Consider the following 284,542-nt stretch of genomic DNA (forward strand, 5'->3'; position numbering starts at 1 on the left):
TTCGGCCCATCAAGCTTTTGCTGACTCTCCACGGAGCTATGCAGTCAGTCCCACTCCCTGGCTCTTTTATACCATCATTCCTTTGCAGCAGAACTCTTCCCTCATCTAAAACCTTCACTGTGGTTCATACGTTGATCATGAGTAAAACAATCTCCTAAACCTCAAACTTGCAAAGATTTACAAAACTTCTCCCTCTCCAATGTAAAACTTTCTTCCCTCCCTTCCCTTAAAGGATTGTCAATCAAGATGTAATGAGTTAACAATACCACTAATAATTAACAAGATGTTAGGTTAGAAAAGTGTTGAAACTTGTTACTAGGGTCACCTGCAATTTCCTGTCTGATCCTCCCCCGGCTGGGCTGGTGCTGAGTTTAACAGCGTCACAATTCAGATACTGACGCGTTAGAAAGTAACAATTAGCCCCCTGCTCTCACTCTGCAGACACTTCTCTCACTGTGGGGGGGTTTATACACCTGTCCAAGCACCTCCAACCGAAAATGAGTGAGTCAGGTAAGATCACAACAAAGCTCTTTTGCATGATGTATATATAATTTCCCGAAACTCTCCTGAACCTGCAGTGCGCTCTCAAATTCACCAACCTTATTGTGTAATATTTAGGTTTATTTTCAAACGCAGGAACGTCTGTTGAATGTTTCCATTTTTGTTTTTAAAGCGAGCAATCCACAAAGGTCTCTCTTTCAGTTCGGTCTCAATGCCTCTTTAGATCCTATTAACCGCAGTTGGAGGTCAGTTGTTAAAAGGGAACCGTCCCGACGTTGTTTTGGAAGTGGAAATAGGATAGCAGAATCCCACAAGGTTTTATTTGGAGGGGGGGGCCTGGGGAGCACACCTCACCTGGACCTTTAGATCAAGGATGTTGCTACTAATATAGAAACCAGAAAGTGGGGGTTTCCACCAGGGGTTTCCAGTGACTCCATGAATTAAAAGTATGCCCAGCCTCCTGGTGTATGTATCTGCAGGGAGGGGAAGCCTGGTTTGAGTCAGTATTTTTCTTGTACTGGGGAAGAGCCCCAAGAATTGACATCTCTGCTCCCCAGTTTTCTGCTCTATACAGTTGCCAACTCTGGGCACATACTGGAGGTTTCATCATGTGACCTTCCACCTCCAGCTACCACCCCCCCCCCCCCCCCCCAAGACATTAGTCATCCAACATGTCCGTCTTCATGGTGCCCCTCTTCCCTGGGCAATCAGAGATGAACAGGTTCTTCATTACCTGAATGGTAGGCTCTTTGACAGATGGTCAAGAATCATTCTTTCACCTCCAATAGTTTTGATAACTAGTAAACAAAAGTGTTTAATTTTTTTAAAAAGATGCCTTTGTTTTTCTCTCCTGGGCTGCTTACAGCAGGTGTCCTCAAGATTAAGCTTGAATTCTTGGAGACTCCAGGGCAATCCTGGACAGGGTTGATAACTCTACTCACCTTTCTTGCTAGGGTATGTGCTGCATGGGCATCAAGTGACCTCTGGCATTCCACCCAAATTCCTGCCCCACACGTGGATCCACAATGCAGGCCGGTCAACTTGGAGGCATCACAGCCCTGGTCCAGTTTGTTGGCATTTGAGGTTTTCTCCAATTCTGGTCCTGTGGGTTCAAAGGCGTCTGTTACCAGGAAAGTAAGATTGGAGTGTTTGTATCAGAATTATGTCCCTTCTGGTGTTCTGCTGTCACTGATCAGTCTGTGGACCAATTCCCAACAAATTCAAGCTATGTCTTATTTCTATTATTTTTAAACTCCAGAGCCTCTTTCCATCTTTCACTATATCTCACTCTCCTAAAACCTGCAGCTTTTTAAGAAACGGATTTTACTTCCTGTTCAAATCATACGATGTTGAAGGAGGCCCTTCAGCCCATCGTGTCTGTGCTAGCTCTTTGAACGAGCTATCCACTTAGGCCGACTCCCCTACTCTTTCCCCACAGAGCAGCAAATTTTTCTCCCGTTTAAGTATTTATCCAACTCCCTTTTGAAAGTTGCTATTGAATCTGCTTCCATCGCCCTTTCAGGCAGAGCATTACAGATCACAACTCACTGTGTAAAAGAGAATTCTCCTCATCTTCCCTCTGGATCTTTTACCAATTATTTTAAATCTGTGTCCTCTGATTACTGATCTGCCAGTGAAAACAGTTTCTCCTTCTATCTTAATGATTTTGACACCTCTGTTAAATCTTCCCTTAACCTTCACTGTTTTAAGGAGAACAGTCCCAGCTACTCTAATTTTTCACCTTTGATGGCATCCAACATTCGAGGCATTTTCCAGTCTGACTTCTCAATGCAACATGCCGTTGAGCCTGATGTCTGCGGCCCTTGTGAAGGCAGATGCATTGCTTCACGATGGGTGCTGTTGATGTAGGGTTTCCTTGCTTCCAAAGCTATCCCGGGGTCTCCAGAATTGAAGCATTAATCTCCTGGACACAGCTGTGAGCATAAACCCTGAAGAAAAATCACACAGGTGTTAAAATAAGTGTGTGTTTCTTTTTCAATTTCTTTGAATACTGATTTATGAGCTATAAAAACATTAGAGATGCATGGCAGGGCACCTCAGTACCATTGAATGCACATCCTGTTCCATTCGGGAACTCCAGGATCCTTCTCATGTCCTGGACAACCACATGTGCAGGAAATTTCATCAGCTAGAGGAGCTTCAGCTCTGGGTTTCAGAGCTTGAGCAGCATTTGATGTCATTGCAGGGCATCTGCAAGGCGGAGAGCTACATGGATAGCATGTTTCTAGAGGTGGTCACTGCAGATTAAGGGTGTGCAGGCAGAGAGGGAATGGGTGACTGCCAGACAGTCAAGGAGGACCAGGCAGGTAGTGCAGGAGTCACCTGAGTGCATCTTGCTCTTCAACCAATATTCATCCCTGAATACTGGTGAGAGTGATGGTTCCTCTGGGGAGTGAATCCAGAACCAAGCTCACAGCAGCACGACTGGCTCGGCTGTACAGTGGGGGCAGGGGAAACCGGAGGAAGATTAAAAAAGCAGTAGCGATAGGGGATTTATATTTAGGGGAACAGACGTGCGTTCCTGCAGCTGCAGACATGAATCCAGGATGGTGTGTTGCCTCCCTGGTGCTAGGGCCAAGAATGTCACTGAGCAGCTGCAGAGGGAGGGTGAACAGCCAGAGGTCATCGTCCATATTGGTACCAACGACAGAGGTAAAAGTGGGATGACATCCTGCAGGCAGATTTTAGGGAGCTAGGAAAAGAATTAAAATATAGGACCTCAGAGGTAATAATCTCCAGATTACTCTCAGTGCCACGTGTTAGTGAGTACAGAAATAGGAAGATAGAGCTGATGAATACATGGCTGGAGAGATTGTGCAGGAGGGAGGGCTTTAGATTCCTGAGGCATTGGGATCACTTCTGGTGGGGAGGTGGGACCTGTACAAGCCGGACAGGTTGCATCCCAATAGGGCTGGGACCAATATCATGGAGGAGAGGCTTACTAATGCTTTTGGGGGAGGTTTAAACTAGCTTGGCCTGGGGATGGGAACCTGAGAGTAGATTCAGAGGGAAGAGAAGCAAAGCTAGAAATGGAAGGCAGAAATTAGTAATCGAGTGTGGAAGTTCAAGGAAACAAAGGAGTTGTTCAGTGATTAATGGTATATACTTCAATGTCAGGGTCAATTGAATCAGGCAGGTGAGCTGAGGGCACAGATTGACACTCGGAAGTATGATATCATAGTTATTACTGAACCGTGCCTTAAAGAAGGACAGGGAATGGCTGCTCAACATTCCTTATTACAGGGTATTCAGACAGGATAGAGAGGGGGATAAAAAAGGAGAGGAGGTTCACAATATTGGTCAAAGCAATACTTACAGTTGTGAAGAGGGGTGACATGCTCGAAGGATCATCAAATGAAGCCAGATGGGTTGAATTGAGGAACAAAAAAGGAGCAGTCACTGCTGGGAGCATACTATAGACTCCCAAACAGTCAGCGGGAGATAGAAGAGCAAATGCACAGGCAAGTTGCTGAAAAGTGCAGAAACAACAGGGGATTTCAATTATTCTAATATTAACTAGGAAAAATTCAGTATAAAAGGTACAGAGGGGGCAGAATTCTTAAAATGTATTCGGAAGAACTTTTTTAGATTGTACTTAGCAAGCCCAACAAGACAAGGGGCAAGTCTGGACTTAGTTTTAGCGAATGAATCTGGGCAGCTGGAAGGGGTATCAGTTGGGGAGCACTTTGGTAGTAGTGATCATAATTCAGTTAGATTTAGAGCAGTTATGAAAAAGAATAAAGATAGAGTAAAAGTTTTAAATTGGGGAAAGGTGAGATGTGATTTGGAAACAGCTACTTGAAGGTAATTCAGTGTCAGAGCTGTGGGAGGCATTCAAGGAGGAGGTAGTGAGGGCTCAGAACAAATAAAAAGGGTGGGACTCCCAAATCTAGACCCCCTACCCCACCCCTGGATGTCATAGTACATACGGAGTAGGATAAGCTTATCCGATAAGCTTATGTCGGATGCTGAGAGTTCAGTGCTGCAGAAAGCCTAGAGGAGTATAGAAAGATCCGGGGTGAAATTGAAAAGGAAATTAGGAAAGCAAAGAGAGGCCATGAAAAAATATTGGCAAATAAAATCAAGGAAAACCCAAAGATGGTTTACAAATACATAAAGAGCAAGAGGAAAACTAAGAAAAGAATGGGGACAATTAGAGACCACAAAGGTAACTTGTGTATGGAGACAGATGACGTGGACATAGTTCTTAATAGTTCTTCATTATTTCCACAAATAAAGAGTGACAAAGCAGATATTGTAGTTAAGGAGGAGGAGCGTGGAATCTTGGATGGGATAAACTTAGTGAGGGAGGAAATATTAAGGTGTTTCACATCCTTGAAAATGGATAAATCACCAGGCCCAGGTGAAATATATCCCAGGCTGCAAAGGAAGCAATGGAAGAAATAGCGGAGGCTCTGATCCTCATTTTCCAATCCTCTCTGGTTAAAGGCATGGTGCCTGAGGACTGGAGGACTGCTAATGTTGTACTGTTGTTTAAAAAGGAAAGAATGGATAGACTGAGTATTTACAGATCAGTCAGCATAACCTCGGCAGTGGGAAAATTATTGGAAAAATCTCAGACAGTATAAATCATCATTTTAGAAAGATCTGGATTAATCAAGGACAGAGCATGGATTTGTTAAAGGTAGGTCATGTTTGACTAAATTGAATTTTTCGATTGAACCGAGGAGAGTTGATGAGAGGAGCACATTTGATATAGTCGACATGGATTTTAGCAAGGCTTTTGACAAGGCCCCACATGGCAGACTGGTCAGAAAATTAAATGCCTATGGGAGCCAAGGGAAAGTAGCATATTGGATCCAAAATTGACTCAGTGACAGGAAGCAAAGTTTATGTGAGTGGAAGGCTGTTTCCAGTGGGGTTCTGCAGGGCTCAGTACTGGGTCCCCTGCTGTTTATAGTATATATCAATGATTTAGACTCAAATGTAGGGGGGCACGATTAAAAAGTTTGCAGATGATATGATAATTGGCTGTATAGCTGTAGTGAGGAAGAAGGCTGTAGACTGCAAGAAGATATCAATGGATTGGTCAGGTGGGCAGAAAAGTGGCAAATGGAATTCAATATGGAGATGTGTGAGGTAATGCATTTGGGGAGGGCAAACAAGGCAAAGGAATATACAATAAATAGTGGGATACTGAGAAGTGTAGAGGAACAGAGGGACCTTGGAGTTCATGTCCACAGATCCCTGAAGGTAGCAGGACAAGCAGATAAGGTGGTTGAGAAGGGATATGGGATGCTTGCCCTTATGAGGGAGGCCTGGAGTATAAGAGCAGGGAGGTTATGCTAGAACTATATAAAACACTAGTTAGTCCACAGCTAGAGTACTGTGTACAGTTGTGGTCACCACATTACAGGAAGGATGTGATCACGCTAGAGAGGGTACAGAGGAGATTTACGAGGATCCTGCCAGGAAAGGAGAATTTTACTTATGAGGAGCGATTGGATATGTTGGAGTTGTTATCTCTAGAACAGAGGAGGCTGAGGGGAGATTTAATTGAGGTGTATAAAATTATGAGGGGCCAAGATAGAGTGGATAGGAAGGACCTATTTCCCTCAGCAGAGAGGTCAATAACCTGGCAGCATAGATTTAAATTCATTGGTGGAAGGATTAGAGGTGAATTGTGTAATATTTTCACCCAAAGGGTGTTGGGGGTCTGGAACTCACTGCCTGAAAGGGTGGTAGAGGCAGAAACTCTCATCACATTTAAAAAACACTTGGATATGCACTTGATGTTCCGAAACCTACAGGGATACGGATTAAGAGCTGGAAAGTGGGATTTGGCTCATGTTGAGCTGGCAGGGACACGATGGGCCGAATGGCCTCCTTTGTGGTAAATATTCTGTGTTTCTATTTAGATGCAATGGGGAAGGCCTATTCGACTAGGTGGGGCAGTTGGAGGCTGGAGGTCATGAGATGAAATTTCCAGTAATAATCTGCCTGAGTCAGTGCCTGAGCTGGGCAGGGTCAGAAGGTGTTGGACAGTGACAGGGGACGTCTGGAGATTTTCTATCCACTAGGATCAGTGAGCAGTGAGACACAGGGAAGGAAACCCATAATCCTTGGTCACAGGCTGGCCGTGGGCACCATGAGTCAACCGCCTCTTTCAAGGGTAACTGGGAGATCTGTCAGGCTTGGGGAAGAGACTTTGCTGAAAAGGGTAAGGGAATAAATCAGCTCAGTACCTGCAGAGGCAGAATTGAGGACATGAGACTTTCTGACAATGACTGGCAGACAGGAAACCCAGACAGGGGGCAATGGATGCGGTGAATGGCTCTGGTCTTTGACCAGCTCACAAAGGCAGACTCTTTCCTTTCATTTTCACCTTTTGCAGTGAGACAATCCAGAACTTCAATCATTGAGTGTATGTAACTCAATATGACGGGACATCAGACCTACTGTTCTTTGATGGAATGAGTTACAGGCTGGAATCTAATCGAGGGGATGGGGTGGTTTCTATATAGAATAACAGATACCCGGGAGTGAGTTACAGACTGGAATCTAATCGAGGGGATGGGGTGGTTTATATAGAGAATAACAGATACCCGTGAGTGAGTTACAGACTAGAATCGAATTGAGGGGTTCGGGTGGTTTATATAGAATAACAGATACCCAGGAGTGAGTTACAGGCTGGAATCTAATCGAGAGGATCGGGTGGTTTATATATAGAATAACAGATACCCAGGAGTGAGTTACAGACTGGAATCTAATCGAGGGGATTGGGTGGTTTATATATAGAATAACAGATACCCGGGAGTGAGTTACAGGCTGGAATCTAATCGAGGGGTTCGGGTGGTTTATATATAGAATAACAGATACCCGGGAGTGAGTTACAGACTGGAATCTAATCGAGGGGATCGAGTGGTATATATATAGAATAACAGATACTCGGGAGTGAGTTACAGGCTGGAATCTAATCGAGGGGATCAGGTGGTTTATATATAGAATAACAGATACTCGGGAGTGAGTTACAGGCTGGAATCTAATCGAGGAGATGGGGTGGTTTATATATAGAATAACAGATACCCGGGAGTGAGTTACAGACTGGAATCTAATCGAGGAGATGGGGTGGTTTATATGGGTGGTTTATATATAGAATAACAGATACCCGGGAGTGAGTTACAGACTGGAATCTAATCGAGGAGATGGGGTGGTTTACATGGGTGGTTTATATATAGAATAACAGATACCCGGGAGTGAGTTACAGACTGGAATCTAATCGAGGGGTTCGGGTGGTTTATATATAGAATAACAGATACCCGGGAGTGAGTTACAGACTGGAATCTAATCGAGGGGTTCGGGTGGTTTATATATGGAATAACAGATACCCAGGAGTGAGTTACAGACTGGAATCTAATCGAGGGGTTCGGGTGGTTTATATATAGAATAACAGATACCCAGGAGTGAGTTACAGACTGGAATCTAATTGAGGGGTTCGGGGTGGTTTATATATAGAATAACAGATACCCAGGAGTGAGTTACAGGCTGGAATCTAATCGAGGGGTTCGGGTGGTTTATATATAGAACAACAGATACCCAGGAGTGATTACAGGCTGGAATCTAATCGAGTGGTTTATATATGGAATAACAGATACCTGGGAGTGACTTACAGGCTGGAATCTAATCGAGTGGTTTATATATAGAATAACAGATACCCGGGAGTGAGTTACAGGCTGGAATCTAATCGAGGGGTTCGGGTGGTTTATATATGGAATAACAGATATCCGGGAGTGAGTTACAGACTGGAATCTAATCGAGGGGATCGAGTGCTTTATATATAGAATAACAGATATCCGGGAGTGAGTTACAGGCTGGAATCTAATCGAGGGGATCGAGTGCTTTATATATAGAATAACAGATATCCGGGAGTGAGTTACAGACTGGAATCTAATCGAGGGGTTCGGGTGGTTTATATATAGAATAACAGATACCCAGGAGTGAGTTACAGGCTGGAATCTAATCGAGAGGATCGGGTGGTTTATATATAGAATAACAGATACCCGGGAGTGAGTTACGGACTGGAATCTAATCGAGGGGTTCGGGTGGTTTATATATAGAATAACAGATACCCAGGAGTGAGTTACAGACTGGAATCTAATCGAGGGGATTGGGTGGTTTATATATAGAATAACAGATACCCGGGAGTGAGTTACAGGCTGGAATCTAATCGAGGGGTTCGGGTGGTTTATATATAGAATAACAGATACCCGGGAGTGAGTTACAGACTGGAATCTAATCGAGGGGATCGAGTGGTATATATATAGAATAACAGATACTCGGGAGTGAGTTACAGGCTGGAATCTAATCGAGGGGATCAGGTGGTTTATATATAGAATAACAGATACTCGGGAGTGAGTTACAGGCTGGAATCTAATCGAGGAGATGGGGTGGTTTATATATAGAATAACAGATACCCGGGAGTGAGTTACAGACTGGAATCTAATCGAGGAGATGGGGTGGTTTATATGGGTGGTTTATATATAGAATAACAGATACCCGGGAGTGAGTTACAGACTGGAATCTAATCGAGGAGATGGGGTGGTTTACATGGGTGGTTTATATATAGAATAACAGATACCCGGGAGTGAGTTACAGACTGGAATCTAATCGAGGGGTTCGGGTGGTTTATATATAGAATAACAGATACCCGGGAGTGAGTTACAGACTGGAATCTAATCGAGGGGTTCGGGTGGTTTATATATGGAATAACAGATACCCAGGAGTGAGTTACAGACTGGAATCTAATCGAGGGGTTCGGGTGGTTTATATATAGAATAACAGATACCCAGGAGTGAGTTACAGACTGGAATCTAATTGAGGGGTTCGGGGTGGTTTATATATAGAATAACAGATACCCAGGAGTGAGTTACAGGCTGGAATCTAATCGAGGGGTTCGGGTGGTTTATATATAGAACAACAGATACCCAGGAGTGATTACAGGCTGGAATCTAATCGAGTGGTTTATATATGGAATAACAGATACCTGGGAGTGAGTTACAGGCTGGAATCTAATCGAGTGGTTTATATATAGAATAACAGGTACCCGGGAGTGAGTTACAGGCTGGAATCTAATCGAGGGGTTCGGGTGGTTTATATATGGAATAACAGATATCCGGGAGTGAGTTACAGACTGGAATCTAATCGAGGGGATCGAGTGCTTTATATATAGAATAACAGATATCCGGGAGTGAGTTACAGGCTGGAATCTAATCGAGGGGATCGAGTGCTTTATATATAGAATAACAGATATCCGGGAGTGAGTTACAGACTGGAATCTAATCGAGGGGTTCGGGTGGTTTATATATAGAATAACAGATACCCAGGAGTGAGTTACAGGCTGGAATCTAATCGAGAGGATCGGGTGGTTTATATATAGAATAACAGATACCCGGGAGTGAGTTACGGACTGGAATCTAATCGAGGGGTTCGGGTGGTTTATATATAGAATAACAGATACCCAGGAGTGAGTTACAGACTGGAATCTAATCGAGGGGATTGGGTGGTTTATATATAGAATAACAGATACCCGGGAGTGAGTTACAGGCTGGAATCTAATCGAGGGGTTCGGGTGGTTTATATATAGAATAACAGATACCCGGGAGTGAGTTACAGACTGGAATCTAATCGAGGGGATCGAGTGGTATATATATAGAATAACAGATACTCGGGAGTGAGTTACAGGCTGGAATCTAATCGAGGAGATGGGGTGGTTTATATATAGAATAACAGATACCCGGGAGTGAGTTACAGACTGGAATCTAATCGAGGGGATCGAGTGCTTTATATATAGAATAACAGATATCCGGGAGTGAGTTACAGGCTGGAATCTAATCGAGGGGATCGAGTGCTTTATATATAGAATAACAGATATCCGGGAGTGAGTTACAGACTGGAATCTAATCGAGGGGATCGAGTGCTTTATATATAGAATAACAGATAACTAGGAGTGAGTTACAGACTGGAATCTAATCGAGGGAATCGACTGGTTTATGTATAGAATAACAGATATTCGGGAGTGAGTTACAGACTGGAATCTAATCGAGGGGATCGAGTGCTTTATATATAGAATAACAGATATCCGGGAGTGAGTTACAGGCTGGAATCTAATCGAGGGGATCGAGTGCTTTATATATAGAATAACAGATATCCGGGAGTGAGTTACAGGCTGGAATCTAATCGAGGGAATCGACTGGTTTATGTATAGAATAACAGATATCCGGGAGTGAGTTACAGACTGGAATCTAATCGAGGGGATCGAGTGCTTTATATATAGAATAACAGATATCCGGGAGTGAGTTACAGGCTGGAATCTAATCGAGGGGATCGAGTGCTTTATATATAGAATAACAGATATCCGGGAGTGAGTTACAGGCTGGAATCTAATCGATGGGATCGAGTGCTTTATAAAGAATAACAGATATCCGGGAGTGAGTTACAGGCTGGAATCTAATCGAGGGAATCGACTGGTTTATGTATAGAATAACAGATATCCGGGAGTGAGTTACAGACTGGAATCTAATCGAGGGGATCGAGTGCTTTATATATAGAATAACAGATATCCGGGAGTGAGTTACAGGCTGGAATCTAATCGAGGGGATCGAGTGCTTTATATATAGAATAACAGATATCCGGGAGTGAGTTACAGGCTGGAATCTAATCGAGGGGATCGAGTGCTTTATATATAGAATAACAGATATCCGGGAGTGAGTTACAGGCTGGAATCTAATCGAGGGGATCGAGTGCTTTACATATAGAATAACAGATACCCGGGAGTGAGTTACAGGCTGGAATCTAATCGAGGGGATCGAGTGCTTTATATATAGAATAACAGATACCCAGGAGTGAGTGACAGACTGGAATCTAATCGAGTGGATCGGGTGGTTTATAGAAAGAATAACAGATACCCGGGAGTGAGTTACGGGCTGGAATCTAATCGAGGGGATTGGGTGGTTTATATGTAGAATAACAGATACCCGGGAGTGAGTTACAGACAGGAATCTAATCGAGGGGATTGGGTGGTTTATATGTAGAATAACAGATACCCAGGAGTGAGTTACAGACTGGAATCTAATCGAGGGGATTGGGTGGTTTATATATAGAACAACAGATACCCAGGAGTGAGTTACAGACTGGAATCTAATCGAGGGGATTGGGTGGTTTATATATAGAACAACAGACCCCCGGGAGTGAGTTACAGGCTGGAATCTAATCGAGGGGATCGGGTGGATTATATATAGAATAACAGATACTCGGGAGTGAGTTACAGGCTGGAATCTAATCGAGGAGATGGGGTGGTTTACATGGGTGGTTTATATATAGAATAACAGATACCCAGGAGTGAGTTACAGACTGGAATCTAATCGAGGGGTTCGGGTGGTTTATATATAGAATAACAGATACCCAGGAGTGAGTTACAGACTGGAATCTAATTGAGGGGTTCGGGGTGGTTTATATATAGAATAACAGATACCCAGGAGTGAGTTACAGGCTGGAATCTAATCGAGGGGTTCGGGTGGTTTATATATAGAATAACAGATACCCGGGAGTGAGTTACAGGCTGAAATCTAATCGAGGGAATCGAGTGCTTTATATATAGAATAACAGATACCCAGGAGTGAGTTACAGACTGGAATCTAATCGAGGGGATTGGGTGGTTTATATATAGAATAACAGATACCCGGGAGTCAGTTACAGGCTGGAATCTAATCGAGGGGATTGGGTGGTTTATATGTAGAATAACAGATACCCGGGAGTGAGTTACAGACTGGAATCTAATCGAGGGGATTGGGTGGTTTATATGTAGAATAACAGATACCCAGGAGTGAGTTACAGACTGGAATCTAATCGAGGGGATTGGGTGGTTTATATATAGAATAACAGATACCCGGGAGTGAGTTACAGACTGGAATCTAATCGAGGGGGTGGGGTGGTTTATGTATAGAATAACAGATACCCGGGAGTGAGTTACAGGCTGGAATCTAATCGAGGGGATTGGGTGGTTTATGTATAGAATAACAGATACCCGGGAGTGAGTTACAGGCTGGAATCTAATCGAGGGGATGGGGTGGTTTATATATAGAATAACAGATACCCGGGAGTGAGTTACAGACTGGAATCTAATCGAGGGGTTCGGGTGGTTTATATATAGAATAACAGATACCCGGGAGTGAGTTACAGGCTGGAATCTAATTGAGGGGTTCGGGTGGTTTATATATAGAATAACAGATACCTGGGAGTGAGTTACAGGCTGGAATCTAATTGAGGGGTTCGGGTGGTTTATATATAGAACAACAGATACACAGGAGTGAGTTACAGACTGGAATCTAATCGAGGGGTTTATATATGGAATAACAGATACCTGGGAGTGAGTTACAGGCTGGAATCTAATCGAGGGGTTCGGGTGGTTTATATATAGAACAACAGATACCCAGGAGTGAGTTACAGACTGGAATCTAATCGAGTGGTTTATATATGGAATAACAGATACCTGGGAGTGAGTTACAGGCTGGAATCTAATCGAGGGGTTCGGGTGGTTTATATATAGAATAACAGATACCCGGGAGTGAGTTACAGGCTGAAATCTAATCGAGGGAATCGAGTGGTTTATATATAGAATAACAGATACCTGGGAGTGAGTTACAGGCTGGAATCTAATCGAGGGGATCGAGTGGTTTATATATAGAATAACAGATATCCGGGAGTGAGTTACAGGCTGGAATCTAATCGAGGGGATCGAGTGCTTTATGTATAGAATAACAGATACCCGGGAGTGAGTTACAGACTGGAATCTAATCGAGTGGATCGGGTGGTTTATATATAGAATAACAGATACCTGGGAGTGAGTTACAGGCTGGAATCTAATCGAGGGGATCGAGTGGTTTATATATAGAATAACAGATATCCGGGAGTGAGTTACAGGCTGGAATCTAATCGAGGGGATCGAGTGCTTTATGTATAGAATAACAGATACCCGGGAGTGAGTTACAGGCTGGAATCTAATCGAGGGGATTGGGTGGTTTATATGTAGAATAACAGATACCCGGGAGTGAGTTACAGACTGGAATCTAATTGAGGGGATTGGGTGGTTTATATATAGAATAACAGATACCCAGGAGTGAGTTACAGACTGGAATCTAATCGAGGGGATTGGGTGGTTTATATATAGAATAACAGATACCCGGGAGTGAGTTACAGGCTGGAATCTAATCGAGGGGATTGGGTGGTTTATATATAGAATAACAGATACCCGGGAGTGAGTTACAGGCTGGAATCTAATTGAGGGGATGGGGTGGTTTATATATAGAATAACAGATACCCGGGAGTGAGTTACTGGCTGGAATCTAACGAGGGGATCGGGTGGTTTATATATAGAATAACAGATACCCGGGAGTGAGTTACTGGCTGGAATCTAACGAGGGGATTGGGTGGTTTATATATAGAATAACAGATACCCGGGAGTGAGTTACAGACTGGAATCTAATCGAGGGGTTCGGGTGGTTTATATATAGAATAACAGATACCCGGGAGTGAGTTACAGGCTGGAATCTAATCGAGGGGATTGGGTGGTTTATATATAGAATAACAGATACCCGGGAGTCAGTTACAGGCTGGAATCTAATCGAGGGGATTGGGTGGTTTATATGTAGAATAACAGATACCCGGGAGTGAGTTACAGACTGGAATCTAATCGAGGGGAATGGGTGGTTTATATGTAGAATAACAGATACCCAGGAGTGAGTTACAGACTGGAATCTAATCGAGGGGATTGGGTGGTTTATATATAGAATAACAGATACCCGGGAGTGAGTTACAGACTGGAATCTAATCGAGGGGATGGGGTGGTTTATGTATAGAATAACAGATACCCGGGAGTGAGTTACAGGCTGGAATCTAATCGAGGGGATTGGGTGGTTTATGTATAGAATAACAGATACCCGGGAGTGAGTTACAGGCTGGAATCTAATCGAGGGGATGGGGTGGTTTATATATAGAATAACAGATACCCGGGAGTGAGTTACAGGCTGGAATCTAATCGAGTGGATCGGGTGGTTTATATATAGAATAACAGATACCCAGGAGTGAGATACAGACTGGAATCTAATCGAGGGGTTCGGGTGGTTTATATATAGAATAACAGATACCCGGGAGTGAGTTACAGACTGGAATCTAATCGAGGGGAATGGGTGGTTTATATGTAGAATAACAGATACCCAGGAGTGAGTTACAGACTGGAATCTAATCGAGGGGATTGGGTGGTTTATATATAGAATAACAGATACCTGGGAGTGAGTTACAGGCTGGAATCTAATCGAGGGGTTCGGGTGGTTTATATATAGAACAACAGATACACAGGAGTGAGTTACAGACTGGAATCTAATCGAGGGGTTTATATATGGAATAACAGATACCTGGGAGTGAGTTACAGGCTGGAATCTAATTGAGGGGTTCGGGTGGTTTATATATAGAATAACAGATACCTGGGAGTGAGTTACAGGCTGGAATCTAATCGAGGGGTTCGGGTGGTTTATATATAGAACAACAGATACACAGGAGTGAGTTACAGACTGGAATCTAATCGAGGGGTTTATATATGGAATAACAGATACCTGGGAGTGAGTTACAGGCTGGAATCTAATCGAGGGGTTCGGGTGGTTTATATATAGAACAACAGGTACCCAGGAGTGAGTTACAGACTGGAATCTAATCGAGTGGTTTATATATGGAATAACAGATACCTGGGAGTGAGTTACAGGCTGGAATCTAATCGAGGGGTTCGGGTGGTTTATATATAGAATAACAGATACCCGGGAGTGAGTTACAGGCTGAAATCTAATCGAGGGAATCGAGTGGTTTATATATAGAATAACAGATACCTGGGAGTGAGTTACAGGCTGGAATCTAATCGAGGGGATCGAGTGGTTTATATATAGAATAACAGATATCCGGGAGTGAGTTACAGGCTGGAATCTAATCGAGGGGATCGAGTGCTTTATGTATAGAATAACAGATACCCGGGAGTGAGTTACAGACTGGAATCTAATCGAGTGGATCGGGTGGTTTATATATAGAATAACAGATACCTGGGAGTGAGTTACAGGCTGGAATCTAATCGAGGGGATCGAGTGGTTTATATATAGAATAACAGATATCCGGGAGTGAGTTACAGGCTGGAATCTAATCGAGGGGATCGAGTGCTTTATGTATAGAATAACAGATACCCGGGAGTGAGTTACAGGCTGGAATCTAATCGAGGGGATTGGGTGGTTTATATGTAGAATAACAGATACCCGGGAGTGAGTTACAGACTGGAATCTAATTGAGGAGATTGGGTGGTTTATATATAGAATAACAGATACCCAGGAGTGAGTTACAGACTGGAATCTAATCGAGGGGATTGGGTGGTTTATATATAGAATAACAGATACCCGGGAGTGAGTTACAGGCTGGAATCTAATCGAGGGGATTGGGTGGTTTATATATAGAATAACAGATACCCGGGAGTGAGTTACAGGCTGGAATCTAATTGAGGGGATGGGGTGGTTTATATATAGAATAACAGATACCCGGGAGTGAGTTACTGGCTGGAATCTAACGAGGGGATCGGGTGGTTTATATATAGAATAACAGATACCCGGGAGTGAGTTACTGGCTGGAATCTAACGAGGGGATCGGGTGGTTTATATATAGAATAACAGATACCCGGGAGTGAGTTACAGACTGGAATCTAATAGAGGGGATTGGGTGGTTTATATATAGAATAACAGATACCCAGGAGTGAGATACAGACTGGAATCTAATCGAGGGGTTCGGGTGGTTTATATATAGAATAACAGATACCCGGGAGTGAGTTACAGGCTGGAATCTAATCGAGGGGTTTGGGTGGTTTATATATAGAACAACAGGTACCCAGGAGTGAGTTACAGACTGGAATCTAATCGAGTGGTTTATATATGGAATAACAGATACCTGGGAGTGAGTTACAGGCTGGAATCTAATCGAGGGGTTCGGGTGGTTTATATATAGAATAACAGATACCCGGGAGTGAGTTACAGGCTGAAATCTAATCGAGGGAATCGAGTGGTTTATATATAGAATAACAGATACCTGGGAGTGAGTTACAGGCTGGAATCTAATCGAGGGGATCGAGTGGTTTATATATAGAATAACAGATATCCGGGAGTGAGTTACAGGCTGGAATCTAATCGAGGGGATCGAGTGCTTTATGTATAGAATAACAGATACCCGGGAGTGAGTTACAGACTGGAATCTAATCGAGTGGATCCGGTGGTTTATATATAGAATAACAGATACCTGGGAGTGAGTTACAGGCTGGAATCTAATCGAGGGGATCGAGTGGTTTATATATAGAATAACAGATATCCGGTAGTGAGTTACAGGCTGGAATCTAATCGAGGGGATCGAGTGCTTTATGTATAGAATAACAGATACCCGGGAGTGAGTTACAGACTGGAATCTAATCGAGGGGATTGGGTGGTTTATATGTAGAATAACAGATACCCGGGAGTGAGTTACAGACTGGAATCTAATTGAGGAGATTGGGTGGTTTATATATAGAATAACAGATACCCAGGAGTGAGTTACAGACTGGAATCTAATCGAGGGGATTGGGTGGTTTATATATAGAATAACAGATACCCGGGAGTGAGTTACAGGCTGGAATCTAATCGAGGGGATTGGGTGGTTTATATATAGAATAACAGATACCCGGGAGTGAGTTACAGACTGGAATCTAATAGAGGGGATTGGGTGGTTTATATATAGAATAACAGATACCCGGGAGTGAGTTACAGACTGGAATCTAATCGAGGGGTTCGGGTGGTTTATATATAGAATAACAGATACCCGGGAGTGAGTTACAGGCTGGAATCTAATCGAGTGGATCGGGTGGTTTATATATAGAATAACAGATACCCAGGAGTGAGTTACAGGCTGGAATCTAATCGAGGGGTTCGGGTGGTTTATATATAGAATAACAGATACCCGGGAGTGAGTTACAGGCTGGAATCTAATCGAGGGGTTCGGGTGGTTTACATATAGAATAACAGATACCCGGGAGTGAGTTACAGGCTGGAATCTAATCGAGTGGATCGGGTGGTTTATATATAGAATAACAGATACCCAGGAGTGAGTTACAGACTGGAATCTAATCGAGGGGTTCGGGTGGTTTATATATAGAATAACAGATACCCGGGAGTGAGTTACAGACTGGAATCTAATCGAGGGGATTGGGTGGTTTATATATAGAATAACAGATACCCGGGAGTGAGTTACAGGCTGGAATCTAATCGAGGGGTTCAGCTGGTTTGTGTATAGAATAACAGATACCCGGGAGTGAGTTACAGGCTGGAATCTAATCGAGGGGATGGGGTGGTTTATATATAGAATAACAGATACCCAGGAGTGAGTTACAGACTGGAATCTAATCGAGGGGTTCGGGTGGTTTATATATAGAATAACAGATACCCGGGAGTGAGTTACAGACTGGAATCTAATCGAGGGGATTGGGTGGTTTATATATAGAATAACAGATACCCGGGAGTGAGTTACAGGCTGGAATCTAATCGAGGGGTTCAGCTGGTTTGTGTATAGAATAACAGATACCCGGGAGTGAGTTACAGGCTGGAATCTAATCGAGTGGATCGGGTGGTTTATATATAGAATAACAGATACCCGGGAGTGAGTTACAGGCTGGAATCTAATCGAGTGGATCGGGTGGTTTATATATAGAATAACAGATACCCGGGAGTGAGTTACAGGCTGGAATCTAATCGAGGGGTTCAGCTGGTTTGTGTATAGAATAACACCTGTATGGGGTGTTCAGGTAGAGGTAATACCGTTGTATTTTCTGTCAGCTGCCTCCTATTTGTGGGATGGACTGGAATCACTTGTCCTCATCTACACCCAGCTCTCATTGCTGGCTCCAAGCGCCACACCCTGTACAGCATCTCAGCTGACGGGCGAAATGTAGTGAGGGGAGAAACGATGAACATGACACCACCTGGGTGGATGTCTTCCTTGATAAAGGGTGACGGCCAGGTTGGAACGATTCCAAGCAGCTGAAGTGACTATCATGTTCTGGACCAGTGGTGTACTGCCCCATATTGCATGGACTACAATTGTTGGTATACCAGCTATGGATAAATAGCAAGGGAAGGGGGTCCCTTCAAGCCTTGTTCGCCAACCCACCTAGGAGAGGGAAACTCTGAATCCAAACCTATAGCTTGAAGACCTCGCTGCCACCGTCCCAGTTCACTGGGACATGACAGATGAGCTCCAGGCTTAAAGGGTGGGGTCAGTCAGTGCAGTCTGTACTCTACCTTAAAGCACCACTGCATAGGCAGGAAGGAAATTCACCCCACTATAACTCAACACAAGGACTCCCTGAAGAAGTCCCTCTCTGTGTGCCACATCGACCATCACCAGTCGGAAGTGCAGACCATAGATCGTGATGCCTGGAGTATAGATCCAATTGTCCCCAGCAGCAACTGCACCTTCACTTGTACCCGCTGTGGGAGAATCTGCCAGTCACGGATAGGCCTGACTGGCACCAGCGGGCCAGCGACCGATGACCACTACCTTCCGAAATTCTTCGTCCGTGAAGAAATGCCAAGAGAGATATAGAGCAACAGTTACCTGGGAGTGAGTTATGGGCTGGAGTCTATGTTTTGTTGATGGTTGATTATTTTGTTTGTCCAGTCGTTGTACCTATTTGGATGAGTCGGGGGTGTTTGATGTCTCATCAAAAAAAGCCCCGAGGCCGCCCCCTGCAGGTGATGCTCCACTTCGTCACCCTGACTGTGACATTGTAATGGGGACAGCTCCACTCTGGCTCCTTTTTATGGCACTGAGTTGGTCCTGATTTAACTCTTTTTGCACTGCTTGTTTTTTCAGGTGACTCCGGTTTTGGTGTACAGCTTGACAATGATACATTTGTGGATTTCCTAAACGCGTTCCTCAACTTACCGGTAAGTGATGGGAGATGTATCAGGTGGCTATGACCTCCAGTGGAAATGCTAAATATTTGGGGAGGATGGATGAGGATCTATCCCTCACTTGTTCATTTCTCCTGCTTTTTAATTTTGAGTGCTGCTGTACAGTTCCAAGGTTTCTTGTTTAACTATGGGTCAGTACTGAGGGAGTGCTGCACTGTCAGAGGGACTGTCTTTTGAAGGCAGTGCTAAATTGAGGTCCTGTTTGCTCTCTCAGGTGGACGTAAAACATCATGTGGCATTATTTGACACAGTGGTGCACTGGTTAGCACCGCAGCCTCACAGCTCCAGCGACCCGGGTTCAATTCTGGGTACTGCCGGTGCGGAGTTTGCAAGTTCTCCCTGTGACCATGTGGGTTTTCGTCGGGTGCTCTGGTTTCCTCCCACAGCCAAAGACTTGCAAGTTGATAGGTAAATTGGCCATTGTAAATTGCCCCTAGTGTTGGTAGGTGGTAGGAGAATTGAGGGAAGGTGGGGATGTGGTAGGGAATATGGGATTAATGTAGGATTAGTATAAATGGGTGGTTGATGGTCGGCACAGACTTGGTGGGCTGAAGGGCCTCTTTCAGTGCTGTATCTCTAAATAAAATAAAATAAATAAAATAAGAGCAGGGGAGTTCTCCCTGGTGTTCTGGCCAATATTTATCCCTAACCAGTATCATCCACAAACAGATTATCTGATGAACACATTACTGTTTGTGGATCTTACTGTTTTGGAGGTATGCTGCTGGATTTCCTAGATGGCTGCACGACTTCATTTTCTGTGAAATATTTTAAGATGTTCATGAACAAAAGATTCAAACATCGTCTCAAACACAAAACAAGGCAACCAACAATTTCAAATTGGCCTCTTTCACTCTTCTCTGCACTCTCTCCACAGAAGTCCTTCAATCCTCCTGGACCTGATAGCAGTAGAGGATGAGACACATTGCTGCCCAATATTGTCCGACTGAGCCCCTGCCTCAGCCCATGTGCTGCTGAATTCTTCATCCACACCTTTGTCACCCCCAGGCTCGATGATTCCAATGCTGTCCTGTCCCATCTTCCACCTTCCATAAAATTTCAGTTCACATTCCTCCATCACCCCCTCTCTCTGACCTACACTGGCTCCTGGCCCAGCAGCATTTCCATTTTAAACTTCTCATCCTTGTGTTTAAATCTCTCCATGGCCTCACACCCTCCCTATCTCTGTAACCTCCTCTAGCCCTACAACCCTCCCTATCTGTATAACCACCTCCAGCCCCTAAAACCCTTCCTCTCTCTGTAATCTCCTCCAGCCCCGGAACTCCCCCCTGTTATATTTGTGCTCCCCATACCCATTGCTCCACATTGGCAGCCGTACCTTGTCGAATTGGAGAATCTACGTCCACTGCATGAGCTGGCGGCCTGTTGCAGGGGTGCACTATTCTCTGGGAAAAGAATTCTCTTTCGAAATCCCTCTCTTTTTATGCTCCTTAAATCTGACCTCCATGACCGAGCTTTTCATCACCTCTCTTTCTCTTTTGGATCTGAGCCAATTTTTGTTCGAAACTGCTCCGGTGAAACACCTTGGGACGTTTGACGAGGTTGAAGGCGCTGCATAAATGCAGGTTGTTGTGATTCTGTGACAGAAACCGAGCAGTGTGGCAGGGCCGATGGTCCTGAGGTGGGGATTTCACGGTCAGTCCTGCAGTTCTGATGACCTAAGGGGAGGAATTTTCCAGATTTTCCTCCAGAATATGCCTGGGTTTTCATCTGGTTTTCCACCTCTCCCAGGAGTTCACCTGGATTCGGGTGGGATAGAGAATCCATATTGTAATTCACAAAGTATCACAATAGTGTGGGACAGACTGTACGGACTGCAGGATCTTTGCCTGTGTGTCAGTCCTTGTGAGCCCAGGACCCTCTGCAGCTTTCCATACCAGAGCACAATTCAAACTCCTTTCACTGACAGCACTTAGGGTTCGACATGAATGTGGATTTCAAAACAACCTGACTTTTCTTCACAATACACACTGTACACGAGTTGGCTGTTCGAGCAGCTACACCACTATCTGCTTTCCTAGTGATTAGAGCGAGAGAGAAAGAACAGGACATCACACTGGACACACAGGTTCAGGACACAAGGACCTCAGTGAGACTTTACTATCAGTGATGTCTGTAGAAAATGGTTAGCTCTTAGCGGCGATAAAAATTCCAAGCAAAGTATATGCCGCAAAATATAGGGAGCTTTCCTCGGCATCTAACCCATTTTTTTTGCTTTACTCTATATCTAACCCTTGTTTTTTTATGTCAAGGGGGGCCTTTATTCCTCAGGCCCCCTTTATATACATATTTATGTTTTCAAAATAACTTTATTAAAGACAGATAAATAAACAAAAACTCAAATTAAAATGCCATTCTCGGCGTCGACAATGCACTCCAGTCCCTGCGGTGCCCACCGGTCGCGGAACACCTCAAGCGTACCGGCGGACACCGCATGCTCCTTCTCCAGGGACACCCGGGCGCGAACGTAACCGCGGAAGAGGGGCAGGCAATCGGGGAGGACGGAACCCCCGACGGCCCGCAGCCTGGACCTGTGAATTGCCACCTTGGCCAGACCCAGGAGCAGACCGACGAGGAGATCCTCCTCCCGGCCCACGACCCTCCGCTCCGGGTGCCCAAAGATCAGGAGCGTGGCACTGAAGTGCAGCCAGAACTTGAGGAGCAGCCCCTTCAAATACTCAAAGAGGGGCTGCAACCTCGCACACTCCATATATACATGGAACACAGACTCGTCCAGGCCGCAGAAAGTACAGGCGGCCTGGGAGTCCGTGAACCTACTTAAAAGTCTATTGCACGGGACTTCTCTGTACAACACCCTCCACCCCAGGTCCCCATTGTAAAGGGGGAAGACTCCCGCATAGAGAGACCTCCATCGGGGTTTCCCCTCGCCGCCAGATGGCAGCGCGGACCGCCAGGGCGTGTCCGGCCGGCTGACGAGGGCGAGGAAGTGGAGAGTGTGCAGGAGCAGCCCGTACAGGAAACCCCTCTGCGCTGAATGGAATGGCACAGAGGGCATTTCCGAGAGGCGGCTCGGGTTGTGTGGGAGCGGCTCCCGAGGAGGGTTTCGGGGCCTGGGTCCGATGAGCAGTTCGGGCCGAGTGGGGGTCAGCTATGTCGGGAGCGCTCCGCTCTCCCAAGCCACCTCACCACCCGCAATGAGGGGTGTTCCGGGGGCTTCGGCTACTCCTCCGCCCGCCGGTCCGTCTCCGGAGTCGGCCGCCCGGACAGCCGAGGCGCTCTCCTCCGCCGGCAGGGGAGCGCCCTGACTGGAGGCAACCATGTTCCAGACTCGGAATAGATCCCGGTAAAAGACATGCAACTCCCTCAGAGATGCGAGGCTAACGGACTCCACCGGGAGCTGCGTGTCGTCTTGAAGGCAGTGACACTGGTGGAAAAAATACGTTGCCAGCACACACCATCTGGGAGGACGCTCGACGTACAGGTATCTCTGCAGGGTCCGAAGGTGGAGAGTCGCAGCCTGGGTGCGGACGAACACCAGCGACTGGCCGCCCTCCTCGATCGGGAGACTTAGGACCGCGGCAGAGACCCAGTGTTTCCTCTTGCCCCAGAAGAAATCGACGAGTTTCTTTTGGATCTTGGTGGCAAATACAGGGGGCGGGGCCAAAGTGACCAACCGGTACCACAGCATGGAGGCCACCAGTTGGTTTATGACCAGCGCTTGGCCCCTGTAGGAAAGCACTTGGAGCAGTCCTGTCCAGCGCCCCAGCCAAGCGGTGACTTTCCCCTCCAACTCCTGCCAGTTTGCCGGCCAGGCTTCCTCAGCGGGGCTAAGGTGGACTCTCAGATAGAGGAGGTGCGTGGTGCTCCACGCAAAAGGTGTCAACTCCTCCGGCAGGGAGTCCACCCGCCACTGACCAACCAGGAGTCTGGAACATTTCTCCCAATTGATCCTCGCGGAGGACGCGGCAGAAAAGGTCTGCTGGCAGTCGCGCATCCTCCGCAAGTCAACGGGATCTGTGACCGCAAGGAGCACGTCGTCGGCGTAAGCCAAGAGGACGACCCGCATGGCCGGCTCGCGCAGAGCCAATCCCGTCAACCTCCTGCGAAGCAGGCACGAGAACGGTTCCACGCAGATGGTGAACAATTGGCCGGACATGGGGCATCCCTGACGCACTCCTCTCCCAAAGCGAAGGGGCGCCGTCAAGGACCCGTTAACTTTGACCAGACACTCAGCGGCGACGTATAAAAGTCGGACCCAGGCCACAAAATGCGGTCCGAGTCTGAAAGCATGCAGAGTCCCGAAAAGGTAGTCGTGATGCACCCTGTCGAACTCCTTCTCCTGATCGAGGGAGAGAAAGGCGACCGACTGACCAGTCCTCTGGGAAAGTTGGATCAGGTCCCGGACCAGATGGATGTTGTCCTGGATGGACCGGCTCGGAACCGTGTAGGACTGGTTGCGGTGGATCATGTGGGCCAGCACGGAGCCCAGGCGGGTAGACGTAGCCTGAGCAAAGATCTTATAATCCATACTGAGGAGGGAGACCGGACGGCAGTTTTTAAGCAGGCGGAGATCGCCCCTCTTCGGCAGCAGGACGATGACAGCCCTGCATCACGAGAGGGGCATCTCCCCGGTCACCAGGCTTTCCCCCAGGACCCATGCGTAATCGTCCCCCAGGACGTCCCAGAACGCCCTGAGGAACTCCACGGTCAGCCCGTCCAGCCCTGGGGATTTGCCCCTCGAGAGCTGGTGGAGGGCACCAGTCAGCTCCGCCAACGTAAGCGGAGCCTCCAATCCTTCGGCGCCCTCCGAGCTGACCTGCGGCAGGTCCTCCCACAAAACTCTGCGCGCATCCTCGCTGGACGGATCCGGAGAGAACAACGCACTGTAATAAGTATGGACCAGGAGGCCCATTCCCTCTGGATCCATGATGGAGGATCCGTCGTCGGCCAGCAGCTCGACGAGCTGCTTACGGACCCCCCGCCATTTTTCCAGCGAGTAGAAGAAGGGTGAGGCACGGTCCAAATCTTCCAGGATCTGGATCCGCGACCTCACGTACGCGCCTCGGGACCCTATGAGCTGAAGGTCCCTCAGTGCACCCTTCTTCTCTTTGTACGCCTGCCACAGGGCTGGGTCCGCGACGGCATGACCGAGGTGGGACTCCAAGTCGGGCACCTACCTCTCTCGGCACCTGATCTCGGCTTCCCGCCTCTTGGTCGACCCCTTCGCGTACTCCTGACAGAAGACGCGGATGTGAGTCTTGCCCACATCCCACCATAGCCTCAAGGAGGGGAAGCCCCCCTGCTTCCTTCTCTAGTCGGCCCAGAATCGACAGAACGAGTCCCGAAATCGCTCGTCCTCCAGCAGCCGGTTGTTAAAGTGCCAGTACGCGGACCCCGCCCGCGTGCGGAGCGGAGTGAACTCCGCCCACACCAGGCGGTGGTCCGAGCACGGCACCAGCTGCATGGAGGCCGCCAAGACGCGGGAGACGTACGCCTGTGAAAAGTAGAGGCGGTCGATTCGGGACCCCCCTCCTCCAGACCTCCACGTGAAGGCGCTGGAGTTGGGATGGAGATTCCGCCAGATGTCCACCAAGTTGAGGGAGCTGATCAGTTCCCAGTGCGATTCCCCCACCTCGAGGGTACAATTAAAATCCCCCCCCAAGGATGATGCACTTGCCGCTATCGATGGAGCTCAAGAGAGCAGACACTTCTTCAAAGAAGCACGCTTGCAACGCGCCGGGCCTGGGCGCGTACACGTTCACAAAGTGGAGCGGCACGCTACCCAGGCGAACGGCGAGGTGGAGCAAGCGGCCCAGCACTAGCTCCTTGACCCCCATGATCTCCGGTTGAAAAGTCGGGGCCAACAAGATAGCCACCCCACTAGAAATAGGGGTGAGGTGACTCATGTAGACCCCACCCTGTCACTCCAGGAGCCAGGTGGCTTTGTCTCCCGGAACGGTGTGGATTTCCTGCAGAAAGCTCACCACATATCTCCCTTCCCTGAGGACTGAGAGATTGTGAAATCTGCGGTGAGACCCCCTGCTGCCGTTGATGTTGAGGCTGGCTATGGTTATCCCATGTCAAAGGTACTTAAAACACGTCACCAACACCTCACTGTGAATAGGGAGCGGAAGTGCACCTGGCCCTCCACTCCCCCAGCAACCCATTGAGGAACACATTAAAACGGCGCCTTTCAACCAGTTTCACGCCTGCACCCTTGCCCGCTTACTTGAGGGGGGCACGGACGGACTGGATGATCAGCGCCAGACTCGACCAACGGCCGAGGGCCAGCTGAACTTTATCGCGGCAACCCCTACAAGCCGCGAGGAAATCCCGGAGTACCGCCGTGGGGATGAGAGGATACTTGGTGGGAGGCACGAGGGACTCCACCACCTCACTGGCGATGGAATCAAGTTCGTCCTCCGTGCCCCACATCGATTCCCCATTCTCCTCCGGGTCGTCACCGCCAGCGGCTGACATGCCCATCACACACTGTGGGGCGGATGTCCCGGCCGCGCCAGCTGGTCCCGCCTCTGTCATGATCCCACCCCCAGGCTCGATGGCGGAGGTGTCCTCTCTGTGTTCTAGGATGGAACTGGAGCCTGTGAGCGCCAGCAGTTCAGGACCCCCCTCCACCTCCGTCCCCAAGCCAATGAGCGGTCCAGGGGAGACGGAAGTTCCCGATTCCGGAAATCCAGCCGGAGTTGAGACCGGAGGCGGAGAGAGGAGGCCATCTCCCGTTCCGCCAGCACCCACAGACCCAGCAGATAGGACAACATTTTCAATTGTAGTCGGGTCGGGTGTCTCTTGGTTGTGAGTGGATTCTGGCTGGGAGGGCCGACCCTTCAGGGCCTCCCCTCCACTCAGGGCACCCGACCCAGTGGCAGAATGGGAGGCGTCCCCAGGCTCCCCCACCACGAGCAGGGCTCCACTGGCTTCCTCCAGAGGGGCCACATGTACAGGTGTCTCCCCCTCCACTCCATCCTGAGGAATAGGGTGCTCCTGCCCAGACTTTGCAGCCTTGATGTTGGTGGTGGTGGCAGGGGGAACCTGGGGACCCGAAACAGGAGACAGCTCCCCTCCAACAGATGGCCCCTGCACCTCAGGGCCCCTTGTTACCTCTGTGGAGGGGTGTATTCTCCTGTTTTTCCCACTAGGGCGCGGAGTCTCAGAGACCTCCATGTCATCAGAGGCCTCTGCCTCCGCACCCTCCTTTTTTTTAGTCACCCTGGGCCTGAGCCCAGCCCTGGGACAGGTGGATTCTGTGGGAATGGGCCTTGGGCTGAGCTCAGGCTCAGGTTATGTCACAGCGTCCAGGGGACGCGCCTCTCGGTGTTTATTTTTGCTCCGCGCCTTCTTTCCACCTGGACGGGTACTCCCCTCCCCACCGGAGGCCTTGAAAACCACAGCCTCCGGAACCGACTGAGTTGTGTCTGTACGATGTGTTGGGGGAGTGGCAGGAGATGCTGTGGCGCCACCCTGGGCAGCCGAGGTGGAGTTGGCGGCAGGGAGGTTGGGGCAGTTCTTACGAATGTGCCCCACCCCCTTGAAGACGTGGCACCGCGCCCCGTCAGAGGTCCAGAATATACGATAGGCCGTCCCCTGGAATTCCACATTAAATTGGCCCTCTGAGACCTCCTCCAACACCAGCTGCATAAATAGCTGGCAGCGGAAGGAGTACACATGCCGGATGCTGTTTTCCCGAAGACCGAGCGGGATTGGGGTGATCCCCGACCTCACCTCCCCCAGATGGTGCAGGTGGGGGAGGAGGAGCCCACTGGGAATGAAGGGCAGGACATTGGACAACATTATCCGCTGCACAGTGGCCCCCAGAGGGTCCACCGGCAGGATGGTTCCCCCCACAGTGATCCCTTTACTCAGGGCCGGGGACACCGCCCGCTCGGTCTTCAGAAAAAACACAGCCTTCCCATACATTTTTGAGGGTGCCACAATGGCCGAGGGGCTGACAACCTCAGCCATTGCCTTTACAGGCATATTGGGGTGGGGATAGCTCTTTATCCCATGGCTCGATGTAATTAATTTAAAAGGTGACGGGGTCACACGGGTGGCCACAGAGGCTATAGCCGCATAGGTATGAGAAGGCCCCGCCACCAGTAATGATGGGCTTGCCATGGGTTCGAGAGCCAAACCCACCCCGAGTTGTAGGCCAACTAACAAACAAATGTTTTCAGGAAAAAGCAGCTAGTAGGTTTGAGGAGAGGCTGAGGGTATACAGGTGGAAAGACAGGCTGCAAGCGATGACTTTGCTTTTTTTTTCTCCTTAAAGGGTGGTACTCAGAGCACTGTAAACACTCCTGGTCTTCTGGTCTTCCGGTTTTCTGGTTGTGGGAGGGCTCTTCACCTGGGACAGCCGAAAGCTGCCCAGGCTGTAGTTAGATCCTTCTGTCTCTATAGTCAGACAGCTTCAACTGACCCAGGCTGGGCAATTAGGGTGGGGAGGGAGCTTCCTTGTATCTCTTCTCTTTGGTCTCCTTGTCTCGAGAGACAATGGGTAAGCGCCTGGAGGTGGTCAGTGGTTTGTGAAGCAGCGCCTGGAGTGGCTATAAAGGCCAATTCTAGAGTGACAGGCTCTTCCACAGGTGCTGCAGATAAAATTGGTTGTCGGGGCTGTTACACAGTTGACTCTCTCCTTGCGCTTCTGTCTTTTTTCCTGCCAACTGCGAAGTCTCTTCGACTCGCCACGCTTTAGCCCCGCCTTTATGGCTGCCCGCCAGCTCTGGCGATCGCTGGCAACTGACTCCCACGACTTGTGGTCAATGACACAGGACTTCATGTCGCGTTTGCAGACGTCTTTAAAGCGGAGACATGGACGGCCGGTGGGGTCTGATACCAGTGGCGAGCTCGCTGTACAATATGTCCTTGGGAATCCTGCCATCTTCCATGCGGCTCACATGGCCAAGCCATCGCAAGTGCCGCTGGCTTAGTAGGGTGTATATGCTGGGGATATTGGCCACTTCGAGGACACCGGCCTGATACACTCGGACTTTTGTGTTCTGTGTCTGTGCCCCATTTTCCCACACTCTCTTGGCCAGTCTGGACATAGCAGTGGAAGCCTTTCCCATGCGCTTGTTGATTTCTGCATCGAGAGACAGGTTACTGGTGATAGTTGAGCCTAGGTAGGTGAACTCTTGAACCACTTCCAGAGTGTTGTCACCAATATTGATGGATGGAGCATTTCTGACGTCCTGACCCATGATGTTCGTTTTCTTGAGGCTGATGGTTAGGCCAAATTCGTTGCAGGCAGCCGCAAACCTGTTGATGAGACTCTGCAGACACTCTTCAGTGTGAGATGTTAATGCAGCATCGTCAGCAAAGAGGAGTTCCCTGATGAGGACTTTCCGTACTTTGGTCTTCGCTTTGAGACGGGCAAGGTTGAACAACCTGCCCCCTGATCTTGTGTGGAGGAAAATTCCTTCTTCTGAAAACTTGAACGCGTGTGAGAGCAGCAGTGAGAAGAAAATCCCAAACAGTGTAGGTGCGAGAACACAGCCCTGTTTCACGCCACTCAGGATAGGAAAGGGGTCTGATGAGGCTGAATTGTGCCTTTCATATTGTCGTGGAATGAGGTGATGATACTTAGTAGCTTTGGTGGACATCCAATCTTTTCTAGTAGCCTGAAGAGACCACGTCTGCTGACGAGGTCAAAGGCTTTGGTGAGATCAATGAAAGCAATGTAGAGGGGCATCTGTTGTTCACGGCATTTCTCCTGTAGCAGGCGAAGGGAGAACAGCATGTCAACGGTCGATCTCTCTGCTCAAAAGCCACACTGTGCCTCAGGGTAGACACGCTCGGCCAGCTTCTGGAGCCTGTTTAAAGCGACTTGAGCGAAGACTTTCCCCACTATGCTGAGCAGGGAGATTCCACGGTAGTTGTTGCAGTCACCGTGGTTACCCTTGTTCTTATAGAAGGTGATGATATTGGCATCGCGCATGTCCTGTGGTACTGCTCCCTCATCCCAGCACAGGCAAAGCAGTTCGTAGAGTGCTGAGAGTATAGCAGGCTTGGCACTCTTGATTATTTCAGGGGTAATGCTGTCCTTCCCAGGGGCTTTTCCGCTGGCTAGAGAATCAATGGCATCACTGAGTTCCGATTTTGTTGGCTGTATGTCCAGCTCATCCATGACTGGTCGAGGCTGGGCTGCATTGAGGGCGGTCTCAGTGACAACATTTTCCCTGGAGTATAGTTCTAGGTAATGTTCCACCCAGCGGTCCATTTGCTTGCGTTGATCGTGTCCCCTGATTTAGATTTGAGGGGGGTGATCTTCTTGATGGTTGGCCCAAAAGCTCTGTTAATGCCATCATACATTCCTCTGATATTTCCTGTGTCAGAGGCCAGCTGAATATGACTGCGTAGGTGTTGCCAGTAGTCATTTGCGCAGCGCCTGGCTGTTCTTTGTGCAGCGCTTCTGGCTGCTTTAAGTGCTACGGATGTTAACTCGCTGGGGGCTTTCTTGTAGTCCAGCAGTGCAAGGCACTTAGCGGCTATGACAGGTTCCAGCTCTTCAACGTGAGATTGAAACCAGTCTGCATTCCGCTTCACGCGTTTGCCATAGATGGTCATTGCTGAGTCATAGATGGCGTCTCTGATGTGGGCCCACTTGGACTCTGCATCCCCTGTAGGAGTGTTTTGAAGGGCTTTTTCAAGTGAATTTAGAAACTTACGTAACAGCTGTGGATAAGAAATTCTGCTCGTGTTGATGCGCGGGTGGCCCTTCTGCTTGGAGTGATATAACTTCTTTGGTTTGAGGCTAACTTTGCTGCACAGCAGGGAGTGGTCGGTGTCGCAGTCCGCACTGTGGAAGCTGCGTGTGATTTGAACGCTGTTTAAAAAGGCTCGCCTTGTGACGATGAGGTCCAGCTGGTGCCAACGACGTGATCTTGGGTGTCTCCAAGAAACCTGGTGACAGGGTTTAGTGTGAAAGAACGAGTTGGTGATGCAGAGGTTATGACAGGTACACAACTCAAGCAGTCTCTGTCCATTCTCATTCATCCTTCCAATGCCATAGCGCCCAAGGCAGGAGGGCCATGAGTCATGGTCGGCCCCAACCCTGACATTAAAATCCCCCAGCAGGAATAGGTGATCGGTATTGGGGATGCTATTAATGATATTATGGAGTTCCTCGTAGAACTGGTCTTTATCTTCAGGTGGGGAGCAGCGAGTTGGAGCATAGATGCTGAATAGGTGTACTGGACCAGAGGCGGTGAGCAGTCAGATGGACAGTATGCGTTCCGAGCCATTTGAAGGTGGCTCTATCATGCTGAGCAAAGAGTTTCTGATGGCGAAGCCCAGTCCATGCTGTCTTAGTTCTTCAGGATCCCTACCCTGCCAGAAGAAGGTGTAGTCTTGCTCTCTTAGAGATCCGCTTGCAGGGAGGCGTGTCTCCTGAAGTGCTGCAATGTCCACATTGAGTCTACTGAGCTCGTTGTTAATGATATTCTTCCGAGAATCGTTGATTTGTGTCAAGTCTTCTGACAGGCCAGGACACATAGTTCTGACGTTCCAGCTTGCAAAACGAAGGGCTGGTACCTTCTTTCCTTTTTTGGTTATGCTGTTTGGTGTGGTGTTACAGTCCACTTGTCAGGCAATGACCCTGAGCTCCAAGCACCCATTGAAGCAGGTGGACTGTGGCGGGACAGAACCTTATTGACTGGGGGCTGCCCGGTTTGAGGCGGGCGGTAGCTGTCCAGTGAGACGCAATGACCTCTCCCACCGACAAAGGCGACCCGTGGCGCCCAATCTCTACGCCAATTGAGCTGGACTTATAACCTGTAACTGCTGCCTTCCATGTTGTTTCGGTTGCTGTAAGGTGACAATGGAGTGACCTCTCCATGGCGCATGCCTGGGCGGATGTATGGAGGTTGTGAGTTGCCCAAGCGTCAAATCCCCCCTCTCGGCCTTTCTGGTGGGGTCCAAAGGAATGCAGATCATGACGTTTGGCACCAGTGTGGCTGCAGGAACTGCCTGAAACATGCCAAAGGTGACACATGACAGCCTTCGGGGTTCCGCTCCGGATTTTCTGTTCGGGTTTACTCCCTTAGCCTTGGTCTCTCCTGAGACACCCACAAGGCAGTGGGGTTGTTGGGGCCCCTACACAGGGGTAGGTGGATGCCGGTGGGAGGGGGTGCGGGGGGGGAGGGGGTGCGAGGAGGAGGGGTGGGGTGGGAAGGGGTGGAGGGAAGGGGGTGCGAGGGGGAGCTGGGAAGGGGGCTGCAGGGGGGTAGGGGAGAGGGGTGCAGGGGAAGGGGGTGCGAGGGGAAGATGGTGTATGGGGGGAGCTGGGAAGGGGGTGCGAGAGGGGTGGGGGTTGGGGGAAGGGGGTTCGAGGGGGGTGAGCTGTGAGCGGGGGGAGGGGGTGCAGGTAATGCAACATTTCATCAGCTCCCACCATTGTCACTTGTACAATGATGTACTGCTACTGGGATCGGGATCCGGGAGCCAAACCGGAGTTGTGGGGAAAGTTTGTGTGGAAAGAGCGTGGAGTCACCGAGTGAGCGGGAGCCGCTGCCGGGACCATGTGGCCGCTCTTCCTCCTGATCACCGCCGTGGACGGGCTCCCCAAACACAGCCATGTGGCCTTCCTGTCCAGTTGGCCAAGCTTGGCAACCACTGGCTGGGTCTTCATTAGCATTCCTTTCCCAGATTGCCAGCCGTTCATCCTCGCTGTGCGCTGAATTCCTCTCCCAGCCTTAAGCGTCCACCGCCCTGGACACCACCATTGAACAACCTGCCACCTGATCTTTTACTCTGTATCTAACCCCATACTGTACCTGCCCTGGGAGTGTTTGATGGGGACAGTGTAGAGGGAGCTTTACTCTGTATCTAACCCTGTTTTTTCTTCGGGGCAGCGTAGAGGGAGCTTTACTCTGTATCTAACCCTGTTTTTTCTTCGGGACAGCATAGAGGGAGCTTTACTCTGTATCTAACCCTTTTTTTTTCCTTCGGGCAGTGTGGAGGGAGCTTTACTCTGTATCTAATCCTATTTTCAGGACAGCATAGAGGGAGCTTTACTCTGTATCTAACCCTTTTTTTCTCTTCGGGACAGTGTAGAGGGAGCTTTACTCTTTATCTAACCCTTTTTTTTTCTTCGGGACAGCATAGAGGAAGCTTTACTCTGTATCTAACCCTTTTTTTTCCTTCGGGACATTGCAGAGGGAGCTTTACTCTGTATCTAACCCTTTTTTTTTCGGGTCAGCATAGAGGGAGCTTTACTCTGTATCTAATCCTTTTTTCAGGACAGCATAGAGGGAGCTTTACTCTGTATCTAACCCTTTTTTTCTCTTCGGGACAGTGTAGAGGGAGCTTTACTCTGTATCTAACCCTTTTTTTTTTTTCGGGACAGTGCAGAGGGAGCTTTACTCTGTATCTAACCCTTTTTTTTTCGGGTCATCAGAGAGGGAGCTTTACTCTGTATCTAATCCTTTTTTCAGGACAGCATAGAGGGAGCTTTACTCTGTATCTAACCCTTTTTTTCTCTTCGGGACAGTGTAGAGGGAGCTTTACTCTGTATCTAACCCTTTTTTTTTCGGGTCATCATAGAGGGATCTTTACTCTGTATCTAACCCTTTCTTTTCCTTCGGGACAGTGTAGAGGGAGCTTTACTCTGTATCTAACCCTTTTTTTTCCTTCGGAACAGTGTAGAGGGAGCTTTACTCTGTATCTAATCCTTTTTTCAGGACAGCATAGAGGGAGCTTTACTCTGTATCTAACCCTTTTTTTCTCTTCGGGACAGTGTAGAGGGAGCTTTACTCTGTATCTAACCCTTTTTTTTTCTTCGGGACAGCATAGAGGAAGCTTTACTCTGTATCTAACCCTTTTTTTTCCTTCGGGACATTGCAGAGGGAGCTTTACTCTGTATCTAACCCTTTTTTTTCCTTCGGGAAATTGCAGAGGGAGCTTTACTCTGTATCTAATCCTTTTTTCAGGACAGCATAGAGGGAGCTTTACTCTGTATCTAACCCTTTTTTTTCCTTCGGGACAGTGTAGAGGGAGCTTTACTCTGTATCTAACCCTTTTTTTTCCTTCGGGACAGTGTAGAGGGAGCTTTACTCGGGATCTAACCCTTTTTTTTCTTCGGGAAAGCGCAGAGGGAGCTTTACTCTGCATCTAACCCTTTTTATTTCTTTGGGACAGTGTAGAGGGAGCTTTACTCTGTATCTAACCCTTTTTTTTCTGCGGGAAAGCGTAGAGCGAGCTTTACTCTGTATCTAACCCTTTTTTCAGGACAGCATAGAGTGAGCTTTACTCTGTATCTAACCCTTTCTTTTTTTTCGGGACATTGCAGAGGGAGCTTTACTCTGTACCTAACCCTTTTTTTCTCTTCGGGACAGTGTAGAGGGAGCTTTACTCTGTATCTCACCCTTTTTTTTTCTTCGGGACTGTGCAGAGCGAGCTTTACTCTGTATCTAACCCTTTCTTTTTTTTCGGGACATTGCAGAGAGAGCTTTACTCTGTATCTAACCCTTTTTTTTTCTTCGGGACAGCATAGAGGAAGCTTTACTCTGTATCTAACCCTTTTTTTTCCTTCGGGACATTGCAGAGGGAGCTTTACTCTGTATCTAACCCTTTTTTTTCCTTCGGGACATTGCAGAGGGAGCTTTACTCTGTATCTAATCCTTTTTTCAGGACAGCATAGAGGTAGCTTTACTCTGTATCTAACCCTTTTTTTTCCTTCGGGACAGTGTAGAGGGAGCTTTACTCTGTATCTAACCCGTTTTTCTTTGGGACAGCATAGAGGGATCTTTACTCTGTATCTAACCCTTTCTTTTTTTTCGGGACATTGCAGAGGGAGCTTTACTCTGTATCTAACCCTTTTATTTCCTTCGTGACAGTGTAGAGGGAGCTTTACTCTGTATCTAACCCTTTTTTTTCCTTCGGGACAGTGTAGAGGGAGCTTTACTCTGTATCTAACCCTTTTTTTTTCCTTCGGGCAGTGTGGAGGGAGCTTTACTCTGTATCTAATCCTATTTTCAGGACAGCATAGAGGGAGCTTTACTCTGTATCTAACCCTTTCTTTTCCTTCGGGACAGTGTAGAGGGAGCTTTACTCTGTATCTAACCCTTTTTTTTCCTTCGGGACAGTGTAGAGGGAGCTTTACTCTGTATCTAATCCTTTTTTCAGGACAGCATAGAGGGAGCTTTACTCTGTATCTAACCCTTTTTTTCTCTTCGGGACAGTGTAGAGGGAGCTTTACTCTGTATCTAACCCTTTTTTTCTCTTCGGGACAGTGTAGAGGGAGCTTTACTCTTTATCTAACCCTTTTTTTTTCTTCGGGACAGCATAGAGGAAGCTTTACTCTGTATCTAACCCTTTTTTTTCCTTCGGGACATTGCAGAGGGAGCTTTACTCTGTATCTAACCCTTTTTTTTTCGGGTCAGCATAGAGGGAGCTTTACTCTGTATCTAATCCTTTTTTCAGGACAGCATAGAGGGAGCTTTACTCTGTATCTAACCCTTTTTCTCTCTTCGGGACAGTGTAGAGGGAGCTTTACTCTGTATCTAACCCTTTTTTTTTTTTCGGGACAGTGCAGAGGGAGCTTTACTCTGTATCTAACCCTTTTTTTTTCGGGTCATCAGAGAGGGAGCTTTACTCTGTATCTAATCCTTTTTTCAGGACAGCATAGAGGGAGCTTTACTCTGTATCTAACCCTTTTTTTCTCTTCGGGACAGTGTAGAGGGAGCTTTACTCTGTATCTAACCCTTTTTTTTTCGGGTCATCATAGAGGGATCTTTACTCTGTATCTAACCCTTTCTTTTCCTTCGGGACAGTGTAGAGGGAGCTTTACTCTGTATCTAACCCTTTTTTTTCCTTCGGGACAGTGTAGAGGGAGCTTTACTCTGTATCTAATCCTTTTTTCAGGACAGCATAGAGGGAGCTTTACTCTGTATCTAACCCTTTTTTTCTCTTCGGGACAGTGTAGAGGGAGCTTTACTCTGTATCTAACCCTTTTTTTTTCTTCGGGACAGCATAGAGGAAGCTTTACTCTGTATCTAACCCTTTTTTTTCCTTCGGGACATTGCAGAGGGAGCTTTACTCTGTATCTAACCCTTTTTTTTCCTTCGGGACAGTGTAGAGGGAGCTTTACTCTGTATCTAACCCTTTTTTTTTCGGGTCATCATAGAGGGATCTTTACTCTGTATCTAACCCTTTCTTTTCCTTCGGGACAGTGTAGAGGGAGCTTTACTCTGTATCTAACCCTTTTTTTTCCTTCGGAACAGTGTAGAGGGAGCTTTACTCTGTATCTAATCCTTTTTTCAGGACAGCATAGAGGGAGCTTTACTCTGTATCTAACCCTTTTTTTCTCTTCGGGACAGTGTAGAGGGAGCTTTACTCTGTATCTAACCCTTTTTTTTTCTTCGGGACAGCATAGAGGAAGCTTTACTCTGTATCTAACCCTTTTTTTTCCTTCGGGACATTGCAGAGGGAGCTTTACTCTGTATCTAACCCTTTTTTTTCCTTCGGGAAATTGCAGAGGGAGCTTTACTCTGTATCTAATCCTTTTTTCAGGACAGCATAGAGGGAGCTTTACTCTGTATCTAACCCTTTTTTTTCCTTCGGGACAGTGTAGAGGGAGCTTTACTCTGTATCTAACCCTTTTTTTTCCTTCGGGACAGTGTAGAGGGAGCTTTACTCGGGATCTAACCCTTTTTTTTCTTCGGGAAAGCGCAGAGGGAGCTTTACTCTGCATCTAACCCTTTTTATTTCTTTGGGACAGTGTAGAGGGAGCTTTACTCTGTATCTAACCCTTTTTTTTCTGCGGGAAAGCGTAGAGCGAGCTTTACTCTGTATCTAACCCTTTTTTCAGGACAGCATAGAGTGAGCTTTACTCTGTATCTAACCCTTTCTTTTTTTTCGGGACATTGCAGAGGGAGCTTTACTCTGTACCTAACCCTTTTTTTCTCTTCGGGACAGTGTAGAGGGAGCTTTACTCTGTATCTCACCCTTTTTTTTTCTTCGGGACTGTGCAGAGCGAGCTTTACTCTGTATCTAACCCTTTCTTTTTTTTCGGGACATTGCAGAGAGAGCTTTACTCTGTATCTAACCCTTTTTTTTTCTTCGGGACAGCATAGAGGAAGCTTTACTCTGTATCTAACCCTTTTTTTTCCTTCGGGACATTGCAGAGGGAGCTTTACTCTGTATCTAACCCTTTTTTTTCCTTCGGGACATTGCAGAGGGAGCTTTACTCTGTATCTAATCCTTTTTTCAGGACAGCATAGAGGTAGCTTTACTCTGTATCTAACCCTTTTTTTTCCTTCGGGACAGTGTAGAGGGAGCTTTACTCTGTATCTAACCCGTTTTTCTTTGGGACAGCATAGAGGGATCTTTACTCTGTACCTAACCCTTTCTTTTTTTTCGGGACATTGCAGAGGGAGCTTTACTCTGTATCTAACCCTTTTATTTCCTTCGTGACAGTGTAGAGGGAGCTTTACTCTGTATCTAACCCTTTTTTTTCCTTCGGGACAGTGTAGAGGGAGCTTTACTCTGTATCTAACCCTTTTTTTTTCCTTCGGGCAGTGTGGAGGGAGCTTTACTCTGTATCTAATCCTATTTTCAGGACAGCATAGAGGGAGCTTTACTCTGTATCTAACCCTTTCTTTTCCTTCGAGACAGTGTAGAGGGAGCTTTACTCTGTATCTAATCCTTTTTTCAGGACAGCATAGAGGGAGCTTTACTCTGTATCTAACCCTTTTTTTCTCTTCGGGACAGTGTAGAGGGAGCTTTACTCTGTATCTAACCCTTTTTTTCTCTTCGGGACAGTGTAGAGGGAGCTTTACTCTTTATCTAACCCTTTTTTTTTCTTCGGGACAGCATAGAGGAAGCTTTACTCTGTATCTAACCCTTTTTTTTCCTTCGGGACATTGCAGAGGGAGCTTTACTCTGTATCTAACCCTTTTTTTTTCGGGTCAGCATAGAGGGAGCTTTACTCTGTATCTAATCCTTTTTTCAGGACAGCATAGAGGGAGCTTTACTCTGTATCTAACCCTTTTTCTCTCTTCGGGACAGTGTAGAGGGAGCTTTACTCTGTATCTAACCCTTTTTTTTTTTTCGGGACAGTGCAGAGGGAGCTTTACTCTGTATCTAACCCTTTTTTTTTCGGGTCATCAGAGAGGGAGCTTTACTCTGTATCTAATCCTTTTTTCAGGACAGCATAGAGGGAGCTTTACTCTGTATCTAACCCTTTTTTTCTCTTCGGGACAGTGTAGAGGGAGCTTTACTCTGTATCTAACCCTTTTTTTTTCGGGTCATCATAGAGGGATCTTTACTCTGTATCTAACCCTTTCTTTTCCTTCGGGACAGTGTAGAGGGAGCTTTACTCTGTATCTAACCCTTTTTTTTCCTTCGGGACAGTGTAGAGGGAGCTTTACTCTGTATCTAATCCTTTTTTCAGGACAGCATAGAGGGAGCTTTACTCTGTATCTAACCCTTTTTTTCTCTTCGGGACAGTGTAGAGGGAGCTTTACTCTGTATCTAACCCTTTTTTTTTCTTCGGGACAGCATAGAGGAAGCTTTACTCTGTATCTAACCCTTTTTTTTCCTTCGGGACATTGCAGAGGGAGCTTTACTCTGTATCTAACCCTTTTTTTTCCTTCGGGACATTGCAGAGGGAGCTTTACTCTGTATCTAATCCTTTTTTCAGGACAGCATAGAGGGAGCTTTACTCTGTATCTAACCCTTTTTTTTCCTTCGGGACAGTGTAGAGGGAGCTTTACTCTGTATCTAACCCTTTTTTTTCCTTCGGGACAGTGTAGAGGGAGCTTTACTCGGGATCTAACCCTTTTTTTTCTTCGGGAAAGCGCAGAGGGAGCTTTACTCTGCATCTAACCCTTTTTATTTCTTTGGGACAGTGTAGAGGGAGCTTTACTCTGTATCTAATCCTTTTTATTTCTTCGGGACAGTGTAGAGGGAGCTTTATTCTGTATCTAACCCCGTGCTGTATCTGTCCTGGGAGTGTTTGATGGGGACAGTGTAGAGGGAGCTTTAATCTGCATCGAACACCGTGCTGTATCTGTCCTGGGAGTGTTTGATGGGGAAAGCATAGTGGGAGCTTTACTCGGTATCAAACCCTTTTTTTTGCTTCGGGACAGTGTAGAGGGAGCTTTACTCTGTATCTAACGCTTTTTTCTTCTTCGGGACAGCATAGAGGGAGCTTTACTCTGTATGTAACCCTTTTTTTTTGGGACAGCGTAGAGGGAACTTTACTCTGTATCTAACCCATTTTTTTCTTCGGGAAAGCGTAGAGGGAGCTTTCATGTGTATCTAATCCTTTTTATTTCTTCGGGACAGTGTAGAGGGAGCTTTACTCTGTATCTAACCCTTTCTTTTCTGCGGGAAAGCGTAGAGCGAGCTTTACTCTGTATCTAACCCTTTTTTCAGGACAGCATAGAGGGAGCTTTACTCTGTATCTAATCCTTTTTTCAGGACAGCATAGAGTGAGCTTTACTCTGTATCTAACCCTTTCTTTTTTTTCGGGACATTGCAGAGGGAGCTTTACTCTGTACCTAACCCTTTTTTTCTCTTCGGGACAGTGTAGAGGGAGCTTTACTCTGTATCTCACCCTTTTTTTTTCTTCGGGACTGTGCAGAGCGAGCTTTACTCTGTATCTAACCCTTTCTTTTTTTTCGGGACATTGCAGAGAGAGCTTTACTCTGTATCTAACCCTTTTTTTTTCTTCGGGACAGCATAGAGGAAGCTTTACTCTGTATCTAACCCTTTTTTTTCCTTCGGGACATTGGAGAGGGAGCTTTACTCTGTATCTAACCCTTTTTTTTCCTTCGGGACATTGCAGAGGGAGCTTTACTCTGTATCTAATCCTTTTTTCAGGACAGCATAGAGGGAGCTTTACTCTGTATCTAACCCTTTTTTTTCCTTCGGGACAGTGTAGAGGGAGCTTTACTCTGTATCTAACCCGTTTTTCTTTGGGACAGCATAGAGGGATCTTTACTCTGTATCTAACCCTTTCTTTTTATTCGGGACATTGCAGAGGGAGCTTTACTCTGTATCTAACCCTTTTATTTCCTTCGTGACAGTGTAGAGGGAGCTTTACTCTGTATCTAACCCTTTTTTTTCCTTCGGGACAGTGTAGAGGGAGCTTTACTCTGTATCTAACCCTTTTTTTTTTCCTTCGGGCAGTGTGGAGGGAGCTTTACTCTGTATCTAATCCTATTTTCAGGACAGCATAGAGGGAGCTTTACTCTGTATCTAACCCTTTCTTTTCCTTCGGGACAGTGTAGAGGGAGCTTTACTCTGTATCTAACCCTTTTTTTTCCTTCGGGACAGTGTAGAGGGAGCTTTACTCTGTATCTAATCCTTTTTTCAGGACAGCATAGAGGGAGCTTTACTCTGTATCTAACCCCTTTTTTCTCTTCGGGACAGTGTAGAGGGAGCTTTACTCTGTATCTAACCCTTTCTTTTTTTTCGGGACATTGCAGAGGGAGCTTTACTCTGTATCTAACCCTTTTTTTTCCTTCGGGACAGTGTAGAGGGAGCTTTACTCTGTATCTAACCCTTTTTTTTTCCTTCGGGCAGTGTGGAGGGAGCTTTACTCTGTATCTAATCCTATTTTCAGGACAGCATAGAGGGAGCTTTACTCTGTATCTAACCCTTTCTTTTCCTTCGGGACAGTGTAGAGGGAGCTTTACTCTGTATCTAACCCTTTTTTTTCCTTCGGGACAGTGTAGAGGGAGCTTTACTCTGTATCTAATCCTTTTTTCAGGACAGCATAGAGGGAGCTTTACTCTGTATCTAACCCTTTTTTTCTCTTCGGGACAGTGTAGAGGGAGCTTTACTCTGTATCTAACCCTTTTTTTCTCTTCGGGACAGTGTAGAGGGAGCTTTACTCTGTATCTAACCCTTTTTTTTTTTTCGGGACAGTGCAGAGGGAGCTTTACTCTGTATCTAACCCTTTTTTTTTCGGGTCATCAGAGAGGGAGCTTTACTCTGTATCTAATCCTTTTTTCAGGACAGCATAGAGGGAGCTTTACTCTGTATCTAACCCTTTTTTTCTCTTCGGGACAGTGTAGAGGGAGCTTTACTCTGTATCTAACCCTTTTTTTTTCGGGTCATCATAGAGGGATCTTTACTCTGTATCTAACCCTTTCTTTTCCTTCGGGACAGTGTAGAGGGAGCTTTACTCTGTATCTAACCCTTTTTTTTCCTTCGGGACAGTGTAGAGGGAGCTTTACTCTGTATCTAATCCTTTTTTCAGGACAGCATAGAGGGAGCTTTACTCTGTATCTAACCCTTTTTTTCTCTTCGGGACAGTGTAGAGGGAGCTTTACTCTGTATCTAACCCTTTTTTTTTCTTCGGGACAGCATAGAGGAAGCTTTACTCTGTATCTAACCCTTTTTTTTCCTTCGGGACATTGCAGAGGGAGCTTTACTCTGTATCTAACCCTTTTTTTTCCTTCGGGACATTGCAGAGGGAGCTTTACTCTGTATCTAATCCTTTTTTCAGGACAGCATAGAGGGAGCTTTACTCTGTATCTAACCCTTTTTTTTCCTTCGGGACAGTGTAGAGGGAGCTTTACTCTGTATCTAACCCTTTTTTTTCCTTCGGGACAGTGTAGAGGGAGCTTTACTCGGGATCTAACCCTTTTTTTTCTTCGGGAAAGCGCAGAGGGAGCTTTACTCTGCATCTAACCCTTTTTATTTCTTTGGGACAGTGTAGAGGGAGCCTTACTCTGTATCTAATCCTTTTTATTTCTTCGGGACAGTGTAGAGGGAGCTTTATTCTGTATCTAACCCCGTGCTGTATCTGTCCTGGGAGTGTTTGATGGGGACAGTGTAGAGGGAGCTTTAATCTGCATCGAACACCGTGCTGTATCTGTCCTGGGAGTGTTTGATGGGGAAAGCATAGTGGGAGCTTTACTCGGTATCAAACCCTTTTTTTTGCTTCGGGACAGTGTAGAGGGAGCTTTACTCTGTATCTAACGCTTTTTTCTTCTTCGGGACAGCATAGAGGGAGCTTTACTCTGTATGTAACCCTTTTTTTTTGGGACAGCGTAGAGGGAACTTTACTCTGTATCTAACCCTTTTTTTTCTTCGGGAAAGCGTAGAGGGAGCTTTCATGTGTATCTAATCCTTTTTATTTCTTCGGGACAGTGTAGAGGGAGCTTTACTCTGTATCTAACCCTTTTTTTTCTGCGGGAAAGCGTAGAGCGAGCTTTACTCTGTATCTAACCCTTTTTTCAGGACAGCATAGAGGGAGCTTTACTCTGTATCTAATCCTTTTTTCAGGACAGCATAGAGGGAGCTTTACTCTGTATCTAACCCTTTCTTTTTTTTCGGGACATTGCAGAGGGAGCTTTACTCTGTATCTAACCCTTTTTTTTCCTTCGGGACATTGCAGAGGGAGCTTTACTCTGTATCTAATCCTTTTTTCAGGACAGCATAGAGGGAGCTTTACTCTGTATCTAACCCTTTTTTTCTCTTCGGGACAGTGTAGAGAGAGCTTTACTCTGTATCTAACCCTTTTTTTTTCTTCGGGACAGCATAGAGGAAGCTTTACTCTGTATCTAACCCTTTTTTTTCCTTCGGGACATTGCAGAGGGAGCTTTACTCTGTATCTAACCCTTTTTTTTCCTTCGGGACATTGCAGAGGGAGCTTTACTCTGTATCTAATCCTTTTTTCAGGACAGCATAGAGGGAGCTTTACTCTGTATCTAACCCTTTTTTTTCCTTCGGGACAGTGTAGAGGGAGCTTTACTCTGTATCTAACCCGTTTTTCTTTGGGACAGCATAGAGGGATCTTTACTCTGTATCTAACCCTTTCTTTTCTTCGGGAAAGCGTAGAGGGAGCTTTACTCTGTATCTCACTCTTTTCTTTTCTTCGGGACAGTGTAGAGGGAGCTTTACTCTGTATCTAACCCTTTTATTCCTTCAGGACAGCGAAGAGGGAGCTTTACTCTGTGACTCACCCTGTTTTTTTCTTCAGGACAGCATAGAGGGAGCTTTACTCTGTATCTAATCCTTTTTTCAGGACAGCATAGAGGGAGCTTTACTCTGTATCTAATCCTTTTTTCAGGACAGCATAGAGGGAGCTTTACTCTGTATCTAATCCTTTTTTCAGGACAGCATAGAGGGAGCTTTACTCTGTATCTAACCCTTTTTTTCTCTTCGGGACAGCATAGAGGAAGCTTTACTCTGTATCTAACCCTTTCTTTTTTTTCGGGACATTGCAGAGGGAGCTTTACTCTGTACCTAATCCTTTTTTTCTCTTCGGGACAGTGTAGAGGGAGCTTTACTCTGTATCTCACCCTTTTTTTTTCTTCGGGACTGTGCAGAGCGAGCTTTACTCTGTATCTAACCCTTTCTTTTTTTTCGGGACATTGCAGAGGGAGCTTTACTCTGTATCTAACCCTGTTTTTTCTTCAGGACAGCATAGAGGGAGCTTTACTCTGTATCTAACCCTTTCTTTTTTTTCGGGACATTGCAGAGGGAGCTTTACTCTGCATCTAAACCTTTTTTTTTCTTCGGGACAGCATAGAGGGAACTTTACTCTGTATCTAACCCTTTTTTTTCTTCGGGACAGTGTAGAGGGAGCTTTACTCTGTATCTAACCCTTTTTTTTCCTTCGGGACAGTGTAGAGGGAGCTTTACTCTGTATCTAATCCTTTTTTCAGGACAGCATAGAGGGAGCTTTACTCTGTATCTAACCCTTTTTTTCTCTTCGGGACAGTGTAGAGAGAGCTTTACTCTGTATCTAACCCTTTTTTTTTCTTCGGGACAGCATAGAGGAAGCTTTACTCTGTATCTAACCCTTTTTTTTCCTTCGGGACATTGCAGAGGGAGCTTTACTCTGTATCTAACCCTTTTTTTTCCTTCGGGACATTGCAGAGGGAGCTTTACTCTGTATCTAATCCTTTTTTCAGGACAGCATAGAGGGAGCTTTACTCTGTATCTAACCCTTTTTTTTCCTTCGGGACAGTGTAGAGGGAGCTTTACTCTGTATCTAACCCGTTTTTCTTTGGGACAGCATAGAGGGATCTTTACTCTGTATCTAACCCTTTCTTTTTTTTCGGGACATTGCAGAGGGAGCTTTACTCTGTATCTAACCCTTTTATTTCCTTCGTGACAGTGTAGAGGGAGCTTTACTCTGTATCTAACCCTTTTTTTTCCTTCGGGACAGTGTAGAGGGAGCTTTACTCTGTATCTAACCCTTTTTTTTTCCTTCGGGCAGTGTGGAGGGAGCTTTACTCTGTATCTAATCCTATTTTCAGGACAGCATAGAGGGAGCTTTACTCTGTATCTAACCCTTTTTTTCTCTTCGGGACAGTGTAGAGGGAGCTTTACTCTTTATCTAACCCTTTTTTTTTCTTCGGGACAGCATAGAGGAAGCTTTACTCTGTATCTAACCCTTTTTTTTCCTTCGGGACATTGCAGAGGGAGCTTTACTCTGTACCTAACCCTTTTTTTCTCTTCGGGACAGTGTAGAGGGAGCTTTACTCTGTATCTCACCCTTTTTTTTTCTTCGGGACTGTGCAGAGCGAGCTTTACTCTGTATCTAACCCTTTCTTTTTTTTCGGGACATTGCAGAGAGAGCTTTACTCTGTATCTAACCCTTTTTTTTCCTTCGGGACATTGCAGAGGGAGCTTTACTCTGTATCTAACCCTTTTTTTTTCGGGTCAGCATAGAGGGAGCTTTACTCTGTATCTAACTCTTTTTTTTCTTCGGGAAAGCGTAGAGGGAGCTTTCATGTGTATCTAATCCTTTTTATTTCTTCGGGACAGTGTAGAGGGAGCTTTACTCTGTATCTAACCCTTTTTTTTCTGCGGGAAAGCGTAGAGCGAGCTTTACTCTGTATCTAACCCTTTTTTCAGGACAGCATAGAGGGAGCTTTACTCTGTATCTAATCCTTTTTTCAGGACAGCATAGAGTGAGCTTTACTCTGTATCTTACCCTTTCTTTTTTTTCGGGACATTGCAGAGGGAGCTTTACTCTGTACCTAACCCTTTTTTTCTCTTCGGGACAGTGTAGAGGGAGCTTTACTCTGTATCTCACCCTTTTTTTTTCTTCGGGACTGTGCAGAGCGAGCTTTACTCTGTATCTAACCCTTTCTTTTTTTTCGGGACATTGCAGAGAGAGCTTTACTCTGTATCTAACCCTTTTTTTTTCTTCGGGACAGCATAGAGGAAGCTTTACTCTGTATCTAACCCTTTTTTTTCCTTCGGGACATTGCAGAGGGAGCTTTACTCTGTATCTAACCCTTTTTTTTCCTTCGGGACATTGCAGAGGGAGCTTTACTCTGTATCTAATCCTTTTTTCAGGACAGCATAGAGGGAGCTTTACTCTGTATCTAACCCTTTTTTTTCCTTCGGGACAGTGTAGAGGGAGCTTTACTCTGTATCTAACCCGTTTTTCTTTGGGACAGCATAGAGGGATCTTTACTCTGTATCTAACCCTTTCTTTTTTTTCGGGACATTGCAGAGGGAGCTTTACTCTGTATCTAACCCTTTTATTTCCTTCGTGACAGTGTAGAGGGAGCTTTACTCTGTATCTAACCCTTTTTTTTCCTTCGGGACAGTGTAGAGGGAGCTTTACTCTGTATCTAACCCTTTTTTTTTCCTTCGGGCAGTGTGGAGGGAGCTTTACTCTGTATCTAATCCTATTTTCAGGACAGCATAGAGGGAGCTTTACTCTGTATCTAACCCTTTTTTTCTCTTCGGGACAGTGTAGAGGGAGCTTTACTCTTTATCTAACCCTTTTTTTTTCTTCGGGACAGCATAGAGGAAGCTTTACTCTGTATCTAACCCTTTTTTTTCCTTCGGGACAGTGTAGAGGGAGCTTTACTCGGGATCTAACCCTTTTTTTTCTTCGGGAAAGCGCAGAGGGAGCTTTACTCTGCATCTAACCCTTTTTATTTCTTTGGGACAGTGTAGAGGGAGCCTTACTCTGTATCTAATCCTTTTTATTTCTTCGGGACAGTGTAGAGGGAGCTTTATTCTGTATCTAACCCCGTGCTGTATCTGTCCTGGGAGTGTTTGATGGGGACAGTGTAGAGGGAGCTTTAATCTGCATCGAACACCGTGCTGTATCTGTCCTGGGAGTGTTTGATGGGGAAAGCATAGTGGGAGCTTTACTCGGTATCAAACCCTTTTTTTTGCTTCGGGACAGTGTAGAGGGAGCTTTACTCTGTATCTAACGCTTTTTTCTTCTTCGGGACAGCATAGAGGGAGCTTTACTCTGTATGTAACCCTTTTTTTTTGGGACAGCGTAGAGGGAACTTTACTCTGTATCTAACCCTTTTTTTTCTTCGGGAAAGCGTAGAGGGAGCTTTCATGTGTATCTAATCCTTTTTATTTCTTCGGGACAGTGTAGAGGGAGCTTTACTCTGTATCTAACCCTTTTTTTTCTGCGGGAAAGCGTAGAGCGAGCTTTACTCTGTATCTAACCCTTTTTTCAGGACAGCATAGAGGGAGCTTTACTCTGTATCTAATCCTTTTTTCAGGACAGCATAGAGGGAGCTTTACTCTGTATCTAACCCTTTCTTTTTTTTCGGGACATTGCAGAGGGAGCTTTACTCTGTATCTAACCCTTTTTTTTCCTTCGGGACATTGCAGAGGGAGCTTTACTCTGTATCTAATCCTTTTTTCAGGACAGCATAGAGGGAGCTTTACTCTGTATCTAACCCTTTTTTTCTCTTCGGGACAGTGTAGAGAGAGCTTTACTCTGTATCTAACCCTTTTTTTTTCTTCGGGACAGCATAGAGGAAGCTTTACTCTGTATCTAACCCTTTTTTTTCCTTCGGGACATTGCAGAGGGAGCTTTACTCTGTATCTAACCCTTTTTTTTCCTTCGGGACATTGCAGAGGGAGCTTTACTCTGTATCTAATCCTTTTTTCAGGACAGCATAGAGGGAGCTTTACTCTGTATCTAACCCTTTTTTTTCCTTCGGGACAGTGTAGAGGGAGCTTTACTCTGTATCTAACCCGTTTTTCTTTGGGACAGCATAGAGGGATCTTTACTCTGTATCTAACCCTTTCTTTTCTTCGGGAAAGCGTAGAGGGAGCTTTACTCTGTATCTCACTCTTTTCTTTTCTTCGGGACAGTGTAGAGGGAGCTTTACTCTGTATCTAACCCTTTTATTCCTTCAGGACAGCGAAGAGGGAGCTTTACTCTGTGACTCACCCTGTTTTTTTCTTCAGGACAGCATAGAGGGAGCTTTACTCTGTATCTAATCCTTTTTTCAGGACAGCATAGAGGGAGCTTTACTCTGTATCTAATCCTTTTTTCAGGACAGCATAGAGGGAGCTTTACTCTGTATCTAATCCTTTTTTCAGGACAGCATAGAGGGAGCTTTACTCTGTATCTAACCCTTTTTTTCTCTTCGGGACAGCATAGAGGAAGCTTTACTCTGTATCTAACCCTTTCTTTTTTTTCGGGACATTGCAGAGGGAGCTTTACTCTGTACCTAATCCTTTTTTTCTCTTCGGGACAGTGTAGAGGGAGCTTTACTCTGTATCTCACCCTTTTTTTTTCTTCGGGACTGTGCAGAGCGAGCTTTACTCTGTATCTAACCCTTTCTTTTTTTTCGGGACATTGCAGAGGGAGCTTTACTCTGTATCTAACCCTGTTTTTTCTTCAGGACAGCATAGAGGGAGCTTTACTCTGTATCTAACCCTTTCTTTTTTTTCGGGACATTGCAGAGGGAGCTTTACTCTGCATCTAAACCTTTTTTTTTCTTCGGGACAGCATAGAGGGAACTTTACTCTGTATCTAACCCTTTTTTTTCTTCGGGACAGTGTAGAGGGAGCTTTACTCTGTATCTAACCCTTTTTTTTCCTTCGGGACAGTGTAGAGGGAGCTTTACTCTGTATCTAATCCTTTTTTCAGGACAGCATAGAGGGAGCTTTACTCTGTATCTAACCCTTTTTTTCTCTTCGGGACAGTGTAGAGAGAGCTTTACTCTGTATCTAACCCTTTTTTTTTCTTCGGGACAGCATAGAGGAAGCTTTACTCTGTATCTAACCCTTTTTTTTCCTTCGGGACATTGCAGAGGGAGCTTTACTCTGTATCTAACCCTTTTTTTTCCTTCGGGACATTGCAGAGGGAGCTTTACTCTGTATCTAATCCTTTTTTCAGGACAGCATAGAGGGAGCTTTACTCTGTATCTAACCCTTTTTTTTCCTTCGGGACAGTGTAGAGGGAGCTTTACTCTGTATCTAACCCGTTTTTCTTTGGGACAGCATAGAGGGATCTTTACTCTGTATCTAACCCTTTCTTTTTTTTCGGGACATTGCAGAGGGAGCTTTACTCTGTATCTAACCCTTTTATTTCCTTCGTGACAGTGTAGAGGGAGCTTTACTCTGTATCTAACCCTTTTTTTTCCTTCGGGACAGTGTAGAGGGAGCTTTACTCTGTATCTAACCCTTTTTTTTTCCTTCGGGCAGTGTGGAGGGAGCTTTACTCTGTATCTAATCCTATTTTCAGGACAGCATAGAGGGAGCTTTACTCTGTATCTAACCCTTTTTTTCTCTTCGGGACAGTGTAGAGGGAGCTTTACTCTTTATCTAACCCTTTTTTTTTCTTCGGGACAGCATAGAGGAAGCTTTACTCTGTATCTAACCCTTTTTTTTCCTTCGGGACATTGCAGAGGGAGCTTTACTCTGTACCTAACCCTTTTTTTCTCTTCGGGACAGTGTAGAGGGAGCTTTACTCTGTATCTCACCCTTTTTTTTTCTTCGGGACTGTGCAGAGCGAGCTTTACTCTGTATCTAACCCTTTCTTTTTTTTCGGGACATTGCAGAGAGAGCTTTACTCTGTATCTAACCCTTTTTTTTCCTTCGGGACATTGCAGAGGGAGCTTTACTCTGTATCTAACCCTTTTTTTTTCGGGTCAGCATAGAGGGAGCTTTACTCTGTATCTAACTCTTTTTTTTCTTCGGGAAAGCGTAGAGGGAGCTTTCATGTGTATCTAATCCTTTTTATTTCTTCGGGACAGTGTAGAGGGAGCTTTACTCTGTATCTAACCCTTTTTTTTCTGCGGGAAAGCGTAGAGCGAGCTTTACTCTGTATCTAACCCTTTTTTCAGGACAGCATAGAGGGAGCTTTACTCTGTATCTAATCCTTTTTTCAGGACAGCATAGAGTGAGCTTTACTCTGTATCTTACCCTTTCTTTTTTTTCGGGACATTGCAGAGGGAGCTTTACTCTGTACCTAACCCTTTTTTTCTCTTCGGGACAGTGTAGAGGGAGCTTTACTCTGTATCTCACCCTTTTTTTTTCTTCGGGACTGTGCAGAGCGAGCTTTACTCTGTATCTAACCCTTTCTTTTTTTTCGGGACATTGCAGAGAGAGCTTTACTCTGTATCTAACCCTTTTTTTTTCTTCGGGACAGCATAGAGGAAGCTTTACTCTGTATCTAACCCTTTTTTTTCCTTCGGGACATTGCAGAGGGAGCTTTACTCTGTATCTAACCCTTTTTTTTCCTTCGGGACATTGCAGAGGGAGCTTTACTCTGTATCTAATCCTTTTTTCAGGACAGCATAGAGGGAGCTTTACTCTGTATCTAACCCTTTTTTTTCCTTCGGGACAGTGTAGAGGGAGCTTTACTCTGTATCTAACCCGTTTTTCTTTGGGACAGCATAGAGGGATCTTTACTCTGTATCTAACCCTTTCTTTTTTTTCGGGACATTGCAGAGGGAGCTTTACTCTGTATCTAACCCTTTTATTTCCTTCGTGACAGTGTAGAGGGAGCTTTACTCTGTATCTAACCCTTTTTTTTCCTTCGGGACAGTGTAGAGGGAGCTTTACTCTGTATCTAACCCTTTTTTTTTCCTTCGGGCAGTGTGGAGGGAGCTTTACTCTGTATCTAATCCTATTTTCAGGACAGCATAGAGGGAGCTTTACTCTGTATCTAACCCTTTTTTTCTCTTCGGGACAGTGTAGAGGGAGCTTTACTCTTTATCTAACCCTTTTTTTTTCTTCGGGACAGCATAGAGGAAGCTTTACTCTGTATCTAACCCTTTTTTTTCCTTCGGGACATTGCAGAGGGAGCTTTACTCTGTATCTAACCCTTTTTTTTTCGGGTCAGCATAGAGGGAGCTTTACTCTGTATCTAATCCTTTTTTCAGGACAGCATAGAGGGAGCTTTACTCTGTATCTAACCCTTTTTTTCTCTTCGGGACAGTGTAGAGGGAGCTTTACTCTGTATCTAACCCTTTTTTTTTTTTCGGGACAGTGCAGAGGGAGCTTTACTCTGTATCTAACCCTTTTTTTTTCGGGTCATCAGAGAGGGAGCTTTACTCTGTATCTAATCCTTTTTTCAGGACAGCATAGAGGGAGCTTTACTCTGTATCTAACCCTTTTTTTCTCTTCGGGACAGTGTAGAGGGAGCTTTACTCTGTATCTAACCCTTTTTTTTTCGGGTCATCATAGAGGGATCTTTACTCTGTATCTAACCCTTTCTTTTCCTTCGGGACAGTGTAGAGGGAGCTTTACTCTGTATCTAACCCTTTTTTTTCCTTCGGAACAGTGTAGAGGGAGCTTTACTCTGTATCTAATCCTTTTTTCAGGACAGCATAGAGGGAGCTTTACTCTGTATCTAACCCTTTTTTTCTCTTCGGGACAGTGTAGAGGGAGCTTTACTCTGTATCTAACCCTTTTTTTTTCTTCGGGACAGCATAGAGGAAGCTTTACTCTGTATCTAACCCTTTTTTTTCCTTCGGGACATTGCAGAGGGAGCTTTACTCTGTATCTAACCCTTTTTTTTCCTTCGGGAAATTGCAGAGGGAGCTTTACTCTGTATCTAACCCTTTTTTTTTCGGGTCAGCATAGAGGGAGCTTTACTCTGTATCTAACTCTTTTTTTTCTTCGGGAAAGCGTAGAGGGAGCTTTCATGTGTATCTAATCCTTTTTATTTCTTCGGGACAGTGTAGAGGGAGCTTTACTCTGTATCTAACCCTTTTTTTTCTGCGGGAAAGCGTAGAGCGAGCTTTACTCTGTATCTAACCCTTTTTTCAGGACAGCATAGAGGGAGCTTTACTCTGTATCTAATCCTTTTTTCAGGACAGCATAGAGTGAGCTTTACTCTGTATCTTACCCTTTCTTTTTTTTCGGGACATTGCAGAGGGAGCTTTACTCTGTACCTAACCCTTTTTTTCTCTTCGGGACAGTGTAGAGGGAGCTTTACTCTGTATCTCACCCTTTTTTTTTCTTCGGGACTGTGCAGAGCGAGCTTTACTCTGTATCTAACCCTTTCTTTTTTTTCGGGACATTGCAGAGAGAGCTTTACTCTGTATCTAACCCTTTTTTTTTCTTCGGGACAGCATAGAGGAAGCTTTACTCTGTATCTAACCCTTTTTTTTCCTTCGGGACATTGCAGAGGGAGCTTTACTCTGTATCTAACCCTTTTTTTTCCTTCGGGACATTGCAGAGGGAGCTTTACTCTGTATCTAATCCTTTTTTCAGGACAGCATAGAGGGAGCTTTACTCTGTATCTAACCCTTTTTTTTCCTTCGGGACAGTGTAGAGGGAGCTTTACTCTGTATCTAACCCGTTTTTCTTTGGGACAGCATAGAGGGATCTTTACTCTGTATCTAACCCTTTCTTTTTTTTCGGGACATTGCAGAGGGAGCTTTACTCTGTATCTAACCCTTTTATTTCCTTCGTGACAGTGTAGAGGGAGCTTTACTCTGTATCTAACCCTTTTTTTTCCTTCGGGACAGTGTAGAGGGAGCTTTACTCTGTATCTAACCCTTTTTTTTTCCTTCGGGCAGTGTGGAGGGAGCTTTACTCTGTATCTAATCCTATTTTCAGGACAGCATAGAGGGAGCTTTACTCTGTATCTAACCCTTTTTTTCTCTTCGGGACAGTGTAGAGGGAGCTTTACTCTTTATCTAACCCTTTTTTTTTCTTCGGGACAGCATAGAGGAAGCTTTACTCTGTATCTAACCCTTTTTTTTCCTTCGGGACATTGCAGAGGGAGCTTTACTCTGTATCTAACCCTTTTTTTTTCGGGTCAGCATAGAGGGAGCTTTACTCTGTATCTAATCCTTTTTTCAGGACAGCATAGAGGGAGCTTTACTCTGTATCTAACCCTTTTTTTCTCTTCGGGACAGTGTAGAGGGAGCTTTACTCTGTATCTAACCCTTTTTTTTTTTTCGGGACAGTGCAGAGGGAGCTTTACTCTGTATCTAACCCTTTTTTTTTCGGGTCATCAGAGAGGGAGCTTTACTCTGTATCTAATCCTTTTTTCAGGACAGCATAGAGGGAGCTTTACTCTGTATCTAACCCTTTTTTTCTCTTCGGGACAGTGTAGAGGGAGCTTTACTCTGTATCTAACCCTTTTTTTTCGGGTCATCATAGAGGGATCTTTACTCTGTATCTAACCCTTTCTTTTCCTTCGGGACAGTGTAGAGGGAGCTTTACTCTGTATCTAACCCTTTTTTTTCCTTCGGAACAGTGTAGAGGGAGCTTTACTCTGTATCTAATCCTTTTTTCAGGACAGCATAGAGGGAGCTTTACTCTGTATCTAACCCTTTTTTTCTCTTCGGGACAGTGTAGAGGGAGCTTTACTCTGTATCTAACCCTTTTTTTTTCTTCGGGACAGCATAGAGGAAGCTTTACTCTGTATCTAACCCTTTTTTTTCCTTCGGGACATTGCAGAGGGAGCTTTACTCTGTATCTAACCCTTTTTTTTCCTTCGGGAAATTGCAGAGGGAGCTTTACTCTGTATCTAATCCTTTTTTCAGGACAGCATAGAGGGAGCTTTACTCTGTATCTAACCCTTTTTTTTCCTTCGGGACAGTGTAGAGGGAGCTTTACTCTGTATCTAACCCTTTTTTTTCCTTCGGGACAGTGTAGAGGGAGCTTTACTCTGTATCTAACCCTTTTTATTTCTTTGGGACAGTGTAGAGGGAGCTTTACTCTGTATCTAACCCTTTTTTTTTGCGGGAAAGCGTAGAGCGAGCTTTACTCTGTATCTAACCCTTTTTTCAGGACAGCATAGAGTGAGCTTTACTCTGTATCTAACCCTTTCTTTTTTTTCGGGACATTGCAGAGGGAGCTTTACTCTGTACCTAACCCTTTTTTTCTCTTCGGGACAGTGTAGAGGGAGCTTTACTCTGTATCTCACCCTTTTTTTTTCTTCGGGACTGTGCAGAGCGAGCTTTACTCTGTATCTAACCCTTTCTTTTTTTTCGGGACATTGCAGAGAGAGCTTTACTCTGTATCTAACCCTTTTTTTTTCTTCGGGACAGCATAGAGGAAGCTTTACTCTGTATCTAACCCTTTTTTTTCCTTCGGGACATTGCAGAGGGAGCTTTACTCTGTATCTAACCCTTTTTTTTCCTTCGGGACATTGCAGAGGGAGCTTTACTCTGTATCTAATCCTTTTTTCAGGACAGCATAGAGGGAGCTTTACTCTGTATCTAACCCTTTTTTTTCCTTCGGGACAGTGTAGAGGGAGCTTTACTCTGTATCTAACCCGTTTTTCTTTGGGACAGCATAGAGGGATCTTTACTCTGTATCTAACCCTTTCTTTTTTTTCGGGACATTGCAGAGGGAGCTTTACTCTGTATCTAACCCTTTTATTTCCTTCGTGACAGTGTAGAGGGAGCTTTACTCTGTATCTAACCCTTTTTTTTCCTTCGGGACAGTGTAGAGGGAGCTTTACTCTGTATCTAACCCTTCTTTTTTTCCTTCGGGCAGTGTGGAGGGAGCTTTACTCTGTATCTAATCCTATTTTCAGGACAGCATAGAGGGAGCTTTACTCTGTATCTAACCCTTTCTTTTCCTTCGGGACAGTGTAGAGGGAGCTTTACTCTGTATCTAACCCTTTTTTTTCCTTCGGGACAGTGTAGAGGGAGCTTTACTCTGTATCTAATCCTTTTTTCAGGACAGCATAGAGGGAGCTTTACTCTGTATCTAACCCTTTTTTTCTCTTCGGGACAGTGTAGAGGGAGCTTTACTCTGTATCTAACCCTTTTTTCCTCTTCGGGACAGTGTAGAGGGAGCTTTACTCTTTATCTAACCCTTTTTTTTTCTTCGGGACAGCATAGAGGAAGCTTTACTCTGTATCTAACCCTTTTTTTTCCTTCGGGACATTGCAGAGGGAGCTTTACTCTGTATCTAACCCTTTTTTTTTCGGGTCAGCATAGAGGGAGCTTTACTCTGTATCTAATCCTTTTTTCAGGACAGCATAGAGGGAGCTTTACTCTGTATCTAACCCTTTTTCTCTCTTCGGGACAGTGTAGAGGGAGCTTTACTCTGTATGTAACCCTTTTTTTTTTTTCGGGACAGTGCAGAGGGAGCTTTACTCTGTATCTAACCCTTTTTTTTTTCGGGTCATCAGAGAGGGAGCTTTACTCTGTATCTAATCCTTTTTTCAGGACAGCATAGAGGGAGCTTTACTCTGTATCTAACCCTTTTTTTCTCTTCGGGACAGTGTAGAGGGAGCTTTACTCTGTATCTAACCCTTTTTTTTTCGGGTCATCATAGAGGGATCTTTACTCTGTATCTAACCCTTTCTTTTCCTTCGGGACAGTGTAGAGGGAGCTTTACTCTGTATCTAACCCTTTTTTTTTCCTTCGGGACAGTGTAGAGGGAGCTTTACTCTGTATCTAATCCTTTTTTCAGGACAGCATAGAGGGAGCTTTACTCTGTATCTAACCCTTTTTTTCTCTTCGGGACAGTGTAGAGGGAGCTTTACTCTGTATCTAACCCTTTTTTTTTCTTCGGGACAGCATAGAGGAAGCTTTACTCTGTATCTAACCCTTTTTTTTCCTTCGGGACATTGCAGAGGGAGCTTTACTCTGTATCTAACCCTTTTTTTTCCTTCGGGACATTGCAGAGGGAGCTTTACTCTGTATCTAATCCTTTTTTCAGGACAGCATAGAGGGAGCTTTACTCTGTATCTAACCCTTTTTTTTCCTTCGGGACAGTGTAGAGGGAGCTTTACTCTGTATCTAACCCTTTTTTTTCCTTCGGGACAGTGTAGAGGGAGCTTTACTCGGGATCTAACCCTTTTTTTTCTTCGGGAAAGCGCAGAGGGAGCTTTACTCTGCATCTAACCCTTTTTATTTCTTTGGGACAGTGTAGAGGGAGCTTTACTCTGTATCTAATCCTTTTTATTTCTTCGGGACAGTGTAGAGGGAGCTTTATTCTGTATCTAACCCCGTGCTGTATCTGTCCTGGGAGTGTTTGATGGGGACAGTGTAGAGGGAGCTTTAATCTGCATCGAACACCGTGCTGTATCTGTCCTGGGAGTGTTTGATGGGGAAAGCATAGTGGGAGCTTTACTCGGTATCAAACCCTTTTTTTTGCTTCGGGACAGTGTAGAGGGAGCTTTACTCTGTATCTAACGCTTTTTTCTTCTTCGGGACAGCATAGAGGGAGCTTTACTCTGTATGTAACCCTTTTTTTTTGGGACAGCGTAGAGGGAACTTTACTCTGTATCTAACCCTTTTTTTTCTTCGGGAAAGCGTAGAGGGAGCTTTCATGTGTATCTAATCCTTTTTATTTCTTCGGGACAGTGTAGAGGGAGCTTTACTCTGTATCTAACCCTTTTTTTTCTGCGGGAAAGCGTAGAGCGAGCTTTACTCTGTATCTAACCCTTTTTTCAGGACAGCATAGAGGGAGCTTTACTCTGTATCTAATCCTTTTTTCAGGACAGCATAGAGTGAGCTTTACTCTGTATCTAACCCTTTCTTTTTTTTCGGGACATTGCAGAGGGAGCTTTACTCTGTACCTAACCCTTTTTTTCTCTTCGGGACAGTGTAGAGGGAGCTTTACTCTGTATCTCACCCTTTTTTTTTCTTCGGGACTGTGCAGAGCGAGCTTTACTCTGTATCTAACCCTTTCTTTTTTTTCGGGACATTGCAGAGAGAGCTTTACTCTGTATCTAACCCTTTTTTTTTCTTCGGGACAGCATAGAGGAAGCTTTACTCTGTATCTAACCCTTTTTTTTCCTTCGGGACATTGCAGAGGGAGCTTTACTCTGTATCTAACCCTTTTTTTTCCTTCGGGACATTGCAGAGGGAGCTTTACTCTGTATCTAATCCTTTTTTCAGGACAGCATAGAGGGAGCTTTACTCTGTATCTAACCCTTTTTTTTCCTTCGGGACAGTGTAGAGGGAGCTTTACTCTGTATCTAACCCGTTTTTCTTTGGGACAGCATAGAGGGATCTTTACTCTGTATCTAACCCTTTCTTTTTTTTCGGGACATTGCAGAGGGAGCTTTACTCTGTATCTAACCCTTTTATTTCCTTCGTGACAGTGTAGAGGGAGCTTTACTCTGTATCTAACCCTTTTTTTTCCTTCGGGACAGTGTAGAGGGAGCTTTACTCTGTATCTAACCCTTTTTTTTTCCTTCGGGCAGTGTGGAGGGAGCTTTACTCTGTATCTAATCCTATTTTCAGGACAGCATAGAGGGAGCTTTACTCTGTATCTAACCCTTTCTTTTCCTTCGGGACAGTGTAGAGGGAGCTTTACTCTGTATCTAACCCTTTTTTTTCCTTCGGGACAGTGTAGAGGGAGCTTTACTCTGTATCTAATCCTTTTTTCAGGACAGCATAGAGGGAGCTTTACTCTGTATCTAACCCTTTTTTTCTCTTCGGGACAGTGTAGAGGGAGCTTTACTCTGTATCTAACCCTTTTTTTCTCTTCGGGACAGTGTAGAGGGAGCTTTACTCTGTATCTAACCCTTTTTTTTTCGGGACAGTGCAGAGGGAGCTTTACTCTGTATCTAACCCTTTTTTTTTCGGGTCATCAGAGAGGGAGCTTTACTCTGTATCTAATCCTTTTTTCAGGACAGCATAGAGGGAGCTTTACTCTGTATCTAACCCTTTTTTTCTCTTCGGGACAGTGTAGAGGGAGCTTTACTCTGTATCTAACCCTTTTTTTTTCGGGTCATCATAGAGGGAACTTTACTCTGTATCTAACCCTTTCTTTTCCTTCGGGACAGTGTAGAGGGAGCTTTACTCTGTATCTAACCCTTTTTTTTCCTTCGGGACAGTGTAGAGGGAGCTTTACTCTGTATCTAATCCTTTTTTCAGGACAGCATAGAGGGAGCTTTACTCTGTATCTAACCCTTTTTTTCTCTTCGGGACAGTGTAGAGGGAGCTTTACTCTGTATCTAACCCTTTTTTTTTCTTCGGGACAGCATAGAGGAAGCTTTACTCTGTATCTAACCCTTTTTTTCCTTCGGGACATTGCAGAGGGAGCTTTACTCTGTATCTAACCCTTTTTTTTCCTTCGGGACATTGCAGAGGGAGCTTTACTCTGTATCTAATCCTTTTTTCAGGACAGCATAGAGGGAGCTTTACTCTGTATCTAACCCTTTTTTTTCCTTCGGGACAGTGTAGAGGGAGCTTTACTCTGTATCTAACCCTTTTTTTTCCTTCGGGACAGTGTAGAGGGAGCTTTACTCGGGATCTAACCCTTTTTTTTCTTCGGGAAAGCGCAGAGGGAGCTTTACTCTGCATCTAACCCTTTTTATTTCTTTGGGACAGTGTAGAGGGAGCTTTACTCTGTATCTAATCCTTTTTATTTCTTCGGGACAGTGTAGAGGGAGCTTTATTCTGTATCTAACCCCGTGCTGTATCTGTCCTGGGAGTGTTTGATGGGGACAGTGTAGAGGGAGCTTTAATCTGCATCGAACACCGTGCTGTATCTGTCCTGGGAGTGTTTGATGGGGAAAGCATAGTGGGAGCTTTACTCGGTATCAAACCCTTTTTTTTGCTTCGGGACAGTGTAGAGGGAGCTTTACTCTGTATCTAACGCTTTTTTCTTCTTCGGGACAGCATAGAGGGAGCTTTACTCTGTATGTAACCCTTTTTTTTTGGGACAGCGTAGAGGGAACTTTACTCTGTATCTAACCCTTTTTTTTCTTCGGGAAAGCGTAGAGGGAGCTTTCATGTGTATCTAATCCTTTTTATTTCTTCGGGACAGTGTAGAGGGAGCTTTACTCTGTATCTAACCCTTTTTTTTCTGCGGGAAAGCGTAGAGCGAGCTTTACTCTGTATCTAACCCTTTTTTCAGGACAGCATAGAGGGAGCTTTACTCTGTATCTAATCCTTTTTTCAGGACAGCATAGAGGGAGCTTTACTCTGTATCTAACCCTTTCTTTTTTTTCGGGACATTGCAGAGGGAGCTTTACTCTGTATCTAACCCTTTTTTTTCCTTCGGGACATTGCAGAGGGAGCTTTACTCTGTATCTAATCCTTTTTTCAGGACAGCATAGAGGGAGCTTTACTCTGTATCTAACCCTTTTTTTCTCTTCGGGACAGTGTAGAGAGAGCTTTACTCTGTATCTAACCCTTTTTTTTTCTTCGGGACAGCATAGAGGAAGCTTTACTCTGTATCTAACCCTTTTTTTTCCTTCGGGACATTGCAGAGGGAGCTTTACTCTGTATCTAACCCTTTTTTTTCCTTCGGGACATTGCAGAGGGAGCTTTACTCTGTATCTAATCCTTTTTTCAGGACAGCATAGAGGGAGCTTTACTCTGTATCTAACCCTTTTTTTTCCTTCGGGACAGTGTAGAGGGAGCTTTACTCTGTATCTAACCCGTTTTTCTTTGGGACAGCATAGAGGGATCTTTACTCTGTATCTAACCCTTTCTTTTCTTCGGGAAAGCGTAGAGGGAGCTTTACTCTGTATCTCACTCTTTTCTTTTCTTCGGGACAGTGTAGAGGGAGCTTTACTCTGTATCTAACCCTTTTATTCCTTCAGGACAGCGAAGAGGGAGCTTTACTCTGTGACTCACCCTGTTTTTTTCTTCAGGACAGCATAGAGGGAGCTTTACTCTGTATCTAATCCTTTTTTCAGGACAGCATAGAGGGAGCTTTACTCTGTATCTAATCCTTTTTTCAGGACAGCATAGAGGGAGCTTTACTCTGTATCTAATCCTTTTTTCAGGACAGCATAGAGGGAGCTTTACTCTGTATCTAACCCTTTTTTTCTCTTCGGGACAGCATAGAGGAAGCTTTACTCTGTATCTAACCCTTTCTTTTTTATCGGGACATTGCAGAGGGAGCTTTACTCTGTACCTAACCCTTTTTTTCTCTTCGGGACAGTGTAGAGGGAGCTTTACTCTGTATCTCACCCTTTTTTTTTCTTCGGGACTGTGCAGAGCGAGCTTTACTCTGTATCTAACCCTTTCTTTTTTTTCGGGACATTGCAGAGGGAGCTTTACTCTGTATCTAACCCTGTTTTTTCTTCGGGACAGCATAGAGGGAGCTTTACTCTGTATCTAACCCTTTCTTTTTTTTCGGGACATTGCAGAGGGAGCTTTACTCTGCATCTAAACCTTTTTTTTTCTTCGGGACAGCATAGAGGGAACTTTACTCTGTATCTAACCCTTTTTTTTCGGGACAGCGTAGAGGGAGCTTTACTCTGTATCTAACCCTTTTTTTTCTTCGGGACAGTGTAGAGGGAGCTTTACTCTGTATCTAACCCTTTTTTTTCCTTCGGGACAGTGTAGAGGGAGCTTTACTCTGTATCTAATCCTTTTTTCAGGACAGCATAGAGGGAGCTTTACTCTGTATCTAACCCTTTTTTTCTCTTCGGGACAGTGTAGAGAGAGCTTTACTCTGTATCTAACCCTTTTTTTTTCTTCGGGACAGCATAGAGGAAGCTTTACTCTGTATCTAACCCTTTTTTTTCCTTCGGGACATTGCAGAGGGAGCTTTACTCTGTATCTAACCCTTTTTTTTCCTTCGGGACATTGCAGAGGGAGCTTTACTCTGTATCTAATCCTTTTTTCAGGACAGCATAGAGGGAGCTTTACTCTGTATCTAACCCTTTTTTTTCCTTCGGGACAGTGTAGAGGGAGCTTTACTCTGTATCTAACCCGTTTTTCTTTGGGACAGCATAGAGGGATCTTTACTCTGTATCTAACCCTTTCTTTTTTTTCGGGACATTGCAGAGGGAGCTTTACTCTGTATCTAACCCTTTTATTTCCTTCGTGACAGTGTAGAGGGAGCTTTACTCTGTATCTAAACCTTTTTTTTCCTTCGGGACAGTGTAGAGGGAGCTTTACTCTGTATCTAACCCTTTTTTTTTCCTTCGGGCAGTGTGGAGGGAGCTTTACTCTGTATCTAATCCTATTTTCAGGACAGCATAGAGGGAGCTTTACTCTGTATCTAACCCTTTTTTTCTCTTCGGGACAGTGTAGAGGGAGCTTTACTCTTTATCTAACCCTTTTTTTTTCTTCGGGACAGCATAGAGGAAGCTTTACTCTGTATCTAACCCTTTTTTTTCCTTCGGGACATTGCAGAGGGAGCTTTACTCTGTACCTAACCCTTTTTTTCTCTTCGGGACAGTGTAGAGGGAGCTTTACTCTGTATCTCACCCTTTTTTTTTCTTCGGGACTGTGCAGAGCGAGCTTTACTCTGTATCTAACCCTTTCTTTTTTTTCGGGACATTGCAGAGAGAGCTTTACTCTGTATCTAACCCTTTTTTTTCCTTCGGGACATTGCAGAGGGAGCTTTACTCTGTATCTAACCCTTTTTTTTTCGGGTCAGCATAGAGGGAGCTTTACTCTGTATCTAACCCTTTTTTTTCTTCGGGAAAGCGTAGAGGGAGCTTTCATGTGTATCTAATCCTTTTTATTTCTTCGGGACAGTGTAGAGGGAGCTTTACTCTGTATCTAACCCTTTTTTTTCTGCGGGAAAGCGTAGAGCGAGCTTTACTCTGTATCTAACCCTTTTTTCAGGACAGCATAGAGGGAGCTTTACTCTGTATCTAATCCTTTTTTCAGGACAGCATAGAGTGAGCTTTACTCTGTATCTTACCCTTTCTTTTTTTTCGGGACATTGCAGAGGGAGCTTTACTCTGTACCTAACCCTTTTTTTCTCTTCGGGACAGTGTAGAGGGAGCTTTACTCTGTATCTCACCCTTTTTTTTTCTTCGGGACTGTGCAGAGCGAGCTTTACTCTGTATCTAACCCTTTCTTTTTTTTCGGGACATTGCAGAGAGAGCTTTACTCTGTATCTAACCCTTTTTTTTTCTTCGGGACAGCATAGAGGAAGCTTTACTCTGTATCTAACCCTTTTTTTTCCTTCGGGACATTGCAGAGGGAGCTTTACTCTGTATCTAACCCTTTTTTTTCCTTCGGGACATTGCAGAGGGAGCTTTACTCTGTATCTAATCCTTTTTTCAGGACAGCATAGAGGGAGCTTTACTCTGTATCTAACCCTTTTTTTTCCTTCGGGACAGTGTAGAGGGAGCTTTACTCTGTATCTAACCCGTTTTTCTTTGGGACAGCATAGAGGGATCTTTACTCTGTATCTAACCCTTTCTTTTTTTTCGGGACATTGCAGAGGGAGCTTTACTCTGTATCTAACCCTTTTATTTCCTTCGTGACAGTGTAGAGGGAGCTTTACTCTGTATCTAACCCTTTTTTTTCCTTCGGGACAGTGTAGAGGGAGCTTTACTCTGTATCTAACCCTTTTTTTTTCCTTCGGGCAGTGTGGAGGGAGCTTTACTCTGTATCTAATCCTATTTTCAGGACAGCATAGAGGGAGCTTTACTCTGTATCTAACCCTTTTTTTCTCTTCGGGACAGTGTAGAGGGAGCTTTACTCTTTATCTAACCCTTTTTTTTTCTTCGGGACAGCATAGAGGAAGCTTTACTCTGTATCTAACCCTTTTTTTTCCTTCGGGACATTGCAGAGGGAGCTTTACTCTGTATCTAACCCTTTTTTTTTCGGGTCAGCATAGAGGGAGCTTTACTCTGTATCTAATCCTTTTTTCAGGACAGCATAGAGGGAGCTTTACTCTGTATCTAACCCTTTTTTTCTCTTCGGGACAGTGTAGAGGGAGCTTTACTCTGTATCTAACCCTTTTTCTTTTTTCGGGACAGTGCAGAGGGAGCTTTACTCTGTATCTAACCCTTTTTTTTTCGGGTCATCAGAGAGGGAGCTTTACTCTGTATCTAATCCTTTTTTCAGGACAGCATAGAGGGAGCTTTACTCTGTATCTAACCCTTTTTTTCTCTTCGGGACAGTGTAGAGGGAGCTTTACTCTGTATCTAACCCTTTTTTTTTCGGGTCATCATAGAGGGATCTTTACTCTGTATCTAACCCTTTCTTTTCCTTCGGGACAGTGTAGAGGGAGCTTTACTCTGTATCTAACCCTTTTTTTTCCTTCGGGACAGTGTAGAGGGAGCTTTACTCTGTATCTAATCCTTTTTTCAGGACAGCATAGAGGGAGCTTTACTCTGTATCTAACCCTTTTTTTCTCTTCGGGACAGTGTAGAGGGAGCTTTACTCTGTATCTAACCCTTTTTTTTTCTTCGGGACAGCATAGAGGAAGCTTTACTCTGTATCTAACCCTTTTTTTTCCTTCGGGACATTGCAGAGGGAGCTTTACTCTGTATCTAACCCTTTTTTTTCCTTCGGGACATTGCAGAGGGAGCTTTACTCTGTATCTAATCCTTTTTTCAGGACAGCATAGAGGGAGCTTTACTCTGTATCTAACCCTTTTTTTTCCTTCGGGACAGTGTAGAGGGAGCTTTACTCTGTATCTAACCCTTTTTTTTCCTTCGGGACAGTGTAGAGGGAGCTTTACTCGGGATCTAACCCTTTTTTTTCTTCGGGAAAGCGCAGAGGGAGCTTTACTCTGCATCTAACCCTTTTTATTTCTTTGGGACAGTGTAGAGGGAGCTTTACTCTGTATCTAATCCTTTTTATTTCTTCGGGACAGTGTAGAGGGAGCTTTATTCTGTATCTAACCCCGTGCTGTATCTGTCCTGGGAGTGTTTGATGGGGACAGTGTAGAGGGAGCTTTAATCTGCATCGAACACCGTGCTGTATCTGTCCTGGGAGTGTTTGATGGGGAAAGCATAGTGGGAGCTTTACTCGGTATCAAACCCTTTTTTTTGCTTCGGGACAGTGTAGAGGGAGCTTTACTCTGTATGTAACCCTTTTTTTTTGGGACAGCGTAGAGGGAACTTTACTCTGTATCTAACCCTTTTTTTTCTTCGGGAAAGCGTAGAGGGAGCTTTCATGTGTATCTAATCCTTTTTATTTCTTCGGGACAGTGTAGAGGGAGCTTTACTCTGTATCTAACCCTTTTTTTTCTGCGGGAAAGCGTAGAGCGAGCTTTACTCTGTATCTAACCCTTTTTTCAGGACAGCATAGAGGGAGCTTTACTCTGTATCTAATCCTTTTTTCAGGACAGCATAGAGTGAGCTTTACTCTGTATCTAACCCTTTCTTTTTTTTCGGGACATTGCAGAGGGAGCTTTACTCTGTACCTAACCCTTTTTTTCTCTTCGGGACAGTGTAGAGGGAGCTTTACTCTGTATCTCACCCTTTTTTTTTCTTCGGGACTGTGCAGAGCGAGCTTTACTCTGTATCTAACCCTTTCTTTTTTTTCGGGACATTGCAGAGGGAGCTTTACTCTGTATCTAACCCTGTTTTTTCTTCGGGACAGCATAGAGGGAGCTTTACTCTGTATCTAACCCTTTTTTTTTCGGAACAGCATCAAGGGAGCTTTACTCTGTATCTAATCCTTTTTTTTTCTTCAGGACAGCATAGAGGGAGCTTTACTCTGTATCTAACCCTTTTTTTTCCTTCGGGACAGTGTAGAGGGAGCTTTACTCTGTATCTAACCCTTTTTTTTCCTTCGGGACAGTGTAGAGGGAGCTTTACTCTGTATCTAACCCGTTTTTCTTTGGGACAGCATAGAGGGATCTTTACTCTGTATCTAACCCTTTCTTTTTTTTCGGGACATTGCAGAGGGAGCTTTACTCTGTATCTAACCCTTTTTTTCTCTTCGGGACAGCATAGAGGGAACTTTACTCTGCATCTAACCCTTTTTTTTCGGGACAGCGTAGAGGGAGCTTTACTCTGTATCTAACCCTTTTTTTTCTTCGGGACAGTGTAGAGGGAGCTTTACTCTGTATCTAACCCTTTTTTTTCCTTCGGGACAGTGTAGAGGGAGCTTTACTCTGTATCTAATCCTTTTTTCAGGACAGCATAGAGGGAGCTTTACTCTGTATCGAACCCTTTTTTTCTCTTCGGGACAGTGTAGAGAGAGCTTTACTCTGTATCTAACCCTTTTTTTTTCTTTGGGACAGCATAGAGGAAGCTTTACTCTGTATCTAACCCTTTTTTTTCCTTCGGGACATTGCAGAGGGAGCTTTACTCTGTATCTAACCCTTTTTTTTCCTTCGGGACATTGCAGAGGGAGCTTTACTCTGTATCTAATCCTTTTTTCAGGACAGCATAGAGGGAGCTTTACTCTGTATCTAACCCTTTTTTTTCCTTCGGGACAGTGTAGAGGGAGCTTTACTCTGTATCTAACCCGTTTTTCTTTGGGACAGCATAGAGGGATCTTTACTCTGTATCTAACCCTTTCTTTTTTTTCGGGACATTGCAGAGGGAGCTTTACTCTGTATCTAACCCTTTTATTTCCTTCGTGACAGTGTAGAGGGAGCTTTACTCTGTATCTAACCCTTTTTTTTCCTTCGGGACAGTGTCGAGGGAGCTTTACTCTGTATCTAACCCTTTTTTTTCCTTCGGGACAGTGTAGAGGGAGCTTTACTCTGTATCTAATCCTATTTTCAGGACAGCATAGAGGGAGCTTTACTCTGTATCTAACCCTTTTTTTCTCTTCGGGACAGTGTAGAGGGAGCTTTACTCTGTATCTAACCCTTTTTTTTTCTTCGGGACAGCATAGAGGAAGCTTTACTCTGTATCTAACCCTTTTTTTTCCTTCGGGACATTGCAGAGGGAGCTTTACTCTGTATCTAACCCTTTTTTTTTCGGGTCAGCATAGAGGGAGCTTTACTCTGTATCTAATCCTTTTTTCAGGACAGCATAGAGGGAGCTTTACTCTGTATCTAACCCTTTTTTTCTCTTCGGGACAGTGTAGAGGGAGCTTTACTCTGTATGTAACCCTTTTTTTTTTTTCGGGACAGTGCAGAGGGAGCTTTACTCTGTATCTAACCCTTTTTTTTTCCGGTCATCAGAGAGGGAGCTTTACTCTGTATCTAATCCTTTTTTCAGGACAGCATAGAGGGAGCTTTACTCTGTATCTAACCCTTTTTTCCTCTTCGGGACAGTGTAGAGGGAGCTTTACTCTGTATCTAACCCTTTTTTTTTCGGGTCATCAGAGAGGGAGCTTTACTCTGTATCTAACCCTTTTTTTTTTTTCGGGACAGTGCAGAGGGAGCTTTACTCTGTATCTAACCCTTTTTTTTTCGGGTCATCAGAGAGGGAGCTTTACTCTGTATCTAATCCTTTTTTCAGGACTGCATAGAGGGATCTTTACTCTGTATCTAACCCTTTCTTTTTTTTCGGGACATTGCAGAGGGAGCTTTATTATGTATCTAACCTTTTTTTTTCCTTCGGGACAGCATAGAGGGAGCTTTAATCTGTATCTAACCCTTTTTTTCTCTTCGGGACAGTGTAGAGGGAGCTTTACTCTGTATCTAACCCTTTTTTTTTCTTCGGGACAGCATAGAGGAAGCTTTACTCTGTATCTAACCCTTTTTTTTCCTTCGGGACATTGCAGAGGGAGCTTTACTCTGTATCTAACCCTTTTTTTTCCTTCGGGACATTGCAGAGGGAGCTTTACTCTGTATCTAATCCTTTTTTCAGACAGCATAGAGGGAGCTTTACTCTGTATCTAACCCTTTTTTTTCCTTCGGGACAGTGTAGAGGGAGCTTTACTCTGTATCTGACCCGTTTTTCTTTGGGACAGCATAGAGGGATCTTTACTCTGTATCTAACCCTTTCTTTTTTTTCGGGACATTGCAGAGGGAGCTTTACTCTGTACCTAACCCTTTTATTTCCTTCGTGACAGTGTAGAGGGAGCTTTATTCTGTATCTAACCCTTTTTTTTCCTTCGGGACAGTGTAGAGGGAGCTTTACTCTGTATCTAACCCTTTTTTTTCCTTCGGGACAGTGTAGAGGGAGCTTTACTCTGTATCTAATCCTTTTTTCAGGACAGCATAGAGGGAGCTTTACTCTGTATCTAACCCTTTTTTTCTCTTCGGGACAGTGTAGAGGGAGCTTTACTCTGTATCTAACCCTTTTTTTTTCTTCGGGACAGCATAGAGGAAGCTTTACTCTGTATCTAACCCTTTTTTTTCCTTCGGGACATTGCAGAGGGAGCTTTACTCTGTATCTAACCCTTTTTTTTCCTTCGGGACATTGCAGAGGGAGCTTTACTCTGTATCTAATCCTTTTTCAGGACAGCATAGAGGGAGCTTTACTCTGTATCTAACCCTTTTTTTTCCTTCGGGACAGTGTAGAGGGAGCTTTACTCTGTATCTAACCCTTTTTTTTCCTTCGGGACAGTGTAGAGGGAGCTTTACTCGGGATCTAATCCTTTTTCTTCTTCGGGAAAGCGCAGAGGGAGCTTTACTCTGCATCTAACCCTTTTTATTTCTTTGGGACAGTGTAGAGGGAGCTTTACTCTGTATCTAATCCTTTTTATTTCTTCGGGACAGCATAGAGGGAGCTTTACTCTGTATCTAACCCTTTTTTTCTCTTCGGGACAGTGTAGAGGGAGCTTTACTCTGTATCTAACCCTTTCTTTTTTTTCGGGACATTGCAGAGGGAGCTTTACTCTGTACCTAACCCTTTTGTTCTCTTCGGGACAGTGTAGAGGGAGCTTTACTCTGTATCTCACCCTTTTTTTTTCTTCGGGACTATGCAGAGCGAGCTTTACTCTGTCTCTAACCCTTTCTTTTTTTTCGGGACATTGCAGAGGGAGCTTTACTCTGTATCGAACCCTGTTTTTTCTTCGGGACAGCATAGAGGGAGCTTTACTCTGCATCTAACCCTTTTTTTTTCTTCGGGACAGCATAGAGGGAGCTTTACTCTGTATCTCACCCTTTTCTTTTCTTCGGGACAGTGTAGAGGGAGCTTTACTATGTATCTAACCCTTTTATTCCTTCAGGACAGCGAAGAGGGAGCTTTACTCTGTGTCTCACCCTGTTTTTTTCTTCAGGACAGCATAGAGGGAGCTTTACTCTGTATCTAATCCTTTTTTCAGGACAGCATAGAGGGAGCTTTACTCTGTATCTAATCCTTTTTTCAGGACAGCATAGAGGGAGCTTTACTCTGTATCTAATCCTTTTTTCAGGACAGCATAGAGGGAGCTTTACTCTGTATCTAACCCTTTTTTTCTCTTCGGGACAGTGTAGAGGGAGCTTTACTCTGTATCTAACCCTTTCTTTTTTTTTCGGGACATTGCAGAGGGAGCTTTACTCTGTACCTAACCCTTTTTTTCTCTTCAGGACAGTGTAGAGGGAGCTTTACTCTGTATCTCACCCTTTTTTTTTCTTCGGGACTGTGCAGAGCGAGCTTTACTCTGTATCTAACCCTTTCTTTTTCTTCGGGACAGCATAGAGGGAGCTTTACTCTGTATCTAACCCTTTTTTTTTCGGAACAGCATCGAGGGAGCTTTACTCTGTATCTAACCCTTTTTTTTTCTTCAGGACAGCATAGAGGGAGCTTTACTCTGTATCTAACCCTTTTTTTTCCTTCGGGACAGTGTAGCGGGAGCTTTACTCTGTATCTAACCCGTTTTTCTTTGGGACAGCATAGAGGGATCTTTACTCTGTATCTAACCCTTTCTTTTTTTTCGGGACATTGCAGAGGGAGCTTTACTCTGTATCTAACCCTTTTTTTTTCTTCGGGACAGCATAGAGGAAGCTTTACTCTGTATCTAACCCTTTTTTTTCCTTCGGGACATTGCAGAGGGAGCTTTACTCTGTATCTAACCCTTTTTTTTCCTTCGGGACATTGCAGAGGGAGCTTTACTCTGTATCTAATCCTTTTTTCAGACAGCATAGAGGGAGCTTTACTCTGTATCTAACCCTTTTTTTTCCTTCGGGACAGTGTAGAGGGAGCTTTACTCTGTATCTAACCCGTTTTTCTTTGGGACAGCATAGAGGGATCTTTACTCTGTATCTAACCCTTTCTTTTTTTTCGGGACATTGCAGAAGGAGCTTTACTCTGTACCTAACCCTTTTATTTCCTTCGTGACAGTGTAGAGGGAGCTTTATTCTGTATCTAACCCTTTTTTTTCCTTCGGGACAGTGTAGAGGGAGCTTTACTCTGTATCTAACCCTTTTTTTTCCTTCGGGACAGTGTAGAGGGAGCTTTACTCTGTATCTAATCCTTTTTTCAGGACAGCATAGAGGGAGCTTTACTCTGTATCTAACCCTTTTTTTCTCTTCGGGACAGTGTAGAGGGAGCTTTACTCTGTATCTAACCCTTTTTTTTTCTTCGGGACAGCATAGAGGAAGCTTTACTCTGTATCTAACCCTTTTTTTTCCTTCGGGACATTGCAGAGGGAGCTTTACTCTGTATCTAACCCTTTTTTTTCCTTCGGGACATTGCAGAGGGAGCTTTACTCTGTATCTAATCCTTTTTCAGGACAGCATAGAGGGAGCTTTACTCTGTATCTAACCCTTTTTTTTCCTTCGGGACAGTGTAGAGGGAGCTTTACTCTGTATCTAACCCTTTTTTTTCCTTCGGGACAGTGTAGAGGGAGCTTTACTCGGGATCTAATCCTTTTTCTTCTTCGGGAAAGCGCAGAGGGAGCTTTACTCTGCATCTAACCCTTTTTATTTCTTTGGGACAGTGTAGAGGGAGCTTTACTCTGTATCTAATCCTTTTTATTTCTTCGGGACAGCATAGAGGGAGCTTTACTCTGTATCTAACCCTTTTTTTCTCTTCGGGACAGTGTAGAGGGAGCTTTACTCTGTATCTAACCCTTTCTTTTTTTTCGGGACATTGCAGAGGGAGCTTTACTCTGTACCTAACCCTTTTGTTCTCTTCGGGACAGTGTAGAGGGAGCTTTACTCTGTATCTCACCCTTTTTTTTTCTTCGGGACTATGCAGAGCGAGCTTTACTCTGTCTCTAACCCTTTCTTTTTTTTCGGGACATTGCAGAGGGAGCTTTACTCTGTATCGAACCCTGTTTTTTCTTCGGGACAGCATAGAGGGAGCTTTACTCTGCATCTAACCCTTTTTTTTTCTTCGGGACAGCATAGAGGGAGCTTTACTCTGTATCTCACCCTTTTCTTTTCTTCGGGACAGTGTAGAGGGAGCTTTACTATGTATCTAACCCTTTTATTCCTTCAGGACAGCGAAGAGGGAGCTTTACTCTGTGTCTCACCCTGTTTTTTTCTTCAGGACAGCATAGAGGGAGCTTTACTCTGTATCTAATCCTTTTTTCAGGACAGCATAGAGGGAGCTTTACTCTGTATCTAATCCTTTTTTCAGGACAGCATAGAGGGAGCTTTACTCTGTATCTAATCCTTTTTTCAGGACAGCATAGAGGGAGCTTTACTCTGTATCTAACCCTTTTTTTCTCTTCGGGACAGTGTAGAGGGAGCTTTACTCTGTATCTAACCCTTTCTTTTTTTTTCGGGACATTGCAGAGGGAGCTTTACTCTGTACCTAACCCTTTTTTTCTCTTCAGGACAGTGTAGAGGGAGCTTTACTCTGTATCTCACCCTTTTTTTTTCTTCGGGACTGTGCAGAGCGAGCTTTACTCTGTATCTAACCCTTTCTTTTTCTTCGGGACAGCATAGAGGGAGCTTTACTCTGTATCTAACCCTTTTTTTTTCGGAACAGCATCGAGGGAGCTTTACTCTGTATCTAACCCTTTTTTTTTCTTCAGGACAGCATAGAGGGAGCTTTACTCTGTATCTAACCCTTTTTTTTCCTTCGGGACAGTGTAGCGGGAGCTTTACTCTGTATCTAACCCGTTTTTCTTTGGGACAGCATAGAGGGATCTTTACTCTGTATCTAACCCTTTCTTTTTTTTCGGGACATTGCAGAGGGAGCTTTACTCTGTATCTAACCCTTTTTTTTCCTTCGGGACAGCATAGAGGGAACTTTACTCTGTATCTAACCCTTTTTTTTCGGGACAGCGTAGAGGGAGCTTTACTCTGTATCTAACCCTTTTTTTTTCTTCGGGACAGTGAAGAGGGAGCTTTACTCTGTATCTAACCCTTTTTTTTCCTTCGGGACAGTGTAGAGGGAGCTTTACTCTGTATCTAATCCTTTTTTCAGGACAGCATAGAGGGAGCTTTACTCTGTATCTAACCCTTTTTTTCTCTTCGGGACAGTGTAGAGGGAGCTTTACTCTGTATCTAACCCTTTTTTTTCCTTCGGGACATTGCAGAGGGAGCTTTACTCTGTATCTAACCCTTTTTTTTCCTTCGGGACATTGCAGAGGGAGCTTTACTCTGTATCTAATCCTTTTTTCAGGACAGCATAGAGGGAGCTTTACTCTGTATCTAACCCTTTTTTTTCCTTCGGGACAGTGTAGAGGGAGCTTTACTCTGTATCTAACCCGTTTTTCTTTGGGACAGCATAGAGGGATCTTTACTCTGTATCTAACCCTTTCTTTTTTTTCGGGACATTGCAGAGGGAGCTTTACTCTGTATCTAACCCTTTTATTTCCTTCGTGACAGTGTAGAGGGAGCTTTACTCTGTATCTAACCCTTTTTTTTCCTTCGGGACAGTGTAGAGGGAGCTTTACTCTGTATCTAACCCTTTTTTTTCCTTCGGGACAGTGTAGAGGGAGCTTTACTCTGTATCTAACCCTTTTATTTCCTTCGTGACAGTGTAGAGGGAGCTTTACTCTGTATCTAACCCTTTTTTTCTCTTCGGGACAGTGTAGAGGGAGCTTTACTCTGTATCTAACCCTTTTTTTTTCTTCGGGACAGCATAGAGGAAGCTTTACTCTGTATCTAACCCTTTTTTTTCCTTCGGGACATTGCAGAGGGAGCTTTACTCTGTATCTAACCCTTTTTGTATCGGGTCAGCATAGAGGGAGCTTTACTCTGTATCTAATCCTTTTTTCAGGACAGCATAGAGGGAGCTTTACTCTGTATCTAACCCTTTTTTTCTCTTCGGGACAGTGTAGAGGGAGCTTTACACTGTATCTAACCCTTTTTTTTTTTCGTGACAGTGCAGAGGGAGCTTTACTCTGTATCTAACCCTTTTTTTTCCTTCGGGACAGTGTAGAGGGAGCTTTACTCTGTATCTAATCCTTTTTTCAGGACAGCATAGAGGGAGCTTTACTCTGTATCTAACCCTTTTTTTCTCTTCGGGACAGTGTAGAGGGAGCTTTACTCTGTATCTAACCCTTTTTTTTTCTTCGGGACAGCATAGAGGAAGCTTTACTCTGTATCTAACCCTTTTTTTTCCTTCGGGACATTGCAGAGGGAGCTTTACTCTGTATCTAACCCTTTTTTTTCCTTCGGGACATTGCAGAGGGAGCTTTACTCTGTATCTAATCCTTTTTTCAGGACAGCATAGAGGGAGCTTTACTCTGTATCTAACCCTTTTTTTTCCTTCGGGACAGTGTAGAGGGAGCTTTACTCGGGATCTAATCCTTTTTCTTCTTCGGGAAAGCGCAGAGGGAGCTTTACTCTGCATCTAACCCTTTTTATTTCTTTGGGACAGTGTAGAGGGAGCTTTACTCTGTATCTAATCCTTTTTATTTCTTCGGGACAGCATAGAGGGAGCTTTACTCTGTATCTAATCCTTTTTTCAGGACAGCATAGAGGGAGCTTTACTCTGTATCTAATCCTTTTTTCAGGACAGCATAGAGGGAGCTTTACTCTGTATCTAATCCTTTTTTCAGGACAGCATAGAGGGAGCTTTACTCTGTATCTAATCCTTTTTTCAGGACAGCATAGAGGGAGCTTTACTCTGTATCTAACCCTTTTTTTCTCTTCGGGACAGTGTAGAGGGAGCTTCACTCTGTATCTAACCCTTTCTTTTTTTTCGGGACATTGCAGAGGGAGCTTTACTCTGTACCTAACCCTTTTTTTCTCTTCGGGACAGTGTACAGGGAGCTTTACTCTGTATCTCACCCTTTTTTTTTCTTCGGGACTGTGCAGAGCGAGCTTTACTCTGTATCTAACCCTTTCTTTTTTTTCGGGACATTGCAGAGGGAGCTTTACTCTGTATCTAACCCTGTTTTTTCTTCGGGACAGCATAGAGGGAGCTTTACTCTGCATCTAACCCTTTTTTTTTCTTCGGGACAGCATTGAGGGAGCTTTACTCTGTATCTAACCCTTTTTTTTTCGGAACAGCATCGAGGGAGCTTTACTCTGTATCTAACCCTTTTTTTTCTTCGGGAAAGCGTAGAGGGAGCTTTACTCTGTATCTCACTCTTTTCTTTTCTTCGGGACAGTGTAGAGGGAGCTTTACTCTGTATCTAACCCTTTTATTCCTTCAGGACAGCGAAGAGGGAGCTTTACTCTGTGTCTCACCCTGTTTTTTTCTTCAGGACAGCATAGAGGGAGCTTTACTCTGTATCTAATCCTTTTTTCAGGACAGCATAGAGGGAGCTTTACTCTGTATCTAATCCTTTTTTCAGGACAGCATAGAGGGAGCTTTACTCTGTATCTAATCCTTTTTTCAGAACAGCATAGAGGGAGCTTTACTCTGTATCTAACCCTTTTTTTCTCTTCGGGACAGTGTAGAGTGAGCTTTACTCTGTATCTAACCCTTTCTTTTTTTTCGGGACATTGCAGAGGGAGCTTTACTCTGTACCTAACCCTTTTTTTCTCTTCGGGACAGTGTAGAGGGAGCTTTACTCTGTATCTCACCCTTTTTTTTTCTTCGGGACTGTGCAGAGCGAGCTTTACTCTGTATCTAACCCTTTCTTTTTTTTCGGGACATTGCAGAGGGAGCTTTACTCTGTATCTAACCCTGTTTTTTCTTCGGGACAGCATAGAGGGAGCTTTACTCTGTATCTAACCCTTTCTTTTTTTTCGGGACATTGCAGAGGGAGCTTTACTCTGCATCTAAACCTTTTTTTTTCTTCGGGACAGCATAGAGGGAACTTTACTCTGTATCTACCCTTTTTTTTCGGGACAGCGTAGAGGGAGCTTTACTCTGTATCTAACCCTTTTTTTTCTTCGGGACAGTGTAGAGGGAGATTTACTCTGCATCTAACCCTTTTTTTTCCTTCGGGACAGTGTAGAGGGAGCTTTACTCTGTATCTAATCCTTTTTTCAGGACAGCATAGAGGGAGCTTTACTCTGTATCTAACCCTTTTTTTCTCTTCGGGACAGTGTAGAGAGAGCTTTACTCTGTATCTAACCCTTTTTTTTTCTTCGGGACAGCATAGAGGAAGCTTTACTCTGTATCTAACCCTTTTTTTTCCTTCGGGACATTGCAGAGGGAGCTTTACTCTGTATCTAACCCTTTTTTTTCCTTCGGGAAATTGCAGAGGGAGCTTTACTCTGTATCTAATCCTTTTTTCAGGACAGCATAGAGGGAGCTTTACTCTGTATCTAACCTTTTTTTTTCCTTCGGGACAGTGTAGAGGGAGCTTTACTCTGTATCTAACCCGTTTTTCTTTGGGACAGCATAGAGGGATCTTTACTCTGTATCTAACTCTTTCTTTTCTTCGGGAAAGCGTAGAGGGAGCTTTACTCTGTATCTCACTCTTTTCTTTTCTTCGGGACAGTGTAGAGGGAGCTTTACTCTGTATCTAACCCTTTTATTCCTTCAGGACAGCGAAGAGGGAGCTTTACTCTGTGACTCACCCTGTTTTTTTCTTCAGGAAAGCATAGAGGGAGCTTTACTCTGTATCTAATCCTTTTTTCAGGACAGCATAGAGGGAGCTTTACTCTGTATCTAATCCTTTTTTCAGGACAGCATAGAGGGAGCTTTACTCTGTATCTAATCCTTTTTTCAGGACAGCATAGAGGGAGCTTTACTCTGTATCTAACCCTTTTTTTCTCTTCGGGACAGCATAGAGGAAGCTTTACTCTGTATCTAACCCTTTCTTTTTTTTCGGGACATTGCAGAGGGAGCTTTACTCTGTACCTAACCCTTTTTTTCTCTTCGGGACAGTGTAGAGGGAGCTTTACTCTGTATCTCACCCTTTTTTTTTCTTCGGGACTGTGCAGAGCGAGCTTTACTCTGTATCTAACCCTTTCTTTTTTTTCGGGACATTGCAGAGGGAGCTTTACTCTGTATCTAACCCTGTTTTTTCTTCGGGACAGCATAGAGGGAGCTTTACTCTGTATCTAACCCTTTCTTTTTTTTCGGGACATTGCAGAGGGAGCTTTACTCTGCATCTAAACCTTTTTTTTTCTTCGGGACAGCATAGAGGGAACTTTACTCTGTATCTAACCCTTTTTTTTTCGGGTCATCATAGAGGGATCTTTACTCTGTATCGAACCCTTTCTTTTTTTTCGGGACAGTGTAGAGGGAGCTTTATTCTGTATCTAACCCTTTTTTTTCCTTCGGGACAGTGTAGAGGGAGCTTTACTCTGTATCTAACCCTTTTTTTTCCTTCGGGACAGTGTAGAGGGAGCTTTACTCTGTATCTAATCCTTTTTTCAGGACAGCATAGAGGGAGCTTTACTCTGTATCTAACCCTTTTTTTCTCTTCGGGACAGTGTAGAGGGAGCTTTACTCTGTATCTAACCCTTTTTTTTTCTTCGGGACAGCATAGAGGAAGCTTTACTCTGTATCTAACCCTTTTTTTTCCTTCGGGACATTGCAGAGGGAGCTTTACTCTGTATCTAACCCTTTTTTTTCCTTCGGGACATTGCAGAGGGAGCTTTACTCTGTATCTAATCCTTTTTTCAGGACAGCATAGAGGGAGCTTTACTCTGTATCTAACCCTTTTTTTTCCTTCGGGACAGTGTAGAGGGAGCTTTACTCTGTATCTAACCCTTTTTTTTCCTTCGGGACAGTGTAGAGGGAGCTTTACTCGGGATCTAACCCTTTTTTTTCTTCGGGAAAGCGCAGAGGGAGCTTTACTCTGCATCTAACCCTTTTTATTTCTTTGGGACAGTGTAGAGGGAGCTTTACTCTGTATCTAATCCTTTTTATTTCTTCGGGACAGTGTAGAGGGAGCTTTATTCTGTATCTAACCCCGTGCTGTATCTGTCCTGGGAGTGTTTGATGGGGACAGTGTAGAGGGAGCTTTAATCTGCATCGAACACCGTGCTGTATCTGTCCTGGGAGTGTTTGATGGGGAAAGCATAGTGGGAGCTTTACTCGGTATCAAACCCTTTTTTTTGCTTCGGGACAGTGTAGAGGGAGCTTTACTCTGTTTCTAACGCTTTTTTCTTCTTCGGGACAGCATAGAGGGAGCTTTACTCTGTATGTAACCCTTTTTTTTTGGGACAGCGTAGAGGGAACTTTACTCTGTATCTAACCCTTTTTTTTCTTCGGGAAAGCGTAGAGGGAGCTTTCATGTGTATCTAATCCTTTTTATTTCTTCGGGACAGTGTAGAGGGAGCTTTACTCTGTATCTAACCCTTTTTTTTCTGCGGGAAAGCGTAGAGCGAGCTTTACTCTGTATCTAACCCTTTTTTCAGGACAGCATAGAGGGAGCTTTACTCTGTATCTAATCCTTTTTTCAGGACAGCATAGAGGGAGCTTTACTCTGTATCTAACCCTTTCTTTTTTTTCGGGACATTGCAGAGGGAGCTTTACTCTGTACCTAACCCTTTTTTTCTCTTCGGGACAGTGTAGAGGGAGCTTTACTCTGTATCTCACCCTTTTTTTTTCTTCGGGACTGTGCAGAGCGAGCTTTACTTTGTATCTAACCCTTTCTTTTTTTTCGGGACATTGCAGAGGGAGCTTTACTCTGTATCTAACCCTGTTTTTTCTTCGGGACAGCATAGAGGGAGCTTTACTCTGTATCTAATCCTTTTTTTTTCTTCAGGACAGCATAGAGGGAGCTTTACTCTGTATCTAACCCTTTTTTTTCCTTCGGGACAGTGTAGAGGGAGCTTTACTCTGTATCTAACCCTTTTTTTTCCTTCGGGACAGTGTAGAGGGAGCTTTACTCTGTATCTAACCCGTTTTTCTTTGGGACAGCATAGAGGGATCTTTACTCTGTATCTAACCCTTTCTTTTTTTTCGGGACATTGCAGAGGGAGCTTTACTCTGTATCTAACCCTTTTTTTCTCTTCGGGACAGCATACAGGGAACTTTACTCTGCATCTAACCCTTTTTTTTCGGGACAGCGTAGAGGGAGCTTTACTCTGTATCTAACCCTTTTTTTTCTTCAGGACAGTGTAGAGGGAGCTTTACTCTGTATCTAACCCTTTTTTTTCCTTCGGGACAGTGTAGAGGGAGCTTTACTCTGTATCTAATCCTTTTTTCAGGACAGCATAGAGGGAGCTTTACTCTGTATCGAACCCTTTTTTTCTCTTCGGGACAGTGTAGAGAGAGCTTTACTCTGTATCTAACCCTTTTTTTTTCTTTGGGACAGCATAGAGGAAGCTTTACTCTGTATCTAACCCTTTTTTTTCCTTCTGGACATTGCAGAGGGAGCTTTACTCTGTATCTAACCCTTTTTTTTCCTTCGGGACATTGCAGAGGGAGCTTTACTCTGTATCTAATCCTTTTTTCAGGACAGCATAGAGGGAGCTTTACTCTGTATCTAACCCTTTTTTTCCCTTCGGGACAGTGTAGAGGGAGCTTTACTCTGTATCTAACCCGTTTTTCTTTGGGACAGCATAGAGGGATCTTTACTCTGTATCTAACCCTTTCTTTTTTTTCGGGACATTGCAGAGGGAGCTTTACTCTGTATCTAACCCTTTTATTTCCTTCGTGACAGTGTAGAGGGAGCTTTACTCTGTATCTAACCCTTTTTTTTCCTTCGGGACAGTGTCGAGGGAGCTTTACTCTGTATCTAACCCTTTTTTTTCCTTCGGGACAGTGTAGAGGGAGCTTTACTCTGTATCTAATCCTATTTTCAGGACAGCATAGAGGGAGCTTTACTCTGTATCTAACCCTTTTTTTCTCTTCGGGACAGTGTAGAGGGAGCTTTACTCTGTATCTAACCCTTTTTTTTTCTTCGGGACAGCATAGAGGAAGCTTTACTCTGTATCTAACCCTTTTTTTTCCTTCGGGACATTGCAGAGGGAGCTTTACTCTGTATCTAACCCTTTTTTTTTCGGGTCAGCATAGAGGGAGCTTTACTCTGTATCTAATCCTTTTTTCAGGACAGCATAGAGGGAGCTTTACTCTGTATCTAACCCTTTTTTTCTCGTCGGGACAGTGTAGAGGGAGCTTTACTCTGTACCTAACCCTTTTTTCTCTTCGGGACAGTGTAGAGGGAGCTTTACTCTGTATCTCACCCTTTTTTTTTCTTCGGGACTGTGCAGAGCGAGCTTTACTTTGTATCTAACCCTTTCTTTTTTTTCGGGACATTGCAGAGGGAGCTTTACTCTGTATCTAACCCTGTTTTTTCTTCGGGACAGCATAGAGGGAGCTTTACTCTGTATCTAATCCTTTTTTTTTCTTCAGGACAGCATAGAGGGAGCTTTACTCTGTATCTAACCCTTTTTTTTCCTTCGGGACAGTGTAGAGGGAGCTTTACTCTGTATCTAACCCTTTTTTTTCCTTCGGGACAGTGTAGAGGGAGCTTTACTCTGTATCTAACCCGTTTTTCTTTGGGACAGCATGGAGGGATCTTTACTCTGTATCTAACCCTTTCTTTTTTTTCGGGACATTGCAGAGGGAGCTTTACTCTGTATCTAACCCTTTTTTTCTCTTCGGGACAGCATACAGGGAACTTTACTCTGCATCTAACCCTTTTTTTTCGGGACAGCGTAGAGGGAGCTTTACTCTGTATCTAACCCTTTTTTTTCTTCAGGACAGTGTAGAGGGAGCTTTACTCTGTATCTAACCCTTTTTTTTCCTTCGGGACAGTGTAGAGGGAGCTTTACTCTGTATCTAATCCTTTTTTCAGGACAGCATAGAGGGAGCTTTACTCTGTATCGAACCCTTTTTTTCTCTTCGGGACAGTGTAGAGAGAGCTTCACTCTGTATCTAACCCTTTTTTTTTCTTTGGGACAGCATAGAGGAAGCTTTACTCTGTATCTAACCCTTTTTTTTCCTTCGGGACATTGCAGAGGGAGCTTTACTCTGTATCTAACCCTTTTTTTCCCTTCGGGACAGTGTAGAGGGAGCTTTACTCTGTATCTAACCCGTTTTTCTTTGGGACAGCATAGAGGGATCTTTACTCTGTATCTAACCCTTTCTTTTTTTTCGGGACATTGCAGAGGGAGCTTTACTCTGTATCTAACCCTTTTATTTCCTTCGTGACAGTGTAGAGGGAGCTTTACTCTGTATCTAACCCTTTTTTTTCCTTCGGGACAGTGTCGAGGGAGCTTTACTCTGTATCTAACCCTTTTTTTTCCTTCGGGACAGTGTAGAGGGAGCTTTACTCTGTATCTAATCCTATTTTCAGGACAGCATAGAGGGAGCTTTACTCTGTATCTAACCCTTTTTTTCTCTTCGGGACAGTGTAGAGGGAGCTTTACTCTGTATCTAACCCTTTTTTTTTCTTCGGGACAGCATAGAGGAAGCTTTACTCTGTATCTAACCCTTTTTTTTCCTTCGGGACATTGCAGAGGGAGCTTTACTCTGTATCTAACCCTTTTTTTTTCGGGTCAGCATAGAGGGAGCTTTACTCTGTATCTAATCCTTTTTTCAGGACAGCATAGAGGGAGCTTTACTCTGTATCTAACCCTTTTTTTCTCGTCGGGACAGTGTAGAGGGAGCTTTACTCTGTATCTAACCCTTTTTTTTTTTTCGGGACAGTGCAGAGGGAGCTTTACTCTGTATCTAACCCTTTTTTTTTCCGGTCATCAGAGAGGGAGCTTTACTCTGTATCTAATCCTTTTTTCAGGACAGCATAGAGGGAGCTTTACTCTGTATCTAACCCTTTTTTTCTCTTCGGGACAGTGTAGAGGGAGCTTTACTCTGTATCTAACCCTTTTTTTTTCGGGTCATCAGAGAGGGAGCTTTACTCTGTATCTAACCCTTTTTTTTTTTTCGGGACAGTGCAGAGGGAGCTTTACTCTGTATCTAACCCTTTTTTTTTCGGGTCATCAGAGAGGGAGCTTTACTCTGTATCTAATCCTTTTTTCAGGACAGCATAGAGGGAGCTTTACTCTGTATCTAACCCGTTTTTCTTTGGGACTGCATAGAGGGATCTTTACTCTGTATCTAACCCTTTCTTTTTTTTCGGGACATTGCAGAGGGAGCTTTATTCTGTATCTAACCTTTTTTTTTCCTTCGGGACAGCATAGAGGGAGCTTTACTCTGTATCTAACCCTTTTTTCAGGACAGCATAGAGGGAGCTTTACTCTGTATCTAACCCTTTTTTTCTCTTCGGGACAGTGTAGAGGGAGCTTTACTCTGTATCTAACCCTTTTTTTTTTTTCGGGACAGTGCAGAGGGAGCTTTACTCTGTGTCTAACCCTTTTTTTTTCTGGTCATCAGAGAGGGAGCTTTACTCTGTATCTAATCCTTTTTTCAGGACAGCATAGAGGGAGCTTTACTCTGTATCTAACCCTTTTTTTCTCTTCGGGACAGTGTAGAGGGAGCTTTACTCTGTATCTAACCCTTTTTTTTTCGGGTCATCAGAGAGGGAGCTTTACTCTGTATCTAACCCTTTTTTTTTTTTCGGGACAGTGCAGAGGGAGCTTTACTCTGTATCTAACCCTTTTTTTTTCGGGTCATCAGAGAGGGAGCTTTACTCTGTATCTAATCCTTTTTTCAGGACAGCATAGAGGGAGCTTTACTCTGTATCTAACCCTTTTTTTTCCTTCGGGACAGTGTAGAGGGAGCTTTACTCGGGATCTAACCCTTTTTTTTCTTCGGGAAAGCGCAGAGGGAGCTTTACTCTGCATCTAACCCTTTTTATTTCTTTGGGACAGTGTAGAGGGAGCTTTACTCTGTATCTAATCCTTTTTATTTCTTCGGGACAGTGTAGAGGGAGCTTTATTCTGTATCTAACCCCGTGCTGTATCTGTCCTGGGAGTGTTTGATGGGGACAGTGTAGAGGGAGCTTTAATCTGCATCGAACACCGTGCTGTATCTGTCCTGGGAGTGTTTGATGGGGAAAGCATAGTGGGAGCTTTACTCGGTATCAAACCCTTTTTTTTGCTTCGGGACAGTGTAGAGGGAGCTTTACTCTGTATCTAACGCTTTTTTCTTCTTCGGGACAGCATAGAGGGAGCTTTACTCTGTATGTAACCCTTTTTTTTTGGGACAGCGTAGAGGGAACTTTACTCTGTATCTAACCCTTTTTTTTCTTCGGGAAAGCGTAGAGGGAGCTTTCATGTGTATCTAATCCTTTTTATTTCTTCGGGACAGTGTAGAGGGAGCTTTACTCTGTATCTAACCCTTTTTTTTCTGCGGGAAAGCGTAGAGCGAGCTTTACTCTGTATCTAACCCTTTTTTCAGGACAGCATAGAGGGAGCTTTACTCTGTATCTAATCCTTTTTTCAGGACAGCATAGAGGGAGCTTTACTCTGTATCTAACCCTTTCTTTTTTTTCGGGACATTGCAGAGGGAGCTTTACTCTGTACCTAACCCTTTTTTTCTCTTCGGGACAGTGTAGAGGGAGCTTTACTCTGTATCTCACCCTTTGTTTTTCTTCGGGACTGTGCAGAGCGAGCTTTACTCTGTATCTAACCCTTTCTTTTTTTTCGGGACATTGCAGAGGGAGCTTTACTCTGTATCTAACCCTGTTTTTTCTTCGGGACAGCATAGAGGGAGCTTTACTCTGTATCTAATCCTTTTTTTTTCTTCAGGACAGCATAGAGGGAGCTTTACTCTGTATCTAACCCTTTTTTTCTCTTCGGGACAGTGTAGAGGGAGCTTTACTCTGTATCTAACCCTTTTTTTTCCTTCGGGACAGTGTAGAGGGAGCTTTACTCTGTATCTAACCCGTTTTTCTTTGGGACAGCATAGAGGGATCTTTACTCTGTATCTAACCCTTTCTTTTTTTTCGGGACATTGCAGAGGGAGCTTTACTCTGTATCTAACCCTTTTTTTCTCTTCGGGACAGCATAGAGGGAACTTTACTCTGCATCTAACCCTTTTTTTTCGGGACAGCGTAGAGGGAGCTTTACTCTGTATCTAACCCTTTTTTTTCTTCAGGACAGTGTAGAGGGAGCTTTACTCTGTATCTAACCCTTTTTTTTCCTTCGGGACAGTGTAGAGGGAGCTTTACTCTGTATCTAATCCTTTTTTCAGGACAGCATAGAGGGAGCTTTACTCTGTATCGAACCCTTTTTTTCTCTTCGGGACAGTGTAGAGAGAGCTTTACTCTGTATCTAACCCTTTTTTTTTCTTTGGGACAGCATAGAGGAAGCTTTACTCTGTATCTAACCCTTTTTTTTCCTTCGGGACATTGCAGAGGGAGCTTTACTCTGTATCTAACCCTTTTTTTTCCTTCGGGACATTGCAGAGGGAGCTTTACTCTGTATCTAATCCTTTTTTCAGGACAGCATAGAGGGAGCTTTACTCTGTATCTAACCCTTTTTTTCCCTTCGGGACAGTGTAGAGGGAGCTTTACTCTGTATCTAACCCGTTTTTCTTTGGGACAGCATAGAGGGATCTTTACTCTGTATCTAACCCTTTCTTTTTTTTCGGGACATTGCAGAGGGAGCTTTACTCTGTATCTAACCCTTTTATTTCCTTCGTGACAGTGTAGAGGGAGCTTTACTCTGTATCTAACCCTTTTTTTTCCTTCGGGACAGTGTCGAGGGAGCTTTACTCTGTATCTAACCCTTTTTTTTCCTTCGGGACAGTGTAGAGGGAGCTTTACTCTGTATCTAATCCTATTTTCAGGACAGCATAGAGGGAGCTTTACTCTGTATCTAACCCTTTTTTTCTCTTCGGGACAGTGTAGAGGGAGCTTTACTCTGTATCTAACCCTTTTTTTTTCTTCGGGACAGCATAGAGGAAGCTTTACTCTGTATCTAACCCTTTTTTTTCCTTCGGGACATTGCAGAGGGAGCTTTACTCTGTATCTAACCCTTTTTTTTTCGGGTCAGCATAGAGGGAGCTTTACTCTGTATCTAATCCTTTTTTCAGGACAGCATAGAGGGAGCTTTACTCTGTATCTAACCCTTTTTTTCTCTTCGGGACAGTGTAGAGGGAGCTTTACTCTGTATCTAACCCTTTTTTTTTTTTCGGGACAGTGCAGAGGGAGCTTTACTCTGTATCTAACCCTTTTTTTTTCCGGTCATCAGAGAGGGAGCTTTACTCTGTATCTAATCCTTTTTTCAGGACAGCATAGAGGGAGCTTTACTCTGTATCTAACCCTTTTTTTCTCTTCGGGACAGTGTAGAGGGAGCTTTACTCTGTATCTAACCCTTTTTTTTTCGGGTCATCAGAGAGGGAGCTTTACTCTGTATCTCACCCTTTTTTTTTCGGGACAGTGCAGAGGGAGCTTTACTCTGTATCTAACCCTTTTTTTTTCGGGTCATCAGAGAGGGAGCTTTACTCTGTATCTAATCCTTTTTTCAGGACAGCATAGAGGGAGCTTTACTCTGTATCTAACCCGTTTTTCTTTGGGACTGCATAGAGGGATCTTTACTCTGTATCTAACCCTTTTTTTCTCTTCGGGACAGTGTAGAGGGAGCTTTACTCTGTATCTAACTCTTTTTTTTTTTTCGGGACAGTGCAGAGGGAGCTTTACTCTGTATCTAACCCTTTTTTTTTCCGGTCATCAGAGAGGGAGCTTTACTCTGTATCTAATCCTTTTTTCAGGACAGCATAGAGGGAGCTTTACTCTGTATCTAACCCTTTTTTTTCTCTTCGGGACAGTGTAGAGGGAGCTTTACTCTGTATCTAACCCTTTTTATTTCGGGTCATCAGAGAGGGAGCTTTACTCTGTATCTAACCCTTTTTTTTCCTTCGGGACAGTGTAGAGGGAGCTTTACTCTGTATCTAATCCTATTTTCAGGACAGCATAGAGGGAGCTTTACTCTGTATCTAACCCTTTTTTTCTCTTCGGGACAGTGTAGAGGGAGCTTTACTCTGTATCTAACCCTTTTTTTTTTCTTCGGGACAGCATAGAGGAAGCTTTACTCTGTATCTAACCCTTTTTTTTCCTTCGGGACATTGCAGAGGGAGCTTTACTCTGTATCTAACCCTTTTTTTTTCGGGTCAGCATAGAGGGAGCTTTACTCTGTATCTAATCCTTTTTTCAGGACAGCATAGAGGGAGCTTTACTCTGTATCTAACCCTTTTTTTCTCTTCGGGACAGTGTAGAGGGAGCTTTACTCTGTATCTAACCCTTTTTTTTTTTTCGGGACAGTGCAGAGGGAGCTTTACTCTGTATCTAACCCTTTTTTTTTCCGGTCATCAGAGAGGGAGCTTTACTCTGTATCTAATCCTTTTTTCAGGACAGCATAGAGGGAGCTTTACTCTGTATCTAACCCTTTTTTTCTCTTCGGGACAGTGTAGAGGGAGCTTTACTCTGTATCTAACCCTTTTTTTTTCGGGTCATCAGAGAGGGAGCTTTACTCTGTATCTAACCCTTTTTTTTTTTTCGGGACAGTGCAGAGGGAGCTTTACTCTGTATCTAACCCTTTTTTTTTCGGGTCATCAGAGAGGGAGCTTTACTCTGTATCTAATCCTTTTTTCAGGACAGCATAGAGGGAGCTTTACTCTGTATCTAACCCGTTTTTCTTTGGGACTGCATAGAGGGATCTTTACTCTGTATCTAACCCTTTCTTTTTTTTCGAGACATTGCAGAGGGAGCTTTATTCTGTATCTAACCTTTTTTTTTCCTTCGGGACAGCATAGAGGGAGCTTTACTCTGTATCTAACCCTTTTTTTCTCGTCGGGACAGTGTAGAGGGAGCTTTACTCTGTATCTAACCCTTTTTTTTTCTTCGGGACAGCATAGAGGAAGCTTTACTCTGTATCTAACCCTTTTTTTTCCTTCGGGACATTGCAGAGGGAGCTTTACTCTGTATCTAACCCTTTTCTTTCCTTCGGGACATTGCAGAGGGAGCTTTACTCTGTATCTAATCCTTTTTTCAGACAGCATAGAGGGAGCTTTACTCTGTATCTAACCCTTTTTTTTCCTTCGGGACAGTGTAGAGGGAGCTTTACTCTGTATCTAACCCGTTTTTCTTTGGGACAGCATAGAGGGATCTTTACTCTGTATCTAACCCTTTCTTTTTTTTCGGGACATTGCAGAGGGAGCTTTACTCTGTATCTAACCCTTTTATTTCCTTCGTGACAGTGTAGAGGGAGCTTTATTCTGTATCTAACCCTTTTTTTTCCTTCGGGACAGTGTAGAGGGAGCTTTACTCTGTATCTAACCCTTTTTTTTCCTTCGGGACAGTGTAGAGGGAGCTTTACTCTGTATCTAATCCTTTTTTCAGGACAGCATAGAGGGAGCTTTACTCTGTATCTAACCCTTTTTTTCTCTTCGGGACAGTGTAGAGGGAGCTTTACTCTGTATCTAACCCTTTTTTTTTCTTCGGGACAGCATAGAGGAAGCTTTACTCTGTATCTAACCCTTTTTTTTCCTTCGGGACATTGCAGAGGGAGCTTTACTCTGTATCTAACCCTTTTTTTTCCTTCGGGACATTGCAGAGGGAGCTTTACTCTGTATCTAACCCTTTTTTCAGGACAGCATAGAGGGAGCTTTACTCTGTATCTAACCCTTTTTTTTCCTTCGGGACAGTGTAGAGGGAGCTTTACTCTGTATCTAACCCTTTTTTTTCCTTCGGGACAGTGTAGAGGGAGCTTTACTCGGGATCTAATCCTTTTTCTTCTACGGGAAAGCGCAGAGGTAGCTTTACTCTGCATCTAACCCTTTTTATTTCTTTGGGACAGTGTAGAGGGAGCTTTACTCTGTATCTAATCCTTTTTATTTCTTCGGGACAGCATAGAGGGAGCTTTACTCTGTATCTAACCCTTTTTTTCTCTTCGGGACAGTGTAGAGGGAGCTTTACTCTGTATCTAACCCTTTCTTTTTTTTCGGGACATTGCAGAGGGAGCTTTACTCTGTATCTAACCCTTTTATTTCCTTCGTGACAGTGTAGAGGGAGCTTTATTCTGTATCTAACCCTTTTTTTTCCTTCGGGACAGTGTAGAGGGAGCTTTACTCTGTATCTAACCCTTTTTTTTCCTTCGGGACAGTGTAGAGGGAGCTTTACTCTGTATCTAATCCTTTTTTCAGGACAGCATAGATTGAGCTTTACTCTGTATCTAACCCTTTCTTTCTCTTCGGGACAGTGTAGAGGGAGCTTTACTCTGTATCTAACCCTTTTTTTTTCTTCGGGACAGCATAGAGGAAGCTTTACTCTGTATCTAACCCTTTTTTTTCCTTCGGGACATTGCAGAGGGAGCTTTACTCTGTATCTAACCCTTTTTTTTCCTTCGGGACATTGCAGAGGGAGCTTTACTCTGTATCTAACCCTTTTTTCAGGACAGCATAGAGGGAGCTTTACTCTGTATCTAACCCTTTTTTTTCCTTCGGGACAGTGTAGAGGGAGCTTTACTCGGGATCTAATCCTTTTTCTTCTTCGGGAAAGCGCAGAGGGAGCTTTACTCTGCATCTAACCCTTTTTATTTCTTTGGGACAGTGTAGAGGGAGCTTTACTCTGTATCTAATCCTTTTTATTTCTTCGGGACAGCATAGAGGGAGCTTTACTCTGTATCTAACCCTTTTTTTCTCTTCGGGACAGTGTAGAGGGAGCTTTACTCTGTATCTAACCCTTTCTTTTTTTTCGGGACATTGCAGAGGGAGCTTTACTCTGTACCTAACCCTTTTTTTCTCTTCGGGACAGTGTAGAGGGAGCTTTACTCTGTATCTCACCCTTTTTTTTTCTTTGGGACTGTGCAGAGCGAGCTTTACTCTGTCTCTAACCCTTTCTTTTTTTTCGGGACATTGCAGAGGGAGCTTTACTCTGTACCTAACCCTGTTTTTTCTTCGGGACAGCATAGAGGGAGCTTTACTCTGCATCTAACCCTTTTTTTTTCTTCGGGACAGCATAGAGGGAGCTTTACTCTGTATCTAACCCTTTTTTTTTCGGAATAGCATCGAGGGAGCTTTACTCTGTATCTAACCCTTTCTTTTCTTCGGGAAAGCGTAGAGGGAGCTTTACTCTGTATCTCACTCTTTTCTTTTCTTCGGGACAGTGTAGAGGGAGCTTTACTCTGTATCTAACCCTTTTATTCCTTCAGGACAGCGAAGAGGGAGCTTTACTCTGTGTCTCACCCTGTTTTTTTCTTCAGGACAGCATAGAGGGAGCTTTACTCTGTATCTAATCCTTTTTTCAGGACAGCATAGAGGGAGCTTTACTCTGTATCTAATCCTTTTTTCAGGACAGCATAGAGGGAGCTTTACTCTGTATCTAATCCTTTTTTCAGGACAGCATAGAGGGAGCTTTACTCTGTATCTAACCGTTTTTTTCTCTTCGGGACAGTGTAGAGGCAGCTTTACTCTGTATCTAACCCTTTCTTTTTTTTTCGGGACATTGCAGAGGGAGCTTTACTCTGTACCTCACCCTTTTTTTCTCTTCAGGACAGTGTAGAGGGAGCTTTACTCTGTATCTCACCCTTTTTTTTTCTTCGGGACTGTGCAGAGCGAGCTTTACTCTGTATCTAACCCTTTCTTTTTTTTCGGGACATTGCAGAGGGAGCTTTACTCTGTATCTAACCCTGTTTTTTCTTCGGGACAGCATAGAGGGAGCTTTACTCTGTATCTAACCCTTTTTTTTTTCGGAACAGCATCGAGGGAGCTTTACTCTGTATCTAACCCTTTTTTTTTCTTCAGGACAGCATAGAGGGAGCTTTACTCTGTATCTAACCCTTTTTTTTCCTTCGGGACAGTGTAGCGGGAGCTTTACTCTGTATCTAACCCGTTTTTCTTTGGGACAGCATAGAGGGATCTTTACTCTGTATCTAACCCTTTCTTTTTTTTCGGGACATTGCAGAGGGAGCTTTACTCTGTATCTAACCCTTTTTTTTTCTTCGGGACAGCATAGAGGGAACTTTACTCTGTATCTAAACCTTTTTTTTCGGGACAGCGTAGAGGGAGCTTTACTCTGTATCTAACCCTTTTTTTTTCTTCGGGACAGTGAAGAGGGAGCTTTACTCTGTATCTAACCCTTTTTTTTCCTTCGGGACAGTGTAGAGGGAGCTTTACTCTGTATCTAATCCTTTTTTCAGGACAGCATAGAGGGAGCTTTACTCTGTATCTAACCCTTTTTTTCTCTTCGGGACAGTGTAGAGGGAGCTTTACTCTGTATCTAACCCTTTTATTTCCTTCGTGACAGTGTAGAGGGAGCTTTACTCTGTATCTAACCCTTTTTTTTCCTTCGGGACAGTGTAGAGGGAGCTTTACTCTGTATCTAACCCTTTTTTTTCCTTCGGGACAGTGTAGAGGGAGCTTTACTCTGTATCTAACCCTTTTATTTCCTTCGTGACAGTGTAGAGGGAGCTTTACTCTGTATCTAACCCTTTTTTTCTCTTCGGGACAGTGTAGAGGGAGCTTTACTCTGTATCTAACCCTTTTTTTTTCTTCGGGACAGCATAGAGGAAGCTTTACTCTGTATCTAACCCTTTTTTTTCCTTCGGGACATTGCAGAGGGAGCTTTACTCTGTATCTAACCCTTTTTTTTCCTTCGGGACAGTGTAGAGGGAGCTTTACTCTGTATCTAATCCTTTTTTCAGGACAGCATAGAGGGAGCTTTACTCTGTATCTAACCCTTTTTTTCTCTTCGGGACAGTGTAGAGGGAGCTTTACTCTGTATCTAACCCTTTTTTTTTCGGGACAGCATAGAGGAAGCTTTACTCTGTATCTAACCCTTTTTTTTCCTTCGGGACATTGCAGAGGGAGCTTTACTCTGTATCTAACCCTTTTTTATCCTTCGGGACATTGCAGAGGGAGCTTTACTCTGTATCTAATCCTTTTTTCAGGACAGCATAGAGGGAGCTTTACTCTGTATCTAACCCTTTTTTTTCCTTCGGGACAGTGTAGAGGGAGCTTTACTCTGTATCTAACCCTTTTTTTTCCTTCGGGACAGTGTAGAGGGAGCTTTACTCGGGATCTAATCCTTTTTCTTCTTCGGGAAAGCGCAGAGGGAGCTTTACTCTGCATCTAACCCTTTTTATTTCTTTGGGACAGTGTAGAGGGAGCTTTACTCTGTATCTAATCCTTTTTTTCTCTTCGGGACAGTGTAGAGGGAGCTTTACTCTGTATCTAACCCTTTCTTTTTTTTCGGGACATTGCAGAGGGAGCTTTACTCTGTACCTAACCCTTTTTTTCTCTTCGGGACAGTGTAGAGGGAGCTTTACTCTGTATCTCACCCTTTTTTTTTCTTCGGGACTGTGCAGAGCGAGCTTTACTCTGTATCTAACCCTTTCTTTTTTTTCGGGACATTGCAGAGGGAGCTTTACTCTGTATCTAACCCTGTTTTTTCTTCGGGACAGCATAGAGGGAGCTTTACTCTGCATCTAACCCTTTTTTTTTCTTCGGGACAGCATAGAGGGAGCTTTACTCTGTATCTAACCCTTTTTTTTTCGGAATAGCATCGAGGGAGCTTTACTCTGTATCTAACCCTTTTTTTTCTTCGGGAAAGCGTAGAGGGAGCTTTACTCTGTATCTCACCCTTTCCTTTTCTTCGGGACAGTGTAGAGGGAGCTTTACTCTGTATCTAACCCTTTTATTCCTTCAGGACAGCGAAGAGGGAGCTTTACTCTGTGTCTCACCCTGTTTTTTTCTTCAGGACAGCATAGAGGGAGCTTTACTCTGTATCTAATCCTTTTTTCAGGACAGCATAGAGGGAGCTTTACTCTGTATCTAATCCTTTTTTCAGGACAGCATAGAGGGAGCTTTACTCTGTATCTAACCCTTTTTTTCTCTTCGGGACAGTGTAGAGGGAGCTTTACTCTGTATCTAACCCTTTCTCTTTTTTTCGGGACATTGCAGAGGGAGCTTTACTCTGTACCTAACCCTTTTTTTCTCTTCAGGACAGTGTAGAGGGAGCTTTACTCTGTATCTCACCCTTTTTTTTTCTTCGGGACTGTGCAGAGCGAGCTTTACTCTGTATCTAACCCTTTCTTTTTTTTCGGGACATTGCAGAGGGAGCTTTACTCTGTATCTAACCCTGTTTTTTTTTCGGAACAGCATCGAGGGAGCTTTACTCTGTATCTAACCCTTTTTTTTTCTTCAGGACAGCATAGAGGGAGCTTTACTCTGTATCTAACCCTTTTTTTTCCTTCGGGACATTGCAGAGGGAGCTTTACTCTGTATCTAATCCTTTTTTCAGGACAGCATAGAGGGAGCTTTACTCTGTATCTAACCCTTTTTTTCTCTTCGGGACAGTGTAGAGGGAGCTTTACTCTGTATCTAACCCTTTTTTTTTCGGGTCATCAGAGAGGGAGCTTTACTCTGTATCTAACCCTTTTTTTTTTTTCGGGACAGTGCAGAGGGAGCTTTACTCTGTATCTAACCCTTTTTTTTTCGGGTCATCAGAGAGGGAGCTTTACTCTGTATCTAATCCTTTTTTCAGGACAGCATAGAGGGAGCTTTACTCTGTATCTAACCCGTTTTTCTTTGGGACTGCATAGAGGGATCTTTACTCTGTATCTAACCCTTTCTTTTTTTTCGGGACATTGCAGAGGGAGCTTTATTCTGTATCTAACCTTTTTTTTTCCTTCGGGACAGCATAGAGGGAGCTTTACTCTGTATCTAACCCTTTTTTTCTCTTCGGGACAGTGTAGCGGGAGCTTTACTCTGTATCTAACCCTTTTTTTTTCTTCGGGACAGCATAGAGGAAGCTTTACTGTGTATCTCACCCTTTTTTTTCCTTCGGGACATTGCAGAGGGAGCTTTACTCTGTATCTAACCCTTTTCTTTCCTTCGGGACATTGCAGAGGGAGCTTTACTCTGTATCTAATCCTTTTTTCAGACAGCATAGAGGGAGCTTTACTCTGTATCTAACCCTTTTTTTTCCTTCGGGACAGTGTAGAGGGAGCTTTACTCTGTATCTAACCCGTTTTTCTTTGGGACAGCATAGAGGGATCTTTACTCTGTATCTAACCCTTTCTTTTTTTTCGGGACATTGCAGAGGGAGCTTTACTCTCTATCTAACCCTTTTATTTCCTTCGTGACAGTGTAGAGGGAGCTTTATTCTGTATCTAACCCTTTTTTTTCCTTCGGGACAGTGTAGAGGGAGCTTTACTCTGTATCTAACCCTTTTTTTTCCTTCGGGACAGTGTAGAGGGAGCTTTACTCTGTATCTAATCCTTTTTTCAGGACAGCATAGAGGGAGCTTTACTCTGTATCTAACCCTTTTTTTCTCTTCGGGACAGTGTAGAGGGAGCTTTACTCTGTATCTAACCCTTTTTTTTTCTTCGGGACAGCATAGAGGAAGCTTTACTCTGTATCTAATCCTTTTTTTTCCTTCGGGACATTGCAGAGGGAGCTTTACTCTGTATCTAACCCTTTTTTTTCCTTCGGGACATTGCAGAGGGAGCTTTACTCTGTATCTAATCCTTTTTTCAGGACAGCATAGAGGGAGCTTTACTCTGTATCTAACCCTTTTTTTTCCTTCGGGACAGTGTAGAGGGAGCTTTACTCTATCTAACCCTTTTTTTTCCTTCGGGACAGTGTAGAGGGAGCTTTACTCGGGATCTAATCCTTTTTCTTCTTCGGGAAAGCGCAGAGGGAGCTTTACTCTGCATCTAACCCTTTTTATTTCTTTGGGACAGTGTAGAGGGAGCTTTACTCTGTATCTAATCCTTTTTATTTCTTCGGGACAGCATAGAGGGAGCTTTACTCTGTATCTAACCCTTTTTTTCTCTTCGGGACAGTGTAGAGGGAGCTTTACTCTGTATCTAACCCTTTCTTTTTTTTCGGGACATTGCAGAGGGAGCTTTACTCTGTACCTAACCCTTTTTTTCTCTTCGGGACAGTGTAGAGGGAGCTTTACTCTGTATCTCACCCTTTTTTCTTCTTCGGGACTGTGCAGAGCGAGCTTTACTCTGTCTCTAACCCTTTCTTTTTTTTTGGGACATTGCAGAGGGAGCTTTACTCTGTATCTAACCCTGTTTTTTCTTCGGGACAGCATAGAGGGAGCTTTACTCTGCATCTAACCCTTTTTTTTTCTTCGGGACAGCATAGAGGGAGCTTTACTCTGTATCTAACCCTTTTTTTTTCGGAATAGCATCGAGGGAGCTTTACTCTGTATCTAACCCTTTTTTTTTCTTCGGGAAAGCGTAGAGGGAGCTTTACTCTGTATCTAACCCTTTTTTTTCGGGACAGCGTAGAGGGAGCTTTACTCTGTATCTAACCCTTTTTTTTTCTTCGGGACAGTGAAGAGGGAGCTTTACTCTGTATCTAACCCTTTTTTTTCCTTCGGGACAGTGTAGAGGGAGCTTTACTCTGTATCTAATCCTTTTTTCAGGACAGCATAGAGGGAGCTTTACTCTGTATCTAACCCTTTTTTTCTCTTCGGGACAGTGTAGAGGGAGCTTTACTCTGTATCTAACCCTTTTTTTTCCTTCGGGACATTGCAGAGGGAGCTTTACTCTGTATCTAACCCTTTTTTTTCCTTCGGGACGTTGCAGAGGGAGCTTTACTCTGTATCTAATCCTTTTTTCAGGACAGCATAGAGGGAGCTTTACTCTGTATCTAACCCTTTTTTTTCCTTCGCGACAGTGTAGAGGGAGCTTTACTCTGTATCTAACCCGTTTTTCTTTGGGACAGCATAGAGGGATCTTTACTCTGTATCTAACCCTTTCTTTTTTTTCGGGACATTGCAGAGGGAGCTTTACTCTGTATCTAACCCTTTTATTTCCTTCGTGACAGTGTAGAGGGAGCTTTACTCTGTATCTAACCCTTTTTTTTCCTTCGGGACAGTGTAGAGGGAGCTTTACTCTGTATCTAACCCTTTTTTTTCCTTCGGGACAGTGTAGAGGGAGCTTTACTCTGTATCTAACCCTTTTATTTCCTTCGTGACAGTGTAGAGGGAGCTTTACTCTGTATCTAACCCTTTTTTTCTCTTCGGGACAGTGTAGAGGGAGCTTTACTCTGTATCTAACCCTTTTTTTTTCTTCGGGACAGCATAGAGGAAGCTTTACTCTGTATCTAACCCTTTTTTTTCCTTCGGGACATTGCAGAGGGAGCTTTACTCTGTATCTAACCCTTTTTTTTCCTTCGGGACAGTGTAGAGGGAGCTTTACTCTGTATCTAATCCTTTTTTCGGGACAGCATAGAGGAAGCTTTACTCTGTATCTAACCCTTTTTTTTCCTTCGGGACATTGCAGAGGGAGCTTTACTCTGTATCTAACCCTTTTTTATCCTTCGGGACATTGCAGAGGGAGCTTTACTCTGTATCTAATCCTTTTTTCAGGACAGCATAGAGGGAGCTTTACTCTGTATCTAACCCTTTTTTTTCCTTCGGGACAGTGTAGAGGGAGCTTTACTCTGTATCTAACCCTTTTTTTTCCTTCGGGACAGTGTAGAGGGAGCTTTACTCGGGATCTAATCCTTTTTCTTCTTCGGGAAAGCGCAGAGGGAGCTTTACTCTGCATCTAACCCTTTTTATTTCTTTGGGACAGTGTAGAGGGAGCTTTCCTCGGGATCTAATCCTTTTTATTTCTTCGGGACAGCATAGAGGGAGCTTTACTCTGTATCTAACCCTTTTTTTCTCTTCGGGACAGTGTAGAGGGAGCTTTACTCTGTATCTAACCCTTTCTTTTTTTTCGGGACATTGCAGAGGGAGCTTTACTCTGTACCTAACCCTTTTTTTCTCTTCGGGACAGTGTGGAGGGAGCTTTACTCTGTATCTCACCCTTTTTTTTTCTTCGGGACTGTGCAGAGCGAGCTTTACTCTGTATCTAACCCTTTCTTTTTTTTCGGGACATTGCAGAGGGAGCTTTACTCTGTATCTAACCCTGTTTTTTCTTCGGGACAGCATAGAGGGAGCTTTACTCTGCATCTAACCCTTTTTTTTTCTTCGGGACAGCATAGAGGGAGCTTTACTCTGTATCTAACCCTTTTTTTTTCGGAATAGCATCGAGGGAGCTTTACTCTGTATCTAACCCTTTTTTTTCTTCGGGAAAGCGTAGAGGGAGCTTTACTCTGTATCTCACCCTTTCCTTTTCTTCGGGACAGTGTAGAGGGAGCTTTACTCTGTATCTAACCCTTTTATTCCTTCAGGACAGCGAAGAGGGAGCTTTACTCTGTGTCTCACCCTGTTTTTTTCTTCAGGACAGCATAGAGGGAGCTTTACTCTGTATCTAATCCTTTTTTCAGGACAGCATAGAGGGAGCTTTACTCTGTATCTAATCCTTTTTTCAGGACAGCATAGAGGGAGCTTTACTCTGTATCTAATCCTTTTTTCAGGACAGCATAGAGGGAGCTTTACTCTGTATCTAACCCTTTTTTTCTCTTCGGGACAGTGTAGAGGGAGCTTTACTCTGTATCTCACCCTTTTTTTTTCTTCGGGACTGTGCAGAGCGAGCTTTACTCTGTATCTAACCCTTTCTTTTTTTTCGGGACATTGCAGAGGGAGCTTTACTCTGTATCTAACCCTGTTTTTTCTTCGGGACAGCATAGAGGGAGCTTTACTCTGCATCTAACCCTTTTTTTTTCTTCGGGACAGCATAGAGGGAGCTTTACTCTGTATCTAACCCTTTTTTTTTCGGAATAGCATCGAGGGAGCTTTACTCTGTATCTAACCCTTTTTTTTCTTCGGGAAAGCGTAGAGGGAGCTTTACTCTTTATCTCACCCTTTCCTTTTCTTCGGGACAGTGTAGAGGGAGCTTTACTCTGTATCTAACCCTTTTATTCCTTCAGGACAGCACAGAGGGAGCTTTACTCTGTATCTAATCCTTTTTTCAGGACAGCATAGAGGGAGCTTTACTCTGTATCTAATCCTTTTTTCAGGACAGCATAGAGGGAGCTTTACTCTGTATCTAATCCTTTTTTCAGGACAGCATAGAGGGAGCTTTACTCTGTATCTAACCCTTTTTTTCTCTTCGGGACAGTGTAGAGGGAGCTTTACTCTGTATCTAACCCTTTCTCTTTTTTTCGGGACATTGCAGAGGGAGCTTTACTCTGTACCTAACCCTTTTTTTCTCTTCAGGACAGTGTAGAGGGAGCTTTACTCTGTATCTCACCCTTTTTTTTTCTTCGGGACTGTGCAGAGCGAGCTTTACTCTGTATCTAACCCTTTCTTTTTTTTCGGGACATTGCAGAGGGAGCTTTACTCTGTATCTAACCCTGTTTTTTCTTCGGGACAGCATCGAGGGAGCTTTCCTCTGTATCTCACCCTTTTTTTTTCGGAACAGCATCGAGGGAGCTTTACTCTGTATCTAACCCTTTTTTTTTCTTCAGGACAGCATAGAGGGAGCTTTACTCTGTATCTAACCCTTTTTTTCCCTTCGGGACAGTGTAGAGGGAGCTTTTCTCTGTATCTAACCCGTTTTTCTTTGGGACAGCATAGAGGGATCTTTACTCTGTATCTAACCCTTTCTTTTTTTTCGGGACATTGCAGAGGGAGCTTTACTCTGTATCTAACCCTTTTTTTTTCTTCGGGACAGCATAGAGGGAACTTTACTCAGTATCTAACCCTTTTTTTTCGGGACAGCGTAGAGGGAGCTTTACTCTGTATCTAACCCTTTTTTTTTCTTCGGGACAGTGTAGAGGGAGCTTTACTCTGTATCTAATCCTTTTTTCAGGACAGCATAGAGGGAGCTTTACTCTGTATCTAACCCTTTTTTTATCTTCGGGACAGTGTAGAGGGAGCTTTACTCTGTATCTAACCCTTTTTTTTTCGGGTCATCAGAGAGGGAGCTTTACTCTGTATCTAATCCTTTTTTCAGGACAGCATAGAGGGAGCTTTACTCTGTATCTAACCCTTTTTTTCTCTTCGGGACAGTGTAGAGGGAGCTTTACTCTGTATCTAACCCTTTTTTTTTCGGGTCATCAGAGAGGGAGCTTTACTCTGTATCTAACCCTTTTTTTTTTTTCGGGACAGTGCAGAGGGAGCTTTACTCTGTATCTAACCCTTTTTTTTTCGGGTCATCAGAGAGGGAGCTTTACTCTGTATCTAATCCTTTTTTCAGGACAGCATAGAGGGAGCTTTACTCTGTATCTAACCCGTTTTTCTTTGGGACTGCATAGAGGGATCTTTACTCTGTATCTAACCCTTTCTTTTTTTTCGGGACATTGCAGAGGGAGCTTTATTCTGTATCTAACCTTTTTTTTTCCTTCGGGACAGTGTAGAGGGAGCTTTACTCTGTATCTAACCCTATTTTTTCCTTCGGGACAGTGTAGAGGGAGCTTTACTCTGTATCTAACCCTTTTTTTTTCTTCGGGACAGCATAGAGGAAGCTTTACTCTGTATCTAACCCTTTTTTTTCCTTCGGGACATTGCAGAGGGAGCTTTACTCTGTATCTAACCCTTTTTTTTTCAGGACAGCATAGAGGGAGCTTTACTCTGTATCTAACCCTTTTTTTCTCTTCGGGACAGTGTAGAGGGAGCTTTACTCTGTATCTAACCCTTTTTTTTTCTTCGGGACAGCATAGAGGAAGCTTCACTCTGTATCTAACCCTTTTTTTTCCTTCGGGACATTGCAGAGGGAGCTTTACTCTGTATCTAACCCTTTTTTTTCCTTCGGGACATTGCAGAGGGAGCTTTACTCTGTATCTAATCCTTTTTTCAGACAGCATAGAGGGAGCTTTACTCTGTATCTAACCCTTTTTTTTCCTTCGGGACAGTGTAGAGGGAGCTTTACTCTGTATCTAACCCTATTTTTTCCTTCGGGACAGTGTAGAGGGAGCTTTACTCTGTATCTAACCCTTTTTTTTTCTTCGGGACAGCATAGAGGAAGCTTTACTCTGTATCTAACCCTTTTTTTTCCTTCGGGACATTGCAGAGGGAGCTTTACTCTGTATCTAACCCTTTTTTTTTCAGGACAGCATAGAGGGAGCTTTACTCTGTATCTAACCCTTTTTTTCTCTTCGGGAAAGTGTAGAGGGAGCTTTACTCTGTATCTAACCCTTTTTTTTTCTTCGGGACAGCATAGAGGAAGCTTCACTCTGTATCTAACCCTTTTTTTTCCTTCGGGACATTGCAGAGGGAGCTTTACTCTGTATCTAACCCTTTTTTTTCCTTCGGGACATTGCAGAGGGAGCTTTACTCTGTATCTAATCCTTTTTTCAGACAGCATAGAGGGAGCTTTACTCTGTATCTAACCCTTTTTTTTCCTTCGGGACAGTGTAGAGGGAGCTTTACTCTGTATCTAACCCGTTTTTCTTTGGGACAGCATAGAGGGATCTTTACTCTGTATCTAACCCTTTCTTTTTTTTCGGGACATTGCAGAGGGAGCTTTACGCTGTATCTAACCCTTTTATTTCCTTCGTGACAGTGTAGAGGGAGCTTTATTCTGTATCTAACCCTTTTTTTTCCTTCGGGACAGTGTAGAGGGAGCTTTACTCTGTATCTAACCCTTTTTTTTCCTTCGGGACAGTGTAGAGGGAGCTTTACTCTGTATCTAATCCTTTTTTCAGGACAGCATAGAGGGAGCTTTACTCTGTATCTAACCCTTTTTTTCTCTTCGGGACAGTGTAGAGGGAGCTTTACTCTGTATCTAACCCTTTTTTGTTCTTCGGGACAGCATAGAGGAAGCTTTACTCTGTATCTAACCCTTTTTTTTCCTTCGGGACATTGCAGAGGGAGCTTTACTCTGTATCTAACCCTTTTTTTTCCTTCGGGACATTGCAGAGGGAGCTTTACTCTGTATCTAATCCTTTTTTCAGGACAGCATCGAGGGAGCTTTACTCTGTATCTAACCCTTTTTTTTCTTCGGGAAAGCGTAGAGGGAGCTTTACTCTGTATCTCACCCTTTTCTTTTCTTCGGGACAGTGTAGAGGGAGCTTTACTCTGTATCTAACCCTTTTATTCCTTCAGGACAGCGAAGAGGGAGCTTTACTCTGTGTCTCACCCTGTTTTTTTCTTCAGGACAGCATAGAGGGAGCTTTACTCTGTATCTAATCCTTTTTTCAGGACAGCATAGAGGGAGCTTTACTCTGTATCTAATCCTTTTTTCAGGACAGCATAGAGGGAGCTTTACTCTGTATCTAATCCTTTTTTCAGGACAGCATAGAGGGAGCTTTACTCTGTATCTAACCCTTTTTTTCTCTTCGGGACAGTGTAGAGGGAGCTTTACTCTGTATCTCACCCTTTTTTTTTCTTCGGGACTGTGCAGAGCGAGCTTTACTCTGTATCTAACCCTTTCTTTTTTTTCGGGACATTGCAGAGGGAGCTTTACTCTGTATCTAACCCTGTTTTTTCTTCGGGACAGCATAGAGGGAGCTTTACTCTGCATCTAACCCTTTTTTTTTCTTCGGGACAGCATAGAGGGAGCTTTACTCTGTATCTAACCCTTTTTTTTTCGGAATAGCATCGAGGGATCTTTACTCTGTATCTAACCCTTTTTTTTCTTCGGGAAAGCGTAGAGGGAGCTTTACTCTTTATCTCACCCTTTCCTTTTCTTCGGGACAGTGTAGAGGGAGCTTTACTCTGTATCTAACCCTTTTATTCCTTCAGGACAGCATAGAGGGAGCTTTACTCTGTATCTAATCCTTTTTTCAGGACAGCATAGAGGGAGCTTTACTCTGTATCTAATCCTTTTTTCAGGACAGCATAGAGGGAGCTTTACTCTGTATCTAACCCTTTTTTTCTCTTCCGGACAGTGTAGAGGGAGCTTTACTCTGTATCTAACCCTTTCTCTTTTTATCGGGACATTGCAGAGGGAGCTTTACTCTGTACCTAACCCTTTTTTTCTCTTCAGGACAGTGTAGAGGGAGCTTTACTCTGTATCTCACCCTTTTTTTTTCTTCGGGACTGTGCAGAGCGAGCTTTACTCTGTATCTAACCCTGTTTTTTCTTCGGGACAGCATAGAGGGAGCTTTACTCTGTATCTAACCCTTTTTTTTTCGGAACAGCATCGAGGGAGCTTTACTCTGTATCTAACCCTTTTTTTTTCTTCAGGACAGCATAGAGGGAGCTTTACTCTGTATCTAACCCTTTTTTTTCCTTCGGGACAGTGTAGAGGGAGCTTTTCTCTGTATCTAACCCGTTTTTCTTTGGGACAGCATAGAGGGATCTTTACTCTGTATCTAACCCTTTCTTTTTTTTCGGGACATTGCAGAGGGAGCTTTACTCTGTATCTAACCCTTTTTTTTTCTTCGGGACAGCATAGAGGGAACTTTACTCAGTATCTAACCCTTTTTTTTCGGGACAGCGTAGAGGGAGCTTTACTCTGTATCTAACCCTTTTTTTTTCTTCGGGACAGTGTAGAGGGAGCTTTACTCTGTATCTAATCCTTTTTTCAGGACAGCATAGAGGGAGCTTTACTCTGTATCTAACCCTTTTTTTATCTTCGGGACAGTGTAGAGGGAGCTTTACTCTGTATCTAACCCTTTTTTTTTCGGGTCATCAGAGAGGGAGCTTTACTCTGTATCTAATCCTTTTTTCAGGACAGCATAGAGGGAGCTTCACTCTGTATCTAACCCTTTTTTTCTCTTCGGGACAGTGTAGAGGGAGCTTTACTCTGTATCTAACCCTTTTTTTTTCGGGTCATCAGAGAGGGAGCTTTACTCTGTATCTAACCCTTTTTTTTTTCGGGACAGTGCAGAGGGAGCTTTACTCTGTATCTAACCCTTTTTTTTTCGGGTCATCAGAGAGGGAGCTTTACTCTGTATCTAATCCTTTTTTCAGGACAGCATAGAGGGAGCTTTACTCTGTATCTAACCCGTTTTTCTTTGGGACTGCATAGAGGGATCTTTACTCTGTATCTAACCCTTTCTTTTTTTTCGGGACATTGCAGAGGGAGCTTTATTCTGTATCTAACCTTTTTTTTTCCTTCGGGACAGTGTAGAGGGAGCTTTACTCTGTATCTAACCCTATTTTTTCCTTCGGGACAGTGTAGAGGGAGCTTTACTCTGTATCTAACCCTTTTTTTTTCTTCGGGACAGCATAGAGGAAGCTTTACTCTGTATCTAACCCTTTTTTTTCCTTCGGGACATTGCAGAGGGAGCTTTACTCTGTATCTAACCCTTTTTTTTTCAGGACAGCATAGAGGGAGCTTTACTCTGTATCTAACCCTTTTTTTCTCTTCGGGACAGTGTAGAGGGAGCTTTACTCTGTATCTAACCCTTTTTTTTTCTTTGGGACAGCATAGAGGAAGCTTCACTCTGTATCTAACCCTTTTTTTTCCTTCGGGACATTGCAGAGGGAGCTTTACTCTGTATCTAACCCTTTTTTTTCCTTCGGGACATTGCAGAGGGAGCTTTACTCTGTATCTAATCCTTTTTTCAGACAGCATAGAGGGAGCTTTACTCTGTATCTAACCCTTTTTGTTCCTTCGGGACAGTGTAGAGGGAGCTTTACTCTGTATCTAACCCTATTTTTTCCTTCGGGACAGTGTAGAGGGAGCTTTACTCTGTATCTAACCCTTTTTTGTTCTTCGGGACAGCATAGAGGAAGCTTTACTCTGTATCTAACCCTTTTTTTTCCTTCGGGACATTGCAGAGGGAGCTTTACTCTGTATCTAACCCTTTTTTTTTCAGGACAGCATAGAGGGAGCTTTACTCTGTATCTAACCCTTTTTTTCTCTTCGGGACAGTGTAGAGGGAGCTTTACTCTGTATCTAACCCTTTTTTTTTCTTCGGGACAGCATAGAGGAAGCTTCACTCTGTATCTAACCCTTTTTTTTCCTTCGGGACATTGCAGAGGGAGCTTTACTCTGTATCTAACCCTTTTTTTTCCTTCGGGACATTGCAGAGGGAGCTTTACTCTGTATCTAATCCTTTTTTCAGACAGCATAGAGGGAGCTTTACTCTGTATCTAACCCTTTTTTTTCCTTCGGGACAGTGTAGAGGGAGCTTTACTCTGTATCTAACCCGTTTTTCTTTGGGACAGCATAGAGGGATCTTTACTCTGTATCTAACCCTTTCTTTTTTTTCGGGACATTGCAGAGGGAGCTTTACGCTGTATCTAACCCTTTTATTTCCTTCGTGACAGTGTAGAGGGAGCTTTATTCTGTATCTAACCCTTTTTTTTCCTTCGGGACAGTGTAGAGGGAGCTTTACTCTGTATCTAACCCTTTTTTTTCCTTCGGGACAGTGTAGAGGGAGCTTTACTCTGTATCTAATCCTTTTTTCAGGACAGCATAGAGGGAGCTTTACTCTGTATCTAACCCTTTTTTTCTCTTCGGGACAGTGTAGAGGGAGCTTTACTCTGTATCTAACCCTTTTTTGTTCTTCGGGACAGCATAGAGGAAGCTTTACTCTGTATCTAACCCTTTTTTTTCCTTCGGGACATTGCAGAGGGAGCTTTACTCTGTATCTAACCCTTTTTTTTCCTTCGGGACATTGCAGAGGGAGCTTTACTCTGTATCTAATCCTTTTTTCAGGACAGCATAGAGGGAGCTTTACTCTGTATCTAACCCTTTTTTTTCCTTCGGGACAGTGTAGAGGGAGCTTTACTCTGTATCTAACCCTTTTTTTTCCTTCGGGACAGTGTAGAGGGAGCTTTACTCGGGATCTAATCCTTTTTCTTCTTCGGGAAAGCGCAGAGGGAGCTTTACTCTGCATCTAACCCTTTTTATTTCTTTGGGACAGTGTAGAGGGAGCTTTACTCTGTATCTAATCCTTTTTATTTCTTCGGGACAGCATAGAGGGAGCTTTACTCTGTATCTAACCCTTTTTTTCTCTTCGGGACAGTGTAGAGGGAGCTTTACTCTGTATCTAACCCTTTCTTTTTTTTCGGGACATTGCAGAGGGAGCTTTACTCTGTATCTAACCCTTTTATTTCCTTCGTGACAGTGTAGAGGGAGCTTTATTCTGTATCTAACCCTTTTTTTTCCTTCGGGACAGTGTAGAGGGAGCTTTACTCTGTATCTAACCCTTTTTTTTCCTTCGGGACAGTGTAGAGGGAGCTTTACTCTGTATCTAATCCTTTTTTCAGGACAGCATAGAGGGAGCTTTACTCTGTATCTAACCCTTTTTTTCTCTTCGGGACAGTGTAGAGGGAGCTTTACTCTGTATCTAACCCTTTTTTTTTCTTCGGGACAGCATAGAGGAAGCTTTACTCTGTATCTAACCCTTTTTTTTCCTTCGGGACATTGCAGAGGGAGCTTTACTCTGTATCTAACCCTTTTTTTTCCTTCGGGACATTGCAGAGGGAGCTTTACTCTGTATCTAATCCTTTTTTCAGGACAGCATAGAGGGAGCTTTACTCTGTATCTAATCCTTTTTATTTCTTCGGGACAGCATAGAGGGAGCTTTACTCTGTATCTAACCCTTTTTTTCTCTTCGGGACAGTGTAGAGGGAGCTTTACTCTGTATCTAACCCTTTCTTTTTTTTCGGGACATTGCAGAGGGAGCTTTACTCTGTACCTAACCCTTTTTTTCTCTTCGGGACAGTGTAGAGGGAGCTTTACTCTGTATCTCACCCTTTTTTTTTTCTTCGGGACTGTGCAGAGCGAGCTTTACTCTGTCTCTAACCCTTTCTTTTTTTTCGGGACATTGCAGAGGGAGCTTTACTCTGTATCTAACCCTGTTTTTTCTTCGGTGTCAGCATAGAGGGAGCTTTACTCTGCATCTAACCCTTTTTTTTTCTTCGGGACAGCATAAAGGGAGCTTTACTCTGTATCTCACCCTTTTCTTTTCTTCGGGACAGTGTAGAGGGAGCTTTACTCTGTATCTAACCCTTTTATTCCTTCAGGACAGTGAAGAGGGAGCTTTACTCTGTGTCTCACCCTGTTTTTTTCTTCAGGACAGCATAGAGGGAGCTTTACTCTGTATCTAATCCTTTTTTCAGGACAGCATAGAGGGAGCTTTACTCTGTATCTAATCCTTTTTTCAGGACAGCATAGAGGGAGCTTTACTCTGTATCTAATGCTTTTTTCAGGACAGCATAGAGGGAGCTTTACTCTGCATCTAACCCTTTTTTTCTCTTCGGGACAGTGTAGAGGGAGCTTTACTCTGTATCTAACCCTTTCTTTTTTTTTCGGGACATTGCAGAGGGAGCTTTACTCTGTACCTAACCCTTTTTTTCTCTTCAGGACAGTGTCGAGGGAGCTTTACTCTGTATCTCACCCTTTTTTTTTCTTCGGGACTGTGCAGAGCGAGCTTTACTCTGTATCTAACCCTTTCTTTTTTTTCGGGACATTGCAGAGGGAGCTTTACTCTGTATCTAACCCTGTTTTTTCTTCGGGACAGCATAGAGGGAGCTTTACTCTGTATCTAACCCTTTTTTTTTCGGAACAGCATCGAGGGAGCTTTACTCTGTATCTAACCCTTTTTTTTTCTTCAGGACAGCATAGAGGGAGCTTTACTCTGTATCTAACCCTTTTTTTTCCTTCGGGACAGTGTAGCGGGAGCTTTACTCTGTATCTAACCCGTTTTTCTTTGGGACAGCATAGAGGGATCTTTACTCTGTATCTAACCCTTTCTTTTTTTTCGGGACATTGCAGAGGGAGCTTTACTCTGTATCTAACCCTTTTTTTTTCTTCGGCACAGCATAGAGGGAACTTTACTCTGTATCTAACCCTTTTTTTTCGGGACAGCGTAGAGGGAGCTTTACTCTGTATCTAACCCTTTTTTTTTCTTCGGGACAGTGAAGAGGGAGCTTTACTCTGTATCTAACCCTTTTTTTTCCTTCGGGACAGTGTAGAGGGAGCTTTACTCTGTCTCTAATCCTTTTTTCAGGACAGCATAGAGGGAGCTTTACTCTGTATCTAACCCTTTTTTTCTCTTCGGGACAGTGTAGAGGGAGCTTTACTCTGTATCTAACCCTTTTTGTTTCTTCGGGACAGCATAGAGGAAGCTTTACTCTGTATCTAACCCTTTTTTTTCCTTCGGGACATTGCAGAGGGAGCTTTACTCTGTATCTAACCCTTTTTTTTATCGGGTCGGCATAGAGGGAGCTTTACTCTGTATCTAATCCTTTTTTCAGGACAGCATAGAGGGAGCTTTACTCTGTATCTAACCCTTTTTTTCTCTTCGGGACAGTGTAGAGGGAGCTTTACTCTGTATCTAACCCTTTTTTTTTTTTCGGGACAGTGCAGAGGGAGCTTTACTTTGTATCTAACCCTTTTTTTTCCTTCGGGACAGTGTAGAGGGAGCTTTACTCTGTATCTAATCCTTTTTTCAGGACAGCATAGAGGGAGCTTTACTCTGTATCTAACCCTTTTTTTCTCTTCGGGACAGTGTAGAGGGAGCTTTACTCTGTATCTAACCCTTTTTTTTTCTTCGGGACAGCATAGAGGAAGCTTTACTCTGTATCTAACCCTTTTTTTTCCTTCGGGACATTGCAGAGGGAGCTTTACTCTGTATCTAACCCTTTTTTTTCCTTCGGGACATTGCAGAGGGAGCTTTACTCTGTATCTAATCCTTTTTTCAGGACAGCATAGAGGGAGCTTTACTCTGTATCTAACCCTTTTTTTTCCTTCGGGACAGTGTAGAGGGAGCTTTACTCTGTATCTAACCCTTTTTTTTCCTTCGGGACAGTGTAGAGGGAGCTTTACTCGGGATCTAATCCTTTTTCTTCTTCGGGAAAGCGCAGAGGGAGCTTTACTCTGCATCTAACCCTTTTTATTTCTTTGGGACAGTGTAGAGGGAGCTTTACTCTGTATCTAATCCTTTTTATTTCTTCGGGACAGCATAGAGGGAGCTTTACTCTGTATCTAACCCTTTTTTTCTCTTCGGGACAGTGTAGAGGGAGCTTTACTCTGTATCTAACCCTTTCTTTTTTTTCGGGACATTGCAGAGGGAGCTTTACTCTGTACCTAACCCTTTTTTTCTCTTCGGGACAGTGTAGAGGGAGCTTTACTCTGTATCTCACCCTTTTTTTTTCTTCGGGACTGTGCAGAGCGAGCTTTACTCTGTATCTAACCCTTTCTTTTTTTTCGGGACATTGCAGAGGGAGCTTTACTCTGTATCTAACCCTGTTTTTTCTTCGGGACAGCATAGAGGGAGCTTTACTCTGCATCTAACCCTTTTTTTTTCTTCGGGACAGCATAGAGGGAGCTTTACTCTGTATCTAACCCTTTTTTTTTCGGAATAGCATCGAGGGAGCTTTACTCTGTATCGAACCCTTTTTTTTCTTCGGGAAAGCGTAGAGGGAGCTTTACTCTGTATCTCACCCTTTCCTTTTCTTCGGGACAGTGTAGAGGGAGCTTTACTCTGTATCTAACCCTTTTATTCCTTCAGGACAGCGAAGAGGGAGCTTTACTCTGTGTCTCACCCTGTTTTTTTCTTCAGGACAGCATAGAGGGAGCTTTACTCTGTATCTAATCCTTTTTTCAGGACAGCACAGAGGGAGCTTTACTCTGTATCTAATCCTTTTTTCAGGACAGCATAGAGGGAGCTTTACTCTGTATTTAATCCTTTTTTCAGGACAGCATAGAGGGAGCTTTACTCTGTATCTAACCCTTTTTTTCTCTTCGGGACAGTGTAGAGGGAGCTTTACTCTGTATCTAACCCTTTCTTTTTTTTTCGGGACATTGCAGAGGGAGCTTTACTCTGTACCTAACCCTTTTTTTCTCTTCAGGACAGTGTAGAGGGAGCTTTACTCTGTATCTCACCCTTTTTTTTTCTTCGGGACTGTGCAGAGCGAGCTTTACTCTGTATCTAACCCTGTTTTTTCTTCGGGACAGCATAGAGGGAGCTTTACTCTGTATCTAACCCTTTTTTTTTCGGAACAGCATCGAGGGAGCTTTACTCTGTATCTAACCCTTTTTTTTTCTTCAGGACAGCATAGAGGGAGCTTTACTCTGTATCTAACCCTTTTTTTTCCTTCGGGACAGTGTAGAGGGAGCTTTACTCTGTATCTAACCCGTTTTTCTTTGGGACAGCATAGAGGGATCTTTACTCTGTATCTAACCCTTTCTTTTTTTTCGGGACATTGCAGAGGGAGCTTTACTCTGTATCTAACCCTTTTTTTTTCTTCGGGACAGCATAGAGGGAACTTTACTCAGTATCTAACCCTTTTTTTTCGGGACAGCGTAGAGGGAGCTTTACTCTGTATCTAACCCTTTTTTTTTATTCGGGACAGTGTAGAGGGAGCTTTACTCTGTATCTAATCCTTTTTTCAGGACAGCATAGAGGGAGCTTTACTCTGTATCTAACCCTTTTTTTATCTTCGGGACAGTGTAGAGGGAGCTTTACTCTGTATCTAACCCTTTTTTTTTCGGGTCATCAGAGAGGGAGCTTTACTCTGTATCTAACCCTTTTTTTTTCGGGACAGTGCAGAGGGAGCTTTACTCTGTATCTAACCCTTTTTTTTTCGGGTCATCTGAGAGGGAGCTTTACTCTGTATCTAATCCTTTTTTCAGGACAGCATAGAGGGAGCTTTACTCTGTATCTAACCCTTTCTTTTTTTTCGGGACAGTGCAGAGGGAGCTTTATTCTGTATCTAACCCTTTTTTTTCCTTCGGGACAGTGTAGAGGGAGCTTTACTCTGTATCTAACCCTTTTTTTTCCTTCGGGACAGTGTAGAGGGAGCTTTACTCTGTATCTAACCCTTTTTTTTCCTTCGGGACAGTGTAGAGGGAGCTTTACTCTGTATCTAATCCTATTTTCAGGACAGCATAGAGGGAGCTTTTCTCTGTATCTAACCCTTTTTTTCTCTTCGGGACAGTGTAGAGGGAGCTTTACTCTGTATCTAACCCTTTTTTTTTCTTCGGGACAGCATAGAGGAAGCTTCACTCTGTATCTAACCCTTTTTTTTCCTTCGGGACATTGCAGAGGGAGCTTTACTCTGTATCTAACCCTTTTTTTTTCGGGTCATCAGAGAGGGAGCTTTACTCTGTATCTAATCCTTTTTTCAGGACAGCATAGAGGGAGCTTTACTCTGTATCTAACCCTTTTTTTTCCTTCGGGACAGTGTAGAGGGAGCTTTACTCGGGATCTAATCCTTTTTCTTCTTCGGGAAAGCGCAGAGGGAGCTTTACTCTGCATCTAACCCTTTTTATTTATTTGGGACAGTGTAGAGGGAGCTTTACTCTGTATCTAATCCTTTTTATTTCTTCGGGACAGCATAGAGGGAGCTTTACTCTGTATCTAACCCTTTTTTTCTCTTCGGGACAGTGTAGAGGGAGCTTTACTCTGTATCTAACCCTTTCTTTTTTTTCGGGACATTGCAGAGGGAGCTTTACTCTGTACCTAACCCTTTTTTTCTCTTCGGGACAGTGCAGAGGGAGCTTTACTCTGTATCTCACCCTTTTTTTTTCTTCGGGACTGTGCAGAGCGAGCTTTACTCTGTATCTAACCCTTTCTTTTTTTTCGGGACATTGCAGAGGGAGCTTTACTCTGTATCTAACCCTGTTTTTTCTTCGGGACAGCATAGAGGGAGCTTTACTCTGTATCTAATCCTTTTTTTTTCTTCAGGACAGCATAGAGGGAGCTTTACTCTGTATCTAACCCTTTTTTTTCCTTCGGGACAGTGTAGAGGGAGCTTTACTCTGTATCTAACCCTTTTTTTTCCTTCGGGACAGTGTAGAGGGAGCTTTACTCTGTATCTAACCCTTTTTTTTCCTTCGGGACAGTGTAGAGGGAGCTTTACTCGGGATCTAATCCTTTTTCTTCTTCGGGAAAGCGCAGAGGGAGCTTTACTCTGCATCTAACCCTTTTTTTTTCTTCGGGACAGCATAGAGGGAGCTTTACTCTGTATCTCACCCTTTTCTTTTCTTCGGGACAGTGTAGAGGGAGCTTTACTCTGTATCTAACCCTTTTATTCCTTCAGGACAGCGAAGAGGGAGCTTTACTCTGTGTCTCACCCTGTTTTTTTCTTCAGGACAGCATAGAGGGAGCTTTACTCTGTATCTAATCCTTTTTTCAGGACAGCATAGAGGGAGCTTTACTCTGTATCTAACCCTTTTTTTCTCTTCGGGACAGTGTAGAGGGAGCTTTACTCTGTATCTAACCCTTTCTTTTTTTTTCGGGACATTGCAGAGGGAGCTTTACTCTGTACCTAACCCTTTTTTTCACTTCAGGACAGTGTAGAGGGAGCTTTACTCTGTATCTCACCCTTTTTTTTTCTTCGGGACTGTGCAGAGCGAGCTTTACTCTGTATCTAACCCTTTCTTTTTTTTCGGGACATTGCAGAGGGAGCTTTACTCTGTATCTAACCCTGTTTTTTCTTCGGGACAGCATAGAGGGAGCTTTACTCTGTATCTAACCCTTTTTTTTTCGAAACAGCATCGAGGGAGCTTTACTCTGTATCTAACCCTTTTTTTTTCTTCAGGACAGCATAGAGGGAGCTTTACTCTGTATCTAACACTTTTTTTTCCTTCGGGACAGTGTAGCGGGAGCTTTACTCTGCATCTAACCCGTTTTTCTTTGGGACAGCATAGAGGGATCTTTACTCTGTATCTAACCCTTTCTTTTTTTTCGGGACATTGCAGAGGGAGCTTTACTCTGTATCTAACCCTTTTTTTTTCTTCGGGACAGCATAGAGGGAACTTTACTCTGTATCTAACCCTTTTTTTTCGGGACAGCGTAGAGGGAGCTTTACTCTGTATCTAACCCTTTTTTTTTCTTCGGGACAGTGAAGAGGGAGCTTTACTCTGTATCTAACCCTTTTTTTTCCTTCGGGACAGTGTAGAGGGAGCTTTACTCTGTATCTAATCCTTTTTTCAGGACAGCATAGAGGGAGCTTTACTCTGTATCTAACCCTTTTTTTCTCTTCGGGACAGTGTAGAGGGAGCTTTACTCTGTATCTAACCCTTTTTTTTTCGGGACAGCATAGAGGAAGCTTTACTCTGTATCTAACCCTTTTTTTTCCTTCGGGACATTGCAGAGGGAGCTTTACTCTGTATCTAACCCTTTTTTTTCCTTCGGGACATTGCAGAGGGAGCTTTACTCTGTATCTAATCCTTTTTTCAGGATAGCATAGAGGGAGCTTTACTCTGTATCTAACCCTTTTTTTTCCTTCGGGACAGTGTAGAGGGAGCTTTACTCTGTATCTAACCCGTTTTTCTTTGGGACAGCATAGAGGGATCTTTACTCTGTATCTAACCCTTTCTTTTTTTTCGGGACATTGCAGAGGGAGCTTTACTCTGTATCTAACCCTTTTATTTCCTTCGTGACAGTGTAGAGGGAGCTTTACTCTGTATCTAACCCTTTTTTTTCCTTCGGGACAGTGTAGAGGGAGCTTTACTCTGTATCTAACCCTTTTTTTTCCTTCGGGACAGTGTAGAGGGAGCTTTACTCTGTATCTAACCCTTTTATTTCCTTCGTGACAGTGTAGAGGGAGCTTTACTCTGTATCTAACCCTTTTTTTCTCTTCGGGACAGTGTAGAGGGAGCTTTACTCTGTATCTAACCCTTTTTTTTTCTTCGGGACAGCATAGAGGAAGCTTTACTCTGTATCTAACCCTTTTTTTTCCTTCGGGACATTGCAGAGGGAGCTTTACTCTGTATCTAACCCTTTTTTTTATCGGGTCAGCATAGAGGGAGCTTTACTCTGTATCTAATCCTTTTTTCAGGACAGCATAGAGGGAGCTTTACTCTGTATCTAACCCTTTTTTTCTCTTCGGGACAGTGTAGAGGGAGCTTTACTCTGTATCTAACCCTTTTTTTTTTTTCGGGACAGTGCAGAGGGAGCTTTACTCTGTATCTAACCCTTTTTTTTCCTTCGGGACAGTGTAGAGGGAGCTTTACTCTGTATCTAATCCTTTTTTCAGGACAGCATAGAGGGAGCTTTACTCTGTATCTAACCCTTTTTTTTTCTTCGGGACAGCATAGAGGAAGCTTTACTCTGTATCTAACCCTTTTTTTTCCTTCGGGACATTGCAGAGGGAGCTTTACTCTGTATCTAACCCTTTTTTTTCCTTCGGGACATTGCAGAGGGAGCTTTACTCTGTATCTAATCCTTTTTTCAGGACAGCATAGAGGGAGCTTTACTCTGTATCTAACCCTTTTTGTCCTTCGGGACAGTGTAGAGGGAGCTTTACTCTGTATCTAACCCTTTCTTTTCCTTCGGGACAGTGTAGAGGGAGCTTTACTCGGGATCTAATCCTTTTTCTTCTTCGGGAAAGCGCAGAGGGAGCTTTACTCTGTATCTAACCCTTTTTTTCTCTTCGGGACAGTGTAGAGGGAGCTTTACTCTGTATCTAACCCTTTCTTTTTTTTCGGGACATTGCAGAGGGAGCTTTACTCTGTATCTAACCCTTTTTTTCTCTTCGGGACAGTGTAGAGGGAGCTTTACTCTGTATCTAACCCTTTCTTTTTTTTCGGGACATTGCAGAGGGAGCTTTACTCTGTACCTAACCCTTTTTTTCTCTTCGGGACAGTGTAGAGGGAGCTTTACTCTGTATCTCACCCTTTTTTTTTCTTCGGGACTGTGCAGAGCGAGCTTTACTCTGTCTCTAACCCTTTCTTTTTTTTCGGGACATTGCAGAGGGAGCTTTACTCTGTATCTAATCCTTTTTATTTCTTCGGGACAGCATAGAGGGAGCTTTACTCTGTATCTAACCCTTTTTTTCTCTTCGGGACAGTGTAGAGGGAGCTTTACTCTGTATCTAACCCTTTCTTTTTTTTCGGGACATTGCAGAGGGAGCTTTACTCTGTATCTAACCCTTTTTTTCTCTTCGGGACAGTGTAGAGGGAGCTTTACTCTGTATCTAACCCTTTCTTTTTTTTCGGGACATTGCAGAGGGAGCTTTACTTTGTACCTAACCCTTTTTTTCTCTTCGGGACAGTGTCGAGGGAGCTTTACTCTGTATCTCACCCTTTTTTTTTCTTCGGGACTGTGCAGAGCGAGCTTTACTCTGTCTCTAACCCTTTCTTTTTTTTCGGGACATTGCAGAGGGAGCTTTACTCTGTATCTAACCCTGTTTTTTCTTCGGGACAGCATAGAGGGAGCTTTACTCTGCATCTAACCCTTTTTTTTTCTTCGGGACAGCATAGAGGGAGCTTTACTCTGTATCTCACCCTTTTCTTTTCTTCGGGACAGTGTAGAGGGAGCTTTACTCTGTATCTAACCCTTTTATTCCTTCAGGACAGCGAAGAGGGAGCTTTACTCTGTGTCTCACCCTGTTTTTTTCTTCAGGACAGCATAGAGGGAGCTTTACTCTGTATCTAATCCTTTTTTCAGGACAGCATAGAGGGAGCTTTACTCTGTATCTCATCCTTTTTTCAGGACAGCATAGAGGGAGCTTTACTCTGTATCTAACCCTTTTTTTTCTCTTCGGGACAGTGTAGAGGGAGCTTTACTCTGTATCTAACCCTTTCTTTTTTTTTCGGGACATTGCAGAGGGAGCTTTACTCTGTACCTAACCCTTTTTTTCTCCTCAGGACAGTGTAGAGGGAGCTTTACTCTGTATCTCACCCTTTTTTTTTCTTCGGGACTGTGCAGAGCGAGCTTTACTCTGTATCTAACCCTTTCTTTTTTTTCGGGACATTGCAGAGGGAGCTTTACTCTGTATCTAACCCTGTTTTTTCTTCGGGACAGCATAGAGGGAGCTTTACTCTGTATCTAACCCTTTTTTTTTCGGAACAGCATCGAGGGAGCTTTACTCTGTATCTAACCCTTTTTTTTTCTTCAGGACAGCATAGAGGGAGCTTTACTCTGTATCTAACCCTTTTTTTTCCTTCGGGACAGTGTAGCGGGAGCTTTACTCTGTATCTAACCCGTTTTTCTTTGGGACAGCATAGAGGGATCTTTACTCTGTATCTAACCCTTTCTTTTTTTTCGGGACATTGCAGAGGGAGCTTTACTCTGTATCTAACCCTTTTTTTTTCTTTGGGACAGCATAGAGGGAACTTTACTCAGTATCTAACCCTTTTTTTTCGGGACAGCGTAGAGGGTGCTTTACTCTGTATCTAACCCTTTTTTTTTCTTCGGGACAGTGTAGAGGGAGCTTTACTCTGTATCTAATCCTTTTTTCAGGACAGCATAGAGGGAGCTTTACTCTGTATCTAACCCTTTTTTTATCTTCGGGACAGTGTAGAGGGAGCTTTACTCTGTATCTAACCCTTTTTTTTTCGGGTCATCAGAGAGGGAGCTTTACTCTGTATCTAATCCTTTTTTCAGGACAGCATAGAGGGAGCTTTACTCTGTATCTAACCCTTTTTTTATCTTCGGGACAGTGCAGAGGGAGCTTTACTCTGTATCTAACCCTTTTTTTTTCGGGTCATCTGAGAGGGAGCTTTACTCTGTATCTAATCCTTTTTTCAGGACAGCATAGAGGGAGCTTTACTCTGTATCTAACCCTTTCTTTTTTTTCGGGACAGTGCAGAGGGAGCTTTATTCTGTATCTAACCCTTTTTTTTCCTTCGGGACAGTGTAGAGGGAGCTTTACTCTGTATCTAACCCTTTTTTTTCCTTCGGGACAGTGTAGAGGGAGCTTTACTCTGTATCTAACCCTTTTTTTTCCTTCGGGACAGTGTAGAGGGAGCTTTACTCTGTATCTAATCCTATTTTCAGGACAGCATAGAGGGAGCTTTTCTCTGTATCTAACCCTTTTTTTCTCTTCGGGACAGTGTAGAGGGAGCTTTACTCTGTATCTAACCCTTTTTTTTTCTTCGGGACAGCATAGAGGAAGCTTCACTCTGTATCTAACCCTTTTTTTTCCTTCGGGACATTGCAGAGGGAGCTTTACTCTGTATCTAACCCTTTTTTTTTCGGGTCAGCATAGAGGGAGCTTTACTCTGTATCTAATCCTTTTTTCAGGACAGCATAGAGGGAGCTTTACTCTGTATCTAACCCTTTTTTTCTCTTCGGGACAGTGTAGAGGGAGCTTTACTCTGTATCTAACCCTTTTTTTTTTTTCGGGACAGTGCAGAGGGAGCTTTACTCTGTATCTAACCCTTTTTTTTTCGGGTCATCAGAGAGGGAGCTTTACTCTGTATCTAATCCTTTTTTCAGGACAGCATAGAGGGAGCTTTACTCTGTATCTAACCCTTTTTTTTTTCGGGACAGTGCAGAGGGAGCTTTACTCTGTATCTAACCCTTTTTTTTCCTTCGGGACAGTGTAGAGGGAGCTTTACTCGGGATCTAATCCTTTTTCTTCTTCGGGAAAGCGCAGAGGGAGCTTTACTCTGCATCTAACCCTTTTTATTTCTTTGGGACAGTGTAGAGGGAGCTTTACTCTGTATCTAATCCTTTTTATTTCTTCGGGACAGCATAGAGGGAGCTTTACTCTGTATCTAACCCTTTTTTTCTCTTCGGGACAGTGTAGAGGGAGCTTTACTCTGTATCTAACCCTTTCTTTTTTTTCGGGACATTGCAGAGGGAGCTTTACTCTGTACCTAACCCTTTTTTTCTCTTCGGGACAGTGTAGAGGGAGCTTTACTCTGTATCTCACCCTTTTTTTTTCTTCGGGACTGTGCAGAGCGAGCTTTACTCTGTATCTAACCCTTTCTTTTTTTTCGGGACATTGCAGAGGGAGCTTTACTCTGTATCTAACCCTGTTTTTTCTTCGGGACAGCATAGAGGGAGCTTTACTCTGTATCTAATCCTTTTTTTTTCTTCAGGACAGCATAGAGGGAGCTTTACTCTGTATCTAACCCTTTTTTTTCCTTCGGGACAGTGTAGAGGGAGCTTTACTCTGTATCTAACCCTTTTTTTTCCTTCGGGACAGTGTAGAGGGAGCTTTACTCGGGATCTAATCCTTTTTCTTCTTCGGGAAAGCGCAGAGGGAGCTTTACTCTGCATCTAACCCTTTTTTTTTCTTCGGGACAGCATAGAGGGAGCTTTACTCTGTGTCTCACCCTTTTCTTTTCTTCGGGACAGTGTAGAGGGAGCTTTACTCTGTATCTAACCCTTTTATTCCTTCAGGATAGCGAAGAGGGAGCTTTACTCTGTGTCTCACCCTGTTTTTTTCTTCAGGACAGCATAGAGGGAGCTTTACTCTGTATCTAATCCTTTTTTCAGGACAGCATAGAGGGAGCTTTACTCTGTATCTAATCCTTTTTTCAGGACAGCATAGAGGGAGCTTTACTCTGTATCTAATCCTTTTTTCAGGACAGCATAGAGGGAGCTTTACTCTGTATCTAACCCTTTTTTTCTCTTCGGGACAGTGTAGAGGGAGCTTTACTCTGTATCTAACCCTTTCTTTTTTTTTTCGGGACATTGCAGAGGGAGCTTTACTCTGTACCTAACCCTTTTTTTCTCTTCAGGACAGTGTAGAGGGAGCTTTACTCTGTATCTCACCCTTTTTTTTTCTTCGGGACTGTGCAGAGCGAGCTTTACTCTGTATCTAACCCTTTCTTTTTTTTCGGGACATTGCAGAGGGAGCTTTACTCTGTATCTAACCCTGTTTTTTCTTCGGGACAGCATAGAGGGAGCTTTACTCTGTATCTAACCCTTTTTTTTTCGAAACAGCATCGAGGGAGCTTTACTCTGTATCTAACCCTTTTTTTTTCTTCAGGACAGCATAGAGGGAGCTTTACTCTGTATCTAACCCTTTTTTTTCCTTCGGGACAGTGTAGCGGGAGCTTTACTCTGTATCTAACCCGTTTTTCTTTGGGACAGCATAGAGGGATCTTTACTCTGTATCTAACCCTTTCTTTTTTTTCGGGACATTGCAGAGGGAGCTTTAGTCTGTATCTAACCCTTTCTTTTTCTTCGGGACAGCATAGAGGGAACTTTACTCTGTATCTAACCCTTTTTTTTCGGGACAGCGTAGAGGGAGCTTTACTCTGTATCTAACCCTTTTTTTTTCTTCGGGACAGTGTAGAGGGAGCTTTACTCTGTATCGAACCCTTTTTTTTCCTTCGGGACAGTGTAGAGGGAGCTTTACTCTGTATCTAATCCTTTTTTCAGAACAGCATAGAGGGAGCTTTACTCTGTATCTAACCCTTTTTTTCTCTTCGGGACAGTGTAGAGGGAGCTTTACTCTGTATCTAACCCTTTTTTTTCCTTCGGGACATTGCAGAGGGAGCTTTACTCTGTATCTAATCCTTTTTTCAGGATAGCATAGAGGGAGCTTTACTCTGTATCTAACCCTTTTTTTTCCTTCGGGACAGTGTAGAGGGAGCTTTACTCTGTATCTAACCCGTTTTTCTTTGGGACAGCATAGAGGGATCTTTACTCTGTATCTAACCCTTTATTTTTTTTCGGGACATTGCAGAGGGAGCTTTACTCTGTATCTAACCCTTTTATTTCCTTCGTGACAGTGTAGAGGGAGCTTTAATCTGTATCTAACCCTTTTTTTTCCTTCGGGACAGTGTAGAGGGAGCTTTACTCTGTATCTAACCCTTTTTTTTCCTTCGGGACAGTGTAGAGGGAGCTTTACTCTGTATCTAACCCTTTTATTTCCTTCGTGACAGTGTAGAGGGAGCTTTACTCTGTATCTAACCCTTTTTTTCTCTTCGGGACAGTGTAGAGGGAGCTTTACTCTGTATCTAACCCTTTTTTTTTCTTCGGGACAGTGCAGAGGGAGCTTTACTCTGTATCTAACCCTTTTTTTTCCTTCGGGACAGTGTAGAGGGAGCTTTACTCTGTATCTAATCCTTTTTTCAGGACAGCATAGAGGGAGCTTTACTCTGTATCTAACCCTTTTTTTCTCTTCGGGACAGTGTAGAGGGAGCTTTACTCTGTATCTAACCCTTTTTTTTTCTTCGGAACAGCATAGAGGAAGATTTACTCTGTATCTAACCCTTTTTTTTCCTTCGGGACATTGCAGAGGGAGCTTTACTCTGTATCTAACCCTTTTTTTTCCTTCGGGACATTGCAGAGGGAGCTTTACTCTGTATCTAATCCTTTTTTCAGGACAGCATAGAGGGAGCTTTACTCTGTATCTAACCCTTTTTGTCCTTCGGGACAGTGTAGAGGGAGCTTTACTCGGGATCTAATCCTTTTTCTTCTTCGGGAAAGCGCAGAGGGAGCTTTACTCTGCATCTAACCGTTTTTATTTCTTCGGGACAGTGTAGAGGGAGCTTTACTCTGTATCTAATCCTTTTTATTTCTTCGGGACAGCATAGAGGGAGCTTTACTCTGTATCTAACCCTTTTTTTCTCTTCGGGACAGTGTAGAGGGAGCTTTACTCTGTATCTAACCCTTTCTTTTTTTTCGGGACATTGCAGAGGGAGCTTTACTCTGTATCTAACCCTTTTTTTCTCTTCGGGACAGTGTAGAGGGAGCTTTACTCTGTATCTAACCCTTTCTTTTTTTTCGGGACATTGCAGAGGGAGCTTTACTCTGTACCTAACCCTTTTTTTCTCTTCGGGACAGTGTAGAGGGAGCTTTACTCTGTATCTCACCCTTTTTTTTTCTTCGGGACTGTGCAGAGCGAGCTTTACTCTGTCTCTAACCCTTTCTTTTTTTTCGGGACATTGCAGAGGGAGCTTTACTCTGTATCTAATCCTTTTTATTTCTTCGGGACAGCATAGAGGGAGCTTTACTCTGTATCTAACCCTTTTTTTCTCTTCGGGACAGTGTAGAGGGAGCTTTACTCTGTATCTAACCCTTTCTTTTTTTTCGGGACATTGCAGAGGGAGCTTTACTCTGTATCTAACCCTTTTTTTCTCTTCGGGACAGTGTAGAGGGAGCTTTACTCTGTATCTAACCCTTTCTTTTTTTTCGGGACATTGCAGAGGGAGCTTTACTCTGTACCTAACCCTTTTTTTCTCTTCGGGACAGTGTAGAGGGAGCTTTTCTCTGTATCTCACCCTTTTTTTTTCTTCGGGACTGTGCAGAGCGAGCTTTACTCTGTCTCTAACCCTTTCTTTTTTTTCGGGACATTGCAGAGGGAGCTTTACTCTGTATCTAACCCTGTTTTTTCTTCGGGACAGCATAGAGGGAGCTTTACTCTGCATCTAACCCTTTTTTTTTCTTCGGGACAGCATAGAGGGAGCTTTACTCTGTATCTCACCCTTTTCTTTTCTTCGGGACAGTGTAGAGGGAGCTTTACTCTGTATCTAACCCTTTTATTCCTTCAGGACAGCGAAGAGGGAGCTTTACTCTGTGTCTCACCCTGTTTTTTTCTTCAGGACAGCATAGAGGGAGCTTTACTCTGTATCTAATCCTTTTTTCAGGACAGCATAGAGGGAGCTTTACTCTGTATCTCATCCTTTTTTCAGGACAGCATAGAGGGAGCTTTACTCTGTATCTAATCCTTTTTTCAGGACAGCATAGAGGGAGCTTTACTCTGTATCTAACCCTTTTTTTCTCTTCGGGACAGTGTAGAGGGAGCTTTACTCTGTATCTAACCCTTTCTTTTTTTTTCGGGACATTGCAGAGGGAGCTTTACTCTGTACCTAACCCTTTTTTTCTCTTCAGGACAGTGTAGAGGGAGCTTTACTCTGTATCTCACCCTTTTTTTTTCTTCGGGACTGTGCAGAGCGAGCTTTACTCTGTATCTAACCCTTTCTTTTTTTTCGGGACATTGCAGAGGGAGCTTTACTCTGTATCTAACCCTGTTTTTTCTTCGGGACAGCATAGAGGGAGCTTTACTCTGTATCTAACCCTTTTTTTTTCGGAACAGCATCGAGGGAGCTTTACTCTGTATCTAACCCTTTTTTTTTCTTCAGGACAGCATAGAGGGAGCTTTACTCTGTATCTAACCCTTTTTTTTCCTTCGGGACAGTGTAGAGGGAGCTTTACTCTGTATCTAACCCGTTTTTCTTTGGGACAGCATAGAGGGATCTTTACTCTGTATCTAACCCTTTCTTTTTTTTCGGGACATTGCAGAGGGAGCTTTACTCTGTATCTAACCCTTTTTTTTTTTTCGGGACAGCGTAGAGGGAGCTTTACTCTGTATCTAACCCTTTTTTTTTCTTCGGGACTTTGAAGAGGGAGCTTTACTCTGTATCTAACCCTTTTTTTTCCTTCGGGACAGTGTAGAGGGAGCTTTACTCTGTATCTAATCCTTTTTTCAGGACAGCATAGAGGGAGCTTTACTCTGTATCTAACCCTTTTTTTCTCTTCGGGACAGTGTAGAGGGAGCTTTACTCTGTATCTAACCCTTTTTTTTTCTTCGGGACAGCATAGAGGAAGCTTTACTCTGTATCTAACCCTTTTTTTTCCTTCGGGACATTGCAGAGGGAGCTTTACTCTGTATCTAACCCTTTTTTTTCCTTCGGGACATTGCAGAGGGAGCTTTACTCTGTATCTAATCCTTTTTTCAGGATAGCATAGAGGGAGCTTTACTCTGTATCTAACCCTTTTTTTTCCTTCGGGACAGTGTAGAGGGAGCTTTACTCTGTATCTAACCCGTTTTTCTTTGGGACAGCATAGAGGGATCTTTACTCTGTATCTAACCCTTTCTTTTTTTTCGGGACATTGCAGAGGGAGCTTTACTCTGTATCTAACCCTTTTATTTCCTTCGTGACAGTGTAGAGGGAGCTTTACTCTGTATCTAACCCTTTTTTTTCCTTCGGGACAGTGTAGAGGGAGCTTTACTCTGTATCTAACCCTTTTTTTTCCTTCGGGACAGTGTAGAGGGAGCTTTACTCTGTATCTAACCCTTTTATTTCCTTCGTGACAGTGTAGAGGGAGCTTTACTCTATCTAACCCTTTTTTTCTCTTCGGGACAGTGTAGAGGGAGCTTTACTCTGTATCTAACCCTTTTTTTTTCTTCGGGACAGCATAGAGGAAGCTTTACTCTGTATCTAACCCTTTTTTTTCCTTCGGGACATTGCAGAGGGAGCTTTACTCTGTATCTAACCCTTTTTTTTATCGGGTCAGCATAGAGGGAGCTTTACTCTGTATCTAATCCTTTTTTCAGGACAGCATAGAGGGAGCTTTACTCTGTATCTAACCCTTTTTTTCTCTTCGGGACAGTGTAGAGGGAGCTTTACTCTGTATCTAACCCTTTTTTTTTTTCGGGACAGTGCAGAGGGAGCTTTACTCTGTATCTAACCCTTTTTTTTCCTTCGGGACAGTGTAGAGGGAGCTTTACTCTGTATCTAATCCTTTTTTCAGGACAGCATAGAGGGAGCTTTACTCTGTATCTAACCCTTTTTTTCTCTTCGGGACAGTGTAGAGGGAGCTTTACTCTGTATCTAACCCTTTTTTTTTCTTCGGGACAGCATAGAGGAAGCTTTACTCTGTATCTAACCCTTTTTTTTCCTTCGGGACATTGCAGAGGGAGCTTTACTCTGTATCTAATCCTTTTTTCAGGACAGCATAGAGGGAGCTTTACTCTGTATCTAACCCTTTTTTTTCCTTCGGGACAGTGTAGAGGGAGCTTTACTCTGTATCTAACCCTTTTTTTTCCTTCGGGACAGTGTAGAGGGAGCTTTACTCGGGATCTAATCCTTTTTCTTCTTCGGGAAAGCGCAGAGGGAGCTTTACTCTGCATCTAACCCTTTTTATTTCTTTGGGACAGTGTAGAGGGAGCTTTACTCTGTATCTAATCCTTTTTATTTCTTCGGGACAGCATAGAGGGAGCTTTACTCTGTATCTAACCCTTTTTTTCTCTTCGGGACAGTGTAGAGGGAGCTTTACTCTGTATCTAACCCTTTCTTTTTTTTCGGGACATTGCAGAGGGAGCTTTACTCTGTACCTAACCCTTTTTTTCTCTTCGGGACTGTGTAGAGGGAGCTTTACTCTGTATCTCACCCTTTTTTTTTCTTCGGGACTGTGCAGAGCGAGCTTTACTCTGTATCTAACCCTTTCTTTTTTTTCGGGACATTGCAGAGGGAGCTTTACTCTGTATCTAACCCTGTTTTTTCTTCGGGACAGCATAGAGGGAGCTTTACTCTGCATCTAACCCTTTTTTTTTCTTCGGGACAGCATAGAGGGAGCTTTACTCTGTATCTAACCCTTTTTTTTTCGGAATAGCATCGAGGGAGCTTTACTCTGTATCTAACCCTTTTTTTTCTTCGGGAAAGCGTAGAGGGAGCTTTACTCTGTATCTCACCCTTTCCTTTTCTTCGGGACAGTGTAGAGGGAGCTTTACTCTGTATCTAACCCTTTTATTCCTTCAGGACAGCGAAGAGGGAGCTTTACTCTGTGTCTCACCCTGTTTTTTTCTTCAGGACAGCATAGAGGGAGCTTTACTCTGTATCTAATCCTTTTTTCAGGACAGCATAGAGGGAGCTTTACTCTGTATCTAATCCTTTTTTCAGGACAGCATAGAGGGAGCTTTACTCTGTATCTAATCCTTTTTTCAGGACAGCATAGAGGGAGCTTTACTCTGTATCTAACCCTTTTTTTCTCTTCGGGACAGTGTAGAGGGAGCTTTACTCTGTATCTAACCCTTTCTTTTTTTTTCGGGACATTGCAGAGGGAGCTTTACTCTGTACCTAACCCTTTTTTTCTCTTCAGGACAGTGTAGAGGGAGCTTTACTCTGTATCTCACCCTTTTTTTTTCTTCGGGACTGTGCAGAGCGAGCTTTACTCTGTATCTAACCCTTTCTTTTTTTTCGGGACATTGCAGAGGGAGCTTTACTCTGTATCTAACCCTGTTTTTTCTTCGGGACAGCATAGAGGGAGCTTTACTCTGTATCTAACCCTTTTTTTTTCGGAACAGCATCGAGGGAGCTTTACTCTGTATCTAACCCTTTTTTTTTTCTTCAGGACAGCATAGAGGGAGCTTTACTCTGTATCTAACCCTTTTTTTTCCTTCGGGACAGTGTAGAGGGAGCTTTACTCTGTATCTAACCCGTTTTTCTTTGGGACAGCATAGAGGGATCTTTACTCTGTATCTAACCCTTTCTTTTTTTTCGGGACATTGCAGAGGGAGCTTTACTCTGTATCTAACCCTTTTTTTTTCTTCGGGACAGCATAGAGGGAACTTTACTCAGTATCTAACCCTTTTTTTTCGGGACAGCGTAGAGGGAGCTTTACTCTGTATCTAACCCTTTTTTTTTCTTCGGGACAGTGTAGAGGGAGCTTTACTCTGTATCTAATCCTTTTTTCAGGACAGCATAGAGGGAGCTTTACTCTGTATCTAACCCTTTTTTTATCTTCGGGACAGTGTAGAGGGAGCTTTACTCTGTATCTAACCCTTTTTTTTTCGGGTCATCAGAGAGGGAGCTTTACTCTGTATCTAACCCTTTTTTTTTTTTCGGGACAGTGCAGAGGGAGCTTTACTCTGTATCTAACCCTTTTTTTTTCGGGTCATCTGAGAGGGAGCTTTACTCTGTATCTAATCCTTTTTTCAGGACAGCATAGAGGGAGCTTTACTCTGTATCTAACCCTTTCTTTTTTTTCGGGACAGTGCAGAGGGAGCTTTATTCTGTATCTAACCCTTTTTTTTCCTTCGGGACAGCATAGAGGGAGCTTTACTCTGTATCTAACCCTTTTTTTTCCTTCGGGACAGTGTAGAGGGAGCTTTACTCTGTATCTAACCCGTTTTTCTTTGGGACAGCATAGAGGGATCTTTACTCTGTATCTAACCCTTTCTTTTTTTTCGGGACATTGCAGAGGGAGCTTTACTCTGTATCTAACCCTTTTTTTTTCTTCGGGACAGCATAGAGGGAACTTTACTCTGTATCTAACCCTTTTTTTTCGGGACAGCGTAGAGGGAGCTTTACTCTGTATCTAACCCTTTTTTTTTCTTCGGGACAGTGAAGAGGGAGCTTTACTCTGTATCTAACCCTTTTTTTTCCTTCGGGACAGTGTAGAGGGAGCTTTACTCTGTATCTAATCCTTTTTTCAGGACAGCATAGAGGGAGCTTTACTCTGTATCTAACCCTTTTTTTCTCTTCGGGACAGTGTAGAGGGAGCTTTACTCTGTATCTAACCCTTTTTTTTTCTTCGGGACAGCATAGAGGAAGCTTTACTCTGTATCTAACCCTTTTTTTTCCTTCGGGACATTGCAGAGGGAGCTTTACTCTGTATCTAACCCTTTTTTTTCCTTCGGGACATTGCAGAGGGAGCTTTACTCTGTATCTAATCCTTTTTTCAGGATAGCATAGAGGGAGCTTTACTCTGTATCTAACCCTTTTTTTTCCTTCGGGACAGTGTAGAGGGAGCTTTACTCTGTATCTAACCCGTTTTTCTTTGGGACAGCATAGAGGGATCTTTACTCTGTATCTAACCCTTTCTTTTTTTTCGGGACATTGCAGAGGGAGCTTTCCTCTGTATCTAACCCTTTTATTTCCTTCGTGACAGTGTAGAGGGAGCTTTACTCTGTATCTAACCCTTTTTTTTCCTTCGGGACAGTGTAGAGGGAGCTTTACTCTGTATCTAACCCTTTTTTTTCCTTCGGGACAGTGTAGAGGGAGCTTTACTCTATCTAACCCTTTTTTTCTCTTCGGGACAGTGTAGAGGGAGCTTTACTCTGTATCTAACCCTTTTTTTTTCTTCGGGACAGCATAGAGGAAGCTTTACTCTGTATCTAACCCTTTTTTTTCCTTCGGGACATTGCAGAGGGAGCTTTACTCTGTATCTAACCCTTTTTTTTATCGGGTCAGCATAGAGGGAGCTTTACTCTGTATCTAATCCTTTTTTCAGGACAGCATAGAGGGAGCTTTACTCTGTATCTAACCCTTTTTTTCTCTTCGGGACAGTGTAGAGGGAGCTTTACTCTGTATCTAACCCTTTTTTTTTTTTCGGGACAGTGCAGAGGGAGCTTTACTCGGTATCTAACCCTTTTTTTTCCTTCGGGACAGTGTAGAGGGAGCTTTACTCTGTATCTAATCCTTTTTTCAGGACAGCATAGAGGGAGCTTTACTCTGTATCTAACCCTTTTTTTCTCTTCGGGACAGTGTAGAGGGAGCTTTACTCTGTATCTAACCCTTTTTTTTTCTTCGGGACAGCATAGAGGAAGCTTTACTCTGTATCTAACCCTTTTTTTTCCTTCGGGACATTGCAGAGGGAGCTTTACTCTGTATCTAACCCTTTTTTTTCCTTCGGGACATTGCAGAGGGAGCTTTACTCTGTATCTAATCCTTTTTTCAGGACAGCATAGAGGGAGCTTTACTCTGTATCTAACCCTTTTTTTTCCTTCGGGACAGTGTAGAGGGAGCTTTACTCTGTATCTAACCCTTTTTTTTCCTTCGGGACAGTGTAGAGGGAGCTTTACTCTGCATCTAACCCTTTTTATTTCTTTGGGACAGTGTAGAGGGAGCTTTACTCTGTATCTAATCCTTTTTATTTCTTCGGGACAGCATAGAGGGAGCTTTACTCTGTATCTAACCCTTTTTTTCTCTTCGGGACAGTGTAGAGGGAGCTTTACTCTGTATCTAACCCTTTCTTTTTTTTCGGGACAGTGCAGAGGGAGCTTTATTCTGTATCTAACCCTTTTTTTTCCTTCGGGACAGCATAGAGGGAGCTTTACTCTGTATCTAACCCTTTTTTTTCCTTCGGGACAGTGTAGAGGGAGCTTTACTCTGTATCTAACCCGTTTTTCTTTGGGACAGCATAGAGGGATCTTTACTCTGTATCTAACCCTTTCTTTTTTTTCGGGACATTGCAGAGGGAGCTTTACTCTGTATCTAACCCTTTTTTTTTCTTCGGGACAGCATAGAGGGAACTTTACTCTGTATCTAACCCTTTTTTTTTCTTCGGGACAGTGAAGAGGGAGCTTTACTCTGTATCTAACCCTTTTTTTTCCTTCGGGACAGTGTAGAGGGAGCTTTACTCTGTATCTAATCCTTTTTTCAGGACAGCATAGAGGGAGCTTTACTCTGTATCTAACCCTTTTTTTCTCTTCGGGACAGTGTAGAGGGAGCTTTACTCTGTATCTAACCCTTTTTTTTTCTTCGGGACAGCATAGAGGAAGCTTTACTCTGTATCTAACCCTTTTTTTTCCTTCGGGACATTGCAGAGGGAGCTTTACTCTGTATCTAACCCTTTTTTTTCCTTCGGGACATTGCAGAGGGAGCTTTACTCTGTATCTAATCCTTTTTTCAGGATAGCATAGAGGGAGCTTTACTCTGTATCTAACCCTTTTTTTTCCTTCGGGACAGTGTAGAGGGAGCTTTACTCTGTATCTAACCCGTTTTTCTTTGGGACAGCATAGAGGGATCTTTACTCTGTATCTAACCCTTTCTTTTTTTTCGGGACATTGCAGAGGGAGCTTTCCTCTGTATCTAACCCTTTTATTTCCTTCGTGACAGTGTAGAGGGAGCTTTACTCTGTATCTAACCCTTTTTTTTCCTTCGGGACAGTGTAGAGGGAGCTTTACTCTGTATCTAACCCTTTTTTTTCCTTCGGGACAGTGTAGAGGGAGCTTTACTCTGTATCTAACCCTTTTATTTCCTTCGGGACAGTGTAGAGGGAGCTTTACTCTGTATCTAACCCTTTTTTTTTCTTCGGGACAGCATAGAGGAAGCTTTACTCTGTATCTAACCCTTTTTTTTCCTTCGGGACATTGCAGAGGGAGCTTTACTCTGTATCTAACCCTTTTTTTTATCGGGTCAGCATAGAGGGAGCTTTACTCTGTATCTAATCCTTTTTTCAGGACAGCATAGAGGGAGCTTTACTCTGTATCTAACCCTTTTTTTCTCTTCGGGACAGTGTAGAGGGAGCTTTACTCTGTATCTAACCCTTTTTTTTTTTTCGGGACAGTGCAGAGGGAGCTTTACTCTGTATCTAACCCTTTTTTTTCCTTCGGGACAGTGTAGAGGGAGCTTTACTCTGTATCTAATCCTTTTTTCAGGACAGCATAGAGGGAGCTTTACTCTGTATCTAACCCTTTTTTTCTCTTCGGGACAGTGTAGAGGGAGCTTTACTCTGTATCTAACCCTTTTTTTTTCTTCGGGACAGCATAGAGGAAGCTTTACTCTGTATCTAACCCTTTTTTTTCCTTCGGGACATTGCAGAGGGAGCTTTACTCTGTATCTAACCCTTTTTTTTCCTTCGGGACATTGCAGAGGAAGCTTTACTCTGTATCTAATCCTTTTTTCAGGACAGCATAGAGGGAGCTTTACTCTGTATCTAACCCTTTTTTTTCCTTCGGGACAGTGTAGAGGGAGCTTTACTCTGTATCTAACCCTTTTTTTTCCTTCGGGACAGTGTAGAGGGAGCTTTACTCTGCATCTAACCCTTTTTATTTCTTTGGGACAGTGTAGAGGGAGCTTTACTCTGTATCTAATCCTTTTTATTTCTTCGGGACAGCATAGAGGGAGCTTTACTCTGTATCTAACCCTTTTTTTCTCTTCGGGACAGTGTAGAGGGAGCTTTACTCTGTATCTAACCCTTTCTTTTTTTTCGGGACATTGCAGAGGGAGCTTTACTCTGTACCTAACCCTTTTTTTCTCTTCGGGACTGTGTAGAGGGAGCTTTACTCTGTATCTCACCCTTTTTTTTTCTTCGGGACTGTGCAGAGCGAGCTTTACTCTGTATCTAACCCTTTCTTTTTTTTCGGGACATTGCAGAGGGAGCTTTACTCTGTATCTAACCCTGTTTTTTCTTCGGGACAGCATAGAGGGAGCTTTACTCTGCATCTAACCCTTTTTTTTTCTTCGGGACAGCATCGAGGGAGCTTTACTCTGTATCTAACCCTTTTTTTTCTTCGGGAAAGCGTAGAGGGAGCTTTACTCTGTATCTCACCCTTTCCTTTTCTTCGGGACAGTGTAGAGGGAGCTTTACTCTGTATCTAACCCTTTTATTCCTTCAGGACAGCGAAGAGGGAGCTTTACTCTGTGTCTCACCCTGTTTTTTTCTTCAGGACAGCATAGAGGGAGCTTTACTCTGTATCTAATCCTTTTTTCAGGACAGCATAGAGGGAGCTTTACTCTGTATCTAATCCTTTTTTCAGGACAGCATAGAGGGAGCTTTACTCTGTATCTAATCCTTTTTTCAGGACAGCATAGAGGGAGCTTTACTCTGTATCTAACCCTTTTTTTCTCTTCGGGACAGTGTAGAGGGAGCTTTACTCTGTATCTAACCCTTTCTTTTTTTTTCGGGACATTGCAGAGGGAGCTTTACTCTGTACCTAACCCTTTTTTTCTCTTCAGGACAGTGTAGAGGGAGCTTTACTCTGTATCTCACCCTTTTTTTTTCTTCGGGACATTGCAGAGGGAGCTTTACTCTGTATCTAACCCTGTTTTTTCTTCGGGACAGCATAGAGGGAGCTTTACTCTGTATCTAACCCTTTTTTTTTCGGAACAGCATCGAGGGAGCTTTACTCTGTATCTAACCCTTTTTTTTTCTTCAGGACAGCATAGAGGGAGCTTTACTCTCTATCTAACCCTTTTTTTTCCTTCGGGACAGTGTAGAGGGAGCTTTACTCTGTATCTAACCCGTTTTTCTTTGGGACAGCATAGAGGGATCTTTACTCTGTATCTAACCCTTTCTTTTTTTTCGGGACATTGCAGAGGGAGCTTTACTCTGTATCTAACCCTTTTTTTTTCTTCGGGACAGCATAGAGGGAACTTTACTCAGTATCTAACCCTTTTTTTTCGGGACAGCGTAGAGGGAGCTTTACTCTGTATCTAACCCTTTTTTTTTCTTCGGGACAGTGTAGAGGGAGCTTTACTCTGTATCTAATCCTTTTTTCAGGACAGCATAGAGGGAGCTTTACTCTGTATCTAACCCTTTTTTTATCTTCGGGACAGTGTAGAGGGAGCTTTACTCTGTATCTAACCCTTTTTTTTTCGGGTCATCAGAGAGGGAGCTTTACTCTGTATCTAACCCTTTTTTTTTTTTCGGGACAGTGCAGAGGGAGCTTTACTCTGTATCTAACCCTTTTTTTTTCGGGTCATCTGAGAGGGAGCTTTACTCTGTATCTAATCCTTTTTTCAGGACAGCATAGAGGGAGCTTTACTCTGTATCTAACCCTTTCTTTTTTTTCGGGACAGTGCAGAGGGAGCTTTATTCTGTATCTAACCCTTTTTTTTCCTTCGGGACAGTGTAGAGGGAGCTTTACTCTGTATCTAACCCTTTTTTTTCCTTCGGGACAGTGTAGAGGGAGCTTTACTCTGTATCTAACCCTTTTTTTTCCTTCGGGACAGTGTAGAGGGAGCTTTACTCTGTATCTAATCCTATTTTCAGGACAGCATAGAGGGAGCTTTTCTCTGTATCTAACCCTTTTTTTCTCTTCGGGACAGTGTAGAGGGAGCTTTACTCTGTATCGAACCCTTTTTTTTTCTTCGGGACAGCATAGAGGAAGCTTCACTCTGTATCTAACCCTTTTTTTTCCTTCGGGACATTGCAGAGGGAGCTTTACTCTGTATCTAACCCTTTTTTTTTCGGGTCAGCATAGAGGGAGCTTTACTCTGTATCTAATCCTTTTTTCAGGACAGCATAGAGGGAGCTTTACTCTGTATCTAACCCTTTTTTTCTCTTCGGGACAGTGTAGAGGGAGCTTTACTCTGTATCTAACCCTTTTTTTTTTTTCGGGACAGTGCAGAGGGAGCTTTACTCTGTATCTAACCCTTTTTTTTTCGGGTCATCAGAGAGGGAGCTTTACTCTGTATCTAATCCTTTTTTCAGGACAGCATAGAGGGAGCTTTACTCTGTATCTAACCCTTTTTTTTTTTTCGGGACAGTGCAGAGGGAGCTTTACTCTGTATCTAACCCTTTTTTTTCCTTCGGGACAGTGTAGAGGGAGCTTTACTCGGGATCTAATCCTTTTTCTTCTTCGGGAAAGCGCAGAGGGAGCTTTACTCTGCATCTAACCCTTTTTATTTCTTTGGGACAGTGTAGAGGGAGCTTTACTCTGTATCTAATCCTTTTTATTTCTTCGGGACAGCATAGAGGGAGCTTTACTCTGTATCTAACCCTTTTTTTCTCTTCGGGACAGTGTAGAGGGAGCTTTACTCTGTATCTAACCCTTTCTTTTTTTTCGGGACATTGCAGAGGGAGCTTTACTCTGTACCTAACCCTTTTTTTCTCTTCGGGACAGTGTAGAGGGAGCTTTACTCTGTATCTCACCCTTTTTTTTTCTTCGGGACTGTGCAGAGCGAGCTTTACTCTGTATCTAACCCTTTCTTTTTTTTCGGGACATTGCAGAGGGAGCTTTACTCTGTATCTAACCCTGTTTTTTCTTCGGGACAGCATAGAGGGAGCTTTACTCTGCATCTAACCCTTTTTTTTTCTTCAGGACAGCATAGAGGGAGCTTTACTCTGTATCTAACCCTTTTTTTTTCGGAATAGCATCGAGGGAGCTTTACTCTGTATCTAACCCTTTTTTTTCTTCGGGAAAGCGTAGAGGGAGCTTTACTCTGTATCTCACCCTTTTCTTTTCTTCGGGACAGTGTAGAGGGAGCTTTACTCTGTATCTAACCCTTTTATTCCTTCAGGACAGCATAGAGGGAGCTTTACTCTGTATCTAATCCTTTTTTCAGGACAGCATAGAGGGAGCTTTACTCTGTATCTAATCCTTTTTTCAGGACAGCATAGAGGGAGCTTTACTCTGTATCTAATCCTTTTTTCAGGACAGCATAGAGGGAGCTTTACTCTGTATCTAACCCTTTTTTTCTCTTCGGGACAGTGTAGAGGGAGCTTTACTCTGTATCTAACCCTTTCTTTTTTTTTCGGGACATTGCAGAGGGAGCTTTACTCTGTACCTAACCCTTTTTTTCTCTTCAGGACAGTGTAGAGGGAGCTTTACTCTGTATCTCACCCTTTTTTTTTCTTCGGGACTGTGCAGAGCGAGCTTTACTCTGTATCTAACCCTTTCTTTTTTTTCGGGACATTGCAGAGGGAGCTTTACTCTGTATCTAACCCTGTTTTTTCTTCGGGACAGCATAGAGGGAGCTTTACTCTGTATCTAACCCTTTTTTTTTCGGAACAGCATCGAGGGAGCTTTACTCTGTATCTAACCCTTTTTTTTTCTTCAGGACAGCATAGAGGGAGCTTTACTCTGTATCTAACCCTTTTTTTTCCTTCGGGACAGTGTAGCGGGAGCTTTACTCTGTATCTAAACCGTTTTTCTTTGGGACAGCATAGAGGGATCTTTACTCTGTATCTAACCCTTTCTTTTTTTTCGGGACATTGCAGAGGGAGCTTTACTCTGTATCTAACCCTTTTTTTTTCTTCGGGACAGCATAGAGGGAACTTTACTCTGTATCTAACCCTTTTTTTTCGGGACAGCGTAGAGGGAGCTTTACTCTGTATCTAACCCTTTTTTTTTCTTCGGGACAGTGTAGAGGGAGCTTTACTCTGTATCTAATCCTTTTTTCAGGACAGCATCGAGGGAGCTTTACTCTGTATCTAACCCTTTTATTTCCTTCGGGACATTGCAGAGGGAGCTTTACTCTGTATCTAACCCATTTTTTTCCTTCGGGACATTGCAGAGGGAGCTTTACTCTGTATCTAACCCTTTTTTTTCCTTCGGGACATTGCAGAGGGAGCTTTACTCTGTATCTAACCCTTTTTTTTAATCGGGTCAGCAGAGAGGGAGCTTTACTCTGTATCTAACCATTTTTTTTCCTTCGGGACAGTGTAGAGGGAGCTTTACTCTGTATCTAACCCTTTTTTTTCCTTCGGGACAGTGTAGAGGGAGCTTTACTCTGTATCTAATCCTATTTTCAGGACAGCATAGAGGGAGCTTTTCTCTGTATCTAACCCTTTTTTTCTCTTCGGGACTGTGTAGAGGGAGCTTTACTCTGTATCTAACCCTTTTTTTTTCGGGTCAGCAGAGAGGGAGCTTTACTCTGTATCTAATCCTTTTTTCAGGACAGCATAGAGGGAGCTTTACTCTGTATCTAACCCTTTTTTTCTCTTCGGGACAGTGTAGAGGGAGCTTTACTCTGTATAATAACCCTTTTTTTTTTTTCGGGACAGTGCAGAGGGAGCTTTACTCTGTATCTAACCCTTTTTTTTTCGGGTCATCAGAGAGGGAGCTTTACTCTGTATCTAATCCTTTTTTCAGGACAGCATAGACGGAGCTTTACTCTGTATCAAACCCTTTTTTTTGCTTCGGGACAGTGTAGAGGGAGCTTTACTCTGTATCTAACGCGTTTTTCTTCTTCGGGACAGCATAGAGGGAGCTTTACTCTGTATGTAACCCTTTTTTTTTGGGACAGCGTAGAGGGAACTTTACTCTGTATCTAACCCTTTTTTTTCTTCGGGAAAGCGTAGAGGGAGCTTTCATGTGTATCTAATCCTTTTTATTTCTTCGGGACAGAGTAGAGGGAGCTTTACTCTGTATCTAACCCTTTTTATTTCTTCGGGACAGTGTAGAGGGAGCTTCACTCTGTATCTAACCCTTTTTATTTCTTCGGGACATTGCAGAGGGAGCTTTACTCTGTATCTAACCCTTTTATTTCCTTCGTGACAGTGTAGAGGGAGCTTTACTCTGTATCTAACCCTTTTTTTTCCTTCGGGACAGTGTAGAGGGAGCTTTACTCTGTATCTAACCCTTTTTTTTCCTTCGGGACAGTGTAGAGGGAGCTTTACTCTGTATCTAATCCTATTTTCAGGACAGCATAGAGGGAGCTTTACTCTGTATCTAACCCTTTTTTTCTCTTCGGGACAGTGTAGAGGGAGCTTTACTCTGTATCTAACCCTTTTTTCTTCTTCGGGACAGCATAGAGGAAGCTTTACTCTGTATCTAACCCTTTTTTTTCCTTCGGGACATTGCAGAGGGAGCTTTACTCTGTATCTAACCCTTTTTTTTTCGGGTCAGCATAGAGGGAGCTTTACTCTATCTAACCCTTTTTTTTCGGGTCATCAGAGAGGGAGCTTTACTCTGTATCTAATCCTTTTTTCAGGACAGCATAGAGGGAGCTTTACTCTGTATCTAACCCTTTTTTTCTCTTCGGGACAGTGTAGAGGGAGCTTTACTCTGTATCTAACCCTTTTTTTTTCGGGTCATCAGAGAGGGAGCTTTTCTCTGTATCTAACCCTTTTTTTTTTTCGGGACAGTGCAGAGGGAGCTTTACTCTGTATCTAACCCTTTTTTTTTTCGGGTCATCAGAGAGGGAGCTTTACTCTGTATCTAATCCTTTTTTCAGGACAGCATAGAGGGAGCTTTACTCTGTATCTAACCCGTTTTTCTTTGGGACAGCATAGAGGGATCTTTACTCTGTATCTAACCCTTTCTTTTTTTTCGGGACAGTGTAGAGGGAGCTTTACTCTGTATCTAACCCTTTTTTTTCTGCGGGAAAGCGTAGAGCGAGCTTTACTCTGTATCTAACCCTTTTTATTTCTTCTGGACAGTGTAGAGGGAGCTTTACTCTGTATCTAACCCTTTTTATTTCTTCGGGACATTGCAGAGGGAGCTTTACTCTGTATCTAACCCTTTTATTTCCTTCGTGACGGTGTAGAGGGAGCTTTACTCTGTATCTAACCCTTTTTTTTCCTTCGGGACAGTGTAGAGGGAGCTTTACTCTGTATCTAACCCTTTTTTTTCCTTCGGGACAGTGTAGAGGGAGCTTTACTCTGTATCTAATCCTATTTTCAGGACAGCATAGAGGGAGCTTTACTCTGTATCTAACCCTTTTTTTCTCTTCGGGACAGTGTAGAGGGAGCTTTACTCTGTATCTAACCCTTTTTTCTTCTTCGGGACAGCATAGAGGAAGCTTTACTCTGTATCTAACCCTTTTTTTTCCTTCGGGACATTGCAGAGGGAGCTTTACTCTGTATCTAACCCTTTTTTTTTCGGGTCAGCATAGAGGGAGCTTTACTCTATCTAACCTTTTTTTTTCGGGTCATCAGAGAGGGAGCTTTACTCTGTATCTAATCCTTTTTTCAGGACAGCATAGAGGGAGCTTTACTCTGTATCTAACCCTTTTTTTCTCTTCGGGACAGTGTAGAGGGAGCTTTACTCTGTATCTAACCCTTTTTTTTTCGGGTCATCAGAGAGGGAGCTTTTCTCTGTATCTAACCCTTTTTTTTTTTCGGGACAGTGCAGAGGGAGCTTTACTCTGTATCTAACCCTTTTTTTTTTCGGGTCATCAGAGAGGGAGCTTTACTCTGTATCTAATCCTTTTTTCAGGACAGCATAGAGGGAGCTTTACTCTGTATCTAACCCGTTTTTCTTTGGGACAGCATAGAGGGATCTTTACTCTGTATCTAACCCTTTCTTTTTTTTCGGGACAGTGTAGAGGGAGCTTTATTCTGTATCTAACCCTTTTTTTACCTTCGGGACAGTGTAGAGGGAGCTTTACTCTGTATCTAACCCTTTTTTTTTCCTTCGGGACAGTGTAGAGGGAGCTTTACTCTGTATCTAATCCTTTTTTCAGGACAGCATAGAGGGAGCTTTACTCTGTATCTAACCCTTTTTTTCTCTTCGGGACAGTGTAGAGGGAGCTTTACTCTGTATCTAACCCTTTTTTTTTCTTCGGGACAGCATAGAGGAAGCTTTACTCTGTATCTAACCCTTTTTTTTCCTTCGGGACATTGCAGAGGGAGCTTTACTCTGTATCTAACCCTTTTTTTTCCTTCGGGACATTGCAGAGGGAGCTTTACTCTGTATCTAATCCTTTTTTCAGACAGCATAGAGGGAGCTTTACTCTGTATCTAACCCTTTTTTTTCCTTCGGGACAGTGTAGAGGGAGCTTTACTCTGTATCTAATCCTTTTTTTTCCTTCGGGACAGTGTAGAGGGAGCTTTACTCTGTATCTAACCCGTTTTTCTTTGGGACAGCATAGAGGGATCTTTACTCTGTATCTAACCCTTTCTTTTTATTCGGGACATTGCAGAGGGAGCTTTACTCTGTATCTAACCCTTTTATTTCCTTCGTGACAGTGTAGAGGGAGCTTTATTCTGTATCTAACCCTTTTTTTTCCTTCGGGACAGTGTAGAGGGAGCTTTACTCTGTATCTAACCCTTTTTTTTCCTTCGGGACAGTGTAGAGGGAGCTTTACTCTGTATCTAATCCTTTTTTCAGGACAGCATAGAGGGAGCTTTACTCTGTATCTAACCCTTTTTTTCTCTTCGGGACAGTGTAGAGGGAGCTTTACTCTGTATCTAACCCTTTTTTTTTTCGGGACAGTGCAGAGGGAGCTTTACTCTGTATCTAACCCTTTTTTTTTCGGGTCATCAGAGAGGGAGCTTTACTCTGTATCTAATCCTTTTTTCAGGACAGCATAGAGGGAGCTTTACTCTGTATCTAACCCTTTTTTTCTCTTCGGGACAGTGGAGAGGGAGCTTTACTCTGTATCTAACCCTTTTTTTTTCGGGTCATCAGAGAGGGAGCTTTACTCTGTATCTAACCCTTTTTTTTTATTCGGGACAGTGCAGAGGGAGCTTTACTCTGTATCTAACCCTTTCTTTTTTTTCGGGTCATCAGAGAGGGAGCTTTACTCTGTATCTAATCCTTTTTTCAGGACAGTGTAGAGGGAGCTTTATTCTGTATCTAACCCTTTTTTTTCCTTCGGGACAGTGTAGAGGGAGCTTTACTCTGTATCTAACCCTTTTTTCAGGACAGCATAGAGGGAGCTTTACTCTGTATCTAACCCTTTTTTTCTCTTCGGGACAGTTTAGAGGGAGCTTTACTCTGTATCTAACCCTTTTTTTTTCTTCGGGACAGCATAGAGGAAGCTTTACTCTGTATCTAACCCTTTTTTTTCCTTCGGGACATTGCAGAGGGAGCTTTACTCTGTATCTAACCCTTTTTTTTCTCTTCGGGACATTGCAGAGGGAGCTTTACTCTGTATCTAATCCTTTTTCAGGACAGCATAGAGGGAGCTTTACTCTGTATCTAACCCTTTTTTTTCCTTCGGGACAGTGTAGAGGGAGCTTTACTCTGTATCTAACCCTTTTTTTTCCTTCGGGACAGTGTAGCGGGAGCTTTACTCTGTATCTAACCCGTTTTTCTTTGGGACAGCATAGAGGGATCTTTACTCTGTATCTAACCCTTTCTTTTTTTTCGGGACATTGCAGAGGGAGCTTTACTCTGTATCTAACCCTTTTATTTCCTTCGTGACAGTGTAGAGGGAGCTTTATTCTGTATCTAACCCTTTTTTTTCCTTCGGGACAGTGTAGAGGGAGCTTTACTCTGTATCTAACCCTTTTTTTTCCTTCGGGACAGTGTAGAGGGAGCTTTACTCTGTATCTAATCCTTTTTTCAGGACAGCATAGAGGGAGCTTTACTCTGTATCTAACCCTTTTTTTTTCTTCTGGACAGCGTAGAGGAAGCTTTACTCTGTATCTAACCCTTTTTTTTCCTTCGGGACATTGCAGAGGGAGCTTTACTCTGTATCTAACCCTTTTTTTCCTTCGGGACAATGCAGAGGGAGCTTTACTCTGTATCTAATCCTTTTTTCAGGACAGCATAGAGGGAGCTTTACTCTGTATCTAACCCTTTTTTTTCCTTCGGGACAGTGTAGAGGGAGCTTTACTCTGTATCTAACCCTTTTTTTTTCCTTCGGGACAGTGTAGAGGGAGCTTTACTCTGTATCTAACCCTTTTTTTTCCTTCGGGACAGTGTAGAGGGAGCTTTACTCTGTATCTAACCCTTTTTTTTCCTTCGGGACAGTGTAGAGGGAGCTTTACTCTGTATCTAACCCGTTTTTCTTTGGGACAGCATAGAGGGATCTTTACTCTGTATCGAACCCTTTCTTTTTTTTCGGGACATTGCAGAGGGAGCTTTACTCTGTATCTAACCCTTTTTTTTCCTTCGGGACAGTGTAGAGGGAGCTTTACTCTGTATCTAACCCTTTTTTTTCCTTCGGGACAGTGTAGAGGGAGCTTTACTCTGTATCTAACCCTTTTTTTTCCTTCGGGACAGTGTAGAGGGAGCTTTACTCTGTATCTAATCCTTTTTTCAGGACAGCATAGAGGGAGCTTTACTCTGTATCTAACCCTTTTTTTCTCTTCGGGACAGTGTAGAGGGAGCTTTACTCTGTATCTAACCCTTTCTTTTTTTTTCGGGACATTGCAGAGGGAGCTTTACTCTGTATCTAACCCTTTTATTTTCGGGTCATCAGAGAGGGAGCTTTACTCTGTATCTAACCCTTTTTTTTTCCTGGACAGTGTAGAGGGAGCTTTACTCTGTATCTAACCCTTTTTTTTTTCGGGACAGTGCAGAGGGAGCTTTACTCTGATTCTAACCCTTTTTTTTTCGGGTCATCAGAGAGGGAGCTTTACTCTGTATCTAACCCTTTTTTTTTTTCCGGGGCATTGCAGAGGGAGCTTTACTCTGTATCTAACCCTTTTTTTTTCGGGTCAGCATGGAGGAAGCTTTACTCTGTATCTAACCCTTTTTTTTCCTTCGGGACATTGCAGAGGGAGCTTTACTCTGTATCTAACCCTTTATTTTTCGGGTCAGCATGGAGGGAGCTTTACTCTGTATCTAACCCTTTTTTTTCCTTCGGGACAGTGTAGAGGGAGCTTTACTCTGTATCTAACCCTTTTTTTTCCTTCGGGACAGTGTAGAGGGAGCTTTACTCTGTACCTAACCCGTTTTTCTTTGGGACAGCATAGAGGGATCTTTACTCTGTATCTAACCCTTTTTTTTTTTTCGGGACATTGCAGAGGGAGCTTTACTCTGTATCTAACCCTTTTATTTCCTTCGTGACAGTGTAGAGGGAGCTTTACTCTGTATCTAACCCTTTTTTTTCCTTCGGGACAGTGTAGAGGGAGCTTTACTCTGTATCTAACCCTTTTTTTTCCTTCGGGACAGAGTAGAGGGAGCTTTACTCTGTATCTAATCCTTTTTTCAGGACAGCATAGAGGGAGCTTTACTCTGTATCTAACCCTTTTTTTCTCTTCGGGACAGTGTAGAGGGAGCTTTACTCTGTATCTAACCCTTTTTTTTTCTTCGGGACAGCATAGAGGAAGCTTTACTCTGTATCTAACCCTTTTTTTTCCTTCGGGACATTGCAGAGGGAGCTTTACTCTGTATCTAACCCTTTTTTTTTTCGGGTCAGCATAGAGGGAGCTTTACTCTGTATCTAATCCTTTTTTCAGGACAGCATAGAGGGAGCTTTACTCTGTATCTAACCCTTTTTTTCTCTTCGGGACAGTGTAGAGGGAGCTTTACTCTGTATCTAACCCTTTTTTTTTCGGGACAGTGCAGAGGGAGCTTTACTCTGTATCTAACCCTTTTTTTTTCGGGTCATCAGAGAGGGAGCTTTACTCTGTATCTAATCCTTTTTTCAGGACAGCATAGAGGGAGCTTTACTCTGTATCTAACCCTTTTTTTCTCTTCGGGACAGTGTAGAGGGAGCTTTACTCTGTATCTAACCCTTTTTTTTTCGGGTCATCAGAGAGGGAGCTTTACTCTGTATCTAACCCTTTTTTTTTTATTCGGGACAGTGCAGAGGGAGCTTTGCTCTGTATCTAACCCTTTTTTTTTCGGGTCATCAGAGAGGGAGCTTTACTCTGTATCTAACCCTTTTTTTTTTTTTCGGGACAGTGTAGAGGGAGCTTTATTCTGTATCTAACCCTTTTTTTTCCTTCGGGACAGTGTAGAGGGAGCTTTACTCTGTATCTAACCCTTTTTTTTCCTTCGGGACAGTGTAGAGGGAGCTTTACTCTGTATCTAATCCTTTTTTCAGGACAGCATAGAGGGAGCTTTACTCTGTATCTAACCCTTTTTTTCTCTTCGGGACAGTGTAGAGGGAGCTTTACTCTGTATCTAACCCTTTTTTTTTCTTCGGGACAGCATAGAGGAAGCTTTACTCTGTATCTAACCCTTTTTTTTCCTTCGGGACATTGCAGAGGGAGCTTTACTCTGTATCTAACCCTTTTTTTTCCTTCGGGACATTGCAGAGGGAGCTTTACTCTGTATCTAATCCTTTTCTCAGGACAGCATAGAGGGAGCTTTACTCTGTATCTAACCCTTTTTTTCTCTTCGGGACAGTGTAGAGGGAGCTTTACTCTGTATCTAACCCTTTTTTTTTCGGGTCATCAGAGAGGGAGCTTTACTCTGTATCTAACCCTTTTTTTTTTATTCGGGACAGTGCAGAGGGAGCTTTGCTCTGTATCTAACCCTTTTTTTTTCGGGTCATCAGAGAGGGAGCTTTACTCTGTATCTAACCCTTTTTTTTTTTTCGGGACAGTGTAGAGGGAGCTTTATTCTGTATCTAACCCTTTTTTTTCCTTCGGGACAGTGTAGAGGGAGCTTTACTCTGTATCTAACCCTTTTTTTTCCTTCGGGACAGTGTAGAGGGAGCTTTACTCTGTATCTAATCCTTTTTTCAGGACAGCATAGAGGGAGCTTTACTCTGTATCTAACCCTTTTTTTCTCTTCGGGACAGTGTAGAGGGAGCTTTACTCTGTATCTAACCCTTTTTTTTTCTTCGGGACAGCATAGAGGAAGCTTTACTCTGTATCTAACCCTTTTTTTTCCTTCGGGACATTGCAGAGGGAGCTTTACTCTGTATCTAACCCTTTTTTTTCCTTCGGGACATTGCAGAGGGAGCTTTACTCTGTATCTAATCCTTTTTTCAGGACAGCATAGAGGGAGCTTTACTCTGTATCTAACCCTTTTTTTTCCTTCGGGACAGTGTAGAGGGAGCTTTACTCTGTATCTAACCCTTTTTTTTCCTTCGGGACAGTGTAGAGGGAGCTTTACTCTGTATCTAACCCTTTTTTTTCCTTCGGGACAGTGTAGAGGGAGCTTTACTCTGTATCTAACCCTTTTTTTTCCTTCGGGACAGTGTAGAGGGAGCTTTACTCTGTATCTAACCCGTTTTTCTTTGGGACAGCATAGAGGGATCTTTACTCTGTATCTAACCCTTTCTTTTTTTTCGGGACATTGCAGAGGGAGCTTTACTCTGTATCTAACCCTTTTTTTTCCTTCGGGACAGTGTAGAGGGAGCTTTACTCTGTATCTAACCCTTTTTTTTCCTTCGGGACAGTGTAGAGGGAGCTTTACTCTGTATCTAACCCTTTTTTTTCCTTCGGGACAGTGTAGAGGGAGCTTTACTCTGTATCTAATCCTTTTTTCAGGACAGCATAGAGGGAGCTTTACTCTGTATCTAACCCTTTTTTTCTCTTCGGGACAGTGTAGAGGGAGCTTTACTCTGTATCTAACCCTTTCTTTTTTTTTCGGGACATTGCAGAGGGAGCTTTACTCTGTATCTAACCCTTTTATTTTCGGGTCATCAGAGAGGGAGCTTTACTCTGTATCTAACCCTTTTTTTTTTCTGGACAGTGTAGAGGGAGCTTTACTCTGTATCTAACCCTTTTTTTTTTTTTCGGGACAGTGCAGAGGGAGCTTTACTCTGATTCTAACCCTTTTTTTTTCGGGTCATCAGAGAGGGAGCTTTACTCTGTATCTAACCCTTTTTTTTTTTCCGGGGCATTGCAGAGGGAGCTTTACTCTGTATCTAACCCTTTTTTTTTCGGGTCAGCATGGAGGAAGCTTTACTCTGTATCTAACTCTTTTTTTTCCTTCGGGACATTACAGAGGGAGCTTTACTCTGTATCTAACCCTTTATTTTTCGGGTCAGCATGGAGGGAGCTTTACTCTGTATCTAACCCTTTTTTTTCCTTCGGGACAGTGTAGAGGGAGCTTTACTCTGTATCTAACCCTTTTTTTTCCTTCGGGACAGTGTAGAGGGAGCTTTACTCTGTACCTAACCCGTTTTTCTTTGGGACAGCATAGAGGGATCTTTACTCTGTATCTAACCCTTTTTTTTTTTTCGGGACATTGCAGAGGGAGCTTTACTCTGTATCTAACCCTTTTATTTCCTTCGTGACAGTGTAGAGGGAGCTTTACTCTGTATCTAACCCTTTTTTTTCCTTCGGGACAGTGTAGAGGGAGCTTTACTCTGTATCTAACCCTTTTTTTTCCTTCGGGACAGAGTAGAGGGAGCTTTACTCTGTATCTAATCCTTTTTTCAGGACAGCATAGAGGGAGCTTTACTCTGTATCTAACCCTTTTTTTCTCTTCGGGACAGTGTAGAGGGAGCTTTACTCTGTATCTAACCCTTTTTTTTTCTTCGGGACAGCATAGAGGAAGCTTTACTCTGTATCTAACCCTTTTTTTTCCTTCGGGACATTGCAGAGGGAGCTTTACTCTGTATCTAACCCTTTTTTTTTTCGGGTCAGCATAGAGGGAGCTTTACTCTGTATCTAATCCTTTTTTCAGGACAGCATAGAGGGAGCTTTACTCTGTATCTAACCCTTTTTTTCTCTTCGGGACAGTGTAGAGGGAGCTTTACTCTGTATCTAACCCTTTTTTTTTCGGGACAGTGCAGAGGGAGCTTTACTCTGTATCTAACCCTTTTTTTTTCGGGTCATCAGAGAGGGACCTTTACTCTGTATCTAATCCTTTTTTCAGGACAGCATAGAGGGAGCTTTACTCTGTATCTAACCCTTTTTTTCTCTTCGGGACAGTGTAGAGGGAGCTTTACTCTGTATCTAACCCTTTTTTTTTCGGGTCATCAGAGAGGGAGCTTTACTCTGTATCTAACCCTTTTTTTTTTATTCGGGACAGTGCAGAGGGAGCTTTGCTCTGTATCTAACCCTTTTTTTTTCGGGTCATCAGAGAGGGAGCTTTACTCTGTATCTAACCCTTTTTTTTTTTTCGGGACAGTGTAGAGGGAGCTTTATTCTGTATCTAACCCTTTTTTTTCCTTCGGGACAGTGTAGAGGGAGCTTTACTCTGTATCTAACCCTTTTTTTTCCTTCGGGACAGTGTAGAGGGAGCTTTACTCTGTATCTAATCCTTTTTTCAGGACAGCATAGAGGGAGCTTTACTCTGTATCTAACCCTTTTTTTCTCTTCGGGACAGTGTAGAGGGAGCTTTACTCTGCATCTAACCCTTTTTTTTTCTTCGGGACAGCATAGAGGAAGCTTTACTCTGTATCTAACCCTTTTTTTTCCTTCGGGACATTGCAGAGGGAGCTTTACTCTGTATCTAACCCTTTTTTTTCCTTCGGGACATTGCAGAGGGAGCTTTACTCTGTATCTAATCCTTTTTTCAGGACAGCATAGAGGGAGCTTTACTCTGTATCTAACCCTTTTTTTTCCTTCGGGACAGTGTAGAGGGAGCTTTACTCTGTATCTAACCCTTTTTTTTCCTTCGGGACAGTGTAGAGGGAGCTTTACTCTGTATCTAAACCTTTTTTTTCCTTCGGGACAGTGTAGAGGGAGCTTTACTCTGTATCTAACCCTTTTTTTTCCTTCGGGACAGTGTAGAGGGAGCTTTACTCTGTATCTAATCCTTTTTTCAGGACAGCATAGAGGGAGCTTTACTCTGTATCTAACCCTTTTTTTCTCTTCGGGACAGTGTAGAGGGAGCTTTACTCTGTATCTAACCCTTTCTTTTTTTTTCGGGACATTGCAGAGGGAGCTTTACTCTGTATCTAACCCTTTTATTTTCGGGTCATCAGAGAGGGAGCTTTACTCTGTATCTAACTCTTTTTTTTCCTTCGGGACATTACAGAGGGAGCTTTACTCTGTATCTAACCCTTTATTTTTCGGGTCAGCATGGAGGGAGCTTTACTCTGTATCTAACCCTTTTTTTTCCTTCGGGACAGTGTAGAGGGAGCTTTACTCTGTATCTAACCCTTTTTTTTCCTTCGGGACAGTGTAGAGGGAGCTTTACTCTGTACCTAACCCGTTTTTCTTTGGGACAGCATAGAGGGATCTTTACTCTGTATCTAACCCTTTTTTTTTTTTCGGGACATTGCAGAGGGAGCTTTACTCTGTATCTAACCCTTTTATTTCCTTCGTGACAGTGTAGAGGGAGCTTTACTCTGTATCTAACCCTTTTTTTTCCTTCGGGACAGTGTAGAGGGAGCTTTACTCTGTATCTAACCCTTTTTTTTCCTTCGGGACAGAGTAGAGGGAGCTTTACTCTGTATCTAATCCTTTTTTCAGGACAGCATAGAGGGAGCTTTACTCTGTATCTAACCCTTTTTTTCTCTTCGGGACAGTGTAGAGGGAGCTTTACTCTGTATCTAACCCTTTTTTTTTCTTCGGGACAGCATAGAGGAAGCTTTACTCTGTATCTAACCCTTTTTTTTCCTTCGGGACATTGCAGAGGGAGCTTTACTCTGTATCTAACCCTTTTTTTTTTCGGGTCAGCATAGAGGGAGCTTTACTCTGTATCTAATCCTTTTTTCAGGACAGCATAGAGGGAGCTTTACTCTGTATCTAACCCTTTTTTTCTCTTCGGGACAGTGTAGAGGGAGCTTTACTCTGTATCTAACCCTTTTTTTTTCGGGACAGTGCAGAGGGAGCTTTACTCTGTATCTAACCCTTTTTTTTTCGGGTCATCAGAGAGGGACCTTTACTCTGTATCTAATCCTTTTTTCAGGACAGCATAGAGGGAGCTTTACTCTGTATCTAACCCTTTTTTTCTCTTCGGGACAGTGTAGAGGGAGCTTTACTCTGTATCTAACCCTTTTTTTTTCGGGTCATCAGAGAGGGAGCTTTACTCTGTATCTAACCCTTTTTTTTTTATTCGGGACAGTGCAGAGGGAGCTTTGCTCTGTATCTAACCCTTTTTTTTTCGGGTCATCAGAGAGGGAGCTTTACTCTGTATCTAACCCTTTTTTTTTTTTCGGGACAGTGTAGAGGGAGCTTTATTCTGTATCTAACCCTTTTTTTTCCTTCGGGACAGTGTAGAGGGAGCTTTACTCTGTATCTAACCCTTTTTTTTCCTTCGGGACAGTGTAGAGGGAGCTTTACTCTGTATCTAATCCTTTTTTCAGGACAGCATAGAGGGAGCTTTACTCTGTATCTAACCCTTTTTTTCTCTTCGGGACAGTGTAGAGGGAGCTTTACTCTGCATCTAACCCTTTTTTTTTCTTCGGGACAGCATAGAGGAAGCTTTACTCTGTATCTAACCCTTTTTTTTCCTTCGGGACATTGCAGAGGGAGCTTTACTCTGTATCTAACCCTTTTTTTTCCTTCGGGACATTGCAGAGGGAGCTTTACTCTGTATCTAATCCTTTTTTCAGGACAGCATAGAGGGAGCTTTACTCTGTATCTAACCCTTTTTTTTCCTTCGGGACAGTGTAGAGGGAGCTTTACTCTGTATCTAACCCTTTTTTTTCCTTCGGGACAGTGTAGAGGGAGCTTTACTCTGTATCTAACCCTTTTTTTTCCTTCGGGACAGTGTAGAGGGAGCTTTACTCTGTATCTAACCCTTTTTTTTCCTTCGGGACAGTGTAGAGGGAGCTTTACTCTGTATCTAACCCGTTTTTCTTTGGGACAGCATAGAGGGATCTTTACTCTGTATCTAACCCTTTCTTTTTTTTCGGGACATTGCAGAGGGAGCTTTACTCTGTATCTAACCCTTTTATTTCCTTCGTGACAGTGTAGAGGGAGCTTTACTCTGTATCTAACCCTTTTTTTTCCTTCGGGACAGTGTAGAGGGAGCTTTACTCTGTATCTAACCCTTTTTTTTCCTTCGGGACAGTGTAGAGGGAGCTTTACTCTGTATCTAATCCTTTTTTCAGGACAGCATAGAGGGAGCTTTACTCTGTATCTAACCCTTTTTTTCTCTTCGGGACAGTGTCGAGGGAGCTTTACTCTGTATCTAACCCTTTTTTTTTCTTCGGGACAGCATAGAGGAAGCTTTACTCTGTATCTAACCCTTTTTTTTCCTTCGGGACATTGCAGAGGGAGCTTTACTCTGTATCTAATCCTTTTTTCAGGACAGCATAGAGGGAGCTTTACTCTGTATCTAACCCTTTTTTTTCTCTTCGGGACAGTGTAGAGGGAGCTTTACTCTGTATCTAACCCTTTCTTTTTTTTCGGGACATTGCAGAGGGAGCTTTACTCTGTATCTAACCCTTTTATTTTCGGGTCATCAGAGAGGGAGCTTTACTCTGTATCTAACCCTTTTTTTTTCAGGACAGTGTAGAGGGAGCTTTACTCTGTATCTAACCCTTTTTTTTTCGGGACAGTGCAGAGGGAGCTTTACTCTGTATCTAACCCTTTTTTTTTTCGGGTCATCAGAGAGGGAGCTTTACTCTGTATCTGACCCTTTTTTTTTTTTCGGGACATTGCAGAGGGAGCTTTACTCTGTATCTAACCCTTTTTTTTTCGGGTCAGCTTGGAGGAAGCTTTACTCTGTATCTAACCCTTTTTTTTCCTTCGGGACATTGCAGAGGGAGCTTTACTCTGTATCTAACCCTTTTTTTTTCGGGTCAGCATGGAGGAAGCTTTACTCTGTATCGAACGCTGTTTTTTTTTTCTAATGCTTTTTGTTTTATAAGGAGGCTTTTATACCCCAGGCCCCTTTTATATTTTTCATGGCGAGGGGGCCTTTATTCCTCAGGCCCCCTTTATATACATATTTATGTTTTCAAAATAAGTTTATTATGAACAGAAATAAACAAAAACTCAAATTTAAAAGCCATTCTCGGTGTCGACAATGCACTCCAGTCCCTGCGGTGCCCACCGGTCGCTGAAGGCCACAAGCATACCGGCGGACACCGCATGCTCCTTATCCAGGGACACCCAGGCGCGAACGTAACCGCAATCAGGGAGGATGGACCCCCCGAAGGCTCACAGCCTGGACCTGTGAATTGCCACCTTGGCCAGACCCAGGAGCAGACCGACGAGGAGATCCTCCTCCCAGCCCATGCGTCTCCGCACCGGGTGCCCAAAGATCAGGAGCGTGGGACTGAAGTGCAGCCAGAACTTGAGGAGCAGCTCCTTCAAATACTCAAAGAGGGGCTGCAACCTCGCACACTCCGTATAAATGTGGAACACGGACTCATCCAGGCCGCAGAAAGTACAGGCGGCCTGGGAGTCCGTGAACCTACTTAAAAGTCTATTGCACGGGACTGCTCTGTGCAGCACCCTCCATCCCAGGTCCCCGATGGAAAGGGGGAAGACTCCCGCGTAGAGAGACCTCCATCGGGGTTTCCCCTCGCCGCCAGATGGCAACGCGGACAGCCAGGGCGTGTCTAGCCGGCTGACGAGGGCGAGGAAGTGGAGAGTGTGCAGGAGCAGCCCGTACAGGAAACCCCTCCGCGCCAATTGGAATGACACAGAGGGCATTTCCGAGAGGCAGCTCGGGTTGTGTGGGAGCGGCTCCCGAGGAGGGTTTCGGGGCCTGCGTCCGATGAGCAGTCCTGAGCTCCCTCGCCACCCGCAGTGAGGGGCGTCCCGAGGGCTTCGGCTGCTCCTCCGCCCGCCGGTCCGTCCTCGGAGTCGGCCGCCCGGACAGCCGAGGCGCTCACCGCCGGCGGGGGTGCGCCCTGATTGGAGGCGACCATGTTCCAGACTCGGAATAGATCCCGGTAAAAGACAAGCAACTCCCACAGAGAGGCGCTGCTAATGTTCTCCACTGGGAGCTGCATGTCGTCTTGAAGGCAGTGATACTGGCGGAAAAAATACGTCGCCAGCGCACACCATCTGGGAGGATGCTCGATGTACAGGTATCTCTGCACGGTCCGAAGGTGGAGAGTCGCAGCCTGGGTGCGGACGAACACCAGCGACTGGCCGCCCTCCTCGATCGGGAGACTTAGGACCGCGGCAGTGACCCAGTGTTTCCTCTTGCCCCAGAAGAAATCAACGAGTTTCTTCTGGATCTTGGTGGCAAATACAGGGGGCGGGGCCAAAGTGACCAACCGGTACCACAGCATGGAGGCCACCAGTTGGTTTATGACCAACGCTCGGCCCCTGTAGGAAAGTACTCGGAGCAGTCCTGTCCAGCGCCCCAGCCGAGCGGTGACTTTCGCCTCCAACTCCTGCCAGTTTGCAGGCCAGGCTTCCTCAGCGGGGCTAAGGTGGACTCCCAGATAGAGGAGGTGCGTGGTGCTCCACGCAAAAGGTGTCATCTCCTCCGGCAGGGAGTCCACCCACCACTGACCCACCAGGAGTCCAGAACATTTCTCCCAATTGATCCTCGCGGAGGACGCGGCAGAAAAGGTCTGCTGGCAGTCGCGCATCCTCCGCAAGTCAACGGGATCTGTGACTGCGAGGAGCACATCGTCGGCGTAAGCCAAGAGGACGACCCGCATGGCTGGCTCGCGCAGAGCCAATCCCGTCAACCTCCTGCGAAGCAGGCACAGGAAGGGCTCCACGCAGATGGTGTACAATTGGCCGGACATGGGGCACCCCTGACGCACTCCTCTCCCAAAGCAAAGGGGCGCCGTCAAGCACCCGTTAACTTTGACTAGACACTCTGCAGCGGCGTATAAAAGTCGGACCCGGGCCACGAAATGCGGCCCAAGTCCGAAAGCGCGCAGAGTCCCGAAAAGGTATTTGTGATGCACCCTGTCAAATGCCTTCTCCTGATCGAGGGAGAGAAAGGCGACCGACTGACCAGTCCCCTGGGAAAGATGGATCAGGTCCCGGACCAGATGGATGTTGTCCTGGATGGACCGGCCCGGGACCGTGTAGGACTGGTCGGGGTGGATCATGTGGGCCAGCACGGAGCCCAGGCTTATAGACATAGCCCGGGCAAAGATCTTATAATCCGTGCTGAGGAGGGAGACTGGACAGCAGTTTTTAAGCAGGCGGAGATCGCCCCTCTTCGGCAGCAGGACGATGACAGCCCTGCATCACGAGAGGGGCATCTCCCCGGTCGCCAGGCTTTCCCCCAGGACCCGCGTGTAATCGTCCCCCAGGACGTCCCAGAACGCCCTGAGGGACTCCACGGTCAACCCATCCAGCCCTGGGGATTTGCCCCTTGAGAGCTGGTGGAGGGCGCCAGTCAGCTCCGCCAACGTGAGCGGAGCCTCCAATCCTTCGGCGCCCTCCGGGCTGACCTGCGGCAGGTCCTCCCACAAAACTCTGCGCGCATCCTCGCTGGACGGATCCGGAGAGAACAACGCACTGTAATAAGTCCGGACCAGGAGGCCCATTCCCTCCGGATCCATGATGGAGGATCCGTCGTCGGCCAGCAGCTCGACGAGCTGCTTACGGACCCCCCGCCATTTTTCCAGCGAGTAGAAGAAGGGTGAGGCGCGGTCCAAATCTTCCAGGATCTGGATCCGCAACCTCACGTACGCGCCTCGGGACCCTATGAGCTGCAGGTCCCTCAGCGCGCCCTTCTTCTCTTTGTACGCCTGCCACAGGGCCGGGTCCGCGACGGCATGACCGAGGCGGGACTCCAAGTCGAGCACCTCCCTCTCAAGGCGCCCGATCTCGGCTTCCCGCCTCTTGGTCGACCCCTTCGCGTACTCCTGACAGAAGACGCGGATGTGAGTCTTGCCCACATCCCACCATAGCCTCAAGGAGGGGAAGCCCCCCTGCTTCCTTCTCCAGTGGGCCCAGAATCGACAGAACGAGTCCCGGAATCGCTCGTCCTCCAGCAGACGGTTGTTAAAGTGCCAGTACGCGGACCCCGCCCGCGTGCGGTGCGGAGTGAACTCCGCCCACACCAGGTGGTGGTCCGAGCACGGCACCAGCCGCATGGAGGCCGCCGAAACGCGGGAGACGTACGCCTGCGAAATGTAGAGGCGGTCGATTCGCGACCCCCCTCCTCCAGACCTCCACGTGAAGGCGCTGGAGTCTGGATGGACATTCCGCCAGACGTCCACCAAGTTAAGGGAGCTGATCAGTCCCCTCAACTTCACCGACGCTTGGCCGTGCTGGGGACCGGAGCGATCCCCCACCTCGAGGGTGCAGTTAAAATCCCCCCCGAGGATCATGCACTCGCCGCTATCGATGGAGCTCAAGAGAGCGGACACTTCTTCAAAGAAGCGCGCTTGCAACGCGCCGGGCCTGGGCGCGTACACGTTCACAAAGTGAAGCGGCACGCTACCCAGGCGAACGGCAAGGTGGAGCAAGCGGCCCGGCACTAGCTCCTTGACCCCCAAGATCTCCGGCTGAAAAGTCGGGGCCAACAAGATAGCCACCCCACTAGAAATAGGGGTGAGGTGACTCATGTGGACCCCACCCTGCCACTCCAGGAGCCAGGTGGCTTCATCTCCCGGAACGGTGTGGGTTTCCTGCAGAAAGCTCACCGCGTATCTCCCTTCCCTAAGGACTGAGAGATTGTGAAATCTGCGGTGAGACCCCCTGCTGCCGTTGATGTTGAGGCTGGCTATGGTTATCTTCATGTCAAAGGTACTTAAAACCCGTCACCAACAGTTCACTGTGAGGAGGGAGTGGAAGTGCACCTGGCCTTCCACTCCCCCAGCAACCCATTGAGGAACACATTAAACCGGCGCCTCTCAACCAGTTTCACGCCCGCGCGCTTGCCCGTTATCTTCAGGGCCGCACGGACGGACTGGATGATCAGCGCCAGATTCGACCAGCGGTCGAGGGCCAGCTGAACTTTATTGCGGCAGCCCCTGCAAACCGCGAGGAAATCCCGGAGTTCCGCCGTGGGGATGAGAGGAGATTCGGTGGGAGGCACGAGGGGCTCCACCACCTCACTGGCGATGGAATCAAGATCATCCTCTGTGCCCCACAGCGAACCCCCATCCTCCTCCGGGTCGTTACCGCCAGCGGCCGACTCATCTACCACTCAATGTGGGGCGGACGTCCCGGCCGCGCCAGCTGGTCCCGCCTCCGTCACGATCCCACCCCCAGGATCGATGGCGGAGGAGTCCTCTCTGGGTTCTATTGTGAAACTGGAGCCTGTAGGCACCAGCGGTTCAGGACCCCCCTCCACCTCCGTCCCCAGGCCAACGAGTGGTCCAGGGGAGACATAAGATCCCGACTCCGGAAATCCAGCCGGAGCCGAGACCGGAGGCGGAGAGAGGAGGCCCTCTCCCGCTCTGCCAGCACCCACAGGTCCAGCAGATGGGGCAGCATTCTCAGTTTTCACCAGGTCGGGTGTCTCCTGGTTGGCGGTGGACTCCGGCTGGGAGGGCTCACCCTCTGGGGCGTCGCCCTCCCCTTCATTCAGGGCACCCGACCCAGTAGCAGTGGCGGAATGGGCGGCGTCCCCAGGCTCCCCCACCACAAGCAGGGCCCCACTTACTCCTTCAGGAGGGGCCTCATGTACCGGGGCCATCCCCTCCCCTCCATCCTGAGGAATAGGGAGCTCCTGCCCGGACTTTGTAGCCTTGGTGGTGGCGCTAGGGGGAACCTGAGGACCCGAAACAGGAGACAGCTCCCCTCCAACAGATGGGCCCTGCACCTCAGGGCCCTGTGTTATTTCTGTGGAGGGGTGCCTTCTCCTCTTTTTCCCACCAGGGCGCGGAGGCTCAGAGACCTCCATGTCATCAGAGGCCTCCGCCTCCGCACCCTTTTTTTCCTTTTTAGTCACCCTGGGCCTGAGCCCAGCTCTGGGACAGGTGGATTCCATGGGAATGGGCTTTGGGCTGAGCTCAGGCTCGGGTTGAGTCAAAGTGTCCAGGGGACGCGCCTCATGATGTTTTTTTTTTCCCCGCGTCTTCCTTCTGCTCGGGCGGACGCTCCCCTCCCCGCCGGAGGCTGTGAAAACCACAGCCTCCGGAACCGACTGAGCGGCGTCTATTGGATGTGCGGGGGGAGTGGGAGGAGGTGCTGTGGAACCACTGTGGGCCGCCGAGGTGGAGCTGGCAGCTGGGAGGTTGGGGCAGTTCTTACGAACATGCCCCACCCCCTTGCAGACGTGGCACCACGCCCCATCTGAGGTCCAGAAGACGCGGTAGGCCGTCCCCTGAAACTCTATACCGAAGTGGCCCTCCAAGACCTCCTCTCGTGCCAGCTGCATGAATAGCTGGCGGCGGAAGGAGTACACATGTCGGAGGCTGTGCTCCCGAAGACCGAGTGGGACTGGGGTGATCCCTGACCTCACCTCCCCCAGATGGTGTAGGTGGGGGAGGAGGAGCTCATCAGGAATGAAGGGTGGGACGTTCGACAAGGTTACCCAATGTGCAGTGACCCCCAGAGGGTCCACTGGCAGGAAAATCCCACCCACTGTGAGCCCCGTACTTAGGGCGAGGGACACAGCCCGCTCGGTCTTCAGGAAGAACACAGACTTCCCATACATCTTTGAGGCTGCAACAATGGCCGAGGGGCCGACAACCACGGCCATTGCCTTAACACAAGCCTCAATAGTCATATTAGGATGAGTGTAACTCTTCACCCCATGCTTTGATGTTAAGATTTTAAATGGTGACGGGGCTACAGGAGCAGCTGTCACAGCTGCTGCAGCATAGGAGGGCCCCGCCACCGGAGAGGACTGAGAAGTCATGGGGTGGAAGAGTTACAGGCACTTTGCTGAGAGAAAAAAAGAAGAGCAAATACAATAAATCAAAAAAGCAACATTTAAAGGATGTAGCACAGGGGAAGAGGCTGAGGGAAAGGAAGGCCAGGAGGAATCAGTCTTTGTTGGTATTTTAAAGAAGTCTTGTAGCTGGTCTTCCAGTTGGGAGGGTGGGGTGATGTCTTCACCTGGGTCAGCTGTAAGCTGCCAAGGCACACACCTCCTTCGATGTTCAGATAAGAGAGAAGAATTAGAATTTTAGAATTAGAATTAGAATTAGAATATTACAGCGCAGTACAGGCCCTTCGGCCCTCGATGTTGCGCCGATCATCTGACCTACACTATTCCATTTACATCCATATGTCTATCCAATGACCACTTAAATGCCCTTAAAGTTGGCGAGTCTACTACTGTTGCAGGCAGGGCGTTCCACGCCCCTACTACTCTCTGCGTAAAGAAACTACCTCTGACATCTGTCCTATATCTTTCACCCCTCAACTTAAAGCTATGTCCCCTCGTGTTTGCCATCCTCATCCGAGGAAAAAGACTCTCACTATCCACCCTATCTAACCCTCTGATTATCTTGTATGTCTCTATTAAGTCACCTCTCCTCCTCCTTCTTTCTAACGAAAACAACCCCAAGTCCCTCAGCCTTTCCTCGTAAGACCTTCCTTCCATACCAGGCAACATCCTAGTAAACCTCCTCTGCACCCTTTCCAAAGCTTCCACATCCTTCCTATAATGCGGTGACCAGAATTGCACGCAATACTCCAGGTGCGGTCTCACCAGAGTTTTGTACAGCTGCATCATGACCCCGTGGCTCCGAAACTCGATCCCCCTACTAATAAAGGCTAACACACCATATGCCTTCTTAACAGCCCTATTAACCTGGGTAGCAACTTTCAGGGATTTATGTACCTGGATACCAAGATCTCTCTGCTCATCTACACTACCAAGAATCTTCCCATTAGCCCAGTACTCTGCATTGCTGTTACTCCTTCCAAAGTGAATCACCTCACACTTCTCCGCATTAAACTCCATTTGCCATCTCTCAGCCCAGCTCTGCAGCCTATCTATGTCCCTCTGTACCCCACAACACCCTTCGACACTATCCACAACTCCACCGACCTTCGTGTCATCCGCAAATTTACTAACCCACCCTTCTACACCCTCATCCAGGTCGTTTATAAAAATGACAAACAGCAGTGGCCCCAAAACAGAATCTTGCGGTACACCACTAGTAACTAAACTCCAGGATGAACATTTGCCATCAACCACCACCCTCTGTCTTCTTTCAGCTAGCCAATTTCTGATCCAAAGCTCTAAATCACCTTCAACCCCATACTTCCGTATTTTCTGCAATAGCCTACCGTGGGGAACCTTATCAAACGCCTTACTGAAATCCATATACACCACATCCACGGCTTTACCCTCATCCACCTGTTTGGTCACCTTCTCGAAAAACTCAATAAGGTTTGTGAGGCACGACCTACCTTTCACAAAACCGTGCTGACTATCGCAAATGAACTTATTCTTTTCAAGATGATTATAAATCCTGTCTCTTATAACCTTTTCCAACATTTTACCCACAACCGAAGTAAGGCTCACAGGTCTATAATTACCAGGGCTGTCTCTACTCCCCTTCTTGAACAAGGGGACAACATTTGCTATCCTCCAGTCCTCCGGCACTACTCCTGTCGACAATGACGACTTAAAGATCAACAACAACGGCTCTGCAATCTCCTCCCTGGCTTCCCAGAGAATCCTAGGATAAATCCCATCTGGCCCAGGGGACTTATCTATTTTCACTCTTTCCAAAATTGCTAACACCTCCTCCTTGTGAATCTCAATCCCATCTAGCCTAGTAGGCTGTATCTCAGTAATCTCCTCGGCAACATTTTCTTTTTCTACTGTAAATACTGACGAAAAATATTCATTTAACGCTTCCCCTATCTCCTCTGATTCCGCACGCAACTTCCCACTACTATCCTTGATTGGCCCTGTTCTAACTCTTATCATTCGTTTATTCCTGATATACCTATAGAAAGCCTTAGGGTTTTCTTTGATCCTATCCGCCAATGACTTCTCGTGTCCTCTCCTTGCTCTTCTTAGCCCTCCCTTTAGATCCTTCCTGGCTAGCTTGTAACTCTCAAGCGCCCTAACTGAGCCTTCACGTCTCATCCTAACATAAGCCGCCCTCTTCCTCTTGACAAGCGCTTCAACTTCTTGAGTAAACCACGGCTCCCTCGCTCGACAACTTCCTCCCTGCCTGACAGGTACATACTTATCAAGGACACGCATTAGCTGCTCCTTGAATAAGCTCCACATTTCGTTTGTGCCCATCCCCTGCAGTTTCCTTCCCCATCCTACACATCCTAAATCTTGCCTAATCGCGTCATAATTTCCTTTCCCCCAGCTATAATTCTTGCCCTGCGGTATATACCTGTCCCTGCCCATCGCTAAGGTAAACCTAACCGAATTGTGATCACTATCGCCAAAGTGCTCACCTACATCTAAATCGAACACCTGGCCGGGTTCATTACCCAGTACCAAATCCAATGTGGCATCGCCCCTGGTTGGCCTGTCCACATACTGTGTCAGAAAACCCTCCTGCACACACTGGACAAAAACAGACCCATCTAAAGTACTCGAACTATAGTATTTCCAGTCAATATTTGGAAAGTTAAAGTCCTCCATAACCACTACCCTGTTACTCTCGCTCCTGTCGAGAATCATCTTCGCTATCCTTTCCTCTACATCTCTGGAACTATTCGGAGGTCTATAGAAAACTCCCAACAGGGTGACCTCTCCTCTCCTGTTTCTAACCTCGGCCCAGACTACCTCAGTAGACGAGTCCTCAAACGTCCTTTCTGCCGCTGTAATACTTTCCTTGATTAACAATGCCACACCCCCCCCTCTTTTACCCTCTTCTCTGTTCTTTCTGAAACATCTAAATCCCGGAACCTGCAACATCCATTCCTGCCCCTGTTCTACCCATGTCTCCAAAATGGCCACAACATCAGGATCCCAGGTACCAACCCATGCTGCAAGCTCACCCACCTTATTCCGGATGCTCCTGGCGTTGAAGTAGACACACTTTAAACCAAGTTCTTGCTTGCCAGTGCCCTCTTGCGTCCCTGTAACCTTATCCCCTACCTCACTACTCTCAACAGCCTGTACACTGGCACTGCAATTTAGGTTCCCATTCCCCTGCTGATTTAGTTTAAACCCCCCCGAAGAGCACTAACAAATCTCCCCCCCAGGATATTGGTACCCCTCTGGTTCAGGTGAAGACCATCCTGTTTGTAGAGGTCCCACCTACCCCAGAAAGAGCCCCAATTATCCAGGAAACCAAAACCCTCCCTCCTACACCATCCCTGCAGCCACGTGTTCAACTCCTCTCTCTCCCTATTCCTCTCTTCGCTAGCACGTGGCACAGGCAACAACCCAGAGATAACAACTCTGGTTGTTCTCGCTCTAAGCTTCCACCCCAGCTCCCTGAATTTCTGCCTTAAATCCCCATCTCTCTTCCCTGAAGAGAAGTCTCTTCACCTGGGCAGCTCCAGCTGTCCCAGGCTTAGTAGTTGGGGTGGGGAGGGAGCTCCCTATCCAAAGATGTTAAACACAGGAGCTCCCTACTGAACAATGCAGCCCCACCCAAGGTCTTCAGGTCTCTTCTTTCCCCACCCCCAACAATCAATGAAAGAGACTTCAGGATAAAACAAACTCACAAAAGAGCTTCCAGTTCTCTGCCTTCCTTCCTTTGTTGAAATTTGGAACAAACTTTTGTTTCAGTTTGAACCTCCCTCTTGCAGCAGTCACACAGCCTGCAGCCTCCAATCTGTGCACACAGCCACAGTCAGCTGCACCTCGTTGATGCACTCAGGCTCCCAAATCAGAGAGCAGCCAATCCCAGTTTTTTTCTTTTCTTTTTTTTTTATGTCGAGGGGGCCTTTATTCCTCAGGCCCCCATTATATATATTTTATATGTCGAGGGGGCCTTTATTCCTCAGGCCCCCATTATATACACACTTATATTTTTAAAATAACTTTATTAAAACCAGATAAATAAACAAAAAAACTCAAATTAAAATGCCATTCTCGGCGTCGACAATGCACTCCAGTCCCTGTGGTGCCCACCGGTCACGGAAGGCCTCAAGCGTACCGGCGGACACCGCATGCTCCTTTTCCAGGGACACCCGGGCGCGAACGTAACCGCGGAAGAGGGGCAGGCAATCGGGGAGGACGGACCCCCCGACGGCCCGCAACCTGGACCTGTGAATTGCCACCTTGGCCAGGCCCAGGAGCAGACCGACGAGGAGATCCTCCTCCCGGCCCGAGCCCCTCCGCACCGGGTGCCCAAAGATCAGGAGCGTGGGACTGAAGTGCAGCCAGAATTTGAGGAGCAGCCCCTTCAGATACTCAAATAGGGGCTGCAACCTCGCACACTCCATATAAATGTGGAACACGGACTCGTCCAGGCCGCAGAAAGTACAGCTGGCCTGGGAGTCCGTGAACCTACTTAAAAGCTTATTGCACGGGACTGCTCTGTGCAGCACCCTCCACCCCAGGTCCCCGATGTAAAGGGGGAAGACTCCCGCGTAGAGAGACCTCCATCGGGGTTTCCCCTCGCCGCCAGATTGCAACGCGGACCGCCAGGGCGTGTCCGGCCGGCTGACAAGGGCGAGGAAGTGGAGAGTGTGCAGGAGCAGCCCGTACAGGAAACCCCTCCGCGCCGATTGGAATGGCACGGAGGGCATTTCCGAGAGGCGGCTCGGGTTGTGCGGGACCGGATCCCGAGGAGGGTTTCGGGGCCTGGGTCCGATGAGCAGTTCCGGCCGAGCGGAGGTCAGCTCGGCCGGGATCGCTCCGCACTCCCGAGCCCCCTCGCCACCCGCAGTGAGGGGCGTCCCGGGGGTTTCGGCTACTCCTCCGCCAGCCAGACCGTCCCCGGAGTCGGCCGCCCGGACAGCCGAGGCGCTCTCCTCCGCCGGCGGGGGAGCGCCCTGACTGGAGGCGACCATGTTCCAGACTCGGAAAAGATCCCGGTAAAAGACAGGCAACTCCCTCAGAGAGGCGCGGCTAACGGACTCCACCGGGAGCTGCGTGTCGTCTTGAAGGCAGTGACACTGGCGGAAAAAATACGTCGCCAGCGCACACCATCTGGGAGGACGCTCGACGTACAGGTATCTCTGCAGGGTCCGAAGGCGGAGAGTCGCAGCCTGGGTGCGGACGCACACCAGCGACTGACCGCCCTCCTCGATCGGGAGACTCAGGACCGCGGCAGAGACCCAGTGTTTCCTCTTGCCCCAGAAGAAATCGACGAGTTTCTTCTGGATCTTGGTGGCAAATACAGGGGGCGGGGCCAAAGTGACCAACCGGTACCACAGCATGGAGGCCACCAGTTGGTTTATGACCAACGCTCGGCCCCTGTAGGAAAGCACTCGGAGCAGTCCTGTCCAGCGCCCCAGCCGAGCGGTGACTTTCGCCTCCAACTCCTGCCAGTTTGCCGGCCAGGCTTCCTCAGCGGGGCTAAGGTGGACTCCCAGATAGAGGAGGTGCGTGGTGCTCCACGCAAAAGGTGTCATCTCCTCCGGCAGGGAGTCCAGCCGCCACTGACCAACCAGGAGTCCGGAACATTTCTCCCAATTGATCCTCGCGGAGGACGCGGCAGAAAAGGTCTGCTGGCAGTCGCGCATCCTCCGCAAGTCAACGGGATCTGTGATTGCGAGGAGCACGTCGTCGGCGTAAGCCGAGAGGACGACCCGCATGGCCGGCTCGCGCAGAGCCAATCCCGTCAACCTCCTGCGAAGCAGGCACAGGAAGGGCTCCACGCAGATGGTATACAATTGGCCGGACATGGGGCACCCCTGACGCACTCCTCTCCCAAATCGAAGGGGCGCCGTCAAGGACCCGTTAACTTTGACTAGACACTCTGCGGCGGCGTATAAAAGTCGGACCCGGGCCACAAAATGCGGCCCGAGTCCGAAAGCGCGCAGAGTCCCGAAAAGGTAATCGTGATCCACCCTGTCGAACGCCTTCTCCTGATCGAGGGAGAGAAAGGCGACCGACTGACCAGTCCTCTGGGAAAGATGGATCAGGTCCCGGACCAGGTGGATGTTGTCCTGGATGGACCGGCCCGGGACCGTGTAGGACTGGTCGGGGTGGATCATGTGGGCCAGCACGGAGCCCAGGCGGGTAGACATAGCCCGGGCAAAGATCTTATAATCCGTGCTGAGGAGGGAGACCGGACGCCAGTTTTTAAGCAGGCGGAGATCGCCCCTCTTCGGCAGCAGGACGATGACCGCCCTGCGCCACGAGAGGGGCATCTCCCCGGTCGCCAGGCTTTCCCCCAGGACCCGCGCGTAATCGTCCCCCAGGACGTCCCAGAACGCCCTGAGGAACTCCACGGTCAACCCATCCAGCCCTGGGGATTTGCCCCTCGAGAGCTGGTGGAGGGCGCCAGTCAGCTCCGCCAACGTGAGCGGAGCCTCCAATCCTTCGGCGCCCTCCGGGCTGACCTGCGGCAGGTCCTCCCACAAAACTCTGCGCGCATCCTCGCTGGACGGATCCGGAGAGAACAACGCACTGTAATACGTCCGGACCAGGAGGCCCATTCCCTCCGGATCCGTGATGGAGGATCCGTCGTCGGCCAGCAGCTCGACGAGCTGCTTACGGACCCCCCGCCATTTTTCCAGCGAGTAGAAGAAGGGTGAGGCGCGGTCCAAATCTTCCAGGATCTGGATCCGCGACCTCACGTACGCGCCTCGGGACCCTATGAGCTGCAGGTTCCTCAGCGCGCCCTTCTTCTCTTTGTACGCCTGCCACAGGGCCGGGTCCGCGACGGCATGACCGAGGCGGGATTCCAAGTCGAGCACCTCCCTCTCAAGGCGCCCGACCTCGGCTTCCCGCCTCTTGGTCGACCCCTTCGCGTACTCCTGACAGAAGACGCGGATGTGAGTCTTGCCCACATCCCACCATAGCCTCAAGGAGGGGAAGCCCCCCTGCTTCCTTCTCCAGTCGGCCCAGAATCGACAGAACGAGTCCCGAAATCGCACGTCCTCCAGCAGCCGGTTGTTAAAGTGCCAGTACGCAAACCCCGCCCGCGTGCAGAGCGGAGTGAACTCCGCCCACACCAGGCGGTGGTCCGAGCACGGCACCAGCCGCATGGAGGCCGCCGAGACACGGGAGACGTACGCCTGCGAAATGTAGAGGCGGTCGATTCGCGACCCCCCTCCTCCAGACCTCCACGTGAAGGCGCTGGAGTCGGGATGGAGATTCCGCCAGACGTCCACCAAGTTAAGGGAGCTGATCAGTCCCCTCAACTTCTCCACCGACGCTTGGCCGCGCTGGGGACCGGAGCGATCCCCCACCTCGAGGGTGCAGTTAAAATCCCCCCCGAGGATGATGCACTCGCCGCTATCGATGGAGCTCAAGAGAGCGGACACTTCTTCAAAGAAGCGCGCTTGCAAAGCGCCGGGCCTGGGCGCGTACACGTTCACAAAGTGGAGCGGCACGCTACCCAGGCGAACGGCGAGGTGGAGCAAGCGGCCCGGCACTAGCTCCTTGACCCCCAAGATCTCCGGCTGAAAAGTCGGGGCCAACAAGATAGCCACCCCACTAGAAATAGGGGTGAGGTGACTCATGTAGACCCCACCCTGCCACTCCAGGAGCCAGGTGGCTTCGTCTCCCGGAACGGTGTGGGTTTCCTGCAGAAAGCTCACCGCGTATCTCCCTTCCCTAAGGACTGAGAGATTGTGAAATCTGCGGTGAGCCCCTCTGCTGCCGTTGATGTTGAGGCTGGCTATGGTTATCTTCATGTCAAAGGTACGTAAAACCCGTCACCAACAGCTCACTGTGAGGAGGGAGTGGAAGTGCACCTGGCCCTCCACTCCCCCAGCAACCCATTGAGGAACACATTAAAACGGCGCCTCTCAACCAGTTTCACGTCCGCGCGCTTGCCCGCTATCTTAAGGGCGGCACGGACGGACTGGATGATCAGCGCCAGATTCGACCAACGGTCGAGGGCCAGCTGAACTTTATTGCGGCAACCTCTGCAAGCCGCGAGGAAATCCCGGAGTTCCGCCGTGGGGATGAGAGGAGATTTGGTGGGAGGCACGAGGGACTCCACCACCTCACTGGCGATGGAATCAAGATCATCCTCCGTGCCCCGCACCGAATCCCCATCCTCCTCCGGGTCGTCACCGCCAGCGGCCGACACATCCACCACACACTGTGGGGCGGACGTCCCGGCCGCGCCAGCTGGTCCCGCCTCCGTCACGATCCCACCCCCAGGATCGATGGCGGAGGAGTCCTCTCTGGGTTCTATTGTGAAACTGGAGCCTGTAGGCACCAGCGGTTCAGGACCCCCCTCCACCTCCATCCCCAGGCCAATGACTGGTCCAGGGGAGACAGAAGTTCCGGACTCCGGGAAACCAGCCGGAGCCGAGACTGGAGGCGGCGAGAGGAGGCCATCTCCCGCTCCGCCAGCACCCACAGGCCCAGCAGATGGGGCAGCATTCTCAGTTATAACTGGGTCAGGTGTCTCCTGGTTGGTGGTGGACTCCGGCTGGGAGGCCCGACCCTCTGGGGCCTCGCCCTCCCCTTCATTCAGGACACCCGACCCAGTAGCAGTGGCGGAATGGGCGGTTTCCCCAGGCTCCCCCACCACAAGCAGGGCCCCACTTACTCCTTCAGGAGGGGCCTCACGTACCGGGGCCATCCCCTCCCCTCCATCCTGAGGAATAGGGAGCACCTGCCCGGACTTTGCAGCCTTGGTGGTGGCGGTAGGGGGCACCTGAGGACCAGAAACAGGAGGCAGCTCCCCTCCAACAGATGGGCCCTGCACCTCAGGGCCCTGTGTTATTTCTGTGGAGGGGTGCCTTCTCCTCTTTTTCGCACTTGGGCGCGGAGACTCAGAGATCTCCATGTCATCAGAGGCCTCCGCCTCCGCACCCTTTTTTCCTTTTTTAGTCACCCTGGGCCTGAGCCCAGCCCTGGGACAGGTGGATTCCATGGGAATGGGCTTTGGGCTGAGCTCAGGCTCGGGTTGAGTCAAAGCGTCCAGGGGACGCGCCTCACGATGTTTCTTTTTTCCCCGCGTCTTCCTTCCGCTCGGACGGACGCTCCCCTCCCCGCCAGAGGCTGTGAAAACCACAGCCTCCGGAACCGACTGAGCGGTGTCTGTTGGATGTGCGGGGGGAGTGGGAGGAGGTGCTGTGGAACCACTCTGGGCCGCCGAGGTGGAGCTGGCGGCCGGGAGGTTGGGGCAGTTCTTCCGAACATGCCCCACCCCCTTGCAGACGTGGCACCGCGCCCCGTCCGAGGTCCAAAAGACGCAGTAGGCCGTCCCCTGGAACTCCACATTAAATTGGCCCTCCGTGTCCTCCACCCGCGCCAGCTGCATAAATAACTGGCGGCGGAAGGAGTAGACATGTTGGAGGCTGTGCTCCCGAAGACCAAGCCGGACTGGGGTGATCCCCGACCTCACCTCCCCCAGATGGTGCAGGTGGGGGAGGAGGAGCTCACTGGGAATGAAGGGTGGGACGTTGGACAACATTATCCGATGCGCAGTGGCCCCCAGAGGGTCCACTGGCAGGAAGGTCCCCCCCACAGTGAGCCCTTTACTCAGGGCCAGGGACACCGCCCGCTCGGTCTTCAAAAAGAACACAGCCTTCCCATACATCTTTGAGGCCGCAACAATGGCCGAGGGGCCGACAACCACGGCCATTGCCTTAACGCAGGCCTCAATAGACATGTTGGGGTGGGGATAGCTCTTCACCCCATGGCTGCATGTCAATAATTTAAAGGGTGACGGGGCCACGTGGGCAGCCACAGAAGCTGCAGCTGCGTAGGTAGTAGAGGGCCCCGCCACCGGTGATGAAGGGCTTGCCATGGGTCCAAGAGCTAAACCCACCCCAAATTGTGGACTTGCACACTAAATAACAGATTCACAGAAAAATTTGAAAAGACAAACAAACAAACAACAGGTTAGTGGAGAGGCTGAGGTAAGAGAGGAGAGGCAAAGGCAGGCTGGAAGGGATGACTTGCTTTCTGGAGGTGGTGCTCACAGTACACTTAAAACAAACAGTCTTTGAAGTTGGTCTTCCGGTCTTCTGGTTGGGGGAGTCGTCTTCACCTGGGTCAGCTGAAGCTGCCCAGGCACTATCTATCCCCTTCCGTCTGTTTAGCTGGGCAGCTTCAGCTGACCCAGGCTTGGCAATTGGGGTGGGGAGGGAGCTTTCCTGTGTGCTTTTGCAGCAGCACAGACTCCTGTTGGATTGGCAGCCCCACCCCTTGTTGTTCCAGCCACTTGTTCCTCCCCCAACAGTCCAAAGTAAATTACTGGTGTTCAGCACCCACCTCCAGACAAAGCCTTGTTTCCACAAAATGTCCCTTTCTTCTCTTTAATGGAGACTGTTGTTGGAGTTTTCCTCTGCTTGTTGGTAGCTGCTCTCCCTTGCTCAGTGCAGCTCCTCTCTCCACCTCTGCAACCTCCAACTGCCACCAGTACTCTCAGCTGCACCTTGTTGAGGCTCTCAACACTCAGTATTCCCAATCAGAGAGCAGCCAATCCCCGTTTTTTTCTTTTTTTTTTTTTTTGGGCCATATAGTCCCAGACGGGATTGATTTATTCCAATTATCAATTGAGGAAGTGTATATTTTATATGTAACCCCATTTTTTTTTTTTTTTTTTTAAGGTGGCCTTTATACCCCAGGCCCCTTTTATATATTTTTTATGTCGAGGGGGCCTTTATTCCTCAGGCCCCCTTTATATACACACTTATATTTTGAAAATAACTTTATTAAAACCAGATAAATAAACAAAAAAAAAAAAAAAAAAACTCAAATTAAAATGCCATTCTCGGCGTCGACAATGCACTCCAGTCCCTGCGGTGCCCACCGGTCGCGGAAGGCCTCAAGCGTACCGGCGGACACCGCATGCTCCTTTTCCAGGGACACCCGGGCGCGAACGTAACCGCGGAAGAGGGGCAGGCAATCGGGGAGGACGGACCCCCCGACGGCCCGCAACCTGGACCTGTGAATTGCCACCTTGGCCAGGCCCAGGAGCAGACCGACGAGGAGATCCTCCTCCTGGCCCAAGCCCCTCCGCACCGGGTGCCCAAAGATCAGGAGCGTGGGACTGAAGTGCAGCCAGAATTTGAGGAGCAGCCCCTTCAGATACTCAAATAGGGGCTGCAACCTCGCACACTCCGTATAAATGTGGAACACGGACTCGTCCAGGCCGCAGAAAGTACAGCTGGCCTGGGAGTCCGTGAACCTACTTAAAAGCCTATTGCACGGGACTGCTCTGTGCAACACCCTCCACCCCAGGTCCCCGATGTAAAGGGGGAAGACTCCCGCGTAGAGAGACCTCCATCGGGGTTTCCCCTCGCCGCCAGTTGGCAACGCGGACCGCCAGGGCGTGTCCGGCCGGCTGACGAGGGCGAGGAAGTGGAAAGTGTGCAGGAGCAGCCCGTACAGGAAACCCCTCCGCGCCGATTGGAATGGCACGGAGGGCATTCCCGAGAGGCGGCTCGGGTTGTGCGGGACCGGCTCCCGAGGAGGGTTTCGGGGCCTGGGTCCGATGAGCAGTTCCGGCCCAGCGGGGGTCAGCTCGGCCGGGATCGCTCCGCACTCCCGAGCCCCCTCGCCACCCGCAGTGAGGGGCGTCCCGGGGGTTTCGGCTACTCCTCCGCCCGCCGGACCGTCCCCGGAGTCGGCCGCCCGGACAGCCGAGGCGCTCTCCTCCGCCGGCGGGGGAGCGCCCTGACTGGAGGCGACCATGTTCCAGACTCGGAAAAGATCCCGGTAAAAGACAGGCAACTCCCTCAGAGAGGCGCGGCTAACGGACTCCACCGGGAGCTGCGTGTCGTCTTGAAGGCAGTGACACTGGCGGAAAAAATACGTCGCCAGCGCACACCATCTGGGAGGACGCTCGACGTACAGGTATCTCTGCAGGGTCCGAAGGCGGAGAGTCGCAGCCTGGGTGCGGACGCACACCAGCGACTGACCGCCCTCCTCGATCGGGAGACTCAGGACCGCGGCAGAGACCCAGTGTTTCCTCTTGCCCCAGAAGAAATCGACGAGTTTCTTCTGGATCTTGGTGGCAAATACAGGGGGCGGGGCCAAAGTGACCAACCGGTACCACAGCATGGAGGCCACCAGTTGGTTTATGACCAACGCTCGGCCCCTGTAGGAAAGCACTCGGAGCAGTCCTGTCCAGCGCCCCAGCCGAGTGGTGACTTTCGCCTCCAACTCCTGCCAGTTTGCCGGCCAGGCTTCCTCAGCGGGGCTAAGGTGGACTCCCAGATAGAGGAGGTGCGTGGTGCTCCACGCAAAAGGTGTCATCTCCTCCGGCAGGGAATCCACCCGCCACTGACCAACCAGGAGTCCGGAACATTTCTCCCAATTGATCCTCGCGGAGGACGCGGCAGAAAAGGTCTGCTGGCAGTCGCGCATCCTCCGCGAGTCAACGGGATCTGTGATTGCGAGGAGCACGTCGTCGGCGTAAGCCGAGAGGACGACCCGCATGGCCGGCTCGCGCAGAGCCAATCCCGTCAACCTCCTGCGAAGCAGGCACAGGAAGGGCTCCACGCAGATGGTATACAATTGGCCGGACATGGGGCACCCCTGACGCACTCCTCTCCCAAATCGAAGGGGCGCCGTCAAGGACCCGTTAACTTTGACTAGACACTTTGCGGCGGCGTATAAAAGTCGGACCCGGGCCACGAAATGCGGCCCGAGTCCGAAAGCGCGCAGAGTCCCGAAAAGGTAATCGTGATCCACCCTGTCGAACGCCTTCTCCTGATCGAGGGAGAGAAAGGCGACCGACTGACCAGTCCTCTGGGAAAGATGGATCAGGTCCCGGACCAGGTGGATGTTGTCCTGGATGGACCGGCCCGGGACCGTGTAGGACTGGTCGGGGTGGATCATGTGGGCCAGCACGGAGCCCAGGCGGGTAGACATAGCCCGGGCAAAGATCTTATAATCCGTGCTGAGGAGGGAGACCGGACGCCAGTTTTTAAGCAGGCGGAGATCGCCCCTCTTCGGCAGCAGGACGATGACCGCCCTGCGCCACGAGAGGGGCATCTCCCCGGTCGCCAGGCTTTCCCCCAGGACCCGCGCGTAATCGTCCCCCAGGACGTCCCAGAACGCCCTGAGGAACTCCACGGTCAACCCATCCAGCCCTGGGGATTTGCCCCTCGAGAGCTGGTGGAGGGCGCCAGTCAGCTCCGCCAACGTGAGCGGAGCCTCCAATCCTTCGGCGCCCTCCGGGCTGACCTGCGGCAGGTCCTCCCACAAAACTCTGCGCGCATCCTCGCTGGACGGATCCGGAGAGAACAACGCACTGTAATACGTCCGGACCAGGAGGCCCATTCCCTCCGGATCCGTGATGGAGGATCCGTCGTCGGCCAGCAGCTCGACGAGCTGCTTACGGACCCCCCGCCATTTTTCCAGCGAGTAGAAGAAGGGTGAGGCGCGGTCCAAATCTTCCAGGATCTGGATCCGCGACCTCACGTACGCGCCTCGGGACCCTATGAGCTGCAGGTTCCTCAGCGCGCCCTTCTTCTCTTTGTACGCCTGCCACAGGGCCGGGTCCGCGACGGCATGACCGAGGCGGGATTCCAAGTCGAGCACCTCCCTCTCAAGGCGCCCGACCTCGGCTTCCCGCCTCTTGGTCGACCCCTTCGCGTACTCCTGACAGAAGACGCGGATGTGAGTCTTGCCCACATCCCACCATAGCCTCAAGGAGGGGAAGCCCCCCTGCTTCCTTCTCCAGTCGGCCCAGAATCGACAGAACGAGTCCCGAAATCGCACGTCCTCCAGCAGCCGGTTGTTAAAGTGCCAGTACGCGGACCCCGCCCGCGTGCGGAGCGGAGTGAACTCCGCCCACACCAGGCGGTGGTCCGAGCACGGCACCAGCCGCATGGAGGCCGCCGAAACGCGGGAGACGTACGCCTGCGAAATGTAGAGGCGGTCGATTCGCGACCCCCCTCCTCCAGACCTCCACGTGAAGGCGCTGGAGTCGGGATGGAGATTCCGCCAGACGTCCACCAAGTTAAGGGAGCTGATCAGTCCCCTCAACTTCTCCACCGACGCTTGGCCGCGCTGGGGACCGGAGCGATCCCCCACCTCGAGGGTGCAGTTAAAATCCCCCCCGAGGATGATGCACTCGCCGCTGTCGATGGAGCTCAAGAGAGCGGACACTTCTTCAAAGAAGCGCGCTTGCAAAGCGCCGGGCCTGGGCGCGTACACGTTCACAAAGTGGAGCGGCACGCTACCCAGGCGAACGGCGAGGTGGAGCAAGCGGCCCGGCACTAGCTCCTTGACCCCCAAGATCTCCGGCTGAAAAGTCGGGGCCAACAAGATAGCCACCCCACTAGAAATAGGGGTGAGGTGACTCATGTAGACCCCACCCTGCCACTCCAGGAGCCAGGTGGCTTCGTCTCCCGGAACGGTGTGGGTTTCCTGCAGAAAGCTCACCGCGTATCTCCCTTCCCTAAGGACTGAGAGATTGTGAAATCTGCGGTGAGCCCCTCTGCTGCCGTTGATGTTGAGGCTGGCTATGGTTATCTTCATGTCAAAGGTACGTAAAACCCGTCACCAACAGCTCACTGTGAGGAGGGAGTGGAAGTGCACCTGGCCCTCCACTCCCCCAGCAACCCATTGAGGAACACATTAAAACGGCGCCTCTCAACCAGTTTCACGTCTGCGCGCTTGCCCGCTATCTTAAGGGCGGCACGGACGGACTGGATGATCAGCGCCAGATTCGACCAACGGTCGAGGGCCAGCTGAACTTTATTGCGGCAACCTCTGCAAGCCGCGAGGAAATCCCGGAGTTCCGCCGTGGGGATGAGAGGAGATTCGGTGGGAGGCACGAGGGACTCCACCACCTCACTGGCGATGGAATCAAGATCATCCTCCGTGCCCCGCACCGAATCCCCATCCTCCTCCGGGTCGTCACCGCCAGCGGCCGACACATCCACCACACACTGTGGGGCGGACGTCCCGGCCGCGCCAGCTGGTCCCGCCTCCGTCACGATCCCACCCCCAGGATCGATGGCGGAGGAGTCCTCTCTGGGTTCTATTGTGAAACTGGAGCCTGTAGGCACCAGCGGTTCAGGACCCCCCTCCACCTCCATCCCCAGGCCAATGACTGGTCCAGGGGAGACAGAAGTTCCGGACTCCGGGAAACCAGCCGGAGCCGAGACTGGAGGCGGCGAGAGGAGGCCATCTCCCGCTCCGCCAGCACCCACAGGCCCAGCAGATGGGGCAGCATTCTCAGTTATAACTGGGTCGGGTGTCTCCTGGTTGGTGGTGGACTCCGGCTGGGAGGCCCGACCCTCTGGGGCCTCGCCCTCCCCTTCATTCAGGACACCCGACCCAGTAGCAGTGGCAGAATGGGCGGTTTCCCCAGGCTCCCCCACCACAAGCAGGGCCCCACTTACTCCTTCAGGAGGGGCCTCACGTACCGGGGCCATCCCCTCCCCTCCATCCTGAGGAATAGGGAGCACCTGCCCGGACTTTGCAGCCTTGGTGGTGGCGGTAGGGGGCACCTGAGGACCAGAAACAGGAGGCAGCTCCCCACCAACAGATGGGCCCTGCACCTCAGGGCCCTGTGTTATTTCTGTGGAGGGGTGCCTTCTCCTCTTTTTCGCACTTGGGCGCGGAGACTCAGAGACCTCCATGTCATCAGAGGCCTCCGCCTCCGCACCCTTTTTTCCTTTTTTAGTCACCCTGGGCCTGAGCCCAGCCCTGGGACAGGTGGATTCCATGGGAATGGGCTTTGGGCTGAGCTCAGGCTCGGGTTGAGTCAAAGTGTCCAGGGGACGCGCCTCACGATGTTTCTTTTTTCCCCGCGTCTTCCTTCCGCTCGGACGGACGCTCCCCTCCCCGCCAGAGGCTGTGAAAACCACAGCCTCCGGAACCGACTGAGCGGTGTCTGTTGGATGTGCGGGGGGAGTGGGAGGAGGTGCTGTGGAACCACTCTGGGCCGCCGAGGTGGAGCTGGCGGCCGGGAGGTTGGGGCAGTTCTTCCGAACATGCCCCACCCCCTTGCAGACGTGGCACCGCGCCCCGTCCGAGGTCCAAAAGACGCGGTAGGCCGTCCCCTGGAACTCCACATTAAATTGGCCCTCCGTGTCCTCCTCCCGCGCCAGCTGCATAAATAACTGGCGGCGGAAGGAGTAGACATGTTGGAGGCTGTGCTCCCGAAGACCAAGCCGGACTGGGGTGATCCCCGACCTCACCTCCCCCAGATGGTGTAGGTGGGGGAGGAGCAGCTCACTGGGAATGAAGGGTGGGACGTTGGACAACATTATCCGATGCGCAGTGGCCCCCAGAGGGTCCACTGGCAGGAAGGTCCCCCCCACAGTGAGCCCTTTACTCAGGGCCAGGGACACCGCCCGCTCGGTCTTCAAAAAGAACACAGCCTTCCCATACATTTTTGAGGCCGCAACAATGGCCGAGGGGCCGACAACCACGGCCATTGCCTTAACGCAGGCCTCAATAGACATGTTGGGGTGGGGATAGCTCTTCACCCCATGGCTGCATGTCAATAATTTAAAGGGTGACGGGGCCACGTGGGCAGCCACAGAAGCTGCAGCTGCGTAGGTAGTAGAGGGCCCCGCCACCGGTGATGAAGGGCTTGCCATGGGTCCAAGAGCTAAACCCACCCCAAATTGTGGACTTGCACACTAAATTACAGATTCACAGAAAAATTTGAAAAGACAAACAAACAAACAACAGGTTAGTGGAGAGGCTGAGGTAAGAGAGGAGAGGTAAAGACAGGCTGGAAGGGATGACTTGCTTTCTGGAGGTGGTGCTCACAGTACACTTAAAACAGTCTTTGAAGTTGGTCTTCCGGTCTTCTGGTTGGGGGAGTCGTCTTCACCTGGGTCAGCTGAAGCTGCCCAGGCACTATCTATCCCCTTCCGTCTGTTTAGCTGGGCAGCTTCAGCTGACCCAGGCTTGGCAATTGGGGTGGGGAGGGAGCTTTCCTGTGTGCTTTTGCAGCAGCACAGATTCCTGTTGAATTGGCAGCCCCACCCTTTGTTGTTCCAGCCACTTGTTCCTCCCCCAACAGTCCAAAGTAAATTACTGGTGTTCAGCACCCACCTCCAGACAAAGCCTTGTTTCCACAAAATGTCCCTTTCTTCTCTTTAATGGAGACTGTTGTTGGAGTTTTCCTCTGCTTGTTGGTAGCTGCTCTCCCTTGCTCAGTGCAGCTCCTCTCTCCACCTCTGCAACCTCCAACTGCCACCAGTACTCTCAGCTGCACCTTGTTGAGGCTCTCAACACTCAGTATTCCCAATCAGAGAGCAGCCAATCCCCGTGCTGTACCTGTCCTGGGAGTGTTTGATGGGACAGTGTGGAGGGAGCTTTACTCTGTATCTAACCCATACTGTACCTGCCCTGGGAGTGTTTGATGGGACAGTGTGGAGGGAGCTTTACTCTGTATCTAACCCATACTGTACCTGCCCTGGGAGTGGTTGGTGGGACAGTGTAGAGGGAGCTTTACTCTGTATCCAACCCCCTTGCTGAGATCAGTGAGGTGCTCAAAGCAACCTCAATGCTGCCTCCTGTGATTGTTCTCATGACAGTGTGTGTCTTGTGAAAAAGCACTAGTTAAGGGGCCTCAACTGTTTGACCTGCAGTTTTAAAAAGACACCTTTTACTGTTGGCACAATTTATAGCACATTCACCTGGGTCAGTAGGTCAGGGAATCAAATCCCACTCCAGAGACTTGAGTACATAATTCAGGCTGACACTCACAGTGCTGCCTTGTCAGAGGTGCATTCTTTCCAATGATAGGTTAAACTGAGCCCCATCTGCTTTCTCAGGTGAACATAAAAGATCTTATTTCAAAGAAACCTGTGGGAGTTCACTGAGAGTTTTGGCTAATATTTATCCCACAACAAGCATTATTAAACTAAAACCCCCACATCTGGTCATTATCACATTGTGGTTTGTGGGATCTTGCTGTGCGCAAATAAAGCTTTGTGTTTCCTACATAACAATGTGTGACCACACTTCAAAAAAGAACTTCATTGGCTGTAAAGCAATTTGGGACATCCTGAGGTTGTGATAGGTGCTATATAAATGCACAATTCTTTCTTCAAAGTGGGGTTGAGCGGTTGCCAGGAGTCTCCAGGATTTTAAGGTTAATCTCCAGGTCACTTTATCACAGAGTCACAGAATAATACAATGCAGAAGAGGCCCTTCGGCCCATCGAGTCTGCACCGATGCATTAAAACACCTGACCTATCTACCTAATCCCATTTGCCAACACTTGGCCCATAGCCTTGAATGTTATGACGTGCCAAGTGCTCATCCAGGTACTTGTTAAAGGATGTGAGGCAACCTGCATCTACCACCCTCCCAGGCAGTGCATTCCAGACCGTCACCACCCTCTGGGTAAAAAAGTTCTTCCTGAAATCCCCCTTAAACCTCCTGCCCCTCACCTTAAACTTGTGTCCCCTTGTAACTGACCCTTCAACTAAGGGGAACAGCTGCTCCCTATCCACCCTGTCCATGCCCCTCATAATCTTGTACACCTCGATCAGGTCACCCCTCAGTCTTCTCTGCTCCAGTGAAAACAACCCAAGCCTATCCAACCTCTCTTCATAGCTTAAATGTTCCATCTCAGGCAACATCCTGGTGAATCGCCTCTGCACCCCCTCCAGTGCAATCACATCCTTCCTATAATGTGGTGACCAGAATTGCACACAGTACTCCAGCTGTGGCCTTACCAAAGTTCTAAACAACTCCAACATGACCTCCCTGCTTTTGTAATCTATGCCTCGATTGATAAAGGCAAGGGTCCCATATGCCTTTTTCACCATCCTATTAACCTGCCCTTCTTCCTTCAGAGATCTATGGACAAACACACCAAGGTCCCTTTGTTCCTCGGAACTTCCCAGTATCAGGCCATTCATTGAATACTTCCGTGTCACATTACTCCTTCCAAAGTGTATCACCTCACACTTTTCAGGGTTAAATTCCATCTGCCACTTTTCTGCCCATTTGACCATCCCGTCTATATCTTCCTGTAACCCAAGACACTCAACCTCACTGTTAACCACTCGGCCAATCTTTGTGTCATCCGCGAACTTACTGATCCTACCCCCCGCATAGTCATCTATGTCGTTTATATAAATGACAAACAATAGGGGACCCAGCACAGATCCTTGTGGTACGCCACTGGACACTGGCTTCCAGTCACTAAAACAGCCGTCTGTCATCACTCTCTGTCTCCTACAGCTAAGCCAATTTTGAATCCACCTTATCAAGTTACCCTGTATCCCATATGCATTTGCTTTCTTGATAAGTCTCCCCTGTAGGACCTTGTCAAAGGCTTTGCTGAAATGCATGTAAACTACATCAACTGCACTACCCTCATCTACACACCTGGTCACATGCTGAAAAAATTCAATCAAATTTGTTAGGCATGACCTCCCTCTGACAAAGCCATGCTGACTATTCCTAATCAAATTTTGCCTCTCCAAGTGGAGATAGATTCTCTCCTTCAGAATTTTCTCCAATAGTTTCCCTACCACTGACGTGAGACTCACTGGTCTGTAGTTCCATGGCTTATCTCTACAACCTTTCTTAAATAGTGGGATCACATTAGCTGTTCTCCAGTCCTCTGGCACCTCCCCCGTGGCCAGAGAGGAATTAAAAATTAGGGTCAGAGCCCCTGCAATCTCCACCCTCGCCTCCCGCAGCATCCTGGGATGCAAATCGTCCGGACCTGGAGATTTGTCTACTTTTAAGCCTGCCAAGACCTCCAATATCTTGTCACTCCCTATGACAATTTGCTCAAGAACCTCACAGTCACTCTCTCTGACTTCCATATCTAGATCCTCATTCTCTTGGGTGAAGACAGATGTGAAGTATTCGTTCAACACGCTACCAATGTTCTCTGGATCCACCCACAAATTTCCCCCTTGGTCCCTAATGGGTCCTACTCTTTACCTGGTTATCCTCTTCCCATTGATATACTTATAGAATATCTTGGGATTTTCCCTACTTTTACCAGCCAGAGCTTTCTCATGTCCCCTCTTTGCTCTCCTAATTGCTTTCTTAAGCTCCATCCTACACTTTCTGTACTCCACTAATGCTTCCATTGATTTGCTCTCCTTGTATTTGCTAAAAGCCTCTCTTTTCCTTCTCGTCGTATCCTGAATGTTTCTGGTCATCCATGATTCTCTGGGCTTGTTGCTCCTACCTGTTACCCTAGAGGGAACATGTTGGGCCTGTACCCTCCCCATTTCCTTTTTGAATGCCCCCCACTGCTCTTCTGTAGATTTCCCGACAAGTAACTCTTTCCAGTCTACCTTGGCCAGATCCTGCCTTATTTTACTAAAATTCGCTCTCCCCCAATCCAAAAGCTTTTTTTGCAACTTGTCTATTTCTTTCTCCATAACAAGCTTAAATTGTACCATGTTGTGGTCGCTATCACCAAAATGCGCCCCCACCAACACATCAACCACCTGTCTGGCTTCATTCCCCAGATTTAGGCCCAGCACTGCACCCTCCCTTGTTGGATCCTCTACATATTGAGCTAAAATGTTGTCCTGTATACATTTTAAGAACTCCACTCCATCTAAGCCCTTAACACGATGACTATCCCAATTAATGTTGGGAAAGTTGAAATCACCTAATATAGTTACCCTATTATTATTTTTACACACCTCTGCGAATTGCGCACATATTTGCTCCTCAATTTCCCGCTGACTATCTGGGGGTCTATAATAAACACCTAGCAATGTGGCTGTCCCTTTTTTATTCCTAAACTCTACCCATTAAGCTTCATTTGATGCCCCCTCCAAGATATCATCGCTCCTTACTGCAGTAACTGACTCCTTAACTAATATTGCAATGCCCCCTCCTCTTTTACCCCCTCCTTTGTCTCACCTGAAGATTCTACATCCCGGGATATTGAGCTGCCAATTCTGCCCCTCTCTCAACCATGTCTCCGTGATGGCTACTATATCACACTTCCACGTGTCAATCCTTGCCCTTAACTCATCCGTTTTACCTGTAATACTCCTGGCATTAAAGTAGAGGCCATCCATCCTGGTCTTACTCCCTTGAAACTTACTTCCGCTGTATTCTCTCTGACTTGTTCGCTTTCCTGTGTTTAGCTGTGTCCCTATTCTGCTAGGAGTCTGCATCCCGTCCCCCCGTCAAATTAGTTTAAACTCCTCCCAACAACACTAGCAAACCCACCAGCAAAGATGTTAGTCCCCTCTGGTTCAGATGTAGACCGTCCCGCTTGTACAGGTCCCACCTTCCCCAGAAACGGTCCCAGTGGTCCAGGAATCTAAAACCCTCCCTCCTGCACCAACTCTTAAGCCACACATTCATCTGTGCTATTCTCCTATTTCTATACTCGCTTGCACATGGCACTGGGAGTAATCCAGAGATTACAACCCAAGAGGTCCTGCTTTTTAGTCTACTGCCTAACTCCCTGAATTCTTGATGCAAGACCTCATCCCTCTTTCTACCTGTGTCATCGGTACCAACATGTACCATGACCTCTGCCTTATCACCCTCCCCCTTCAGGATGCCCTAGCAGCCGTTCAGTGACATCACGGATCCTGGCACCAGGGAGGCAACACACCATCCTGGAGTCACGTTGACGGCCACAGTAGCGCCTATCTGTTACCCTGACTATAGAATCCCCTCTGGGACTCCTGAACTACCTGCCTGATTCTCTTGGACTGCCTGGTGGTCACCTATTCCCTTCCTTCCTCAAGTCCCTTCAGCTGCGGTGTGACCACCTCTCTAAACGTGCTATCCACGATTCTCTCAGACACGCGGATGCTCCACAGTGTTTCCAGCCGCCGTTCCAGCTCTGAAACCCGAGCTTCCAGGAGCTGCAGCTGGACACACTTCCTGCACACATGCTGGACCCGGGGACTGGAAATGTTCCCGGATTCCCACATGCAGCAAGAGGAGCAAACCATGGCTTTAAGCTCTCCTGCCATGACTAAACCCTTTTAATTTAAAACTTTAGAAGACTGTTATAGTAAAAAATAAATCAACTAAGTCTTGCTAAAACAATGACTTACAATTCAATCCAGTTTGAAAAATTTATGTGAAGAAGAAGCTGGAGAAAAACCACAGGCCCGTTTTTTAAAAATTGTGGATTTTCCACCCCCCCCCCCCGCATTTTCTTTGAATTCCTGTTCATTCTGTACAAAAATATTAGCGACAGTGAAAAAGGAGGTTGCTTGACCGGGTGTGGCGGTTGGCAGCGGGCTGTCATGTGATCAAATCATCAGGAATGTGACCAATCAGAGTTGCTGATCCTAATCGGCTCCCTCTGTTACCATGACAGCAGCTGTGAGCCGGGCGATGTTTGAATGCAGTGCTTTTATTTGCTGACGTTGCCATGCATCCCCTGGCCAGCTCAGGAAAAAAACGTTTTGCATCAGGGAAGAGATCGGGCGGGAGTGATTAATGGAGCTATTCCTTTTTCAGGTTTTTGGACAGATTCCGCTCTACGTTCTAAAAGACAAGTGCTGGGAGCTGCAGCCTGAAGTGCCATCCGATATGGTGAGGCCTAAGTGATGGAGTAGGGTACACAGATATAGTTAAACGAATGCAGCACCCTGTGTGTTCCCCGTCACTGCAGCTATCCCCTGTGCCCAGCTATCCACTCTGCGCCTGAATAAAGCAGCTTTTGGTGGCTGGACTGGAGGATACCCTGGACCCAGACTCCTTACTCTTCATCACACAAGCTACAGAATCAAGTTAGACTGTCAAATGTCTTGAGAGCTGAGTGAGTGAAGTGAAGCCCTGGTATGACACTGAGCCTTGCGATGAGAGAGCCCCAGGCTGAGAGCACACTCTGTGCTGACCTGCCCTGGTTTCGGTGAGGGCAACAGTGAAAACTGGAGTGTCACTAGGCCGGGTGCAGGTGCCTCGCTAGGTCGGGGGGCGGGCGGGAGTTGGGGGTTAAAATCATCCAGGGTTCCTGCTTCCGATTGCTCTCTGGTGAAGTGAGTGTGTAAGTGTGATGATGGGCCCCTCCTACCTCCCCCTGGACCATGACCCCACCACCGAACATCAAGCTACTGTCTACGACGGGTCATCTCCTCTGGAGATCTTCCCTCTACAGCTTCCAACTTCATAGTCCCACAACCCCGGACAGCCCGCTTCTACCTCCTTCCTAAAATCCACAAACAGGACTGTTCCGGCAGACCCATTGTTTCAACCTGTTCCTGCCCCACTGAACTGATTTCCTCCTAATTTTTCTCCCTTGGTCCAGTCTCTTCCCACCTACATCCATGACTGTTACGATGCCCTCTGTCACTTTAACAGTTTCCTGACCCTAACCACCTCCTCTTCACTATGGATGTCCATCGCTCTACACCTCCATCCCCCACCAGGATGGTTTAAGAGCTCTCCGCTTCTTCCTTGAACAGAGGCCCAACCAGTCCCCATCCACCACCACCCTCCTCCGCCTGGCTGAACCTGTTCTCAAATTGAACAACTTCTCCTTCAACTCCACTCACTTCCTTCTCGCAAAAGGTGTTGCTATGGGTACCCACATGGGTCCTAGTTATGCCTGTCTTTTTGTGGGATATGTCGAACATTCCTTGTTCCAGTCCTACTCAGGCCCCCTCCCCCAACTCTTTTTCCGGTATATTGATGACTGTATCAGTGCCGTTTCCTGCTCCCGCCCCGAACTGGAAAACTTTATCAACTTTGCTTCTAATTTCCACCCTTCTCTCACCTTTACATGGTCCATCTCTGACACTTCCCTTCCCTTCCTCGACTTCTCTGTCTCCATTTCTGGGAATAAACAATCAATGAATAGTCACTATAAGCCCATAAACTCCCACAGTTACCTGGACTACACTTCCTCACAACCCACTTCCTGTAAGAACTCCATTCCATTCTCTCAGTTTCTCTGTCTCTGTCACATCTGTTCTGATGATGCAACTTTCCATACCAGCACTTCTGATATGTCTTCCTTTTGCTCAACCAAGGATTCCCCTCACTGTGGTTGACTGGGCCCTCAACTGTGTCCGGCCCATTTCCCGCACTTCTACCCTCACCCCTTCCCCTCCCTCCCAGAACCGCGACAGGGTTCCCCTTGTCTTCACCTTCCACCCCACCAGCCTCTGTATTCAACAGATCATCCTCCACCATTTCCACCACCTCCAGCATGATGCCACCATCAAACATAAGTTCCCCTCCCTGTCAGCATTCCGAAGGGATCGTTCCCTCTGCGAAACCCTGGTCCACTCCTCCACCATCCCCGACACCTCGTCCCCTTCCCACGGCACCTTCCCCTGCAATTGCAGGAGGTGCAGCACCTGCCCTTTTACCTCCCTCCTCTCTCATCCTCCAAGGCTCCAAACACTCATTTCAGGTGAAGCAGTGATTTACTTGTACTTCTTTCAATTTAGTATACTGTACTCGCTGCTCACAATGTGGTCTCCTCTACACTGGGGATGTAGCCTGGGTGACTGCTTTGCGGAAGACCTCCGCTCAGTCTGATGGCATGATCCCAAGCTTCCGATTGCTTATCATTTCAATTCTCCACCTTGCTCCCACTCTGGCTTCTGTCTTCAGCCTCCTGCAGTGATCCAGTGAAGATGAACACAAGCTCGAGGAACAGCACCTCATCTTTCGACTGGGCATTTTACAGCCTTCCGGACTCAACACTGAGTTCGACGATTTCAGGTCATGACCTCTGCCCTTTTTTTTTAGTTGTTTCTTTTTTTTTTCTTAATCCCTCTACTTTATGTTGCTGCTATCCTGGCATTTACACCTCAACCAGACGCATCTTTTCTTTCTTTATTTGTCCCATTACCACTCCCTTTGGCTTTGTACCTTTTGTCATTTAATCTCTCCTGCCCGCCACCCTATCACACACCTTCCCCATTTGTTGTTCTTCTCCCCCTCTCCCCTTTCGCTTGCTCAAAACCTATTACATTTACAACCTTTACCAGTTCTGATAAAAGGTCATAGATGTGAAATGTTAACTCTGTTTCTCTCTCCACAGATGCTGCCTGACCTGCTGAGTATTTCCAGAACTTTCTGTTTCTATTGCCTTAGCCGTAATGTTGCCTCTGTAGTTAGGGGTGGGTGAGGATTATTCGGAGTCTGCAGCACCAGTTGGGGTGTGGGGGATGGGGGTGCTGGGCAGGCCCAACATGTGTGACCAAAGTGGTTTGATTCCTAGAGCCAGTATACACTAGAAGAATGATGTTCTCATGCCTGGAATTACATCAGGAGTGGGGAGACCGGAGTCGCACAGATGGGGTTCCCATTGATATTCTGCTGAATTTACAGTATCCATTGAAGAGATTCCCCAAGGAAACCCCCAACGCCACTATCTGGGTGCCTGCCTGAGGTGTGGGCACTCGGATTGGCAGTGCCTACCAGAGTGGACCCCAGCATGACTCCTTGGGCGGGGACAGGAGGGGTGAAAATTGGGATTCAGCGGACAGGAGCTTCCTTTACGAGATGCAGTCAGGAAAGAGTGACTAACGTCACCAATGGGATGCTCACAGTGGTGGCACCATGATCAAGACAGCGGGGCTCCAAGAGTCAGTGCTGCATTGTGTAGTTCCAGCTCTTGTTTGTACACACCCTGTTGGAAATCTCTCTCTCACCCACTTCCCAACTTTTCCTCAGATGAATTGCTATCCAAATCCTCCCTAATTCCAACTGCCTGCGTGTCCCATTGAAACATGGTCAGGCTGAGAGACACGAGTGAGAATCTGAGAGATTGAACTCCGTTTTCCTGGGGAACTGGCTCTGGAGCAGCCTCAGTGGTGGAGGTCTCGGGGGTGGGGATGTAAATACAGTGCAGGATCTGAATGAACAGCAGTGGAGATAGCAAAAGGTAAATTCACTGCTCATGTGCTCGAAGTTTAGAGTACAACACTGCAGCATTGATTCTCTGGCCTGGGCTTCCTCTTCAACTTCTCCCCTCTTAATAACAATCCTTGGTAGCAAGATGGAAGCCAAAACACAAGTGAAAGCTTGAATAAGGCTTCCGTTCAGTTCCGTGTATTTATCCAAGTGTTCACAGTTTGTCCTATTCCTTGTATGCTGGGAATGTAGCCAGTAGCTGGAAGGTTTATGGAATGTCCATCCCTTAAAATACCGATTCGATGCTGTGTTTGATCTCAGACCAAGAGCGTGGATGGGCTTTTGAGATGGTTGGAAGAATATCGTTTGCCCCATTTCCTGAAGACGGACCTGTACCTTCACTTTGTTCTCTGCGAATTACTGCTGGGCATAACTGTGACCAAGTTTACAGGTGTGTGAAACCCAGAACAGCAACCTGCGTCAGTCATAATGATTCTGCCGATTGTAGATTTCCAACAACCTGGGCTGTCACATAAGTGCAGTACTGAGGGAGCACTGCACTGTCGGAGGTGTTGCCATTCGGATGAGATGTTAAACCCAGGCCCCGTCTTCTCTCTTGGGTGTAAAAGATGGCAAGGTCACAATTGTGAAGAGACGAGGTGTTCTGCTGGCCTGGTCAATAGTTATCCCTCATCCAACATCAGTATTATCTGGTCGTTATTGCTGTTTGTGGGATCTTGCTGTGCACAAATTGGCTGCAGCGTTTCCTATATTACTGTGACAACACATCATTGACTGTAAAGCACTTTGGGATGCTTTGAGGTCATGAAAGATGTAATATAAATGCATGTTTTTTTCTTTTGTTAATTGGAGAATCTATTTGAAAGGGGAGAGTGAGGACAGATGCTAGCTTTGTGGATGCTTATCCTATATGTGCAGTCTTGTCAGTCACAAGTGGGTCTCACACCTGCTGGTAGCAAAACCTACAGGGAAAAAACCATGGCCAATTTAGGATGTTATTTCCGGAATCTCTCAGGTGATCAAGCAAAAGTCCATGAAACTATAGTTACCCCAGATACAGAATTAAATGACCGTAAACAATCCCCTCCAACCCCATATGTTCCCATTTACTTAGGGGCACAAGATTGGAAATGTTCATCTCCATCGATCAGACTGATCCCAGAACTCACTGACTTCTCCACCACTTTATTCCTTCAATAAACTGGTGTCACACACACCAGAAGTGTGATGATACAACATTCATGGACTATCTCTGAAGAGTTACGAGAAAAGGACTTTGTCTTTAAAAAAAATGAACCTTTATTTTTAAAAGCGAACAATGGTCCAAAATGGCCACCGAAGAAAAAATGGATTAGCCTTTTGTGTATTCAAGCAGTCTGACAAAGGACAAATCTTCAAAGCCAAAAGGAGTTAATGAAACCCATCTTACATCTATCATCAAAATGTTCCAGAATTGAATGTCTTCTTCTAAAACAAAGGAAGTGTGAAATAGTCACGTCCTGGGCCATTGTGTGATCACCATGGGGAAGAAACCAGAATGTCTCCTAACAGGAGGTGAGGAGTGACACAATTTTACTTCAAAACAAAGACAGCCAGAGAGCGCGAGAGAGGGAGAGACTGACCCAGAAGGAGAAGCTACTTGTAACAGCTTGAGTTCCAGCCAAGCCAGGAAGCACAGTGCCCTGCTGAAAAATCCGACATCCATATTATACAGCAGAGAGAGCTGGAAGTGACCCACCATCTTCAACAGAACCTTCGATCACGAGAGAAATCTACAATCAGCCATCTAGAACTTGAGTCTCAAGAGAATTCAACAGGTTTATTGTAACCTTTCCCCCACTAAAAGCCACCTTCCGCTTTCCTTCCCTGTGTGTGCGCATTCGCAAGTGAATGTGTGAGTGGATGTGGTTGCAACAATTTCAGGAGAAGGTGAATTGATCAATAAACAATTGATTTTCTGTGTTTTAAAACCTACAAGAAAACCTGTCGCTGTCTGGTTATTTGAAAAATTAAACACTAAGCTCTAGTACAAATACGCTTGCTGTGGTCAGGTGGGGAGTTGAACATCGAGAAACAACCACATCACAGCATGCGGCTGTAACAAACTGGGGGCCCGAAGCCAGAATCTGAACCACCAGACAAACGAGAGATTTGGTAAAGGGAGAAAAATCGATCTCTCAAATTGTGGAAAAGTAAACAAACAGGTTTTCTTGTATTCTTCTGTTTTTTTTTCTCTACGGTGCTAGAAACAAAAGAGATGGCCACATTTAATACTAAGGAGTTTGGAGAGCAGGAAGAGATATCCCATAATAAGTGAAACAAATTAAGTGTTGAAGATTTAAAAAGCTTAGCTACAGAGGTGGGAATCACTTTCAAACAAAAAACAAATCAATCTGAACTGGTGATCCAGTTACAGATGAAACGGGAGCGAGTTTAAGCTTCAAAAGGAAAAAAGGAAGTTTCAGCTCCAAAATGAAAAGGAAGGAAGAGTGTTTCAGTTTCAAAAGGAAAAAGAGGAAAGAGATGCAAAGAGGAAGCAGCACGAAGGTTTGAGTTACAGAGACTGAAAACCCAAACTGAAAATGCCGTTAGTCACTCAAACCTGATCCCCAATTCAGAGCAAAACTTTGATGTGCTGAAACACTCAAGACTAGTGGCAAGATGTAATGAGGAAGAAGATGAGTCATATTTTATCTCATTTGAGAAAAAACTACCAGGCTAAAATGATCGAAAGAATTCTGGACTCTCCTTTTAAAAGCTGAGTCCATGGGTAGGGCGCATGAAGCTCTTTCCCTGTTATCAGAAGAAAGTTCCACTGATTATGAACAAACTAAAACTGCAATTCTAAATGTATATGAGCTGGTACTGGAGCCATACAGACAGAAATTCCAACACACCCGAAACAGACCCACACAGACTCACCTTGAATTTGAAAGAATCAAACATATGGCTTTTGATCACTGGATATGGTCTCTCAAACTAGAACCCTCATATGAAATTTTGAGAGAAGTGATGTTGCGGGAAGAGTTTAAAAATAGCATCCCAAATAGCATAAGAACTCACATCAAAGAACAAAGAGTCACGAGTAAGGGAAGCTGCAAAAATGGTCAACAACTATAAATTAATACACAAATCGCTAATGCTGAATAAATGTGGGTCCAGTAATTTGTATAAGCTAGGGAGAGATAGCAGGATGCAGAGGAAGCAGAAATGGGCTTGAGAGAAAGGGAGAGTAGGGAAGGAAAACCCTACCAACTTTTAAAAGAAGAAACCCAGGTGATAAACCGGTATGGGTCTGCCCGACCTGTTCCCAGCGTGGTAAATCAGGGCATGTTGATATGCCAAAGACCCAGCAGGAGGTGCTGCAGTCAAGCCCATGTCTGTGGCTTTGAAAGGGGTAAGCCTGTTGTGTAATATCACTCAAGAGCAGAGCACATATCATACTTTTTACACAAAGGAAAAATGACTCCTTTTGTGTCCCAGGCACCAGACAAGGAGATAACCATTCTCAGGGATACTGGTAGTTGGGTTGCCAGCAGGATTTGTAAACAGACAGAAATGCCACCAGAAAACAGAACAAATACCACGGTATTAGTAAAAGGGCTTACTGGCAAATGCTTCAAGGTTCCCTTAGATAAAATTTATTTACAGAGTAAGTTGGTCACTGGGGTAGTGACGGTCAGAATCATTCTGAGCTTACCCATGCAGGGGTAGACCTATTGCTGGGAAATGACTTGGCAGGAAGCACAGTATTATACCCAGAGGGTCCAGAGCAGTCGACAGAGACTGGAGAAACTGAGGGGAACAAACAAAACTCTTTGCAGCTGCAGAGGGCTGGGGCATTCCCAAAAATCCCACAAGGTGGGGGGGGGGGGGGGGGCGGGGGGTGGGGGTGGTGCGATAGAGCCAGGAGAATTTCAAAGAGCCAAAAAGATTTAAAGAAGCTAGGATAAAAGCCGAAAAATCTGGAAGAAAAGCAATCGAGATATGGTTAGCTGAAACCTTTTGTTAAAGATTTAAAGAAAGTTCCCAAACAGGAAAACCAAGAGTGAGGGAGATGCCTCACCTCGTTGAAGTGCCACAGGGGAGCGCAATGGAAGCTGGACAACCACCTGCGAGCAGTAATGCTCCAGAGGACATGGGGCAGATTAGGGAAACACCTATTTCTGAAGTAAAAGGAAAAGGGAAGGTAACATACCCCAAAGTGAACCAGACTTGTAAAAATCACAAGAAAACTGAAAGTGAGGTCGGTGTGGATCTACCCACTGAAGAATCACACAATCAGGTTCCGAATCCCAAACTAATCAAACTCAACAATTTAGAGTCAGAATCCCTGACACCTTGCAGGGGTGAGAAAACAATGTATCACCCACTATCACCCTAGAAATAAGAACTATTGATGTACTGTAACCTGGATGGTTAACACCATGTATTGTGGAAGCAGTAGTTAAGGGGTTAGAGGTTGTACAAACAGAGAACCTCACAACAAGCAGTAACAGAAATCTGCCTACTACAAGCTTCACTGTCTATCACATGGTCCTGGAGATAAACATTCCTAAAGTAGTACAAACTGGTGTGAAAGAAACTGCAACCTCATTTGACAACACGTTGGTACCTCATCCTAAAGAACGATGATGAAAAAAAATTGTAGGCTGGAAGCCTGAGGAGTGAATGAAATGAATGTGTAAAGTGGAGTGACTGTAAGCTGACTTATTGTTTCTTTTTCCCTCTTTCTAAACCCAAAAAAACCATAAAAATGAAATGTAAGGAATTTCATTTTTTCCCCGTTGGGGGAGGTGTCACACACTCCGGTAGTGCGATGGTACAACAATCACGGCCTGGACCATTGTGCGATCACCATGGGGAGAGAGGAGAATGTCTCCTACCAGGAGGTGAGAGTTGAACCAGGTTTACCTTAAAAAAAGACAGCCAGAGAGAGAGAGAGACTGACCCAGGAGATGAAGCTACTTGTAACAGCAGGCATTCCAGCCAAGCCAGATAGCACTTTCCCTGCTGAAAAAATCCACCATCTGCGTTATACAGCAGAGAGAGCTGGAAGAAGAATTTGGCAGGTTTATTGTAACCTTTCTGCCCCACTAAACGCCACCTTCCTCTTTCCCTTCCCTATCTGTTTCTTTGTGCGTGTGGCTGGGTGGGTGGGTGTGCACGAATGTGTGAGTGGATGCAGTTGCGACAATTTTGGGATAAGTATTGATCAATAAACTTTCTGTTTTTTAACATCTACAAGAAAATCTGTCGCTGTTTGTTTATTTGAAAAATACAACACCAAAGGGCTAAACTCTAATACAACTACACTGGCTGCAGTCAGCTGGGGAGTTGAACAGTGAGAGCCACCCACGTCACACCACGTGGCTGTAGCACTAGTGTCAGCTCTACACCAAGCCACTGAGAAAATCCACCCAGGAGGAGTTTCAGTCTGGTAGAACTAAACAGAGGAGGAGAAGTCCGTTTACACAGCGAGTTGTTGTGATCTGCAATGTGCTGCCTGGAAGGGCAGTCGAAGCAACTTCAGTAGTAACTTTGAAAAGGGAATTGGATAAATACTTGAAAAGGAGGACATTACTGGGTTATAGGGCAAGGACAGAGTGGGACTAATTAGGTAGCTCTTTCAAAGAGCTAGCACAGACACAATGGGATAAATGGCCTCGTACTGTGCTGTAGGATTCTGATAGAGAGTGCACAGCTTCTCCCTGAACCATTGGCTCTGAAGTCCCTCAAGGAACTATCCATACCCTCCCCCACCACTTCCTCATCGCCATGCTGCCCCTCAGGAACATCATCTGGGCTCAGGTTCCACGTGTACACTGATGAACCCGGCTCTAACACTCCACCACCTCATTCCATCCCTTCACTGCCTCTGCATTGTTGGACTGCTCGTCTGACATCCAGTTATTCCAGTTAAATATTCGGAAGACTGAAGCCATTGCTTTCGGTTCCTGCCACAAACTCCGTTCCTTAGCCATCGACTCCATCCCTCTCCCTGGCCACTGTCTTAAGTTGGATCCGACTGTTCACTACCTTGGCATTCCGACCGCATCACTTAAACTGCCTACTTCCATCTTGGTTATATCGCCCATCTCCATCACTGCTTCAGCTCACCTGCTGCTGAAACCCTCACCCCTATCTTTGTAACTTCTAGACTTGACTATTCCAGTGCACTCCTGACTGGCCTTCCAGCCTCACTCTCCTAAATTTGAGCCTGTCCAAAGCTCTGCTGCCTGTGTCCTTACTCGTACTAAGTCCTCTTCACTCATCGCCCGGTGTTTGCTGACCTACACTGGCTCCTGTCCCCTCAACGCCTCGGTTTTAAAATTCTCACCTTTGTTTTCAAATCCCTCCACGGCCTCGCCCCTCTCTCTCTGTAATCTCCTCCAACCCCACAACCCTCCGAGATATCTGCACTCCTCTTACGCCTCCCTGAAATTACAATTAGTAAAAAAGTTTTATTAGAGAAATGAATGGGATTGAAAGTTGAGAAATCGTCGGGACCTGATGAACTTCACCCCAGAGTGTTGAAAAAGATCTCTACAGAGATAGTGGATGCATTGCTGATCATCTTTCAAAATTCCATAAATTCAGCAATGGTGCCTGCAGATTGCAAATATAACCCCACTGTTTAAGAAAGAAGAGAGAGAGAAGACGGGGAACTACAGTCTTGTTAGCCTGACGTCGGCAGTAGTGAAAATACTAGAATCTATTTTAAAGGATGTGATTACTGGGCACTTAGAAAATAATGGGCTGAGTCAACATGGATTTATGAAGGGAAAATTATGTTTGACAAACTGGATGTTACTAGCAGAGTGGATAAGGGAGAACCAGTGGATGTGGTGTATTTGGACTTTCAGAAAGCTTTTGATAAAGCCCCACATAGGTGAGTAAGCAAAATTAAAGCACATGGGATTGGGGGTAATATACTAGCATGGATTGGGGATTGGTAACAGGCAGAAAATAGAGAGTAGGAATAAATGGGTCATTCTCCAGTTGGCAGGCTGTCACTAGTGGGGTACCGGCGGGATCAATGCTTTGGCCCCAGCTGCTCACAATCGACATCAATGATTTGGATGTGGAGAACAATTGTAATATTTCCAAGTCTGCGGATGACAAAACTTGGTGGGAATGTGAGTTGTGAGGAGGATACAAAGAGGCTTCAGGGGATTTGGACAGGCTGAGTGAGTGGGTAGGATCATAGCAGATAGAATATAATGTGGATAAGTGTGAGGATATCCACTTTGGTAGGAGGAACGGAGGTGCAGAGTATTTCTTAAATGATGAGCGATTGGAAAATGTTAATGTCCAAAGGGACCGAGATGTCCCTGTTCATAAGTCATTGAAAGCTAGCATGCAGGTGCAGCAAGCAATTGGGAAGGCAAACGGTATGTTAGCCTTCATCACAAGAGGACTTGAGTACAGGAGTAAAGAAGTCTTGGTTCGGTTGTATAGAGCATTGGTCAGGTTGCACCAGGAATATTGTGTGCAGTTCTGGTCCCATTGCCTGAGGAAGAATATACTTGTTATAGAGGGAGTGCAGCGGAGGTTCCTGGGACCGATTCCTGGGACAGAGGGATTGTCCTATGAGGAGAGATGGAGGAGACTGGGCCTGTATTCTCTGGAGTTTAGAATAATGAGAGGCGATCTCATAGAAACTTACAAATTTCTTAAAGGGATAGTGAGGGTAGATACAGAAAGGCTGTTCCCCCTGGCTGTGGGGTCCAGAACCACGGGACACAATCTCAGAATAAAGGGCAAGCAATTTAGGACTGAGATGAGGAGGAACTTCTGCACTCAGAGGGTGGTGAATCTTTGGAATTCTCTGCCCAGAGGGTGGTGGAAGCTCAGTCACTGAGTAAGTTCAAGACAAAGATTGATAGATTTCTGGTTGCTAATGACATCAAGCAATGTGGGGAATAGTGCAGGAATATGGCGTTGAGGTAAACAGTCAGCTATGATCTAGAATGGCAGAGCAGGCTCGAAGGACTGAATGGCCTACTCCTGCTCCTATGTTCCTAATGGAGCTGAGGTCGACCAATTCAGAACAAACCCAGAATTGAAACAGAGTGAGTGGCACTCTCGCCTCTGAGTCAGAATGTTGTGGCTTCAAGTCCCACTCCAGAGACTGGAGCACATAATCCAGGCTGACACTCCAGTGCAATATTGAGGGAGTGCTGCACTGTCAGAGGTGCCATCCTTCAGATGTGTCTTTAAACCAAGTGAACATTAAAGATCCCATGACACTATTGCAAAGAGCAGGGGGATTCTCCCTGATGTCCTGGTCAAAAACTAAAACACTAAAACAGATTCTTTTTACACCTTTCTGGGTGTTTTTGCAAGTGTTTAACACTCCGGCAGGCCTTTTAAACAAATTTTTCCACAGCATTGGTGCTCATTAGATTTACCCAGTATACATGTAGATTGAAGTCACCCATGATTACTGCATTGCCCTTGCTACATGCACTTCTAATTTCCTAATTTATACCATGCCCTACATTACCGCTACTGTTTAGTGGCCGATAAACTACTGCTACCAATAATTCATGGTTGACCTGCTACATTTGACCTCAACAAGTTAGGCTTGGGAAGAATGAAAATTAGCCAGAGTCCCCAAGGGTTTAGAGAAGGAATTCACAAGCTTATGACCTTGACAGCTGAAGACACGGCCACCAAAGATGGAGCAATTAAAATCGGGGATGCACAAGAGGCCAGAATTAAGGAGCTCTCGGAGGGTAGTGGGGCACCTCCAGGAGCCCCCCATTGGAAAGCCCATGTCTCTGGATGATGGGTTAGGTGGGTTAGAATGTGGTTCTGATACCCTCCATCTTTCAGTTTCCAGTCAACTCCCTCTGAGCCTACAACAGAATTACAGAAACAGCTTGAGAATTGCGAGCTTGAAATGGAACTTTTTTCCTAAACGAGCATGCAGTCACATTGTGTTTCCCTCGAGGGCTTTTTTCTCCTCTGACTATATGAACAGGAGAACAGAAAATTCTCATCCTTGTTTTCAGATCCCTCCATGGGCTCACCCTCTCCCGATCTCTGTAATTTCCACCCGCCCCACAATCCTCCAGGGTATCTGCACTCCTTTAATTCTGGCCTCTTGAGCATCCCCGATTTTCATTGCTCCACCATTGGTGGCCATGCCTTCAGCTGTCGAGGTCCTAAGCTCTGGAATTACTTCCCTAAACCTGTCCGTCTCTATACCTCTTTCTCCTCATTTAAAATGCTCCTTAAGAGATACCTTACCTGTCCTAATATCTAAGTGGCTCAGAGTCACTTTTTGTCTGATGTTTTAATACATTAAAGTCACTGTTGTATTGTTGCATGTGGCAGTGTATACACAGGAAAGACTGTTATGATCCCTGAGGCTGCAATCGTCTAACATTGGGCAGCTTAAAGGTGTCCTCTGGGTCATAGGGGGCACGAGGTTTGTTTACAGAAGTAACTGATAACGCTGGAGCTCAGGAACTACCTAGCGTGAGATCTGAAAATAACATCCATTGTCATAAAAAGATAAGTGCTTGCTGTATATTAAAGGAGAACGCTAGAAGTGGTTGTCCATTTTAGCTGGTCAAGTCCGAGATAATCAAAGTCTACACCGTGTGCTTGCTTTGTCCTTTAAAACCCCAGGGTACAATTAATACTACTTGTGTTTCACAGAAACCACATTTACACCGAAAGAATCATCAGCCTCCCTCTCGGTACTGCAGTTCTCTGAGGATAGTCTGAGCTCTGGGAATTTGAGCAGTGGAATAGATGACACTGAAACTGAGCTGAGCCGAGTGCCATCCCAGGGTGAGTGCTAGACAATAGGGAGTTCCTAGTTGCATCTCTCACTGTTCGGAAATAACCAGAGATGAAGTTACAAGTTGTCTTCACCCAGATTTCAAACTGGAGACATGTTGTCCATGGCACTGAGTCCAGTCATGTTGCATGTTCAGTCAAGATACAGAGGTTTTCTTGCCGGTGGACTGAAAATTTCTGTCATTCACCTGTAACATTATCTTGTAAATGTCTGTGAAAGCCTGTTTTCATCAAAAACTGCAGCTGCTTATCAAACTATTTATTTAAATGAGTATTCCTTAACCCCTCACCAACTGACTCCACTTTTACTCTTTTCAAGTATTTGTCATCTTTTCCTTCCTTTAACTCTTGAGCTTGTGCCTCTGAGTTGGAAGGTTGTGGGTTCACGTCCCATTCCGAAGACTTGAGCACAGCATCCAGGCTGATACTCCCCCTGCGGTACTGAGGGAGTGCTGCATGGTCAGAGGTGTCGTCTTTCCGATGAGACTTTAAACCCAGTCTGGCCTCTCAGGTGGATGTGAAAGATCCCACTATTTTGAAGACAGGCAGTGATGTTCTCCCGAGTGTCATGGCCAATATTTATCCCTGAAAGCAGATTATCTGGTCATTATCATATTGATATTATCATATAGAGTACAAGAACAAGGAGATTATGTTGAACATGTATAAGACACTAGTTCGGCCTCAGCTGGAGTATTGCGTCCAGTTCTTGAGGAAAGATGTGAGGGCATTAGAGAGAGTACAGAAAAGATTCACCAGAATGGTTCCAGGGATGAGGAATTTCAGTTATGAAGATAGATTGGGAGAAGTTAGGACGATTTTCCTTGGAGAAGAGAAGGCTGAGAGGTGGTTTGATTGAGTATTCAAAATCATGAGGGGGTCTGGACAGAGTAGATAGAGAGAAACTCTTCCCACTCCTGAAAGGATCGAGAATGAGAGGGCACAGATTTAAAGTATTTGGTAAGAGAAGCAAAAGTGACATGAGGAAAAACTTCCTCACGCAGAGAGAGTCTAAGGTCTGGAATGCGCTGCCTGAGACTGTGATGGAGGCAGGTACAAGTGAAGCCTTGAAAAGGAAATTAGACAGTTATATGAAAAGGAAGAATGTGTAGGGTTTTGGGGAGAAGGCAGAGGGGGTGATACGAAGTGAATTTGGAGAGCCAGTGCAGACCCGATGGGCTGAATGGCCTCCTTCTGTGCTGTAACAATTCTGTGATTTGGCTGTTTGTGGGATCATTCTGTGCCCAGATTGACTGCTGTGTTTCATACATTACATAAGTGACTGCCCTTCAAAGTACTTCATTGGCTGTGAAGCAGTTTAGGACATACTGAGGTTCTGAAAGACGCTATATAAATGCAAATCCTTTGCTTGCTTTCCTTTCTGTATCCTGTCTCACGTGGAATTGAACTAGTTTAGGAAAAGTATACGGCAAACAATTTTCATTTCAAATACCTTTAAGCCCCAATATCGTTCAGCTGCATCCCCATCTCGGCCAGCTTATCCTTCCTGAGGCGCAGTGGCCAGAGCTGAGTGCAGAACTGCAGATGGGCTCTGAGCAACACTCTGTACCACAGGAACATAACTGATGAAAGGTCACAGAGTAAAACATGAACTTTGGTTCTCTCTCCACAGAGGCTGCCAGACCTGCTGAATATTTCGAGCATTTCCTGTCTTTACTTCAATAGATTTTGATTGGGTAAGGGTATTGAGGGAGACAGGGCTAAGGCGAGTATTAGGAGTTAAGATACAGATCAACAATGATCTTATTGAATGGAGGAACAGGCTCGAAGGGGCTGAATAGCCTCCTCCTGTTCCTATGAGAAAGGTCACTGAAACAAACAGTTTAAGTGGCTGTCATAGTGTAGCAATTGTGAGTAAGAAAGTTTCCTGATCTTCCCCTTCCAGCAGTGTTTGTGGCTGAGAACTCAGTAATATTCTGGGTAGAACCAGACTGGAGATGTACGTCAGTCTGCAGAACCAGACTGGAGCAGTACGTCAGTCTGCAGAACCAGACTGGAGCAGTACGTCAGTCTGCAGAACCAGACTGGAGCATTACGACAGTCTGCAGAACCAGACTGGAGCAGTCCGTCAGTCTGCAGAACCAGACTGGAGCAGTACGTCAGTCTGCAGAACCAGACTGGAGAAGTCCGTCAGTCTGCAGAACCAGACTGGAGCAGTACGACAGTCTGCAGAACCAGACTGGCGAAGTACGTCAGTCTGCAGAACCAGACTGGAGCAGTACGTCAGTCTGCAGAACCAGACTGGAGAAGTACGTCAGTCTGCAGAACCAGACTGGAGAAGTACGTCAGTCTGGAGAACCAGACTGGAGCAGTACGACAGTCTGCAGAACCAGACTGGAGCAGTACGACAGTCTGGAGAACCAGACTGGAGCAGTACGACAGTCTGCAGAACCAGACTGGAGCAGTACGTCAGTCTGGAGAACCACACTGAAGCAGTACGTCAGTCTGCAGAACCAGACTGAAGCAGTACGTCAGTCTGCAGAACCAGACTGGAGCAGTACGTCAGTCTGCAGAACCTGACTGGAGCAGTACGACAGTCTGCAGAACCAGACTGAAGCAGTACGTCAGTCTGCAGAACCAGACTGGAGCAGTACGTCAGTCTGCAGAACCAGACTGGAGCAGTAGATCAGTCTGCAGAACCAGACTGGAGTAGTAGGTCAGTCTGCAGAACCAGACTGAAGCAGTACGTCTGTCTGCAGAACCAGACTGGAGAAGTACGTCAGTCTGCAGAACCTGACTGGAGCAGTACGACAGTCTGCAGAACCAGACTGAAGCAGTACGTCAGTCTGCAGAACCAGACTGGAGCAGTACGTCAGTCTGCAGAACCAGACTGGAGCAGTACGACAGTCTGCAGAATCAGACTGGAGCAGTACGTCTGTCTGCAGAACCAGACTGGAGCAGTACGTCAGTCTGCAGAACCAGACTGGAGCAGTACGTCAGTCTGCAGAACCTGACTGGAGCAGTACGACAGTCTGCAGAACCAGACTGAAGCAGTACGTCAGTCTGCAGAACCAGACTGGAGCAGTAGGTCAGTCTGCAGAACCAGACTGAAGCAGTACGTCAGTCTGCAGAAGCAGACTGGAGCAGTACGTCAGTCTGCAGAACCAGACTGGAGCAGTACGTCAGTCTGCAGAACCAGACTGGAGCAGTAGGTCAGTATGCAGAACCAGACTGGAGCAGTCCGTCCGTCTGCAGAACCAGACTGAAGCAGTACGACAGTCTGCAGAACCAGACTGGAGAAGTACGTCCGTCTGCAGAACCAGACTGGAGCAGTACGTCCGTCTGCAGAACCAGACTGGAGCAGTACGACAGTCTGCAGAACCAGACTGAAGCAGTACGTCAGTCTGCAGAACCAGACTGGAGCAGTACGTCAGTCTGCAGAACCAGACTGGAGCCGTAGGTCAGTCTGCAGAACCAGACTGAAGCAGTACGTCCGTCTGCAGAACCAGACTGAAGCAGTACGACAGTCTGCAGAACCAGACTGGAGAAGTACGTCCGTCTGCAGAACCAGACTGGAGCAGTACGTCCGTCTGCAGAACCAGACTGGAGCAGTACGTCAGTCTGCAGAACCAGACTGAAGCAGTACGTCCGTCTGCAGAACCAGACTGGAGCAGTACGTCAGTATGCAGAACCAGACTGGAGCAGTAGGTCAGTCTGCAGAACCAGACTGGAGCAGTACGACAGTCTGCAGAACCAGACTGGAGCAGTAGGTCAGTCTGCAGAACCAGACTGGAGCAGTACGTCAGTCTGCAGAACCAGACTGGAGCAGTACGTCAGTCTGCAGAACCAGACTGGAGCAGTACGTCAGTCTGCAGAACCAGACTGGAGCAGTACGTCAGTCTGCAGCACCAGACTGGAGCAATACGTCAGTCTGCAGAACCAGACTGGAGCAGTACGTCAGTCTGGAAAACCAGACTGGAGCAGTACGTCAGTCTGCAGAACCAGACTGGAGCAGTAGGTCAGTCTGCAGAACCAGACTGGAGCAGTACGTCTGTCTGCAGAACCAGACTGGAGCAGTACGTCAGTCTGGAGAACCAGACTGGAGCAGTAGGTCAGTCTGCAGAACCAGACTGAAGCAGTACGTCAGTCTGCAGAAGCAGACTGGAGCAGTACGTCAGTCTGCAGAACCAGACTGGAGCAGTACGTCAGTCTGGAGAACCAGACTGGAGCAGTAGGTCAGTCTGCAGAACCAGACTGAAGCAGTACGTCAGTCTGCAGAACCAGACTGGAGCAGTACGTCAGTCTGCAGCACCAGACTGGAGCAGTACGTAAGTCTGCTGAAACAGACTGGAGCAGTACGTCTGTCTGCAGAACCAGACTGGAGCAGTACGTCAGTCTGCAGCACCAGACTGGAGCAGTACGTAAGTCTGCTGAAACAGACTGGAGCAGTACGTCTGTCTGCAGAACCAGACTGGAGCAGTACGACAGTCTGCAGAACCAGACTGGAGCAGTACGACAGTCTGCAGAACCAGACTGGAGCAGTACGTCAGTCTGGAGAACCAGACTGGAGCAGTACGTCAGTCTGGAGAACCAGACTGGAGCAGTACGTCAGCCTGCAGAACCAGACTGGAGCAGTACGTCAGTCTGGAGAACCAGACTGGAGCAGTACGTCAGTCTGGAGAACCAGACTGGAGCAGTACGTCAGTCTGGAGAACCAGACTGGAGCAGTACGACAGTCTGCAGAACCAGACTGGAGCAGTACGACAGTCTGCAGAACCAGACTGGAGCAGTACGTCAGTCTGCAGAACCAGACTGGAGCAGTACGTCAGTCTGCAGAACCAGACTGGAGCAGTAGGTCAGTCTGCAGAACCAGACTGGAGCAGTACGACAGTCTGCAGAACCAGACTGGAGCAGCAGGTCAGTCTGCAGAACCAGACTGGAGCAGTACGTCAGTCTGCAGAACCAGACTGGAGCAGTACGTCAGTCTGCAGAACCAGACTGGAGCAGTAGGTCAGTCTGCAGAACCAGACTGGAGCAGTAGGTCAGTCTGCAGAACCAGACTGGAGCAGTACGTCAGTCTGCAGAACCAGACTGGAGCAGTACGTCCGTCTGCAGAACCAGACTGGAGCAGTACGTCAGTCTGCAGCACCAGACTGGAGCAATACGTCAGTCTGCAGAACCAGACTGGAGCAGTACGTCAGTCTGGAAAACCAGACTGGAGCAGTACGTCAGTCTGCAGAACCAGACTGGAGCAGTAGGTCAGTCTGCAGAACCAGACTGGAGCAGTACGTCTGTCTGCAGAACCAGACTGGAGCAGTACGTCAGTCTGCAGAACCAGACTGGAGCAGTAGGTCAGTCTGCAGAACCAGACTGGAGCAGTAGGTCAGTCTGCAGAACCAGACTGAAGCAGTACGTCAGTCTGCAGAACCAGACTGGAGCAGTACGTCAGTCTGCAGAACCAGACTGGAGCAGTACGTCCGTCTGCAGAACCAGACTGGAGCAGTACGACAGTCTGCAGAACCAGACTGGAGCAGTACGTCAGTCTGGAGAACCAGACTGGAGCAGTACGTCAGTCTGCAGAACCTGACTGGAGCAGTACGTCAGTCTGCAGAACCAGACTGGAGCAGTACGTCAGTCTGCAGAACCAGACTGGAGCAGTACGTCAGTCTGCAGCACCAGACTGGAGCAGTACATCAGTCTGCAGAACCAGACTGGAGCAGTACGTCAGTCTGCAGAACCAGACTCGAGCAGTACGTCAGTCTGCAGCACCAGACTGGAGCAGTACGACAGTCTGCAGAACCAGACTGGAGCAGTACGTCAGTCTGCAGCACCAGACTGGAGCAGTACGTCAGTCTGCTGAAACAGACTGGAGCAGTACGACAGTCTGCAGAACCAGACTGGAGCAGTACGACAGTCTGCAGAACCAGACTGGAGCAGTACGTCAGTCTGCAGAACCAGACTGGAGCAGTACGTCAGTCTGGAGAACCAGACTGGAGCAGTACGTCAGTCTGGAGAACCAGACTGGAGCAGTACGACAGTCTGCAGAACCAGACTGGAGCAGTACGTCAGTCTGCAGAACCAGACTGGAGCAGTACGTCAGTCTGCAGAACCAGACTGGAGCAGTACGTCAGTCTGCAGCACCAGACTGGAGCAATACGTCAGTCTGCAGAACCAGACTGGAGCAGTACGTCAGTCTGGAAAACCAGACTGGAGCAGTACGTCAGTCTGCAGAACCAGACTGGAGCAGTAGGTCAGTCTGCAGAACCAGACTGGAGCAGTACGTCTGTCTGCAGAACCAGACTGGAGCAGTACGTCAGTCTGCAGAACCAGACTGGAGCAGTAGGTCAGTCTGCAGAACCAGACTGGAGCAGTAGGTCAGTCTGCAGAACCAGACTGAAGCAGTACGTCAGTCTGCAGAACCAGACTGGAGCAGTACGTCAGTCTGCAGAACCAGACTGGAGCAGTACGTCCGTCTGCAGAACCAGACTGGAGCAGTACGACAGTCTGCAGAACCAGACTGGAGCAGTACGTCAGTCTGGAGAACCAGACTGGAGCAGTACGTCAGTCTGCAGAACCTGACTGGAGCAGTACGTCAGTCTGCAGAACCAGACTGAAGCAGTACGTCAGTCTGCAGAACCAGACTGGAGCAGTACGTCAGTCTGCAGCACCAGACTGAAGCAGTACGTCAGTCTGCAGCACCAGACTGGAGCAGTACGTCAGTCTGCAGAACCAGACTGGAGCAGTACGTCAGTCTGCAGAACCAGACTCGAGCAGTACGTCAGTCTGCAGCACCAGACTGGAGCAGTACGACAGTCTGCAGAACCAGACTGGAGCAGTACGTCAGTCTGCAGCACCAGACTGGAGCAGTACGTCAGTCTGCTGAAACAGACTGGAGCAGTACGTCAGTCTGCAGAACCAGACTGGAGCAGTACGACAGTCTGCAGAACCAGACTGGAGCAGTACGACAGTCTGCAGAACCAGACTGGAGCAGTACGTCAGTCTGCAGAACCAGACTGGAGCAGTACGTCAGTCTGGAGAACCAGACTGGAGCAGTACGTCAGTCTGGAGAACCAGACTGGAGCAGTACGACAGTCTGCAGAACCAGACTGGAGCAGTACGTCAGTCTGCAGAACCAGACTGGAGCAGTACGTCAGTCTGGAGAACCAGACTGGAGCAGTACGTCAGTCTGGAGAACCAGACTGGAGCAGTACGTCAGTCTGGAGAACCAGACTGAAGCAGTACGTCAGTCTGCAGAACCTGACTGGAGCAGTACGACAGTCTGCAGAACCAGACTGAAGCAGTACGTCAGTCTGCAGAACCAGACTGGAGCAGTCCGTCAGTCTGCAGAACCAGACTGGAGCAGTAGATCAGTCTGCAGAACCAGACTGGAGTAGTAGGTCAGTCTGCAGAACCAGACTGAAGCAGTACGTCTGTCTGCAGAACCAGACTGGAGCAGTACGTCAGTCTGCAGAACCAGACTGGAGCAGTAGATCAGTCTGCAGAACCAGACTGGAGTAGTAGGTCAGTCTGCAGAACCAGACTGAAGCAGTACGTCTGTCTGCAGAACCAGACTGGAGCAGTACGTCAGTCTGCAGAACCAGACTGGAGAAGTACGTCAGTCTGCAGAACCTGACTGGAGCAGTACGACAGTCTGCAGAACCAGACTGAAGCAGTACGTCAGTCTGCAGAACCAGACTGGAGCAGTAGGTCAGTCTGCAGAACCAGACTGGAGCAGTACGACAGTCTGCAGAATCAGACTGGAGCAGTACGTCTGTCTGCAGAACCAGACTGGAGCTGTACGTCAGTCTGCAGAACCTGACTGGAGCAGTACGACAGTCTGCAGAACCAGACTGAAGCAGTACGTCAGTCTGCAGAACCAGACTGGAGCAGTACGTCAGTCTGCAGAACCAGACTGGAGCAGTAGGTCAGTCTGCAGAACCAGACTGGAGCAGTACGTCAGTCTGCAGAACCAGACTGGAGCAGTACGTCAGTGTGTAGAACCAGACTGAAGCAGTACGTCCGTCTGCAGAACCAGACTGGAGCAGTACGTCAGTCTGCAGAACCAGACTGGAGCAGTACGTCCGTCTGCAGAACCAGACTGAAGCAGTACGACAGTCTGCAGAACCAGACTGGAAAAGTACGTCCGTCTGCAGAACCAGACTGGAGCAGTACGTCCGTCTGCAGAACCAGACTGGAGCAGTACGTCAGTCTGCAGAACCAGACTGGAGCAGTAGGTCAGTCTGCAGAACCAGACTGGAGCAGTACGACAGTCTGCAGAACCAGACTGGAGCAGTAGGTCAGTCTGCAGAACCAGACTGGAGCAGTACGTCAGCCTGCAGAACCAGACTGGAGCAGTACGTCAGTCTGCAGAACCAGACTGGAGCAGTACGACAGTCTGCAGAACCAGACTGGAGCAGTACGTCAGTCTGCAGAACCAGACTGGAGCAGTACGTCAGTCTGCAGAACCAGACTGGAGCAGTACGTCCGTCTGCAGAACCAGACTGGAGCAGTACGTCAGTCTGCAGCACCAGACTGGAGCAATACGTCAGTCTGCAGAACCAGACTGGAGCAGTACGTCAGTCTGGAAAACCAGACTGGAGCAGTACGTCAGTCTGCAGAACCAGACTGGAGCAGTACGTCTGTCTGCAGAACCAGACTGGAGCAGTAGGTCAGTCTGCAGAACCAGACTGAAGCAGTACGTCAGTCTGCAGAAGCAGACTGGAGCAGTACGTCAGTCTGCAGAACCAGACTGGAGCAGTACGTCAGTCTGCAGAACCAGACTGGAGCAGTACGACAGTCTGCAGAACCAGACTGGAGCAGTAGGTCAGTCTGCAGAACCAGACTGGAGCAGTACGTCAGTCTGCAGAACCAGACTGGAGCAGTACGTCAGTCTGCAGAACCAGACTGGAGCAGTACGTCCGTCTGCAGAACCAGACTGGAGCAGTACGTCAGTCTGCAGCACCAGACTGGAGCAATACGTCAGTCTGCAGAACCAGACTGGAGCAGTACGTCAGTCTGGAAAACCAGACTGGAGCAGTACGTCAGTCTGCAGAACCAGACTGGAGCAGTACGTCTGTCTGCAGAACCAGACTGGAGCAGTAGGTCAGTCTGCAGAACCAGACTGAAGCAGTACGTCAGTCTGCAGAACCAGACTGGAGCAGTACGTCAGTCTGCAGAACCAGACTGGAGCAGTACGTCAGTCTGGAGAACCAGACTGGAGCAGTAGGTCAGTCTGCAGAACCAGACTGAAGCAGTACGTCAGTCTGCAGAACCAGACTGGAGCAGTACGTCAGTCTGCAGAACCAGACTGGAGCAGTACGTCTGTCTGCAGAACCAGACTGGAGCAGTCCGTCAGTCTGGAGAACCAGACTGGAGCAGTAGGTCAGTCTGCAGAACCAGACTGAAGCAGTACGTCAGTCTGCAGAAGCAGACTGGAGCAGTACGTCAGTCTGCAGAACCAGACTGGAGCAGTACGTCAGTCTGGAGACCCAGACTGGAGCAGTAGGTCAGTCTGCAGAACCAGACTGAAGCAGTACGTCAGTCTGCAGAACCAGACTGGAGCAGTACGTCAGTCTGCAGAACCAGCCTGGAGCAGTAGGTCAGTCTGCAGAACCAGACTGGAGCAGTAGGTCAGTCTGCAGAACCAGACTGAAGCAGTACGTCAGTCTGCAGAACCAGACTGGAGCAGTACGTCAGTCTGCAGAACCAGACTGGAGCAGTACGTCCGTCTGCAGAACCAGACTGGAGCAGTACGTCAGTCTGCAGAACCAGACTGGAGCAGTACGTCCGTCTGCAGAACCAGACTGGAGCAGTACGTCAGTCTGCAGAACCAGACTGGAGCAGTAGGTCAGTCTGCAGAACCAGACTGAAGCAGTACGACAGTCTGCAGAACCAGACTGGAGCAGTACGTCCGTCTGCAGAACCAGACTGGAGCAGTACGTCCGTCTGCAGAACCAGACTGGAGCAGTACGTCCGTCTGCAGAACCAGACTGGAGCAGTACGTCCGTCTGCAGAACCAGACTGGAGCAGTAGGTCAGTCTGCAGAACCAGACTGGAGCAGTAGGTCAGTCTGCAGAACCAGACTGAAGCAGTACGTCAGTCTGCAGAACCAGACTGGAGCAGTACGTCAGTCTGCAGAACCAGACTGGAGCAGTACGTCCGTCTGCAGAACCAGACTGGAGCAGTACGTCCGTCTGCAGAACCAGACTGGAGCAGTACGTCAGTCTGCAGAACCAGACTGAAGCAGTACGTCAGTCTGGAAAACCAGACTGGAGCAGTACGTCAGTCTGGAGAACCAGACTGGAGCAGTAGGTCAGTCTGCAGAACCAGACTGGAGCAGTAGGTCAGTCTGCAGAACCAGACTGAAGCAGTACGTCAGTCTGCAGAACCAGACTGGAGCAGTAGGTCAGTCTGCAGAACCAGACTGGAGCAGTAGGTCAGTCTGCAGAACCAGAATGGAGCAGTACGTCAGTCTGCAGAACCAGACTGGAGCAGTCCGTCAGTCTCCAGAACCAGACTGGAGCAGTACGTCCGTCTGCAGAACCAGACTGGAGCAGTACGTCCGTCTGCAGAACCAGACTGGAGCAGTACGTCCGTCTGCAGAACCAGACTGGAGCAGTACGTCCGTCTGCAGAACCAGACTGGAGCAGTACGACAGTCTGCAGAACCAGACTGGAGCAGTACGTCTGTCTGCAGAACCAGACTGGAGCATTACGTCCGTCTGCAGAACCAGACTGGAGCAGTACGTCCGTCTGCAGAACCAGACTGGAGCAGTACGTCCGTCTGCAGAACCAGACTGGAGCAGTACGTCCGTCTGCAGAACCAGACTGGAGCAGTACGTCAGTCTGGAGAACCAGACTGGAGCAGTACGTCAGTCTGCAGAACCAGACTGGAGCAGTAGGTCAGTCTGGAGAACCAGACTGGAGCAGTACGTCAGTCTGCAGGTCGTAGGTTATTTTCCCTTCATCATTCCATCCCTGGCTTATCAAGAGTCCTGAAAAGAACAGGATCACAAGAGGGTCACGAGGGATTGAAGAGAAATGGGTAGAAATTATCATTAATGATATTTCAGTGAACGAGCAGTCAATCTATGGTACAGATTCCCTGGGAAGATGGGGGAAGCAGTTACTATTGATTCATTCAAATCCAAACTAGACAGATTTATCTTCAGAAAATCACATTTTGGGATAAAGTATGTGAGTAAATTGTCGCATGACTTGTGGTGAATGCTGCATAGGAACAGGTGTCTTTGCACAGATGGTTTCCAATGCTCTCCCACCGTTGGGACTTCCCTCATCTCATGTCTGGGTTTGTTGTAGGTGAATTAATAGAGATTGATTGTTTTGTGTAGTCAATTGCTCTGATCATTGTATCATACGACTGCAGGGTGGTAGAGGTCTGTTTTTGTCCAATAAAATCAGCATTTGATTCATTCACTTGCCTTTCCTCCACCTGTAGGTAACTGGTTTACCCATAACCTGAATAATATGTGAAAGATTATGCTGACTGTGCTGAGGTCTTGTTTTTCTAATGTTGGCAGCACAAATGTCGAGGCTTGTGTGTGTTCCTTGTGACAGACGGTGACAAGTTGCGGGGTTGCTCCATGGAAAAGGCGCTCTGGGCCCCGGCAGCCTGCTTCCTCTCACTAAATCCTTCTCTTCCCATTTTGTTCCCTTGAAGAGGCACACAAGCGTGTGACACAAGATGAGTGGCTGCTGAGGAGATGCATCGGGAGTGTGCAGGGAATGAAACGCTTCCGATCGTTTCTCATGGGAACGCACGGTAGGTTAAACCATTATTAAAAAGGGGCAGCTCCCCACATTGGCCGCAGACCAGAAATCGAGCTCTGGGGATAAAATCTGTCTATCTCAGCCTTAAATGTGTTCAATGATGGAGCATCCACAACAATCTGGGGTAGAGAATTCCAAAGATTAGCAACCCTCTGAGTGAAGAAATTTCTCCTCATCTCATTCCTAAATGATCCTCCCCATATCCTGAGAGTCTACCCCAGTGTTCTATATTCCCCAGTGTTCTAGATTCCCCAGGCAGGGGAAACAACCTCAGTGTCCACCCTGTCAAGCCCCTTCAGAATCTTGCCTGTTTCAATGAGATCACCTCTCATTCTTCTAAACTCAAGAGAGTATCGGCCCAATTTACCCAGTCTCTCATCATAGGACAACCCTCTCATCCCAAGAACCAAGCTAGTGAACCTTCACTGTACCACCTCCAATGTAAGTATATCCTTCCTTAGAAATGGAGACCAAAACTGTGCACAGTACTCCAGGTGTGTCCTCACCAAATCCCTAACAATTGTAGCAAAACTTCCTTATTCCTGTACTCCAGTCCCCTTGCAATATAGGCCAACATACTATTTTTCTTCCTATTGCTTGCTGCACCTGCATGCTAACTTTCTGTGCTCTTTATACAAGCACACCCAAGTCCCTCGGAACAACAACATTTATAAGTTTCATGCCTTTTAAAAATATTTTGCTTTTCTATTCTTACTACTGTCATGGTCCTGTAGTTTTTTTTTCCAGAATATGCGGTTTACCTTTAAGGCTTGCAAGGGATCAGTATTGCTTTCAGAACCAGCAAGCCTCAGGAGGAATAGGAAGGTGCATTTTTGTTGCCTGAGAAACAGCCATTTGGAGACTGCGATTCAAAGGGTGCATTCTCATTACCATAGATAGAAGACACAGCTTTGGTGTCAGCAGCTGGAAAAAGAGCTCTCAACCATTTAAACTGAAGGAAGAGGAATTTAGTCTGTTTAATTGTTATCTCTCAAAATTCTAAAAAAAGTCAAGCCAAAACAGAGATCTCTGGTAATTTAAACTGAAGGGTGGGAAGTTAGACTGTGACAATCTTTTATCCCTCAAAAACTCTAAAGTCAGATTGATTCTGTTGAAAGTGTTTGCAAGCCGTTAATTGTTAAAATTCACTGGAGAAGGAAAGCAACATTGTGTGAGGACTTCAAGCAACATTGGACTGTAAATTTGCAAGGACTCTAATTTTTTCTCTTTTAAATGTTGTTTATATCTTCATAGTATTTAAGAATTTAGTTCTTCTAATTAAAGAGTTAATTTGTTGATTTAAAGACACCTGGTTTGGTCAGCCTCATCGGGGGTCAATAGATGGTACAATTTGGCTGGGTCTCTCTTTAATTTGGAAAGTTTTAAATGATATGTTAGGCAATCTGTGGAGGAACAGGATTGAATTAACAGTGCGTTTCTCCCACCACAATCAGAATCATATATTTTGATTGGGGGCTTTGACTGGGGCAGTCGGTCGTATCATATTAAATTGGGGTCTCGTCCACGATTTGAATAACATATTAATTGGGGGCTCGCTCAGGATTTGAATCACATATTAATTGGGTTTCTGGGTTTGAATTGTATCTAATCTGGAGGGCTCGCATTTGGAATCATAGTAATTACTCATCTCTGAGATAACATATTTAAATTGGGGTCTTGCGTTTGGCATCAGATTAATTGCTCTCGAGTCTGGGATCTTATCAATTGGAAACTTGATTGTTGGGATCTAAATCTGACACCAATTACAAAGAAATTAAAAGAACCAGGTCTCTTGTATAATAAGGTACAGTCTATACCATTGTTATGGCATTAATAGTTGTACCAGAGTTTCTGGGAAAGCAGAATGTTTCCCTGAGTGACTTGACAATTTTAACTAAAAACAAATTAAAAGAATTGGCAGTAAAATTGGGATTGGAATTGAAATCAGGTGCCAAAAAAGCAGAGATAATTGAAATAATAGCCAAACATCTGGAATTGGTAGAAGAAGATGATGATGGTAATACAGATGAGGGGCAATATGAGGAACAAGAAAGGAAATACAAGAGACATGAAGGTAGTAGGTCCGAGAGTGATGCAGTCGAATTGGCTAGGATTCAGTTAGAAATGAAAAAACTGAAGCTTCAGCGGGAAAAAGAAAAAACAATAGTAATAAGAAAACTTGAATTGGAGGAAAGGGAGAAAGAGAGCATTTTGGAGAGAAAGTGAAAGAGAAGAGAGGGAATTTAGGTTAAAAGAGATGGAACGAAGACAAAAGGGTAGACATAAATCCAGGGAAAATTTGGGTCTGGAAAAATCTGAATTTAGATCAGGACCCAACGAGAAGTTGTTTAAATTTATACAGGCTCTTCTTAAGTTCAAGGAAAGGGACGTAGAGGCATTTTTCATATCTCTTGAAAAAATAGCCAAACTGATGAAATGGCCGAAAGAAAGCTGAACATTGCTTATTCAGGGCAGGTTGGTAGGCAGAGCTCATGAAACTTATGCCATACTTTCTGAAGAGGCTTCTTCAGATTATGAGATGGCAAAAAAGGCTACTCTCACTGCGTATGAGTTAGTCCCTGAAGCTTACTGACAGAAGTTTAGGAAGGTACTGAGATTGACTGGGCAGACATATTTAGAATTTGAGAGGGTGAAGCAAATGAATTTTGACCGTTGGATACGGGCATTAAAGGTAGAAACCACATATGAGAACCTTCGAGAATTGATTCTCTTAGAAGTGTTTAAAAGTTCATTCCGTCAGTCGTGAGAACTCATATAGATAACCTGAAAGTTTTGAAAGTTAGGCAAGCAGCAGAGAATGCTGATGATTTTGAGCTTGTTAATAAGCCAACCTATTTTGTCCGTCACCCCTATAAACCCGAGAAGGATAGAAAGTGGGAGAGTGAAAGGAAGGCAAGTAGCCCTGGAGAAGAAGGAACAGCTGGGAATGCCCCAGGATCACCTCCTTAGGTCTGAAAGGAAGGTGCTGAGGGTGGAAGTGAGGTTTGCAAGCCAAAGTGTTATCATTGCAACAAAACGGGGTCATCTTCGTTCAGAGTGCTGGAAATTGCGAGGTAAACCCATAGGACTTTTTGGAGTACACAAAGTTAGTGCAGAGGAAAAAACTCTGACTGAGAGTATTGCAGACCAGGCTATAGCTTTAACAACAGCTGTGAAACCAGATACTAAAACTAAGAGGAGTGTAGAGGTTAAGAATAAAATACCTGAGAGTTATAATGATTTTTTGTCAAAGGGGAGAGTAACTCTGTATCCTGTAAGTGAGGCAGGAAAAACCTATCATTAGACTCAGGGACACAGGAGCAACCCAAACACTCTTGCTGGGGAAAGATATGAGGTTTCCACCAGAGACCGCCTTGAACGCTACAGTTTTAGTTAATGGAATTGGCGGGGTGTGTATACCCGTACCTTTGTGTAAAGTATGCCCAGAGAGTGACTTAATAACTGGGTAGTAACTGTGGGTTTTCTCCATGGTTTACCAAGGGAATTGATCTATTCCTAGGAAATGATTTGGCAGGACCAAAAAGATCAGTTTCTCCTATGGTTATAGAGGAACCATGTGAAATTAAAGAAAGGGAGCAATTACAGGAGCAAGTTCCGAGAATATTTCCTGCGTGTATAGTTACCCAAGCAATGGCTACACAGGATCCATTGTCGGAGGTAAAAGGGGCACCACAAATAGATAATCAGGCATCTGAAACCTTATCTGGGGATTTAGAAAATCCAAATGAGATCTTCAACAGATCGTCTACCACTGCAGCACAGCAAGCTGATCCAGAGATATATCGAATAGCATAGACGGCTCTGTCAGAAGCTGAGGTAAAAGGAGTTCCAGAAGGCTATTATATGGAAAATGGGGTTTTGAGGAGGAAATGGAGACCGCCTTCGAAGAAGACTGGACAGTTCACAGAATCACAGAATAATACAGTGCAGAAGAGGCCCTTCAGCCCATCGAGTCTGCACTGATGCATTAAAACACCTGACCTATCTACCTAATCCCATTTGCCAGCACTTGGCCCATAGCCATGAATGTTATGACGTGCCAAGTGCTCATCCACGTACTTTTTAAAGGATGTGAGGCAACCTGCATCTACCACCCTCCCAGGCAGTGCATTCCATACCGCCACCACCCTCTGGGTAAAAAAGTTCTTCCTGAAATCCCCCTTAAAACTCCTGCCCCTCACCTTAAACTTGTGTCCCCTCGTAACTGACCCTTCAACTAAGGGGAACAGCTGCTCCCTATCCACCCTGTCCATGCCCTTCATAATTTTGTACACCTCGATCAGGTCATCCCTCAGTCTTCTCTGCTCCAATGAAAACAACCCAAGCCTATCCAACCTCTCTTCATAGCTTAAATGTTCCATCCCAGGCAACATCCTGGTGAATCGCCTCTGCACCCCCTCCAATGCAATCACATCCTTCCTATAATGTGGCGACCAGAATTGCACACAGTACTCCAGCTGTGGCCTTACCAAAGTTCTGTACAACTCCAACATGACCTCCCTGCTTTTGTAATCTATGCCTCGATTGATAAAGGCAAATGTCCCATATGCCTTTTTCACCACCCTATTAACCTGCCCTTCTGCCTTCAGAGATCTATGGACAAACACGCCAAGGTCCCTTTGTTCCTCGGAACTTCCCACTGTCAGGCCATTCATTGAATACTTCCGTGTCACATTACTCCTTCCAAAGTGTATCACCTCACACTTTTCAGCGTTAAATTCCATCTGCCACTTTTCTGCCCATTTGACCATCCCGTCTATATCTTCCTGTAAGCTAAGACACTCAACCTCACTGTTAACCACTCGGCCAATCGTTGTGTCATCCGCGAACTTACTGATCCTACCCCCCACATAGTCATCTATGTTGTTTATATAAATAACAAACATTAGGGGACGCAGCACAGATCCCTGTGGTACGCCACTGGACACTGGCTTCCAGTCACTAAAACAGTCGTCTGTCATCCTCTGTCTCCTACAGCTAAGCCAATTTTGAATCCACCTTATCAAGTTACCTTGCATCAAATGCACATGGGATACAAGGTAACTTGATAAGGTGGACAGTTGTTGAACAGATAGTGGTACCACCTAAATATCACTAAGCATTATTAAGGTTAGCACACGACATTCCCTTTTCAGGATATAGGGGAATTTGGGAGACCAAATCACACATAAGAAAAAAAATTATTACTGGTTTACAAAGGATGTGAGACAATTCTGTAGGGCATGCCACACCTATCAAATGGTGGGAAAACCACAACCTACCATAAAACCAGGGGATGAGGTATTAGTGTTGTTAACATCACAGGGAGAACCAGTGAAAGCATGGCTCAGTGGCCCATGTAGAGTGATCTAAAGAGTAGATAAGGTAGATTACTTGATTGACACCCTGATCGGCGGAAGAAGAACTGGTTGTGTCACATTAATTTGCTCAAACCATATTACCACAGGGAGGAGGATAAGCCGGTACAGGTATGTCAGGTAATCGGGACTGTGGAGAAGGAAAAGGATAGTGAGGATGAGGCAGAAGTAGGACTAGAAAATTCTCAGATTGAACCACCAACTATCCAATCAGAGAATGCAGAATGGCTAGGAAAATTAAACAATAGGCTTTTACACTTAGAGGCAAAACAGCGTGAAGTCCTAACCAGGGTTTTCACAATGTTTCAAAAAGTTTGTAGGGATAAGCCAGGATGTACAACCTTAGCCACATGATATGGGTATAGGGGGAAGCATTCCTTTAAAAGGACATCCTTGTTGCTTAGGTCCAGACAGACAGGCCCAAGTGGAAGCAGAGGTACAATGCATACTGAAGGGCAGCTTAGATGAACCTAGTCAGGACAGCTGGAATTCATAGATGGTCTTGTTGTCTAAATCGGGTGGGACGGCTCAAACCTGCATAGACTCTAGAAAAGTCACTGTGGTAAAGAAGGCCGACTCCTACCCAAATTCTCATTTAAAGGACTGTAAGGACAGAGTGGGCAACACCATGTGTATTAATGAGACAGGTGTGTTGGAAGGATACTGTAAAATTTCTTTGACACCCCATGGTAAGAAAAAATCAGCTTCTGTTACATTGGACAGGATTTTCCAGTATCAAGTGATGCCACATAGGTTAAGGGGTACTCAAGAAACTTCTTAGACAATAGTGAACCCAGTAGTGGCTAGTGTTCCTAGATGTACAGTTCACTTGGCTGAGATGATGGACAATAGGGGCATTTGGAAGGAAAACACCAAACAATTGGAAGACTATGCCTGAAGAGTGCCTGCAGAGTCTCATCGACAGGTTTGCGGCTGCCTGCAATGAATTTGGCCTAACCATCAGCCTCAAGAAAACGATCATGGGACAGGACGTCAGAAATGCTCCATCCATCAATATCGGCGACCACACTCTGGAAGTGGTTCAAGAGTTCACCTACCTAGGCTCAACTATCACCAGTAACCTGTCTCTAGATGCAGAAATCAACAAGCGCATGGGAAAGGCTTCCACTGCTATGTCCAAACTGGCCAAGAGAGTGTGGGAAAATGGCGCACTGACACGGAACACAAAAGTCCGAGTGTATCAGGCCTGTGTCCTCAGTACCTTGCTCTATGGCAGCGAGGCCTGGACAACGTATGCCAGCCAAGAGCGGCGTCCCAATTCATTCCACCTTCGCTGCCTCCGGAGAATACTTGACATCAGGTGGCAGGACCGTATCTCCAACACAGATGTCCTCGAGGCGGCCAACATCCCCAGCTTATACACACTACTGAGTCAGCGGCACTTGAGATGGCTTGGCCATGTGAGCCGCATGGAAGATGGCAGGATCCCCAAAGACACATTGTATAGCGAGCTCGCCACTGGTATCAGACCCATCGGCCGTCCATGTCTCCGCTTTAAAGACGTCTGCAAACGCGACATGAAATCCTGTGACATTGATCACAAGTCATGGGAGTCAGTTGCCAGTGATCGCCAGAGCTGGCGGGCAGCCATAAAGGCGGGGCTAAAGTGTGGCGAGTCGAAGAGACTTAGCAGTTGGCAGGAAAAAAGACAGAGGCGCTGTGTAACAGCCCCGAAAATTTTTTTTATCTGCAGCACCTGTGGAAGAGCCTGTCACTCTAGAATTGGCCTTTATAGCCACTCCAGGCGCTGCTCCACACACCACTGACCACCTCCAGGCGCTTACCCATTGTCTCTCGAGATAAGGAGGCCAAAGATCATGCTTGGAAATTTAAAATGGGTTAATTGGAACAATGTTTTGAAAATTTAAAGCCGAAATGTTCTGGTGGAACTTGTTGCTATAGTCCAAACATTTTTTTTAGAAATGCGTACATCTGTAAATGCGTGAAAAAAAAACGCTAGCGTTTTTTCAATTCGTATTTTTTTTACCCATTGTGATGAAACGCATTTTAGGAATGGTGTTTCATTCTGTTAGGGGCAGAGGTGTCATGGTCCTTTAGTTTTTTTTCGGGAATACGCAGTTTGCCTTTAAGGCGTGCAAGGGATCAGTATTGCTTTAAGAACTAGCAAGCCGCGGGAGTTATAGGAAGGTGCATTTTCATTGCCTGAGAAACAGCCATTTGGAGACTGCGATTCAAAGGGTGCATTCTTGCTACCATAGATACAGCCGCTGGGAGCGACTCTCAGGTGATACATTTGTTACAATTCAGTTTTGAACTGGCTTTTAGTTGAAGCCAGTTTGTTCTAACAGACAGAGACAGAGGACACAGCTGTGGTTTCAGCAGCTGGAAAAAGAGCTCTCAACCATTTAAACTGAAGGAATAGGAATTTAGTCTGTTTAATTATTATCTCTCAAAATTCAAAAAAAGTCAAGCCAAAACAGAGATCTCTGGTAATTTAAACTGAAGGGAGGGAAGTTAGACTGTGACAATCTTTTATCCCTCAAAAACTCTAAAGTCAGATTGATTCTGTTGAAAGTGTTTGCAAGTCGTTAATTGTTGAAATTCGCTGGAGAGGGAAAGCAACATTGTGTGAGGACTTCAAGCAACATTCTATGAGGACATCAAGCAACATTGGACTGTAAATTTGCAAGGACTCTAATTTTTTCTATTTTAAATGCTGTTTATATCTTCATAGTATTTAAGAATTTAGTTCTTCTAATTAAAGAGTTAATTTGTTGATTTAAAGACACCTGGTTTGGTTAGCCTCGTTCGGGGGTTAATGTATGGTACAATTTGGCAGGGTCTTTCTTTAATTTGGAACGTTTTAAATGATATGTTAGGCAATATGTGGAGCGATGGGATTGAATTATCAATGTGTTTCTCTCACCACAATCAGAATCATATACTTTGATTGGGGGCTTTGACAGGAGCGGTCGGTCGTAACACTACCAAAGTGAATATCTTCACACTTCCCTACATTATACTCCATCTGCTATCATTTGCCCACTCACCTAACCTGTCTATATCTGTTTGTGTCCTCCTCACAGCTAACATTCCCACATAGCTTAATATCGTCAGCAAATTTGGATACATTACTCTTTGTCTTAATATAGATTGTAAATAGCTGAAGCCCCAGCACTGATCTTTGCTGCACCCCGCTATTCATTGCCTGCCAACTTGAAAGTGCCCCATTTATCCCTACTCTCTGCTTCCTGTCTGTTAATCACTCCTCCATTCATGCTAATATATTACCCCCATCTCCATGAGCCCTTATCTTGTGTCTTAACCTTTTAAGTCTATGCCTAGACTTTGTAATGAAGCTGAGATACAGTTGCCCTAATAAGTGGTTGTTGTGTGCATTGTGTAGGTGAGGAATTGGTGGAGTTCTGGGTGAGGATAGAGAGGATGCTGAAACTGGATGAAACCAATGTCGATCAGAGAGATCAGTACTTTGCTCAGCTCCGAGTGATACAGGCCTCTCACCTGCAAGATGGCTCTGTTGTAATGGCCACCTGTAGAGATTTCATTGGTAAGTGCCGGGCAGGTTCGCGGGGGTAGTCCAATGCAATCCAACAGTGCAAGTCATATCATAAACCGCAACACCAGCTCCTTCCATCTCGATTTATTTTCTGTTTTAGTCACTGAAATACAAACAGAGACCACTCATCCTATCACTGTTGTAATAGGATGAGAGTCTTACACAATGTCTGTGAGCAGCTTCTATTATAATGAGACAACACGTGTGTCAGTTTTACCTCAGTGGGTAGCACCCTCATCTCTGAGTCAAAATGTTGTGGTTTCAAGTCCCATTCCAGAGACTGGAGCACATAATCCAGGCTGACACTCCAGTGCAGTATTGAGGGAGTGCTGCACTGTCAGAGGTGCCTTCCTTCAGTGAGATGTTAAACTGAGGTCCCGTCTCCCTGTTTCATAGGCAGATGGAGAAGATTCCATGGCACTGTTCCACTAGAAGCATGGAGTTCTCCTGGCCTTGACCACTGTTAGCAAAATAGATGCACTGATTATTTATACTGTTGCTGTATGTGGCTTCTTGCTGTGTAAAAATTGGCCAGTGATGTTTGCCTTCATAACAACATAGGTTACACTTTAATTGTAGTTCATTGGTTTGGGATGTTGAGCACATGGAAGTCCTCTATCAAGGCAAGTGCTGCCTAACAGATCTACAGTTCAAACCCATCATAGATACTGTTGGGGGGGACGACTTACCAGGGGTAAGCAATGGGGTGCAGGTCTCTGGCACAGAGTCTGTCCCTGTTGCTCAGAAGGGAAAAGGGAAGAGGAGCAGAGCATTAGTCATTGGGGACTCCATAGTTAGGGGAACAGATAGGAGGTTCTGTGGGAACGAGAGAGACTCACGGTTGGTGTGTTGCCTCCCAGGTGCCAGGGTACGTGATGTCTCCGATCGTGTTTTTGGGATCCTTAAGGGGGAGGGGGAGCACCCCCAAGTCGTGGTCCACATAGGCACCAACGACATAGGTAGGAAGAGAGATGGGGATTTAAGGCAGAAATTCAGGGAGCTAGGGTGGAAGCTTAGAGCGAGAACAACCAGAGTTGTTATCTCTGGGTTGTTGCCTGTGCCACGTGCTAGCGAAGAGAGGAATAGGGAGAGAGAGGAGTTGAACACGTGGCTGCAGGGATGGTGTAGGAGGGAGGGTTTTGGTTTCCTGGATAATTGGGGCTCTTTCTGGGGTAGGTGGGACCTCTACAAACAGGATGGTCTTCACCTGAACCAGAGGGGTACCAGTATCCTGGGGGGGAGATTTGTTAGTGCTCTTCGGGGGGGTTTAAACTAAATCAGCAGGGGAATGGGAACCTAAATTGCAGTGCCAGTGTACAGGCTGTTGAGAGTAGTGAGGTAGGGGATAAGGTTACAGGGACGCAAGAGGGCACTGGCAAGCAAGAACTTGGTTTAAAGTGTGTCTACTTCAACGCCAGGAGCATCCGGAATAAGGTGGGTGAGCTTGCAGCATGGATTGGTACCTGGGATCCTGATGTTGTGGCCATTTCGGAGACATGGGTAGAGCAGGGGCAGGAATGGATGTTGCAGGTTCCGGGATTTAGATGTTTCAGAAAGAACAGAGAAGAGGGTAAAAGAGGGGGGGGTGTGGCATTGTTAATCAAGGAAAGTATTACAGCGGCAGAAAGGACGTTTGAGGACTCGTCTACTGAGGTAGTCTGGGCCGAGGTTAGAAACAGGAGAGGAGAGGTCACCCTGTTGGGAGTTTTCTATAGACCTCCGAATAGTTCCAGAGATGTAGAGGAAAGGATAGCGAAGATGATTCTCGACAGGAGCGAGAGTAACAGGGTAGTGGTTATGGGGGACTTTAACTTTCCAAATATTGACTGGAAATACTATAGTTCGAGTACTTTAGATGGGTCTGTTTTTGTCCAGTGTGTGCAGGAGGGTTTTCTGACACAGTATGTGGACAGGCCAACCAGGGGCGATGCCACATTGGATTTGGTACTGGGTAATGAACCCGGCCAGGTGTTTGATTTAGATGTAGGTGAGCACTTTGGCGATAGTGATCACAATTCGGTTAGGTTTACCTTAGCGATGGGCAGGGACAGGTATATACCGCAGGGCAAGAATTATAGCTGGGGGAAAGGAAATTATGACGCGATTAGGCAAGATTTAGGATGTGTAGGATGGGGAAGGAAACTGCAGGGGATGGGCACAAACGAAATGTGGAGCTTATTCAAGGAGCAGCTAATGCGTGTCCTTGATAAGTATGTACCTGTCAGGCAGGGAGGAAGTTGTCGAGCAAGGGAGCCGTGGTTTACTCAAGAAGTTGAAGCGCTTGTCAAGAGGAAGAGGGCGGCTTATGTTAGGATGAGACGTGAAGGCTCAGTTAGGGCGCTTGAGAGTTACAAGCTAGCCAGGAAGGATCTAAAGGGAGGGCTAAGAAGAGCAAGGAGAGGACACGAGAAGTCATTGGCGGATAGGATCAAAGAAAACCCTAAGGCTTTCTATAGGTATATCAGGAATAAACGAATGATAAGAGTTAGAACAGGGCCAATCAAGGATAGTAGTGGGAAGTTGTGTGCGGAATCAGAGGAGATAGGGGAAGCGTTAAATGAATATTTTTCGTCAGTATTTACAGTAGAGAAAGAAAATGTTGCCGAGGAGATTACTGAGATACAGCCTACTAGGCTAGATGGGATTGAGATTCACAAGGAGGAGGTGTTAGCAATTTTGGAAAGAGTGAAAATAGATAAGTCCCCTGGGCCAGATGGGATTTATCCTAGGATTCTCTGGGAAGCCAGGGAGGAGATTGCAGAGCCGTTGTTGTTGATCTTTAAGTCGTCATTGTCGACAGGAGTAGTGCCGGAGGACTGGAGGATAGCAAATGTTGTCCCCTTGCTCAAGAAGGGGAGTAGAGACAGCCCTGGTAATTATAGACCTGTGAGCCTTACTTCGGTTGTGGGTAAAATGTTGGAAAAGGTTATAAGAGACAGGATTTATAATCATCTTGAAAAGAATAAGTTCATTTGCGATAGTCAGCACGGTTTTGTGAAAGGTAGGTCGTGCCTCACAAACCTTATTGAGTTTTTCGAGAAGGTGACCAAACAGGTGGATGAGGGTAAAGCCGTGGATGTGGTGTATATGGATTTCAGTAAGGCGTTTGATAAGGTTCCCCACGGTAGGCTATTGCAGAAAATACGCAAGTATGGGGTTGAAGGTGATTTAGAGCTTTGGATCAGAAATTGGCTAGCTGAAAGAAGACAGAGGGTGGTGGTTGATGGCAAATGTTCATCCTGGAGTTTAGTTACTAGTGGTGTACCGCAAGGTTCTGTTTTGGGGCCACTGCTGTTTGTCATTTTTATAAACGACCTGGATGAGGGTGTAGAAGGGTGGGTTAGTAAATTTGCGGATGACACGAAGGTCGGTGGAGTTGTGGATAGTGTCGAAGGGTGTTGTAGGGTACAGAGGGACATAGATAGGCTGCAGAGCTGGGCTGAGAGATGGCAAATGGAGTTTAATGCGGAGAAGTGTGAGGTGATTCACTTTGGAAGGAGTAACAGCAATGCAGAGTACTGGGCTAATGGGAAGATTCTTGGTAGTGTAGATGAGCAGAGAGATCTTGGTATCCAGGTACATAAATCCCTGAAAGTTGCTACCCAGGTTAATAGGGCTGTTAAGAAGGCATATGGTGTGTTAGCCTTTATTAGTAGGGGGATCGAGTTTCAGAGCCACGGGGTCATGATGCAGCTGTACAAAACTCTGGTGAGGCCGCCCCTGGAGTATTGCGTGCAGTTCTGGTCACCGCATTATAGGAAGGATGTCGAAGCTTTGGAAAGGGTGCAGAGGAGATTTACTAGGATGTTGCCTGGTATGGAAGGAAGGTCTTACGAGGAAAGGCTGAGGGACTTGGGGTTGTTTTCGTTAGAGAGAAGGAGGAGGAGAGGTGACTTAATAGAGACATACAAGATAATCAGAGGGTTAGATAGGGTGGATAGTGAGAGTCTTTTTCCTCGGATGAGGATGGCAAACACGAGGGGACATAGCTTTAAGTTGAGGGGTGAAAGATATAGGACAGATGTCAGAGGTAGTTTCTTTACGCAGAGAGTAGTAGGGGCGTGGAACGCCCTGCCTGCAACAGTAGTAGACTCGCCAACTTTAAGGGCATTTAAGTGGTCATTGGATAGACATATGGATGTAAATGGAATAGTGTAGGTCAGATGATCGGCGCAACATCGAGGGCCGAAGGGCCTGTACTGTGCTGTAATATTCTAATTCTAAAAAAAAAAAGAAATATAAAAATTAGCACATTAATCTTTGGTCTATATTATATGTTATGATCGCTGTTTTCTATATGTTCCCCAGCATTATCTACTGCACTCCTTTCATCTCCTGGAACTACATCCTGCTCTGCCTTGTTCCTTATTGAACCTGAATCATACTGATTCCACATCTAATGCCCTCTTGTATGAGTCTGAGGTTTTCACCTCCATTGCCCAGTCCAAGTCAGGGTCACACTTTGATTGACCAAGGATTATAGCTTCCAATGGCCTCTGGGAATCTGAACTCAAATGCCTTGACCTAAACTGAAGACTACAGGGACATTATGCCTCACCTATCTATTAAACCTTAGCTCTGTCCCTTATACCTTCCATCACCTCATCCAAATGTCTCGTGAATGACTCCAAGGTTCTCATCGCAAAGAAGTCCAAGCAGTAATCATTCTTTGTGTGATGAAGTTCTTTCTAAATTGTTCTTAAAGGCTCCTTTTGCTCTCGCCCTCTTTTCCTTCTCCAGATCTTTGCCCTACTCCGCATTCCTATGCATTTTTTTGCTGATTGTATATGGCTCAGAGAAAATATCAATTTACTCTGCACCTGGCTGTTCCCCACCTCACGGGAGACCTCCATCCAGGCACTGGGTGACACAAATGGAAAAGGGATCCTGTTTCCCCAGAGCTGATATTCTTATATCATTCAGTGCACTAATTCACCCAAAATACAGCTTGTGTGTACAACATAATACTGGATTATCAAGTCCCAACATCTATCTATTTTTTAATTATTCCTTCTTGGAATGTGGATGTTGCTGGTGTTATGGCACCACTGCTCAAGTCAAAGTCCCCAATCAAAATATATAATTCTGACTGAGGTGGGAGTAACGTACTGTCAATTCAGTCCCGTCACTCCACAGGTCTTATCATACATATCTTAAAGCTTTCCTAAATCAAAGAAAGCAGCAGCTGAATTGAACAATCTAGCAACCCCTGAATGAGGTGAATCAAACTAAGTATCTTTAGAAATCAACAAATTAACTGTTTATTAGAAAAAAACCCTAAAATCCTAAACACTACTAAGATAAACCAATATCTAAAGATCTTACAACTTATTTAAAAATCAAACTCCCGCATTCGCATACATATACCCAAACTATCAGTAGTTTGGTGTTTAATTAGCTGCCCGAAAAATTAGAAATAACAATAAAGTCTTTGCAGATTTACGTTCCTGCCGAAATAGAATCTTCCAATGTGGGAAAGTCCAAGGTTGCTTGAAGTCCTCACAGCTGACTGATGGGAAAAAAAAACAAGCTCCTCAACTATAGGAAACCCAGCAGTCCAATTCAGCACCCAAAGTGCCACTCTTCCTTTTCCAATGATGAACACTAATCAACATTGTTTTTATTTTTAAAAAGAATTAATCTGGCTTAACTTTTCAGAATTCTGAGAGAGAATAATAAATAGGGTTTAAATAGGCTGAGGGAGAGCTCTCCTTTTTCCTTCATGTGGTAGAACAGTCTGTGTTCCAACTGTCTCTGAACAAACAGTTTTCAAAGTTAAATGGCAACATTGTATGTCCTGTTCTCCCTCTCTGTATGGCTGTATTCAGGGCAAACAAGATGCACTTTCTGGTAACTTCTGAAGCTAGCTGCCTTAAAGAAGTACTGATCTCTTACAGCCTTAAAGGCGCACCGCATATTTCCCGAGGAAAGAAAAAAAATTATAAGACTGACTAGATCATATTGTTCATCCTTGATTGCCCTTGAGAAGATGTTTCTTGAGTCACCTTCTGAGGTAGTTTCGTACCAACTGAGTGGCTTGCAAGGCAACTTCAGGGTGCAGATAAGAGTTATCCGTGTTGCTGTGGGACTGGAGTCAAACGAGACCAGATAAGGAGGCAGGTTCCCATTGCTAAAGGGCGTCAATGAACCAGTTGAGTTTTTAGGAGAATCCCCATCAGTTTTTTAATTCACAGATTTTGAAAAGAAAGAATTCAGGTTCTCAACCACCTATGGTGGGATTTGAACTTACAGTCTGTGGATTATAAGAACATAAGAAATAGGAGCAGGCCATTCAACCCTTTGAACCCACTCTGCCACTCAATGAGATCATGGCTGATCTACTACTTTGACACCATTTTTCTGCACTATCCCGTAACCCTTGATGTTTTTAATTTGTAGAAATCTATCGATCTGTCTTGAATATACTCAATGACTGAGCCTCCACAGCCCTCTGGGGTAGAGAATTCCACAGATTCACCACTCTCTGAGTGAAGAAATTCCTCCTCATCTCAGTCCTAAATGGTCTACCCCTTATTCTGGAACTGTGTTCCCTGGTTCTAGACTCCTCAACCAGGGGAACATCCTTCCTGCATCAATCCTGTCGAGCCCTGTAAGAATTCTGTATGTTTGAATGAGAACATCTCTCATTCTTCTAAACTCCAGAGAATAAAGGCCCAGTCTATTTAATCTTTCCTCACAGGACAATCCCTCCATCCCAGGTATTAGTTTGCACTTCATTGCACTCCCTCTATGTCAAGTATATCTTTCCTTAGATAAGGAGACCAAAACTGCACACAATACTCCAGGTGCGGTCTCACCAAGGCTCTCTACAATTGCAGTAAGACATCTTTACTCCTATACTCAATTTATGTTCCAGTAACATTAACACCTCACTACTGTACCTGGAGTGGCTAATTGTTGTTAAATAATGATGGTCTTTCGAACCTTCCACTAGTAGATGTGCTGTCTCTTCTGGCACAGAGTGACACCCTGTCCCTCTGCAAACCACCAATCTCCCAACTCCCCAAACACCACACTGGGAAAGTGGGGAAAAATAATAATAAAAAAACAAATATGGTGGCTCCTTAATTACTTAACTAATTTAACTTTCTCCCCTAAAAAGCTGTTGAGGCTGGGGGTCAATTGAAAGTTTCAAAACTGAGATTGATGGATTGTTGTTAGGTGGGAAACAAGGGTTATAGAATCAAGACAGGTAGATGGAGTTAAGATACACATCAGCCATGATCTAACTGAATGGTGAAACAGGCTTGAGGGGCTGAATGGCCTTCTCCTGTTCCTATGGTCCTATTTACGTGAATGCAGGTCTTAAAGAGCTAGTCAGAACCACTATCTATCTGTTCTCCATTAATTTAAAGGACACTTGATTTCCAAATGGTACCGCTTTTAGTTTTAGAGAAGGAATTAATGTTACTGACCTAAAATGACCCCTAAAGGAAGCCCATGGAATTAATGGGAAAGTGGCAGTAAGGATACAGAATTTGATCAGTGACAGGAGTTAGAGTGTGGCAGTGGATGTGTTTTTCTGTCTGGGAAGTGGTTTGCAGTGGTGTTCCCCAAGGGTCAGTTTTGGGTCCTTTACTCTTTTCAAACTTTATAAATGACTAAGACTCCAAGATAGTTATAGACATGGTCAGAATGGTGAAATGGGTAGAAGCATGGCAGATGGAGGTTAGTAGGACAGATTTGGAAAGACGGTATAATATAAATGGCACCATTCTGAAAAGTATCAATGAACAAAGACACCTTGGTTATCAATATACACAAGTCCTTAAAGGCGGCAGGGCCGATAAGGTGGTGAAAAAACCATGTGTTTCTTGGGTTTATAAATAGAGGAATAGAATATAAAAGCACAGAGATCATCCTAGAACTGTACAAATCACTGGTTAGACCTTGACTGGAGTATTGTGGATGACTGTGGGCACCATACTTCGAGGAAGATGTAACCACCTCAGAAGGGGTGCAGATGTCCCAGGGATGAGGGGCTTCTGTTATAAGGAGAGGTTGGAAAAGTTAGAACTATTCTCAGGACAGGGAAGGATAAGAGGTTTTCAAGATGCTGAGAGGTTTTGATAGAGTAGAGAGAGAAAAACTCTGGTGAGTGAGTCAATAGGCAGAGGTCACAGACTGAAACTCATTGGGAAAAGATCTCGAGGCGAGAGAGTTTTTGGGATCTGGAATGCTATACTGGAAAAGGGTGGAAGCTGACTCCATAAATAACTTTAAAAAGGGAATTGGACGGGTACCTGAGAATGAGGAAGTTATAGCATTAGGGACAAAAAGTGAGGTGTGGGGCCAAGCACGATGGCTCTATCAAAGAGCTAGAACAGGCACGGCGGAATGAATGGCCTCCTCCCGTGTTGTAAGATTCTATAAAAAGTGCCTCAGTCTTTTTGTTCTCTGTATGATTCCATACAAGATCTGTGATGTTGTTGTCTGACTCGTCTTTCTTCTCCTCTTCCTTGGGAAGACATTCCATCATCCGATCCTGTGCAGTCCTATCGAACCAGGAGGGATTTTCTGGTGAAGCTGCAGGAACGGGTCCTGCAGAAACTGAGGACATACTGGTTGCCTTGCTTCCTGACACACTGCAAACGTAGCTTGAGAAGGTTGAAGGAATATACCCCAATCATCCAGGAATATCGGGCAAAGGTGTCTCAAGGGCAGGCGACAAAAGCCAAATTGGCTCATTCCGTGCCGACAATGAGTATCAAAGAAACAGAAGGCGTCACCATGCCATACTTCACTAAAGCAAGCAAGCGCCTCCTCTGGAACCTTCCCTATTGTACAGGCAAGCATCCGAAAATCATCGTGACGGAACCTCAGCCTTCAGGGAGCCTGAAAGCTAAGCAACAGCGGGAATGCTCTTGGGGTAAGTCGAAGGCCAGGACTGCCCCGAAGCCTACTCCATCCTATCTCCCCGAGCGGTATGCATTGCGGTGCGTTTCCCAGTCTACGAGATGGGCCTGTTGCTCTTCAACAGCTAAAGACACATGGACAGCTGACATGCCCCGCACCCCCGAGGAGTATGTCTTCCCGCAGCTGGACTCCTCCATCCCTCTCATCAAGGCACCCTCGCTGCTGCTATGTCGAAAGTTTTCTGAGACGAGCCCGGAGTCCAAGTATCTCCACTGGGCCTTTAATGCGGATCAACTGGCAGGAGAGCCATTTGGGACCTTCCTGAGGGTGAATCACAACCTCTCCAAACTCAACTACCTGCGCTTGTGGCATGAAATGAGCAACTTCTTAAACATTGTTTTGAGTATGAAGGACAGGGCTGGCTATCTCCTCAGGAAGTTCCTAGCTGAGAAGATCATAGAGGTCTACCTAAATGAGGGCAGTAAGCAATATGCCAAGCTTCAGGCGGAAACTGCCAAGCATCTCAAGCTGCTTCTCCCCTCGGGTAGGGTTCTGCCATGGATATTCACTGCACAGAAGGAGATTTGCGAGGTAAGATTCCACTGCTAACTTTGGTTTTGTGTGCGTCTCTGGGAAAGTGATAGTGTGAGCCAAGGAGATCCCCTGCCAGTTCAGATGGGTAAGGTCAGGTGCCGTGCGAAGTTGCCATTGGAGACATTGAGATGAGTTGCCTGCACAGGGAATGTGGCCAGCCGCCTCAGCTGTGTGAAAACACGGCACTGTTTCATGGGCTGCGTAGAGCAGGAAAAGACTGGGTGAGCCAGTCAGCCAGTCCTGTACCCATGCTCGCACACCATTAGATCTCATCATTTGATAGGGAGAAACTGTTTCCGTTAACTGGAGGGTCGGTAACCAGGGGACACAGATAATTGGTAGTGAACCAAAGGGAGGATGAGGAGAATTTTTTTTTAACACAGCAAGTTGTTAATCATCCGGAATGTACTTCTTGAAAAGCTCATGGAAGCTGATTTAACAGCCACTTGCAAAAAGAATTTGGAAATGTAAAAAGAGATTGCAGGATGATGGGGAAAGGAGGAAGAAGTGGGACTATTGAATAGATCTTTCAAAAGAGCTGACACAGCCACGATGGGCCGAATGGCCACCTGTGCTCTATGATTCTATTTCACTCTTATCTCTCTACCCATTGACCCGTGTTCCATTCCAGTTTCCCTTACAAACTTAAATACCATATGGCATGGTGTGAATTACACACACCATCACGCCCAGTAATATAATAAAAGCAAAATACTGCAGATGCTGGAAATCTGAAATAAAAACAGAAAGTGCTGGAAATACTCAGCAGGTCAGGCAGCATCTGTGGAGAGAGAAGCAGAGTTAACGTTTCAGGTCAGTGACCCTTCATCAGAACTGGCAAAGGTTAGAAATGTAATAGGTTTTAAGCAAATAAAGTGGGGGTGGGGCAAAAGAGAACAAATGGGAAGGCGTTACTAGGACAGAGGGTCAAAGAGAATAACTGACGAGAAGGTCATGGAGCAAAGGCAAACGGTATGTTAATGGTGTGGTGAAAGACGAAGCGTTAGTACAGAGAGGGTGTTAAATGACAGAATAATGAAAACCCTAGCCAAAAGCACAAACATGAAAAAAAACAGTGGGCAGGCACATGGTAAAAAAAAATTGAATGATGAAACAAACTCAAATAAAATGAAATTAAAAAAAAAAAGTGAAACTAAAAATAAAAAAAGTGGGGGCCAGTCATGCTCTGAAATTATTGAATTCAATGTTCAGTCCGGCAGGCTGTAATGTGCCTAATTGGTAAATGAGATGCTGTTCCTCGAGCATTGATGTCACTGGAACACTGCAGCAATCCCAGGACAGAGATGTGAGCATGAGAGCAGGGGGGGTGTTGAAATGGCAAGCAACCTGAAGCTCGGGGTCATGCTTACGGACTGAGCGGAGATGTTCCGCAAAGCGGTCACCCAGTCTGCGTTTGGTCTCCCCAATGTAGAGGAGACCACATTGTGAGCAGCGAATACAGTATACTACATTGAAAGAAGTACAAGTAAATCACTGCTTCACCTGAAAGGAGTGTTTGGGGCCTGGGATAGTGAGGAGAGAGGAGATAAAAGGGCAGGTATTATTACATCTCCTGCAATTGCTTGGGAAGGTGCCGTGGGAAGGGGACGAGGTAATGGAGGAGTGGACCAGGGGGTCATGGAGAGAACGATCCCTTCGGAATGCTGACAGGGGAAGGGGGAGAAGATGCGTCTGGTAGTGGCATCACGCTGGAGGTTGTGGAAATGGCGGAGGATGATCCTTTGGATGTAGAGGCTGATGGGGTGGAAAGTGAGGACAAGGGGAACCCTGTCACAGTTCTGGGAGGGAGGGGAAGGGGTGAAGGTAGAGGTGCGGGAAATGGGCCGGACACAGTTGAGGGCCCAGTCAACAACAGTGGGGGGGAATCCTCGGTTGAAGAAAAAGGAAGACATATCAGAAGCACCGTCATGGAAGGTAGCATCATCAGAGCAGATGCATCAGAGATGGAGAAACTGGGAGAATGGAATGGAGTCCTTACAGGAGGCATGGTGTAAGGAAGTGTAGTTGAGGTAGTGGTGGGAATCGGTGGGCTTATAATGGATATTAGTAGACAACCTATCCCCAGAGATGAAGACAGAGAAGTTGAGGAAGGGAAGGGAAATGTCAGAGATGGACCATGTAAAGGTGAGAGAAGGGTAGAAATTGGAAGCAAAGTTGATAAGGTTTTCCAATTCAGGGCGGGAGCAGGAAATGGCACCGATACAGTCACACCCATCACACTCAGTGCCACCCCACAATGACTGGAGATTTGAGAATGATAAGGTGTTTGTTGGGTAGGAGTATTGAGGGATTTAGAGGAAAGGCAGTAAATGGAGTTGGCGTTCAGATCAGTCATGAGTTGACTGAAGAGTTTGCAGGGACTGAATGGCCTCCCCCCCGGTTCCTCATAATCCCCCAACACAGTCACAACATCTCTCAGCAGAGGCAAAGGCAAAGCCAGAAAAATCCTGTTGCCAGCTTGGGTCTGGGAAATCCCTCCAGACCTGATAGGTGATTGAGCGAATGATTACTGAATGACACAGGCTCCATGACTTGGTCACTTTCTCTAATGTCAGCCTCTCTCGGGAAGTTGGCCAGCTCTGTTTTGATGAACCAGCAACTTACTCTCATGACCAGAAGAAGTGCTCACTAACATCTAACCACTGTTCTACCCTTTGGCCTTACACCTGGACTTCCCGTCTGAGACCCAGATTGGAAGTAAAGGAAGGGAAACCTGTGAGTGGGATAGAACTGAAAGATCCTGGTGATGTTAGTTGAATGGACTCTCCCCTCTTGGTGTGAAGTGGCATTGGAAAAAGCAAAGGGCTGTATGGTAAGGGGTATTGATGGGGTGAAGAAAGGAAATTATCTCGATGCTTGGTGAGGGCACCTATTTTAAATCATCACCAAAGCGGTTAGCGGGTATTTTTTAACATTAGGGCAGAGACTGTGTGAGCAGAAATAGTGGTGGGAGCAGAATTCATGATGGCTTTTAAAGGAGAAGGAGATAAATAATTGAAAAAGACAAAAGAGGTGAATAGGGTAGGGGAAATGAGATCAAGTAGATTGCTCTTCCAAAGAGCCGGTACAGCCACGATGGGCTGAATGGCCTCCTTCTGTGCTGTATGATTCTCGATTGCCAGATCAGTGGGGTTCAAAATGCCTGAGGTGTTATGGAGGTGCCCATAGTTGGGCTGATAGCTATGTACAACTTTGGTCATCATGGCATGACAGAATCTATGCCTAGCTCCCTCATGAGTACATGATGACTGCCAGTCCTTGCAAGGTATGCTTGTGCAGGTGACAGTACACCCCTGGTATCCCACCTATGGATGCTCATTACCATTGAGCCTGATCTTGTCCTTTCCCAGAACTTATACATGAGTGATCATTTTCAAGGGGAAAACCTGCTCAAATTTCCCTGCCCTAGCTCAGGAGGCCTGATGCTAAATGAGGTGCCTTAACGACAGTCTGGCCTGAGATCAGCTCACTTAGCCTGGACCACATATTGAGTCTGAGGCCAACAGTACATTTCAGTGCCCCACAGGGCAGGTTGGATATGTCCTTAAAGTGTGTGTGAAGCGGTAACAAGCCCTTCAATGTGACATCTACTCTTCCAACAGATACTCCGAGAGACCTATGATGAGTTTCTGGATCAGGAGGATCAGGACTTTCTAAAGCTTGTGGTAAGACTGTCGCAGATCCTCTTGCACTGTGTTCAATCCCACTAGTTGTGTAGATGGGCAGTGACACAACCATACTAGTACACAAAGGATAGCAGGGCTGAGATCAAAAAGCCTCGCATTTCCCCGAGCGCCATTTAAATTACGGGGAAATAAAGAACAGTATGTTCAGGGTTAACTTTCCCCAAAAGGTTAATTTGCATTTCAAAAGGAATCACAAGAATATCACAGAAAAGCAATGAAACCAAGATATTGGGCATGGGGCAGGGGTTCAGTTTTCATTGCTCGTGTTTGAGACTTATCGTCCCACTTTTGTAACCTTCATAATAAACACCATAAAGTATTGAAGGAGAAATACCCATTCAGCCCATCAACTCCATTCCTTCCACACTCCATGTACACTCTACCCCATCATAGACTCTACCCACCCATTTAATCTCCTTCCACACTCCATGTACACTCTACCCTATCATAGACTCTACCCACCCATTTAATCTCCTTCCACACTCCACGTACACTCTACCTTATCATAGATTCAACCCACCCATTTAATCTCCTTCCACACTCCACGTACACTCTACCTTATCATAGACTCTACCCACCCATTTAATCTCCTTCCACACTCCACGTACACTCTACCTTATCATAGACTCTACCCACCCATTTAATCTTCTTCCACACTCCATGTACACTCTACCCTATCATAGACTCTACCCACCCATTTAATCTCCTTCCACACACCATGTACACTCTACCCTATCATAGACTCTACCCACCCATTTAATCTCCTTCCACACTCCACGTACACTCTACCTTATCATAGACTCTACCCACCCATTTAATCTTCTTCCACACTCCATGTACACTCTACCCTATCATAGACTCTACCCACCCATTTAATCTCCTTCCACACTCCATGTACACTCTACCCTATCATAGACTCTACCCACCCATTTAATCTCCTTCCACACTCCATGTACACTCTACCTTATCATAGACTCTACCCACCCATTTAATCTCCTTCCACACACCATGTACACTCTACCTTATCATGGACTCTACCCACCCATTTAATCTCCTTCCACACTCCATGTACACTCTACCTTATCATGGACTCTACCCACCCATTTAATCTCCTTCCACACCCCATGTACACTCTACCCTATCATAGACTCTACCCTCCCATTTAATCTCCTTCCACACTCCATGTTCACTCTATCCGATCATAGACTCTACCCACCCATTTAATCTCCTTCCACACTCCATGTACACTCTACCTTATCATAGACTCTACCCACCCATTTAATCTCCTTCCACACCCCATGTACACTCTACCCTATCATAGACTCTACCCTCCCATTTAATCTCCTTCCACACTCCATGTTCACTCTATCCGATCATAGACTCTACCCACCCATTTAATCTCCTTCCACACTCCATGTACACTCGACCTTATCATAGACTCTACCCTCCCATTTAATCTCCTTCCACACTCCATGTACACTCTATCCGATCATAGACTCTACCCTCCCATTTAATCTCCTTCCACACTCCATGTACACTCTATCCGATCATAGACTCTACCCTCCCATTTAATCTCCTTCCACACTCCATGTACACTCTATCCGATCATAGACTCTACCCTCCCATTTAATCTCCTTCCTCACTCCATGTACACTCTACCCTATCATAGACTCTACCCACCCATTTAATCTCCTTCCACACTCCATGTACACTCTATCCGATCATAGACTGCAAGTTCAGGGGAAGAAGGGATACCCACTATTGGTTGTGAATCTCCAGAATTTGATGGTCGATTTACATTCTCCACCATTTGCTTCTCACCAACACCATCTCGCCCTCAACATCCCCTTTATTTTTAAGGCCTTGCTGGATTTGCACATGAGTTGCCCATTAAACTCAACACAGAAATTTCGAGCTCATTCTTAACAGTGTATGTACCCTCGAAATGATGTGATAATTGTTACTGCAATGCCAACCATTCTCTCCAGGTTCACAAGGCGACAGTTGAAACTGTTGAATCTCATTCTTGCAGGAAGAAAATTGTCGGGGGAGATGTAAAAATTTTCAGATTTTCTAGCTTTTCTATGCTTTTCTATCTTTCCTTTCAGTCTTTATCTCCCACTTAATCCAACCTTTTCTTCCCTCTCTTTACCTCTCTTTCCATACCTCATTTGACTCTTGCCCTATTTCCTTCTGCGTCGTTCCATAGTTTCTTTCTCAAACCTGAAATGTCATTGGTTAGGGAGATCCATTGTTGGCCCCGTCTTTCACTAAGGGCCCAGATGCTCGGTTTCCCTCATTGTGCTGTTATCAACCCGCACTTCCAGCAAATTACTGCCAAAAGCATATCAGAGCTAAAGGGTGCAGGAGAAAGTATAACGAATAACACGTGATGTGAGATGCCCCACCACAGCAGAATTTGTCACATTATAAATCTGTAATATGTCGCATGTAACACATACAGTTATAGAACATGATGTCCTGCAATGAACTCTCTATCGCTTTCGATCCCAGTAATGCACTGGAATGACATATTATATCTAGAATGTGCCCTCCGGATGTTATTATATGCCTTCTATTATGTATGAAATGTTCATAACTGAATTGGGAAGGTAGTTGAGAGAGGAGCAAGAAGGTGATTTCTCGGGCTCCAAATCCAAAAAGGTGCCTCACAAACCTCAGCATGTTTTGATAAAGAAATGTATAGGATGAGTAGCAGAAGGGGACAAGCTTAACAAGCTTCAAGTAGGATACATTTGCTAGCATCAAGGCAGAGAGAGGAGAGTGCCAGAATGAACGAGGAGTGTTAGGGAACAGAAAGAGCGGGGACTTGGATGGGGGACAGTGTGTGTGTGAGAGGGTGGGGAGTTGGATGGGGTACAGTGTGTGTGTGAGAGGGTGGGGAGTTGGATGGGGTACAGTGTGTGTGTGAGAGGGTGGGGAGTTGGATAGGGTACAGTGTGTGTGTGAGAGGGTGGGGAGCTGGATGGGGTACAGTGTGTGTGTGAGAGGGTGGGGAGCTGGATGGGGTAAAGTGTGTGTGAGAGAGGGTGGGGAGTTGGATGGGGTACAGTGTGTGTGTGAGAGGGTGGGGAGCTGGATGGGGTACAGTGTGTGTGAGAGAGGGTGGGGAGTTGGATGGGGTACAGTGTGTGTGAGAGAGGGTGGGGAGTTGGATGGGGTACAGTGTGTGTGTGAGAGGGTGGGGAGCTGGATGGGGTACAGTGTGTGTGCGAGAGGGTGGGGAGTTGGATGGGGTACAGTGTGTGTGTGAGAGGGTGGGGAGTTGGATAGGGTACAGTGTGTGTGTGAGTGGGTGGGGAGTTGGATGGGGTACAGTGTGTGTGAGAGAGGATGGGGAGTTGGATGGGGTACAGTGTGTGTGAGAGAGGGTGGGGAGTTGGATGGGGTACAGTGTGTGTGCGAGAGGGTGGGGAGTTGGATGGGGTAAAGTGTGTGTGTGAGAGGGTGGGGAGTTGGATGGGGTACAGTGTGTGTGTGAGAGGGTGGGGAGTTGGATGGGGTACAGTGTGTGTGTGAGAGGGTGAGGAGTTGGATGGGGTACAGTGTGTGTGAGAGAGGGTGGGGAGTTGGATGGGGTACAGTGTGTGTGAGAGAGGGTGGGGAGTTGGATGGGGTACAGTGTGTGTGTGAGAGGGTGGGGAGCTGGATGGGGTACAGTGTGTGTGCGAGAGGGTGGGGAGTTGGATGGGGTACAGTGTGTGTGTGAGAGGGTGGGGAGTTGGATAGGGTACAGTGTGTGTGTGAGAGGGTGGGGAGTTGGATGGGGTACAGTGTGTGTGAGAGAGGATGGGGAGTTGGATGGGGTACAGTGTGTGTGAGAGAGGGTGGGGAGTTGGATGGGGTACAGTGTGTGTGCGAGAGGGTGGGGAGTTGGATGGGGTAAAGTGTGTGTGTGAGAGGGTGGGGAGTTGGATGGGGTACAGTGTGTGTGTGAGAGGGTGGGGAGTTGGATGGGGTACAGTGTGTGTGTGAGAGGGTGAGGAGTTGGATGGGGTACAGTGTGTGTGAGTGGGTGGGGAGTTGGATGGGGTACAGTGTGTGTGTGAGAGGATGGGGAGTTGGATGGGGTACAGTGTGTGTGTGAGAGGGTGGGGAGTTGGATGGGGTACAGTGTGTGTGGAAGAGGGTGGGGAGTTTGATGGGGTACAGTGTGTGTGTGAGAGAGTGGGGAGTTGGATGGAGTACAGTGTGAGAGGGTGGGGAGTTGGATGGGGTACATTGTGTGTGAGAGAGGCTGGGGAGTTGGATGGGGTACAGAGTGTGTGTGTGAGAGGGTGGGGAGTTGGATGGGGTACAGTGTGTGTGTGAGAGGGTGGGGAGTTGGATGGGGTACAGTGTGTGTGTGAGAGGGTGGGGAGTTGGATGGGGTACAGTGTGTGGGGAAGAGGGTGGGGAGTTTGATAGGGTACAGTGTGTGTGTGAGAGAGTGGGGAGTTGGATGGGGTACAGTGTGTGTGGAAGAGGGTGGGGAGTTTGATAGGGTACAGTGTGTGTGTGAGAGGGTGGGGAGTTGGATGGGGTACAGTGTGTGTGTGAGAGGGTGGGTAGTTGGATGGGGTACAGTGTGTGTGGAAGAGGGTGGGGAGTTTGATAGGGTACAGTGAGTGTGTGAGAGGGTGGGGAGTTGGATGGGGTACAGTGTGTGTGTGAGAGGGTGGGTAGTTGGATGGGGTACAGTGTGTGTGGAAGAGGGTGGGGAGTTTGATAGGGTACAGTGTGTGTGTGAGAGGGTGGGGAGTTGGATGGGGTACAGTGTGTGTGTGAGAGGGTGGGTAGTTGGATGGGGTACAGTGTGTGTGTGAGAGGGTGGGGAGTTGGATGGGGTACAGTGTGTGTGTGAGAGGGTGGGGAGTTGGATGGGGTACAGTGTGTGTGTGAGAGGGTGGGGAGTTGGATGGGGTACAGAGTGTGTGCGAGAGGGTGGGGAGTTGGATGGGGTACAGTGTGTGTGAGAGAGGGTGGGGAGTTGGATGGGGTACAGTGTGTGTGTGAGAGAGGGTGGGGAGTTGGATGGGGTACAGTGTGTGTGAGAGAGGGTGGGGAGTTGGATGGGGTACAGTGTGTGTGAGAGAGGGTGGGTAGTTGGATGGGGTACAGTGTGTGCGTGAGAGGGTGGGGAGTTGGATGAGGTACAGTGTGTGTGTGAGAGGATGGGGAGTTGGATGAGGTACAGTGTGCATGAGCGAGGGTGTGAGTTGGATGGGGTACAGTGTGTGTGTGAGGGTGGGGAGTTGGATGGGGTACAGTGTGTGTGTGAGAGGGTGGGGAGTTGGATGGGCTACAGTGTGTGTGTGAGAGAGGGTGGGGAGTTGGATGGGGTACAGTGTGTGTGTGAGAGGGTGGGGAGTTGGATGGGGTACAGTGTGTGTTAGAGAGGGTGGGGAGTTGGATGGGGTACAGTGTGTATGTTAGAGAGGGTGGGGAGTTGGATGGGGTACAGTGTGTGTGTGAGAGGGTGGGGAGTTGGATGGGGTAAAGTGTGTGTGTGAGAGGGTGGGGAGTTGGATGGGGTACAGTGTGTGTGTGAGAGGGTGGGGAGTTGGATGGGGTACAGTGTGTGTGTGAGAGGGTGAGGAGTTGGATGGGGTACAGTGTGTGTGAGTGGGTGGGGAGTTGGATGGGGTACAGTGTGTGTGTGAGAGGGTGGGGAGTTGGATGGGGTACAGTGTGTGTGTGAGAGGGTGGGGAGTTGGATGGGGTACAGTGTGTGTGGAAGAGGGTGGGGAGTTTGATGGGGTACAGTGTGTGTGTGAGAGAGTGGGGAGTTGGATGGAGTACAGTGTGAGAGGGTGGGGAGTTGGATGGGGTACATTGTGTGTGAGAGAGGCTGGGGAGTTGGATGGGGTACAGAGTGTGTGTGTGAGAGGGTGGGGAGTTGGATGGGGTACAGTGTGTGTGTGAGAGGGTGGGGAGTTGGATGGGGTACAGTGTGTGTGTGAGAGGGTGGGGAGTTGGATGGGGTACAGTGTGTGGGGAAGAGGGTGGGGAGTTTGATAGGGTACAGTGTGTGTGTGAGAGAGTGGGGAGTTGGATGGAGTACAGTGTGTGTGGAAGAGGGTGGGGAGTTTGATAGGGTACAGTGTGTGTGTGAGAGGGTGGGGAGTTGGATGGGGTACAGTGTGTGTGTGAGAGGGTGGGTAGTTGGATGGGGTACAGTGTGTGTGGAAGAGGGTGGGGAGTTTGATAGGGTACAGTGAGTGTGTGAGAGGGTGGGGAGTTGGATGGGGTACAGTGTGTGTGTGAGAGGGTGGGTAGTTGGATGGGGTACAGTGTGTGTGGAAGAGGGTGGGGAGTTTGATAGGGTACAGTGTGTGTGTGAGAGGGTGGGGAGTTGGATGGGGTACAGTGTGTGTGTGAGAGGGTGGGTAGTTGGATGGGGTACAGTGTGTGTGTGAGAGGGTGGGGAGTTGGATGGGGTACAGTGTGTGTGTGAGAGGGTGGGGAGTTGGATGGGGTACAGTGTGTGTGTGAGAGGGTGGGGAGTTGGATGGGGTACAGAGTGTGTGCGAGAGGGTGGGGAGTTGGATGGGGTACAGTGTGTGTGAGAGAGGGTGGGGAGTTGGATGGGGTACAGTGTGTGTGTGAGAGAGGGTGGGGAGTTGGATGGGGTACAGTGTGTGTGAGAGAGGGTGGGGAGTTGGATGGGGTACAGTGTGTGTGAGAGGGTGGGTAGTTGGATGGGGTACAGTGTGTGCGTGAGAGGGTGGGGAGTTGGATGAGGTACAGTGTGTGTGTGAGAGGATGGGGAGGTGGATGAGGTACAGTGTGCATCAGCGAGGGTGTGAGTTGGATGGGGTACAGTGTGTGTGTGAGGGTGGGGAGTTGGATGGGGTACAGTGTGTGTGTGAGAGGGTGGGGAGTTGGATGGGCTACAGTGTGTGTGTGAGAGAGGGTGGGGAGTTGGATGGGGTACAGTGTGTGTGTGAGAGGGTGGGGAGTTGGATGGGGTACAGTGTGTGTTAGAGAGGGTGGGGAGTTGGATGGGGTACAGTGTGTATGTTAGAGAGGGTGGGGAGTTGGATGGGGTACAGTGTGTGTGTGAGAGAGGGTGGGGAGTTGGATGGGGTACAGTGTGCATGAGAGAGGGTGTGAGTTGGATGGGGCACAGTGTCTGTGAGAGAGGGTGGGGAGTTGGATGGGTTGCAGTGTGTGTGTGAGAGGGTGGGGAGTTGGATGGGGTACAGTGTGCGTGAGAGAGGGTGTGAGTTGGATGGGGTACAGTGTCAGTGAGAGAGGGTGGGGAGTTGGATGGGTTGCAGTGTGTGTGTGAGATGGTGGGGAGTTGGATGGGGTACAGTGTGTGTGAGAGGGTGGGGAGTGGGATGGGGTACAGTGTGTGTGTGAGAGGGTGGGGAGTTGGATGGGGTACAGTGTGTGTGTTAGTGGGTGGGGAGTTGGATGGGGTACAGTGTGTGTGTGAGAGAGGGTGGGGAGTTGGATGGGGTACAGTGTCTGTGAGAGAGGGTGGGGAGTTGGATGGGTTGCAGTGTGTGTGTGAGAGGGTGGGGAGTTGGATGGGGTACAGTGTGTGTGAGAGGGTGGGGAGTGGGATGGGGTACAGTGTGTGTGTGAGAGGGTGGGGAGTTGGATGGGGTACAATGTGTGTCAGAGAGGGTGGGGAGTTGGATGGGGTACAATGTGTGTCAGAGAGGGTGGGGAGTTGGATGGGGTACAATGTGTGTAGGAGTGTGGGGAGTTGGATGAGGTACAGTGTGTGTGAGAGAGGGTGGGGAGTTGGATGGGGTACAGTGTGTGTGAGAGGATGGGGAGTGGGATGGGGTACAGTGTGTGTGTGAGAGGGTGGGGAGTTGGATGGGGTACAGTGTGTGTGTGAGAGGGTGGGGAGTTGGATGGGGTACAGTGTGTGTGAGAGGATGGGGAGTGGGATGGGGTACAGTGTGTGTGTGAGAGGGTGGGGAGTTGGATGGGGTACAGTGTGTGTGAGAGGGTGGGGAGTGGGATGGGGTACAGTGTGCATGAGAGAGGGTGGGGAGTTGGATGGGGTACAGTGTGTGTGAGAGGATGGGGAGTGGGATGGGGTACAGTGTGTGTGTGAGAGGGTGGGGAGTTGGATGGGGTACAGTGTGTGTGAGAGGGTGGGGAGTGGGATGGGGTACAGTGTGTGTGTGAGAGGGTGGGGAGTTGGATGGGGTACAGTGTGTGTGAGAGGGTGGGGAGTGGGATGGGGTACAGTGTGTGTGTGAGAGGGTGGGGAGTTGGATGGGGTACAGTGTGTGTGTGAGAGGGTGGGGAGTTGGATGGGGTACAGTGTGTGTGAGAGGGTGGGGAGTGGGATGGGGTACAGTGTGTGTGTGAGAGGGTGGGGAGTTGGATGGGATACAGTGTGTGTGTGAGAAAGGGTGGGTAGTTGGATGGGGTACAGTGTGTGTGAGAGAGGGTGGGGGGGTTGGATGGGGTACAGTGTGTGTGAGAGAGGGTGGGGGGGTTGGATGGGGTACAGTGTGTGCGTGAGAGGGTGGGGAGTTGGATGGGGTACAGTGTGTGTGTGAGAGGGTGGGGAGTTGGATGGGGTACAGTGTGTGTGTGTGAGAGGGTGGGGAGCTGGATGGGGTACAGTGTGTGCGTGAGAGGGTGGCGAGTTGGATGGGGTACAGTGTGTGTGAGAGGGTGGGGAGTGGGATGGGGTACAGTGTGTGTGTGAGAGAGGATGGGGAGTGGGATGGGGTACAGTGTGTGTGAGAGGGTGGGGAGTTGGATGGGATACAGTGTGTGTGTGAGAAAGGGTGGGTAGTTGGATGGGGTACAGTGTGTGTGAGAGAGGGTGGGGGGGTTGGATGGGGTACAGTGTGTGTGAGAGAGGGTGGGGGGGTTGGATGGGGTACAGTGTGTGCGTGAGAGGGTGGGGAGTTGGATGGGGTACAGTGTGTGTGTGAGAGGGTGGGGAGTTGGATGGGGTACAGTGTGTGTGTGTGAGAGGGTGGGGAGCTGGATGGGGTACAGTGTGTGCGTGAGAGGGTGGCGAGTTGGATGGGGTACAGTGTGTGTGAGAGGGTGGGGAGTGGGATGGGGTACAGTGTGTGTGTGAGAGAGGGTGGGGAGTTGGATGGGGTACAGTGTGTGTGTGAGAGGCTGGGGAGTTGGATGGGGTACAGTGTGTGTGTTAGTGGGTGGGGAGTTGGATGGGGTACAGTGTGTGTGTTAGTGGGTGGGGAGTTGGATGGGGTACAGTGTGTGTGTGAGAGGGTGGGGAGTTGGATGGGGTACAGTGTGTGTGTGAGAGAGGGTGGGGAGTTGGATGGGGTACAGTGTCTGTGAGAGAGGGTGGGGAGTTGGATGGGGTACAGTGTCTGTGAGAGATGGTGGGGAGTTGGATGGGTTGCAGTGTGTGTGTGAGAGGGTGGGGAGTTGGATGGGGTACAGTGTGTGTGAGAGGGTGGGGAGTTGGATGGGGTACAGTGTGTGTGTGAGAGGGTGGGGAGTTGGATGGGGTACAGTGTGTGTGTGAGAGGGTGGGGAGTTGGATGGGGTACAGTGTGTGTGTGAGAGGGTGGGGAGTTGGATGGGGTACAGTGTGTGTGAGAGGGTGGGTAGTTGGATGGGGTACAGTGTGTGTGTGAGAGGGTGGGGAGGTGGATGGGGTACAGTGTGTGTGTGAGAGGGTGGGGAGTTGGATGGGGTACAGTGTGTGTGTGAGAGGGTGGGGAGTTGGATGGGGTACAGTGTGTGTGTGAGAGGGTGGGGAGTTGGATGGGGTACAGTGTGTGTGTGAGAGGGTGGGGAGTTGGATGGGGTACAGTGTGTGTGAGAGGGTGGGGAGTTGGATGGGGTACAGTGAGTGTGTAAGAGGGTGGGGAGCTGGATGGGGTACAGTGTGTGTCAGAGAGGGTGGGGAGTTGGATGGGGTACAATGTGTGTCAGAGAGGGTGGGGAGTTGGATGGGGTACAATGTGTGTAGGAGTGTGGGGAGTTGGATGAGGTACAGTGCGCATGAGAGAGGGTGGGGAATTGGATGGGGTACAGTGTGTGTGAGAGGGTGGGGAGTGGGATGGAGTACAGTGAGCATGAGAGAGGGTGGGGAGTTGGATGGGGTACAGTGTATGTGAGAGGGTGGGGAGTGGGATGGGGTACAGTGTGTGTGTGAGAGGGTGGGGAGTTGGATGGGGTACAGTGTGTGTGTGAGAAAGGGTGGGCGGGTTGGATGGGGTACAGTGTGTGTGAGAGAGGGTGGGGGGGTTGGATGGGGTACAGTGTGTGCGTGAGAGGGTGGGGAGTTGGATGGGGTACAGTGTGTGTGTGAGAGGGTGGGGAGTTGGATGGGGTACAGTGTGTGTGTGTGAGAGGGTGGGGAGCTGGATGGGGTACAGTGTGTGAGAGAGAGGGTGAGGAGTTGGAGGGGGTACAGTGTGTGTGTGAGGGTGGGGAGTTGGATGGGGTACAGTGTGTATGAGAGAGGGTGGGGAGTTGGATGGGGAACAGTGTGTTTGAGAGAGGGTGGGGAGTTGGATGGGGTACAGTGTGTGCGTGAGAGGATGGGGAGTTTGATGAGGTACAGTGTGTGTGTGAGAGGCTGGGGAGTTGGATGGGGTACAGTGTGTGTGTGAGAGGGTGGGGAGTTGGATGGGGTACAGTGTGTGTGTGAGAGGCTGGGGAGTTGGATGGGGTACAGTGTGTGTGTTAGTGGGTGGGGAGTTGGATGGGGTACAGTGTGTGTGTTAGTGGGTGGGGAGTTGGATGGGGTACAGTGTGTGTGTGAGAGGGTGGGGAGTTGGATGGGGTACAGTGTGTGTGTGAGAGAGGGTGGGGAGTTGGATGGGGTACAGTGTCTGTGAGAGAGGGTGGGGAGTTGGATGGGGTACAGTGTCTGTGAGAGATGGTGGGGAGTTGGATGGGTTGCAGTTTGTGTGTGAGAGGGTGGGGAGTTGGATGGGGTACAGTGTGTGTGAGAGGGTGGGGAGTTGGATGGGGTACAGTGTGTGTGTGAGAGGGTGGGGAGTTGGATGGGGTACAGTGTGTGTGTGAGAGGGTGGGGAGTTGGATGGGGTACAGTGTGTGTGTGAGAGGGTGGGGAGTTGGATGGGGTACAGTGTGTGTGAGAGGGTGGGTAGTTGGATGGGGTACAGTGTGTGTGTGAGAGGGTGGGGAGGTGGATGGGGTACAGTGTGTGTGTGAGAGGGTGGGGAGTTGGATGGGGTACAGTGTGTGTGTGAGAGGGTGGGGAGTTGGATGGGGTACAGTGTGTGTGTGAGAGGGTGGGGAGTTGGATGGGGTACAGTGTGTGTGTGAGAGGGTGGGGAGTTGGATGGGGTACAGTGTGTGTGAGAGGGTGGGGAGTTGGATGGGGTACAGTGAGTGTGTAAGAGGGTGGGGAGCTGGATGGGGTACAGTGTGTGTCAGAGAGGGTGTGGAGTTGGATGGGGTACAATGTGTGTCAGAGAGGGTGGGGAGTTGGATGGGGTACAATGTGTGTAGGAGTGTGGGGAGTTGGATGAGGTACAGTGCGCATGAGAGAGGGTGGGGAGTGGGATGGAGTACAGTGAGCATGAGAGAGGGTGGGGAGTTGGATGGGGTACAGTGTGTGTGAGAGGGTGGGGAGTGGGATGGGGTACAGTGTGTGTGTGAGAGGGTGGGGAGTTGGATGGGGTACAGTGTGTGTGTGAGAAAGGGTGGGCGGGTTGGATGGGGTACAGTGTGTGTGAGAGAGGGTGGGGGGGTTGGATGGGGTACAGTGTGTGCGTGAGAGGGTGGGGAGTTGGATGGGGTACAGTGTGTGTGTGAGAGGGTGGGGAGTTGGATGGGGTACAGTGTGTGTGTGTGAGAGGGTGGGGAGCTGGATGGGGTACAGTGTGTGAGAGAGAGGGTGAGGAGTTGGATGGGGTACAGTGTGTGTATTAGGGTGGGGAGTTGGATGGGGTACAGTGTGTATGAGAGAGGGTGGGGAGTTGGATGGGGAACAGTGTGTGTGACAGAGGGTGGGGAGTTGGATGGGGTACAGTGTGTGCGTGAGAGGATGGGGAGTTTGATGAGGTACAGTGTGTGTGTGAGAGGCTGGGGAGTTGGATGGGGTACAGTGTGTGTGTGAGAGGGTGGGGAGTTGGATGGGGTACAGTGTGTGTGTGAGAGGGTGGGGAGTTGGATGGGGTACAGTGTGTGCGTGAGAGGGTGGGGAGTTGGATGGGGTACAGTGTGTGTGTGAGAGGGTGGGGTGTTGGATCGGATACAGTGTGTGTGTGAGAGGGTGGGGAGTTGGATGGGGTACAGTGTGTGTGAGAGGGTGGGGAGTGGGATGGGGTACAGTGTGTGTGTGAGAGGGTGGGGAGTTGGATGGGGTACAGTGTGTGTGTGAGAGGGTGGGGAGTTGGATGGGGTACAGTGTGTGTGAGAGGGTGGGGAGTGGGATGGGGTACAGTGTGTGTGTGAGAGGGTGGGGAGTTGGATGGGGTACAGTGTGTGTGTGAGAAAGGGTGGGTAGTTGGATGGGGTACAGTGTGTGTGAGAGAGGGTGGGGGGGTTGGATGGGGTACAGTGTGTGTGAGAGAGGGTGGGGGGGTTGGATGGGGTACAGTGTGTGTGTGAGAGGGTGGGGAGTTGGATGCGGTACAGTGTGTGTGTGAGAAAGGGTGGGCGGGTTGGATGGGGTACAGTGTGTATGAGAGAGGGTGGGGAGTTGGATGGGGAACAGTGTGTGTGAGAGAGGGTGGGGAGTTGGATGGGGTACAGTGTGTGCGTGAGAGGATGGGGAGTTTGATGAGGTACAGTGTGTGTGTGAGAGGCTGGGGAGTTGGATGGGGTACAGTGTGTGTGTGAGAGGGTGGGGAGTTGGATGGGGTACAGTGTGTGTGTGTGAGAGGGTGGGGAGCTGGATGGGGTACAGTGTGTGTGTGAGGGTGGGGAGTTGGATGGGGTACAGTGTGTATGAGACAGGGTGGGGATTTGGATGGGGAACAGTGTGTGTGAGAGAGGGTGGGGAGTTGGATGGGGTACAGTGTGTGCGTGAGAGGATGCGGAGTTGGATGGGATACAGTGTGTGTGAGAGAGGGTGGGGAGTTGGATGTGGTACAGTGTGTGTGTGTGAGAGGGTGGGGAGTTGGATGGGGTACAGTGTGTGCGTGAGAGGGTGGGGAGTTGGATGGGGTACAGTGTGTGTGTGAGAGGGTGGGGAGTGGGATGGGGTACAGTGTGTGTGTGAGAGGGTGGGGAGTTGGATGGGGTACAGTGTGTGTGTGAGAGGGTGGGGAGTTGGATGCGGTACAGTGTGTGTGTGAGAGGGTGAGGAGCTGGATGGGGTACAGTGTGTGTGTGAGGGTGAGGAGTTGGATGGGGTACAGTGTGTATGAGACAGGGTGGGGAGTTGGATGGGGAACAGTGTGTGTGAGAGAGGGTGGGGAGTTGGATGGGGTACAGTGTGTGCGTGAGAGGATGCGGAGTTGGATGGGATACAGTGTGTGTGAGAGAGGGTGGGGAGTTGGATGGGGTACAGTGTGTGTGTGTGAGAGGGTGGGGAGTTGGATGGGGTACAGTGTGTGCGTGAGAGGGTGGGGAGTTGGATGGGGTACAGTGTGTGTGTGAGAGGGTGGGGAGTGGGATGGGGTACAGTGTGTGTGTGAGAGGGTGGGGAGTTGGATGGGGTACAGTGTGTGTGTGAGAGGGTGGGGAGTTGGATGCGGTACAGTGTGTGTGTGAGAAAGGGTGGGCGGGTTGGATGGGGTACAGTGTGTGTGAGAGAGGGTGGGGGGGTTGGATGGGGTACAGTGTGTGCGTGAGAGGGTGGGGAGTTGGATGGGGTACAGTGTGTGTGTGAGAGGGTGGGGAGTTGGATGGGGTACAGTGTGTGTGTGTGAGAGGGTGAGGAGTTGGATGGGGTACAGTGTGTGTGTGAGGGTGGGGAGTTGGATGGGGTACAGTGTGTATGAGAGAGGGTGGGGAGTTGGATGGGGAACAGTGTGTGTGAGAGAGGGTGGGGAGTTGGATGGGGTACAGTGTGTGCGTGAGAGGATGGGGAGTTTGATGAGGTACAGTGTGTTTGTGAGAGGCTGGGGAGTTGGATGGGGTACAGTGTGTGTGTGAGAGGGTGGGGAGTTGGATGGGGTACAGTGTGTGTGTGAGAGGGTGGGGAGTTGGATGGGGTACAGTGTGTGCGTGAGAGGGTGGGGAGTTGGATGGGGTACAGTGTGTGTGTGAGAGGGTGGGGTGTTGGATCGGATACAGTGTGTGTGTGAGAGGGTGGGGAGTTGGATGGGGTACAGTGTGTGTGAGAGGGTGGGGAGTGGGATGGGGTACAGTGTGTGTGTGAGAGGGTGGGGAGTTGGATGGGGTACAGTGTGTGTGTGAGAGGGTGGGGAGTTGGATGGGGTACAGTGTGTGTGAGAGGGTGGGGAGTGGGATGGGGTACAGTGTGTGTGTGAGAGGGTGGGGAGTTGGATGGGGTACAGTGTGTGTGTGAGAAAGGGTGGGTAGTTGGATGGGGTACAGTGTGTGTGAGAGAGGGTGGGGGGGTTGGATGGGGTACAGTGTGTGTGAGAGAGGGTGGGGGGGTTGGATGGGGTACAGTGTGTGTGTGAGAGGGTGGGGAGTTGGATGCGGTACAGTGTGTGTGTGAGAAAGGGTGGGCGGGTTGGATGGGGTACAGTGTGTATGAGAGAGGGTGGGGAGTTGGATGGGGAACAGTGTGTGTGAGAGAGGGTGGGGAGTTGGATGGGGTACAGTGTGTGCGTGAGAGGATGGGGAGTTTGATGAGGTACAGTGTGTGTGTGAGAGGCTGGGGAGTTGGATGGGGTACAGTGTGTGTGTGAGAGGGTGGGGAGTTGGATGGGGTACAGTGTGTGTGTGTGAGAGGGTGGGGAGCTGGATGGGGTACAGTGTGTGTGTGAGGGTGGGGAGTTGGATGGGGTACAGTGTGTATGAGACAGGGTGGGGATTTGGATGGGGAACAGTGTGTGTGAGAGAGGGTGGGGAGTTGGATGGGGTACAGTGTGTGCGTGAGAGGATGCGGAGTTGGATGGGATACAGTGTGTGTGAGAGAGGGTGGGGAGTTGGATGTGGTACAGTGTGTGTGTGTGAGAGGGTGGGGAGTTGGATGGGGTACAGTGTGTGCGTGAGAGGGTGGGGAGTTGGATGGGGTACAGTGTGTGTGTGAGAGGGTGGGGAGTGGGATGGGGTACAGTGTGTGTGTGAGAGGGTGGGGAGTTGGATGGGGTACAGTGTGTGTGTGAGAGGGTGGGGAGTTGGATGCGGTACAGTGTGTGTGTGAGAGGGTGAGGAGCTGGATGGGGTACAGTGTGTGTGTGAGGGTGAGGAGTTGGATGGGGTACAGTGTGTATGAGACAGGGTGGGGAGTTGGATGGGGAACAGTGTGTGTGAGAGAGGGTGGGGAGTTGGATGGGGTACAGTGTGTGCGTGAGAGGATGCGGAGTTGGATGGGATACAGTGTGTGTGAGAGAGGGTGGGGAGTTGGATGGGGTACAGTGTGTGTGTGTGAGAGGGTGGGGAGTTGGATGGGGTACAGTGTGTGCGTGAGAGGGTGGGGAGTTGGATGGGGTACAGTGTGTGTGTGAGAGGGTGGGGAGTGGGATGGGGTACAGTGTGTGTGTGAGAGGGTGGGGAGTTGGATGGGGTACAGTGTGTGTGTGAGAGGGTGGGGAGTTGGATGCGGTACAGTGTGTGTGTGAGAAAGGGTGGGCGGGTTGGATGGGGTACAGTGTGTGTGAGAGAGGGTGGGGGGGTTGGATGGGGTACAGTGTGTGCGTGAGAGGGTGGGGAGTTGGATGGGGTACAGTGTGTGTGTGAGAGGGTGGGGAGTTGGATGGGGTACAGTGTGTGTGTGTGAGAGGGTGAGGAGTTGGATGGGGTACAGTGTGTGTGTGAGGGTGGGGAGTTGGATGGGGTACAGTGTGTATGAGAGAGGGTGGGGAGTTGGATGGGGAACAGTGTGTGTGAGAGAGGGTGGGGAGTTGGATGGGGTACAGTGTGTGCGTGAGAGGATGGGGAGTTTGATGAGGTACAGTGTGTTTGTGAGAGGCTGGGGAGTTGGATGGGGTACAGTGTGTGTGTGAGAGGGTGGGGAGTTGGATGGGGTACAGTGTGTGTGTGAGAGGGTGGGGAGTTGGATGGGGTACAGTGTGTGCGTGAGAGGGTGGGGAGTTGGATGGGGTACAGTGTGTGTGTGAGAGGGTGGGGTGTTGGATCGGATACAGTGTGTGTGTGAGAAGGTGGGGAGTTGGATGGGGTTCAGTGTGTGTGAGAGGGTGGGGAGTGGGATGGGGTACAGTGTGTGTGTGAGAGGGTGGAGAGTTGGATGGGGTACAGTGTGTGTGTGAGAGGGTGGGGAGTTGGATGGGGTACAGTGTGTGTGAGAGGGTGGGGAGTGGGATGGGGTACAGTGTGTGTGTGAGAGGGTGGGGAGTTGGATGGGGTACAGTGTGTGTGAGAGGGTGGGGAGTGGGAAGGGGTACAGTGTGTGTGTGAGAGGGTGGGGAGTTGGATGGGGTACAGTGTGTGTGAGAGAGGGTGGGGGGGTTGGATGGGGTACAGTGTGTGTGAGAGAGGGTGGGGGGGTTGGATGGGGTACAGTGTGTGCGTTAGAGGGTGGGGAGTTGGATGGGTACAGTGTGTGTGTGAGAGGGTGGGGAGTTGGATGGGGTACAGTGTGTGTGTGTGAGAGGGTGGGGAGCTGGATGGGGTACAGTGTGTGCGTGAGAGGGTGAGGAGCTGGATGGGGTACAGTGTGTGTGTGAGGGTGGGGAGTTGGATGGGGTACAGTGTGTATGAGAGAGGGTGGGGAGTTGGATGGGGAACAGTGTGTTTGAGAGAGGGTGGGAAGTTGGATGGGGTACAGTGTGTGCGTGAGAGGATGCGGAGTTGGATGGGATACAGTGTGTGTGAGAGAGGGTGGGGAGTTGGATGGGGTACAGTGTGTGTGTGAGAGGGTGGGGAGTTGGATGGGGTACAGTGTGTGCGTGAGAGGGTGGGGAGTTGGATGGGGTACAGTGTGTGTGTGAGAGGGTGGGGAGTGGGATGGGGTACAGTGTGTGTGTGAGAGGGTGGGGAGTTGGATGGGGTACAGTGTGTGTGTGAGAGGCAGGGGAGTTGGATGGGGTACAGTGTGTGTGTGAGAGGGTGGGGAGTTGGATGGGGTACAGTGTGTGTGTGAGAGGGTGGGGAGTTGGATGGGGTACAGTGTGTGCGTGAGAGGGTGGGGAGTTGGATGGGGTACAGTGTGTGTGTGAGAGGGTGGGGTGTTGGATCGGATACAGTGTGTGTGTGAGAGGGTGGGGAGTTGGATGGGATACAGTGTGTGTGAGAGAGGGTGGGGAGTTGGATGGGGTACAGTGTGTGTGTGAGAGGGTGGGGAGTTGGATGGGGTACAGTGTGTGTGTGAGAGGGTGGGGAGTTGGATGGGGTACAGTGTGTGTGAGAGGGTGGGGAGTTGGATGGGGTACAGTGTGTGTGAGAGGGTGGGTTGTTGGATGGGATACAGTGTGTGTGTGAGAGGGTGGGGAGTTGGATGGGATACAGTGTGTGTGAGAGAGGGTGGGGAGTTGGATGGGGTACAGTGTGTGTGTGAGAGGGTGGGGAGTTGGATGGGGTACAGTGTGTGTGTGAGAGGATGGGGAGTTGGATGGGGTACAGTGTGTGTGTGAGGGTGGGGAGTTGGATGGGGTAAAGTGTGTGTGTGAGAGGGTGGGGAGTTGGATGGGATACAGTGTGTGTGTGAGAGCGTGGGTAGTTGGATGGCGTACAGTGTGTGTGTGAGAGGGTGGGGAGTTGGATGGGGTACAGTGTGTGCGTGAGAGGGTGGGGAGTTAGATGGGGTACAGTGTGTGTGAGAGAGGGTGGGGGGGTTGGATGGGGTACAGTGTGTGCGTGAGAGGGTGGGGAGTTAGATGGGGTACAGTGTGTGTGTGAGAGAGGGTGGGGAGCTGGATGGGGTACAGTGTGTGTGAGAGAGGGTGGGGAGTTGGATGGGGTACAGTGTGTGTGAGAGGATGTGGAGTTGGATGAGGTACAGTGTGTGTGTGAGAGGGTGGGGAGTTGGATGGGGTACAGTGTGTGTGAGAGGATGTGGAGTTGGATGAGGTACAGTGTGTGTGTGAGAGGGTGGGGACTTGGATGGGGTACAGTGTGTGTGAGAGGGTGGGGAGTTGCAGGGGGTACAGTGTGTGTGTGAGAGGATGGGGAGATGGATGGGGTACAGTGTGTGTGTGAGAGGGTGGGGAGTTTGATGGGGTACAGTGTTTGTGAGAGAGGGTGGGGAGTTGGATGGGGTACAATGTGTGTCAGAGAGGGTGGGGAGTTGGATGGGGTACAGTGTGTGTAGGAGGGTGGGGAGTTGGATGGGGTACAGTGTGTGCGTGAGAGGGTGGGGAGTTGGATGGGGTACAGTGTGTGTGTGAGAGGGTGGGGAGTTGGATGGGGTACAGTGTGTGTGTGAGAAAGGGTGGGTAGTTGGATGGGGTACAGTGTCTGTGAGAGAGGGTGGGGGGGTTGGATGGGGTACAGTGTGTGCGTGAGAGGGTGAGGAGTTGGATGGGGTACATTGTGTGTGTGAGGGTGGGGAGTTGGATGGGGTACAGTGTGTATGAGAGAGGGTGGGGAGTTGGATGGGGAACAGTGTGTGTGAGAGAGGGTGCGGAGTTTGATCGGGTACAGTGTGTGCGTGAGAGGGTGGGGAGTTGGATGAGGTACAGTGTGTGTGTGAGAGGATGGGGAGTTTGATGAGGTACAGTGTGTGTGTGAGAGGGTGGGGAGTTGGATGGGGTACAGTGTGTGTGTGAGTGGGTGTGGAGTTGGATGGGGTAAAGTGTGTGTCAGAGAGGATGGGGAGTTGGATGGGGTACAGTGTGTGTGAGTGGGTGGGGAGTTGGATGGGGTACAGTGTGTGTGAGAGTGGGTGGGGAGTTGGATGGGGTACAGTGTGTGTGTGAGTGGGTGTGGAGTTGGATGGGGTAAAGTGTGTGTCAGAGAGGATGAGGAGTTGGATGGGGTACAGTGTGTGTGAGTGGGTGGGGAGTTGGATGGGGTACAGTGTGTGTGTGAGAGGGTGGGGAGTTGGAAGGGGTACAGTGTGTGTGTGAGAGGGTGGGGAGTTGGATGGGGTACAGTGTGTGCGTGAGAGAGTGGGGAGTTGGATGGAGTACAGTCTGAGAGGGTGGGGAGTTGGATGGGGTCTAGTGAGTGTGAGAGAGGGTGGGGAGTTGGATGGGGTACAGTGTATGTGTGAGAGGGTGGGGAGTTGGATGGGGTACAGTGTGTGTGAGAGGGTGTGTAGTTGGATGGGGTACAGTGTGTGTGTGAGAGGGTGGGGAGGTGGATGGGGTACAGTGTGTGTGTGAGAGGGTGGGGAGTTGGATGGGGTACAGTGTGTGTGTGAGAGGGTGGGGAGTTGGATGGGGTACAGTGTGTGTGTGAGAGGGTGGGGAGTTGGATGGGGTACAGTGTGTGTGTGAGAGGGTGGGGAGTTGGATGGGGTACAGTGTGTGTGTGAGAGGGTGGGGAGGTGGATGGGGTACAGTGTGTGTGTGAGAGGGTGGGGAGTTGGATGGGGTACAGTGTGTGTGTGAGAGGGTGGGGAGTTGGATGGGGTACAGTGTGTGTGTGAGAGGGTGGGGAGTTGGATGGGGTACAGTGTGTGTGTGAGAGGGTGGGGAGTTGGATGGGGTACAGTGTGTGTGAGAGGGTGGGTAGTTGGATGGGGTACAGTGTGTGTGTGAGAGGGTGGGGAGTTGGATGGGGTACAATGTGTGTCAGAGAGGGTGGGGAGTTGGATGGGGTACAGTGTGTGTAGGAGGGTGGGGAGTTGGATGGGGTACAGTGTGCATGAGAGATGGTGGGGAGTTGGATGGGGTACAGTGTGTGTGTGAGAGGGTGGGGAGTTGGATGGGGTACAGTGTGTGTGTGAGAGGGTGGGGAGTTGGATGGGGTACAGTGTGTGTGTGAGAAAGGGTGGGTAGTTGGATGGGGTACAGTGTCTGTGAGAGAGGGTGGGGAGTTGGATGGGGTACAGTGTGTGTGAGAGAGGGTGGGGGGGTTGGATGGGGTACAGTGTGTGCGTGAGAGGGTGGGGAGTTGGATGGGGTACAGTGTGTGTGTGTGAGAGGGTGGGGTGCTGGATGGGGTACAGTGTGTGCGTGAGAGGGTGGGGAGTTGGATGGGGTAAAGTGTGTGTGTGAGAGCGTGGGGAGTTGGATGGGGTACAGTGTGTGCGTGAGAGGGTGAGGAGTTGGATGGGGTACAGTGTGTGTGTGAGGGTGGGGAGTTGGATGGGGTACTGTGTGTGTGTGTGAGAGGGTGGGGAGTTGGATGGGGTACAGTGTGTGTGTGAGAGGGTGGGGAGTTGGATGGGGTACAGTGTGTGTGTGAGAGGGTGGGGAGTTGGATGGGGTACAGTGTGTGCGTGAGAGAGTGGGGAGTTGGATGGAGTACAGTCTGAGAGGGTGGGGAGTTGGATGGGGTCTAGTGAGTGTGAGAGAGGGTGGGGAGTTGGATGGGGTACAGTGTATGTGTGAGAGGGTGGGGAGTTGGATGGGGTACAGTGTGTGTGAGAGGGTGTGTAGTTGGATGGGGTACAGTGTGTGTGTGAGAGGGTGGGGAGGTGGATGGGGTACAGTGTGTGTGTGAGAGGGTGGGGAGTTGGATGGGGTACAGTGTGTGTGTGAGAGGGTGGGGAGTTGGATGGGGTACAGTGTGTGTGTGAGAGGGTGGGGAGTTGGATGGGGTACAGTGTGTGTGTGAGAGGGTGGGGAGTTGGATGGGGTACAGTGTGTGTGTGAGAGGGTGGGGAGGTGGATGGGGTACAGTGTGTGTGTGAGAGGGTGGGGAGTTGGATGGGGTACAGTGTGTGTGTGAGAGGGTGGGGAGTTGGATGGGGTACAGTGTGTGTGTGAGAGGGTGGGGAGTTGGATGGGGTACAGTGTGTGTGTGAGAGGGTGGGGAGTTGGATGGGGTACAGTGTGTGTGAGAGGGTGGGTAGTTGGATGGGGTACAGTGTGTGTGTGAGAGGGTGGGGAGTTGGATGGGGTACAATGTGTGTCAGAGAGGGTGGGGAGTTGGATGGGGTACAGTGTGTGTAGGAGGGTGGGGAGTTGGATGGGGTACAGTGTGCATGAGAGATGGTGGGGAGTTGGATGGGGTACAGTGTGTGTGTGAGAGGGTGGGGAGTTGGATGGGGTACAGTGTGTGTGTGAGAGGGTGGGGAGTTGGATGGGGTACAGTGTGTGTGTGAGAAAGGGTGGGTAGTTGGATGGGGTACAGTGTCTGTGAGAGAGGGTGGGGAGTTGGATGGGGTACAGTGTGTGTGAGAGAGGGTGGGGGGGTTGGATGGGGTACAGTGTGTGCGTGAGAGGGTGGGGAGTTGGATGGGGTACAGTGTGTGTGTGTGAGAGGGTGGGGTGCTGGATGGGGTACAGTGTGTGCGTGAGAGGGTGGGGAGTTGGATGGGGTAAAGTGTGTGTGTGAGAGCGTGGGGAGTTGGATGGGGTACAGTGTGTGCGTGAGAGGGTGAGGAGTTGGATGGGGTACAGTGTGTGTGTGAGGGTGGGGAGTTGGATGGGGTACAGTGTGTGCGTGAGAGGGTGAGGAGTTGGATGGGGTACAGTGTGTGTGTGAGGGTGGGGAGTTGGATGGGGTACAGTGTGTATGAGAGAGGGTGGGGAGTTGGATGGGGTACAGTGTGTGCGTGAGAGGGTGGGGAGTTGGATGAGGTACAGTGTGTGTGTGAGAGGGTGGGGAGTTGGATGGGGTACAGTGTGTGTGAGAAAGGTGGGGAGTTGGATGGGGTACAGTGTGTGTGTGAGAGGGTGAGGAGTTGGATGGGGTACAGTGTGTGCGTGAGAGGGTGAGGAGTTGGATGGGGTACAGTGTGTGTGTGAGGGTGGGGAGTTGGATGGGGTACAGTGTGTATGAGAGAGGGTGGGGAGTTGGATGGGGTACAGTGTGTGCGTGAGAGGGTGGGGAGTTGGATGAGGTACAGTGTGTGTGTGAGAGGGTGGGGAGTTGGATGGGGTACAGTGTGTGTGTGAGTGGGTGTGGAGTTGGATGGGGCAAAGTGTGTGTCAGAGAGGATGGGGAGTTTGATGGGGTACAGTGTGTGTGAGTGGGTGGGGAGTTTGATGGGGTACAGTGTGTGTGTGAGAGGGTGGGGAGTTGCAGGGGGTACAGTGTGTGTGTGAGAGGGTGGGGTGTTGGATGGGGTACAGTGTGTGTTTGAGAGGATGGGGAGTTGGATGGGGTACAATGTGTGTGTGAGAGGGTGGGGAGTTGGATGGGGTACAGTGTGTGTGTGAGAGGGTGGGGAGTTGCAGGGGGTACAGTGTGTGTGTGAGAGGGTGGGGTGTTGGATGGGGTACAGTGTGTGTGTGACAGGATGGGGAGATGGATGGGGTACAGTGTGTGTGTGAGAGGGTGGGGAGTTGGATGTGGTACAATGTGTGTCAGAGAGGGTGGGGAGTTGCAGGGGGTACAGTGTGTGTGTGAGAGGGTGGGGAGTTGGATGGGGTACAGTGTGTGTTTGAGAGGATGGGGAGTTGGATGGGGTACAGTGTGTGTGTGAGAGGATGGGGAGATGGATGGGGTACAGTGTGTGTGTGAGAGGGTGGGGAGTTTGATGGGGTACAGTGTGTATTTGAGAGGATGGGGAGTTGGATGGGGTACAGTGTGTGTGTGAGAGGATGGGGAGATGGATGGGGTACAGTGTGTGTGTGAGAGGGTGGGGAGTTTGATGGGGTACAGTGTGTGTGAGAGAGGGTGGGGAGTTGGATGGGGTACAATGTGTGTCAGAGAGGGTGGGGAGTTGGATGGGGTACAGTGTGTGTAGGAGGGTGGGGAGTTGGATGGGGTACAGTGTGCATGAGAGATGGTGGGGAGTTGGATGGGGAACAGTGTGTGTGTGAGAGGGTGGGGAGTTGGATGGGGTACAGTGTGTGTGTGAGAGGGTGGGGAGTTGGATGTGGTACAGTGTGTGTGTGAGAAAGGGTGGGTAGTTGGATGGGGTACAGTGTCTGTGAGAGAGGGTGGGGGGGTTGGATGGGGTACAGTGTGTGTGAGAGAGGGTGGGGGGGTTGGATGGGGTACAGTGTGTGCGTGAGAGGATGGGGAGTTGGATGGGGTACAGTGTGTGTGTGTGAGAGGGTGGGGTGCTGGATGGGGTACAGTGTGTGCGTGAGAGGGTGGGGAGTTGGATGGGGTAAAGTGTGTGTGTGAGAGGGTGGGGAGTTGGATGGGGTACAGTGTGTGCGTGAGAGGGTGAGGAGTTGGATGGGGTACAGTGTGTGTGTGAGGGTGGGGAGTTGGATGGGGTACAGTGTGTGTGTGAGAGGGTGGGGAGTTGGATGGGGTACAGTGTGTGTGTGAGAGGGTGGGGAGTTGGATGGGGTACAGTGTGTGTGAGAGAGGGTGGGGAGTTGGATGGGGTAAAGTGTGTGTGTGAGAGGGTGGGGAATTGGATGGGGTACAGTGTGTGTGAGAGGGTGGGGAGTGGGATGGGGTACAGTGTGTGTGAGAGGGTGGGGAGTGGGATGAGGTACAGTGTGTGTGTGAGAGGGTGGGGAGTTGGATGGGGTACAGTGTGTGTGTGAGAGGGTGGGGAGTTGGATGGGGTACAGTGTGTGTGAGAGGGTGGGGAGTGGGATGGGGTACAGTGTGTGTGTGAGAGGGTGGGGAGTTGGATGGGGTACAGTGTGTGTGAGAGGGTGGGGAGTGGGATGGGGTACAGTGTGTGTGTGAGAGGTTGGGGAGTTGGATGGGGTACAGTGTGTGTGAGAGAGGGTGGGTGGGTTGGATGGGGTACAGTGTGTGTGAGAGAGGGTGGGGGGGTTGGATGGGGTACAGTGTGTGCGTGAGAGGGTGTGGAGTTGGATGGGGTACAGTGTGTGTGTGAGAGCGTGGGGAGTTGGAAGGGGTACAGTGTGTGTGTGTGAGAGGGTGGGGAGCTGGATGGGGTACAGTGTGTGCGTGAGAGGGTGAGGAGTTGGATGGGGTACAGTGTGTGTGTGAGGGTGGGGAGTTGGATGGGGTACAGTGTGTATGAGAGAGGGTGGGGAGTTGGATGGGGAACAGTGTGTGTGAGAGAGGGTGGGGAGTCGGATGTGGTACAGTGTGTGCGTGAGAGGATGGGGAGTTTGATGAGGTACAGTGTGTGTGTGAGAGGGTGGGGAGTTGGATGGGGTAGAGTGTTTGCGTGAGAGGATGGGGAGTTTGATGAGGTACAGTGTGTGTGTAAGAGGGTGGGGAGTTGGATGGGGTACAGTGTGTGTGTGAGAGGGTAGGGAGTTGGATGGGGTACAGTGTGTGCCTGAGAGGTTGGGGAGTTGGATGGGGTACATTGTGTCTGTGAGAGGGTGGGGAGTTGGATGGGGTACAGTGTGTGTGTGAGAGGGTGGGGAGTTGGATGGGGTACAATGTGTGTCAGAGAGGGTGGGGACTTGGATGGCGTACAGTGTGTGTGTGAGAGGGTGGGGAGTTGGATGGGGTACAGTGTGTGTGTGAGAGGGTGGGGTGTTGGATGGGGTACAGTGTGTGTTTGAGAGGATGGGGAGTTGGATGGGGTACAGTGTGTGTGTGAGAGGATGGGGAGATGGATGGGGTACAGTGTGTGTGTGAGAGGGTGGGGAGTTTGATGGGGTACAGTGTGTGTGTGAGAGGGTGGGGAGTTGCAGGGGGTACAGTGTGTGTGTGAGAGGGTGGGGTGTTGGATGGGGTACAGTGTGTGTTTGAGAGGATGGGGAGTTGGATGGGGTACAGTGTGTGTGTGAGAGGGTGGGGAGTTGGATGGGGTACAGTGTGTGTGTGAGAGGGTGGGGAGTTGCAGGGGGTACAGTGTGTGTGTGAGAGGGTGGGGTGTTGGATGGGGTACAGTGTGTGTTTGAGAGGATGGGGAGTTGGATGGGGTACAGTGTGTGTGTGAGAGGATGGGGAGATGGATGGGGTACAGTGTGTGTGTGAGAGGGTGGGGAGTTGGATGGGGTACATTGTGTGTCAGAGAGGGTGGGGAGTTGGATGGGGTACAGTGTGTGTGTGAGAGGGTGGGGAGTTGCAGGGGGTACAGTGTGTGTGTGAGAGGGTGGGGAGTTGGATGGGGTACAGTGTGTGTTTGAGAGGATGGGGAGTTGGATGGGGTACAGTGTGTGTGTGAGAGGATGGGGAGATGGATGGGGTACAGTGTGTGTGTGAGAGGGTGGGGAGTTTGATGGGGTACAGTGTGTGTTTGAGAGGATGGGGAGTTGGATGGGGTACAGTGTGTGTGTGACAGGATGGGGAGATGGATGGGGTACAGTGTGTGTGTGAGAGGGTGGGGAGTTTGATGGGGTACAGTGTGTGTGAGAGAGGGTGGGGAGTTGGATGGGGTACAATGTGTGTCAGAGAGGGTGGGGAGTTGGATGGGGTACAGTGTGTGTAGGAGGGTGGGGAGTTGGATGGGGTACAGTGTGCATGAGAGATGGTGGGGAGTTGGATGGGGTACAGTGTGTGTGTGAGAGGGTGGGGAGTTGGATGGGGTACAGTGTGTGTGTGAGAGGGTGGGGAGTTGGATGGGGTACAGTGTGTGTGTGAGAAAGGGTGGGTAGTTGGATGGGGTACAGTGTCTGTGAGAGAGGGTGGGGAGTTGGATGGGGTACAGTGTGTGTGAGAGAGGGTGGGGGGGTTGGATGGGGTACAGTGTGTGCGTGAGAGGGTGGGGAGTTGGATGGGGTACAGTGTGTGTGTGTGAGAGGGTGGGGTGCTGGATGGGGTACAGTGTGTGCGTGAGAGGGTGGGGAGTTGGATGGGGTAAAGTGTGTGTGTGAGAGGGTGGGGAGTTGGATGGGGTACAGTGTGTGCGTGAGAGGGTGAGGAGTTGGATGGGGTACAGTGTGTGTGTGAGGGTGGGGAGTTGGATGGGGTACAGTGTGTGCGTGAGAGGGTGAGGAGTTGGATGGGGTACAGTGTGTGTGTGAGGGTGGGGAGTTGGATGGGGTACAGTGTGTATGAGAGAGGGTGGGGAGTTGGATGGGGTACAGTGTGTGCGTGAGAGGGTGGGGAGTTGGATGAGGTACAGTGTGTGTGTGAGAGGGTGGGGAGTTGGATGGGGTACAGTGTGTGTGAGAGAGGTGGGGAGTTGGATGGGGTACAGTGTGTGTGTGAGAGGGTGAGGAGTTGGATGGGGTACAGTGTGTGCGTGAGAGGGTGAGGAGTTGGATGGGGTACAGTGTGTGTGTGAGGGTGGGGAGTTGGATGGGGTACAGTGTGTATGAGAGAGGGTGGGGAGTTGGATGGGGTACAGTGTGTGCGTGAGAGGGTGGGGAGTTGGATGAGGTACAGTGTGTGTGTGAGAGGGTGGGGAGTTGGATGGGGTACAGTGTGTGTGTGAGTGGGTGTGGAGTTGGATGGGGCAAAGTGTGTGTCAGAGAGGATGGGGAGTTGGATGGGGTACAGTGTGTATGAGTGGGTGGGGAGTTTGATGGGGTACAGTGTGTGTGTGAGAGGGTGGGGAGTTGCAGGGGGTACAGTGTGTGTGTGAGAGGGTGGGGTGTTGGATGGGGTACAGTGTGTGTTTGAGAGGATGGGGAGTTGGATGGGGTACAATGTGTGTGTGAGAGGGTGGGGAGTTGGATGGGGTACAGTGTGTTTGTGAGAGGGTGGGGAGTTGCAGGGGGTACAGTGTGTGTGTGAGAGGGTGGGGTGTTGGATGGGGTACAGTGTGTGTTTGAGAGGATGTGGAGTTGGATGGGGTACAGTGTGTGTGTGACAGGATGGGGAGATGGATGGGGTACAGTGTGTGTGTGAGAGGGTGGGGAGTTGGATGGGGTACAATGTGTGTCAGAGAGGGTGGGGAGTTGGATGGGGTACAGTGTGTGTGTGAGAGGGTGGGGAGTTGCAGGGGGTACAGTGTGTGTGTGAGAGGGTGGGGAGTTGGATGGGGTACAGTGTGTGTTTGAGAGGATGGGGAGTTGGATGGGGTACAGTGTGTGTGTGAGAGGATGGGGAGATGGATGGGGTACAGTGTGTGTGTGAGAGGGTGGGGAGTTTGATGGGGTACAGTGTGTGTTTGAGAGGATGGGGAGTTGGATGGGGTACAGTGTGTGTGTGAGAGGATGGGGAGATGGATGGGGTACAGTGTGTGTGTGAGAGGGTGGGGAGTTTGATGGGGTACAGTGTGTGTGAGAGAGGGTGGGGAGTTGGATGGGGTACAATGTGTGTCAGAGAGGGTGGGGAGTTGGATGGGGTACAGTGTGTGTAGGAGGGTGGGGAGTTGGATGGGGTACAGTGTGCATGAGAGATGGTGGGGAGTTGGATGGGGTACAGTTTGTGTGTGAGAGGGTGGGGAGTTGGATGGGGTACAGTGTGTGTGTGAGAGGGTGGGGAGTTGGATGTGGTACAGTGTGTGTGTGAGAAAGGGTGGGTAGTTGGATGGGGTACAGTGTCTGTGAGAGAGGGTGGGGGGGTTGGATGGGGTACAGTGTGTGTGAGAGAGGGTGGGGGGGTTGGATGGGGTACAGTGTGTGCGTGAGAGGGTGGGGAGTTGGATGGGGTACAGTGTGTGTGTGTGAGAGGGTGGGGTGCTGGATGGGGTACAGTGTGTGCGTGAGAGGGTGGGGAGTTGGATGGGGTAAAGTGTGTGTGTGAGAGGGTGGGGAGTTGGATGGGGTACAGTGTGTGCGTGAGAGGGTGAGGAGTTGGATGGGGTACAGTGTGTGTGTGAGGGTGGGGAGTTGGATGGGGTACAGTGTGTGCGTGAGAGGGTGAGGTGTTGGATGGGGTACAGTGTGTGTGTGAGGGTGGGGAGTTGGATGGGGTGCAGTGTGTATGAGAGAGGGTGGGGAGTTGGATGGGGTACAGTGTGTGCGTGAGAGGGTGGGGAGTTGGATGAGGTACAGTGTGTTTGTGAGAGGGTGGGGAGTTGGATGGGGTACAGTGTGTGTGAGAGAGGTGGGGAGTTGGATGGGGTACAGTGTGTGTGTGAGAGGGTGAGGAGTTGGATGGGGTACAGTGTGTGCGTGAGAGGGTGAGGAGTTGGATGGGGTACAGTGTGTGTGTGAGGGTGGGGAGTTGGATGGGGTACAGTGTGTATGAGAGAGGGTGGGGAGTTGGATGGGGTACAGTGTGTGCGTGAGAGGGTGGGGAGTTGGATGAGGTACATTGTGTGTGTGAGAGGGTGGGGAGTTGGATGGGGTACAGTGTGTGTGTGAGTGGGTGTGGAGTTGGATGGGGCAAAGTGTGTGTCAGAGAGGATGGGGAGTTGGATGGGGTACAGTGTGTGTGAGTGGGTGGGGAGTTGGATGGGGTACAGTGTGTGTGTGAGAGGGTGGGGAGTTGGATGGGGTACAGTGTGTGTGTGAGAGGGTGGGGAGTTGGATGGGGTACAGTGTGTGTGTGAGAGGTTGGGGAGTTGGATGGGGTACAGTGTGAGTGAGTGGGTGGGGAGTTGGATGGGGTACAGTGTGTGTGAGAGGGTGGGGAGTTGGATGGGGTACAGTGTGTGTGTGAGAGGGTGGGGAGTTGGATGGAGTACAGTCTGAGAGGGTGGGGAGTTGGATGGGGTCTAGTGAGTGTGAGAGAGGGTGGGGAGTTGGATGGGGTACAGTGTGTGTGTGTGAGAGGGTGGGGAGTTGGATGGGGTACAGTGTGTGTGTGAGAGGGTGGGGTGTTGGATGGGGTACAGTGTGTGTTTGAGAGGATGGGGAGTTGGATGGGGTACAGTGTGTGTGTGAGAGGATGGGGAGTTTGATGGAGTACAGTGTGTGTGAGAGAGGGTGGGGAGTTGGATGGGGTACAATGTGTGTCAGAGAGAGTGGGGAGTTGGATGGGGTACAGTGTGTGTGAGAGAGGGTGGGTAGTTGGATGGGGTACAGTGTGTGTGTGAGAGGGTGAGGAGTTTGATGGGGTACAGTGTGTGTGAGAGAGGGTGGGGAGTTGGATGGGGTACAGTGTGTGTAGGAGGGTGGGGAGTTGGATGGGGTACAGTGTGCATGAGAGATGGTGGGGAGTTGGATGGGGTACAGTGTGTGTGTGAGAGGGTGGGGAGTTGGATGGGGTACAGTGTGTGTGTGAGAGGGTGGGGAGTTGGATGGGGTACAGTGTGTGTGTGAGGGTGGGGAGTTGGATGGGGTACAGTGTGTATGAGAGAGGGTGGGGAGTTGGATGGGGTACAGTGTGTGTGAGAGAGGGTGGGGAGTTTGATGGGGTACAGTGTGTGTATGAGAGGGTGAGGAGTTGGATGGGGTACAGTGTGCGTGTGAGAGGAAGGGGAGTTTGATGAGGTACAGTGTGTGTGAGAGAGGGTGGGGAGTTGGATGGGGTACAGTGTGTGTGTGAGAGGGTGGGGAGTTGGATGGGGTACAGTGTGTGTGAGTGGGTCGGGAGTTGGATGGGGCACAGTGTGTGTGTGAGAGGGTGGGGAGTTGGCTGGGGTACAGTGTGTGTGTGAGAGGGTGGGGAGTTGGATGGGGTACAGTGTGTGTGTGAGAGGGTGGGGAGTTGGATGGAGTACAGTCTGAGAGGGTGGGGAGTTTGATGGGGTCTAGTGAGTGTGAGAGAGGGTGGGGAGTTGGATGGGGTACAGTGTGTGTGTGTGAGAGGGTGGGAGTTGGATGGGGTACAGTGTGTGTGTGAGAGGGTGGGGAGTTGGATGGGGTACAGTGTGTGTGTGAGAGGGTGGGGAGTTGGATGGGGCACAGTGTGTGTGTGAGAGGGTGGGGAGTTGGATGGGGTACAGTGTGCGTGGAGAGGGTGGGGAGTTTGATGGGGTACAGTGTGTGCGTCTGAGGGTGGGGAGTTGGATGGGGTACAGTGTGTGTGGAAGAGGGTGGGGAGTTGGATGGGGTACAGTGTGTGTGAGAGAGGGTGGGGAGTTGGATGGGGTACAGTGTGTGTGTGAGCGGGTGGGGAGTTGGATGGGGTACATTGTGTGTGTGAGAGGGTGAGGAGTTGGATGGGGTACAGTGTGTGTGAGAGGATGTGGAGTTGGATGGGGTACCGTGTGTGAGAGGGTGGGGAGTTGGATGGGGTACAGTGTGTGCGTGCGAGGGTGGGGAGTTGGATGGGGTACAGTGTGTGTGTGAGAGGGTGGGGAGTTGGATGGGGTACAGTGTGTGCGTGAGAGGGTGAGGAGTTGGATGGGGTACAGTGTGTGTCTGAGGGTGGGGAGTTGGATGGGGTACAGTGTGTGTGAGAGAGGGTGGGGAGCTGGATGGGGAACAGTGTTTGTGTGAGAGGGTGGGGAGTTGGATGAGGTACAGTGTGTGTGTGAGAGGGTGGGGAGTTGGATGGGGTACAGTGTGTGTGTGTGAGAGAGGGTGGCGAGTTGGATGGGGTACAGTGTGTGTGAGAGAGGGTGGGGAGTTGGATGGGGAACAGTGTTTGTGTGAGAGGGTGGGGAGTTGGATGAGGTACAGTGTGTGTGTGAGAGGGTGGGGAGTTGGATGAGGTACAGTGTGTGTGTGAGAGGATGGGGAGTTTGATGAGGTACAGTGTGTGTGTGAGAGGGTGGGGAGTTGGATGGGGTACAGTGTGTGTGTGAGAGGGTGGGGAGTTGGATGGGGTACAGTGTGTGTGTGAGAGGGTGGGGAGTTGGATGGGGTACAGTGTGTGTGTGAGAGGGTGGGGAGTTGGATGGGGTACAGTGAGTGTGTGAGAGTGTGGCGAGTTGGATGGGGTACAGTGTGTGCGTGAGAGGGTGGGGAGTTGGATGGGGTACAGTGTGTGTGTGAGAGGTTGGGGAGTTGGATGGGGTACAGTGTGTGTGTGAGTGGGTGGGGAGTTGGATGGGGTAAAGTGTGTGTCAGAGAGGATGGGGAGTTGGATGGGGTACAGTGTGTGTGAGTGGGTGGGGAGTTGGATGGGGTACAGTGTGTGTGTGAGAGGGTGGGGAGTTGGATGGGGTACAGTGTCTGTGTGAGAGAGTGGGGTGTTGGATGGGGTACAGTGTGTGTGAGAGAGGATGGGGAGTTGGATGGGGTACAGTGTGTGTGAGTGAGGGTGGGGGGGTTGGATGGGGTACAGTGTGTGCGTGAGAGGGTGGGGAGTTGCATGGGGTTCAGTGTGTGTGTGTGAGAGGGTGGGGAGCTGGATGGGGTACAGTGTGTGCGTGAGAGGGTGCGGAGTTGGATGGGGTACAGTGTGTGTGTGAGAGGGTGGGGAGTTGGATGGGGTACAGTGTGTGCGTGAGAGGGTGAGGAGTTGGATGGGGTACAGTGTGTGTGTGAGGGTGGGGAGTTGGATGGGGTACAGTGTGTATGAGAGAGGGTGGGGAGTTGGATGGGGAACAGTGTGTGTGAGAGAGGATCGGGAGTTTGATGAGGTACAGTGTGTGTGTGAGAGGGTGGGGGAGTTGGATGGGGTACAGTATGTGTGTGAGAGGGTGGGGAGATGGATGGGGTACAGTGTGTGCGTGAGAGGGTGGGGAGTTGGATGAGGTACAGTGTGTGTGTGAGAGGATCGGGAGTTTGATGAGGTACAGTGTGTGTGTGAGAGGGTGGGGAGTTGGATGGGGTACAGTGTGTGTGAGAGAGGATCGGGAGTTTGATGAGGTACAGTGTGTGTGTGAGAGGGTGGGGAGTTGGATGGGGTACAGTGTGTGTGTGAGAGGGTGGGGAGATGGATGGGGTACAGTGTGTGCGTGAGAGGGTGGGGAGTTGGATGAGGTACAGTGTGTGTGTGAGAGGATCGGGAGTTTGATGAGGTACAGTGTGTGTGTGAGAGGGTGGGGAGTTGGATGGGGTACAGTGTGTGTGTGAGAGGGTGGGGAGATGGATGGGGTACAGTGTGTGCGTGAGAGGGTGGGGAGTTGGATGAGGTACAGTGTGTGTGTGAGAGGATCGGGAGTTTGATGAGGTACAGTGTGTGTGTGAGAGGGTGGGGAGTTGGATGGGGTACAGTGTGTGTGAGAGAGGGTGGGTTGTTGGATGGGGTACAGTGTGTGTGAGTGGGTGGGGAGTTGGATGGGGTACAGTATGTGTGTGAGAGGGTGGGGAGTTGGATGGGGTACAGTGTGTGTGTGAGTGGGTGGGGAGTTGGATGGGGTACAGTGTGTGTGTGAGAGGAAGGGGAGTTTGATGAGGTACAGTGTGTGTGAGAGAGGGTGGGGAGTTGGATGGGGTACAGTGTGTGTGTGAGTGGGTGGGGAGTTGGATGGGGTACAGTGTGTGTGTGAGTGGGTGGGGAGTTGGATGGGGTACAGTGTGTGTGTGAGAGGAAGGGGAGTTGGATGGGGTACAGTGTGTGTGTGAGAGGGTGGGGAGTTGGATGGGGTACAGTGTGTGTGTGAGAGGGTGGGGAGTTGGATGGGGTACAGTGTGTGTGAGTGGGTCGGGAGTTGGATGGGGCACAGTGTGTTTGTGAGAGGGTGGGGAGTTGGATGGGGTACAGTGTGTGTGTGAGTGGGTGGGGAGTTGGATGGGGTACAGTGTGTGTGTGAGAGGGTGGGGAGTTGGATGGAGTACAGTCTGAGAGGGTGGGGAGTTTGATGGTATCTAGTGAGTGTGAGAGAGGGTGGGAAGTTGGATGGGGTACAGTGTGTGTGTGTGAGAGGGTGGGGAGTTGGATGGGGTACAGTGTGTGTGTGAGAGGGTGGGGAGTTGGATGGGGTACAGTGTGTGTGTGAGAGGGTGGGGAGTTGGATGGGGCACAGTGTGTGTGTGAGAGGGTGGGGAGTTGGATGGGGTACAGTGTGCGTGGAGAGGGTGGGGAGTTTGATGGGGTACAGTGTGTGCGTCTGAGGGTGGGGAGTTGGATGGGGTACAGTGTGTGTGGAAGAGGGTGGGGAGTTGGATGGGGTACAGTGTGTGTGTGAGCGGGTGGGGAGTTGGATGGGGTACATTGTGTGTGTGAGAGGGTGAGGAGTTGGATGGGGTACAGTGTGTGTGAGAGGATGTGGAGTTGGATGGGGTACAGTGTGTGAGAGGGTGGGGAGTTGGATGGGGTACAGTGTGTGCGTGCGAGGGTGGGGAGTTGGATGGGGTACAGTGTGTGTGTGAGAGGGTGGGGAGTTGGATGGGGTACAGTGTGTGCGTGAGAGGGTGAGGAGTTGGATGGGGTACAGTGTGTGTCTGAGGGTGGGGAGTTGGATGGGGTACAGTGTGTGTGAGAGAGGGTGGGGAGCTGGATGGGGTACAATGTGTGTCAGAGAGAGTGGGGAGTTGGATGGGGTACAGTGTGTGTGAGAGAGGGTGGGTAGTTGGATGGGGTACAGTGTGTGTGTGAGAGGGTGAGGAGTTTGATGGGGTACAGTGTGTGTGAGAGAGGGTGGGGAGTTGGATGGGGTACAGTGTGTGTAGGAGGGTGGGGAGTTGGATGGGGTACAGTGTGCATGAGAGATGGTGGGGAGTTGGATGGGGTACAGTGTGTGTGTGAGAGGGTGGGGAGTTGGATGGGGTACAGTGTGTGTGTGAGAGGGTGGGGAATGGATGGGGTACAGTCTGTGTGTGAGCAAGGGTGGGTAGTTGGATGGGGTACAGTGTCTGTGAGAGAGGGTGGGGGGGTTGGATGGGGTACAGTGTGTGTGAGAGAGGGTGGGGGGGTTGGATGGGGTACAGTGTGTGCGTGAGAGGGTGGGGAGTTGGATGGAGTACAGTGTGTGTGTGTGAGAGGGTGGGGAGCTGGATGGGGTACAGTGTGTGCGTGAGAGGGTGGGGAGTTGGATGGGGTACAGTGTGTGCGTGAGAGGGTGGGGAGTTGGATGGGGTACAGTGTGTGCGTGAGAGGGTGAGGAGTTGGATGGGGTACAGTGTGTGTGTGAGGGTGGGGAGTTGGATGGGGTACAGTGTGTATGAGAGAGGGTGGGGAGTTTGATGGGGTACAGTGTGTGTGAGAGAGGGTGGGGAGTTTGATGGGGTACAGTGTGTGTATGAGAGGGTGAGGAGTTGGATGGGGTACAGTGTGTGTGTGAGAGGGTGGGGGGTTGGATGGGGTACAGTGTGCGTGTGAGAGGATGGGGAGTTTGATGAGGTACAGTGTGTGTGAGAGAGGGTGGGGAGTTGGATGGGGTACAGTGTGTGTGTGAGTGGGTGGGGAGTTGGATGGGGTACAGTGTGTGTGTGAGAGGAAGGGGAGTTGGATGGGGTACAGTGTAGTGTGAGAGGGTGGGGAGTTGGATGGGGTACAGTGTGTGTGTGAGAGGGTGGGGAGTTGGATGGGGTACAGTGTGTGTGAGTGGGTCGGGAGTTGGATGGGGCACAGTGTGTGTGTGAGAGGGTGGGGAGTTGGCTGGGGTACAGTGTGTGTGTGAGAGGGTGGGGAGTTGGATGGGGTACAGTATGTGTGTGAGAGGGTGGGGAGTTGGATGGAGTACAGTCTGAGAGGGTGGGGAGTTTGATGGGGTCTAGTGAGTGTGAGAGAGGGTGGGGAGTTGGATGGGGTACAGTGTGTGTGTGTGAGAGGGTGGGAGTTGGATGGGGTACAGTGTGTGTGTGAGAGGGTGGGGAGTTGGATGGGGTACAGTGTGTGTGTGAGAGGGTGGGGAGTTGGATGGGGCACAGTGTGTGTGTGAGAGGGTTGGGAGTTGGATGGGGTACAGTGTGCGTGGAGAGGGTGGGGAGTTTGATGGGGTACAGTGTGTGCGTCTGAGGGTGGGGAGTTGGATGGGGTACAGTGTGTGTGGAAGAGGGTGGGGAGTTGGATGGGGTACAGTGTGTGTGAGAGAGGGTGGGGAGTTGGATGGGGTACAGTGTGTGTGTGAGCGGGTGGGGAGTTGGATGGGGTACATTGTGTGTGTGAGAGGGTGAGGAGTTGGATGGGGTACAGTGTGTGTGAGAGGATGTGGAGTTGGATGGGGTACAGTGTGTGAGAGGGTGGGGAGTTGGATGGGGTACAGTGTGTGCGTGCGAGGGTGGGGAGTTGGATGGGGTACAGTGTGTGTGTGAGAGGGTGGGGAGTTGGATGGGGTACAGTGTGTGCGTGAGAGGGTGAGGAGTTGGATGGGGTACAGTGTGTGTCTGAGGGTGGGGAGTTGGATGGGGTACAGTGTGTGTGAGAGAGGGTGGGGAGCTGGATGGGGAACAGTGTTTGTGTGAGAGGGTGGGGAGTTGGATGAGGTACAGTGTGTGTGTGAGAGGGTGGGGAGTTGGATGGGGTACAGTGTGTGTGTGTGAGAGAGGGTGGCGAGTTGGATGGGGTACAGTGTGTGTGAGAGAGGGTGGGGAGTTGGATGGGGAACAGTGTTTGTGTGAGAGGGTGGGGAGTTGGATGAGGTACAGTGTGTGTGTGAGAGGGTGGGGAGTTGGATGAGGTACAGTGTGTGTGTGAGAGGATGGGGAGTTTGATGAGGTACAGTGTGTGTGTGAGAGGGTGGGGAGTTGGATGGGGTACAGTGTGTGTGTGAGAGGGTGGGGAGTTGGATGGGGTACAGTGTGTGTGTGAGAGGGTTGGGAGTTGGATGGGGTACAGTGTGTGTGTGAGAGGGTGGGGAGTTGGATGGGGTACAGTGAGTGTGTGAGAGTGTGGCGAGTTGGATGGGGTACAGTGTGTGCGTGAGAGGGTGGGGAGTTGGATGGGGTACAGTGTGTGTGTGAGAGGTTGGGGAGTTGGATGGGGTACAGTGTGTGTGTGAGTGGGTGGGGAGTTGGATGGGGTAAAGTGTGTGTCAGAGAGGATGGGGAGTTGGATGGGGTACAGTGTGTGTGAGTGGGTGGGGAGTTGGATGGGGTACAGTGTGTGTGTGAGAGGGTGGGGAGTTGGATGGGGTACAGTGTCTGTGTGAGAGAGTGGGGTGTTGGATGGGGTACAGTGTGTGTGAGAGAGGATGGGGAGTTGGATGGGGTACAGTGTGTGTGAGTGAGGGTGGGGGGGTTGGATGGGGTACAGTGTGTGCGTGAGAGGGTGGGGAGTTGCATGGGGTTCAGTGTGTGTGTGTGAGAGGGTGGGGAGCTGGATGGTGTACAGTCTGTGCGTGAGAGGGTGCGGAGTTGGATGGGGTACAGTGTGTGTGTGAGAGGGTGGGGAGTTGGATGGGGTACAGTGTGTGCGTGAGAGGGTGAGGAGTTGGATGGGGTACAGTGTGTGTGTGAGGGTGGGGAGTTGGATGGGGTACAGTGTGTATGAGAGAGGGTGGGGAGTTGGATGGGGAACAGTGTGTGTGAGAGAGGATCGGGAGTTTGATGAGGTACAGTGTGTGTGTGAGAGGGTGGGGAGTTGGATGGGGTACAGTATGTGTGTGAGAGGGTGGGGAGATGGATGGGGTACAGTGTGTGCGTGAGAGGGTGGGGAGTTGGATGAGGTACAGTGTGTGTGTGAGAGGATCGGGAGTTTGATGAGGTACAGTGTGTGTGTGAGAGGGTGGGGAGTTGGATGGGGTACAGTGTGTGTGAGAGAGGATCGGGAGTTTGATGAGGTACAGTGTGTGTGTGAGAGGGTGGGGAGCTGGATGGGGTACAGTGTGTGTGTGAGAGGGTGGGGAGATGGATGGGGTACAGTGTGTGCGTGAGAGGGTGGGGAGTTGGATGAGGTACAGTGTGTGTGTGAGAGGATCGGGAGTTTGATGAGGTACAGTGTGTGTGTGAGAGGGTGGGGAGTTGGATGGGGTACAGTGTGTGTGTGAGAGGGTGGGGAGATGGATGGGGTACAGTGTGTGCGTGAGAGGGTGGGGAGTTGGATGAGGTACAGTGTGTGTGTGAGAGGATCGGGAGTTTGATGAGGTACAGTGTGTGTGTGAGAGGGTGGGGACTTGGATGGGGTACAGTGTGTGTGAGAGAGGGTGGGGAGTTGGATGGGGTACAGTGTGTGTGAGTGGGTGGGGAGTTGGATGGGGTACAGTATGTGTGTGAGAGGGTGGGGAGTTGGATGGGGTACAGTGTGTGTGTGAGAGGGTGGGGAGTTGGATGGGGTACAGTGTGTGTGTGAGAGGGTGGGGAGTTGGATGGGGTACAGTGTGTGTGAGTGGGTGGGGAGTTGGATGGGGTACAGTGTGTGTGTGAGAGGGTGGGGAGTTGGATGGGGTACAGTGTGTGTGTGAGAGGGTGGGGAGTTGGATGGGGTACAGTGTGTGTGTGAGAGGGTGGGGAGTTGGATGGGGTACAGTGTGTGCGTGAGAGAGTGGGGAGTTGGATCGAGTACAGTCTGAGAGGGTGGGGAGTTGGATGGGGTCCAGTGAGTGTGACAGAGGGTGGGGAGTTGGATGGGGTACAGTGTGTGTGTGTGAGAGGGTGGGGAGTTGGATGGGGTACAGTGTGTGTGTGAGAGGGTGGGGAGTTGGATGGGGTACAGTGTGTGTGTGAGAGGGTGGGGAGTTGGATGGGGCACAGTGTGTGTGTGAGAGGGTGGGGAGTTGGATGGGGTACAGTGTGTGTGGAAGGGTGTGTGGAGTTTGATGGGATAGAGTGTGTGTGTGAGAGGGTGGGGAGTTCGAAGGGGTACAGTGTGTGTGGAAGAGGGTGGGGAGTTGGATGGGGTACAGTGTGTGTGAGAGAGGGTGGGGAGTTGGATGGGGTACAGTGTGTGTGTGAGAGGGTGGGGTGTTGGATGGGGTGCAGTGTGTGTGTGAGTGGGTGAGGAGTTGGATGGGGTACATTGTGTGTGAGAGAGGATGGGGAGTTGGATGGGGTACAGTTTGTGTGAGAGAGGGTGGGGAGTTGGATGGGGTACAGTGTGTGCGTGAGAGGGTGGGGAGTTGGATGGGGTACAGTGTGTGTGTGTAAGAGGGTGGGGAGCTGGATGGGGTACAGTGTGTGCGTGAGAGGGTGGGGAGTTGGATGGGGTACAGTGTGTGTGTGAGAGGGTGGGGAGTTGGATGGGGTACAGTGTGTGCGTGAGAGGGTGAGGAGTTGGATGGGGTACAGTGTGTGTGTGAGGGTGGGGAGTTGGATGGGGTACAGTGTGTGTGAGAGAGGGTGGGAGTTGGATGGGATACAGTGTGTGTGTGAGAGGGTGGGGTGATGGATGGGGTACAGTGTGTGTGTGAGAGGGTGGGGAGTTGGATGGGGCACAGTTTGTGTGAGAGAGGGTGGGGAGTTGGATGGGGTACAGTGTGTGCGTGAGAGGGTGGGGAGTTGGATGGGGTACAGTGTGTGTGTGTAAGAGGGTGGGGAGCTGGATGGGGTACAGTGTGTGCGTGAGAGGGTGGGGAGTTGGATGGGGTACAGTGTGTGTGTGAGAGGGTGGGGAGTTGGATGGGGTACAGTGTGTGCGTGAGAGGGTGAGGAGTTGGATGGGGTACAGTGTGTGTGTGAGGGTGGGGAGTTGGATGGGGTACAGTGTGTGTGAGAGAGGGTGGGAGTTGGATGGGGTACAGTGTGTGTGTGAGAGGGTGGGGAGATGGATGGGGTACAGTGTGTGTGTGAGAGGGTGGGGAGTTGGATGGGGTAGTGTGTGTGAGAGGGTGGGGAGTTGGATGGGGTACAGTGTGTGTGTGAGAGGGTGGGGAGTTGGATGGGGTACAGTGTGTGTGAGAGAGGGTGGGGGGGTTGGATGGGGTACAGTGTGTGCGTGAGAGGGTGGGGAGTTGGATGGGGTACAGTGTGTGTGTGAGAGGGTGGGGAGTTGGATGGGGTACAGTGTGCGTGTGAGAGGGTGGGGAGTTGGATGGGGTACAGTGTGTGTGCGAGAGAGGGTGGGGAGTTGGATGGGGTACAGTGTGTGAGAGAGGGTGGGGAGTTGGATGGGGTACAGTGTGTGTGTGAGAGGGTGGGGAGTTGGATGGGGTACAGTTTGTGTGAGAGAGGGTGGGGAGTTGGATGGGGTAGTGTGTGTGAGAGAGGGTGGGGGGGTTGGATGGGTTACAGTGTGTGCGTGAGAGGGTGGGGAGTTGGATGGGGTACAGTGTGTGTGTGAGAGGGTGGGGAGTTGGATGGGGTACAGTGTGTGTGTGAGAGGGTGGGGAGTTGGATGGGGTACAGTGTGTGTGAGTGGGTGGGGAGTTGGATGGGCTACAGTGTGTGTGTGAGAGAGGGTGGGGAGTTGGATGGTGTACAGTGTGTGTGAGAGGATGTGGAGTTGGATGAGGTACAGTGTGGGTGTGAGAGGGTGGGGAGTTGGATGGGGTACAGTGTGTGTGAGAGGATGTGGAGTTGGATGAGGTACAGTGTGTGTGTGAGAGGGTGGGGAGTTGGATGGGGTACAGTGTGTGTGTGAGAGGGTGGGGAGTTGGATGGGGTACAATGTGTGTCAGAGAGTGTGGGGAGTTGGATGGGGTACAGTGTGTGTGAGAGGGTGGGGAGTTGCAGGGAGTACAGTGTGTGTGTGAGATGGTGGGGAGTTGGATGGGGTACAGTGTGTGTGTGAGAGGGTGGGGAGTTGGATGGTGTACAATGTGTGTCAGAGAGGGTGGGGAGTTGGATGGGGTACAGTGTGTGTGTGAGAGGATGGGGAGATGGATGGGGTACAGTGTGTGTGTGAGAGGGTGGGGAGTTGGATGGGGTACAGTGTGTGTGTGAGAGGATGGGGAGATGGATGGGGTACAGTGTGTGTGTGAGAGGGTGGGGAGTTGGATGGGGTACAGTGTGTGTGTGAGAGGGTGGGGAGTTGGATGGTGTACAATGTGTGTCAGAGAGGGTGGGGAGTTGGATGGGGTACAGTGTGTGTAGGAGTGTGGGGAGTTGGATGAGGTACAGTGTGTGTGTGAGAGGGTGGGGAGTTTGATGGGGTACAGTGTGTGTGTGAGAGGGTGGGGAGTTTGATGGGGTACAGTGTGTGTGAGAGAGGGTGGGGAGTTGGATGGTGTACAATGTGTGTCAGAGAGGGTGGGGTGTTGGATGGGGTACAGTGTGTGTAGGAGGGTGGGGAGTTGGATGGGGTACAGTGTTAATGAGAGAGGGTGGGGAGTTGGATGGGGTACAGTGTGTGTGTGAGAGGGTGGGTAGTTGGATGGGGTACAGTGTGTGTGTGAGAGGGTGGGGAGTTGGATGGGGTACAGTGTGTGTGTGAGAAAGGGTGGGTAGTTGGATGGGGTACAGTGTGTGTGAGAGAGGGTGGGGGGTTGGATGGGGTACAGTGTGTGTGAGAGAGGGTGGAGGGGTTGGATGGGGTACAGTGTGTGCGTGAGAGGGTGGGGAGTTGGATGGGGTACAGTGTGTGTCTGAGAGTGTGGGGAGTTGGATGGGGTACAGTGTGTGCGTGAGAGGGTGAGGAGTTGGATGGGGTACAGTGTGTGTGTGAGGGTGGGGAGTTGGATGGGGTACAGTGTGTATGAGAGAGGGTGGGGAGTTGGATGGGGAACAGTGTGTGTGAGAGAGGGTGGGGAGTTGGATGGGGTACAGTGTGTGTGTGAGAGGATGGGGAGTTGGATGGGGTACAGTGTGTGTGTGAGAGGGTGGGGAGTTGGATGGGGTACAGTGTGTATGAGAGAGGGTGGGGAGTTGGATGGGGTACAGTGTGTGTGTGAGTGGGTGGGGAGTTGGATGGGGTACAGTGTGTGTGTGAGTGGGTGGGGAATTGGATGGGGTACAGTGTGTGCGTGAGAGGGTGAGGAGTTGGATGGGGTACAGTGTGTGTGTGAGGGTGGGGAGTTGGATGGGGTACAGTGTGTATGAGAGAGGGTGGGGAGTTGGATGGGGAACAGTGTGTGTGAGAGAGGGTGGGGAATTGGATGGGGTACAGTGTGTGTGTGAGAGGATGGGGAGTTGGATGGGGTAGAGTGTGTGTGTGAGAGGGTGAGGAGTTGGATGGGGTACAGTGTGTGTGTGAGGGTGGGGAGTTGGATGGGGTACAGTGTGTATGAGAGAGGGTGGGGAGTTGGATGGGGTACAGTGTGTGTGTGAGTGGGTGGGGAGTTGGATGGGGTACAGTGTGTGTGTGAGTGGGTGGGGAGTTGGATGGGGTACAGTGTGTGTGAGAGAGGATGGGGAGTTGGATGGGGTACAGTGTGTGCGTGAGAGGGTGGGGAGTTAGATGGGGTACAGTGTGTGTGTGTAAGAGGGTGGGGAGCTGGATGGGGTACAGTGTGTGTGTGAGAGGGTGGGGAGTTGGATGGGGTACAGTGTGTGCGTGAGAGGGTGGGGAGTTGGATGGGGTACAGTGTGTGCGTGAGAGGGTGAGGAGTTGGATGGGGTACAGTGTGTGCGGGAGAGGGTGAGGAGTTGGATGGGGTACAGTGTGTGTGTGAGGGTGGGGAGTTGGATGGGGTACAGTGTGTGTGAGAGAGGGTGGGGAGTTGGATGGGGTACAGTGTGTGTGTGAGGGTGGGGAGTTGGATGGGGAACAGTGTGTGTGAGAGAGGGTGGGAGTTGGATGGGGTACTGTGTGTGTGTGAGAGGGTGGGGAGATGGATGGGGTACAGTGTGTGTGTGAGAGGGTGGGGAGTTGGATGGGGTACAGTGTGTGTGAGTGGGTGGGGAGTTGGATGGGGTACAGTGTGTGTGTGAGAGGGTGGGGACTTGGATGGGGTACAGTTTGTGTGAGAGAGGGTGGGGAGTTGGATGGGGTAGTGTGTGTGAGAGAGGGTGGGGGGGTTGGATGGGGTACAGTGTGCGCGTGAGAGGGTGGGGAGTTGGATGGGGTACAGTGTGTGTGTGAGGGTGGGGAGTTGGATGGGGTACAGTGTGTGTGAGAGAGGGTGGGGAGTTGGATGGGGTACAGTGTGCGCGTGAGAGGGTGGGGAGTTGGATGGGGTACAGTGTGTGTGTGAGAGGGTGGGGAGTTGGATGGGGTACAGTGTGTGTGTGAGGGTGGGGAGTTGGATGGGGTACAGTGTGTGTGAGAGAGGGTGGGGAGTTGGATGGGGTACAGTGTGCGCGTGAGAGGGTGGGGAGTTGGATGGGGTACAGTGTGTGTGTGAGAGGGTGGGGAGTTGGATGGGGTACAGTGTGTGTGTGTGTGGGTCGGGAGTTGGATGGGGTACAGTGTGTGTGTGAGAGAGGGTGGGGAGTTGGATGGGGTACAGTGTGTGTGTGAGAGAGGGTGGGGAGTTGGATGGGGTACAGTGTGCATGAGAGAGTGTGTGAGTTGGATGGGGTGCAGTGTGTGTGTGAGGGTGGGGAGTTGGATGGGGTACAGTGTGTGTGAGAGAGGGTGGGGAGTCGGATGGGGTACAGTGTGTGTGTGAGAGAGGGTGGGGAGTTGGATGGGGTACAGTGTGTGTGTGAGAGAGGATGGGGAGTTGGATGGGGTACAGTGTGTGTGTGAGAGGGTGGGGAGTTGGATGGGGTACAATGTGTGTCAGAGAGGGTGGGGAGTTGGATGGGGTACAGTGTGTGTGAGAGGGTGGGGAGTTGCAGGGGGTACAGTGTGTGTGTAAGAGGGTGGGGGAGTTGGATGGGGTACAGTGTGTGTGTGAGAGGATGGGGTGTTGGATGGGGTACAATGTGTGTCAGAGAGGGTGGGGAGTTGGATGGGGTACAGTGTGTGTAGGACTGTGGGGAGTTGGATGAGGTACAGTGTGCATGAGAGAGGGTGGGTAGTTGGATGGGGTACAGTGTGTGTGTGAGAGGGTGGGGAGTTTGATGGGGTACAGTGTGTGTGAGAGAGGGTGGGGAGTTGGATGGTGTACAATGTGTGTCAGAGAGGGTGGGGTGTTGGATGGGGTACAGTGTGTGTAGGAGGGTGGGGAGTTGGATGGGGTACAGTGTGAATGAGAGAGGGTGGGGAGTTGGATGGGGTACAGTGTGTGTGTGAGAGGGTGGGGAGTTGGATGGGGTACAGTGTGTGTGTGAGAGGGTGGGGAGTTGGATGGGGTACAGTGTGTGTGTGAGAAAGGGTGGGTAGTTGGATGGGGTACAGTGTGTGTGAGAGAGGGTGGGGGGTTGGATGGGGTACAGTGTGTGTGAGAGAGGGTGGAGGGGTTGGATGGGGTACAGTGTGTGCGTGAGAGGGTGGGGAGTTGGATGGGGTACAGTGTGTGTGTGTGAGAGGGTGGGGAGCTGGATGGGGTACAGTGTGTGCGTGAGAGGGTGGGGAGTTAGATGGGGTACAGTGTGTGTGTGCGAGTGTGGGGAGTTGGATGGGGTACAGTGTGTGCGTGAGAGGGTGAGGAGTTGGATGGGGTACAGTGTGTGTGTGAGGGTGGGGAGTTGGATGGGGTACAGTGTGTATGAGAGAGGGTGGGGAGTTGGATGGGGAACAGTGTGTGTGAGAGAGGGTGGGGAGTTGGATGGGGTACAGTGTGTGTGTGAGAGGATGGGGAGTTGGATGGGGTACAGTGTGTGTGTGAGAGGGTGAGGAGTTGGATGGGGTACAGTGTGTGTGTGAGGGTGGGGAGTTGGATGGGGTACAGTGTGTATGAGAGAGGGTGGGGAGTTGGATGGGGTACAGTGTGTGTGTGAGTGGGTGGGGAGTTGGATGGGGTACAGTGTGTGTGTGAGTGGGTGGGGAGTTGGATGGGGTACAGTGTGTGCGTGAGAGGGTGAGGAGTTGGATGGGGTACAGTGTGTGTGTGAGGGTGGGGAGTTGGATGGGGTACAGTGTGTATGAGAGAGGGTGGGGAGTTGGATGGGGAACAGTGTGTGTGAGAGAGGGTGGGGAGTTGGATGGGGTACAGTGTGTGTGTGAGAGGATGGGGAGTTGGATGGGGTAGAGTGTGTGTGTGAGGGTGGGGAGTTGGATGGGGTACAGTGTGTATGAGAGAGGGTGGGGAGTTGGATGGGGTACAGTATGTGTGTGAGTGGGTGGGGAGTTGGATGGGGTACAGTGTGTGTGTGAGTGGGTGGGGAGTTGGATGGGGTACAGTGTGTGTGAGAGAGGATGGGGAGTTGGATGGGGTACAGTGTGTGTGTGTGTAAGAGGGTGGGGAGCTGGATGGGGTACAGTGTGTGTGTGAGAAGGTGGGGAGTTGGATGGGGTACAGTGTGTGCGTGAGAGGGTGGGGAGTTGGATGGGGTACAGTGTGTGCGTGAGAGGGTGAGGAGTTGGATGGGGTACAGTGTGTGCGTGAGAGGGTGAGGAGTTGGATGGGGTACAGTGTGTGTGTGAGGGTGGGGAGTTGGATGGGGTACAGTGTGTGTGAGAGAGGGTGGGGAGTTGGATGGGGTACAGTGTGTGTGTGAGGGTGGGGAGTTGGATGGGGAACAGTGTGTGTGAGAGAGGGTGGGAGTTGGATGGGGTACTGTGTGTGTGTGAGAGGGTGGGGACTTGGATGGGGTACAGTGTGTGTGAGTGGGTGGGGAGTTGGATGGGGTACAGTGTGTGTGTGAGAGGGTGGGGACTTGGATGGGGTACAGTTTGTGTGAGAGAGGGTGGGGAGTTGGATGGGGTAGTGTGTGTGAGAGTGGGTGGGGGGGTTGGATGGGGTACAGTGTGCGCGTGAGAGGGTGGGGAGTTGGATGGGGTACAGTGTGTGTGTGAGGGTGGGGAGTTGGATGGGGTACAGTGTGTGTGAGAGAGGGTGGGGAGTTGGATGGGGTACAGTGTGCGCGTGAGAGGGTGGGGAGTTGGATGGGGTACAGTGTGTGTGTGAGAGGGTGGGGAGTTGGATGGGGTACAGTGTGTGTGTGAGGGTGGGGAGTTGGATGGGGTACAGTGTGTGTGTGAGAGAGGGTGGGGAGTTGGATGGGGTACAGTGTGTGTGTGAGAGGGTGGGGAGTTGGATGGGGTACAATGTGTGTCAGAGAGGGTGGGGAGTTGGATGGGGTACAGTGTGTGTGAGAGGGTGGGGAGTTGCAGGGGGTACAGTGTGTGTGAAAGAGGGTGGGGGAGTTGGATGGGGTACAGTGTGTGTGTGAGAGGATGGGGTGTTGGATGGGGTACAATGTGTGTCAGAGAGGGTGGGGAGTTGGATGGGGTACAGTGTGTGTAGGAGTGTGGGGAGTTGGATGAGGTACAGTGTGCATGAGAGAGGGTGGGTAGTTGGATGGGGTACAGTGTGTGTGTGAGAGGGTGGGGAGTTTGATGGGGTACAGTGTGTGTGAGAGAGGGTGGGGAGTTGGATGGTGTACAATGTGTGTCAGAGAGGGTGGGGAGTTGGATGGGGTACAGTGTGTGTGTGAGAAAGGGTGGGTAGTTGGATGGGGTACAGTGTGTGTGAGAGAGGGGGGGGGTTGGATGGGGTACAGTGTGTGTGTGAGGGTGGGGAGTTGGATGGGGTACAGTGTGTGTGTGAGAGAGGGTGGGGGGTTGGATGGGGTACAGTGTGTGCGTGAGAGGGTGGGGAGTTGGATGGGGTACAGTGTGTGTGTGTGAGAGGGTGGGGAGCTGGATGGGGTACAGGGTGTGCGTGAGAGGGTGGGGAGTTGGATGGGGTACAGTGTGTGTGTGAGAGGGTGGGGAGTTGGATGGGGTACAGTGTGTGCGTGAGAGGGTGAGGAGTTGGATGGGGTACAGTGTGTGTGTGAGGGTGGGGAGTTGGATGGGGTACAGTGTGTATGAGAGAGGGTGGGGAGTTGGATGGGGAACAGTGTGTGTGAGAGAGGGTGGGGAGTTGGATGGGGTACAGTGTGTGTGAGAGAGGTTGGGGAGTTGGATGGGGTACAGTGTGTGTGAGAGAGGTTGGGGAGTTGGATGGGGTACAGTGTGTGCGTGAGAGGAAGGGGACATGGATGGGGTACAGTGTGTATGAGAGAGGGTGGGGAGTTGGATGGGGTACAGTGTGTGTGTGAGTGGGTGGGGAGTTGGATGGGGTACAGTGTGTGCGCGAGAGGGTGGGGAGTTGGATGAGGTACAGTGTGTGTGTGAGAGGATGGGGAGTTGGATGGGGTACAGTGTGTGTGAGAGAGGGTGGGGAGTTGGATGGGGTACAGTGTGTGTGTGAGAGGGTGGGGGGTTGGATGGGGTACAGTGTGTGTGTGAGTGGGTGGGGAGTTGGATGGGGTAAAGTGTGTGTCAGAGAGGATGGGGAGTTGGATGGGGTACAGTGTGTGTGCGTGGGTGGGGAGTTGGATGGGGTACAGTGTGTGTGTGAGAGGGTGGGGAGTTGGATGGGGTACAGTGTGTGTGTGTGAGAGGGTGGGGAGCTGGATGGGGTACAGTGTGTGCGTGAGAGGGTGGGGAGTTCGATGGGGTACAGTGTGTGTGTGAGAGGGTGGGGAGTTGGATGGGGTACAGTGTGTGTGTGAGAGGATGGGGAGATGGATGGGGTACAGTGTGTGTGTGAGGGTGGGGAGTTGGATGGGGTACAGTGCGTGTGTGTGAGAGGGTGGGGAGCTGGATGGGGTACAGTGTGTGCGTGAGAGGGTGGGGAGTTCGATGGGGTACAGTGTGTGTGTGAGAGGGTGGGGAGTTGGATGGGGTACAGTGTGTGTGTGAGAGGATGGGGAGATGGATGGGGTACAGTGTGTGTGTGAGGGTGGGGAGTTGGATGGGGTACAGTGTGTATGAGAGAGGATGGGGAGTTGGATGGGGTACAGTGTGTGTGTGAGGGTGGGGAGTTGGATGGGGTACAGTGTGTGTGTGAGTGGGTGGGGAGTTGGATGGGGTACAGTGTGTGTGAGAGAGGATCGGGAGTTGGATGGGGTACAGTTTGTGTGAGAGAGGGTGGGGAGTTGGATGGGGTACAGTGTGTGCGTGAGAGGGTGGGGAGTTGGATGGGGTACAGTGTGTGTGTGTAAGAGGGTGGGGAGCTGGATGGGGTACAGTGTGTGCGTGAGAGGGTGGGGAGTTGGATGGGGTACAGTGTGTGTGTGAGAGGGTGGGGAGTTGGATGGGGTACAGTGTGTGCGTGAGAGGGTGAGGAGTTGGATGGGGTACAGTGTGTGTGAGAGAGGATGGGGAGTTGGATGGGGTACAGTGTGTGTGTGAGGGTGGGGAGTTGGATGGGGTACAGTGTGTGTGTGAGTGGGTGGGGAGTTGGATGGGGTACAGTGTGTGTGAGAGAGGATGGGGAGTTGGATGGGGTACAGTTTGTGTGAGAGAGGGTGGGGAGTTGGATGGGGTACAGTGTGTGCGTGAGAGGGTGGGGAGTTGGATGGGGTACAGTGTGTGTGTGTAAGAGGGTGGGGAGTTGGATGGGGTACAGCGTGTGCGTGAGAGGGTGGGGAATTGGATGGGGTACAGTGTGTGTGTGAGAGGGTGGGGAGTTGGATGGGGTACAGTGTGTGCGTGAGAGGGTGAGGAGTTGGATGGGGTACAGTGTGTGTGTGAGGGTGGGGAGTTGGATGGGGTACAGTGTGTGTGAGAGAGGGTGGGGAGTTGGATGGGGAACAGTGTGTGTGAGAGAGGGTGGGAGTTGGATGGGGTACAGTGTGTGTGTGAGAGGGTGGGGAGATGGATGGGGTACAGTGTGTGTGTGAGAGGGTGGGGAGTTGGATGGGGTACAGTGTGTGTGAGTGGGTGGGGAGTTGGATGGGGTACAGTGTGTGTGTGAGAGGGTGGGGAGTTGGATGGGGTACAGTTTGTGTGACAGAGGGTGGGGAGTTGGATGGGGTACAGTGTGTGCGTGAGAGGGTGGGGAGTTGGATGGGGTACAGTGTGTGTGTGAGAGGGTGGGGAGTTGGATGGGGTACAGTGTGTGTGTGAGAGGGTGGGGAGTTGGATGGGGTACAGTGTGTGTGAGAGGATGTGGAGTTGGATGAGGTACAGTGTGTGTGTGAGAGGGTGGGTAGTTGGATGGGGTACAGTGTGTGTGAGAGGATGTGGAGTTGGATGAGGTACAGTGTGTGTGTCAGTGGGTGGGGAGTTGGATGGGGTACAGTGTGTGTGAGAGGGTGGGGAGTTGCAGGGGGTACAGTGTGTGTGTGAGAGGGTGGGGAGTTGGATGGGGTACAGTGTGTGTGTGAGAGGGTGGGGAGTTGGATGGGGTACAATGTGTGTCAGAGAGGGTGGGGAGTTGGATGGGGTACAGTGTGTGTTTGAGAGGATGGGGTGTTGGATGGGGTACAGTGTGTGTGTGAGAGGATGGGTTGTTGGATGGGGCACAATGTGTGTGAGAGGTTGGGGAGTTGGATGGGGTACAGTGTGTGTCGGAGTGTGGGGAGTTGGATGAGGTACAGTGTGCATGAGAAAGGGTGGGTAGTTGGATGGGGTACAGTGTGTGTGTGAGAGGGTGGGGAGTTGGATGGGGTACAGTGTGTGTGTGAGAGGGTGGGGAGTTGGATGGGGTACAGTGTGTGTGTGAGAAAGGGTGGGTAGTTGGATGGGGTACACTGTGTGTGAGAGAGGGTGGGGGGGTTGGATGGGGTACAGTGTGTGTGTGAGAGGGTGGGGAGCTGGATGGGGTACAGTGTGTGCGTGAGAGGGTGGGGAGTTGGATGGGGTACAGTGTGTGTGTGAGAGGGTGGGGAGTTGGATGGGGTACAGTGTGTGCGTGAGAGGGTGAGGAGTTGGATGGGGTACAGTGTGTGTGTGAGGGTGGGGAGTTGGATGGGGTACAGTGTGTATGAGAGAGGGTGGGGAGTTGGATGGGGAACAGTGTGTGTGAGAGAGGGTGGGGAGTTGGATGGGGTACAGTGTGTGTGTGAGGGTGGGGAGTTGGATGGGGTACAGTGTGTGTGTGAGTGGGTGGGGAGTTGGATGGGGTACAGTGTGTGTGAGAGAGGATGGGGAGTTGGATGTGGTACAGTGTGTGTGTGAGAGGGTGGGGAGTTGGATGGGGTACAGTGTGTGTGTGAGGGTGGGGAGTTGGATGGGGTACAGTGTGTGTGTGAGTGGGTGGGGAGTTGGATGGGGTACAGTGTGTGTGAGAGAGGATGGGGAGTTGGATGGGGTACAGTTTGTGTGAGAGAGGGTGGGGAGTTGGATGTGGTACAGTGTGTGCGTGAGAGGCTGGGGAGTTGGATGGGGTACAGTGTGTGTGTGTAAGAGTGTGGGGAGCTGGATGGGGTACAGTGTGTGCGTGAGAGGGTGGGGAGTTGGATGGGGTACAGTGTGTGTGTGAGAGGGTGGGGAGTTGGATGGGGTACAGTGTGTGCGTGAGAGGGTGAGGAGTTGGATGGGGTACAGTGTGTGTGTGAGGGTGGGGAGTTGGATGGGGTACAGTGTGTGTGAGAGAGGGTGGGGAGTTGGATGGGGTACAGTGTGTGTGAGAGAGGGTGGGAGTTGGATGGGGTACAGTGTGTGTGTGAGGGTGGGGAGTTGGATGGGGTACAGTGTGTGTGAGAGAGGGTGGGGAGTTGGATGGGGAAAAGTGTGTGTGTGAGAGGGTGGGGAGTTGGATGGGGTACAGTGTGTGTGTGAGAGAGGGTGGGGAGTTGGATGGGGTACAGTGTGTGTGTGAGAGATGGTGGGGAGTCGGATGGGGTACAGTGTGTGCGTGAGTGGGTGGGGAGTTGGATGGGGTACAGTATGTGTGTGAGAGGGTGGGGAGTTGGATGGGGTACAGTGTGTGTGAGAGGATGTGGAGTTGGATGAGGTACAGTGTGGGTGTGAGAGGGTGGGGAGTTGGATGGGGTACAGTGTGTGTGAGAGGATGTGGAGTTGGATGAGGTACAGTGTGGGTGTGAGAGGGTGGGGAGTTGGATGGGGTACAGTGTGTGTGTGAGAGGATGTGGAGTTGGATGGGGTACGGTGTGTGTGTGAGAGGGTGGGGAGTTGGATGGGGTACAATGTGTGTCAGAGAGGGTGGGGAGTTGGATGGGGTACAGTGTGTGTGAGAGGGTGGGGAGTTGCAGGGGGTACAGTGTGTGTGTAAGAGGGTGGGGAGTTGGATGGGGTACAATGTGTGTCAGAGATGGTGGGGAGTTGGATGAGGTACAGTGTGTGTTTGAGAGGATGGGGAGTTGGATGGGGTACAATGTGTGTCAGAGAGGGTGGGGAGTTGGATGGGGTCCAGTGTGTGTGTGAGAGGGTGGGGAGTTGGATTAGGTACAGTGTGCATGAGAGAGGGTGGGTAGTTGGATGGGGTACAGTGTGTGTGTGAGAGGGTGGGGAGTTTGATGGGGTACAGTGTGTGTGAGAGAGGGTGGGGAGTTGGATGAGGTACAGTGTGCATGAGAGAGGGTGGGTAGTTGGATGGGGTACAGTGTGTGTCAGAGAGGGTGGGGTGTTGGATGCGGTACAGTGTGTGTAGGAGGGTGGGGAGTTGGATGGGGTACAGTGTGAATGAGAGAGGGTGGGGAGTTGGATGGGGTACAGTGTGTGTGTGAGAGGTTGGGGAGTTGGATGGGGTACAGTGTGTGTAGGAGGGTGGGGAGTTGGATGGGGTACAGTGTGAATGAGAGAGGGTGGGGAGTTGGATGGGGTACAGTGTGTGTGTGAGAGGGTGGGGAGTTGGATGGGGTACAGTGTGTGTGTGAGAGGGTGGGGAGTTGGATGGGGTACAGTGTGTGTGTGAGAAAGGGTGGGTAGTTGGATGGGGTACAGTCTGTGTGAGAGAGGGTGGGGGGGTTGGATGGGGTACAGTGTGTGTGAGAGAGGGTAGGGGGGTTGGATGGGGTACAGTGTGTGCGTGAGAGGGTGGGGAGTTGGATGGGGTACAGTGTGTGTGTGTGAGAGGGTGGGGAGCTGGATGGGGTACAGTGTGTGCGTGAGAGGGTGGTGAGTTGGATGGGGTACAGTGTGTGTGTGAGAGGGTGGGGAGTTGGATGGGGTACAGTGTGTGCGTGAGAGGGTGAGGAGTTGGATGGGGTACAGTGTGTGTGTGAGGGTGGGGAGTTGGATGGGGTACAGTGTGTATGAGAGAGGGTGGGGAGTTGGATGGGGAACAGTGTGTGTGAGAGAGGATGGGGAGTTGGATGGGGTACAGTGTGTGTGTGAGTGTGGGGAGTTGGATGGGGTACAGTGTGTGTGTGAGTGGGTGGGGTGTTGGATGGGGTACAGTGTGTGTGAGAGAGGGTGGGGAGTTGGATGGGGTACAGTTTGTGTGAGAGAGGGTGGGGAGTTGGATGGGGTACAGTGTGTGTGTGAGAGGGTGGGGTGTTGGATGGGGTACAGTGTGTGTGTGTAAGAGGGTGGGGAGCTGGATGGGGTACAGTGTGTGCGTGAGAGGGTGGGGAGTTGGATGGGGTACAGTGTGTGTGTGAGAGGGTGGGGAGTTGGATGGGGTACAGTGTGTGTGTGAGGGTGGGGAGTTGGATGGGGTACAGTGTGTGTGAGAGAGGGTGGGGAGTTGGATGGGGAACAGTGTGTGTGAGAGAGGGTGGGAGTTGGATGAGGTACAGTGTGTGTGTGAGAGGGTGGGGAGATGGATGGGGTACAGTGTGTGTGTGAGAGGGTGGGGAGTTGGATGGGGTACAGTGTGTGTGAGTGGGTGGGGAGTTGGATGGGGTACAGTGTGTGTGTGAGAGGGTGGGGAGTTGGATGGGGTACAGTTTGTGTGAGAGAGGGTGGGGAGTTGGATGGGGTACAGTGTGTGTGTGAGAGAGGGTGGGGAGTTGGATGGGGTACAGTGTGTGTGTGAGAGGGTGGGGAGTTGGATGGGGTACAGTGTGTGTGTGAGAGAGGGTGGGGAGTTGGATGGGGTACAGTGTGCATGAGAGAGTGTGTGAGTTGGATGGGGTACAGTGTGTGTGTGAGGGTGGGGAGTTGGATGGGGTACAGTGTGTGTGAGAGGATGTGGAGTTGGATGAGGTACAGCGTGTGTGTGAGAGGGTGGGGAGTTGGATGGGGTACAGTGTGTGTGAGAGGATGTGGAGTTGGATGAGGTACAGTGTGTGTGTGAGAGATGGTGGGGAGTCGGATGGGGTACAGTGTGTGTGTGAGAGAGGGTGGGGAGTTGGATGGGGTACAGTGTGTGTGAGAGGATGTGGAGTTGGATGAGGTACAGTGTGGGTGTGAGAGGGTGGGGAGTTGGATGGGGTACAGTGTGTGTGAGAGGATGTGGAGTTGGATGAGGTACAGTTTGGGTGTGAGAGGGTGGGGAGTTGGATGGGGTACAGGGTGTGTGTGAGAGTGGGGAGTTGGATGGGGTACAGTGTGTGTTTGAGAGTATGGGGTGTTGGATGGGGTACAGTGTGTGTGTGAGAGGATGGGGTGTTGGATGGGGTACAATGTGTGTCAGAGAGGGTGGGGAGTTGGATGGGGTACAGTGTGTGTAGGAGTGTGGGGAGTTGGATGGGGTACAGTGTGCATGAGAGAGGGTGGGTAGTTGGATGGGGTACAGTGTGTGTGTGAGAGGGTGGGGAGTTTGATGGGGTACAGTGTGTGTGAGAGAGGGTGGGGAGTTGGATGGTGTACAATGTGTGTCAGAGAGGGTGGGGAGTTGGATGGGGTACAGTGTGTGTAGGAGGGTGGGGAGTTGGATGGGGTAAAGTGTGAATGAGAGAGGGTGGGGAGTTGGATGGGGTACAGTGTGTGTGTGAGAGGGTGGGGAGTTGGATGGGGTACAGTGTCTGTGTGAGAGGGTGGGGAGTTGGATGCGGTACAGTGTGTGTGTGAGAAAGGGTGGGTAGTTGGATGGGGTACAGTGTGTGTGAGAGAGGGTGGGGGGGTTGGATGGGGTACAGTGTGTGTGAGAGAGGGTGGGGGGGTTGGATGGGGTACAGTGTGTGTGAGAGAGGGTGGGGGGGTTGGATGGGGTATAGTGTGTGCGTGAGAGGGTGGGGAGTTGAATGGGGTACAGTGTGTGCGTGAGAGGGTGGGGAGTTGGATGGGGTACAGTGTGTGTGTGAGAGGGTGGGGAGCTGGATGGGGTACAGTGTGTGCGTGAGAGGGTGGGGAGTTGGATGGGGTACAGTGTGTGTGCGAGAGGGTGGGGAGTTGGATGGGGTACAGTGTGTGTGTGAGGGTGGGGAGTTGGATGGGGTACAGTGTGTATGAGAGAGGGTGGGGAGTTGGATGGGGAACAGTGTGTGTGTGAGAGGGTGGGGAGCTGGATGGGGTACAGTGTGTGCGTGAGAGGGTGGGGAGTTGGATGGGGGACAGTGTGTGTGTGAGAGGGTGGGGAGTTGGATGGGGTACAGTGTGTGCGTGAGAGGGTGAGGAGTTGGATGGGGTACAGTGTGTGTGTGAGGGTGGGGAGTTGGATGGGGTACAGTGTGTATGAGAGAGGGTGGGGAGTTGGATGGGGAACAGTGTGTGTGAGAGAGGATGGGGAGTTGGATGGGGTACAGTGTGTGTGTGAGCGTGGGGAGTTGGATGGGGTACAGTGTGTGTGTGAGTGGGTGGGGAGTTGGATGGGGTACAGTGTGTGTGAGAGAGGATGGGGAGTTGGATGGGGTACAGTTTGTGTGAGATTGGGTGGGGAGTTGGATGTGGTACAGTGTGTGCGTGAGAGGCTGGGGAGTTGGATGGGGTACAGTGTGTGTGTGTAACAGGGTGGGGAGCTGGATGGGGTACAGTGTGTGCGTGAGAGGGTGGGGAGTTGGATGGGGTACAGTGTGTGTGTGTGAGGGTGGGGAGTTGGATGGGGTACAGTGTGTATGAGAGAGGGTGGGGAGTTGGATGGGGAACAGTGTGTGTGAGAGAGGATGGGGAGTTGGATGGGGTACAGTGTGTGTGTGAGTGTGGGGAGTTGGATGGGGTACAGTGTGTGTGTGAGTGGGTGGGGAGTTGGATGGGGTACAGTGTGTGTGAGAGAGGGTGGGGAGTTGGATGGGGTACAGTTTGTGTGAGAGAGGGTGGGGAGTTGGATGGGGTACAGTGTGTGTGTGAGAGGGTGGGGTGTTGGATGGGGTACAGTGTGTGTGTGTAAGAGGGTGGGGAGCTGGATGGGGTACAGTGTGTGCGTGAGAGGGTGGGGAGTTGGATGGGGTACAGTTTGTGTGTGAGAGGGTGGGGAGTTGGATGGGGTACAGTGTGTGTGTGAGGGTGGGGAGTTGGATGGGGTACAGTGTGTGTGAGAGAGGGTGGGGAGTTGGATGGGGAACAGTGTGTGTGAGAGAGGGTGGGAGTTGGATGAGGTACAGTGTGTGTGTGAGAGGGTGGGGAGATGGATGGGGTACAGTGTGTGTGTGAGAGGGTGGGGAGTTGGATGGGGTACAGTGTGTGTGAGTGGGTGGGGAGTTGGATGGGGTACAGTGTGTGTGTGAGAGGGTGGGGAGTTGGATGGGGTACAGTTTGTGTGAGAGAGGGTGGGGAGTTGGATGGGGTACAGTGTGTGTGTGAGAGAGGGTGGGGAGTTGGATGGGGTACAGTGTGTGTGTGAGAGGGTGGGGAGTTGGATGGGGTACAGTGTGTGTGTGAGAGAGGGTGGGGAGTTGGATGGGGTACAGTGTGCATGAGAGAGTGTGTGAGTTGGATGGGGTACAGTGTGTGTGTGAGGGTGGGGAGTTGGATGGGGTACAGTGTGTGTGAGAGGATGTGGAGTTGGCTGAGGTACAGTGTGTGTGTGAGAGGGTGGGGAGTTGGATGGGGTACAGTGTGTGTGAGAGGATGTGGAGTTGGATGAGGTACAGTGTGTGTGTGAGAGATGGTGGGGAGTCGGATGGGGTACAGTGTGTGTGTGAGAGAGGGTGGGGAGTTGGATGGGGTACAGTGTGTGTGAGAGGATGTGGAGTTGGATGAGGTACAGTGTGGGTGTGAGAGGGTGGGGAGTTGGATGGGGTACAGTGTGTGTGAGAGGATGTGGAGTTGAATGAGGTACAGTTTGGGTGTGAGAGGGTGGGGAGTTGGATGGGGTACAGGGTGTGTGTGAGAGTGGGGAGTTGGATGGGGTACAGTGTGTGTTTGAGAGTATGGGGTGTTGGATGGGGTACAGTGTGTGTGTGAGAGGATGGGGTGTTGGATGGGGTAAAATGTGTGTCAGAGAGGGTGGGGAGTAGGATGGGGTACAGTGTGTGTAGGAGTGTGGGGAGTTGGATGGGGTACAGTGTGCATGAGAGAGGGTGGGTAGTTGGATGGGGTACAGTGTGTGTGTGAGAGGGTGGGGAGTTTGATGGGGTACAGTGTGTGTGAGAGAGGGTGGGGAGTTGGATGGTGTACAATGTGTGTCAGAGAGGGTGGGGAGTTGGATGGGGTACAGTGTGTGTAGGAGGGTGGGGAGTTGGATGGGGTAAAGTGTGAATGAGAGAGGGTGGGGAGTTGGATGGGGTACAGTGTGTGTGTGAGAGGGTGGGGAGTTGGATGGGGTACAGTGTGTGTGTGAGAGGGTGGGGAGTTGGATGCGGTACAGTGTGTGTGTGAGAAAGGGTGGGTAGTTGGATGGGGTACAGTGTGTGTGAGAGAGGGTGGGGGGGTTGGATGGGGTACAGTGTGTGTGAGAGAGGGTGGGGGGGTTGGATGGGGTACAGTGTGTGTGAGAGAGGGTGGGGGGGTTGGATGGGGTATAGTGTGTGCGTGAGAGGGTGGGGAGTTGAATGGGGTACAGTGTGTGCGTGAGAGGGTGGGGAGTTGGATGGGGTACAGTGTGTGTGTGAGAGGGTGGGGAGCTGGATGGGGTACAGTGTGTGCGTGAGAGGCTGGGGAGTTGGATGGGGTACAGTGTGTGTGTGAGAGGGTGGGGAGTTGGATGGGGTACAGTGTGTGTGTGAGGGTGGGGAGTTGGATGGGGTACAGTGTGTATGAGAGAGGGTGGGGAGTTGGATGGGGAACAGTGTGTGTGTGAGAGGGTGGGGAGCTGGATGGGGTACAGTGTGTGCGTGAGAGGGTGGGGAGTTGGATGGGGGACAGTGTGTGTGTGAGAGGGTGGGGAGTTGGATGGGGTACAGTGTGTGCGTGAGAGGGTGAGGAGTTGGATGGGGTACAGTGTGTGTGTGAGGGTGGGGAGTTGGATGGGGTACAGTGTGTATGAGAGAGGGTGGGGAGTTGGATGGGGAACAGTGTGTGTGAGAGAGGATGGGGAGTTGGATGGGGTACAGTGTGTGTGTGAGCGTGGGGAGTTGGATGGGGTACAGTGTGTGTGTGAGTGGGTGGGGAGTTGGATGGGGTACAGTGTGTGTGAGAGAGGATGGGGAGTTGGATGGGGTACAGTTTGTGTGAGATTGGGTGGGGAGTTGGATGTGGTACAGTGTGTGCGTGAGAGGCTGGGGAGTTGGATGGGGTACAGTGTGTGTGTGTAACAGGGTGGGGAGCTGGATGGGGTACAGTGTGTGCGTGAGAGGGTTGGGAGTTTGATGGGGTACAGTGTGTGTGTGAGAGGGTGGGGAGTTGGATGGGGTACAGTGTGTGCGTGAGAGGGTGAGGAGTTGGATGGGGTACAGTGTTTGTGTGAGGGTGGGGAGTTGGATGGGGTACAGTGTGTGTGAGAGAGGGTGGGGAGTTGGATGGGGAAAAGTGTGTGTGAGAGAGGGTGGGAGTTGGATGGGGTACAGTGTGTGTGAGAGGGTGGGGAGATGGTTGGGGTACAGTGTGTGTGTGAGAGGGTGGGGAGTTGGATGGGGTACAGTGTGTGAGAGTGGGTGGGGAGTTGGATGGGGTACAGTTTGTGTGAGAGAGGGTGGTGAGTTGGATGGGGTAGTGTGTGTGAGAGAGGGTGGGGGGGTTGGATGGGGTACAGTGTGTGCGTGAGAGGGTGGGGAGTTGGATGGGGTGCAGTGTGTGTGTGAGAGGGTGTGGAGTTGGATGAGGTACAGTGTGTGTGTGAGAGGGTGGGGAGTTGGATGGGGTACAGTGTGTGTGTGAGAGGGTGGGGAGTTGGATGGGGTGCAGTGTGTGTGTGAGAGGATGTGGAGTTGGATGAGGTACAGTGTGTGTGTGAGAGGGTGGGGAGTTGGATGGGGTACAGTGTGTGTGTGAGAGGGTGGGGAGTTGGATGGGGTACAATGTGTGTCAGAGAGGGTGGGGAGTTGGATGGGGTACAGTGTGTGTGAGAGGGTGGGGAGTTGCAGGGGGTACAGTGTGTGTGTAAGAGGGTGGGGAGTTGGATGGGGTACAGTGTGTGTGCAAGAGGGTGGGGAGTTGGATGGGGTACAGTGTGTGTGTGAGAGAGTGGGGAGTTGGATGGGGTGCAGTGTGTGTGTGAGAAAGTGGGGAGTTGGATGGGGTACAGTGTGTGTGCAAGAGGGTGGGGAGTTGGATGGGGTACAGTGTGTGTGTGAGAGGGTGGGGAGTTGGATGGGGTGCAGTGTGTGTGTGAGAGAGTGGGGAGTTGGATGGGGTACAGTGTGTGTGTGAGAGGGTGGGGAGTTGGATGGGGTACAGTGTGTGTGTGAGAGGGTGGGGAGTTGGATGGGGTACAGTGTGTGTGTGAGAGAGTGGGGAGTTGGATGGGGTACAGTGTGTGTGTGAGAGGGTGCGGAGTTGGATGGGGTACAGTGTGTGTGTGAGAGGATGGGGTGTTGGATGGGGTACAGTGTGTGTGTGAGAGGGTGGGGGGGTTGGATGGGGTACAGTTTGTGTGAGAGAGGGTGGTGAGTTGGATGGGGTAGTGTGTGTGAGAGAGGGTGGGGAGTTGGATGGGGTACAGTGTGTGTGTGAGAGGGTGGGGAGTTTGATGGGGTACAGTGTGTGTGTGAGAAAGGGTGGGTTGTTGGATGGGATACAGTGTGTGTGAGAGAGGGTGGGGGGGTTGGATGGGGTACAGTTTGTGTGAGAGAGGGTGGTGAGTTGGATGGGGTCCTGTGTGTGAGAGAGGGTGGGGAGTTGGTTGAGGTACAGTGTGCATGAGAGAGGGTGGGTAGTTGGATGGGGTACAGTGTGTGTGTGAGAGGGTGGGGAGTTTGATGGGGTACAGTGTGTGTGTGAGAGGGTGGGGGGGTTGGATGGGGTACAGTGTGTGTGTGAGAAAGGGTGGGTAGTTGGATGGGGTACAGTGTGTGTGAGAGAGGGTGGGGGGGTTGGATGGGGTACAGTGTGTGTGTGAGAAAGGGTGGGTAGTTGGATGGGGTACAGTGTGTGTGAGAGAGGGTGGGGGGGTTGGATGGGGTACAGTGTGTGTGAGAGAGGGTGGGGAGTTGGATGGGGTACAGTGTGTGTGAGAGAGGGTCGGGGGGTTGGATGGGGTACAGTGTGTGTGAGAGAGGGTGGGGGGGTTGGATGGGGTACAGTGTGTGCGTGAGAGGGTGGGGAGTTGGATGGGCTACAGTGTGTGTGTGTGAGAGGGTGGGGAGCTGGATGGGGTACAGTGTGTGCGTGAGAGAGTGGGGAGTTGGATGGGGTACAGTGTGTGTGTGAGAGGGTGGGGAGTTGGATGGGGTACAGTGTGTGCGTGAGAGGGTGAGGAGTTGGATGGGGTACAGTGTGTGTGTGAGGGTGGGGAGTTGGATGGGGTACAGTGTGTATGAGAGAGGGTGGGGAGTTGGATGGGGAACAGTGTGTGTGAGAGAGGATGGGGAGTTGGATGGGGTACAGTGTGTGTGTGAGTGGGTGGGGAGTTGGATGGGGTACAGTGTGTGTGAGAGAGGGTGGGGAGTTGGATGGGGTACAGTTTGTGTGAGAGAGGGTGGGGAGTTGGATGGGGTGCAGTGTGTGTGTGAGAGGGTGGGGAGTTGGATGGGGTACAGTGTGTGTGTGTAAGAGGGTGGGGAGCTGGATGGGGTACAGTGTGTGCGTGAGAGGGTGGGGAGTTGGATGGGGTACAGTGTGTGTGTGAGAGGGTGGGGAGTTGGATGGGGTACAGTGTGTGTGTGAGGGTGGGGAGTTGGATGGGGTACAGTGTGTGTGAGAGAGGGTGGGGAGTTGGATGGGGTACAGTGTGTGTGTGAGGGTGGGGAGTTGGATGGGGTACAGTGTGTGTGAGAGAGGGTGGGGAGTTGGATGGGGAACAGTGTGTGTGAGAGAGGGTGGGAGTTGGATGGGGTACAGTGTGTGTGTGAGAGGGTGGGGAGATGGATGGGGTACAGTGTGTGTGTGAGAGGGTGGGGAGTTGGATGGGGTACAGTGTGTGTGAGTGGGTGGGGAGTTGGATGGGGTACAGTGTGTGTGTGAGAGGGTGGGGAGTTGGATGGGGTACAGTTTGTGTGAGAGAGGGTGGGGAGTTGGATGGGGTAGTGTGTGTGAGAGAGGGTGGGGGGGTTGGATGGGGTACAGTGTGTGCGTGAGAGGGTGGGGAGTTGGATGGGGTACAGTGTGTGTGTGAGAGGGTGGGGAGTTGGATGGGGTACAGTGTGTGTGTGAGAGGGTGGGGAGTTGGATGGGGTACAGTGTGTGTGTGTGTGGGTCGGGAGTTGGATGGGGTACATTGTGTGTGTGAGGGTGGGGAGTTGGATGGGGTACAGTGTGTGTGTGAGGGTGGGGAGTTGGATGGGGTACAGTGTGTGTGAGGGTGGGGAGTTGGATGGGGTACAGTGTGTGTGAGAGGGTGGGGAGTTGGATGGGGTACAGTGTGTGTGTGAGGGTGGGGAGTTGGATGGGCTACAGTGTGTGTGTGAGAGAGGGTGGGGAGTCGGATGGGGTACTGTGTGTGTGTGAGAGAGGGTGGGGAGTCGGATGGGGTACAGTGTGTGTGTGAGAGAGGGTGGGGAGTTGGATGGGGTACAGTGTGTGTGTGAGGGTGGGGAGTTGGATGGGCTACAGTGTGTGTGTGAGAGAGGGTGGGGAATCGGATGGGGTACAGTGTGTGTGTGAGAGAGGGTGGGGAGTAGGATGGGGTACGGTGTGTGTGAGAGGGTGGGGAGTTGGATGGTGTACAGTGTGTGTGTGAGAGAGGGAGGGGAGTTGGATGGGGTACAGTGTGTGTGAGAGGGTGGGGAGTTGGATGGGGTACAGTGTGTGTGTGAGAGAGGGTGGGGAGTTGGATGGGGTACAGTGTGTGCGTGAGAGGGTGGGGAGTTGAATGGGGTACAGTGTGTGCGTGAGAGGGTGGGGAGTTGAATGGGGTACAGTGTGTGCGTGAGAGGGTGGGGAGTTGGATGGGGTACAGTGTGTGTGTGTGAGAGGGTGGGGAGCTGGATGGGGTACAGTGTGTGTGTGAGGGTGGGGAGTTGGATGGGGTACAGTGTGTATGAGAGAGGGTGGGGAGTTGGATGGGGTACAGTGTGTGCGTGAGAGGGTGGGGAGTTGAATGGGGTACAATGTGTGCGTGAGAGGGTGGGGAGTTGGATGGGGTACAGTGTGTGTGTGTGAGAGGGTGGGGAGCTGGATGGGGTACAGTGTGTGCGTGAGAGGGTGGGGAGTTGGATGGGGTACAGTGTGTGTGTGAGAGGGTGGGGAGTTGGATGGGGTACAGTGTGTGCGTGAGAGGGTGAGGAGTTGGATGGGGTACAGTGTGTGTGTGAGGGTGGGGAGTTGGATGGGGTACAGTGTGTATGAGAGAGGGTGGGGAGTTGGATGGGGAACAGTGTGTGTGAGAGAGGGTGGGGAGTTGGATGGGGTACAGTGTGTGCGCGAGAGGGTGGGGAGTTGGATGAGGTACAGTGTGTGTGTGAGAGGATGGGGAGTTGGATGGGGTACAGTGTGTGTGTGAGAGGGTGGGGGGTTGGATGGGGTACAGTGTGTGTGTGAGTGGGTGGGGAGTTGGATGGGGTAAAGTGTGTGTCAGAGAGGATGGGGAGTTGGATGGGGTACAGTGTGTGTGCGTGGGTGGGGAGTTGGATGGGGTACAGTGTGTGTGTGAGAGGGTGGGGAGTTGGATGGGGTACAGTGTGTGTGTGTGAGAGGGTGGGGAGCTGGATGGGGTACAGTGTGTGCGTGAGAGGGTGGGGAGTTGGATGGGGTACAGTGTGTGTGTGAGAGGGTCGGGGGGTTGGATGGGGTACAGTGTGTGTGAGAGAGGGTGGGGGGGTTGGATGGGGTACAGTGTGTGCGTGAGAGGGTGGGGAGTTGGATGGGCTACAGTGTGTGTGTGAGAGGGTGGGGAGTTGGATGGGGTACAGTGTGTGCGTGAGAGAGTGGGGATTTGGATGGGGTACAGTGTGTGTGTGAGAGGGTGGGGAGTTGGATGGGGTACAGTGTGTGCGTGAGAGGGTGAGGAGTTGGATGGGGTACAGTGTGTGTGTGAGGGTGGGGAGTTGGATGGGGTACAGTGTGTATGAGAGAGGGTGGGGAGTTGGATGGGGAACAGTGTGTGTGAGAGAGGATGGGGAGTTGGATGGGGTACAGTGTGTGTGAGAGAGGGTGGGGAGTTGGATGGGGTACAGTTTGTGTGAGAGAGGGTGGGGAGTTGGATGGGGTGCAGTGTGTGTGTGAGAGGGTGGGGAGTTGGATGGGGTACAGTGTGTGTGTGTAAGAGGGTGGGGAGCTGGATGGGGTACAGTGTGTGCGTGAGAGGGTGGGGAGTTGGATGGGGTACAGTGTGTGTGTGAGAGGGTGGGGAGTTGGATGGGGTACAGTGTGTGTGTGAGGGTGGGGAGTTGGATGGGGTACAGTGTGTGTGAGAGAGGGTGGGGAGTTGGATGGGGTACAGTGTGTGTGTGAGGGTGGGGAGTTGGATGGGGTACAGTGTGTGTGAGAGAGGGTGGGGAGTTGGATGGGGAACAGTGTGTGTGAGAGAGGGTGGGAGTTGGATGGGGTACAGTGTGTGTGTGAGAGGGTGGGGAGATGGATGGGGTACAGTGTGTGTGTGAGAGGGTGGGGAGTTGGATGGGGTACAGTGTGTGTGAGTGGGTGGGGAGTTGGATGGGGTACAGTGTGTGTGTGAGAGGGTGGGGAGTTGGATGGGGTACAGTTTGTGTGAGAGAGGGTGGGGAGTTGGATGGGGTAGTGTGTGTGAGAGAGGGTGGGGGGGTTGGATGGGGTACAGTGTGTGCGTGAGAGGGTGGGGAGTTGGATGGGGTACAGTGTGTGTATGAGAGGGTGGGGAGTTGGATGGGGTACAGTGTGTGTGTGAGAGGGTGGGGAGTTGGATGGGGTACAGTGTGTGTGTGTGTGGGTCGGGAGTTGGATGGGGTACATTGTGTGTGTGAGGGTGGGGAGTTGGATGGGGTACAGTGTGTGTGTGAGGGTGGGGAGTTGGATGGGGTACAGTGTGTGTGAGGGTGGGGAGTTGGATGGGGTACAGTGTGTGTGAGAGGGTGGGGAGTTGGATGGGGTACAGTGTGTGTGTGAGGGTGGGGAGTTGGATGGGCTACAGTGTGTGTGTGAGAGAGGGTGGGGAGTCGGATGGGGTACTGTGTGTGTGTGAGAGAGGGTGGGGAGTCGGATGGGGTACAGTGTGTGTGTGAGAGAGGGTGGGGAGTTGGATGGGGTACAGTGTGTGTGTGAGGGTGGGGAGTTGGATGGGCTACAGTGTGTGTGTGAGAGAGGGTGGGGAGTCGGATGGGGTACAGTGTGTGTGTGAGAGAGGGTGGGGAGTAGGATGGGGTACGGTGTGTGTGAGAGGGTGGGGAGTTGGATGGGGTACAGTGTGTGTGTGAGAGAGGGAGGGGAGTTGGCTGGGGTACAGTGTGTGTGAGAGGGTGGGGAGTTGGATGGGGTACAGTGTGTGTGTGAGAGAGGGTGGGGAGTTGGATGGGGTACAGTGTGTGCGTGAGAGGGTGGGGAGTTGAATGGGGTACAGTGTGTGCGTGAGAGGGTGGGGAGTTGAATGGGGTACAGTGTGTGCGTGAGAGGGTGGGGAGTTGGATGGGGTACAGTGTGTGTGTGTGAGAGGGTGGGGAGCTGGATGGGGTACAGTGTGTGTGTGAGGGTGGGGAGTTGGATGGGGTACAGTGTGTATGAGAGAGGGTGGGGAGTTGGATGGGGTACAGTGTGTGCGTGAGAGGGTGGGGAGTTGAATGGGGTACAATGTGTGCGTGAGAGGGTGGGGAGTTGGATGGGGTACAGTGTGTGTGTGTGAGAGGGTGGGGAGCTGGATGGGGTACAGTGTGTGCGTGAGAGGGTGGGGAGTTGGATGGGGTACAGTGTGTGTGTGAGAGGGTGGGGAGTTGGATGGGGTACAGTGTGTGCGTGAGAGGGTGAGGAGTTGGATGGGGTACAGTGTGTGTGTGAGGGTGGGGAGTTGGATGGGGTACAGTGTGTATGAGAGAGGGTGGGGAGTTGGATGGGGAACAGTGTGTGTGAGAGAGGGTGGGGAGTTGGATGGGGTACAGTGTGTGCGCGAGAGGGTGGGGAGTTGGATGAGGTACAGTGTGTGTGTGAGAGGATGGGGAGTTGGATGGGGTACAGTGTGTGTGTGAGAGGGTGGGGGGTTGGATGGGGTACAGTGTGTGTGTGAGTGGGTGGGGAGTTGGATGGGGTAAAGTGTGTGTCAGAGAGGATGGGGAGTTGGATGGGGTACAGTGTGTGTGCGTGGGTGGGGAGTTGGATGGGGTACAGTGTGTGTGTGAGAGGGTGGGGAGTTGGATGGGGTACAGTGTGTGTGTGTGAGAGGGTGGGGAGCTGGATGGGGTACAGTGTGTGCGTGAGAGGGTGGGGAGTTGGATGGGGTACAGTGTGTGTGTGAGAGGGTGGGGAGTTGGATGGGGTACAGTGTGTGTGTGAGAGGATGGGGAGATGGATGGGGTACAGTGTGTGTGTGAGGGTGGGGATTTGGATGGGGTAGAGTGTGTATGAGAGAGGGTGGGGAGTTGGATGGGGAACAGTGTGTGTGAGAGAGGATGGGGAGTTGGATGGGGTACAGTGTGTGTGTGAGGGTGTCGAGTTGGATGGGGTACAGTGTGTGTGTGAGTGGGTGGGGAGTTGGATGGGGTACAGTGTGTGTGAGAGAGGATGGGGAGTTGGATGGGGTACAGTTTGTGTGAGAGAGGGTGGGGAGTTGGATGGGGTACAGTGTGTGCGTGAGAGGGTGGGGAGTTGGATGGGGTACAGTGTGTGTGTGTAAGAGGGTGGGGAGCTGGATGGGGTACAGTGTGTGCGTGAGAGGGTGGGGAGTTGGATGGGGTACAATGTGTGTGTGAGAGGGTGGGGAGTTGGATGGGGTACAGTGTGTGCGTGAGAGGGTGAGGAGTTGGATGGGGTACAGTGTGTGTGTGAGGGTGGGGAGTTGGATGGGGTACAGTGTGTGTGAGAGAGGGTGGGGAGTTGGATGGGGAACTGTGTGTGTGAGAGAGGGTGGGATTTGGATGGGGTACAGTGTGTGTGTGAGAGGGTGGGGAGATGGATGGGGTACAGTGTGTGTGTGAGAGGGTGGGGAGTTGGATGGGGTACAGTGTGTGTGAGTGGGTGGGGAGTTGGATGGGGTACAGTGTGTGTGTGAGAGGGTGGGGAGTTGGATGGGGTACAGTTTGTGTGAGAGAGGGTGGGGAGTTGGATGGGGTAGTGTGTGTGAGAGAGGGTGGGGGGGTTGGATGGGGTACAGTGTGTGCGTGAGAGGGTGGGGAGTTGGATGGGGTACAGTGTGTGTGTGAGAGGGTGGGGAGTTGGATGGGGTACAGTGTGTGTGTGAGAGGGTGGGGAGTTGGATGGGGTACAGTGTGTGTATGAGAAAGGGTGGGTAGTTGGATGGGGTACAGTGTGTGTGAGAGAGGGTGGGGGGGTTGGATGGGGTACAGTGTGTGTGAGAGAGGGTGGGGGGGTTGGATGGGGTACAGTGTGTGCGTGAGAGGGTGGGGAGTTGGATGGGCTACAGTGTGTGTGTGAGAGGGTGGGGAGCTGGATGGGGTACAGTGTGTGCGTGAGAGTGTGGGGAGTTGGATGGGGTACAGTGTGTGTGTGAGAGGGTGGGGAGTTGGATGGGGTACAGTGTGTGCGTGAGAGGGTGAGGAGTTGGATGGGGTACAGTGTTTGTGAGGGTGGGGAGTTGGATGGGGTACAGTGTGTATGAGAGAGGGTGGGGAGTTGGATGGGGAACAGTGTGTGTGAGAGAGGATGGGGAGTTGGATGGGGTACAGTGTGTGTGTGAGGGTGGGGAGTTGGATGGGGTACAGTGTGTGTGTGAGTGGGTGGGGAGTTGGATGGGGTACTGTGTGTGTGAGAGAGGGTGGGGAGTTGGATGGGGTACAGTTTGTGTGAGAGAGGGTGGGGAGTTGGATGGGGTGCAGTGTGTGTGTGAGAGGGTGGGGAGTTGGATGGGGTACAGTGTGTGTGTGTAAGAGGGTGGGGAGCTGGATGGGGTACAGTGTGTGCGTGAGAGGGTGGGGAGTTGGATGGGGTACAGTGTGTGTGTGAGAGGGTGGGGAGTTGGATGGGGTACAGTGTGTGTGTGAGGGTGGGGAGTTGGATGGGGTACAGTGTGTGTGAGAGAGGGTGGGGAGTTGGATGGGGTACAGTGTGTGTGTGAGGGTGGGGAGTTGGATGGGGTACAGTGTGTGTGAGAGAGGGTGGGGAGTTGGATGGGGAACATTGTGTGTGAGAGAGGGTGGGAGTTGGATGGGGTACAGTGTGTGTGTGAGAGGGTGGGGAGATGGATGGGGTACAGTGTGTGTGTGAGAAGGTGGGGAGTTGGATGGGGTACAGTGTGTGTGAGTGGGTGGGGAGTTGGATGGGGTAGTGTGTGTGAGAGAGGGTGGGGGGGTTGGATGGGGTACAGTGTGTGCGTGAGAGGGTGGGGAGTTGGATGGGGTACAGTGTGTGTGTGAGAGGGTGGGGAGTTGGATGGGGTACAGTGTGTGTGTGAGAGGGTGGGGAGTTGGATGGGGTACAGTGTGTGTGTGTGTGGGTCGGGAGTTGGATGGGGTGCATTGTGTGTGTGAGGGTGGGGAGTTGGATGGGGTACAGTGTGTGTGTGAGGGTGGGGAGTTGGATGGGGTACAGTGTGTGTGAGGGTGGGGAGTTGGATGGGGTACAGTGTGTGTGAGAGGGTGGGGAGTTGGATGGGGTACAGTGTGTGTGTGAGGGTGGGGAGTTGGATGGGCTACAGTGTGTGTGTGAGAGAGGGTGGGGAGTCGGATGGGGTACAGTGTGTGTGTGAGAGAGGGTGGGGAGTCGGATGGGGTACAGTGTGTGTGTGAGAGAGGGTGGGGAGTTGGATGGGGTACAGTGTGTGTGTGAGGGTGGGGAGTTGGATGGGCTACAGTGTGTGTGTGAGAGAGGGTGGGGAGTCGGATGGGGTACAGTGTGTGTGTGAGAGAGGGTGGGGAGTAGGATGGGGTACGGTGTGTGTGAGAGGGTGGGGAGTTGGATGGTGTACAGTGTGTGTGTGAGAGAGGGTGGGGAGTTGGATGGGGTACAGTGTGTGTGAGAGGGTGGGGAGTTGGATGGGGTACAGTGTGTGTGTGAGAGAGGGTGGGGAGTTGGATGGGGTACAGTGTGTGTGTGAGAGGATGTGGAGTTGGATGAGGTACAGTGTGTGTGTGAGAGGGTGGGGAGTTGGATGAGGTACAGTGTGTGTGTGAGAGGGTGGGGAGTTGGATGTGGTACAATGTGTGTCAGAGAGGGTGGGGGGTTGGATGGGGTACAGTGTGTGCGTGAGAGGGTGGGGAGTTGAATGGGGTACAGTGTGTGCGTGAGAGGGTGGGGAGTTGGATGGGGTACAGTGTGTGTGTGTGAGAGGGTGGGGAGCTGGATGGGGTACAGTGTGTGCGTGAGAGGGTGGGGAGTTGGATGGGGTACAGTGTGTGTGTGAGAGGGTGGGGAGTTGGATGGGGTACAGTGTGTGCGTGAGAGGGTGAGGAGTTGGATGGGGTACAGTGTGTGTGTGAGGGTGGGGAGTTGGATGGGGTACAGTGTGTATGAGAGAGGGTGGGGAGTTGGATGGGGAACAGTGTGTGTGAGAGAGGGTGGGGAGTTGGATGGGGTACAGTGTGTGCGCGAGAGAGTGGGGAGTTGGATGAGGTACAGTGTGTGTGTGAGAGGATGGGGAGTTGGATGGGGTACAGTGTGTGTGTGAGAGGGTGGGGGGTTGGATGGGGTACAGTGTGTGTGTGAGTGGGTGGGGAGTTGGATGGGGTAAAGTGTGTGTCAGAGAGGATGGGGAGTTGGATGGGGTACAGTGTGTGTGCGTGGGTGGGGAGTTGGATGGGGTACAGTGTGTGTGTGAGAGGGTGGGGAGTTGGATGGGGTACAGTGTGTGTGTGTGAGAGGGTGGGGAGCTGGATGGGGTACAGTGTGTGCGTGAGAGGGTGGGGAGTTGGATGGGGTACAGTGTGTGTGTGAGAGGGTGGGGAGTTGGATGGGGTACAGTGTGTGTGTGAGAGGATGGGGAGATGGATGGGGTACAGTGTGTGTGTGAGGGTGGGGAGTTGGATGGGGTACAGTGTGTATGAGAGAGGGTGGGGAGTTGGATGGGGAACAGTGTGTGTGAGAGAGGATGGGGAGTTGGATGGGGTACAGTGTGTGTGTGAGGGTGGGGAGTTGGATGGGGTACAGTGTGTGTGTGAGTGGGTGGGGAGTTGGATGGGGTACAGTGTGTGTGAGAGAGGATGGGGAGTTGGATGGGGTACAGTTTGTGTGAGAGAGGGTGGGGAGTTGGATGGGGTACAGTGTGTGCGTGAGAGGGTGGGGAGTTGGATGGGGTACAGTGTGTGTGTGTAAGAGGGTGGGGAGCTGGATCGGGTACAGTGTGTGCGTGAGAGGGTGGGGAGTTGGATGGGGTACAATGTGTGTGTGAGAGGGTGAGGAGTTGGATGGGGTACAGTGTGTGTGTGAGGGTGGGGAGTTGGATGGGGTACAGTGTGTGTGTGAGAGGGTGGGGAGTTGGATGGGGTACAGTGTGTGTGAGTGGGTGGGGAGTTGGATGGGGTACAGTGTGTGTGTGAGAGGGTGGGGAGTTGGATGGGGTACAGTTTGTGTGAGAGAGGGTGGGGAGTTGGATGGGGTAGTGTGTGTGAGAGAGGGTGGGGGGGGTTGGATGGGGTACAGTGTGTGCGTGAGAGGGTGGGGAGTTGGATGGGGTACAGTGTGTGTGTGAGAGGGTGGGGAGTTGGATGGGGTACAGTGTGTGTGTGAGAGGGTGGGGAGTTGGATGGGGTACAGTGTGTGTGTGAGTGGGTCGGGAGTTGGATGGGGTACAGTGTGTGTGTGAGAGAGGGTGGGGAGTTGGATGGGGTACACTGTGTGTGAGAGAGGGTGGGGGGGTTGGATGGGGTACAGTGTGTGCGTGAGAGGGTGGGGAGTTGGATGGGGTACAGTGTGTGTGTGTGAGAGGGTGGGGGGTTGGATGGGGTACAGTGTGTGTGTGAGTGGGTGGGGAGTTGGATGGGGTAAAGTGTGTGCGTGAGAGGGTGGGGAGTTGAATGGGGTACAGTGTGTGCGTGAGAGGGTGGGGAGTTGGATGGGGTACAGTGTGTGTGTGTGAGAGGGTGGGGAGCTGGATGGGGTACAGTGTGTGCGTGAGAGGGTGGGGAGTTGGATGGGGTACAGTGTGTGTGTGAGAGGGTGGGGAGTTGGATGGGGTACAGTGTGTGCGTGAGAGGGTGAGGAGTTGGATGGGGTACAGTGTGTGTGTGAGGGTGGGGAGTTGGATGGGGTACAGTGTGTATGAGAGAGGGTGGGGAGTTGGATGGGGAACAGTGTGTGTGAGAGAGGGTGGGGAGTTGGATGGGGTACAGTGTGTGCGCGAGAGGGTGGGGAGTTGGATGAGGTACAGTGTGTGTGTGAGAGGATGGGGAGTTGGATGGGGTACAGTGTGTGTGTGAGAGGGTGGGGGGTTGGATGGGGTACAGTGTGTGTGTGAGTGGGTGGGGAGTTGGATGGGGTAC

General features: G+C 48.5%; 1 protein-coding gene across 1 annotated transcript; it reads left to right on the forward strand.

The window, feature by feature from the left end:
* The first annotated feature begins 382 nt into the window (after nt 1-382).
* LOC137373085 (regulator of G-protein signaling protein-like) lies at nt 383-176,726 on the forward strand. Its single transcript, XM_068037949.1, has 5 exons — nt 383-510; nt 19,456-19,529; nt 169,547-169,621; nt 173,219-173,348; nt 174,033-176,726. Exons 1-5 carry the CDS (start codon nt 498-500, stop codon nt 174,116-174,118), a joined length of 378 nt encoding a protein of 125 aa, XP_067894050.1. The 5' UTR covers nt 383-497; the 3' UTR covers nt 174,119-176,726.
* Nucleotides 176,727-284,542: the final 107,816 nt, after the last annotated feature.

Source organism: Heterodontus francisci, chromosome 8 (assembly GCF_036365525.1).
Source record: "Heterodontus francisci isolate sHetFra1 chromosome 8, sHetFra1.hap1, whole genome shotgun sequence".
Classification (NCBI taxonomy): Eukaryota; Metazoa; Chordata; class Chondrichthyes; order Heterodontiformes; family Heterodontidae; genus Heterodontus; species Heterodontus francisci.

Coding starts and splice junctions, on each gene's coding strand:
- LOC137373085 (XM_068037949.1), top strand. Junction 19,530..169,546: donor ACGCGTTCCTCAACTTACCG/GTAAGTGATGGG, acceptor TTCCTTTTTCAG/GTTTTTGGACAGATTCCGCT. Junction 173,349..174,032: donor AACTGTGACCAAGTTTACAG/GTGTGTGAAACC, acceptor CCATTTACTTAG/GGGCACAAGATTGGAAATGT.